Consider the following 275,014-nt stretch of genomic DNA (forward strand, 5'->3'; position numbering starts at 1 on the left):
GTAAATACAGCTGGAATGAATTGAAACTGCACAGCTAACTGGTCTTATTAAATTCACATGAAAGAGAGATGTGGCTGGCACATACCAGTCACCTAGTCACTGTCATTTTCCTGCCCACAGGGCATCATTCTGTAAGAAGGGCTGATATAAGAGTGGAATAGGATCAAAACTGGGGGTGTTGGCTGGCACCCCATCGACCCCAGTCCAGATCGACATCTAACAAAGCTCCAGGCCATCTGTTTCCATGATCTCTTCCCAAGTAACAAACCTCCCCCAAACTTACTAATTAAACCAACCACCATTTTATTTTCTGTCATGCTCCTGTGTGTTGACGGGGCTCTGCTGGGAGTTCTGCGCACACAGCATGTGTAGACACTTAGCTGGACTGAGACACGGGTTAGGCCATAAGACGGTTAAGATCTCTAAAAGGCATCTACCCCCTTGTCTCCCTCCTGGCACAGCTGTGCGGGGACGTGTGGGTGCAGTGCGTGCTCACCCCACTATTACGGGCCTCTGAACCTCTCTGTTCCCCTAGGTCCATCAGGAGAATCTGCTCTTCCAAGGGGAAAGCCTTTGTCCAGTGAGGTAGAAAGCTTCCCATAGTCTACCCGGTCCTCTGGCTGCCCCTGAACCCCCAGTCCAGAATGGGGACTGGGGAAGGCAGGGAGCTTCTATACTCCTGGGGACAGGTTTCCTCCGGCTCCCTCTTCCAAGAAGGAGAAATCCTGGAAGAGGCCGCCTCCACAGAAACCTGGGGGCGCCTGGGAGTGAGGGGGAAGAGGGCAGGGTGCGGGAAAGACCGAGGCTCGGCCTGGCGCTGAAGCATCCCAGAAAGCAGCTCTGGTGCAGGCCCTGTTGGAAGCAGTGCCCACCTCCCGCATGAATGTTGCTGGACAGTCTCCTCCCCCGCTCCCCTCCTCCAGCCGGCTCCGGGGCCCCTGGGGAAGCCCAACACCCACCGACAGACGCCTGAAGAGCGTCCGCCTGTACCCCTTCTGTGGCCCCGACCCAACTCAGAGGCAAAGGCAGGGCCCACAGAGGGTGTGACTAGTGTCCGTGTCGGGAAGGGACTGGGAGCCAGTGCCCCACGCGGCCTACCTCTTGCTCTTTGTCCTCTCGCAGCACAGCCATGAAACGCAACGCCCAGCTCTGGTGCCCTGTCCAGAAGGGCACCTACGAGATCACCCGGAAGACTCGGCGGCAGCGCCAGGCCTGCCGCCTGCCGCCTGCGCAAGCTCCTGGAGAGCGGCTGCAGGAAAGACAGCACAGGCCGCGCATGCGGGCGTGGGCACGTGAGCCCGAGCAGGCTCGGGCCGCGGGATGTGTGCGGGCGCGTGCGCAGCCGCGGGATGTGTGCGGGCGCGTGCGCAGACGGGCGGGCGTCGGCCTGAGGCCAGCTGCCTCTCCTGGAGGGGTGGAGGGGTGGAGCGGTGGAGCGCGTCTGCGCTCTCTGCTCTGGGAGGCCAGGTTCTCTCTGGCCAGGGTCATGCCCGCTTCTCACCTCTGTTGCGCTTGTGTGATTCATTTTGTTCCCTTCATAGTTGTTTAAGGCAAATTGGGGGCGGTGCATTGGGGACGGGAAGCTGGAGACGCGTGGTGTGCTATGACCCCCCGCCTTCCACCAGCTGCCCAGACCCGGCGTCCTCCCAGGAACTGTGTGCCGCCAGTGAGAGGGGGGTTCTCATTTCCCCTGTCCAGCTTTGGTATAACTGTGCTCCCAGGGGCTCTGAGATTAAAGCACATGGGGAAAAGGCTGGAAGCTACCAGAGCGTATTTCTCTCCATCAGTCACAGAGGGACCCGAGACCCTGGGCAGCCTTTCAGGGGCCAAGTTCCTTGGGCATTTGGGCAGAGAGCCTTTCCTGCAGACCAGCAGTCCCTGCCGTCCCCTCCCTGCCAGGATCCCCACAGCTTTGCTCTGCACACACAAGTGGGCCCCAGAAATCCAGGGAAGACCCTAAGGCTACCGGCTACATAGGAAGTGGCTGGAGTCGATATTTCTTGCTAAGCAGTAGCCCCAGCTCTCTGGAGTCTTGGAGTCCCAGAGATCTTGGGGGCCTCTGAGGAGTCTTGTTGGTATCTGATCCACCATAAAAGAATAATCGAGTGCATTTATTGAACAACTATTATGTACCAGGAGCTGTACTAGGCATTTCCTGTGCAGTGTCTGATCCTAGCAGCAGTGTGAGGTGAGCACTGTCACTGCAGATTACCAAGAAGGAAACTGAAGGCAAGAGAGGTTAGGGAGCCTGTCAAAGTCACCACTAGAAAGTGGCAAAACCGTCACTCAAGCCGGTGCCTTAAGATCCAGAAGCCTGAACAATTCCCATCGCTCCACGAAGTTGTCTTGAACCCGTCCTTCCCCAGGTGTTTCTTCAGAGGAGCCCAGAGTCCTTGAGAGTCTGGAAAAAGGCAGGTTTCTTGTCACGAGCATGTCCCCATCTGCTGCTGCTGCCCGAGCCCCTGCAGGTGCCTGAGGCTGCTTCTGGCTATCCCTGCAGTGGTCATGTCTGACGTGGCCGTGGAGCAGAAGCGGGCCTTGATCAGGAGGAAGAGGAGAGAACAGATTGGGACTCAGCCCCCTGGAGCCAAGGCTCTGACTGAAGAGCAGCGGATGATGATCAGGGAGTTGATAACCGCTCAGGTGAAAACCTCTGATGGCATCTTCACGCGTTTCAAGAATTTCCGGGTATGAGGCTTTAGCGACGGCTCAGCTCCTGCGCTAGCTCCTCAGAACCCCAACCTCATTCCCAGCGGTTCTCAAAGAGTGGCCCCTGGACTTGCAGCAGCAGCAGCATCTGGGAACTTGTAAGAAAGGCAAAATCTCAGATCGTCCCCTATGTCCTGAATCAGAAACTTTGAGGTTGGGGCCCAGCAGTCTGTGCCTTGACAAGACCCCTCAGGTGATTCTGACTCATGCTCAGGTCAGGAACTCTGCTCTGTCCTTCCGCAGCAGGTAGAAATTGAGTCTGAGCCATAAATGGACTGATGGACAGCTGAGTTGCCCCAGGGTTGCTGGCGTTCAGGGCTTTATGAGGACAGGGGCAGGACCTGCAGGGGCATGACATTTGTGAACTGGTTTTACTGAACCAATAAACTCCAGTGATCTCAGCAATGGTAGCCATGTCTGATCCCAGTGCCCTCTTCCGCCTGTGCTCACAGGTATCTCGGTGACCCGTCCAGCTCAGAGAACTGGTAGCCAGTGGCCTCCGAAGTCTGCTTCTTTCCATATTTAGCTCCCAGATCCTTTTCTCTGAGTTTCTGGAGTGCAAGGTCAGGAATGCTTGGGACACACCCCTGACCAGGCAGGGATGTGAGGGACCATGAATTAATAGATCCACCTGATAGGAGAAGACCAAAAAGAAGGAACAAGTGCTGTGTGTGGAGGTGGGGTGTACACTCCTGCCACTGTGCAGCCACTCAGAGTGCAGCTGTTGCTGTGTCTGCCTGTCTGGGGCCTGTGTCAGAACCTGTTTGGGGGAATATATGCTGTCTCTCCTCTCTTCTCTACCCCTCCCGGCTCATGTCCCAGCTGCCAGAGGTGCTTAGCCGTGTCCACAAGATTCGGAGTCTCTGCAGACTCAGTCAAATGAAGAAGCTGCCAAGTGGTGCAAGATCAGGGAAGATCTACGGTCAGCGAAGGCCTCCCTGCAGCTGCGGGGGGAAGACGGCAGCATCTGGAACTACAAGCCCGCAGCCGACAATAGTGGGAAAGAGATCTCTTCCCTGTTGCCCCACGTGGCTGACACGTCAACCTACGTGTTCAAAGGCATCATCAACTTTGCCAAAGTCATTCTCCATTTCAGGTAGGACCCAGGGGCCGGGTGGATGGTGTGGAAAGGAGCAGGAAATGGCCAACAGGTTCAAATGGTCTGGGGTAGATTTCTCTGAATTTGGGGGACGTTGGTGCCAAAAGACCCTCCTTTACCTCTGCCCCCAGGCCACCTGGTCCTGCTGGGGAACGGAGCCCTCGCTGTCTGTATGGCTCATTAGCTTTGTGACTGTGGCCTGCCCTTTGACCTGTGTCTCAGCCTCTTCATCTGCTAGACAGGGGCTAATAATGCCTACCTTGCAGGGCCATTGTGTGGAATAAGAGAATATCTGGAAGAGCATTCATCACATACATGGCAGACGTTCAGAAAGTAATCCCCCTCCCCGTTTCCCCGCAAAGGGGCAGGAATCACAAGTTGACAGTTCCAGAGCAAAGGAAGAGTTGGAAGGAAAAGGAAGGAAGTCCAGAGGGAGAAGAAGGAAAGGGCCAGGAACAGACGCGGGGTCACTGGCAGTCTGCTGCCCAGAGAAGGCTGAGAAGGAGGACAAGGGGCCGGGATGCCCCAGAGCTAGGCGTGAAGGCAGCAGCCACTGGGCAACCGGGGTGAATGAGAGACCCTGGACCCTTCTGGTGTGGTGGTAACCACAGCCACACAATATGGAGCCTGTCAGGGCTGGAGATGGCACTGGGCGTGTCTTCCCTGGGGTCAGCCACTGGCCTTGCCAGGCCTGGGCAGGTGGAGCTGAATCACACATGAGGAGCCCTGATTTCATCCGCAGGCAGAGGGCAGGTTCTCTTCCAGGAGCCCACAGGTTGCCCTGTGGGTGACACGTAGGACTTATTTACTGGGGTGATGGTGGCCACAGGCTGGAGTGGGGTTCAGATTGTGGCAGAGTAGGTCAAGGGAGCAGGGAGAAAGGCCCCCTTCCACGCATAGACCTGGCAGATCCCCACCAACATCTCATGACCCAGACCCTACCACCAGGGTGGGAGGCCACTCATTTCTCATGACAACCAGTTTGGGGTACAGCCACCCCAGGAGGCAGCAGTTGCTCTCACCTTCATTCCACAGATAGAAAACCAAGGTTAAGGCACGTGCGCGGGATCGCAGCTAATCAGAGGGGCCAACTTTGGAAGCAGAGTACAGCCTCCAGAGCCGGTCCCCTGCCCGGTCCTGGGCTGGGAGCTGGGCGGGGCGGGGGGTGAGGGCAGCGGCGGGGACACACGGTAGGAAAGATCAAGTTCACGGCATTCATGGCTCAACGCCGTGGATCTAAAAGAAGGGACTGAACTCCCGAGGAGACCAAAGCCAGGCAAAGGTCCTCCTGAAGAGCTCCCTCCTGGGTTTTCAGTTGGAATGCCTCCATCAGTGGGGAGATGGGGGCCCCTCTCAGGTTGGGAGGGGTGTCAGTCTAACCGTGAATACTAGAGGCATCCACTGTGGCTGGGCCTGTGCTCAGTGCTATGGGTGGAGCTCAGGGCATCCAGGCTGCCTGGAGAGAAACAGAAAAAACAGCAAATCCCAAACAGACGGCAGGAAGCAAATAGCCCCGCTGCATGGAACTCATGGAGGACTGGCACTTGCAAAAGGACTGCAGTCTGGAAAGACCTCTAGGAGGCACAAGGACAGCTTAGCCCAAAGGACTAGCAGAGTCTACTTAAGTGAAGCTATAGGGGTACTCATTCCAAGTGGGGAAACCGAGGCAGAAAGCAGGAGGCCAGGGACCGGGAGCCAAGGCATCGGCTGGGGGGGTCAGTGGCTGTGCAGGGAGCTGGAGGTGATGGGGCTAGGCTGTAAGGGCCTGGACACCAAGCTACATCAGCAGTGGACAGTCCCTGAAGGTAGCAGGAGACCAGAGGAAGACGGCAGGGAGGAGGAATCTGCTTGCTGGCTTGGGACAGGGAGAGATTGGAGGCAGTTTGAAGGCACCTGCAATAATCCGCAGGGGGAGGAGCCCATCCTCCCTCGCCTCTTCACCACCCTCCCATCCTGATTCTGGATTATGAGAGGGGGTGCTGGCCTGCGGCAGTTTCCTAGGAAGCGGCATCTCTTCCTTATCCTTTGCTGCCAGGGACCTGCTCATCGAGGACCAGATCTCCCTGCTGAAGGCGGCCGCCTTTGAGCTGTGCCCACTGAGATTCAACACGATGTTCAACACAGAGACCAGGACCTGGGAGTGTGGTCAGCTGTCCTACTGCTTGGAAACCCTGCAGGTGCCCGAGAGATGCCTGTCTGCCCCGGCAGAGGGTGGGAAACAGCCATGGAGGGAGGAGAGGAGCCACGCCAGGTTACACGGGTCCTGGGATTGCAGGGCATAAGATTGGGCAATGGGAAAAAAGACCTTGGTGAGGGAAGTCTGGGTCTTGGGTCAGCTTCCTGAGAAGTTTACCCCTCCAGCCTGCACCCACCCTACAGGTGGCTTCCAGCAGCTTCTGCTGGAGCCCGTATTGAAATTCCACTACATGCGGAAAAAGCTGCAGCTGCATAAGGAGTATGTGCTAATGCAGGCCATCTCCCTCTTCTCTCCAGATGATAACCCCACCTGTCGTCCTACCTGGCTTCCCCGTGCCCCTCCCCCACCTCTCCAGGCTTGCTCACACCCCATCAGCTTCAGCTGAGGGAGGCAGCAGCCCCTCCTTTGCCTTCCCTAGGGAAGGTCCCAACTGATGGCCTCGCCCTCCACTCACTGCTCAGCCAGATTGGGGACTCTGGCTGTTTTCTCCTAGGGTCAGAGGGGTGATGCAAAGCCCTCTTAGCGCCCCCCTCACTTCCTTGCCTGGGAATTCCTGGCTCTGGAAGGTGGTTGGCAGTTTGTCCCCTCTGGGATGGACCAAGCTTCTCTCGGCCCCCATGGCCTTGCGGGGACCGTACCACCTTCTCCTCCCCACCAGACCGCCCGGGTGTGGGGCAGTGCCGCTTGCTGGACCAGCTGCAGGAGTGGTTCGCCATTACCCTGAAGGCCTACATCAAGTGCAACCGGCCCCGGCCCGCCCACCGGCGAGCAGGAAGCAGAGAGGGTGTGAGGGGGTGTGAGCCCTGCCCCCAGGCCCCCGACTGTTCTGGGTCTCTCTGGGGGCGCAGACCACAGCTGCTCCTGGGGCAGCCTCTAATTACCAGGGCTTTGAGACCCTGCTTTGTGACCTCCACTGAGGCCTCCTGCCCAGTCGACCTAGAACAACTACTGTTTATCCAGAAGAGCCAGCCCTGGTGCCAAGCAGTTTTACATGCACATCACCTTTCATCTTGAAAACAGCCCCATGCAGTGGGCGCCATCATATCCTGTAAGGGACTGGGGGCTCCGGGCGACTGACCCGGGTCCCGCCCCAGGCAGCTGGGGTCTGGAGATGGATCCTTGCGGGCCAAGCCTACAGCCCACACCCTTGAGCACTAACTACCTAACCACCTCCCAGGACAAACAACAGATAACGGGGTAGGAGACTCCTTAGTTAGTCCTGGTCACAACCCGAAGGAGGAAGGCTGCTCAGGGCTTGACCAGATAGAGGCTACCCCCCGTTCACTGGGCCTCAGCAGCACTGTGACCTGGTACCATGGTCCCGGGCTGGACGGGGGAAGGCCAGCACTGGGTGTGCTAGAGCGAACATAGAACCTCAAGTCCTTACTTGGCCTCCGCTGCAGCTGGCTTTTGAGCTTGGCCTCCTGGGATGCTGGGGGTGGCTGTGTCTTGCTTTGCTCAGTCCTCCCCTGTACGGAGCCAGGAGGCATCATGGGGAAACTGAGGCACGAGGTGTGTCTCAGACACCGGATCCCAGGCTAGATCCGGGGAGGGACTGCTGCCTGTGGCCCGTGCCTCCACAACTACTCCACCCCATCCTGACCCCCGTCCATTAGCCACGGCAGTGATGTCCCCCCGAATGACCTATTCCCGTGGTGCCTGCAATGCCTGGTTTTCCCACAGACGCCCCTGTGTACAGGGGCTCAGGCCCAGGGGAGGGGGTGCGAGTGGGAAGGGTGGGTGCACGCCTGCAGGGCCCAGGCTGTTCTGCCCCCTCATCTGCAGGCGGAAAGGGAAGCTTAAGGAATTCAGCCAAGCCTTGTCTCTTGGCTGACCTGTGAGACGAGATGAAAACCTGAGATGAAAACCCTCCAATGTGTTCAATTTCAGAGGGGCCCCAGTGTTGGTGGGTGGGGGCAGGGCGGGCCACACCCCCAACCCTTCCTGACTGGCCGGCAGGTTCCTGTTCCTGAAGATCATGGCTATGCTCACCGAGCTCCGCAGCATCAACATCCAGCACACCCAGCGGCTGCTGCGCATCCAGGACATTCACCCCTTCGCTACCCCACTCACGCAGAAGTTGTTCAGCATCACAAATGGCTGAGCGGCCGCCCCACGGCAGTCAGAGCCAGAGCCCTGGGAGCCAGAGCCACCACTCCTGGGGCCACACAGACAGACACTGACAATGCCGGGCAGGTCCTGCCTCTCCAGGGAACTCACAAAGACAGCCGTGAGGGTGGCAGGCTAGCCTTCCTCAGCCCCCAGCTCAGCCTGGGGAGAGCCAAGCCCTAGAGCCTTACATGAAGAGCATGCTGGCCCCTTGGTCAGGCCTATCGAGAGGCAAGGGCACCCTCCCCTTAGAAAAGGCTCTGGGTCTGGAGATCTAGTATCATGGTGGGAGAGGGGATAGGGGATACGGTGCCTGGGGCTGGGGCATCTGAGGGTCTATGCCCACACCCAAGTTCATTAGCTTCTTGGGTATTTTCACTGCTACATCTGCTACCCCTGTCTCCCACTCGCCAGCCATTCCCAACCCACAGCCTCCTGTCCTGAGTTGCTCCGTGGGTTTCAGGCCTGTGTCCACCAGCAGGTGCATTAGCGTCTGAGGGAGTCTTTTAAACAGAGGCCAGAAGGCCTGCACCAAATGTCACAAGCTTGTCATTACCTGTCTCTGTTTATTCTTCCCTCCTTCTGGGCACCTCATTCTGTGTCTCTGCATCCATTAAAACACATCATTAAGCACCAACAATGTGCAACCTGCTGTGGGGAATACATGCTGACTGACATGGATCCTGACCTCGAAGGGGTTATACATGTGTGTGACTTGGTGCAGGTTTGCTTCACAACTGACCTGGGGCTGGGTGGCTCCTGAGGCTGGAACGCCGAAGGCTCTGTGACGAGGCTGTACTGACGGCACTTAATAAATGTGTTCCTGTTTACACACCTGTTTGCAGAGCTGAAGAGTATGAAAGTGTCTGCTTTGTTTGTAACCACTTTGAGTAAAAATGTTGCTGCATTTTTCAAAAATTACATTTCAACTAACTTTACATAGGGCATCACACACCTAAGAACCAGGCTTAGCAAATATGATCCTGTGGTTAACGTCAAATCAAGGCAAGAGGACTTCAATAATTAACTTATGGCTAGATTTAAGCCTTTTTTGGCCTTCCTTTCTGGGGGAAAAAAAGAAATCTGGGGGTGGTGAAATAGAGATATTATATATTTGTATATATTTCTAAATTTTTATTTTACTATTGCCCTTTACATATCTGAAGACTGTTGGTGTGAGAACATAAAAATGCATTATTTGAGCTTCCCTGGTGGCGCAGTGGTTAAAAATCTGCCTGCCAATGCAGGGGACACGGGTTCGAGCCCTGGTCTGGGAAGATCCCACAAGCCGTGGAGTGACTAAGCCTGTGTGCCACAATTACTGAGCCCGTGTGCTGCAACTACTGAAGCCTGTGCGCCTAGAGCCTGTGCTCCACAACAAGAGAAGCCTCCGCAATGAGAAGCCCGCGCACCACAGCAAAGAGTAGCCCCCGCTTGCCGCAACTAGAGAAAGCCCGTGCACAGCAACGAAGACCCAACGGAGCCAAAAATAAATAAATAAATTTTGAAAAAATGCATTATTTAACTTGGTTTGCTCATAATTATTCTATATAAAAATTTAAAATGAATGATTTAAAATGTAGTAATTAATTTTAAATGGTTAATATTTTGATGCAAATGAAGCTACAAGTTAACTGAATTTTAAGAAACAGATACTGGCTTAGCTTTTACCATTTTACAGGAAGGCCAAACTTGGAGAACATAAATCATTGAGACTATAAATCAAAGCAAACAAACATATTCTCTGCTATCCCTCCAGCCTCTTCTGCATCAAGGGGACATAGAACGCACTCATTTTTAGAAAAGAAACTGAGGGGAAAGGAGCTCCTCTTTCCAAACACAATGAATGCAGATTTTGCCCCCAGCAATTGTGTCTAATTATACTCATTTGGAAATATAAATGTCATTTAACTGTATTCATAGATACATCTCTTCTTTCCCACTAAAATAATTTTGAGTGTGCTATTCACTCAAGAGCCTGAAATGGTTGTTAAACGTAGACTACGATAAGGTGAGAGCAAGGTGAGATTAAGGTGGGATGTAGAGTAAACTCGCATCTCCCAGTATTGATTTTAAAAACACCTGGGCAGTTTCACAAACATTGAATTGATATGTACATATGAATTACATATATTATAAAAACTAAGTGCAGTCCAAGCGCAGTTAAGATACAATGTTAGATGCACCAGAGAGCTCACACTGGATACTTCCTTTCAGCAGATTTGTGCATCTCGTTTTTAGGGCTAGGAGCCAGATTCAACTTTCCTACTCTCAAACATTTGAATTTCCCTATACTCCCTTCCCTGAGCCCTTGAGCAGTTGAACCAAATGTCAGTTTCTAGGCATCCCTGTGGCCCCCATTCTTTTCCTAGGTCTTGCTTCAGTCAGGTGAGGATGGAGTCAGTCTCCAAAGCTCAGGAGAAAAGCCCCTTACTGCTTACCTTCTGGCTGCCCTGTTAGAGCCCTCCGCCACCAGTCTCTACCTGGCCCGGACTTTAAGGATCGTTAAAGCCTTGACATCAACAACTCTTGTGGGAAGGCCCAGGGTGTCCTCTCCTTTCTGGAGAAAAGAGGATGTAAAGAGAAACATACATTGAATGGACCATCCCTTCCCAGCTTCTGACAACTTGTGGGCCTCATCATGCCATCTTCTACAACTGTTTTAGTTTTCCCCTTAACTGCAGCTCTCCTAGACCTGAAGGTGCTAGTGTGTGGGCGAAGTATTTTTGCACCTGAGAGAGGGGTAACAGCCCCATCACTTTTGTTCCCTTCCTTTCACAGACTTCTCCATGAAGGGGAGCTGCAACCTGAGCGCTCCCTTTCCTAACTACACTTCTAGAGCACCTTCTCAACTGGCATCCAGCCTCACTGCTCTCCTGAGACGTGATCCCGAAGGGCTGGTTCGTCACAACATTTTGGAAGACCTTAGAAATGAACGACGCAGTCTTTCAGGAGTTTTTAAGTTAAAAAGATATCTTGTTCAATCCCAATTCAAATATGGCAGGAAATAACATAGTAGTATATCCCAAACAAACGCACTTCAATGCCATCAGGAGACCCATCCCACAAGTGACATCTTGCATATTTGTGCTGATCCCCACCCTTCCCCCCAAATCCCCGCAACTGGTAAACATGTTAAACTAGTTTACAAATATTAGCTAAGCACACCACCACAATAAGAAGTAAATAAAGAGGACCAGACTTTATCCAATATAAATTTGTTTTTATTGAAGCAGCAGTCACATGACTTTATATCTAGCCTTTAGATTAGGCCTGACAGAGTGAGCCAGCCCTAAAAAAAAATGATGTTTCTTTTTGCACTAAGAGACATAACATGTTTACATACATCATCCAGTATTGGAAATGAGCAGACTCAAACACAACGTGTTGGTTACCTGGGAGGTACAGCCCCACTGTTTGTGGTGTTCATATAATTCACAGATACTCCCAAAGACCATTACTAATGGGATGAAAGTTAAAAGAAAATACAGCTACACCAAACCATGAACACAGTAATCAGACAGCAGCTTATACACATTTTAAAAATTCGTCCCTTTCAGGGATGTATTCTTTCTTTTCAAAGCAGTGTCTGCAAAGCTTCCTCTACATCAAAGCCAAAGGTTTCCAAGATGGAAGCTGCACCTGTTGGGGCTATACAATGGAATAAGATCATTTGAAAGAAGAACTGGTGTTCACATCTTGATTTTTATAACAAAGATTCATGTTTCTCTAATTGGAGGAACGAAGTGGTGATGTGACTACATATTGCAGTGGCAGAATAGGTAGGCTGAAGAAAAGAAGGTTGGGTACTGAAATAAAGACCACACACTTGTGAATTTTAATTTCATTTCCAGGCTAACCTACTTTTTATTTAATGCAAATTACAGTACCAGTTAACTATTTCCAAACCAAGTCACATAGAACGAAATGTATTTACAAGGGAATGGGGAAAGGGAAAAAAAACATTGAGCATACTTTTCACAAAAAAGTTTATATTTAAAATGAAAAAAAAAAAATCAGTCACAGAGGCATTCAAGTAGTAATAATGTTATACAGATTTTGCTTTTCCTTTATATCAAGACAGATTTGCACAAGTGTTTGCAATAGTTTGTATACAACCCACAGTCCTTTATATATATATATATATATATAATAAATTTTGTTTTTTAGATTTGAGTTTAAGATGGAAGTGGTCACGCTAATTGGTATGTGTACAGGCCCAAGTGATCCATCGGCAACACATTTATGAATGCAAATTTTACAGGCAAGCACATTTTCATACATCTATCTGTATCTGCCTGTAGACAGATATAGTAAGAAAAAAAACTTAAAAATTAACACAAGGAAGTCTACTTTGTCAAGCTAACCCCTTATGTACTGGTTGTCATTTTGCTTTTATTGCAGAGGTGCAAAACGGAGCAACAAACTTGAATAAAATGTCATAACCCTTGTGAAAATAATCCAAACCCCAGGGATTACTTTCAAAGCCTCTCAAACATAGACCTTAGTCTGGGACTCTACTCTGCTTCTAGTTGTTTCTCTTACTTTCAGTGGCTCAGGTTTCTATTAGAAAAGACAGATTTTATTGTAAAGCATGCTTAGTTTATTTTTCTATATAGGGGAGAAAGTGTTCGACTCTGTGATTAGATGATCACTAACATGAACAAGAAGAATCAGATACAATTTTGGTTTAAAACAAAGAAAAATCCCCAAACTTCTGGGAATCTGGCACTGGCCAAACTTCCTTTGGAAGATTCCAAAGTTAAATCCCTTAAAAAGGAAAGGGAAAAAGAAATGAAATGCCAGTGTCTTTATATCCACAGGGATAGAGAATACAATAGTCCTCTCAGAAACCTTTGCATTGGTGCAGACAAGATGACTGGTTAGGCAGGCTTTGTTAAAACACAAATCAAAAATACGTGTCTAAAAATTAAGAGGACTTAAAAAAAAAAGGACACAGCACGTTGCTGGAAAGAAGGTGCAGTCTTCTGCCTTGCTGGAATGAACACGTGATATTTCAAAAATAGCAACCTTTGGTTTGGTAAAGTTTTTTTTATTCTACTCAAGACATATGGAGTACTTGGAGGCAAAACAAATTTGATTTTTTTTCTTTCGAAAAAGGCCTTCATGATGTGCACACAGTAAGAATTAAACTGATTTTTTTCAAAGATAAATTAAAATGACATTTCATTGAACAGGGGTAGAGGTGGCAGGAGGGAGGAAAGTTCCCTTGCGAAAACAACAGTCCTCATCATGCGGGCGGCAATTGTGCAGCAGCCACTAGGAATTGCACCACAGCATTTTAGACCACTCATGTATCAAAACTGATACATTAAGAAACTTTGATTCATAAATCTAATTCTCTATTTCTTTCTCTCATTTGGGAGGGAAGTAGACAAGGAGGAGAGAGAGAGAGAGGGTGGAAGTCTCCCGGAATCTGCTGTTTGTAAGACCCATGGTTAGGGTTTGGGGACAGAGACGAGCAAAATCTAATCTATTCAATATCCTCCAGCTCTAGGGCTCCCTGGCACTACACTAAGTCCCTGGATGGACCGAGTGAAATGAAACTGGTCACTGCAACTGAGGAGGAAACAGATGTTCAGAACCAAATCAAAGGCAGGGCTTAAATGAAATGAGATTATGAACATGGTTTCCTCTTTCCACTCCTGAGCATGGTATCACTGAAATTAACTGTGGAAGGGGCAAAGATAATATGTTATGAGTGAGCTATTATTTCAAAGGGAAAGGGGCGGGACAGGGAGACATGGATAGAGAAACCAATTAAAACTTCCAAAATGAAAAACAAAAAAACAAACACATGGAAGCGAAGGCACTCCAAACTATATAGATACACTATACATTGCTAGAGTTATTGTTACAATAATACAGGCCGGTACCTACTGTACAGAGTTAAAACTATATGGCTTTAAAAAGCTCGTCTACAATTTGTCTGATTATTAAACAGAATCACTGCCCTGAACAGTAACTTTTTGCTCATTAATAACAGTTCCTGGGTCCACATATTTACATACAAAACAATAAAACTTAAATTTAAAAACATTGAAAGAAAATATAATGTACAAGCTTGAATTTGGTGAGGAGCTTTTTATTATTATTATTATTATTATTTACAAAAAGATATTCAGAGACCTGGATCTCACTTGTATAAAAGAGTTCTGTGATCCCGCCATGATCCTTGAGAAAGAAAAATCATGCACCTCAGCCCTCACACACACACACACACACACACACAATAAAATAAGAGAAAAGCATCTGACTTTTCTCTCTTCTTCTCTTACCCCATTTGTGGGGGGAAAGTGTTTCCTAAAACAAGCACAGATTTTTATGGACTCTAGCAAGTATACCAAGTCCAGAGTAGTGTCTGTGTCCAAATGTTTGGCTGGGCAGTTTGGTCTGAAAGTAGGTCCATTCCTTTGTCACAGACCTGCTGTCCAGCTTCTTTATAAATCTTTTCTGAAAATGGTCTATCAAAGCCATTCCCTTTAGGAATTATGCTGCCAAATACTTTGATTCAGACTTCTTTCAAATCTTAATTTGCTCTCGGAAGCTCATGATGCAAAGTAAAATTCAATTTGATTTGGTTTGACTGAGTGTGTTTCCCTTCTCATGAACTCTGATATAACCAGAGGCTTGAGAAACGCTTCTGTGGCTTAAGAGCTTAGCCAGACAGTGAGTGAAAACTAAGATGGCTCACCGTTGTCTCTCTGGGTACTGGTTCATGTCAGCAGGCAGTACGACTCTCTTGGAGAGTCACACACACTTTGTTAAGAAGCAGGACAGGGTGCCGGGACCTGCATGAGGGCTGCCGAGACACTCTACTTCCAAATCACCTGGAGGGCGAGACCCCTAAACATGTCCTAAGGTGGCAACAAGGAGGGTGAAGGGAGGTTACACACAATCTGGGGCTCAGCTCTGCAGCCCTACAGTTATCAGCTAACCTTGGAAGGTGTATGGGGAAGGAAGGAAGGTAGGCGGGAAAGGCGGCCATCACTCAAGTGATCTTTAAATGTAAAGTACAACTGATTGTGCCTTAAAGATTCATTAGGTCAAGTAATGGCCCATAAGCACCAAGGTGACTAAGGTTCATTTTAGAGTATATAAGGCCCGCATAGATGTCAACCTTAAACATATAAACCAAACTAGTTGTGAAAACCTATTTCCTCACTGCCAACATAATCCTTCAATTCTCCTTGCTTTCCAAGGAATATTGCTTTTTCTTCAAAAACAGAGACTGATTCTTACACTGTTCACTGATTATACAAAGAATAACAGAAACAAAAATTCTTAACTGGGTTTGGGGGGAAACATTCTTCTCATGCTTCAACCAGTCAATTTTGATACTGTGGACAAAAACAAACAAACAAACAAACAAAAAACCCAAAACTAAAGGCAGTATTGAATCTATGTATATAACATATATACACACATTTATATAATCAGCTTTCCTATAAAGTCAGCAGGTACAAGTGACTGTTTATATCATTTTGATGTGTAGTTTTTAATATTCCTACCATCTAAAATTATAATGGTCTATCTCACATGCATCAATAAATAAAATTTAAAAAGCATGAGGTTAAAAAGGCTGAAATTAAATACAGATTCTAGATTTGGATTTAAAATCAGAACTATATGCAGAATGTGGCACTTTCTGCAAGCTCATTTTGCAATTAAAAAATATGAAAAATAAACCAGTAGACTGTTACAGTTCACATTATTTAACTGTGATGTCCTCTCAAGTGTATCTTTCCAAGGGAAGCAACTTTAGAAAAAATCTGGACAAATTCATCCAGTGGTGAGACCTGCCCCTGGCCTGTCCCCTTCCTCCAGGTTCGTTAGCTTTTGACCTCTGCAGTCAGAGGGGCCAGCTCAGCACCCTTTTTAGTCTCCTCCTAGGTCACTAGATTAAAACTGTACTAAGATTTATAGAGAACCTTTGGTCAGGCAAACAAAGATCCACACACAGAGCACACACGCTCCTCCTTTGACAGCTTCCTACGTAAGTTTCTTCACCACTAGCACTGATTAAGAGCAAAATAAAACCTTGACAAATCAATTAAGAATTTTCCCCTTATAGATTCAAACTTTATTGACCTCCAGGGTTACAAATGACACACATTTCCTTTTTTGTCTGCCACACCTGCCATCAACATGCCAAAGGCATGTCTTCAAGTACCCGAGGATATGGATTAATTTTACAAGTGACATTTAAGTCCCCATTGAGTTACACCTGCTAAGCTCCCAACCAATTTCAAGCTGTGCACTATACCCAAGTCTTACACTTGACTTTAAAAGAAAACAAAGTTCAAAAAAACTTCCGCACAGAACAAAGTTTTCTTCTTTTGTGGAAGGGGCATGAGGCAGGAGTCCTGTTTTTAAAGTATACAACAGCAGACTTTTGATAAAAAAAAGATTGTCGTGGGAGAGAGACTGTGTGTTCTAGTGCCCCGCTTTCCCCTCCCCACGACCCCTCCCAACCCCTGGGTCTCCCTCAAAGTGAGAATACAATGAAATTGGTTTGTATTTATAGATATTTTACAAGGTTAAATAAGAACAACAATAATAATAAAAAAATTGAACACTAAAATGAACAGGTTTTTTTTCTCTTTTTAATTTTCTTTCCAAATGTGACCAGTGTTGCTGAGTGACACTCAAGTAACTGGTGGTTTTTCCTGTGCAGCTGGCTGCTCGGGACTGTTCAGGTGGAGTTGGAAGCTGATGCGGAAGCGGCGTTATTGGTCTGTCCACGGTCTCCAGCATTAGCATCTGCAAATCAAAAGCCCCAAGAGAGAGCATGAACAATGCTGTAACACCCCAGAGAGAAAAGTACGTGGCCTCAACTGCAGGCTGAGAGCTATATCTGGAACGTTGTTTTGAATATGGCCAATACTACGAAATCTGAATTTTCTTCTGCTTAGAGTTAAGTATGTGCGTTGGCCAGGTCTTGGTACAGAGAAGACGGTATCTTTGAGTAAGTTACAGACTCAGGGAGCCAGAGACCATTTCTGTCAAAGCTCTTGCCACAGCTGGGATTAGCAGAGCATGAATACTCAGCTGGACTCTAGCTCACTTGAAAGTAAGTGAACAGTGTACAGCTGTGAAAACTTGCTAAAAATTCTGAATGGTGTTACACTATGCCATCTGCTTGAGTGGGTGAATGAGTGGGGCAGTGAAAGTAATATGGGTCAGTGGTGATGGAAGAAGCACCAAGCATAAATCAAACTCAGCTGCTTGCTTTCTAGGTACAGTCCCCCTTCGTTATTCATACAAATGGAAGACACAACCAGCAAAAAGGAAATTTCAGCCATTGTAGTACCAATTCCCTTATTCAATTCAATAAAGCATCTTATAGTCAAATGTCTTAGCACTTGAGCTTACTTTACCTAATCCTTTAAAAATACATATAACTTTACAACTAACTTGAACCCCTGCCCCCCCCACCCACACTTTTTAAGGTCCATTATTATTTCACAGCCTCCATTAACATTTACACAGACATTTAACTGTGTCCAGACTGGCTCTCCATCTCCGGTAGGCAAGATACTACTGTTTCAGTGGCTTGTCAAGTGGCATCCCTGTCATCACACACGTGACTGGGAATATACTGCTAGGCAAATTTTCTCTCAAAAACTTCACACTAAGCCCTGAGCAAGAAGGGAGGTGGCTTGACTGAGATGGGCAACTTCCAAGAGCCATCGCCCTAGAAGTCCACCACCCTTGGCTATCAAGGCTAGGGACACCAAAAAACAGACTCAGAAGTTTTGTCTCTCTCTCAAGACTGCAGCTCTCCTGTATCCTATGTTGAGTAGAGTAAATGTTATGGTTGAAGGCAACATTTGGTCTTTGGATCTTTCTACTTTGAATTTTTTAATTGAGCAAGAAACAAAAGACCCCAAGGATACACAGCAACTGTAGCTTAAGGAACTCTTAAGGATTCGCTTTTCAGTTTATCATTTTGATAGCCACTCTTTAAAAACTATACTTCCTTCCTAAATTCCCAATTGTTCCTCAAAACAATCTACCCTTATATACATTTAACTCAGCCTTTGGGGAAAAAATGTTTATATCTCTTAATAAGAATGGTTGTGTTTAATTCATTTTACTTCCTTCAAAACATCTATAGCACTATTTTCATGAAAATAAGCACAGACATTATGACATCAGGATCCACACGTTAGTTTCATATTGCCCATGGCATGGCATCATGCTAACTTATCTGCATGGCACATGGACAGGTGGCAAGAGAGGGTATATGATATATAGCATATAACCTAGTCTCCAAAGGCAGGCAAACAGCCCTTCCCAATAATCAGTCAGTAATTGTACTAATACCTCATTCATTAACTCTTGGTTTTTCCTGGATATGCCCTACTTAGCAGGAGTTTTATTCTCAATGATCATCCAAATTCTGTGCATCAATAACCTAACATCAATTCCTATCCAGGCCACAGGTTCCTATAAGGCTTTCTCAGGAAAAATGTTCATTTTCATAATTTAGGGACAGGCTACATTAAAAACAACACTCCTGAGAAAGCCTGGAAGGCACAGAGATATTTCAGAATTATAATGCTCCTCACAAACCCATGCTTATTATTGCAGCATTTCTCATGTTTTGGATGACACTCAGAACCTGCATGATTATCATCAAACAGCACTTTCCTCTCATTTTCAACATGTGAAGATGACAGGTAAAACTGTCACATTCTGGTCTTCCTCAGGACTTAAGAGATCAGCACACATACCAGCAGTGTTAGCAGCTCTGGCTATAGCAGCCATTAGCTATTGGCAAACATTCACCAAGGCTCCTCTACACTGCCAGCCCATTACATTAATTTACTCTTTGGCAATATCTTATTTAGCTACTAATCTGCTATTGTCCTTTCAGCGGCTATTACCTATGAGCTTATGACATTCCCAAAACTAGTCTTCCCTTCCTTGGATAAATTCAAAGGCTGCTTGTATGATCATAATAAAAAGCATAAGTCTTTTAAGTGGGCATATAACCAGAAACAAAATCACGTTCTGAATAATAAAAAACATTCATATTCCTCAGGTTTGTAATTTAATGATCTCTTATTTTTCTTTGAATTATTTCCAAATCACCTAATGAGTAAAATTTTAACAGCTAATTATTTTGATTACAATTATCCTTGATATCACAGGATAATATAGTCACAGCACTGGACTCATTCATCAAAAACAAACAAAAACCCTATGCCCTGTGCAATGAACTCTACTTAAAATCAAATTATACATGTCTTTCCTGAGAAAGGAGAGTTCTCCGCTTTTCAGAGGGAGACAAAGCACAGGGAGGAGAAAAGCAAAACAAACAAACGTGACTCTCCATAAACTCAATAGTAGCTCCAACAGACTGCCTGGTTTGCTAAATGAGCAAAACTATGTTTTTAAAGTTCTTCTTGGTACATGCTTATTTTGATCTCACTGTCAAGTCTGTAAATTTATTTTACAGAGTTGAATCTGAATATGGACCCTCTATAATAAAAATGTTCATTAATTTAAAATTCTGATAAACTGTCACTAGACTTAGATGTTTACTGCAATTTCTGTAACTTTTCTTCTCAAGCATTTAAAACAGTAACTTTTTTTTGACATTCTTTTTTTTAAATATTCTTTTCCGTTACAGTTTATCAGACCGGATATTGAATACACTTCCCTGTGCTATATAGTAGGACCTTGTTGTTTATCCACTCTATATGTAATAGTTTGCATCTGCTAATCCCAAACTCCCAGTCCATCCCCCCCAACACCCCTCCCCATTGGTAACCACAAGTCTGTTCTCTATGTCTAAACAGTAACTCTTTAAAAGCAGCAAAGCTCCTTTTGCCTCTCCTTCATTCCCTTCCCTTTACATATGTACTGGTAAAAGTGATGCAACCTGGCATTATGATTTAAACTAAGATCTTTTGATTATAAAGGATCCAACTATGAAGAGTCAAAGATTGACTATATAGTCTCTTGTTTTCAGTCTTGAGATGCTCTTCTGAAGTTCACAGTGATATATCTTCCTTAAATCTAATCCAATTTCACAAAGTTGTACAACTTAATAACTGTGTGATTTTGGAACAAGTTATTTAACCTCTCTACCCTCAATTTCCCCATCTGTAAAATGGTGATAATACCACCCATCTATGTAATAAGGCCTAAGAAGTGCTTAGTAATTGTCCAGTAAATGGAAAGGTAAAAGAGACACCTAGAAATACAGAGATGTATAGTTTAGTGTGACTGCAATAACCACCATCACCACCACAGTAAGTATCAGTGGTAGCAGTTGTTGACATCTGGGTGCTTACCAATGTGCTAGACATCATACTAAGTATGTTGCAAGCATGTCATTTAGCCTACAAAGCAAGAAACAGGTACAATTATTGCACCCATTTTGCAAATGGTAAAAAATGGATGCACAAAGCGATGAGATGTGTCTAAGGTCACAGAGCTAACAAGTGGAGAGCTGAGCACAGAGGGAACAGAGGAAGAATATGATTACCTTTATGCCTATAGGAAACAAGCAGAAAAGATTTCCTAGCAAAGGGAGAAGAGAGGACTTTAATTCAGGCCTAACCCCTACATAATCCAGTGTGATTTCCAGAAGTCTATTTCTATTAACTAAAGAGTTACTACATTAAAACAGGTGAATTTATAATATGAAGAATTAGGAGGATGGCTATTTTATTATCTAATTTTCAAACAGTCTCTATGGGGTATACAGAGATACAAGTGTTTTGGAAACAACTATAGAGCTGATATTTCACTGACTTCCAACATTCCTAGAAACCAATGCTCATTACCACCCCTCTGATACTGCTGCACAATAAACCAACTAACTAACAAACCAAACGAAGGATGGACTTGAGGGAGCAAGGAAAGAATAATTAGTTTTGGGGGAGGAAGGTATAAGACCATTCTTTTACATTGTGGTAGCCACCCTCGAAGATGACTTCAATGAGTCATGCACCTCTTGGTGTCCATGCCCTCATGCAGTCCCCTCCCCCAGTAAATAGGGATGACCTGTGTAACCAACAGGATATTGCAGAAATAATGGTGCGTAACTTACAAAGTTAGGACATAAAAGACACTGTGGCTTCCACCTTCTCCTCCTTGGATTGCTTGGCCTAGGGGAAGCCAGCTGCCACAATGTGAGACACTCAAGTAGCACTACGGAAAGGTCCACGTGGTGAGGGACTGGGCCTTCTGCATACAGCCAGCTCACAGTCACTAACCACACGAATGAGCCATCCTGGAAGTACAGCTTCCAGCCCCAGGCAACCAGCCTTCAGATGTCTGAAGCCCTGGCTGACATTTTGGCTACAACCTCATGAGAAATCCTGACCGAGAATTATACAGTTAGGCTGCTTCTGAATTTCTGACCCATGAAAACTGTGTGAGATACTAAATGTTTATTCTTTTTTTTTAATGTCTTTTTTGTCTTTTATTCGTTTTTAAAAATTTATTTATTTTTTTACTTTTGGGTCTTCGTAGCTGCATGCAGGCTTTCTCTAGTTGTGGCGAGCAGGGGCTACTCTTCGTTGCGGTATGCAGGCTTCTCACTGCAGTGGCTTCTCTTGTTGTGGAGCACGGGCTCTAGGTGCTCAGGCTTCAGTAGCTATGGCTCGCGGGCTCTAGAGCACAGGCTCAGTAGTTGTGGCGCACGGGCTTAGTTGCTCCGTGGCATGTGGGATCTTCCCGGCCCAGGGCTTGAACCCGTGTCCCCTGCATTGGCAGGCAGATTCTTAACCACTGTGCCACCAGAGAAGCCCGAAATGTTTATTCTTAAGCTGCTAAATTTTGGGGTCTCTTGATACGCAGCAATAGATAACTAATGCATAAATATAGGTCAAATACTTAAATGCCAGTTAGAGTTTGTGTTCACAAGCCCATGAACCAAGTCCCTCTACAAAATTAGGTATGCTCCTAATAACCTGTACAAGCAAGAAAGATTGCATCAGATGTTCAACTGTTTTTTCCCTAATGCTGAGAAGAGTCTATGGTTCTATGACTTTTGTATTGGATATGGCAAAGGGAATTTGTGCATGTACTGTATTGAGACCAATTTTACTCTGTGTGACTTCAGATGTAAAAATGACAAGTTGGGCAATCCCATAGTAAAACTAAGGGTGAAGCTCTAAGGTATTAGGTTCCCAACAGAGTCCACCAAGCTGCGATTTTTGTCCTAAATTCTTATGTACAAAATTCCATATCTGATACATATATTTTTCAGGAGAGGATTCACAGTTTTATTCTCAGATTCTCAAAGATCTGTAAGAGTTGCTACATAATCGAGTCATGGATTTGATGGGCAGCTGTCTCAATTCCGAGGAAACTGCATCATCTAGCTGCTCAGGCGGTAAACCAAAAGTTCTTACCTCAATTCTTCACTCCCCCACCCCCGCCAATGCATCAGCAAGTCCTGTCCATTCTCCCTCCAAATGTGTCTGATCAATGTGTAAATGGGGAGGGGAAGGAGAGTGAATGGAAGGTCCCACATTTACAAACTATCACCAAAAGGTTTAAATAGAAAAGCAGAAAACAAGGGAACAGGTCAGGAGGAAAGGACAGAGAATAAACAAAGGAGCTGGGGTTCCTAAGACTCTGCTCAGTATTCCAGAACTATGGGTCTATAAAAGTTAAAACCTTCTAATTGATACAAGTTTTCACTGTCTGGCTCAACAGCAATAATGGAAATGTTTTATCTGCACTCTCTAATAGGATGACTGCTAGCTACATATGGTTATTTAAATTTAATTGAAATTAAATAAAAATAAAAATGTAGTTCCTTATTTACCCTAAACACGTTTTCAGATTCTCAAAAGCTATAAAATCATTATTGGCATATTAGTAGAAGAGTGTATTTCAGATATATCAAATCCTTTTTGTGCTTTACATGTACTTTACAAGTATACTTGGGAACTTTAAGTATACTTTTATTTCCTTATTTCCTTTATTATGCTCTCCCAAGCCTATATTATGTATTTCTATTCGCCAGCTATCCTGTTTTTATAGCAAGTTAGAAATGTCTCATGACAGGTCAACTCCTCTAAAAGATAAAGTTTTGGAGGCCTGGGCCACGCTGTTTGGACTGTGTAGCTAACTCAGGATGTTGCTATTCAAGCTGTTCCAAGTGGAAATGCCTCTACTATAAAACTATGTCTCAGACATTCATGTTATTAACTGACACATGAACAAACAACACATGAACCATTACTCACAGAGAATTAAAGGTATACCCCAAAGTTATATTTAAACCGAAATCATAATCCACACTAATGAAATCAAAGTAGTATCAGTATTAAGGAAAAGGATTCAATTTTCACTTTTCTCTTTATACTGTCTACTATGATTTTGACAATTTTGTGTGTGTCATAATGAGGGAGAGGGAGGGGAACCACTCCTCAGCAAAGCACCATCACCTCTCATGTCGTATTATTCCAAGGAAAAGGTGTGGCACAAGACTCCATGGTGGCTTCAGTCATTTAAAAAATAGAACTGAAATTCAGGTGCTAGTGAGCCAATCAATCCAGCAGCAAACCTGGAGGGCTTATCAACAACACTGTTTATACTTGATCTGCCAGCAGTAGAGGTCTTAGCTGCTGTGAGTTCAGGGGCAGAGCACATTTCAATTAAGAGGCTTGGTTGTTCAGGGTAAAAAAACTGAAGGCCATGGGGACACAGGATATATTTTCATCTTTTAAGTTAAAAGACTTAGCTTAGGAACAAAGAATAAAAAAAGGCATATGAATATAAACAGGTAACTTCAGGTAAGGAACTGAGGAACACCTGAAGAACACCCGGAAGAATGTCTTATAGGACACTCACCAACTTAATCAAGAAGGTTTTATTACATTACTTTTGGAGGAAGAAGGAAAAACCCAGGTAAAATTTTTGACTTAATAGGAAAGAACATGTTTTACATAAAAAGAAGCAATTTCCTAGAAGTGATACTTAGCACTGCTCTGGTGAAAATAATGACAAAGATGGTTTGACTTTAGATACCTATATGCAAACTCGCTATGTGAACTTGAAATTCTAACAGAGGGTAGATATAGTCTCATTGGTGTCAGTGAATTTGTCAAACTGGCACATATGGATGGAAGTCTGTATTTCAAACACAGAGCCAATAGGAGGAAATGGGTATAGCACTGTACCTACACCCATCTTTTTTCATCTGCTAAGTTGGTAATGCATAAAAATACACGTGTGCACATGCACTCTGCACTTCCCCCACCCCACTCTGGGCTGGCTAGTGTTGAATAATAGAGAAGTGAAAAAATATGTGCATTACCACTGTAGACTGGGACAAACTTTCTGGAAGGCAATTTGACAATATGTATTAAAAAAAGCTTCCTTATATCTTTTGACTCAGGAATTCTTCTAAAAACTGGGACACAACCCAAATGTCCAAGAATAAGGAATTAGTTAAAGAAATTATGGTACAGGCTTAGAATACTGGTTGAATACTAAAGTCATGTACTCCCCTTCCCCCAAATAGCATAAGCCCATTAAAAAAATGGGACAGAGTTATCTCTGTCCACTGATAACTAGACTAAAATATATTAAATAGTGTTACCTTTGATTTTCTTTGGAAGTGAGAATACGGAGAGTCTTATTTTCTAAAATAATTATATACTGTATTTTTAATAGAGAAAAATCCTTGGGTTTTTTAAAAAAGTTATATATTTTTATAAAATTTCACATACATTTAGGTTAAGACAAAGAGAAAATAGACAGGAAAGAGTTTGGAAGATGAACACCTGAGAGCAACACTGTGGGTTCTGCAGCTAGACAGGGTATGGGTGCAGCTTTCCCAGAGCACACTATACAAGTGCCACAGAGGCAAAGGGTAATCATACTTGGGGGTTGCGGGGGGATAAAGGGATGGTAACCATCATTTTAGGAAAGTAAGTATTTGATACACTGACTTAATTTAACATTTTATTTTTCAAAATCAGTGGAAACAAACAATGGGAGAAATTATTCTGGGTTTAATTCTGCCCAGCTAGAAAAAATTGTCTGGTGATGTAGAAGGTGACAGGGTGACAGAAATTCTGGGGTAAAAATAACTGTAATAGTAAGAAAAAGGGATCACTATCCCTGGCTAAACTGAAACATGACTTTAGCAAAATGCATTTCAAAAAGTTCAGGGAACAAATAGGTATGATTTTGTAGTTACAGTCTTCAAAAGGGGTTAATAACTGACAAGAAATAGAAAATTATGAAAATCAAAATTCTGACCAACCGAACAATTGCACATACTCTCAATGCAAAGTAAAAGGAGAAGAACCAAAGAAACCAACTAAAAGGGTTTTCTTTGATGGGCTCATAATTTAAAAAGTAGGGCACACATCCCAGGAAGAATAGAAAATAAAAATGTGCACTTGTCAGAACAGGCCAGATTTGGTTTAAATGAGGTAACAGCAAAGGGTTTCAAAGCAAGATCAAAAAACATTAAGCCCCCTGACCAGGTAAAAAGACAGAGAAGACAGACCTTGTCCAACTCTTATCATGATTCCCTTTTCTGTTAGAAGGGTTTTCAACCTGGAAAGGATATAACAAAAATCCTAATAAACAAAATGCAGCCCGAGGAAGGTGAGGGAAATCTATACATTTTAAATGTCTTTAAACCCAGAATCTATAGTCCAACAAACACATTCTTAAATGGATTACAGAAATTCAGTTTACAAATATTTAAGCACTAGAAATTTCCTTAAGTCTTAAAAAAAAAAAAAGATTTCATTTCCATCTTTGACAGTTTCTTTTTTGATGGAAAAAAATCTGAAAGTTTTCTTGACAACAGCAAAGCATTTAACTTAGTTTTCATAACATTATTATATAAATGAGTATGGTAAGGTTGGTCTGTAGTTAAGAGACCAGTTATTCAGAGACCGTCAGAAGAATAATCCCTAGTAAGCGTTGCATAGTCCCATTTAACTTATTTTATCAGTAACTTCGGTAAAGGCAACAAAACAAAACAAAACAAAAAACTAGTAGGCTCTGCCTTGTCCTGTTTAATATATTCTATTAGTTGCTTGGATAGAGGCAAAAAATTGATGTGTTTATGAAATGTGCAGATGACAAATAATTGTATAGAAAACCTAACATCCTGATACTTTAGAACATATTCAGGATTAGGATTTAAAATCCTCATTAGTATGGAGGGGATACTAGCCATCATTAAAATTTGAAGGACTTTTGCGTGTTAAGAATTGGGTTGGTTTTCTATAATCCCAGAGTAGGATCACTGAATGAAAGAGGATTTCTAACAAAGTGATACAAAGATGGAATGTGTTACTGAATATTCCAGTTACTGAATATACACAAGCATGAGACACTAGTTCTCAGTAGATAATAAAGAAGGTGAAATCAGTGGTTTTCAAATTTGTTTTAATAGCAGAACTATTGCACTGGAAGAAGACTAATATATACAAAGCAGAGAGAAAACTGCTCTAGCTGAAATTCCCAACCACATCTCACACTTAACTGAGGTGGCACTGGATCAGATTATCTCTAAAGTGGTTCGTATTTGATTAGCAAAACTATAATTCCTCAAGATGTATTACTCTAGATGGTTCAGATGAATGGTCTCCCAAATGGAATAATTGGGAGGATCTGTTGGGGGTGTGGAGAAAAATCAGGTATAAATATCAAAATAAGAAATTATACTTTATGGACTGAGAGTGGTATGTATACTTTTCATGAGTTTCTCGTGTCAATCAGAGCCACAGTCAGATATAATGCCCCCAGGCACTGAGGTATTCTAAAAACAATTTAAAAGAATGAAAGTTTTTGAGGGAAAAAAACTCCCCACCACTAACAACATCCATACCCACTAATTTAACACAACTGTTTTAATTTCTGTATATTTGTATCTAGTTCCTATCCACACGCAAATACATATTTTGGCACAGTTACCAACATGGTACATAAGATTTTTAAGTTTTCTCCACATAAATTAAGATGAATATTTCCACAAATGTAAGTTTCATAATAATTGTCTTTCATGGTTACATACAAATGGAGATTTCATAATGTACTGAAACATTTTCCTACTGTTGACCATTCAGATCATATTGGCTCTCTTCTTTTGTTATTATATAATTATTCCTATTCATATCTCTGTACATGGTAGCTTTTTTCCTTCTATTAGATGTACCCTAAAGTTAAGATTCCTAAAGTGGGATTAGTGAATAAAAAAGTATGAACGCTGCTGTGATAGCTCTTGTACATAGTAATGCTTTCCAACAGGTCTTTATCCATTCATCTGCAGTCACTACCGGAACCTTGAATACAACACATGGAAAAAGTAGTTGAAACATCTGCAAAAACAGTTTCCTCAGTATTAATCTCATTAAACTGATAGAAGCTATCTTTACTATTTTCAAGAAAGGTGAGAAAAATAGCTATTACTGTGATATTCTATTGTACTGATCAAGGTTCTTTTGGAGAGGCTAGAGAATAACAACTATATATTCCCGGAGTAATCTCACCTTTAGGCCATGGAATAATAACCTTTATGCCACAATCTGGATAAGAAAAGGTTTACTTTCTTTGCTTTTCCAGAAGTAGCAATATAGAGACTAAATTGAGATTTCTGCCTACAATGTATTTAAAATTTAATAAGACCTAACATCTGAATACCATTTAATAACTTTGGCTACCAAAAGAAATTGACTAAAATCTAAAGCTTATTTCATGATAATATAGTCAGTATGATCACGGTTGATGGCATCTTCATCATTCTACTTTGCTCTTCTTCTGCTTTTATCCTACCTACTGTAGGATTTAGCTTTGCTCCCAGATCAACATAAATGTCACAGAACTCCATTCTTATTTAAGTCAGCTATAAACAACATAAAAGCTTCTGAGGCAGTCATCTAGGAGCCTCTGTATTCTGATGATCTTGCTCAAGATACAAACATGTTTGACAGACGCTGAACTTCAGCGGTGCGGAGCATCAGCAGAAATGGTATTTTAACAGATCAGAAGATAATTTCAGGGCTATGCTTCTCTTCCAAAGTTGTTTCTTAGTGATCTAAATCCAATGTTAGATGACTAGGAGGCACATTCTCAGGCTAGTCAAAGTAGATATTCTGCTTCTTGTTGATACGGTTTTGTCCTAAACTAAAAGTGGCTCTATTTTCATGTATATCCTTCATTAAATTGACTTATACTAAGTAAGCCAATTGTTTAATTAGAGGTACATATTGCAATTAATTCACCCAAAGACATATTGGGTTCTATTGTGGTGCTGCACCTAGGGTGGGTGATTAGAAATTCTAATTTTGATAATTTTAAATTAGAAAAATTTCCAGGTTCAGATCTTCAAGGTCTGAAGCTTTGTAGCTTAACAGTTTACTTCTTCATACCTTGGAACAGACCCTGAAATGCTTTGTGAGGAAAGTTTCAGCCGTGTCAGCAGGCATTCATTCCCTCACTGCTTGGGTGGAGAGATGGGGTGCCTATTTATTCAGGCGAGGAGAGTCACAGGTTCTTTCATAAGAATGATCCTTTTTCATAAGAGGATGGATGTCAACCTGCCTTTCACATGGCTGGTTTTTAACATTTCTGGATCTGTCCTTACTTGGCAATAACAATAATAAAAATAGTGTAGCAGTTTCCTTTCACTGAAAGTCTACCATGTGACCAGGCAAAGTGTTAAACACTTTGTACATTTTATATCTTACTTCTCACAACTATATGTAGTGGGTATTTACTATTCCTGTTTTATGGATAAAGAAACTGAAGCTAAGAAAGACAACAAAGAGCATGTATATTTTTAAGGTGTTACTAAAGAATATAACTTATACTACCAAATTCTTATTTAAAATATGTGTACACGCACAGACATATATATTTACATAAATACAGGTGGCCGTTAAGGTCATACAGTCAATCCCTTCATCTAGATGAGTATTTCCTGAGGTATGTTTGGTGACATTTACTTTGGCTTGCATTACTTTGGCCCCAAAGGAAACTGTTTTCCTTTAACTACACTGTGGTGGTATGCCTTTGGCTTACACTGAAGGGCATGAAGGGCACTTAAGAAAGTATCCAAATGGAACTCACCATTACATTTATTGTTGAAACTTTATTGTTGAGAATTTCATTTACTCTTATCTCTTATAGTACCAAATCTGTGGCCCTAAAGGAGAAATACTTCTCAAACAGCAGAGTCAGAAACACTTTGCTTCTCCTAAGCCACCAGTGTGCTTTTAATCTAATGAACGATGGAAATTTTTTTTTTTTTTTTTTTTTTTTTTTTTTTTTTGCGGTACGCGGGCCTCTCACTGTTGTGGCCTCTCCCGTTGCGGAGCACAGACTCCGGACACGCAGGCTCAGCGGCCATGGCTCACGGGCCCAGCCGCTCCACGGCATGTGGGATCTTCCTGGACCGGGGCACGAACCCGTGTCCCCTGCATCGGCAGGCGGACTCTCAACCACTGCGCCACCAGGGAAGCCCCAATGGAAATTTTTAACAGATATCATTTCTTTATTTACTTTAGCCACTAGGAGGCTCAGAGAAATATGTGAAATCCTTTCTGATAACTATTAAGATACTCAAGGCATACATTCCTTTAATTTTAGCTCTGCCCTTAGCCTACTATTCCTCTATTAAATTCCTCATACCCTGATCTATTTCAACTTTAAAGTAAATTCTCAGGACCAAAGTCTAATGTCAGTTTCCATATTTATGTTGAAATTCGATTTCAACAGCTATAAAATGTATATACCACAATAAAATATTTTTTGAGGACTGCTGTAACCTGTATCAAAGCAACATCAAAATCAGGTTACATACTAGGATCCTACCAGGCAGATAATTTGCCCAAAACCTTAGTTGCAATCATTAACTAGTTTAGTATTTCACATTAAGAAAATCATTTAAAATTACCCAAAACTTACCAATCATAATTCTCATTGTTATTCAGTCTAAAACAATTCCTAGAAACTAGATCAACAAGTAAATGTACTAGTTCGGGGTTAGGGCCTATTTAATGTTTTGAACAATCTGTGTAATCTAACATTGGCCAGTGAATTATTAAGTTTATTAATAGCTCATCTAAGTAATTCTGTCTTCCTTCTAAATAGAGGTCATAGTTAAAAACAAAACCAAAAACAACCTCTATATTTTTACATTTATAAAATTCAAAGCACATTTCAGTACATAATTGATTTGTACCATATTACTCTAAGAGAGCACTGCCACTCATTTTACAGATTGAGAAAACTAATAAGACATTACTAAAACTAATAAAGTTCAAATGACTTTCTCAAGGTTAACATGTGCTGATGAAACTAGAACTAGAAAAGAGACCTTTCTTTCCAAACTTTTTCTGGCATGAAGACAGGCCACAGATTAGAATGAAATGTTTTAAATCCTTATTAGCAACATTCTAAAAGAATAAGATCGGACAGGAACAAACAACTCTGTGTCAGACAACATGAGAGAGATTTTGACCTCACTGTTGAATGCTAAGAACTAGTAATGCAAGATTTTATCTCTTGGAGCATAAACGCCCTTTGGCAAAAATGGGTCTGATCCAACTCAATTCAATGAAACAGATGATTAAATAAAAATGGAGTCAGCTCCTGACATCTGCGTTTTTGGTGGTGGTGGTGGTAGTGGGGTGTTGAGGGGAAGATACCAAATTCTTTGTGAGCCCAACTGTACTACCTACTATATTGCTAACTTCATTTAAGCTGTCCTTCCGAGGACCTTCAATTCACTCAAGGGTTGGGTATTTTCAAAATATCTGTAATGACAGTAATTCTCACTAAATCAGGTCCCAACATTAGCTAGCTAGCTATGGGACCAGCAGTGTACCTGAGCTCTAAGCTGAGAGACCATGTGGGCATTCTTTTCTTTTTGGATAGACAAGATTTAGTCATATTCTGATCTAAGTCTTAGCTAAATGTATTGGCATTGCAGTTTTAGCCCTTTCAAATGATTAAATTACACCAATCTATATTCATACTTCTTGAAAATTTGCCTCTCTAGTATATTAATATAATTTATATTCAGGGTGATGGAATTAAAGTGAATTATCTTCAATAATATTACATTTGTACAGACTGCTTTCTGCTATAAGCATCTCACTTCACATATTAATCAAGAAATTATACAGAAAGCATGACTTTTAAAATAACAATTATGGTGACATCATTTAACATTATTATAAGATATTTATACCTCATATATAAAGCATTTATGGGGTCCTTTTATGCTTTTTGGAAATTAAAGCAACATTTTATTCCCATTTAATCATTTGGCTATGCTATGTTTTTGATACTTGGAAGGCACTAAATGTTCACATTCACCAAATGAGATAAAATGAAGATAAAAACAAAATATGTTTTTATAGAAGAGACTTATGTATTCTCACCTGAGGCTGCTGTGGTATTTGAAGGGGTTGAAGCAGCTGCTTGAATCCGAGCATGAGGAGGAATAAGGATGGTAGCTAGAGGTGGATTACTTGACAGTTCTAGAGAAAAGGTAAGACGCATGTGTTAGAATCCACTCTTAAATTTTATGTGAAACTATTTTATTGGTAACACTAACAGAAGATACAGCATTAAAACATTGGTTTAACAGAAAAAAAAGACATGATAAACCTACATCTGAAACTAAATCATGAGCTAGTAATTAACATATAGAGAAAGTCCACAGAAATGGTGTGATACATAACAAAGGCACTATCTGCTAAAATTAGGGTATCTCTGAGAACTAAAGATAGGCCGGGGAAAGGTACTGGTCAAAAGTTTGAGGGTAAGCATATTAATAAGATATATTTCCATCTTTTATTAACAAATATACTAGGTTTTCCCTTGGTGCTCTGACAGTATTTGACTGCAGGGATTGAGGGTGACAGTGTCACGGAAAAGAGAATATAATTGCAGTTTGTACTTCGGCATGCACAGACCAAGTTACTCGATAGCAGGTAAGATTTATCCAAACAGTAGTGGAAACGGGATTTAAGGAACACCTGTTTAAATTCTCATTGCTTTTATTAAAAATGTCTTTACTGAATTCTACTTTGCTTTTTAACTTAGTAAGATTATTACTTTTTAAAAGTTTGAAATACGCTTTTATCTGCACATGGAAAGTTTCTCTCTGTCAACTGTATACAAACTGGCTTTCTTTAAAGAATTAAGTTCTGTATATGAATCTTGAGAAAAAGATGATATTGGACTTAATAATGTAAACAACTACCGAGACATGGTGGTGAGCTTGTACATAAAATTATCTGGTGTTAACTTCCGATAATACGACTTCTTCTAGTCTGCCTGGGATAACCCTGGTTTATTCTTGTAGTTCTGGCATTTAACTAGTGAGTGCTTATTTCCACTCTAATAAGTGTCGCTATTAATAATTCTTATTCCAATAATTTGAAGGAATAATTATACGACCGTACTAGCTAAAGGAAGATGTTATCCTCTGAGCTACAAGCAATTCACAGTTACGGCACGGAGTAAAAAAAGTTAGGAAATAGTATTTTCTTTAAATTAAAGTAAAATTCACATAATATAAAATTAATCACTTTAAAGTGTATAATTCGTGGAAGTTAGTACATTCACAATGTTGTACAACCATCACCTGTACCTAGTTTCAAAATATTTTCATCACCCCAAAGGGAAACCTTTAAGCAACTACTCGCCATTCATCCCTCCCGCCAGCCCCTAGTAAGGGAAATATCGTTTTAACGCAGTACTTTACAAAGCCCCTGGCAATACTGATTTATTCAACTTGGTGCCTTAGTAGCTAAATTTTGTACTAAATCAGATACTAAATGATAACCAGATTCTGGTAAAAAGAAGCAATATGCTGATGTCAAGATATATGAAAAATGAATGGGAGGAAAAGCTCAAAACTGAGAGAAGACTATTCATTATCTTTTCCCCTTAAATGAGAAGACTTATTAGGTCAGTTCATCAAATAATAACCTTCCCTGAGTTGGAAAATCACTGCCCTAATGATCAGGTTTGAAGAGATGCTGTTTTCTCATAATCAGCTTTAGTAGCTGTTTCAGTTCTCACTGAGGTACAGAAAGAGCCAATGTAGTTTTACTTCAAATCAGTCCAATTTTAACGCACAACCTTACACCTAGAAAAAGAAAAGAATCACTGATAATTGCCATGGCTGATGAGTTTATGGTTCTAAGAATAAAAATTAATGTAAGATGTGGTAGTTACTCTTCAGTAATCCAAAAGAAAGTCAGACTTACCATCCCAGTTAAGATTAAAATCTTCTAAAATAGAAAAGCTTCTTTAAAATCCACCCATCCATCTACCCACCCACACCCTCATCCAACTAACAATACTGAGCATGAAAGATTGTGTTAGGTCCCAGGATAGACAGATAAAAAGATGGTTGTCTTTGTCTGTTCAACAGAAGTAGGAAATGGAAGGACAATTACACAAATAAGCTGGCAAGAAAGGCATTCAATCGATTCGAGACTGGGATAGTTTTAAGTTAAAAGATCTCCATGACTATGAGCCCAACATCTAAAAGAAAACCCAAAAAAGGAAAAGATGACCAAAGATTTTAATATAAGACATTCTGACAGAGCTACAATTGAGATAATCTTTAAAATAAACTGAGTATCAGTGGTCTGTGGTCACATGCTGTCCATTTTCTCCCATTCACTCAATCTTTTACCAGATCACCTATCCTTGTGTATCTGCATGTCCAATTGAGGGCCATGGTGGTTTTGTGTCTTATTCTGGTTAAGGTGTATGTATGCGTACACACACACACACACACACAGTTGCAGGGTTTGAGAAAAACAATCCTCTTTTTTACTAGGTGGTAGGGGGGTAACTAATGAAAGTGAAAGGGAACAGCAAAGAAAGACGACGATAACCAAAAAAAAGGAAGCTATGGGATACTGGAGGCTTTGCCACATCTAAAGACACAGGGGAGAGGTAAGTAAGGTTCATGAAACAACTTAAAAGACTAAGTTCTTAACCTAAAGTGAACGGTGGATAGCCTTTGGGAGCGGGGAGAACTTTTGTGAAAGTTTTGAGTCACACACCCAAAAACTTAAGAAATTCTAAACTGGACAGCCACATATAGCTCTATTATCTCTCCAACTTCTATACACCATTGTCCTTTTCCTCTTCCTTAATTATATGTATTCCTTCAGGTCCATTGCTTTCCATCCATTAGCTCTTCTCCACTTCAGAGAGCTTGCTAACTGTCACAGCTTTTGCTTGTGTGAATGAGGAAGCCTCCATGTATTATAGCACTGTTTTCTACACTACAAGTCTGTCCCTTTTGTGAGGAGAGACTATGGGCACTTCTGTGGGCTGTCACAAGTAGTCCAAAATGCTTGCAATTTTTTTTTGCATGCAACAATTACAACCTACTCCCAATCTCCCTGTCTATCCATGGCACTGAATAGTAAGGAAACGGAGGCAATGAGTATGCATACAAAATGCACAGAAAGAAAGCAAAAAAAAGGATGGCATTTTGGAGGACAGAAAGAGCAAAGCAACAGACATTTTTAGAATCAGGGAAAGTATATGTATTCTTTTTTTCTTTAAATTTTATGGACTGATTGATTGGCTGTGTTAGGTCTTCATTGCTGTGCGCGGGCTTTCTTTAGTTACAGTGGGCGGGGCAACTCTTCGTTGCAGTGCGTGGGCTTCTCATTGCGGTGGCTTCTCTTGTTGTGGAGCACGGGCTCTAGGCGCTTGGGCTTCAGCAGTTGTCGCATACGGGCTCTAGAGCGCAGGCTCAGTAGTTGTGGCACACGGGCTTGGCTGCTCCGTAGCATGTAGGATCTTCCTGGACCAGGGCTCGAACCTGTGTCCCCTGCATTGGCAGGTGGATTCTTAACCACTGTGCCACCAGGCAAGTCCCAGTATATGTATTCTTAAAGGCAGAGAATATGATGGCGTGTAGAAGAGATTGAAAATGAAAAGTTAATATTTATTCACTAAATATATGTGTGAGTCTTGAGAGCAGGGAGATTATTAAGGAAACAAGGAAGCCCATAATATAAAAGTGGGTCTAGCTATGGAAAAGAGGTGGGAAGAATAAGAGACCGCATTACTCCAGAGACATGGTTCAAACAAAATGGCAACAGGTTCCAGAATGTTTTAGAAAACTTCATGCATGACAAGGATTTCTTCAACCAATTGAAGATGCCATAAAACTACTCATTAAAAGAAAAATCCCATAGTAGTTTATGAGGAAACATTATGAATGTTTTGACGGTGTATCAATCATTATGTGGTCCACCATCAAAACATAATGCACAATTCGAACAAAAGCAAATGAATTTAAAAATAGCTATCAATAAGCCAACCAAGAAAGGTATCAACCAACCAAAAGGTTAACTGAACTCATTTAAATAAATTTTGCTGCACTGTTGACACTAAAAACTATAGAAGAAAAATTCCCATGAAAAGACCACTGTAAGTTAAGCAATCTTTTTAAATGTTAAAAACAAGAACAGAACCTAAATCTAGTTGTTTTGGAGAAACCTGAAGTTTCCCTTAAAGTTTCTCTTCTTCCAAATATAAGATTTCCAAATTTATTAATAAGAAAGGGCGGGTTTTTGTTTTTTTTTAATTTGCAGGGGTGGGGGATAGGAGGAGGGGTGGGAAGAGGTATATATGTTTGTTAAAACTGTGTTGTGTGAAAGTTGAGGATAAGTTTGAGAATAGTAATCAATGTACAAACCAGAAGGAAGAAATCAACCCTTTATTAACTAGACCTCTTACAGTCATAAGTTAGAAGGAAATCTTCTTTGTTACCTTTGAAAGGGCTCAACATGCAGACCCCCAGAAAGGAGTCACTACAAGAGGCAAACTTTCTTTACCTTCTATAAGTAGTCTGAGGTTTTCATGTGTGTATCAGGTCTCTTAAGAATAAATGAAAATTGCCAGTGGTTGTCTATATAGTTAAAACTGCTGTTTTTTTTTCCTATTCACAGAAAATGACTTAACAATGGCATGGTACTTTTTCTTTGAGGAGTAATTTAAATGTTAGGATGGTGAACCTTGATCTTACACACTGAATTCTAATGTTGCTTGTTTGGATATATATTTTTTAGATGAACAAGTAACCCCATTACAACTGTTTCTCTCTTAACAATTTCAAAGTGCCCAGGCCAGGAAATCTCTGACCAAGTTCCTAACGTTGACTACATATGCCATACTCATTCAGAAAAGTAAACAAATACTAAACTAATCAGAAGATCAGACAAATAGTAAACAAATTACAAGGCTTGCTCCTGCTGCTTGGTAATATTAGCAATGTTTCATGCGCGGACTACATGATACCTGTAGAAACCCATGACTACTTTGCCTTGGAACTGCCCAAGAGGGAGCATCACAATTTATACTAGTCACCCAAAAAGGTCTGTACTACATTTATAGTAATGCATTGTATACTACATAATGCATTTTGTGTACTACATTTATAGTAATGATACATTTACAAGTTATCTAGCAAAATGTTAGCATTTTTAAAGTCCTGGTGATTAAAAAGAATAAGCTTTAGTAACCTGAAAATCTTAGAACTCCATTCTTGATGAAATGTAATAAGTGTAGCATTTATGTTGAATTCTGCAGGAACCAGTCTGTGTTTTTCTTGTGTCCATTTGTACCATGATTTTACATATCTTATCCTTTCATGCTCTATGTTTTTAGCTTTATTTCTCATTTTTTCTTTGTCCTTCTGGAGTCAACTCATTTTTTATAATCAGAATTTTGGAGCTGTATGTGTCTTTTTTTTTTTAAAACACACGTTCTTTCTTATTTTATTCTTTCTGACAGAGTTTTGAAAAGAATCTTTTTTTTTTAACATCTTTATTGGAGTATAATTGCTTTACAACGGTGTGTTAGTTTCTGCTTTATGACAAAGTGAATCAGTTATACATATACATATGTTCCCACATCTCTTCCCTCTTGCGTCACCCTCCCTCCCTACCCCACCACTCTAGGTGGTCACAAACCACCAAGCTGATCTCCCTGTGCTATGCGGCTGCTTCCCACTAGCTATCTATTTTACGTTTGGTAGTGTATATATGTCCATGCCACTCTCTCACTTTGTCACAGCTTACCCTTCACCCTCCCCATATCCTCAAGTCCATTCTCTAGTAGGTCTGTGTCTTTATTCCCATCTTACCCCTAGGTTCTTCATGACCTTTTTTTTTTTTTCCTTAGATTCCATATATATGTGTTAGCATACGGTATTTGTTTTTCTCTTTCTGACTTACTTCACTCCATATGACAGATTCTAGGTCCATCCACCTCACTACAAATAACTCAATTTCGTTTCTTTTTACGGCTGAGTAATACTCCATTGTATATATAGAACTACCATATGACCTAGCAATCCCACTACTGGGCATATACCCTGAGAAAACCATAATTCAAAAAGAATCATGTACCAAAATGTTCACTGCAGCTCTATTTAATAGCCAGGAGATGGAAACAACCTAAGTGTCCATCATCGGATGAATGGATAAAGAAGATGTGGCACATATATACAATGGAATATTACTCAGCTGTATGTGTCTTTGAATATCCTTTAATCCAACTACCTCATCTTTTTAAATTAGTAAACTCAGAGATAGTGTCTTGGCCAAGATCTGCACCTAGTTAGAGAGAGACTGGGAAGGAGACTTTAGGTCTGACTTACTCCATATGCAATACTGCATATCTTTATTGCCTTGGTTATACATCACATACCACCAGTATTCTGGTCTTCCTGGAAGTGTATCTGTCCAACCTATACACAGAACTTTAAGTCCAGACATTAGTTTTTCATTGTTTGTTCCTATAACATTCCACATTCTCTCCAATAGTACAGTTGAGGCAGCAGAGACACTCAAATCTCAGGGAAAGGGAAAATAATCCTCATAAATAATTGATAATTTAGATCCTAAAATTCTGAATACAGTCAATACTGTATGTCAGTAGTACTCTGGTTGCCTGAACTAAAACTAACCTGCCCCCTCTTACTGGCACTCATGAATTTCCTAAGCTCTCCCTTGCAGTGTATTTCCTTGGTTTAGCTTTCAATACCTAGAAGAGTACAGCTTACCTCGATATTTTACTCTTCTAAATTATTCATAAAATATTAAAGAATAATTCTGACACCAATTCCTTTGATAAGTATAAACAGCTCCATCTCTCATTTATTTACTAGAATAATCCTTTTATTTATACCCAAATTTCCTCAAGTCCATTTATCAAGATCTTTTATAGCCATTTTTCACCCAGAAGAACACAGTAGAAAAACAGGGATAGCCATGTGAAAGGTTTATAGTTTAGTTAAAAAAAAAAAAAGAGGGGCACTGCAAGTGAGAGCAGTTTATGAGTTCCTATTTAGGATTTGATTCATATCCTACATATAAATCAAGATTTCCTATCTTATGTAAATTTGTTCTTGCTATTGTAAATGATAATAAATCTAAAACCAAAAAGACCCTAGTCAAGGTTAGAATATTACAAGATACTTCATTACCTTAATTAAGGTGGTTGAAATACTATGTCCACTTTATTTTTTTTTAACTTTTTATTTTATATTGGAGTATAGCCGATTAACAATGTTGTGATATACTATGTCCACTTTAGATGTGGCTGAGGGTAAGACAGGCTAGAAGAAAATACCCAGGATATAGAAAGCTAGGTAAGCAGGTGGGCTGACCATATTTATGCATATCACTATTTCGTAACAAAAAAACTGGTTTAAAAATCATTGCTATAAAGATATGGAGCCTCCTAATTATCAAAAATAATGAGTTACAACAGATTTTATAAATAAGTAGTCTACTGCTTTCAGATGAAGAAGTATAAGCCTTTGGTAAGCTGGCCTTCTGTAACACTTGCTTTTGTTGCCCACCCCCAACTTGTCCTCAGACCCTGTTTTCATCACTTACTTTTCTTTAACACAGTCCTAAACGCATTAAAAAAATCTTTCTCTGATCCTTCCCCCATTCCCTTCGGTTTTCTCTTACTCTTCCTTTTACTGACTTTTTTTCCACTTGATTTCTGGAACCCCTTTGCTGTCTCATCACTGTTTTCCTCATGTCCAGATACTCTTTTCCCTGTATCCCAAGACATCTGTAGTCTGCCTGAGTTTGCATGCTGTTTTCTGAATGCTCCAAATATCCTGTTTTAACTCTCATTTAAGCAGTCCCCCCTTCTTCTGGCCTAACCAATAAGCCACTCTTCCTCCTTGTTCCCCCACAAAACTGTCATTCCCTCAGATAACCCAGCTAAGTGGTAGAGCAGTAGACTCTTCAAACTAAGTCACACTAATGTAAATAGTTGATAATCTTTACTTACACCTGCCCAACCCCCATCCTATCCGATGCCCTCAGGGGGACGTTTACTAAAATAATTTTACTTGGTAAAATCTCATAAAATCAGGTTAGAAAATTGGAACTGGGGATGTGTGTGGTGGAATTAACTGGAGACTCATCTTTAAACATACAAAACTACCTATTTCCAGTATATTCCAGCCTTAGAATAGGTAAGGAATTGGTAAACAAAGAGAATATCGATCTCTGTTGGGATTTCCTGATTCTATTTGATTCCTAAGGTCTGATTAAGTTATGTCCAACCTTTGAGATCCAATAACTGAGGGAAAGGGAAAGAAGGGTATGGTATGCTAAAGGTCTGTCCTGGTTTCCAATGTCTGGAGGCAGGTAATACTGTCAGTCAGGGGATCCTAGAACACAGAAACCCCAGTGCCAGAAAAAAAGAGAGGTGTAATAGTTATGGATCCAGAAGGTCAGAAGGATCTCAAAGTTTTCTGTCCCATATCTGTTCACCTCTCTTCTCCCTCTAGCTGATCACAGAAACACTTGTTTTGATTATATGAAAGTAATATTAACTAACATTTATGGCTATTTACTCATGGCACAGTAACAAACATCAAATTGTAGTTAGCTATAAGCTTTACTATATTCTACTCAAGTGTCTAATCTTCATAGTTCTGTTCATATGGTAGGTTTACTTTACTAATTAAAACAACAGTACCAACAACTAGAGGGAACATTAGAAATGCCCAATAAGTACAGGTTGCATGAATTAATAAATACTGTGTGTATTTAAAGTGGCAGGTATCAATCACTGAAACAGTCATTGAGCACCTACTATATGTAGATCAGGGATTACCTTTAGTTTATCTGGGGAAAATAGTATAGACTTCACTGAAAATTTGCTGTGAGGATGTAGGAGGGTACAGCAGAACCTCACTAATGACACCCTCCATCCCCCCCTACCTCTGCCCCCATGTTTCCTATCTCTGCACTCTCTCTAGCTATACAACCAACTGGAAAGTTAGTTCTCCTTCTTCATTCTCTTGAATTAGCCAGTTTTATTCTGATCATCCATTAACTGCTATTAATTAGTATGTGCTTTAAAGTTGCATCTGCACAACAGTTACATCTTTGCCTTAGTAAATAAGATGACTATTTGCAAAAACTGCTCCAAAATCAGAACAGGGAGGATCAAACAGAAATAACAAAAATTATTGACATCAAGTAGCACCTCTTTCCTGGACAGCTGTGTCCTTATATGGAAACACTGTTCAAGTATAATAGTGATCTAGAAGGATAGGGAGAAAGTACTACTAAGTGATCACAGCCTAGTTTCAGAATGGCTGCTAAGACAGGGCAGCATTTAACAACTTTAATAAAGAAGGGCCATATTACAAAATGATGTCATGTTCAACTTAATACATTGAGTTTTATGAAAAACCATTTCAAGGATATATTCACAGGGTCCATTTGAAGAGGTACAAAGATTCATGCACATCCTTCTCACTGATATCCAAAGAATCACATAAAGAGTCTGACAGCCACAGAGATTGCATGCCATGTCTACATATACCACATCCATGTACACACATATTCTTCAACTCCTCAAAGTCATATGCACATTCAGACATACACAGAGTCATATTTATGTTTGATATCCTGGGCAAATATAAAAAGTTGAAATATCAAAATAAAACATTCTTCATTCCTTTTTTAAAACTTGTAACAATTAGGTATGTGTGAACAAAGTCTGAGTTAAATTATTTACTCTTTAAAATGAGCCTTTTCTTTACTTTAGTTGATTCTACTATTTGACAATATGAAAACTGCCCACTCACAAAAGTCCTTCCAATATTTTAGAGACCATATTCTAAAATCTAAGCTGATTTATTTTCATGTTAATCTGTCTTATGAACACAATTTACTAGAGAACAGGTAAATAGCATTTACCAGGTTCTAAATCATTATACTGCAGTAAGCCTTAGGATCAAATGAGATACCACTTCACACCCACTGAGACAGCTATTAAAAAAAAAAAGGAAGACAAGTATTTGTGAGGATGTGAAGAAATGGGGACGCTTGTAACATTCCTGGTAGGAATGTAAAATGTGCAAGCCATTGTGCAAAATGGTTTGGTAGTTCCTTAAGAAATTAAACATAGAATTACCATATGACTCAAAAAAACTGAAAACAAGTATTCAAACAAATTCATACTTGTACACAATGGTCAGAGCAGCACGATTCACAATAGCCAGAAGGTAGAAACAAACCAAATGTCCATCAGTACATGAATGGATAAACAAAATGTGGTATATCCCTATGCTATGGACTGAAGGTTTGTGTCCCCTTAAACTTCATATGCTTGAAGCCCTAATCCACAATGTGATGGTATCTGGAAGTGGAGCCTTTGGGAGGAAATTTGGTCATGAGGGTAGAACCCTCATGAATGGGATTAGTGGTCTTATAAGAAGCGACACAAGAGAGGTGATCTCTCTTCACCATATGAGCAAAAAGTAGCCATCTGCAAACCAGGAGGTGGGCCCCTGCCAAACACTGAATTTGCCGGCATCTTGATCTTGATGTTCCCAACCTCCAGAACTGTGAGAGACAAATGTTTGCTGCTTAAACCTAAGTGTCCATCGACAGATGAATGGATAAAGAAGATGTGGCACATATATACAATGGAATATTACTCAGCCATAAAAAGAAACGAAATTGAGTTATTTGTAGTGAGGTGGATGGACCTAGAGTCTGTCATACAGAGTGAAGTAAGTCAGAAAGAGAAAAACAAACACCGTATGCTAACACATATATATGGAATCTAAAAAAAAAAAAAAAAAGGTTCTGAAGAACCTAGGGGCAGGACAGGAATAAAGATGCAGATGTAGAGAATGGACTTGAGGACACGGGGAGGGGGAAGGGTAAGCTGGGACAAAGTGAGAGAGTGGCATGGACTTATATATACTACCAAATGTAAAATAGATAGCTAGTGGGAAGCAGCCGCATAGCACAGGGAGATCAGCTCGGTGCTCTGTCACCACCTAGAGGGGTGAGATAGGGAGGGTGGGAGGAAGACGCAAGAGGGAGGAGATATGGGGATATATGCATATGTATAGCTGATTCACTTTTTTATAAAGCAGAAACTAACACACCATTGTAAGGCAATTATACTCCAATAAAGATGTTTTAAAAAAATAATGTTTGCTGCTTAATCCACCTAGTCTATGGTATTTTGTTATAGTTGCCTGAACTGATTAAGATGTGATATAATGAAATATTATTCTGCCATAAAAAGGAATGAAATACTGATACATGCTACAACATGGATGAGCTCTGAAAACATGCTAAGTGAAAGAATCCCACATTATGTGATTCCATCATATGAAATACCCAGAATAGGGAAATCTATAGAGACAGAAAGCAGATTGGTGGCTACCAAGGGCTGAAGGAGGGATTAATGGAGACTGAGTGCTTAATGCGTATGGAGTTTTCTTCAGGAGCAATGAAAATGTTTTGGAATTTGACAGAAGTGATAGCTGCACAACACTGTGAATGTATTAACACCACTGGATTGTTTACTTTAAAATGGTTCATCTCATGCTATGTGAATTTTATCTCAGTTTTTTAAAAAGCTTAGAAATTCATAAAATAACAAACTTAGTTGTTTTAAATTTTATTTTCTTTAGTAATAATAGAAAATTATTAGCCAGTGACTAAAGAGTTAAATGTAATTACTTCAAAAATAGTGCATGGGAACAGTGAAACTGAATCCTGGATTTTAAAATCTGATCAAAGAAAGGTTTAAGCAGCATCTCATTTTCAATCAACACATACAGGTGCACACACACATTGAAGAGTATGTATCAAAATATGTCTCAATTTAAGGAGAATTATTCTCCAAAATGTATCCATCATAAATATCACCTTGTATGCATTTGAGTTTCTACCAAGTTGTTCACTTGACAAGGGGCTGTCTTGATTTGTGTATTCTGAGAAACAAAGTACTTGCTGGAGAAGATACTTAGCATGGGAAAAAACTCAATCAAGTTTCCCTTCAAAATTTGGGAAACTTTAAAGTTACCTGACAGAAATGGTAAAAAAAGAGGTAAAGAAATTTAGCACTGACTTAGTAGTTTCTGATGTCAAGACTCCACAGTTCCACTGGATGTCACTGTATACAAAAGCCTTTTAGATACCACTTTAAAAAGCAATCCACTAAATAATTATATTATGCAGACAATAAACATATACCTACAGTACAAAAAGGAAAAAAATGTATCATGCTATGTAAATGGATACATGTAGAATTTCCAATGGCGGTCTCAGACAGATTCAAAAAGTGCTTCATATTAAAAACTTTAGGTGATGTAACCTAAAAAACTATATAGATGGTTCAAAAAGTAGCTCTACTGATAACAAAGACACAGATGTAAAAGATGCATATACAGTTTGAAAAAAATTGTTTTATGAAATTTGAGATGTAAAAAAAAATTCCTAACCTAATATTAACTTTACATAATATATAATTTTCAACATATTCAAGTTAACAAAAAGAACCCTTTTGGGATCTTCTAAATGGGAAAATAGAGGATCACTTTATATTCAAGGATTAACAGTTTTAGCATTAGAAAAAAGACTGAAAAGAGCTACACCATAAAATGCTAAAAGTGATTATTTTGAAGACTAAAAGTACTTCGGGATTGTGATTTTAATTTTCTCTACCTCCTCTGCATTTTCAACATTTTTTTCCATCTACATGTATTACTCGATTAAAACAAAAGCAGTAAGAATTAAAAATAAAATTTATTTTCTCAAGAGGTCTAAAACTTGTATGACATGGAATCAATGAATTTCTGTTCTGGAAGAGGCCAAGAGTCTCCCAGTCTAACCTTCTTCCAAATCAGAATCATCTTATCTACAATATTTGACATCATCCAGCTTTTCCCCGATATACAGATCAATATTCTGAAAACAGCTTGTTCCATTATTACCAGCTGAAAACTTCTTTATTGATTCATCAATAATTTTATTTAGTCTCTATTTATGCCAGGGGCTGAGGTCTTTATTTGAGGTATTTTTCTCAGGAGTCCCTTAAGTCTTCACTTTTCCAGGCTCTATATCCAATTCTGCTCCTTTGTATACCCTACCTGGCATTCATTAACATTCTTCTTAGAGAGGCATAGTCAGGACTTAAAGCAACATTCCAAGTGATTTCTGATCAACCCTAGTCAAAATTAATAGTCCCAGGATACCTGAACATTTTTCTTAGATGAACGTAGACTACATCAGCATTGCCAGCATTACATAATAGTGACAGCTTAAGATTATAGTCAACTGAATCATCCAGGTCTATTTTACTAGCAACTTAGATGTTCCAAATCTAAAGTTTAAGCAGCACATTTTTCCACAATCAATTTTAGAAAAGTTTAAATATGGGGGAAAAATTGGCTTTATAATAAAGGAAATATATCTATTTCCTGATCACAGAAAGCTCTCCATCCCCCTTCTATATTTTTAGCTTGACTAATCAATGAAAACAAGCAATCTATTTATTCCTTGTTTTATCTATAGGGAATTGTACACATTTAATGTTCAGTTTAGGAAGAAAATCATATCATCAGAGGCAGTGTGGTTGATGAATGAATGAAAAACGAACATAGAAATGGTGAAGAAATGACTATCCCTGGGCTTTTTAGAAACCACCAATGCACAAACTTAGTTTTCCAATCAGTGTTTTCTCAGCAGCAATGATGCCAAGCCCAGAAGGGATGAGAATTTCTCTTCTACATCCGTTATATATAAAGTTATATTAAGTTCCAAGAAGGGGTTTATAGGACTCTAGTTTTCCCCATCTGTATAATGTCTAAAATTACAAAAATACAGCCACCAATTTATTCCCAGGTTAAAAAAACTTGATATAAATCCTTGGGAAGCAAGAAATTTTAATATTCTAACTTTTATATACAAAGCTGAAGGTTAAATTATACATTAGTCTTACTAGTGATAAATCTCACTCAGTGAAATCTCTATATAACTTCTCCAGTGCCAAGATTTATCATAATCTGCTAAAAATTAGAGAAGCTATGCCTATTTGAAACTTTTTGCCTGCCATTATTTTGTTCAAAACCATACAAGTGGTAGCCTAATAAGTGGTTAGATAGGATGCTTCCTACCTGCATAAGTACTTAATATGCTTACTTTTATCCTACACAGATTTAATTAACAGAGTGTCACTTCACACACATGTGTAATTTTCCCAGAAATGGTAAAAGAATTAAGTGTTAGAAGTTACCTTGAGTGGTGAAGTTGAAGAGTGCAGGTGTGTCTCGCCCATTTGGTAGTTTGACATTTGGGTCCCGTAATTCATCAAAAAATGAATGTGCACAAGCTTCCAGTGGTGTCAATCGGGCAGTTGGGGTATACTCCAGCAGACGGCTACATAGTGCAATCGCCTCTGGTGGAGTTCGAGGTCGGAAGACCTACGGTATAAAAAAAGAGAAGGTACAATTAATGTTTCCTTGTAAGAATCTTAGCAAATTATCCTCTGAGTACTGAGTTAATTCCCACCATGTACAAAAACATGGTTGCATTTGTGAAAGGAACCTTCTAGAATGAAAGGAGTTAACTGCACATGATTTACCACAGTGATGTGAACCGCTAATTAAAGACTATATGAGAAAAGCTCAGAGAAAAAACTAGGGGAAATGGAAAAAAATCTATATATGCTGATCATAAAGCAGTACAATCAAACATGCACACAAAATGTGACAGGCACAAAAGAAAGCCTGAGTTCTGGAGGCAAGCGCAACTAGGAGAATACAAAATTAATTTTAAAGTTTTGACTGCTGTGGCAATAGATAAAACGTTGCCTCTTTTGTGTGATTTTTTTAGCAGAACGATTATGGATAATGGACAGCGCTGTTCAAATTTTGGCAATTAATATCTTTTAAAAAAGAAAAGCTGTTTTACTCTTAGTCTATAAATATTAATGATTTGGTATTAATTCTTCAATAAGCAGAGACTATTATTATTTGAAGAAATTCTTGAATATCCAGAACTTCGCAAAATGTCCAAAACTGTTTTCTCAGGTAGCGGTTGTCGTGAACACGGCCAGTTTACCCTCATTTGAATAAATATTCTAGGGTTTTAATCAGGAATAGAGAAATGTATTTTTCATTAAGAGCTATTAATTCACAGAAAAAGTAAACTGAAAGCTATACTGAAGCAAAATGCAAATAAATAAATTTGCTTAAAGGAATAGAAAGCTTTCTATTCATCTATGTCTTAAAACTCCTAATAAATACATGAAACTATGAAAAATATACTGTGTTCTAAATTATGGACAGTTAAAGAATAAAAGCAGAAGGTGAAAAACAAATAAACGAACAGAAAGCCTTTGAAATTAAAGAAAAATGAAACATATACCCCTTGACAGGAAGAACACAGAATCAAATAGAAGGTGTAGTAGTGGCAGTGGTGGAGGTAGACAGACACATAAAGAGAAAGAGATGTGTAAAAATGGAGGGAAATAGACCTAAAAGTGAGGAAAGAACATGTAGATTGTGACAAGGCACAGAGGAGCCTGGGAGGCTTAAGTTTTCCTAACGAGAAAGGCTCATGTAACATTTGTCTATTCACCTAGGCTGAAAGCAGAACTGGTTACTACTACAGACTCCTTAGGTTATAAGAGACTATTTATAAGAGTACTCTACTCTAAAAATCTTTTTTTATTCCTTTTGTTTTTACACAAAGTTTATTATTAATAAAGATATTTTCCATGGAAATTGAGAGATTGGCTTGGGTAGGATATTAGAAATTTACTTCCGAATATTAAAGGCCTTAGTTAATTTATTTGGCTTGTTAGAAAACCCTCTCTCTAAGGTCAAAAACTGCTTTATCTTTATTCTTTTGAGTAATCTGACTTGCCTCAGTCAAGGAGTTACTGTATTATTTGAAATGTTTAGATCTTACACTGTTCTTAGTCATTTTCCCCTTTCTTGCTCCCCAGCCAGAACCATAATCAAAGTGTGAAAGAAAATAATCAGTGGAAATATTTAGAAAATTTTTCGTAAAAATATTAAGCACTACTGACATTGCTCTGAGGGCAATTTGCATTTGACAGCATATGGATTTATTTTGCTAGCTAGTCTAATAAAAATGTCTCTGCACCAATATGGTAACACATAAGTAGAATTAAAAGTACCACCACCAAAAGCAGAAATAAATATCTTCTAACATTCAAATGCAGGGAAGCTACACAGTGAGTGTAGTTTAAATGAAAAAAAAATTTGTGTTATTGCTATTAATAAATCAGTATTGTAAGCTTATTTCTGATTATTAAAAAAAAAAGTCATCCACATCTTTCTGGTTTCTTACTGGCTACAAGTGACCATCCATGTTGGTACTAAGACACATATTAGCTTATTCTTGCCAGGGAATCCTAACTCACAGTATCAAAGAGTTAAAAACAATAAAGAAAAGAATTCATTCCAAGAGCCTAAAATTAAGACTTAACCCGCCTTTTAAAAATGTATCCATTATTAATTTAAACCCCTTGAGAGATTCTTGATGAGAAAAGTCTTGGTTCAGTAATCTATGGATAAAGGTTAAGCAGAAAATTATGCGGGGTCAAAACCCAGTGTACCCAAAGTCCAGATTTCTGACCATAAGACTGGGTGTGGTAGCATGCAACTTTCAAAAATTACAGGCCAAACTAGAAATAGCTCTTCTGAATTATGTCTGTGTCTAAAGAAAAGGAAATCAGTAACTATTGAGATTTGGCTTCTTTTTTTTTTTTGGCCGCAATGCGCGGCATGCAGAACTTCCCCAACCAGGGATCGAACCCGTCCCCACTTCAGTGGAAATAGAGTCTTGACCCCTGGACTGCCATGGAAGTCCCTGGCTTTTAGTTTCTGCTGCTTTTCATTCCTTACTCATTTAAATTGCCTAACACTCGGAATCTTTGGTTCTGTGGATCTTTGTCAATATTTATTCTTGTAAAAATAATAATTTTTAAACCCCTCAACTCCTAAACTTCAGCTTAGATGTCAATAAATCACTCAGGAAACTGACAATCTAAATATACTATAAGCAAAACCTATACCATACAGTGAGTAAAAACAGAAATCACAGCTACCTACATTGTTTTTACTATTACATTTCAAGAATGAATAACTATTTAGCCTTTCAAAAAAAGTTTTCCCCCTAGTTTTATAGACCTGCCCTGAAATTTTGGGAAAAAAAAATTAAGTACATACCCGAACTCCTGAGGTGAAATGTCCTGTTCCTGACGAATCCTAAAGATGAGAATGCAGTGAAATAATCCAAACAGGGGAAGTCAATCCAAAAGAGAATAGTCCAGCAAGGAAAAATATATCCAATGTTATAAGAAATCCATGGTGTGGGGGGGGACATAGAAAATGTTTATACAGTTATAAACTTTAAACATCAGTCTCCACAGTAGCAAGTCCAAGTTTTAAAAATTATTTCACCACAGTGTATGCAAAAAAAATTTGATTGCGCAATGGTGAGGCACAGTAAAGAAACATTTTAATTTTAGTTAATTATGTTCCGATGCCAGTGCGTTTATTAAAAAAATACAAAACCAAAAAAAGTTAAAATCAAAATGAAATCTAGAAGTAAAGTTCCCAAAGTAAAGTGTTTGGTCTTCTACGACCTGGATTCATTGTCCATTGACATGGCTTGGGAGGGGGCATATCAGACTGCTTTTAAAGATACAAGTTCCCAATTTGCTAATTTTCTCTATTAATGAATTTCAGTACACAGTATAAACATTTTTTGCTAAATTATTAGTGATGAGAGAAAAGTAATAAATATATTTAATTTATATTACTACAGATTTCAAGCCAGATATTTTCAATTTGTGTGAGCTAAGAAGGATCAGGCCACCGCGGATTATTCTCCATTTTGGATTGACTTCCCTGCTAAGAGATGTTTACTGACATTCTCATTATCTTAGAGGACTCTTCAGGAAATTGACATATCACCTCAGGAGTGCGGGTATAAACTTACTTTTTCTATTGTGGGCTTTGCCCCCTAATACCCTTGCACCCATTACTTAGGAAAAATAATGAACATTCTTTCTTTTTGGAAAAACTCACTGAAAAAAATTCTATATCTTTGAGCACTACAAATTCAACACAGTTCCATCTGCAAATATGCCCAATTCACCCACCAAAAGCTAAACAAAAATATATACAATGAACAATACAACTAAGGGACAGTCACAGTTATAGGTGACATGCATAGTAATGTACACCAACACCTAGGCACAACGGAGCCAATTATGCAAAAGAGAGGTAGTAGGGTCTATTATGTCTAGGTATTGAGAACAAAAAATGGCAGACCTCACCAGTAGCTGTGAATTCCCTTGGCTATTCTAAGAGTATTTAACATTATTTTAGGATAGTTTCCAGTGGGGGAATTAAATATTTTGCAAAAATAAATAATCCGCGGATTATTTTTAGTCTGCAGACTAAAATTTAGTACACGGATTAAAATCCGGCCCATCAGGATAAAAATCTCTCATGAACTTAAAACACAACCAGGTGGACAAAAATAGAAAACCAGACTCAAAAAACTGAGAGCACAAAGTAAGACTCAACTGGGCCAACTAATAATTAGTGCGCAGACTAAATATGGCCAGCCAAGAATGTCAGCAAGGCCATGAAGAGCCCAAAACACCCCCTGTAAAAACTAAAACCAAAAATAAATAAATAAAACAAAACAGAACAAAGCAAAAAATAAATAAACAAAAGGAAAGAAAACAAAAGAGAAAGGAAAAACTGAAAAGAATCAAAACACTGACATGAACTTTTAAGTGATTCAAATACTACCTCACCTGTGCAGCAACTCATTTTCTTAAATTGAAACAAACTCTCATCACAAATACTAGTCTATAGAAGAAACTGAGAGAAAAAATTCATTTTTTTCCAAAATAAATTATCTGTGGTACTGAACAAATGCAAATGAGTCCTTAACAGAAGAATTATTCAAAATAAATTTGTATTTGGATAACTCAGAAAGGACAGAGGTAATTTTCTCCTTTACATGTCCTAGAATAGACTTTTGCCATCAAAATCAAATTTCAACCTGGAGCTGTTATGACTGAATCATAAGCCCCTTAAAATTATCATTTATAAATGGTCATATATACCACATCAAGGCCTATGGTTGATTCTCATAGCATCAGCTTTCAACAATTCCACTGTATTAAACAGCCAACCAGAGCAATGTAAGAATGCCTATGAGCAATGATAATTAATCTAAGTAGAATGCAGAACAAGTACTGTGCCTGTTTCAAACAGCTACTCCTCCCAAGTTTTCATTGTGATAAATGTACAATACAGACGACACTGTTCTCTGGTCATACCCAAAATACACAAGCATCCAATGCTAAAAACTGATACACCATGAACATTCCTGAAGAGCAACCCTAATATATAAAATTATTTGCAATTTGTAAGCCTTAAATACAGGACTAAAAGTGAGACAATGCCATGGATTTGTTGACTAGTTAACTATGCTAATTAATCAAGTTAATTAAGAAAAGAACTTAAGTCTACTGAAGTGCTCATGTGCAGTACATAATTCATAAGAAACAAAAACATCCTTTCCTTAGCCACAGCAGAGCCAGCATTCAATACATTTCAGCTGCACTAATTAAAAGGCTTATGGAGATTTCCTGAGCTCTAATACACATAAGGAATATCATATGTGTATTGATATCAGCATTTAACTATGAAATGAAATTTCTCCCTCTAATCTCATTTACTGATAAAATAGTACTATACTATAGAAGTGTGAATTACCAAATGTCCACTTATCCAATTTAATCTTTCATTGTTCATAAAATGGTGACTATAGTCAGCTTGATCTTCCTAAGAATATAATATTTTCTTTTCATCCACACCTCCTTATCTTAAGGGATATTCCCCTAAACTACAGCAATTCCTAACTTAAGCGACACCTAAGCAGATCTAAATCCTCCTTCAAAAGTACCCACCCTCATTCCCCCTAGCCCTTCTATCACCCTTAAAGGAGGCTTCCTTTTTCCCTCCACCACCCATGCTGGAACTCTTCCCTATAATACCTATAGTATGTGAAACAACTTTGAATACCAATAGTACATAATCAAGTATATGGTTATATGTATTATTCAATACTTGCTTCAACTGAGTCAGTTATATCATCTCTAAGTTCTTCAAAGAGGAGGACTATATATTTTAGTTCTTTTGCATCCTTTACGGTAGCCAGCACAGCACTGATTACACAGGAGATAAGTGTTTTAAAGGACAAATGATTAAGTCAGAAGCAGATTTTTGCCTTCTTTTTCAATCCACCCTCAACCCTATCCTCTGCTCCCCACAAGTGATCTTGAAACTTATGTCTTAGCATTCTTTCTTTTTTATATTATTCTTCCCACATATGGACTAGCCACACTAGTAGCTGGATTTTAATGTGCAATAGTTTCCAAAGAAATAGGGGTAAAGCCAGTATAAACAGAAAAGTGAGGAGGTCTATTCACATAGGAAAATAGGTGATGTAGGTAAAAAATTCAGTAGAGAACGTAGTATATTTATGAGATAATTGATAATGTACTAGTTGAGGTCAGCATGCAGATGGGGTTGAGTAATAATATACAAATTGATTACCTAAGCAATAGAACAAAACAGACAAGTGGCAGACTTAGGAACCAATAGAAATCCCCAACACAGTTTTATGCTTTCTGGAATACATGTGAGCAAAACAAGGCAGACAGACCAGAAAAGGTAGAGTGGACTTGCAAAAAAAAAAAGTTTGACAGCAATTTTTGTTTTGCGCTAAGACCCTCTGAAGACATTTTTGGTAACATGTGAAACTGTAGTTAGAACAGGTAAGTTTACCAAGTGAAAAATCTTGTACTCAAAGGCTCAGGGAATAAAAACCAACATTATGAAGAAAAGTCTTTTAAAAAATATTATAGTGGGGCTTTTTGGTTTAGCTTTAAGCATAGAGAATAATACATATAATAAGCAGTTCATCTGGTCTGAGTCCTTGATGGCTGAAATGACCTCAATTTTCTGCTTACTCTATTAGCTAGCTGGAAACACTAGTATTCATTCATTTCACAGCATGTGGACTGTGTTCTAAGAAATCAAGTATGTAAGGATTGATTTTTGTAGATAAGGCTTTCTAGGATACTTAACCAATGATCCAAGGTCCTCACATACCCTAAAGACAATCAAGTATTAAGTAAACTTAATACTTAATATTAAGTTTTGGCATACATACTCATGTATGCCAAAAACTCAGCAACAAACATTTTGAGGGAATATTTATTTTATTACTACCATTACAAAAGAGAAATTAGAAACTGCTACAATACATATGGTATGAATTGACAGCTACTGCAGGAGTTATGTGGTGGGAATAATCATGTAGAATTTGGATAATTAGAAAATGTTTCACGGGAGAAGTGAGATTTGAGGTCTTAACAGAAGGTCAAGACTTGGTAAGCAGAGAAAAAAAGAATGTTCTAAGTGTTCACTAGGAAGCGGTAGAAACGAATGTGGCTTCTCTGGGGGACCATTAGGAGAACAGTTTGATTAGACCAAAAAAATTCAGCATGACTGCATGATCCCTTCAAAGTGAGGACAACACTGTCATATGTAGCTAACATATTAAACAGCAATAGGTCAACAGAAAGAGACCAAGGCCCTTGGGATTCTAATCTACTTCCTTCTACTAACTAGATACATCATTTATGAATTTCATTACTCTGAAAGAAAATACAGATATCTGTGTTATCTAACTGACCTCACAGGATTACTTATTACTGGGATAAAGGGGAATACTTGTTTTAACTTTAAACAAAACGTTACTCAAAATTGGGAAGAAATTTATATAACTATTACAATGTAACCTTATCAGAAACCCTTAATCTACCTCAACTAAACACTAAGCTTTTAAATTCATTGCTTAACTGTATGCATTTAAGGGTGAAGGAGTTGGAGCACTTGGGAAAGACTGGGTTTAATGGACTAGATGCCTCAGAAAAAGTTAAGAGCAGGACAAAGAACTAAATCTCTTGTTTTTCTGGAAAGAAAAAGCAGAAATGATTAGGAGCAGAGTGACTGGATAATCTGTCACCCAAACTAGGACAGTGAAGAGTGTGAAGGAACGTGGCATTAATAATTTCACTGGACAAGCATAAATTGGGACACATGATCACTCTTGTCTTTATGTGTATAGTATGTCAAATTTTCCTAAAGGCAATGAGGAATCAGAAAAATTTTAAATAGAAGTGACAGTATCACATGTGCTTTTAAGAAAGCTGACTTTGACAGCAATGAGGATGTGAAAGATATGAAGGAGGGAACTTAGGATGTAGGAGGTTGTTTTAACAATTCTATGATACGATGATGGGCTAAACTAAAGTCAGGGCAGTGGAGATAGAGAGGACAAATCACAGAACTACACTGGAGGTACAATCTTTACATTTACTCTGAACTAAAATGAAATAATCCTTTATATGCATACTTTGTTTTCAAAAGAATTTGGAGAAAAGACACAACAGCTAATTGCTATCTTACCAAAACAAAACAAAACAAAAAAGACAAAAACAAAAAAAATTTTAAGCACAAAGAATGGGAGAAGTGCTTAAACTAGGTCATTACTTCATACCTAAAAGAACTGTCATTTGACCAAATCTCCATGTACCAAATGCAGAATATTTCAGCTTCTTCTCTTCTTCCAACCAATCACCATCTCTGTTTAATTCTCAATTTATTTTTTTTTCAATTTACTTTTATTATCACTTCCTTTTGCTTCCCATCTGGCTTTTATTCTTTTAAGTATACACCATACACCAGTGGGGAGGTATTTATCCTCCCCACCCTCACTCTCAATATTGGTCCCTGTTTCAAAACATTAGAACATATTTCCTTTCCAACTTAAGCCTCAAATGCTTATCCAATGAATTAGGTTGTTATGGCTATTAAGTAATAGTCAAGGCCATCTTATTGGATTTCTAAATTCTCAAGATTCCTGCTATATATCACACTAGGATTATTTCATTGTTTTGTTCTTCTGTTTGTTATCTTTCTTACACATCTTAATACCCTCACCTCAATGTTTCCACGGTAGACATTTTCTCCCTTGATCTTTTTGTCTGCCTACATTTTTTGAGAACAAGAGCTCCCAGATCTGGGGATATAGTTGTACTACACTGCCACATAGGAAAGGAGGGTTTACATGCTCACAGCTTCAGGAAATGGGGCTAAAGTGGGTTTTAACAGAAGACCTCAATAAAGGCAAAGCAGGTTTTGTTTCCAGACTCCCGTTTACCTGCCCTCCAAAGGCAAAAAGCTCTTCTCTTTAGAGAACATTTTGTATGTTTTAAAAAAATAACTCCATTGACTGCCTAGCATAAGAGAGCATTTCTCAAGTTGGTGTTCACTCTCCCGTTGCGGAGCACAGGCTCCGGACGCGCAGGCTCAGTGGCCATGGCTCACGGGCCCAGCTGCTCCGCGGCATGTGGGATCTTCCCAGACCGGGGCACGAACCCGTGTCCCATGCATTGGCAGGCGGACTCTCAACCACTGCGCAACCAGGGAAGCCCCAATTATAATCTACTTTTAAAAATCAATATATTCTGGATCACCTGAATGACAGAGTAGTGCCATGGAATTTCTATGTCTGAATTTGGTTTTGTGTTTACACCCACAATAACAGCAACCTAATGGTGTGCACTATTAAGAAATTAATATATGTGCACTATTACATAATAAATGCATTTGTACCAAGTGAGAACCCAATTACGTTACATATATGAATGAAGAGTTCACAAGAGTTTGAAGAGACAAAATAGGTAGGAGAATTGAGTTATTACTCTACACATGGTACAGGAATGGAAGCCTAAATAAAACAAACAAGTAAAAGGGCTTTGTATAGATTATTCAGGTTTGAAAAGCATTAGTGTAAGATATAGAAACATCAGGAATCCACAAAGGCAAAAGAAGATGTAAAGCATGCAAATTCACCACAAATCTTCAATTGCCTGCATGGTAATTATAATAAATCATTCCCCACATACCATCCCGGCTAATACTTGAAGAGATATAATCCAGGGGAAAAAAATGCAGAATATGACACACACTAATACTGGTGTCAGTCTTGACTAAAAAAAAAAAAATTGAGGACAAGGACTACTAAATAAGATCTCATGACCTCGTTTCAACATTATATTGGTCAGAAACTCTATACATGTGATGAATACTTAGATTAGATTCAACCAAAAAGAATTTTACTTTTCTTTCTTCCTAAAAATAACATGCTTATTAAATAAAATATGGAAATATAGAAATGCAGAACAAAGAAAATAAAATCACCTACACTCTTCTTACCCTAACTACTAATTGCTTTTTGTTTCTCTTTAACATGGTTGAAATCACTTGTTACAAACAATTTAACTTGGAGTAACTTTGCTGGATTCAAACTGTAACTCAGCTTCTAAATCCAAACAGGCCACCTAGGATTCTCTGAGTTTAGAATAAGTGAGAGACACTAAATATCTTCTGAACCAGATTCAAAATAAACTTGAAGTACAAAGACCAAAGAATGATTTACCTCAGAATATTTAGTGTTTATTGTAAACTTAAAAAGAGGGTGGGGGAGAGGGCAACATCTTAGTCAGTGAAAGCTACAACCTATAGCTCTGGCACTAAAATATTACTGAGGTCTTTGATTCTAAATAATAAATAATTAGTAATAAGAGGATTTTCTGAAGTGAAGAGAGGTGAAGAGAAGTGAAGAGAAGTGAAGATAGTGATTAACTCGAAGGAAAGTAACTTGAATCATAATACAACTTATAGAAAGAGACCTACTTTTAATCTAAAATTGTAAATTATTTTACCTAGCCCTAAATTACTTCACCTCTTATTATAAAAGATCTACAACCAATTAAATGAACATGATCAAAACATGTTATATATATACATTTTTAAATATACAAAGTCTCTGCTTGAAATACATATTAAAAAGCTGAAAACTTCCAACCCACAAAATATATAATGAAATGTAAGTAAATTGGGAAGGGCGATGCATGCATAGCACGTAACTAGAAGTTTAAAAGACCAGGCATTAAACACACACACACACACACACACACACACACACACACACACACACGAGAAGAAGCTTAATCCTGGCTTTGTCACAGCCACCTATGGAATCTTTGATAAGTCATTTGACATGTTTAGCCAGAGTTTCAGAATCTATAAAATGAGAGATTCACTCTAGCTATAAACCCTGTTGAGATTTTTTTCTTTTCCCTCTGCATACAATCTCACAAATCAAACTGACATGAAAACAACTTCGTAATAAAATCTCTCTAGAATCATCTCAATTAAGTATCAAAGCAAAAAATAAAGTCTTCTCATAAATTAGTACTTATGGCTCTTAGAATTGGCTCCGTCTAATTGTTGCGGTTAGGCTTTTCCAATGGCTAGTGACACGCTGTTGACATATTAATTGCTTTCAATGTATACTACTAGTATGATCAAATCTTCATTTTATTCCTGCTCCCAAAACACCAATAGGAAAGTAAACAAAAGAACACAAAATATCATCTATAATATGGTCTATATATTAACAGTTAAAAAAATAAAAATATATAAAATGTATATTTTCATATGCTATATGATACTGAACTAATAATAAACACTTCTAACTATGTAAAGAAATTACTTCTGAATTTTAAGTAGTCAAAATTTATATATAAGATCCTGCTCCTAATGAAATTCTTTATTTGAATGCTATGTATATGTATTGTCCTGATCCTACAAATAAAAACCCAGGCTGAAAACTTTCTATAGGAAGTCAGTGGGGATGAAACTATATGGTCAATGAAACACTGAAGTACAGCTATCTAATTATCTTTACATGCAGAAGTGCTATTGTACTTTGTACTCTGGCAGCCATCTAGTCTCGAAATAGTTTACTTTAAGAACAAAGAGAAATCCAACTTCTAGTTAACTATTGGTTAATGTGCTTTTTAAAAAACTCTTTTGACTCACCTTAGTCCAAGGATGTGCCTTAATTTGAGGGAATTTGAATTCTGTGTAGTTTGGGTTCATTTCTCTAATTTGCTCCCTTGTTGGTGTCCCCAGGACCTAGATAAAGAAAGCAAGTTATTGCCGTATTTTTCTATGTACTTACAAATACAGTCTTTATGTCTTAATGTACTGGTTTTACTGGAAAAAGGAATCCCAAAGTTATAAAATACACAGCTCATTAAATAGAGCAGACTTTATAAAAAGACTTTAATTTCTAACTGACTACAGAACCCATGCTAGACTACCGTATACGGACATTTATGATAATAGTAATGTTAAATCAGGCTTGTAAAAGAAAGATCACTCAAAAATATTCAAGTAAAAATCCTTGTTCTGTCTAGAAAAACAATCTATTGCAATGATGGCATCTGAAATGAGAGTATCTTTTATTCATTTAGTAAAGTAAGCCAAAGGTTTTATTATTAATAAACTGTTGATATTTAGGAGGATCTTAGTCAAACATGGTCATCAATAATTCCATTCAATCACTGAATATTAAGTGAGTGTCTCTGTGTACTAGGAACTACACTATGGTATATGAAGGATACAAAGAACAAGAGATTTCCTGCTATGATAAACTTACTTATTTGTGTGTGGAAAAAAGTATAACTATAATACAAGATGAAAATATATCAAGTACTTCATTGCCTCCAGAGCTGTATTAGGCACCAGACAAAGGAAAGTATATGGACCTGAGTGCACAAAGTAGATGATGGGAAGAAACACTAAATACTAAAATGAGTACTTTGAAGAAAGATGACATTTATTGCCCATCTTTATAACTCTAGGGCCTGATATAAAACAAGTTTGTTAAAATAAAATGTTAAGCCATTTACAATTCAAGGATAGTTGTGCAGGAGGAGTAGAATGTAATGATAAGTACTTGATTTGTGGCGAATAATCACGGCAAAGTAAGAATTTCAGGTTTTTGTTGTTGTTTCTACTTCTGTAGACTTCATTAAAACTTGCAGAACTTAATCAAAATTTTAAAAGTTTTATTCTTCAAAAGACACTCTTAAGAAAACAAAAGGTAAGCTAGACTGAGAGAAAACATTTGCAAAACATATTTCAAAGGACTTGTATCTCGAATATACAAGGACTCTTATAATTCAAAAACAGAAAGACAACACAATAAAAATGGGCAAAAGATATGACCAGATACTTCACAGAAGACACAGAGATGGCAAATAAGCACATTAAACGACGCTCAATATCACTGATCATTAGGGAAATGCTAATTAAAACTACAAGATACTACCTACTAAGGCGGCTAAAATTAAAAGGACTACGTATACAAAGTCTTGTTGAGAATGTAGAGCAAGTGAAACTCTCATCCAGTGCTGGTGGAATTGTAAAAAAGTTATACTCATCATTCCCTCTCCTAGGTAGTTACCCAAGATAATTAAAAGCATATGTCCATACAAAGACTTGTACACTAATGTGCATAGCAGCTTTCTTGCCACTGCCAGAAAGTGGAAATAACTCAAATGTCCACAACATGGTGAATGAACAAATAGTGTTATATTAATACAATGCAATACTACTCAGTAATAATAATAAGAATAAAAACATGGATGAATAATTATACTGAGCAAAAGCAGATGAAAAAAGTACCTACTGTATAATTTAATTCATATGGAATTCTAGAACATTTTCTGCCTACAGTGACAGAAAGAAGATCCATGGTTATGAGGAGCTGGAGGCAAATATTACAAAGAGGTACTAGGACATTTTTAGAGGTGATAAATATTTATAAACTTCCTTTCCTTCTTGTAGTAGAATTCCAGCTTTACAGAGAGAAGCAAGGTGTATTGAGAAGGGAAATCTCTGATCTTTGTAGTTGTAACTATCAGATATTTAAAAGTCAGGAGCTATCCATACTTAAAATATGAAAAATAAAAGTTTTTATTTTTAAATAATAAAGCAAGCACTTATATTCTAAATTAGACCCTTGATGAAGGGTGTACATGTATAACATGTACTGGGAAAAAGGGAAAAGAGTGAAAAAGAAGGGAGAGTGAACTTATCGATAATTCTACTTCCTAAATGCAACTCCACTGGATTTTTTTAAGTTCTAAAGAAAAACAACAGCAATGACTTGAAAAAACATGAGTATTTAAAATGCATACCTTCAGGGACTCCCCTTGTGGTCCAGTGGTAAAGAATCCACCTCCCAATGGAGGGGATGCAGGTTCAATCCCTGGTCAGGGAACTAGGATCCCACATGCCACGGGGCAGCTAAGCCCACGTGCCACAAACTACTGCAGAGCTCATGCACTCCGGAGCCCAAGTGCCACAACTAGAGAGAAGCCCACGTGCCACAACAAAAGATCCCACATGCCACAACGAAGATCCCGTGTGCCACAACTAAGACCCAATGCAGTCAAATAAATAAATAATTTTAAAAAAATGAAATGCATACCTTTAATGATTTTACAACCCACTAATTCCACTTTAAGGCATATACTCTAACCTAGAGAATCTCTTTATATATATATATACACATATATATATAGTCTGTAATATATGTATATGTAGTCTGTAAGATATATATGTAATCTGTAATAATATAATATTGCAGGCAAAAACAAAAATCCAAAAGTAGAATAAATAAATTGTGGTATAGTCATACGATGATATACTAACTAGCAATGACAATAAATGAACTAGAGCTACACATACCTCATGGATGAATCTCATGCAGTGGTGAGTTTTCACTCAATAATGAATACATATAGTATAACTGCCTTATATAAAGTTTAAAAACAGGTAACACTAAACTATATTTTAGTTTACATAGTAAAACTAAATCAAAAGCATGGGAATATTCATTAGAAAAATCAAGTATAGATTATTTAGCTTACTAGAAAGGATGTAGGAGGAGGGACTGTGAGTGGGATGGGCATTAAGTAGTTCTTCTAATTCTAATTCTTAATATGAGTGGTACTTACATGGATATCCACTTTATTATTATGCTTTAAACTTAATATATTTTTGCATTATGATACATTTCACAATAAACAAAATGACACTTAAGAAATGCCCACTCTCAAATCAGTGAGTATTTTTTGCGCAGTCTCCCTGTATTTATTCAATACTTTGTTAACACAAGGCACGGTCCTAACTCCCTACAAGCTGGTAAGAATGCCAAAAGAAATGAGCGTTGTATGCTACCCACTAGTAAATACATTTTTTTACTGTATGAACACAGATCACATGAACTTATCAGCCATTTGGCTGACTGTCCCATATTTACACACTGTATAATTAAAAGGCAGGATGTTCCTTGAAGTTTCAATTCTTATGTTTTTTATTATAGCCTATGAATATTCCCAAGGGAAGAAAATCTGTGAAATATACACTGAAACAGCTGAGAAACTTATGACATGTACAAAAGGTCTGCTTAACATACAAATTTTAGTAATTTATTTTATGTGAAAGCAAGAAGATATACTATATGTGTGCATATGTATAGTCACTTTCATATTCTCCCTAAATCCACTAGTCCAGGGATTAGTGTCTCACAGCCACTTAGATCTAAACATTTATCCAAAATTTTATACATGAAAAATTCAAACATGAGAAAGTTGCACCTTTTCTTAAATAGTGAAAATGCCCTCGATTCTATGATTAATATTTTACTATATTTGTTTCATCACATTTCCACCCCTCAATCCATATATCGATCCACCTTATTTTTTGATACATTTGAAAGTCAGTTGCAGACACTAGTACATGTCAGCATACATATAATTAACTAAGGTTCAATATTTCTGGCATTTTCATCTAAGCATTTTTTACATACCTAGAATTCTCCTTCGATATACACCAGGTGCATGGATGTGGAAAAAAATCTTTTATCACAATGGGAAATAACCTGCTTTGATGAATAGTTATGATATAAAAAAGATTCTTAATTACACTTCTGATTAGTGGTCAGTTTAACTGTGTTCTTTACCTTCAAAATGTGGATATTTGTGACTTTTAAGAAACTTAATTACTAACTAGTAAATGCAATCATTGACATATTCACTATCAATTATTTAAAAGCAATTAAGCAAATGAACTAGCATGTTACCACAAAGTGGCAATAGAGCTCTCCTTACTCCTTTGTTACTGCCACATGACCTTGAATCACTAAGGCCATTAGATGGGGAAAGCGAAATTCCAATGTCACAGTCTGTTCTATGTTTAATTTCTCTTGCCAAATATTCAACTACTATAATAATTTTTCTATTCTTTTTCTTCTCACTTTTAAATCTTGAAAGCACATTCTCCCCAGGCTGGCTAACAGAGATGAAAAGTAGATGGGAGATCCACTAGTCCAGGGATTAGCAAACTTTTTTTAAAGGGCCAGAGAGTAAATACCTTGGCTTTGTGGGCCATACAGCCTCTGTCACTAGTCAGCTCTACTACTGTAGCACAAAGCAGCCATAAATAAATAGGCAGCAGACTTAATTTGGTCCCTGGGCCCTAGTTGCTGACCTCTAATCTAGTCTAAACATTTTTAGAGATGAGAAAAACTGAAGCCCAGAAAGAACAACTTTTCAGAGGTCAGAACTAATCAGAAGCAGAGCTAGAACATAATTTAAATCTTGGGACTTCCCTGGTGGTCCAGTGGTTAAGACTCCATATTCCCAATGCAGGGTTAAATCCCTGGTCAGGGAACTAGATCCCTCATGCCGCAACTAAAGATCCTGTGTGCTGCAAATAAGACCTGGCGCAGCCAAATAAATAAATAAATATTAAACAAACATAAGAAAGACAAATCTTAAAAAACATATTTAAATCTCATCAGTGGCAAACCAATTTTAGGAGATGGTATGAAAGAATCTGTTTATTGACTTGGTTGGAGGACAAACAATTTCAGCTTTTAATGTTGGTAGTTGTGAAAAATTTTGATGCTATTAAGCATGAAGGAATAGAGCTGGAGGAGAAAACAGTATTTAAGATATTCAAGAAGAACCTGGAGGAGTTCTCCACCAAGTGGTGGATATAAGTATATCATTTAGAAGTGAGCTTGAGGATGGAAAAACAGCTTTGGTAGTACCTGATGCACAGACGCTAGGTGGTTGTGAGAGTAAGAGGCAAAGCAGGTTGAAGAAGAAGAGTGCTAAAGATGGGGACTCAAAAGACACAAATATATGGAAAAAGGGAAATTTAAAAAGGTTGAGACAGAAGCCTAAGAGATTGGAACAGGTCCTACAGATGATGATACCATGGAGGACAAGGAAAGTGAACATTTATTTAAAGGACTGAGAGGTGGGTATCTGACACAACGAGCCCAGGTAAAACAAAGCCCAAAAGGTGTTCACTGATGCTGGCCATGAAGACTTCCTTTCTGACCTTGGTGAGGTTAGTCGTGAGAAGAGCAAGCAGACTATAATCTGAAATGAGCAAGTAAAGACAGCATACATAAGTTCTCCTTTTAAAAGGTACATCAGTGAGGGAAGTGGGAGAACAAAAAGAAGAAATGTTTACCGAGTAACCAGTATTAAGAGCTCTGTGCTAGGTATATTAATTTTCTTTTCTCGTTTAAACTTTACAGATACTCTATTACCCCATTTCACACTTAAGAGAAACCTAAGGTTCACTGAGGTAAACAGACTTCTCAGAGTTACAGTCTGCCAATAGTAAATATGGGATTCAATGCACGTGTAGTTGACTCCCTAAAATGGTCTACCTAATATTAAGAGCAGGAACAAGAAAAGGTTTCTAAAAAATAATTTAAAGGGACTTCCCTGTGGCACAGTGGTTAAGAATCCGCCTGCCAATGCAGGGGACATGGGTTGGATCCCTGGTCCGGGAAGACCCCACGTGCCGTGGAGCAACTAAGCCCAAGCGTCACAACTACTGAGCCTGTGCTCTAGAGCCCACAAGCCACAACTACTGAAGTCCGCGTGCCTAGAGCCTGTGCTCCACAACAAGAGAAGCCACCACGATGAAAAGCACTCCCATCGCAACAAAGAGTAGCCCCTGCTCGCCGCAACTAGAGAAAGCCACGTGCAGCAACAAAGACCCAACACAGCCAAAATTAAATAAATAAATTTATTTTAAAAGTAATAATAATTTTTAAAAATCACTTTCTTAAACTCCATTGGTTATACCATAATATAAAACCTGAATTCTTTGGAGTCATGTGGAATATATTTAGATTTTATAAGATCACAAGGCTATAGTTAAAAGTTAAACAAAAAAGTTGGACTTTTCTTGACAACTTAAAAAAAACATGATTTAAATAAAATCTACCTATATCATGGTAAAATCTAACTATATCAATTTAATAAAAGGAATATCTTGAACTGTTTATGGATTACAGATCTTAGGCAACAGAAGAATAATATGAATAAATACAGGCATCTATTTGGCTAAACAAGATCAAAAAGTGTAACAAATCTCAAACTTATTTTATAAAGTTTTGTAAAAATTCTTTTAATAATTGAGCAATCTTGATAAATCACTTTCAGGCTCCATTAGCTGTAGATTTTCACTGTAAATCCCATGCTTACTCATGCTTAAGCATATCTGCAATACCAAACATATAAGTTTAGTACCTTGTATGTAAGTGATTGTTTCACACATGTAGAATTTAGATTGGAATGTTAAATGATGGGCAAGTCCCATGGATGTGCACATTATAAGTAATTCTATTGCTCAGAATTTTTAATCTCAAGGCCTAAGTTACAGAAACCATTGTTATGGAATTGCTTTGGGTATAAATATTGTGCACACCTACCAGGGAGCCATAACTACTTTAAGGTGGTCTAATGTAAACTAAAAGCCTTATATAACATAGTACAATTCTGCATAACCTGGCATCAGTATAGTTCAATAAATTTGGAATGTCATGCAAAGGCTTGCATTATTTTAAAAAAAAATTATCATGGACTTCTCCTTCTAGTCATTATTAAGTAACTGATACTAGAATTGCTCTCTAGAGTAAATAACTAGAAAACTAACTCTAAAAAAGTTTAGTTTTCTAAAAAAAAACTTTTTTTTTTTTAAAAAGTTTTTTTTTTAAAAACTAAAAAGACAAAATACTCTTTAAAGAAAAAGGTAAATATGATCCAAAAAGAAGAGGGGGGAAAAAACTGGTCAACAGGTACAGATCCAAAAATGACAGAGATGACACAATTGACAAATAAGGACTATAAGACAGCTATTATAATGAGGAGACACATGGAGGATTAAAAAAAAAAAACAAACACACAGTAATTGTACAGTTGAAAAGTATGACACGTGAAATGAAAACCTCCCTGGAGGTCTAACACCACAGAAGACAATCAGTGAACTTTAAAAAACAAAAGAAAAACAAAAAATAGAAACTACCAAAGCTGAAGCATGGAGGTAAAATGGCTAGAAAAACATATGTACATGTGTTTGGAGTCTGAGTAGGGTAATGGGGGGAAAGATGTAGAAAAACTATTTGAAGAAATAGTGGCCAACATTTTTCCAAATTTGATGAAAATCTCAGTGAAACCTAGGCAGTTTAAATAAAGAAAATAACATAACAAGTCACAATCAACTAATAAAAGCCACTGATAAAGGGAAAATCTTTCCCGAAACAAAGGGACACATTTTATACAGCCAACAATAAGAATGACAGCTGACTTAGCAGAAACAATGCAAGCCAGAAGAAAATAGAGATCTTTCTAAAAAAAGAAAAAAGAAACTGGAAACCAAGAAATTTTATATCCAGTGAAAATATCCTTCAAAAGACATTATTAGGCAAACAAAAGCTAAGAGAGTTTGTCACCAGGAGATTTTCACTAAAAGAAAATACTTCAGGATGACAGAAAAGGATTCCAAATGGACATTCCTCTCTATACAAAGGAATAAAGACCACCAAAACTGGTAAATATGGGCTATATGTATGACATTTCCCCTTTGCTTTTAAATTGCTTTAGAAGAAAACTGTTTAAAGCAAAATAATAAAGTATTGTAGGAGTAAAAAATGTCTGACAACAAGAGCATGAAGGACAGGAAGGGAAAATGGAAATACTTTGTTGTAAGGTTCTTACTTTATATGCAAAGTGGTAAATTATTATTTGTAGTCTGTGACAGAGTAGGATGCCTATTTTCAATCTTAGAACAAACTCTAAAAAAATGCAACATGGTGATATAGCTTAAAAAGTCAATAGGGAAAATAAAAAACACTCATTATAAGCCACAAGGTAGCAGTAAAAGAGAAGGAGAGAGAGAAGGAACAATAAAAAGAAAACAAATATCAAGGTGGAATACTTAAACCCAAGCATATTAATAATTGCATTGAATGTAAATGGTCTAAACACTCCAATTAAAGGCAGAAATTACCAATTTAAAAAAGAAGACCTAAGTATATACTGTCTGTAAGAAATGAACTTTAAATATAAAGACACATATATTAAAAGTAAAAGGATGCAAAAAGATATACCATGCAAACACTAATCATAAGAAGGATGGAGTGCTTATTACATTAATATCAGAAAATTGTAGACTTCAGGACAAGGAAATGAAACAAAAACAAAGAGGGACATTTCCTAATGATAAAAGCAATTTTAAGACTAAACTTAAAATTATTATGAATACCATATGTTGGTAAGAATGTAAACCGCTGGAACTCTCATACACTGCTGGTGGGAGTGAAAAATAGTGAAACTGCTTTGGAAAACAGTTTGATGATTTCTTACAAAGTTTACATACACTTATCATATGACCAGCAATTTCAGTCCTAGCTCTTTATTGAAGAGAAATGTAAACACATGTCTGCAGAAATATTTATAAACAAACACAGAAACTTTATTCATAATAGCCAAAACAAAGAAACAAGTCAAATGCCCATCCACAAGTGAATGGATAAACAAATTGTGGTATATGCATAGAATACAACTAAGCATAAAACAGAATAAACAGGTAATACAAATAAAAAGATGGATGAGTCTCAAAAACATGATGTTGAGCTAAAGAAGCCAGATATAAAAATATACATATACTATATGATTCCATTCATATGAAATTCTGGAATAGGAAAAACTAATCATCAGTGACAGAAAGCAGACCTATGGTAACCTGAAATAGAAGATGGGAGACTGCAAAGGTATACAAACAGGGTGATCAACTGTCCCAGTTTACCTGGGACTACTATCTTGACAAATCCCTCAGTCCTGGGCAAATTGGGACATTTGGTCACCCCATTTTTTGGGGTGATGTAAATGTTCTAAACCTTGACCAGGATAGTGGTTATATGTTTGTCAAAACTCGTTAAACTGTACACTTAAAGTTGCTACGTTTTATTGTATGTAAATTAACATCTCTATGAAATTAATTTAAAAAGTAAAAAACAGACCATTATGTAATTTGTGATGATGTTACTACCCTAAATACAACCATGTTTATCCTTCTTCTGTTGCTATCTTAAGGCTAGCATTAAAAGTTATCAGAGTCTGTCAAACCCTAAAATCAGAATTATTTTATATACAGTATGTTTAGTCTTTAAGAAAGCAAAGGTATGAGTTAAGATGCAAAGGAATGTAAGAATGCAAAGGTTAGACATAATTGAGAGGCATTTAAAAAATTTTTTCAGCCTCCTTAAGTCACTCACTCAACAAAGTTCCTATGCTCAAGGAGCTCGAGGGCAGAGAGACTTGTACATTATAAATCAAGTTCAAATAGCCAAGATCAGTACAACAAAATAAGCATAGATAATGTGTAAGGTGAAAGTGTTAACAATGCACTGAAGTAAGGAAAAGATTCAGGAAAGGATCTTGAAAGGAGAGGCAAGAGCTAATTTTACTTAAGGAATCTAGGAAGCAAGCGAGTCAGATGCACACTCTATGCGCTCTAGGTACCAAGTGGAGAACAGCATGATCTGGATAACTGTTAACAGTTGAGTGCTAACAGAAAATAAGGATTAGAAAATGGATGGATGGCAACATTAAAGGCTAAAAGGTAAACAAGTGACAGATTATGAAGAGCAAGATTCTGAATGCATCACCATCTGTAATCAATACCACAAATATAAAACATTTAAATACATCAACTATCCCATTTCTACTTCTGAGTATATCTTTAAGTTTTATGTTGTTTCTATTAGGTTCAGAGTGTATTTCCGCCTGATTTATTTCAGCTGATTTATATTTGGAAACTCTGAAATCATATACTTAAACTTTTTCATTTTATAGATTAAGAAAAAGCATGTTTGATGTGGACTTCATCACTTCAGACACAAAACAAGTCTTAGGATTCCACCAAATATTAAGAGGTGGAAAAGTAATTTTTTTCCAAAACTTTTAGACTAAGGGTACACTTAAAAAATAATTATTATTCCTGGATTTCCTAAAAACTGAGTCCCCCACAACTTAAAGGAAACGAAACTACATGTAATGTTTTATGCACTTTTCTGTAAGTATCTCCCTCACACAATATAAGGGGCGGACGTTCAAAATTATCACACCATTGGAAAGTGTGTACTCTGAGTTATCTGTTATTAGAATAAGATCTTTCCATTTATTGCAAAAGAGCATTTTTTAAGTCCATTGTCCTAGAACATCATGTGGAGTAGGTGGTGGAAAGACTCAAAGTACCAGAGATTAGCCTGTCACAACCCTTTGGGGATGCTGTTCATCCCTTATGATTAAATCAATCATTTCATTTGTACCCAGTCCCATCATGCTTGTTTTAACATTTTTTTCATATATTTAGTTGCAAATTTAGCTAACACCAATAAATATCAAGTCAGGAATTACGATTTATGTCTTCAAAGAAATAAAACACAGCCAAGAATCATCTGACAAGAGCTCTGAAATACATTTCTTTCACAGCTTTGCGTTTTAATGGCTCAACACCAGAGGTCGCCAAACTTTAGCAATAGAGCTGTATGTGCAGCCTTTAAAGCAAACGTGAAATAAAAGAAATTCTATTAGAAATCTGTTACTCCTCTGCTTAAAATCCTACAGTGGCTTCCAGCTGCTTACATACTAATGTGTTCTGGCCACTGCCCACAGCTCCAGCCTTCTCTCTCCTGGTAAACTCATATTCTATCCCCACCATTCAGAACCTTAAGCTCAAACCATAAAGCAACACACAATAGACCTGACTTCACTAAGCATCCTTGTCCAAATTGGCACGTATGTCCTCCATTCTCGTCCTTTCACTAAATGGTGAATATCTTTCCACGTTTCAAGAGTCAGCTCAAGAGTTACCTCTTATATGAAGTCTTTCCAGATAGGATTTACCTCCAAATAGAATGCTCCTGCCTTTGTACTCTGCTCAGACTTCTGGGATCATACCTGCCTTACTTTATTGCCCTCATTTGTTCCCTTCCTCCCCTCAATGAGTCTCTGAACTCCTTGAGGGCAAAGACCCTCGATGTTCTAGCCCAGATAGTTCACTAAATCAACATGTTGTTGATTTAGTGGTATGTACCCTGAAAGACTAAAAGGATACATGACCCAGGCTATACATAATGAATTCAATCAAAGCTTTTTAAATAAGCAGATAAAAACTGTGTAACACAGAAGGAAAAGAGATTATGTGTGACATGGCTGAATAATTAAACATCTTTATTTCCTTTCTGCATAAAAGAAATGTTTATTCAAATTGCATAACTGTCAAGTTGGCTGCCTATATCATAAATGTAACAAATTTCTCTAATTAGAAAACTAGAAAAGATGTCACTGAGCTATTCTATTTCAAAATATTAGTACTCTATTGACACTGGAATCATTTCTACACATTTTCACTTCCACAGGATTGATATAAAATGCTATGTCCTCTGTAGGTAGCCAAAATACTTAACTCTCAACACACACAGATTTTTATCCAGTTTCTATCTACCTCTTTCTTACAATATATGAGTGAAATTTTGGTATAAGAATTTTTTTTTTGGGTGGTGTATGCAATGTTTCCTTCTCAGGGTTCTCCACTGATTTCCAAAAGGCAAGGAACCACCACCCACCCCTTCCCCGGCAAAAAAGTGCAGCAATACAAATCTTAAAATCCCATTAGGAACATCTGTGAAGAAAAGAGCATCAAGTTGTCATGTTATTTGAACACAACTAAACAATTTGGCTGAAGTATTTTCTCAGCCTAGAGGGGATAAACTAGTACAGGAGGGTCCCTTTATGTGTCCATGCTGTACTCCATTTAATCCTGTGCCATCTGTCACTTAACTTGATCTGAGTCCTTTGCAAAACTATGGTCAGAGTTTATTGCCTTTCTTAAAATATGGTGGAAACAGCAACACGACCTGATCAAAAGTTCTGTAGGCAGATGCCATCACTCTTGTCTTCAGAACAAAAATCTTTCAGATATACCATATATTATGAAATTCACCCCTTTAACAACTGCTATCTAATTTTAGAACATGTTCATCACCCCAAAATGAAACCCTGCACCCATGAGCAGTCACTCCCATTTCCACTCTCCCCAATTCCTGGCAACCACTAATCTACTTTCTGTCTCTACAGATCTGCTTATTCTGGACATTTCACATAAATGGAATCACATTAACATGTGGTCTTTTGTGTCTGACATTTTCTTTATCCATTCATCAACTGATGGATGTTTGAAACATTTCTACTTTTTGGCTATAAATAATGTTGCTATGAACATTTATGTGCAAGTTTTTATGTGGATAAATATTTTCAATTCATTCCTATGAATGGAATTGCCGGGTCATATGGTAACTCTATGTTTAGTATTTTGAGGAAGTGCCAAACCATTTTTTGTTCACACCATTTTACAATCCCTCCAGCAATGTATGAAGATTTCAATTTCTCCACATCCTTACCAATACTAGTTATTGTCTGTCTTTATTTTAGCCATCCTGATGAATGTGATGTAGTATTCATTATGGTATTGATTTGCATTTCTCTAATGACTAACAATGTTGAGCATCTTTTTTGTGTATGTGTGCCTACTACTCATTTGTACGTCTTCTTTCGAGAAATGTTATTTGGATCCTTTGCCCATTTTTCTATTGGGCTGTCTTTTTATCATTGAGCTGTAAGAGTTCCTTATTCTGGATACAAGTCCTTTATCATATATATGATTTGCAAAAATTTTCTCCCATTCTGTGTGCTGTCTTTTAATTTTCTGGATGGTGTCCTTTGAAACACAATTTTTAAAATTTTGATGAAGTTCAATGTATCTGTTTTTTCTACTGTCACTTGTGCTTTTTGTGCCATATCTAAAAAGTCACTGCCTAATTGAAAGTCACAAAGATTTACACCCATGTTTCTTTCTAAGAGTTTTATAGTCTTGGCTCTTATGTTTAGGTCTATCCATTTTGAGTTAATTTTTGTATACGGTGTAAGAGGTAGGTGTCCAACTTCATTCTTTTGCATATGGATAGCCAGTTGCCCAAATATCATTTGTTAAAAAGACTATTGTTTCCCTGTTGAACTGCCCTTGTCAAAGGTCAACAGACCATAAATGTAAAGGTTTATTTCTAGACTCTCAATTCTACTCCATTGATCTACATGCCTACACTCATGTCAGTACTATACTTCCCCCAACCCTTTCTTGAGGTTTAACTGACAAAATTGTAAGACATACAAAATGTACACAGTTGTGATTTTATATACATATAAAGGATTTCCACCATCTAGTTCATTAACATATTCATCACCTCACACTTTCTTCCCTTCCTTCCCTCCTTCCTTCTTTTGGTGAGAACATTTAATAGTGTTATCAACTATAGCCACCATGTTTTACATCAGATCCTCAGACCTTATTCATCTTATAAAGTCTGTCCTCTTTTACCAACCTCTCCTCATTTCCTCCACCTCCCTAAGTCCCTGGTGACCACTTTTCTACTCTGTTTCTATGACTTGACTCTTTTCTTTTCTTTTTAGATTCTACATACATGGAATACCATGCAGTAGCTGTCTTTCTCTCTCTGGCTTATTTCATTTAGCACAATGCCCTAAGGTCCATCCATGTTGTCACATATGGCAGAATTTCCTTCTTTCTTCTGGCTGAATAATATTCCATTGTATATGCACTGTCTTGATTGCTGCAGCTGTATAGTAAGTTTCAAAAATGGGAAGTATGACTTTACTCTTTTTTTTAAAGATTGTTTTGACTCTCATTTTTTCTTCCTGAATAAAATTTTATATTTGGCAACAAGTACCCTCATTCCCCCCGAAAAAGGTGATTACTGTTTTGATTATTGAAATTATTCAACATAAAGTAAAAAAGTCATTCTTGGTTAATACATATTCACAGGAGTCAAAGGCCTTTTTTTTCCTAGGTGAATCTCAGCCATAGTGGTATGCTCAAGGTAGGAGTACAAAAGAGAAAAGGGGCTAGGGGTGGGATTAGAATCTCTTTGGTTAAAAAAAAACCAAAAAAACCTCACTGTATTTCCCAAACTTTTAAAAATCACACTCCGCTTTGAGACACGTAAACATTTTATACACACATCACCCAGCTCTTGCTTCTTTTGAGAATCATTAACACTATAGCTCTTCATAGCACCACATGCCAAGATTTTCTTCATGTTTTCCTTCTATTATATATGTATCAATAATATAAAAATTATGTTTTATAAATATGAAATATCAATCAGTATGCTTTTAACAAAATAAATGCCCCTCTACAAGATTCCATTGTTTCTTTATATTGGACCCTGAAATTAAGCAAACACACCAAAGAACTCAAAATGCAACCATGCGGAAGAATCTGCAGTTGACACATGAAGTGTATTATATCCCACAAAGAGTAATTCGGGTTGTAAAATGTAATTATCAGTACAACAGTTTTGAGGTCACAATGTCATGAAACTTAGGTCTGTGTGAAAAAAGTTTCTTTGCATAAATAAAACATATCCTGGCAACTTAGTAAATCATTTTATACTGCTTGTTTTGGGGAAATTAAAGATTTCAAATGGATGTCATTATTCTCAAGTCAAAAGCTAAACTATACCACATTGCCAGAAAACGACTTCTCTGTGCCTGGGCACACTTACATATAAGCGCACAGAGATTTAACCAAGTATTAGTATTACTGTAGAGTCAGTAAAATTTCATAGTAGTTACTTACAACTTGATGTTTCTTCTGGTCTATGTACAACATATTAATGTAAAGATGTAGCTGAAGAGTTTTACATTAAAATGATTGTTCTAATACTCATTTACTCATTCACTTATTTTTACTTTTATTTTATTTTATTTTTTATTTATTTATTTTTTTTGCGGTACATGGGCCCCTCACTGTTGTGGCCTCTCCCGTTGCAGAGCACAGGCTCCGGACACGCAGGCTCAGCGGCCATGGCTCACAGGCCCAGCCGCTCCGCGGCATGTGGGATCTTCCTGGATCGGGGCACGAACCCGTGTCCCCTGCATCGGCAGGTGGACTCTCAACCACTGTGCCACCAGGGAAGCCCTCATTCACTTATTTTTAAAACGTTGACATTATGTACATAATATTTATACTGCAGGTGGTTACTATAAATTGTAACCATAGTTCCTTGTACTAGTATAGGCATATTTAAGCTAGGGATTCTGGATGAGCTTCAGAAAGTCCAAAGTTCACCTGATATCATATGCAAAACTCTGGCATGACTGCATTTTTCTGGGGGAGAGTCCATTGCTATGAACAGATTTTCAAAGAGGTCCATGATCCAAAAGCTACTAAAAGTTGCTGCTCTAGTCAGTAATAAACATAGAAACATTTAAACAAATAATACAAGAATGAAAAAAGCAATAAAATTTTTTTAATATATTGCATATTATAATGATACATTACAAGTAAAAATGTGTACCACAATGTGTAATGGGGTGTGCTTACTTGTTACGGAGAGTGGAAAAAGGAGAGAGAACTAAGTTTAATATGCTGTCCCTGCAGTCTGTTAACAACGCAAGAGCTCTATGATATGACAGCACAAGAAATATCACCAGGTAACATATGATTAAGCTCCAAATGCATGTTAGCAAAGATACGTCAGGGATCCGTCAAAAAACTTAGGAAAAAAAGTATTTTATACTTATTAAATTCTGATTTAGTTAATATCTGAGACCTCTGTCTGAAAGACTGTTTAATGGTGAAAATTTTAAGCCAGGAGAGAGTGCACACACAGGTGCTAAACAACTCATAACACGGAGATAACTGAAAGCTAAACTATTTGCTAAACAAAGATGATGAAAATGACACTGAGCTGTACTTGAAAGCAAGGAATCCACTATTACAACCTTGATTGCTTTAGATGAAGCACAACTAAATCTAGTCCAAAGACATCACAAATTGATTTCGTATATTCATTACAATAAGATTTAGGGGCTGTTTCCTTTATTTTGTGGTCATACTTTAAAAACACTAAATTCAGGGACTTCCCTGGTGGCGCAGTGGTTAAGAATCCGCCTGCCAATGCAAGGGACACAGGTTCGAGCCCTGGTCCTGGAAGACCCCACATGCCGCGGGGCAACTAAACCCGTGTGCCACAACTACTGAGCCTGCGCTCTAGAGCCCGTGAGCCACAACTACTGAGCCCGCGTACCACAACTACTGAAGCCCGCACGCCTAGAGCCCATGCTCCGCAGCAAGAGAAGCGACCTCAATAAGAAGCCTGCACACCTCAACGAAGAGTAGCCCCCGCTCGCCGCAACTAGAGAAAGCCCGTGTGCAGCAACGAAGACTCAGTGCAGCCAAAAATAAATAAATATATTTAAAAATATACTAAATTAATGGGTTCTAGACAACAAGTTGACATTAAGTATCATATTGTTTTCCCCAGAGCTACAAAATACCATGAATAGAGGACACCAATTTAGCTAAAGATGAATCAGACAGGATTTTCCTACCACCCAACCCCTCCCAGATAACAGTAGTGGTACTCATCTTTGTCATTATCATCCTTCTAGGATTAAGGTAAGGATTAAATGTGGTAATATATGTAAAGTGCTTAGCCCAGTGCCTGGTTCAGAGGAAGTTCTCACTGAGTGGTAGCTTTTATAATTAGCAGTATTTTACCAATATTCGAAAATGTAGACTTCTGAGGGGCCAGATAATCACTGATCTATTTGTCTATAAATTATACTGCAAAGAGCCATCAGTCAAACTGGAAGACCAGGAAAACAATGATTTAGACAGACATTTGTAATAAAATGCAGCTCTCTTAACTCTATGTAACTATTTTTATTTGTTTCCTAACAAAAGATTCTGGCACAAAACAACTGAAAACATCTATTTTTTTCATAGTTTCTGGGATTTCAAAAAGCTGATTGTTTAAAAAAAAAATCAACATCACAGACAGTAAAAAGTGAAAATCCTCCTTTTCCCCTCTCTCTCCTTAATCCCACTCTCCACTGCTAAATCTTTTTCTACTGATAGGCGTCACAAGAAATGAAGTCCACTTAACTTAGCTATAATAACATAATCAAAAGATTATTTGGATCTGTTTTTTACTTTCAAATTTCTGAAGTTTCTGCTAAAGATTTTACTAGCTCTTACCTGTGTAAGAGCCATCTACACAAATATCTAAATTGAATTATTGCTAAGAGAAAATTAAACAATAGCTTAGTAAAGTTGTTTTAAAAGGGAAATTATGTAATTTTAATTGCCTTATAACAAATTATTTAAGTATGTTTTGCACCCCAATGTTCATATCAGGACTATTTACAACAGCCAAGACATGGAAGCAACCTTGGCTATTTACAACAGCCAAGACATGGAATCAACAGATAAATTGATAAAAAAGATGTGGAAGATATGGTGTACGTATATACACACGCAAAAAACAATACTACTCAGCCATAAAAGGAATGAAGTAGTGCCATTTGCAGCAACATGGATGGACCTAGAGATCATCATACTAAGTGAAGTAAGTCAAAAAGAGAAAGACAAATATCATATGATATCACTTATATGTGAAATCTAAAATATGACAGAAATGAACTTATTTACGAACAGAAACAGACTCACAGACACAGAAAACAAACTTATGGTTACCAAAGAGGTAAGGTTACCAATGGGGGAGAGAGAAATGAGGAGTCTGGGATTAGCAGATACGAACTACTATATATAAAATAGATAAATAAGGTCCTACTGTATAGCACAGGGAACTATATTCAATATCCTGTAATAAACTATAATGGAAAAGAACATGAAAGGATATGCATATATATGTATACCTGAATCACTCTGCCGTACACCAGAAACTAACACAATGTTGTAAATCAACTATAAAAATAAAAAATTAAAGAAAAAACGATCTACATGTTTAATGTCATGTTTTTCTAAAAGAGATATATCCAAATTTAAAAGGCTAGTTACTACAGTTATGAAAGCTATAGAGAAATTCTATCATCTAGAGGTGGACTCTACTTCTGCCTTTAAAACTCTTCCATTAGAAAGAAAGGGTCATATTATTACAAAGCACAAGTAAATGTTTACGGAATAAATCAAAGTATATCTCTAGGAACATTATTACATTTAAAACTTGAAATCCTACAAAATGGTTGGTTTCTTTCAAATATTAAGTTTTGTGATATTTTAATCCAAAAATTCAACTCTGGACTGAAGCTCCTCTTTCCTTACTTGAAATTTACATTTTAAAATTTGGAGGGGGAAAAGAAACTATTAGTAAAACCTACAGCATTCCCAGGTCCAGAATTTCCTAGACTGCTTCAACTTCAATCCATCTGGGGAATTTTGGGGACATCTGTCATTTATATAAGGAAGTTAATGATCAAATCTTTGAGAAGCTAAATATGGAATTTCTCTTCAAAAGCAATAGTTTACCACTTTATATTATTCTTTTCAGAATCAATTATGTAATTCAGAATAGAGCCTACAATAGAATCTATGCAGTCATTAAAAAAATCACTTAGTCAACATACACTTCTTCACATGAGAAATACGTTTAATTATTTAGTAAAAAAAAGTCTACAAAACAGATGGCACTTTTGTTTTAACATACATATGCATAGAAAAGTGTATAAAAATATTCACAGAAGTTATTTTTCATGATGTACCAGAACAGAAAGTGATTACTTTTGTTCTTTTCTTTGCATTTGTGTCTGGGTATATTTTCTGCATTAAGCATATAAAATTATAGCATATATAATTATAAAAAAGTAATCATATTAAAAACTACTACCTTTTCCAAGTCTTCAAAAGATTCTTTAACCCCACTGCTATGACTTATGGCAGAGGTGTCAAAGGACAATGCTATATCACTGAACCTATGGTTTGTGAAATTCCTGACTGATGTTATCCCAAAATGTTTTATCTTTATCCAGGTATCTGAAACCACATCAAATATTCCTTAAGGGTATTTTAACTAGTACTGTTAAGGAAGAATTTAAGAAAAAAAATCTTATTATCTGAGAAGCCCCAAACAGAATCTCTCTGTTTACAAATGCTTTGAAAATCCAAGCACTTTTTAATACTCAGAGATTAACCGGCATAATGAGATTCTGATCTGATAATCCTATGTATGAAATCAACTTCAGAAAGCTAAGTGTTTTTCATGCTTAAAAATGATTTCTCATGACTTTCTATTCCATTCTGCCTTACACTTTTAACTTACTCTGAAGATGTATTTTAATTTTATTCTAAATATTTTTCAAAAGCCTTATTTGAGGGTAAGTAGGGAGGTTAAGGTTAAGCTAAGTTAGCTCAGCTTAAATAATACTCTGTGTTACTCATTCTGTAAATTATTGGCATGGACGTCCAAGCCAATAAAATTTAGTAAACAACATATACAACAACAATCACACTAACTTTTCTTATTAATTCCCAGGTAATTCCAAATTCATGAATGAACAATGATCTAGTAGATTAATTCAATTTAAACACTTACTGAAAACTATTTTGGTGTCCTTGGATATTAAAACACAACAATAAAAGAAAGTCCCTGCTCAGAAAGTTTATAAAATAATTAGGTAATTCTACCATTTATAATTTATGAAGTTTGCTGTACGATTGTTCACTTTTTGCATAAACTCAAAATCAGAGAGAAGAGTACCTATCGTACCGGGGGCAGGGGTGTGGGGGGGCTGCGTCAGCTACCTCCAGTTACTCCAGAGGAATACCCATGAGGCTTTCAAGAGAGAAAATGGAAAGAGCAGAAAGGAACAGTAACAGATTCCCTAGTTACCAAAAGGACTAAGGGTGCATGCCTAACATCTCAAAAAAACTGAGACTTGAGTTGGGCAACTGTGAGACCACTTTTCACGGAAAACTCAAATCTATTCTTGAAGTCCTGATTAGCAGAAATGACAATATTTGCTTAAAATATAAAATGTCTTAATACATTTAACTTTGAAAGCTAACCTATATAACTCTTTTCTGACATACAACTTAGATCAGGAAAACTGGAACAGTTATATCAGAATTAGTTAAGAGTTCTTATTTCAATGAAACATCACAGATATTCAACATGTAAAGTACACAGACAGGATCAACAAGACTTAGAGCTAACTTAAACACACAAAATCTCTACAAAGTTTATTAACCTCCATGCAATAAGATTTAGAGCTATACTATACACACATACACACACACTCCAACACAATGTCTATTAATTAACCTTAGTATAATGTATAACTTTAGGTCACCAAATGGGTGGTAAACTAATACTGATGTATCATTTATCCTGGGTAGTATTGCTTAAAACTGTAAAAGGGACTGAGAAGCTTGATATCTCAAACTGTCCTGGGATGTTAACTCCATTATATCATCTTCAAAACATCTATAGAAAGTGATCTTGGAACTTCAGTAGGTGATGACTACGTATAAATGCAAGATGACAAGATAACATAAAAATGAAAAGAGTGTTTTGTTTTAGAGATGGCCTACTACAACAAATTAATCATGGACAAACTTGCAACAAATAAGCCCTATATAAAAATGAAGTCTTAAACCATCAATAACAAATTGACAGTTTCTACTAAAATTAAATAAGCACAGACCAATATTAGTAGAAAACTGAATTACAAGGACTGACAAGAAGTGGTGAAATAAGTTCTGGACTTAAAGGTGTATAAGATATGAGATATAGGATTTATCACAGATATTCAGTTTAGCTTCCTAAGCAATTTCGTTTGTGTCCTGTATGAATTCATTAAAATTAATGACAAAGAATAAACCATCACACAGTTCTAAACTATAATCAGTAGAGAAATGATGCAGTTCTAATAAGCTAAACATATATGACAAATAGGATATCAATACGCCAGGAGAATTGTAGTATGGTAAACTCAAGTACAACTGAAAGCCTGGGGATAGAAGAAATGCTGAATGGTTGTACTGACTAAGGGTCAGCAAACTATGGCCCAATCTCTGTTTATGTAGGAAGGGCCCAGGAACTAAGAATTGATTTTACAGATAAACATTTGCAATCAATTTGATGATACGAAACACTGACTTTGAACCCCAATTAAGAGAAATGTTATAGCCCCCTCAAAAGAAATCCATTCCTCTAATTAGTAGACTTGAATTTCATCAATGAAAAATATGTGGAAATTTTGTTATATTGAGTTGGCCAAAAAGTTCGTTCGGTTTTAAGTACTAATAAAAGACACATTTTTCATTTTCATGAAGAACTTTACTGAACAATGTGTTCAGTAACTGAACAAACTTTTTGCCCAATCCAATATATCTCAGACATCCCTAACTTTCATTTTAGCCCACGAAGCCTAAAATATTTTATCTAGCCCTTTATAGAAAGTTTGCCAACTCCTGTATTAGAATACTAATTTGAATAATAATGAAGAATACATAGGCGTTTAGGAAACAAGGAAATCAAACTATCTGAACTTAGATCTGAGTGTAGTATGGGAATCAGGAAGGAAGGAGATCTGTTGAACTAAGTTTAAAGCTTCAATTTGAAACTAAAAGATGGTTACTACAAAAAGACAGCAAAATACCAGTGATCTCAAGTGCAAATCATAAGAAATTATATAGATAGTAAGGAAGATTCTTGATTACACATGGGTGTTTTCAACCACACTTGTATACACTGATACCTAGCAAAATCATTTTATCAAAAGTAATATATTCTGGGCCTCCCTGGTGGCGCAGTAGTTGAAAGTCCGCCTGCCGATGCAGGGGACACGGGTTCGTGCCCTGGTCCGGGAAGATCCCACATGCCGCGGAGCGGCTGGACCCATGAGCCATGGCCACTGAGCCTGCGCGTCTGGAGCCTGTGCTCCACAACGGGAGAGGCCACAACAGTGAGAGGCCCGCATACCGCAAAAAAAAAAGTAACATATTCTTATAAATTAAGTACAAGGATTTTAAAATAACTTAATCACCATCCTGTGTATAACTACAAAAAGCTACTGAGAACCAATAAGGACGTACTGAATAGCATAGGGAACCCTGCTCAATACTCTGTAATAACCTAAATGGGAAAAGATTTAGAAAAATAGATAATGTATATGTATAACTGAATCACGTTGCTGTACACTTGAAACTAACACAACATTGTTAATCAACTATACTCCAATATAAAATACAAAATTTTTTAAAATAAATAAATAAATAAATAAATAAGCTGCTGAGGTTCAGCACAATAAAAACTAAATTCAAGCTGTCCAGATACAAAACAGGCTGCATTCCAAAGTAGCAACCCGATGCTGGAAGTATTCAAGAAAACACTGAAAAATCATCTGTCAGGAATGTAACTAAGAAGGTTCTTTCATTGGATGGAGAATTGGACTACATAACCTCTAAGGAGATTTTCAATTTTCCACTTCTGTGAAACATTTGGAAAATCAAGAATAAAGCCTAATAGACAGTAGGTGTTGTTGCTTTGGACAAACTATAACCTTAGAATCAACCAATCTAGTGGTCTAAATACAGAGACACTAGATATTACTAAAGGGGGGGGAGGTGAGAACTTATTTAAAATCTCAAGTATTAAAAACTTTAAAATGTCAGTGCTGCTGTTCTTAAGAGACAGTATGAATTCCAAAATAATAATACTTTGGATCTGATGTTGTTAATAAAGGTGTTGACCTACCTACTAAATAAAATTATAAGTAAATTTATAAGTAAAAACTTACTTAAATTATAAGTAAAAATTCTGCTTCTATCAAGTGATCTAGTCATATATACTCACTTTTTCATTTTATAAATATTTAAATATTGACTAAATACAAGCATCTCCTATGTGCTCAGCAGAGTATTATGAGCAGAGAGCACATGGTGAGCAAAAACAGACATAGCTTGGGTTTTTATTCAGTTTATATACATTTTAGTGATCTATTGCTTTTAAGTACTTTAAATAACAGATATATCCCTTTCTTGCATCAGATAGCCAAAATAGCTTTTCTAGTATCACATAACAAAAGAATAACTCAATTAGAAAGCAAAAGCTGGGTTCTTATACTTCTTCCACAGCTGAACTTGCTATGTGATCTTAGATCACGTTCTCCATTTCCTCAGTTTTTCATGAGTGTGTGAGAGATATGGATTCTTAGAAAACAGCAATAAGATTCCTTCCAGTTCAAAAATTCTGATTCAATCTTCTCACCTTGATTATTTCTACCAATTGATCCACACCACTGTCCCCTGGAAATATTGGTTGTCCTAACAACAGCTCAGCCAACACACAGCCTGCAGACCATACATCTGAAGAAAAAAAAAAAAAAAAAAGCTTGTTAATACTCTGTAGTTTAAGTTGCATTAAACTGTATACATTTTCTAATTTTACTTTGGTCAGAGAAATATCACAAGGAAAAGACTGTATAATCTAAAACAGAGGGAAAAAAAGTCATCAAACTATCCTTAATGCATTTAAAAATTGTGTTAAACTTACTAAACAGGAAACAGGACAATAAGAATATTCTAATAAAGGGTAATATCTATTTAATTATCAAATAGCAGATGTTCAAGTCTTCAAGAACCAAGACAGGGATGATAGAATGAAAACATAGCACATGATTATTTACTTATTATACTTAAAAATAAGTCAAAGTGATACAATCTCTTCACATTGGCAGGTACTTATACAGAGTAGCAGAAAGCAAGGGTTTAATCTCCTATATACAGGGTTGTAGGCCAATGAAAATTTCTGAGAAAAAAATTTTAATACTTTAAATGGTTAAACTTTTGTCTTGTAATATGACTGACAGAAAAATGTGCTTAAATATATGAATATTTTAAAATGCAAAGAGAGAAGAATACATTTTATTTTACAAATTATAAAATATAATTCACTTTTAAGTCAAAACCGAAACCTCAATCTTGAGAGAAAACTTTAAAAAATAATTTAATTAATAAATTTTAATAATTTATAAATAAATTTACTAAATAAAAAAATAAAGCGTACATCCTGGCTTACCCACGATAGTCCTGGTCTAGATGACCGTCCTGGGATAATTATGAAGAGCATCCCCTTTCTCTCTTAAAAGTATTACCAAATGAGAAGATAAATTATATGGGCAGTCTATTTAGAGCCCACTACCTAAGACTTCCTGCAAGAAAAAGCTAATTTTCAGTTTCTGGATTCCTGGGTTTTGTATGAATCACCAAACAAGTGTTTTAGGGAGATGAACATAAATCATTGCTGGGTTTTCTATCTACCAGTAGGGAAGGAGAAGAATGGTGAATGGCATGGGGACAACAAATAATTTAATCAGTCTGATGTGGTAAGATGCACTAACAAGAGGAACTGGAAACTAACACAACATTGTAAGTCAACTATATTCCAATATAAAATAAAAATTAAATTAAAAAAAAAAAGAGGAATTGGAAATCCCTGCTCCAATGACTACATTTTACTGGCTTGGAAAAATAATGACAGAAAATTCATTTAAGAAATTCAAGTTGATTTTGTCCAGCTACTCTTTCACTTTTAATACCATTGTTAAAAATATTTCCAAAATATATTTGTATTAGAACACTTTTAAATATATTTATTTTTGTTTATTTATAAATCTTCCAGAGTCTTAAGAAGCAAGTATCCTAAATCTAAAAGGGAAAGCCAAATCTAGGCTTGTTAGGTTTCAAAAGGTCCCAGCTGAATCAGTGGCCGATGGTGAGTCCTACGCCTAGGACATCAGAATCTGGTTTTAGTCAAGCAAAGGAGGCTACTGGAAAGCAGGTACTCATAATATCCAGAAAATTGATTCCTAGTAGAGGAAACAGATTACACTGGCCTTTTTTGTGAGAAGTATTCCCAAAGAACTGCTAGGCACATGGACATTTACAGAAGTAATATACTCTTAAGAGGGTTAAAGGTTTATGTTAAACATGCCTTAATATGTCACGTAATACGATCATGACTTTTTTAAAAGAAGCAAACCAGGACTTCCCTGGAGGTGCAGTGGTTAAGAAACTGCCTGTCAATGCAGGGGACATAGGTTCGAACCCTGGGCCAGGAAGATCCCACATGCCACGGAGCAACAAAGCCCGTGTGCCACAACTACTGAGACTGTGCTCTAGAGCCCGCGAGCCACAACTACTGAGCCCATGTGCCACAACTGCTGAAGCCCGCACACCAAGTCCATGTTCCACAACAAGAGAAGCCACCGCAATGAGAAGCACACGCACTGCAACGAAGAGTAGCCCCTACTCGCTCCAACTAAAGAAAGCCCGCATGCAGCAATGAAGACCCAATGCAGCCAAAAATAAAATAAATTAATAAAAAATAAATAAATAAAAGAGGCAAACCGCATTTATTTTTTTGTTTGTTTGTTTTGTATTTGTATGCTTTTGGACCAAGGAATTCTCTTCAGAAGCAATATATAACAATAAAATAAAGTTGACCTCCACCTGCATGCCACCCTAAGGTTGCTCCTTTCTTAGCTTCCTATTCATGTCCAACTGATCATACTCTGTATGTGCACTACTACTAGTGGGCTAAAATGAGGTAGAAGAGGAGGTCAATAAAGAATGAAGCAAACTGTCTCTATTCAATTCCTTCTATCATTAAAGATCTTTGGTGACAAATTCTACAGAATTGGTGGGTTTGTCCAAACTACTAATGAAAAAATCAGATTGTTCCTTTTGAGCAGACTTAAATAACCAACTGAGACAGCACAGCAGGAGTATCAGTAATATGGTCATCCTACCACTTTAATCATAAACTTAATTGATGCAAATTCTCCAACTGGTGATCAAGCTCAGAAGGGAATATTGCAGGGGAATTTTTTTTTTTAAGTTAGAAAAGGTATACTTAGAATTTATTTACAATTTTAAGTTAAAAATAACTGTACTCCTAAAGAAATCACAAAGGAGTAGCTTATAATACAAGAAACGTAAAAGTAGAATAATAAATATATCTTAAATTCTATACATTTTTGCATATCAATCTTTAAGAAGAAATATATTTCAAGGCATATTTATATTTAAGAACAGATTAGTAATACTAAATTACTAAAAACAAGATGCAATAAATAATTACAAGCCATTATATTTGGGTCCATTACTTACCTATACTAGAGGTATAATCAGTGGCTCCAAAGATCAACTCTGGTGCCCTATAGTACCGAGAACAGATATACGAAACATTGGGTTCTCCTCGGACCAGCTGCTTTGCACTAATAAAAAAATCAAAAGCAGAAATTCTTTAAATGAAAATCTAAACTGTATCATTGCTATCGTAAACTGCTATCATTCGCATTCGCAACACAATGTTTATCTAAGATTCCCATAATTCCAATCATGCAATATATAAGAAAAAGAAAATATGGACCATAACTATGTCTGACAAAACAAACTTATAATTTTAACATATCACTCTGAAAAAAGAACAGTAACTTTTAAAGAATGCATTTGTTAACTGTCACCTGAGGAAAAAGATTTTTAAAAAAATCACAAAATGATAAATGTTAAATTTCTTCTGCTCTTGTTCCCTGAATTCCACCTTTAAAATACAAAGAAGAAAGGGCAGAAAAATGAGCGGTACTTCCCCTCACCAAAAAGCACAGTAATAGATTATAATATAAGAATGAATACCGCTTACCCAATATGTTTTTTAAAAAGGTAAGAAATTGGCCACTCTCTTAAAATTTGACTTCTGACTCAGAGTAAGTATCCCAAAGCTTGCAGATCCAATCTACTTTATGTTTTTCCACCATTTGGTCAATTTATTAACTGCCTAAGCATTCGTTACCCAATAAAAAAAGATAGGCCCTTTCCTGTAGGGCAGAGATAATTCACAGTCCATGAATTCTAATTCCACTGTCGTAAGTTAAATCACACATTCTCTTAATCCAACTTTCCTTCCCAAATACTTTGTGGCATGTATTTTAAATACTAAAATTAGTTTCTTTTGAAGTACCTCTCAAGATAACTTGAAGACACCCTAAAATAAATAAACTGCTACAGAAGCTAACCATTTTGACATACAATAATAGGAAAGATAAATACAGGAAATAAATACAAACAACAAAATAAAACAGTAAAAAAGTAAGTCACAGAAAAGGTAAAAAAAAAATTTTTAGGTAAAGGTACAGGAAAATCAGAGTAGAGATAGATGAAAGTAGTCACAAAGGTTTCAGTTTGGGCTTTCTTTTCTTCCATTTATTTCTGGTCAATGATAAGTCTGACCATAACCTGGTCTTCCTTCATCACAAGTTTTGAAGGTGGGAGGCAGTTTATTTTTTAACATTCTCACCAAGGTTTGACATACAGCAGCCACTTCATAAATTAATAAACACTAATCCCTGTTTTTAGGCTGCATGAAAATTAAGACACTTTTTCAGCAAAACTGATAAAACCTTTCTACCTTATAAAGAATTTTCTAAATTAACAAGACGATTCCAATTATTTAGTCAGAAAATTCAGTGATAAAGAAGGTAATATTAGAAATGCCACTTGATAGAGCTACCTTCAAAGTGTATCCCAAACTCTACTTGCTCAAACTAGCCGTCAAAAACATAAAAGGCAGCTTTGTTATCAGAGCTATTAAAAGTGAACTAGGCAGAGTCAAGATGGTGGTGTGGGAAGACACAGTTAGCTTCTCCCCACAACTAGTGTGCCTGCCGGCCGCTGGTGGGGGACACTAACGCCCAAGGAGATAGTAGGAACCCCAAAGTAAACCGGTAGGAAGTAGGGGGACTGAGGGGGGAGAAGTGGAGGTCAGACAGGATCTGTGCCCCTGAGGTCAGGGAGATCAGGAGAGGCACGAGGGAGGGACTCTCTGGGAAGAGAAGGAGAGGAGCAGAGGGTGATCGCCTGGCTCACTTGGGCTGGGGAGCCTGCTGAGCTCTCAAGCCAGTACCCCACCTCCACAGCCCCATCCAGGTCTCGTGGGTCCTTGGGGGCATAGGAAGGAGGCCTAGGGGAGAACAGGAGAGGCAGGCGGGAGGAGCAGAGGGCAACTGCCCCACCCACTAGAGCCCAGGAAGATTGCTGGGCTCCCCTGTGAGGTCTCCCACCCTCTGAGACCAGGGCTGGGGGGCAAACCTGGGTCCCTTCTGTTCCTTGAACCTAAGCCCCACCCCCAACAGCCCCCAGCGCCTTTTCCAGTCCTGTCAGTCCTGAGCATTAGCCCTGCCCACCGCCCAAACCTCACCCTTGCTTAGGCCCCGCCCTCCACAGCCAAGGCCCCCCCCCCCCCCGCCCACCCCTTTTCTCTTCTTTTTTCTTTTCCCTCCTCCTCTTTTTTACTATTATGGTACTGATGTGCCTTGTGGCTGTTGATTCATCTATACTTTTATTTTTATATTCTTCCTAACATATCTGTTTATTTTTTACTTTGTTATTGTTTTTTTTTTGCTGCCCCAGGCAACTTGCCGGACCTTGGTTCACAAACCCAGGGTTGGGCCAAAATTCCTTCGGTGGGAGCTCCGAGTCTGAACCACTGGACTAACAGAGAACCTCAGACCTCAGGGGATGTTCACTGGAGTGAGACCTCACAGAGCTCCTCATCTCAGCACCAAGACCCAGCTCTACCCAATAGCCTACAAACTCCAGTGTTGGAAGTCTCAGGTCAAACAACCAGTAAGTCAGAAACACAATCCCACTCATTAGGGGAAAAAAAAAAAAAAAGACACGGCAAAAAAATATGTCACAAATGAAGGAGCAAGGTAAAAACCTACAAGACCAAATAAATGAAGAGGAAATAGGCAATCTACCTGAAAAAGAATTCAGAGTAATGATAGTAAAGATGATCCAGAATCTCAGAAATAGAATGGAGGCATGGACTGAGAAAATACAAGAAATGGTTAACAAAGATCTAGAAGAACTAAAGAACAAACAAACAGAGATGAACAACACAATACTGAAATGAAAAAGACACTAGAGGAATCGATAACAGAATAACTAAGGCAGAAAAACGAATAAGTGAGCTGGAAGACAAAATGGTGGAAATAATTGCTGAGGAGCAGAAAAAAGAATGAAAAGATTGAAGACAATCTCAAGACCTCTGGGACAACACGAAATGCACCAACATTCGAATTATGGGGGTCCCAGAAGAAGAGGAGAAAAAGAAAGGGTCTGAGAAAATATTTGAAGAGATTATAGTTGAAAACTTCCCTAACAAGGGAAAGTAAACAGTCATCCAAGTCCAGGAAGTACAGAGAGTCCCATACAGGATAAACCCTAGGAAAAACACACCAAGACACATATTAATCAAACTAACAAAAATTAAATTCAAAGAAAAAAATATTAAAAGCAGCAAGGGAAAAACAAAAAACATACAAAGGAATCCCCATAACGTTATCAGCTGATTTTTCAGAGGAAACTCTGCAGGCCAGAAGGGAGTGGCAGGATTCAATGGAAAAGTCAAAAGCTTTTCAGACAAGCAAAAGCTAAGAGAATTCAGCACCACCAAACCAGCTTTACAACAAATGCTAAAGAAACTTCTCTAAGTGGAGACACAAGAGAAGAAAAAGACCCACAAAAACAAACCCAAGGGCTTCCCTGGTGGTGCAGTGGTTGAAAGTCCGCCTGCCGATGCAGGGGACACGGGTTCGTGCCCCGGTCTGGGAAGATCCCACATGCCGCGGAGCGGCTGGGCCCGTGAACCATGGCCGCTGAGCCTGCGTGTCCGGAGCCTGTGCTCCACAACTGGAGAGGCCACAACAGTGAGAGGCCCGCGTACCGCAAAAAAAAAAAATAATAAAATAAGAAAATGGTAATAGGAACATACATATCGATAATAACTTTGACTATAAATGGATTAAATGCCCCAACCAAAAGACACAGACTGGCTGAATGGATACAAAAACAAGACCCATATATATGCTGTCTACAAGAGACCCACTTCAGACCTAGGGACACATACAGACTGAAAGTGAGGGGATGGAAAAAGATATTCCATGCAAATGGAAATCAAAAGAAAGCTGGAGTAACAATACTCGTATCAGATTAAATAGATTTTAAAATAAAGACTGTTACAAGAGATAAGGAGGGACACTACGTAATGATCAAAGGATCAATCCAAGAAGAAGATATAACAATTATAAATGTTTATGCACCCAACATAGGAGCACCTCAATACATAAGGCAAATGCTAACAACCATGAAAGGAGAAATCGACAGTAACACAATAATAGTAGGGGACTTTAACACCCCACTTACACCCATGGACAGATCATCCAAACAGAAAATAAATAAGGAAACACAAGCTTTAAATGACACAATAAACCAGATAGCTCTAACTGATATTTATAGAACATTCCTCCCAGAAGTGGCAGAATACACTTTCTTCTCAACTGCACCTGGAACATTCTCCAGGACAGATCAAATCTTGGGTCACAAATCAAGCCTCGGAAGATTTAAGAAAATTGAAATAGTATCAAGCATCTTTTCTGACCACAACACTATGAGACTGGAAATCAATTACAGGAAAAAGAACTGTAAAAAACACAAATACATGGAGGCTAAACAGTGTGCTACTAAATAACCAAGAGATCACTGAAGAAATCAAAGAAGAAATTAAAAAATACATAGAAACAAATGACAATGAAAACATGATGACCCAAAACCTATGGGACATAGCAAAAGCAGTTCTAAGAGGGAAGTTTACAGCAATTCAACGTCACCTCAAGAAACAAGAATAATCTCAAATAAACAATCTAACCCTACACTTAAAACAACTAGAGAAAGAAGACCAAAGAAAACCCAAAGTCAGTAGAAGGAAAGAAATCATAAAGATCAGAGCAGAAATAAATGAAATAGAAATGAAGAAATCTATAGTAAAGATCAATAAAACTAAAAGCTGGTTCTTTGAGAAGATAAACAAAATTGATAAACCCTTAACCAGACTCATCAAGAAAAAATGGGAGAGGATGCAAATAAATAAAATTAGAAATGAAAAAGGAGAAATCACAACTGACACTATAGAAATACAAAGGATTGTAAGAGACTACTACAAACAACTATATGCCAATAAAATGGACAACCTGGAAGAAACTGACAAGTTCTTGGAAAGGTACAATTTTCCAAGACTGAACCACGAAGAAGTAGAAAATATAAACAGACCTATCACAAATAATGAAATTGAAACCGTTATTAAAAATCTTCCAACAAACAAAAGTTCAGGACCAGATGGCTTCACAGGCGAATTCTATCAAACGTTTACAGAAGAACTAACACCTATCCTTGTCAAACTCTTTCAAAAAATTGCAGAGGGAGAAACACTCCCAAAGTCATTCTATGAAGCCACCATCACACTGTCACCACAACCAGAAAAAGATATCACAAAAAAAGAAAATTATAGACCAATATCACTGATGAACACAGATGCAAAAATCCTGAACAAAATATTAGCATACAGAATCCAACAGCACATTAAAAGGATCATACACCATGATCAAGTGGGATTTATCCCAGGGATGCAATGATTCTTCAATATACACAAATCAATCAATGTGACGCACCACATTAACAAATTAAGGAATAAAAACCATATGATCATCTCAATAGATGCAGAAAAAGCTTCTGACAAAATTCAACACACATTTATGATAAAAGCTCTCCAGAAAATGGGTAGAGAGGGAAACTTCCTCAACATAATAAAGGCTATATATGACAAATCCACAGCAAGCATCATACTCAATGGTGAAAAACTGAAAGCATTTTCACTAAGATCAGGAACAAAACAAGGATGCCCACTCTCACCACTCTTATTCAACATAGTTTTGCAAGTCCTAGCCACAGCAATCAGAGAAGAAAAAGAAATAAAAGCAATACAAATTGGAAAAGAAGAAGTAAAACTGTCACTGTTTGCAGATGACATACACTATACATAGAAAATCCTAAAGATGCCACCAGAAAACCAGTAGAACTAACCAGTGAATTTAGTAAAGTAGCAGGATAAAAAATTAATGCACAGAAATCTCTGGCATTCCTATACACTAACAACGAAAAATCAGAAAGAGAAATTAAGGAAACACTCCCATTTACCACTGCAATGGAAAGAATAAAATACCTAGGAATAAACCTGCTTAAGGAGGCGGAAGACTTGTACTCAGAAAACTATAAAACACTGATGAAAGAAATCAAAGATGACATAAACAGATGGAGAAATATACCATGCTCTTGGATTGGAAGAATCAATATTGTGAAAATGACTATACTACCCAAAGCAATCTATAGATTCAATGCAATCCCTATCAAACTACCAATGGCATTCTTCACAGAATTAGAAGAAAAAATTTTACAATTCATATGGAAACTCAAAAGATCCCGTACAGCCAAGGCAATCTTGACAAAGAGAAATGGAGTTGAAGGAATCAGATTCCCCGACTTCAAACTACACCACAAAGCTACAGTAATCAAGACAGTATAGTACTGGCACAAAAACAGAAATATAGATCAATGGTACAGGACAGAATGCCCAGAGATAAACCCATGCACATATGGGCACCTAATTTATGACAAAGAAGGCAAGAACATACAATGGAGAAAAGACAGCCTCTTCAATAAGTGGTGCTGGGAAAACTGGACAGCTATGTGTAAAAGAATGAAATTAGAACACTCCCTAACACCATAACAAAAATAAACTCAAAATGGATTAAAGACCTAAAGGTAAGACCAGATACTATACAAGTCTTAGAGGAAAACGTAGGAAAAACTTTCACATAAACCACAGCAAGATCTTTTTTGACCCACCTCCTAGAGTAACGGAAATAAAACCATAAATAAACAAATGGGACTTGCTCCTAGGAGCAATCGATATTATGAATTTATATCATTCCAAAAATAAGCTATGTATCTGTGTACATATGGCTATACGCTCTGTGTTTTTAGAATACAAAAGGGAACATACTATGTAGATTCTTGACCTTCTTTTTTTGAATTTAATACTTCTTAGAAATCATTCATTTTCCATTCATAGAGAGCCTCCCCTTTCTTTTTTTAACAGCTGCATGTATTACATTATATGTATGATGTACCATAATTTATCTGGTAATCTTCCTACTGCCAGACATTTATATACAATTCTATGATAAAAATCCTGGTATATACAATATTTTGTAAATGTGTGAGTATTTGTAAGGGAACAGTTCCTAGGAGTTAAATTGCTCGATGAAAGACTAAAATTCTGAGTATACAGGGTGGGAGGGTGGGGTTGGAGAGGAGGGAAGGGAGGGAGAAGAAAAGAGAACTAGCTTACCTTCCAAAGTCACAGAGTTTTAAGACAGCTGTATCAGGATCCAACAAGAGGTTCTGTGGTTTAATATCCCGATGGCAGATTCCAAAGGAATGGATATAGGCTAAACTTCGGAACAGCTGATACATATACAACTGGAATAAAGAGTAAAAATTCATTGAATACTTACTTTCTATCCCAAACAATTCAGAGTCCTTACACAGGAAACAAAGTAACAGATTTCCAGAAAAGAATAGTGAAAAGCTGGGGATTGTTTGCACTCAGTCTTTCTTAAACAAGTTTTATGTCATTTCTCTATCCATTAGCTAATTATAGTTTAGTTAACCAATGTTATATTTGTACCATCTTTTAATAACTTAAAAAAGGAAAATTTATAATGTGCTTTTATAATTTTTATTTTACTAACATCTCACCACAAACCTGTTTTTTTCCCCTAAACACAGATTTAAAAACTCAGAGGGGTATTCCAAACCATGTGTAACAAGTAACAATGTTTAGACCAGAAGCCAAGTCTTCTTGGCTTCATCATCCTTTGTCAGGGCCAGAGGTTACTGATACAGAGGTCTGGGAAAACTCACACGTGAACTGAGAAAATCTGTTATCAACGATCTATCAAGACATCAGTAAATCTATTAATAGCAACACCACTCTTCCTGTTAATATCCTTCAGAATTAAGTAGACTTCAAAATGCCATTTAAAAACAGATCCTAGATGACTACTGACATCAATTTAAAAGAATATTTATTTCAATTTTATTACAAAACAACATACAGTGAGAAACTGGGTCTGTGTGGAAGAAAGAATTAGACTCTTGACTGGTGAAGAGACAGTCTTTGTGAAGAAAGTGAGTATATCTTTTTCTTTCTTTCTTTCTTTTTTTTTTTTTGTAGTACGCGGGCCTCTCACTGTTGTGGCCTCTCCCGTTGCGGAGCACAGGCTCCGGACGCGCAGGCTCAGCAGCCATGGCTCACAGGCCCAGCTGCTCCGCGGCATGTGGGATCTTCCTGGACCGGGGCACGAACCCGTGTCCCCTGCATCGGCAGGCGGACTCTCAACCACTGCGCCACCAGGGAAGCCCGAAAGTGAGTATATCTTAAACCTTCTATTTGTTCCAAGGTCAGTGTTCTGGTTCACTTATAAATTTTTCTGACTCCTCACCTTCTGACCTCTACCCCAAAGTTATATACCATGAAAAGAACTTCTGAAATGATTCAAATCAAAGATACCAGTATCTTGGTGAAAAACAACAAAAAGAGAGTTAAAAGTCAGATAAAGCACTGACATAAGGTATCATCTACATATGAAGTGGTCTTGACTCCTACAAAAATATACTGAATCACCAATTTACAGGAAATACTGAGGACAGAGGAACATATTAACACCACTACAGTAATCCCATCAGCAAAATCCATTTTATTACTTTAAAGCTTAAAACTATAACTATTAAGTAAAAACTTCGATACTCAAAACATTCAGAATCAATGCCATTTTATTTTCTAGAGTATTTGTATAAAAGGTAAAATGCAAAAAATTATACTTAGAAAGCTGAACTTTTAAACTTAACTCCTAGTTAATTTTCACAATGTCATAGTTAAACAAATAATAATCTGTTTCTAATAATCCACCACAACTTCAGTTATAATTATGTTGGATAAATTGCAAGCCACTCTAACATGAGTTGTATCAAATAAAAAAGATGACATTGACATCAGGTACCAAAAATTAAATAACACCTTAATAGAGTCTGTGCATATTTAAAATTACGAAAAGTTTAAACTTCAGCTACGGACACATTGTATCTATAAATGGCAATGAAACATTGCATTCAGTAATATTTATAACCATATTTTTATAATTTTATAGGATACGCTTGTTCCTATTTCAGCCTGTGGCACAATAAGGGTTATAAGAAATTAAATTAAAAGGTGCTATAGGTAGCAAAATTAAAACCCATAATTGTCTGTGAAAAAGTTCATTTGTCAGAAAGATGACAAGTATCTTTAACACCTGCGTCATGAAAGCTTAAAAAGGGAAGACTTCACGCTTTAAAACTGTACAAAAATTTAATGAAACTCTAGCAATACCTACTTTGCAGCTTTCCCCCCTCAGAATGAGATGTAATAATATAGTTAAAATACACCCAGCACTCTCCCTTGTTCATAATAACTAAAATGGTAAATTGCTCCATTTTTACATACCTTAACATAGATCACAGGGAGCGTCTGTTTGGCTCGACTATAGTGTCTGGCAACTCTGTATACTGTTTCCGGAACATAGTCCAGCACCAGATTAAGATAGACCTCATCTTTCTGAAAGAGTTTATTAAAAACAAACCAAAAAAACAAGATTAGGAACTAGTCTTTAAATATTCAAATTAGAGTAAATTCTCTATACATTCACTTATTCAGATTTTTAAAGAAAAGATTCATGTGTTCAATTTTAATTATACAAAATTAATTCAGAATATAACCATAATAGTAAAAACAAGTCTACCACATTTTTTTTACTAACAATTTCATGGCAAAACCACAGCTATTTCAAGACTGTTAAGATTCCTAGTCATATTTAAACTGTTATTTTGGTTATATGATTTTAGAGGATATTACCTGTCACAAAATTTCATATTTTCTAGTTTGAGAGTCATTGCCCTTATATCCTATCAGGAAAGGTGTCATGGTAGTAAAATAAGTATTGAACTGGGAGCTAAGAAATGTGCATTTCTAGCCCTAGCTCTGCTAACTGTTGTATGCAAGCCATTTAATCTCTCTAGGCTTCCATTTCTTCAACTATAGCATGAAAAGTTGGACTTCAAAATGTCTCCTTAAAAAAGATTCTATGGTTATTTGATTAGTTATATTAGTTAATTAGTCTATAATTAGTAAAATAACCACTTGTCTTCTACAATTAACTGAAAAAAAAAAAGAATAACTTATAAGGCAGCGAGTTAACCATACTCACAAGTTCACTGCAGGTCATATGTTTAAACATCCATTCACAGCAGCATAAAGACACCAATCCAAGATCAGTGGAAAGAAAGAAGGGAATTCCAACTAAGTACCAAGTAGGAAAGAAGAAGAGAGTGCTACCCTCACCCTGTTCATGTGAATAATATCAGATAAGCAAACTGAAGCAGAACACAAAGTTGAGAATCACTGTGTTCAAGTCTAGAACTGGCTACTGAGTAGGAAAATCTTCAGGTAAAACTTCACAATCTTCCCAGTTTGAAATCATCTTACCTGCCAAACTAAAGTGAAGAATTTCAATTTTCAGCATTTATTGAGCATTTTCTAGGTCAGTAGTCATTGCAGAGGAAGTAAGGATGCAGGTAAAAGACATGTCATCTAAATTGAGTATGAAAGGGGCATTTCAGGCAGAGAGAAAACTGTATTCAAGATGTGAAGTCAGGCTTTCCTGATGGCGCAGTGGTTAAGAATCCGCCTGCTGATGCAGGGGACATGGGTTCGAGCCCTGGTCCAGGAAGATCCCACATGCTGCAGAGCAACTAAGCCCATGCACCACAACTACTGAGGCTGCGCTCTAGAGCCCGCGAACCCCAACTACTGAGCCCAGGTGCCACAACTACTGAAGCCCGCGTGCCTAGAGCCCATGCTCCACAACAAGGGAAGCCATGACAATGAGAAGCCCGCGCACCGCAACGAAGAGTAGCCCCCACTCACCGCAACTAGAGAAAGCCTGCGCGCAGCAATGAAGACACAACACAGCCAAAAATAAATTAAAAAAAAAAAAAAAAGATGTGAGGTCAAAGAACAGAGCAGATCTCAGGAAACAGTTTAGTGAGGCAGCATGCCATTGACACTACTACCTTTTCACTTTCCCTCAGTCTTTCATGTTCTCCTCTCTTCCCTCCATATCCAGCTTAAATTCCATGGTCTAACATTACCCTCACTCTCTAACAAGGGAGTTAGTAAACAATAGCAAAGGCCTGTTTTTAAACTCTTCTCCCATCCTCACCCTCAGCTGATACCTTGCTTGTACCACTACATGTATCCATTTACCAGCATCTTCCCCCAGATGCTTTTCCTTCACTACTCTAACTAGAGATAAGCTGACCAAGCTCCTTTCTAAGGCAAACTCTGCTGCATGTAAACAAACTACTCTGCTTTTCCTATTCACACTCATTGCTTCAGTAATTTTTCTTTCTCTGTCGATTATTCTCTCTCTGTGAGAGCATTACAATCAGCACATAAACTTGTTATTTCTTCCATCGTTAAAAAAAATCTCTAATCGCACTAATCACCACCATCCTATTTTCTGGCCCCTTTAACAGCAAAATTCTTCAAGAGATTTTTGTCTGAACTGACTTTCTCCACTACCTGGCTCTTCTCATTCTCTCTAAAACTTACTCCAATAGAATTTCACCACCACTATTCCACAAGAATTATTCATCAAAATCAATAATCTCCTTGTTGCTGTATTCAGTGCTAATTTTCAGGCATCATCTTTCCCTCTCTTTTACTTGACTTAGCACTACCATCTGACATAGTCGATCACGTTCCCTTCTTTGAAACACTTGCTTCACTTGGGTTTTAGAACACTATACTCTTCTGGTTTTCATCCTACCTTAAAGACAGCTCTTCTGGCTCTCTACTTCTGGTTCCTTCTATTCTCCTTTATCTCTTAAGGAATAGAGGATCCTAAGGCTCAGTCCTCAGACCTCTGTTCTTTGTGTAAGCCCACTCATCCAGTCTAATGGCTCAGTACTACTATACACTGATGACTCCCAAATTCATATATATCCTGGGACCTCTGCCTTTAAGTCCAGGCTAGTATCCACTAGCCTGGACTTAAAGGCAGAGGGGGAAGTTGGGAAGATGATAATGAAAGCAGTGTGAGCAGCTGGAAACCTTCTACAAGGATCCAAGGCCTAGACTAGGGCATAGGTAATAAGGATTTTTAAAAAAGGAGGTGGGAGACAGGTATATTGGCTAGCTAAACAAGAGAGTAATAGAGAACCTGAGAAACAAAGAAGTTTGGATTAATTTAACAGTCTCTAAACCTGGGCAACTAGGCAGGTAATGAGACAAGGAATGTGAAAAGAGCAAAAAGGTGTGAGGGAAAAAGTTGAACTTTTATTTAATTAATATCAGAACATTTTAGGTAGCTTTGTTCCATAGGTGGTTGGAAATACATAGGTGGTTGGTCAAGTCAAACTCAGAAAACAAGAGTAGAGCATAGCTAGAGATTTAGGCAATAGCTGAAACTGTAAGAACAAGAATCACTCACCTAAGAAGAGTGTATACAGCAAGAAAGTGAGGAAAGGACTGAGTATAAGATCCTTGAAAATTAAGAATGAAATTTCCCTTAAGACATTAGGGGACAACTTAGCAATGAGAACTAAGAGGCATAAAAGAGCAAGGAAAGACTAGCATCGAAAGATCCAAAGTTGAGTTTCAATAATGACAAGATGTGGAACAGCAAAGTGTTTCAATGGCAGGAAGGATGGGATTGAAAAGGCTGTTGGATCTGGTATGCCATGGTTCCGTGATGCTGTTGGAAAGAGCAGTTTCAGACCATGGTGCCAATAGCAACCAACCTGTACTGAGTTCATGAGTGAGCAGATGGCAGGTAAGAAATAGGAGGCAGTTAATTTAGTTTGTTCTTACAAAATCTCTAGTGGTGAAAGTAAGGAGAGAGCTGGGAGCTGGTAACTTGAGGGGAAACAAAAGTCAAAGAAAAATTTTCAATGTGCTTTTTGTTTGTAGTTTTTAGTGGCTAAGAGACCCAAATTTATTTGTATGCTGACTGGATAAAGACAGAAAAGTTTTAAGAAACAAAAGAAAAGGGACAAGTGATGAAACAAGGTTCTTGAACATCACAAGAACAGGAAAACAAGAACACAGAGAAGTTATACCATGTAGTAATTAAGAGGCAAGGTTAGCATGAGTCACACAAACTACATGGAGGTCCCAACACTGCTACTACAAGTTATGTGACCACAGCAAGTTACTTAACCTCTTGAAGCCACAGTTTCCTGTAAAATAGTGCTAATGATGATACCTACTTTAAAAGATTGTCATGAGATTATTAGAAATAATCATATACAGCTCTTGAAGCATATTACCTGGCACATAATACTTAATTTTAACATCTTTAAAAAGGAACGATACCACATTTTCCCCCCCGTACATCTAAAATAAGTGATTAGGTGTTAGAAAGAATAAATAAAATGAATGTATGTCTGATGACCCTATTTCTTGTAAAATAAGAGATAGGTTATATGTAAAACTGAGGGTAGCAAAAGCAATGCTCAGGGCTAAGGGAAGAAAATTTCAAAGATCAAGATTTAGGTAAGAATTAGTTCCAAGTGAAGGTGAGGTCTGATAAAGAGAATAAACAAATAGAAAATGCTGAACTGGTGTTGAAGGGGTTGCTGTGTAAGTAGAACCCAAGGAATGGTAAGTCTTGGGTTTTGGAAGGGTCATTAATACGGATGCCAAAATTATTCTTTTTTAACTATTATTTGATTACAAGGTTTCTTGATTTTAATAAATCACTTGACAAAGTTAATCACAATATATTTATAAATGACCTGGAGATGTGTATGGTAATTTAATTCATTTGCTAAATAATCATACCAAAAGTGAAGAATAAAAAGACTAAAAAATGAATACTAAGTTCAAGGAAGATTTCTAGTTGTAGGGCTACAAACTCTGTTCTTCCCTTGTCCTAATCAAATTATTGTAAATGATTTCCTTCATTAGGGGATGCAAGAGCAAATGGCTAAACAACAAATGTAAATGTGTGAAGCCAAAATGTATAATGCAGTAAGAGGCAGTGGTTGGTAAATCAGATAGTACAAGACTTAACTAAAAGCATTCTAATTAAAAAAAAAAATTAACAATGTGCTTGCAAAATAAAACACATCAGAGGATGAATCTGGCAGTCAATTTACAATTTTCTGACTTTAACACAACCACCTAATATTGCCACAAACCTAGGAAGAATGGCTTAAAATGGAAGACTAAATATATCTAGTAGTCTAGAATGCTAAGCCAAACCCACAAAATAAAACTTAACAAAGATAAATATAAAACCCTATGATTAAAATCAAAGTATCAATTTATTATGTAGAATGACAGATTAAGACTTAGTAATTCATCTGGAAAATAAATGATAGGTGTAACTGAACTGAGCTCAAAAGTTACCAACATTGAGATACAGCTAATGAAAAAATTTGATTCAGTATTAGTTTACAGTAGAAGTATTGTGTTCAGATCAACAAAGATAATTCCACTCTACTTTGTACAGTTCAGGCTTCATTTGATGTACTGATGATATCCATTTTTAGGCAGTATACTTTATTCATAATATTAACAAAACAAAACACATCAAAGGAAGGTTATCGAAACCATGTCTGCGATAGGTCAAAAGTTCTCATTTATTATACTATGAGAAATATGGAGGCTCAAATTATATTTGGAGCAGTACTTTGCAGATTAATATAAGCTTATCTTTTTGCTCAAATAAATTTTATTTATTCACTCCATTAACTAATCAACAACTTGTCAATTTTCTTTAGCACCATAGAGGAGGTCTGTCCATTTTGTAAGTATAACTGTCTCTCTGACATTTAAAAGTTGTCATTTTGACTATCGTCATTTTCTGAGACACTGGAGGTGTCTATACTCAAAGGCACTTTGAACAACCCTTCACTTCATGGCTTGTATTCAAATCAAATCCACTTAGAAATATATATATATACAATTGGTCCTAAGACTGAAAACCAAAACTAACAACAAGTAATACTACCACCAATGCCAATTTGAAATAAATGGGCTCAACATCATATTCTTTAAATGCTCTTGTTAAACCTACAGATGTTCTGCTGTAAATTTAACAGCCTCAGGAGTAATCCCTGTGGGGGAAGTGTCCATTCCTAGGAAATGTCATCACAGCAGAGAAACTACTATTTTCACGTTTCCAAAGTAGCTTTGTCTGGAGGTTTACGTAAAAGATAATTCATGAGACTGAGGACACTAATATTTCAAGAAGAAAGAAGGATCAGGATTCTGCATTTCTATCACTTGTAATTTTTTGGAAAATCTCAGGCCTGCTGTTTTCTTAATGTAATCTCTCTCTTTTGAGTTATCAACAGAATGCCTGAATATTCACAGATTAGCAGTGAACTGTAAAAGCTAAGTATAAAAATACAACATAAAGAGTATCATTTAGCTGGAGATACTGAAAACAGTCTACTAACATAATGAGAAAGTACTATTTCAGAGAACAGTTACTAGGCTTCCAAATTACATGATGTACAACTTCGGGAATATTTCTCTCAATGGTTCAGTTATCATTTTTATTAATAAACTATTCTCTAACTGCTGATAATCCCTCCTCTATGAACTCCACTCTAAAACTGTTCACTGAGTTAAGAAATTTAAATGACAAAATTTTGATCACACCTAACAAAAACTCAGCAAAAGCTGTGATAACTTCATCCATTGGAAGACAGACACTACTTACTATCATGCTCTTACCCCCAAATAATTTTTCAAGTCAGGGAAACAAAATTGCTTGAAGCTGCAGTTTTAAGTAGAACCATGCTAGCATTCTAAAAATTTGATGGGATGCAAAGCAGCATATAAGAGAACCCAGTAAAAAGACATCCAACAGGGCTTCCCTGGTGGCGCAGTGGTTGAGAGTCCACCTGCCGATGCAGGGGACATGGGTTTGTGCCCCGGTCTGGGCCACGGAGCGGCTGGGCCTGTGAGCCATGGCCGCTGAGCCTGAGCGTCTGGAGCCTGTGCTCCGCAACGGGAGAGGCCACAACAGTGAGAGGCCCGCGTACCGCAAAAAAAAAAAAAAAAAAAAAAAAAAAAGACATCCAACAAAGTATCATGATAGACCTGGATTCTCCTCAGAATTGGGTTTAGGGAACTTGCACTAGCAGAAAAACCTTCAAAGCAGATGCCTTTTCTCTGATGAATGTGCCAGGCTGGCTAAAGATGGAAATAATACTAACAGTAAAGTGGGTGTGGGTTAGAAAAAAGAGAAACATTCTTTTGCTTGGGAGACTGAGGGAGAGAATGGGGAAAGAGATGAGAACCTAGCATACAACAATGATTATGGCAAGCTTCATCCTTATCTCACACCTTCAAAGAAAATAAATGCCAAATTTACATAAAAATGTACCAGAACAAAAGATGTTTGCAAATACTGTAGGGCAAAATATTTATAAGCTATTAAGGAAAATAATGCCAATCTGATTACATAAAAATGTAAAACATTTATACTACTTTAAAAAAAAACAGAACAAACCAAATAAAAATATGACAATTTGGAAAAAAATTTTGCTTACACACGACAAAGAACTAACTTGTTTTTGTTTAAAATGCAAATGGGACTTCGCTGGTGGCGCAGTGGTTAATAATCCACCTGCTAATGCAGGGGACATGGGTTTGAGCCCTGGACCGGGAAGATCCCACATGCTGCAGAGCAGCTAAGCCCATGAGCCGCAACTAGTGAGCCTGCGCTCTAGAGCCCGTGAGCCACAACTACTGAAGCCCACACGCCTAGAGCCCGTGCTCCGCAACAAGAGAAGCCACCGCAATGAGAAGCCTGCGCACCACAATGAAGAGTAGCACCCGCTCAATGCAACTAGAGAAAGCCCGCGTGTGGCGATGAAGACCCAACACAGCCAAAATAAATAAATAAATAAATAAATAAAATAAATTTACAAAATGCAAATGGCTCTTATAAGTCAATAACAAAAGACTAACATTCTAATAGAAAAAAATGGAAAGAGGCACGAATACATAGCTATACAAATGGCAAACAAAAATGCAGAAAGATGCTCAACCTCATTCATAATTAAAGAAATGCAATAAAAATAACAATCAGCTACCATTTCTTATATATCAAATTGGAAAAGAAAATTCAATCTGAGAAAACTAAGAATTGGAACAGTGTCACTGTCCAAAATGCACCATTATACACTTCTGGTGAATGTCCCAACTCTTGCAATCTTTTGGGAAGTCAATGGGCTAACATATTCATCCCAAAGTGAAGATGAACAGACACCCATTTCAACTCAGCAATGCCATTCCTACGAACTAAGTCTATAAAAACAATTCCGTATGTGTATGCTTATGTATATGTGCATGCACACAAAGATGATTGAAGATTTGTGAAAAGAAATTTAAAATAATCTATATGCCAGAAAGTAGACATGCTCAAAAACGCAAACCAAAACAAAACTGAGACCCACATTAATAGGGGTATGTCAAAGGAGAAGAGATGCTAACTGCAAAGAGCTCCCAATAACCAAAGCAGGAACAAGTTGATTAATAAAATAAAGTAGTATTAGATTATAACCCAAAGTATAAAATAAATATGCATGAGTCCACACTGATATAAGTAAATAATAGATTAATAAATGGGGGAGAAGAGACAATCTTTCACTCAAAAGAAATCCAAATAGTTTATGTAGCAACTTTGCCCTTAAGGAAAATAACTCCCCTCTTCTTAGGTGTGGGCTATGGATAGTGACTTCCTTCCAAAGGATACAGCATGGAAATGGGGGAAAAAGAGCAACTTTACAGTGGAGAAAACTGAAAAATACAAGGTCAGCCAGGTAATCAAGATTAATAGCAATTCTTATTGATAGCACATACCCTTGATATGATGTGATGAAAATAGCACTCTGTGGTCTTTTCCCAAATAACTTATAGCCCTAGTTTGTTATGAGATAAACATCAGATGAATTCCAATAGTGAGGCAGTCCACAAAATCTCTACCTAGTATTCCTCAAAACTGTCAAGGTCATCAAAAACAAGGAAAGTCTGAGAAATTGCCAGGGCCAAAAGGAGCCTAAGAGACATAATAACTAAATGCACTATGGTAGCTTAAACAGGATCATGGAAGAGAAAAAAGACATTATGTAAAAACTAAGGAAATCTGGGACTTCTATGGTGGTCCAGTGGTTAACACTCCATGCTCCCAATGCAGGGCACTGGGTTTGATCCCTGGTCAGGGAACTAGATCTCGCATGCCTCAACTAAGAGCCAGTGTAGCCAAATAAGTAAATAAATATTAAAAAACAAACAAACAAAAACTATGGAAATCTGAATAAACTATGGATACATAATAATGTTATCAATACTGGTTCATTAATTATAATAAATGTACCATACTAACATTAGATGTTAACAACAGAGGAAACTGGGTGCAGTGTCTATGCACACAGACATAAAGGCCACATTATTATGCTGTTATATTAACCTATGATATATGTGCTCATATATGCACATAGGAAATTTACCTCTGTGGAAAGGGATTTGGGGAGTTAGGGATTAGGGTAAAGAAGATTTTACTGTTGTCTACTGCCCTTCTGTGTTACCTCAATTTTTTTATAATATGAATGTAATAATATTTTAGTTTTAGTAAAATATTAAAATAACATTAAAACAAGGTAATAATTGACATTAACAAGAAACTCCTAGATTAACATTTTCAAGCAGATGATAGTTAGCATCTTATTGCTGTTAGTAACATTTATAATTTATGAGGAGATCTTGACAATTCATCCACTGCAGGAGTTTTACGTTACCTATATATTTATTCTCTAGGTCACACTCCCAATAAGAATGTCAGCATTTCATCAGTAAAAGTTTCATCCAGATTATCAATGTACCACTTTAGCAGAAATCACCATAAAATTTTAAGGAAGATACAAAACTGGCCTTATTTAGGCAACCTCTTTATTTAATAAAATTCCTTGCTATCAATAATTTTCACACAGTAAGAAAGGTGAGAGAAAAAAAAGTGACGGGGGTTTATTTTGTAAACTCGGCCATGTATATACACTTAGCTATAACTTTGTATACCATTTCTATATGTATGTCATTTCTATAACAGGGTTTCATTTAATTTAAAACAAAAACATAACAAAATATCCTTTTCATATAGGGAGGCTGACCTTGACCCAAACAATTATGAACCCACTTTTACTTCCTCAGCTTCACCTCCCACTACTGTCCCCACACTCCCCTAACTTTATATACCTGAAATTTCGAAATACCTGTATCTCCTTACACAGACTATGCTCTTTAACTCCAATAAACTTTTCAAACATCCTGGACTTCTAAATTGACACATACTTATTCTGCACTAGTTATCAAAATAGCTCCTATTTGGCCTTCAAAACCCTGAATAAGCATCACCTCTCCTATGTAATTCCTTTGCTGACTCCTCTGGATAATTTATTACTTTCCTCCATCCTATTTCTGTTCACAGTACAAATAACTGTCTTTCCATGTATCATTTTGCAGTATTATTTCTCTTCTTGTCCTTCTTCAAACTCATTTAGACAGATCTTATACTTTGTCTTTGTACCTAAAACACTACACAGTGCCAGTAAATTGAAATAAAGTAAACTTTACAATGTGAAGAGAATAGGAGGTAGGAAAGAACACAGACTTTATAGTTGAAGAATCTATGTTTGAAAATGGTTCCCATGGTTACTAATTAACTATACAACATTGGACAAATTCTTTAGTCACACAAGACTCCAATATTCCCAATGATAAAACTAACGAAATAGTACTATTATCAATCTAGAGTACTGTTATGATGCTTAAATGACAAAAATGCATTAAAAAAAGCACTTTATAAATAATAAAATTTTAAAAGAAAAATTTGTATTTTTATTCACGATTTAAGACATTATGTAATTCTACAGTTAACCAAAAGAATATCTCTAAGAATTTGAATGTGATGAAAATTATATATAGGATATATTTATTTAATGTTTTAAAATATTTATTTTGGTATATGTTTTATAAAGTATTAGTAAAAGGTACTAATTTTTTGTGTTTACGTAAAATTTTTTTAGCTAATGAGGTAAACAGACATAGACGATTAGCATATGCTCAGTCATTACTTTTTAGTCTATCCCTCTACACTACAGTATGCACCCACTATAGTTGGAGGCCTCTTTTTATTCATCTTTTCTATCTAGAATAACAATTTCACTAAGCAGTCCACAAAGTGTAGAAAATAGTAAGAGGGAGAGCAGGACTTCTGAAATAGCAGCACAAGGAGTTCAAATTTTCTCCTCAGCAAAGCAAAATGATAAAATGATTAGCAAACAGTTGTGTAAAGTATCTGGAAATTGTTCTAAGGGCGCACAGCAAGTGAAGAAACAAATCTTGGCAAGAACTGCAAGAGTCTATGGCATTTTAGTACAGACCTGCTCCTTTACCCTGCCATCCTACCTCCATGTTTGGAAAGGTCTACCCAGCACTCTTAATCCAGACAGCACCCTCTCTGCTCAGCAACCAATCAGGAACTATGGTTTCACCCCAGGAGGGAAAAGCTGCATCCCAAGTTGCAAAAGACTTATCCCAGCCAAGAGAACTGTGTCTCCCTTCCCCCATTCAGTCCCCACTAGTAAGCCAGAGAAGGCCTACTCCAGGCAGAGTAGGCTAGGGTCCCGAGAGCCTCATCCTCAATCTGCTCACAGGGAGGATCTCCCACTTGGAGAGGGCCAACTTGTGAAGACCAGGGGCTGCCATTGCACTGCACCTCCTCCAGTGCCCTACATAAAGTGGGGATGTTACTCTGGGAAAAGTGAGTTCTCACCTCAGTTCTAGGGCAGTAGAAAAGGGGCTCTGTCCAGAGGGAAAGGCAGGCTAAGTGCTCTGCTGAAAGAGACTATTTGCAATATAGTAGGAAGAGCTCTAGCCTATAGGCGTTGCCTAAAAACAGTGGAGATCTTTGTGGAGAGCAATTAAGAGGTGGCTGGTAGGTTCATGACACAAACAAGGCAAGGCACCAGAAATTTAATAGAAAGAACCAAGGACAGAGATAGCCAAGAAGAGCCTACTTGGGATTACAGTCATCTCTGGAGGTCGATAAGAATGTGTACAGGGCTTCCCTGGTGGCGCAGTGGTTGAGAGTCCACCTGCCGATGCAGGGGACACGGGTTCGTGCTCTGGTCCGGGAAGATACCACATGCCGCAGAGCGGCTGGGCCCGTGAGCCATAGCCGCTGAGCCTGTGCGTCCGGAGCCTGTGCTCCGCAACGGGAGAGGCCACGGCAGTGAGAGGCCCGCGTACCGCAAAAACAAAACAAAACAAAAAAAAAAACAAAAAAAACCCCAATGTGTACAAGTGCTAGCTGAGCAGCATGCAGGACAAACTTGAAGCATTCCCCAAGTTGCACACAGATACATCAACGTACAGCAGAAGCATCACTGGCACAAGGGGCTTACAAGCAACCTCTGACCAAACATTTGATTAAACAATAAACTGACTCAAGAGCAACTCTCAGGAAGTAAAATCACATTCATCCTGGCAGTCAAAAAGACTGAATGCCCAAGGCTGTACCCTCTCAGGAGCAATCAGAGAGGAAAGTCCAAGCTACTAGTCCCTGGTTCAACATGTGGCAAATAAATATGAACTCCCTGAACTATGATAGCAGCACCCAAGCCACTCAAACATCCAATGGTAAAGGATAAAAATATAACTGGCTAATGGGACTTTAAGCATAGCCTCTGACCAATAAGTGACATTTAAAAGAGGAAAGATCTCTAATCAATAAGCTTAACTTCTAGCTTAAAAAACTAGGGGAAAAAAAAGGCAAAATAAACCCCCAAGAAGAAAATAACGAAGACTAGAACATAAATAAATAAACTGGAGAATACAAAAGCAATTTTAAAAGCTTAATGAAATCAAAAGTTGGTTCACTGAAAAAAAAAAATCAACAAAATTGACAGGCCTTGAGCTAGACTGACCAAGAAACATAAGACTCAAATTATTGAAACCAGGAATGAAAGACGAGACATCACAACTGACTTTAAAGAAACAAAAAGAATTTTAAGACAAAAGTATAAACTTTATACCAATAAATAAGATAATTTAGATGAAATGAACAAATCACCAAAATGGACAAAAGAAGAAATAAAAAAATCTAAGTACACCTATTACAAGTAAAGTAACTGAATTAGTAATTTAAAATTTACCACAAAAAGTGACCTGTTGTAAATGACTTCACTGGAGAAAACTACCAAACCTTCAAAGAAGAATCAATACCAATTCTTCACAAAAATTTTCAAAAAAATAGAAGACAAAAACACTTCCTAACTCATTCTATGAGACCAGTATTACCCTGATACCAAACCAAACAAAGCCATCACAAGAAGGGGAAAGAAAGAAAGAAGACTAATTTATATTCCTTATGAATACAGATGCAAAAATCCTCTAAAAAATACTATCCAGCAACATATAAAAATTATACACCATGACCAAATGTTATTAATTCCAGAAATGCAAGGTAGGTTTAGCATTCAAAAAATTAATGTAAAATATTAATAGAATAAAGGACAAAAACTCCAACAGATGGGGGAAAACCATTTGAAGAAAGACAACATTTCATGATAAAAATGCTCAACAAACTAGCAATGGCAAGGAACCTCCTCAACCTGATAAATGACATCTACAAAAAACACAGCTAAAAATAACACTTAAAAATGAAGGACTAAATACTTTTTCTCTCTAAAATTTGAAACAAGGATGTCTGCCTTCATCTCTTCTCAACATCATGCTGGAGGTTCTAGCCAGGGCAGTTGCAAGAAAAAGAAATAAAAGGCATTCAAGACATTATATTTTAATAAGGGTCAATTCATCAAGAAGATATAACTATTATATAATATATTCACTAAACAACAGAGTTCCAAATACATGATACAAATATTGATAGAAGTGAAGGAAGAAATAAACAATTCTACAACAATAGCTGGGAGACTTTAATACACCACTTCCAATAATGGACATCTAGACAGAAGAGCAATAAAAAAACCAGAGGACTTCAACAGCACTGTAAACCAACTGGACCTAACAGATATACATAGAATACTCTACCCCAAAAGAGAAGAATACAAATTCTTCTCAAGCGTACATGGGATGTTATCCAGAATATGTCATATGTTAGGTCACAAGACAAATCTCAATAAGTTTAAAAAGACTGAAAGCATACAAAGTTATCTTCTCCAACCACAATGAAATAAAACTAGAAATCAATAACAGAGGAAACCAAAAGATTCACAAATGTGTGGAAATTAAACGACACATTGTTAACAACCAACAGGTCAAAGGAAATTAAACACACTCTAAAACAAGAAAAATTAGAAAATACTTGAGATAAATGAAAACAAAAACACAATATACCAAAACTTATGGGAGGCAGTGAAGGCAGTACTCAGGAAAATCTACAGCTGTAAATGCCTACATTAAGAAGAAGATCTTAAGTCAATAACCTAACTTTACATCCTGAAGAACTAGAAAAAGAAGAGGAAACTAAACCTAAACTACTAGAAGAAAGAAAATAATAAAGATTAGACCAGAAATAAAATAAGAGACCAGAAAAAAAAAATAGATTCAAGAAAACCAAAAGTTGGTTCTTTGAAAAGATCAACAAAGTTGAAACCTTTAGCTAGACTGACAGAGAGAAGACACAAATAACTAAATCAGAAATGAAAGTGAGGACATTACTACTGACCTTATAGAAATAAGGACTAAACAGAATATGATAAACTGTGTGCCAACGAATTAGATAATGCAGATGAAACTGATAAATTCCTAGAAACACACCAATCACTAAAATGACTCAAGATGAAATACAAAATCTCAACAAACCTGTATGACAAATAGAGATTGAATCAGTAAGCAAAAACTTCCCCACAAGTCCAAAGCCAACTGGTTTCAATGGCAAATTCTAACAAACATTTAAAGAAGAATTAACAACAATCCTCTCAAAAGCTCTTCCAAAAAAATAGAAAACAAAAAACAAAAGAGTAAGTAAAATGTTTAGGTTATAGCCATATAGTAAGCACCATATAAGTTTGGGCTATTATTACTATTTACTATTAGTATTACTATTTACTATTACTACTATTACTATCATACAGCAAAAGGCTATTTATTCTCTTCTAAAAAAGTTCTACAAAGTAGACACTGTACAATCTCCCCTTGTTAATCATTACTAAGACATTTTTTTTCTTTTAAAGAGACAGCCTTTATTTTAAGGATTTTTACATTGAAGACTTCAAAAAGTGGTAGGTTTTTAGAACTTATTGACCTGTATTTAGAACGAACTGTTGACAGAGATTCACCAGAAATAATCTGAACAAGTGGGAAAATACAGTTAATACTACTGAAACCTACTAAAATAACTCTAGGACATACGGTTTGTCTGACATAACGATACCTCTAAATGCTGTCACGGATATGAAACTGACTGCTTCTTTTCTAAACACACAGTGGTATAATTAACAATATTCAATCACTTCTGTTCTTTCCTGAATATATAAAAATTAAAATACCAATTAAAAAACGAATATATTTTTCTCTTTCAATGTTTCTTACAGATACAATTTCAATATTTTCATTCAATAGTGGTGTGGTTTAAGAGACTTATCATTCACAAGTCAAACAACAATCCACCCAAAGGGAACTGATAGTCTATAGGCTCACAGTGCAAATAAAGAGTTCAGGAATGCAGCAACTGACCTTTCTAAAGTACAAAACGGATAAAATTCTTAGAGGATACATGCAATAAGATCTACTAAGCACATGGCCATAGAACTAGAACATTTGATAATTTTCCTGGTGATTTCAATGGGACTCCAGCTGTTTCCAAACTCAACTTGAACTCTCACCTTAGGCTTTGTATTTTGCTTTTCCCGTTTCGCTAATGACACAAACATGATTCAAATCCCTGAAGTATTCATTATAGTCAAGGGCATATCCTACAACAAACTTGTCTGGAATTTCAAATCCAACAAAGTCTGGTCTATATCCAACAAAGTCTGGTCTATATCCAACACACTGAGAGTCCTTTTCACCAGCAAGCTTGTAACCTTGACCATCTTCGGATTATGCTGCTTGACCAAGGAAAGCAAGGTTTGCATTGTTTTGCCAGTGTCAATTATATCTTCAACAATCAAGACATTCTTTCCAGTTAAAGTTGAGAGATATCTCCACCAATTACTTTTATGTCACCTGTTGACTGGTCATTACGGTAGCTCTTCAGTCTGATAAAATCTACAGTCACAGGTATAGATCTATCACTACTTCTGTTCAGTGCTTTGATGTAATCCAGCAGGTCAGCAAAGAACTTATAGCCCCCACTGAGCACACAGAGGGCCACGATGTGATGGCCTCCCATCTCCTTCAACACATCTCGAGCCAGTCATTCGGTCCTGTCCATAATTAGTCCATGAGGAATAAACACCTTTTCCAAATCCTCAGCATAATGATTAGGTATACAGAATAAATCTAGGTCATAACCTGGTGCATCATCACTAATCACGACGCTGGGGCTCCGGGTAGCCATAACGGAGCCGGCCGGCGCGCGGGCTGAGGGCAGTCTGGGGAGGAGGAAGCCGATGGCCGGGCCCAGCAGGAGGCAGAGGCGCGGCGGGAAGCGGCGCCGCGCGGGAAGCAGAGTGGTCCGCGGGAGCACTCTTACCCGCCGCAGCGCTCTTCCCCACCGCCAACGCTGGAGCTCTACTAAGACATTTTTAAGTGTTACATTTCTAACATACTGCTTCTAGAGAAATCTACATTCTATGCTAAATGGTATAGCAATATTACACAGACTCTGGAGACACAGACTCTGGAGTTGACTCCTAACTTTGACACTCTGTAGTTGTAGAACTCTTAGGTAACTTAACTGTGACTGCCTCCGTTTCTTCTTCTATAAAATGGGGATAATAACAGTATACCCTTTCTTCACTGGGTTGCAGTGAGGTTTAAGTGTCTGGATGCATAGCAAGTGCAACATATATTTGCTATTATTAAACAATAATCTGTAAAATAGTAAGTTAATGTGTTAATTATATGCCACGTGCTATGATAAGCACTTAGTAAACATTATTACATTTTTTCCTTACAAAATCCCTACTGTACAGATGACAAGGGTTGAAAAGGGTTTACAAAGGTAAATATCTTGCCCTGTCATACTGCTATCAAGTGGCACAAATAGGATGCAAACCCAAATATTTCTGGACACAAAGCCAGAGCTCTTTACTTTTCAGAATGGATTCACCCCAACCTTTCCTCTCCAGGGCTAGTGACAAACAGGCATAATCAAGCACAGCATTCTTCTCCCTGATCCCAGAAGCACTGGTACAGTCTTCACTTTCTGAACACAGCCCTCCACACAGTTACTCTCAATAGAAAAGTTGGTATGAGGAATAAGATCAATTTGCAAACCTTGCTATTTAAACTGTCTCTCATACAAATAGAGGGAGAGTTTTATTTAAGGAAGATAGCCTTTATCACTCAAGTAATCAATCTATGATGAACCACAGGTAAAACATTTTTATATGTAAGGCTACTTAGAGAAATATTTCTTACAGAAAACTTAATTGATTTAAATAAAATTGAAGGCTCCTGTAAAAACAAAATATGATTTCCATACTCCTACAGAGACCCAAGGTTCTACAAAGGTGAGCCGCAACTCAAGGGAAGGTAAAGTCAGCTGGTCCCATATCCCAGTTTCAACCAGAACAACTTTGCTTTTTATCTATTCTACCTGTAGAACAGGGATTCTTCATAAATTTCATTTAGGGGGAGAAAGGTTCCTATTGCTAAATATTAATACTAAAAAACACTATTCTCTAAGATACTTGGAATTCACAAAACTATTATAAGCCCAGACTGTTCAAAACCTTTAAAAAATTCCATTTCTCTCTGATCAAGGAGAAAGAGTACTAATTACTCTGAACTAAATCAGAGTTAATAAAATCTATTGGTTAACCTGGAGTATACTAATTGACTACATGATGCTCCAGTTATTACAGCAAATACTAATAATTCCAACCAGAAGACTAATGACTAGGACTAATTTGGTCACATTTCTAGTCCCTGTCCTGACTAATTCCTCCTTCTTCTAGCTACATTGGCTACTCTCTTCCACAATTATAGGCTGAAAGCTGATTATGTATAATTCCTAAAGAAAAAACAGTCTAAAATGGTAGGGTGGAGCACAATAAAGAGAAGGTCACCAAAATAGGTATAACCGTTCAGTCAAACTGTGGCCAGTGGACATATTTGTCAAATATTAACAGCCATCCTACTTGAACCCAGAGCTGGAAAATGCTCATGGACAAAAATTATGATGAGACTTTTGGATAGCTTAGCTACAATTCTAAAATTAAAAATAATAATAGGGGAACAGTTAAGAGTATTATGTAGTACAAAAACCCAGAGGAATATTACATAACCAATAACTAAAAATATTATAAGGCAAAAAGGGAAAGCTTTTATGAGATTTTGAATACTTAACAAGGTTAAAAATAGTTATTCATACAACTATGTATAACATGAACATACAGAATAAGATATGTAGTACTGAAGTCAAAAGCCAGGATAGTGAGTGAAAATTTTTCCTTTTTTAAAAAATTCCCAAAAAGGAGTAGTAGAGGCTCAGAGAGAAGACATACCAAGAGAGTGAATGAGGAAGGCTCAGGACAGATGGAAATCCACACAAAAATGTAGAAAGGATCAAATATTCAAAGAGAATAGGATGGGTAGAAACCCAATGAATGAGGGGTACAGAAACCCAGAGAAAGAGGTTGAAAAGAAGTAGCCCACAGAGAGAGAAACAGATAGACAGACACCAGAGTTAAAGAGGAAAGAAATATGAGGGGGTGCCACAGACCAAGAGAATGGGATAGAAACCCAGAGACAGAAAGAGACAAAGAGCCCAGAGTGAAAGGGCCAGAAACCCAGAATGTGGACAGAGACTGAAGGAAAAGGAGATAAAAAGCTTAGAAGAACAGAGTGATTGAAAATCATAGAGAAGAAAGAGAATCAGAGATGATGAAGATGATGAGAGGATTAAAAAATATTCCCATTTATATTTAAACATATCCACAGAACCTTACAAGAATTTCATGCCTATAATGATGAAACACTGAAATCTTCTCTTTCTCATCCTCACAATGCCGTCAACTCATTCTAATGGCCTCCTCACACCTCCTTTAGGCTCATGTTCTTACCAGAGATCTCCTGCTCAGAGCTTCCCCTAAGCAATCTGAAACCCCAAAAGAAACTCTTCACAGAGCTTCAAACCCCAGTCTCTTCAAAGAGGGTTCTTTTCACGACCTTGCCCTAGACAAAACCTGGATCCAACTCAAAGGCACTGGTTTCCTTGCACCTCTCTCAAATGAAGCCTGCTCTCAACCTTCAACATATTCTAGGACAAGAGAGCAATACTGATAAACTGCTAGCTCTTTGCTCAAACAACATCACCTCTCCCTCCTTCCTGACTCCTAAGAGCTCTACAACATGACTACACACCCTATCTACCCAACCTTGTCAATGTCATCTCTCCACTTAAGAGTCCCACCACCACCACCTAGAAGTCTTACATGTATATGTCTACTGGGCATCTCTCTATTTGCATATCCCAGAGGCATTTCAAACTACTAGTTTAATTATTTCCTCCCCCAAACTCTTCTAATATATATACATAGGCAATATATAATGCTCTTCACAAGACATTTAGATCCCTTTCTAAACAGCAGCTCTGAGTTCACTCTCAGTAACCCACTCTTGGACAGTTAGAACTAACAAACCTGAGCTCTCAAACCTAGAGCAGAATCCATTTTCTCATATGAGAAATATTAGTTTACTACCTGGTCTCTTGAGTGATGTTAGTCCTGCCAGAACAATTCAGAAGCAAGGAAGTGAAGATCATGAGTAGGGGAAGAAGAAATTATCATTTTGGTGGCTGGAAGATTATGGAAGTTCCTTAACCTATATACTTCTGCATATCTTTAGAAAGCCTTCCCTTTTTTGACAACGGAGGATCATTATTTTCAGCAACACATCACAACTTTTCTTTCTTTCTTTCTGTTCTCTTAATGGAGCTAGGCAAAATTAAAAGGGGTCTTTTTTTCACTTTGGAAAACTTATAACACTCAAGAGAAAGTTCTGAGATAAATGAAATACTAGAAAGTATATGTATTTCTTTTTTATAATAGAGAGAAGTGCATTGTCCTTCCGGTTATCTTCCCTTAATGACTTCTCAATTGCTCTTTATCTGTAAGACCATTTAAGATAAATAAGCAGCTCTGAAGAGCAGCAGGGAGGAAATCATCCTCTGCAGTACACAGATAACAGTCAGTCCATTGTCACTTCTTCTGCAGGATTAAGTAAGGGTAAGGGCAGATTGTGATGGGGGCTTCCACCAAACCAAAACCAGACAGGTAAGCCTTTAGGTGCTACCACAAAAGGTAGTCCTGAAAAGGTTTGTTCAAAAGGTTTGTGCTTCCCTTTCTGCTCTTTATCTTCGTAAGAATTAAATGAGTTAGTATTTGTAAAGCACTAAAACAGTGCCTGGCATACAGGAAAAGCTATATACATATACACACACACACATATATCTATATCTATATATTTTTTTCTTTTCCACTATGGTTTATTACAGGATATTGGATATAGTTCCCTGAGCTATACAATATGACCTTGTTGTTTATCCAGGGAAAGCTATATAAATTAAGTAATCAAGAGAAGATGTTTAAGGGGCTTTGTAGGGAGGCCTTTGCAAATGAATCCACATGCAATTCAGTGGTTCATGGAACAAATAGTTCTGACCTTTACGTTCCTCCCTGGGGTATTATAATGTCTAGCATTTAATAACAAAACCCATAGGGATGCGAAATTCCATTATAAGAGTGCTGTGCACACAACAGATGCTCCATAATTTTATTTGGGAAGGGACAGGAAAAAGTAAAAACATGTCAAAACAGGTAAGATCAAAGACATAACAGGCAGTTTGCTACGTTAATAAAAAAAAAAAAAAAGGAGCATGAACCAAATAATGGGCTTTAGGAACAAAAGAGCTCAAATATTTGAGGGTTTATGGTCCTTAATACAAGCAGAGGCCATCATTTAAACTTAAAAAAAAAAAATTAAAAAAAAAAACACTTAAGAAATGAGAGTCACTAAAGGGCCAATCTGCTAATTATGGTTGTTAGAACATTAGCTATCATATACACACATGCGCGTGCACGCGCGCAACATATCTGTAGGCATGTATATCATAATTCTGGCTTAATACATAGGTATTTTCCCATATTACAGGCTCTGTCATGAAAAAAGAATTTCTAAGGAAATAATCTCAATAAAAGTTAATGGAAAATGATTAAATGGTACACTGGGAAATATGTGAGTAAAAAGAACTGGGCTAGAAATCAAGAGGTATTATGGATCTAAGGGCTTTGGGACAGTATAAGCATGGTATGTGAGGTCCAAAAATATCAAATGAATTTATCCAAAGTAATGTTTATTTAGCCAAAAAGATGAAGTGCTTATTACTTGCCCTCCCCCTTACCCCAAACCAGTGAAGGAAGACTGAATCTGGGAAGAAGGAACAGTGAACAGACAGAAAGAAGACCATGGTAAAACAGAAGAAACTGGTTTTCTATGCTTCCAACTCCAGTGAGTACAGTGACATTAGCCATTGCGTCTTCTAAAGAGAAAGACCAAGGGGGTCGGGGTAGGGGGCAAGGGGGATCCAAAGCATGAAATCTTCTTTAATTATCCTTTGCTTTCACAGAATTAAATGTGATCATAAATAGTGATCACTTATTAAGAAGTTCTGTAATATTATATCTTTTCCAAATTTTTCCCTAGCCAAGGATAGGTTAAACATGCTTCCCAATGTTTAAGTCTCATTCTGGTCCTACCAAAGTCCTCCTGCTTCCCTTTCCCCTCCAACACTTCCACTTAACAATATGACATCATTTTCCTCCCTCCAATAAACAGGTGAACTATCATGGGGCTCCAGAAGCACATAAGGAACACAAAAGGTTTTAAATATATATACATATTTGCTTTAGAACCGAAGACAAGTGTTTTAAAAAGAAGAAAATTCTTAAAAATTAATCCCCTCTATCATTTCATTAACATTTTCCTGATATAACTAATGATATTCAATAATCATATCTTGAGGTCAGAATCACTAGGGCCTGTGTTTTGGAATACTTCCATTCAATGAGCAAAGCTGTTTCAAGGGGAAGGGGGGATATGGACTATTTCTAGAAGAATAACAAGTCTATCACAATATTCAGTATCAACGTTCTACAAGACTTACCTTTTCACCACTTGAGTAGAAGAAATAACGCAATCGGACTATGTTACAGTGATCTAGCTTTCTCATGATTTGGAGCTCTCGGTTCTGAAAAGGAAACACATGAAAATATTTTTTAAAGGATAACTGCTATTCATATTGACTAAGATGCTTCTGAAATAACATTAAGCACTACAAAGAGCAGGCTATAGATATGTTACTAAAAAGTATCATCTATAGACCAGTCTGTGAACTATTTATTACTGTTCTGCAATAAGATAAATATAGAAATTGAGAATAAGTGTTCAGACTCTTTTATTGCAATGTGAAAGAATAATTTGATATCTATGAATCTTATAATTAAAAGTGGGGCCTATAGTTTGTATTTTCTTAAAATTCACTTTTCTCATAATTCATTTTTATTGTAGTTTATAAAAAATATCAGTCTTCAATGAATTGGAAATTTTTAAAACCAGTAAGTACCTCACTACAAATAGCTTGAGAAGCACTGGTCTACAGTATGTAAGAGTTATCTGAAAGAAGCTATTATTACTATAATTTTTGCAACTATAATAAAAATCAAACTTCTCACCAAACAAATAAATTTGGGTGCCAAGAAAACTCTCACAAGCCCTATTATTTTCCAAGATACAGTGAAAAATCTGAGAGTTAGCCCCACTAGAAGGGCTCAGTTGCCAGAGTTAAAATATGACATGCTGGAAATTGTACAGTCCTGGTAAATTTATAGATTCCACAAATAATATTCCCTTTGGGGAGTTTCAAAATTATGCTTCAAGAAAATAAAACATTAAATAATATGACAACTTCCTAACACCATGAATTTTGCAGTAATAAATTTGAAGAGTACATGTATATTAACAACAATTCCAACCATTATACTTAGCTGTCAGAAATCCAGTTAATAAAATCCAAATTATATAACACAGAGAAAGAATACCAAAATGTCTGTTAAGCGGACAGAAAACATACAATTTCAATTAAAATGGTGATTTAGAAGAGCTAGAAACATAAAGTACATACCTGGGAATTTGGAAGGTAAATGATGTTATGGTTAGAAAACAAGGCCAAAATATAGAGGGGTGGGGGGTGTACTGCGGACAAAGAGCCTAATAAGCAGAACCGTCCTAGAGCAGAGTGGGCTCCAGTTCTTGGAAGATGGTAGCAGAAATAAGCAAATGGTCCTCCTCCTCTAGAAACTTCCAATAGACTCTATGATGGTTCTAGCATGTCCTCTAAAAGGAAATAGGAAACTCAAGATGACTCTCCTTCTGTCCCTTTAAACTGACTATGAGAGCTGGGCTTATGTACACAGTGATATTTAAAATCTTTTTATAAAATATCCATCTTTCACTCCATTACTTGTTTTAAAATGTTTATAGCTGAAGCAATAAACAGAAACTTAAGAGAGTACAGTATACTTGCTTTAACAAAAATAATAACTTGTATCAGACTCTGAGTTTTGACTGTTACAGAGAAGGACACAGAAAATTTTACAAATTTCAAAACTTTCCATTTCTTCCAAATTGAAGCTATTTCTGAAGTATGGCTATACTTTGCCAATTCACATCTAGGTAGCTAGTTTTGTGGGAGAACTGCTAGTAAGCTAAGACTCACTCTTCTCAGGTATTAAGATTGTTTTTAACATAGACACCCATGTTAAAATAAGCTATCTATTTTTCCGGACTCATTAACTAAGGTAACAGAGAACTATTAAATTCCCAGATGACAGAAGTTGTGTTAAGGTTATGCATATGATCTTTTATCAAAAAGAATGCATAAGTGAAGCAAGTACAAGGACCAAATATTCATCTAGGGACTTCCCTGGTGGCACAGTGATTAAGAATTCGCCTGCCAATGCAGGGGACACGGGTTTGAGCCCTGGTCCAGGAAGATCCCACATGCTGCAGAGCAACTAAGCCCGTCCACCACAACTACTGAGCCTGCGCTCTGGAGCCCGTGAGCCACAACTACTAACCCTACGTGCCGCAACTACTGAAGCCCACACGCCTAGAGCCCGTGCCCCACAACAAGAGAAGCCACTGCAATGAGAAGCCCACCCAACACAATGAAGAGTAGCTCCCACTCACCACAACTAGCGAAAGCCAGTGCACAGCAATGAAACACAAAACACAGCCAAAAAAAAAATTTCCCTAAAAGATCCAAAATATAAATTTCATAGAGCAATATTTTAAATTATTAATCAAGCCAATATTAGACAAAGTTCATGTCTGAGATGAATTTAATACACAACTATCCCAAGCCTAACCATTTTTACTGAGTCATTCTTTATTAGTACACTAATGACATACTAATTCTACAGAAAAAAATTGTTATTCTACAAATACAGTGCGCCTATTCCGTGACAGGCATCATTTACAGTATTAAGGATATGGCAGTGAACAAGACTAACAAAGTTCTTATCCTCATGAAACTTTCAGTCTATGGAGGACAGGGAGGAATAAACAATATATTTTCATGTAAAGTAAGAGAATAGATCATGATAGAGAGAAAGGGTTATTATTTTAGATACGGAAGTCGGAGTAGACCTCACAAAGAAGGTAAGATCTGAACACAAATCTGAATGATATAAAAATGAGAACCATGTGAGGATATGGGGGAAGAGCACTACAGTTACAGGGAACTCCAAATATAAATGCCTAGAGGTGGGCTTGGTATATTCAAAAATAGCTAGAAGAATAATGTGATTGCAACATGTTGAGTAAAGGAAGAGGCGGGAGACAAGTACAGAGAGAGGCAGGTGGTATGTCATATAAACTCTCATTAATAATGGTGAGAAACTGAATTTCACACTAAATGTAAAGGAAAGCCAATGAGGCCAAGAAAATGACATAATCAGACTTACATTTTTAAATGATCATTCCAAAAACTAAAAATAAATTTGGGGGAGAAAGTGGATCAAGAGTTCTGTTTGAAATCCTTATTAGACATCCAAGTGAAAACACTGAGGCTCAAGGTAGAAGGTGGGGCTGGAAATATATGTCTGGAAGTCATCGCATAAAGGGGACTCAAAGCAAGGGGACCTAATAATATCACCTAGGGAAGAAGTTTAGAAAAATACATATATATATTCATATATCTATATATCTATATCTATTTATCTATCTACCTACCTACCTACCTATCCATCCATCCGTTCATCTGTCTGTCCGTCCACAGGTATAAAAAGGAGTAAATCAAGTGAAGTAATCAGTGAAGCAGGATGAAAAGCAAGAGAGAAGATTACCTTAGAAGCCAAGTAAAATAAGTTTTCAGAAAAAGGCCCTGACCATTTATATCAAAAGCTGCTGAAAGGCTGATTAAGATGAAAATAGAAGACAACTGGATATGGCAAATGCAGGATGTTAGTGACTCTTACAAGAGTGATTTCAGTGGTGACAAAAGTCTGACTACAGTGAATTAAATTGGGGTTGGGAGACAAGGGAAAGAACTAAGAAGTCAGAAAGTTCAAAGAGAAATGAGATTTTCAGCTCTAGCGGAATGAAGAAATCAGCAAATTCACTCCCCCAAAACACCTGTAAAAAGAACTGCATTGTAGAAAACAATCATTTCAGGGCTCAGGAAATCAACCAAAAGCAACAACAAATCAAAAAGCATTTATTCAAGAAACACTGCTAGATACTGGAGTTATGACAGTGGGGGCTGGTTACCTTCTTGCTAGGGAATACTACCTTCCCCCACAATCACCTCCCAGCTCAGCCCACAGCTCTGCTACCCTGAGGATTCAACACCAGGTGGGGAAAATGACAGACTGGCAGAACACTAAGAAATATAACAGGGAGATCCTGAAAATGGAGAGGCTAAATAAGCTCTGCACATACCCTTGGGCTGATTTAGAGGCTGTGCACATATGCATGGGAGATCCAAGAAGGCCTTTGGAGAAAGTAAAAGCTGAGGCTGACTTAAAAACTGCCTGAATTTTTAATGTACAGAACCCGTGTACAGAAGCATCCAAAAAATGATGGAAGCTTTATAAACTCAAAATGTTTGAACATAATCTCTAACCAATAACTGGCTGACCACTAAGCCATGCAAAGAGTAATTCCTAAGAAATGAGGAGAAAAAATTAAAATTAGAATAAAAATTTAACACAGAATTCAGGGGCTTCAAACTGGGGAGGAGAAAGATTCTATAGATTAGCTGCAGGTAAGTTACAAAAAAAAGAAAAAGAAAGAAAACCCCCAAAACAAGTTTCAGGGCGAATAAAAAAAAAATTAACAGAATCCAGAGTTGCTACAATATATTATCCAACATTTCCAACTGTCCAAGAAAATTGTGAGACCTGCAAACAACAGGAAAAGTTGACCTACACTCAGGTAAAAAAGAAAAGGAGCCAACAGAAACTGACTCTGGGTAGACACAGCTGTTGGATTTAGCAGACAAGAATACAAAGCAGGTATTATGTTCAAAGAATGTTAAGCTTCTTGACACTGGCCTTGGCAATGATTTTTTAGATTTGACACCAAAAGCAAAGGCAACAAAAACAAAAATAAACAAGTGGGACTACCTCAAATTAAAAACCTCTGCACGGCAAACTACCAACAAAATGAAAAGACAACCTATGGAATGGGATAAAATATTTGCAAATCATATATTAGATAAGGGGTTAATATCCAAAATATATAAAACTCATACAACTCAACAGCAAAATAAAGAACAAAACAAAACAAACCTCAAATAATCTGATTTAAAAATCGGCAAAGGACCTGAATAGGCATTTTTCCAAAGAAGACATACAGATGGCCAACAAGTACATGAAAAGATGCTCAACATCACTAATCATCAGGCCATGCAAATCAAAACCACACCTGTTAGAATGGATATTATCAAAAAGGCAAGAAATAACCAGTGTTTGTGAGGATGCAGAGAAAGGGAACCTTGGAAATGTACCTTGGAAATGTACACTGGTGCAGCCACTATGGAAAATAATAGTACACTGGTGGATGTACTACTGGTGGAAATGTACACTGATGCAGCCACTATGGAAAATAGTATGGAGGTTCCTCAAAATATTAAAAATAGAACTATTTGAGGAGCTTTTTATGGAAATGTTACCATTTTGACCTCTATTATTTCAGTATATCATTGTAATGAATAAAGAGTTAAAAGCAGAAAAAAAAAAAAAAAGAACTATCAAAGGATCCAGCAATTCCACTTCTGGGTATATATCCAAAGAAAATGAAATGACTATCTCAAAGAGATACCTGTACTGCCATGTTCACTGCAGTATTATTTACAACAGCCCAAGACATAGAAGCAATCTAAGTGTCCATCAACAGCTGAATGGATAAAGAAAATGTGTGTGTGTGTGTGTGTGTGTGTGTGAGAGAGAGAGAGAGAGAGAGAGAGAGAGAGAGAGAGAGAGAGAGAGAGAGCGAGCATTATGCTAAGTGAAATAAGTCAGACAGAGAAAGACAAACACTGTACGATAACACATGTGGAATCTAAAAAAGCCCAACTCATACAAACAGACTAGAAAGGTGGCTGCCAGAGGCTGGAGGTTGGGGGAAAGGAGGAGCTGGTCAAAGAATATAAACTTCAAATTATAACATAAACAAGTTTTGAGAATTTCATATACAGTATGACTATAATTAATAATACTTATTGTATATCTGAAAGTTGCTGAGAGAATAGACCTTAAATGTTCTCACTACAAAAAAGAAATAGTAATTACAAGCCGTGACATGTTAGCAGATGCTATGATGGTAATCATTTTGCTATATATAACTGCATGAAATCAAAATGTTGTACCTTAAACTTATACAATATTATACATCAATTGTATCTCAATAAAGCTGAAAAAATTTTAATATATACTAAATAAATTAATATGTTCAAAGAATTAAGGGAAATTATATTTTAAAAATTAAAGAAAAATATTATGACAACTATACAAGTAGAAAACTTCAATAAAGAAATATGAACATTTAAAACCTGGAAATACTAGAGATGAAAAGTGTAACAAAAGAAGTAAAAGATTCACTATGGGCTCAAGATAAGATTTGAGGTGACATTACAAAAAAAATCTGTGAACTTGAAAACAGAGAATTAGAAATTATTCAACTGAAAAACCAAAGAGAAAAATAAGACAGCAGAAAAATGAACAGGGCCTCAGAGACCTGCTGTAGGATAATGTCACACCTACCAAACAACTAGAAATATGTATAAAGGCAATCAGAAAAAAGACCTACCAAAATATGGATAAAGGCAACATCAGAAAAGAGGAAAAAGAAAAAGGAGAAAAAATATATTTGAAGAAGTAATTGCTGAAAACTTCCCAAATTTGATGAAAAACACTAATCTACTGAACCATAAAGCTTAATGAACCCCCAACAGAATAAACACAAAAAGATTCACACGGAGGCACAGCACTTTTGAACTGAAGCCACAAAAGAAGAATAATGAAAGCAGTAACAGAAAAATGATTCATCATATACACGGGGAAAACAATATAATTAACAGCTGACTAATCATCGAACTAATGGAGGCTAGAAAGCAATTTAAAAAAAAATCAAAATGCTGAAAGAAAAAAACCAAATAAACCCTGTCAACCAAGAATGCTATATACAAAAAAAATTATTCTTCAAACAGGAAAGGAAAAATAAAAACATCCTCAGATTTTTTTTTTAAATGGTGAATATTCTATGGCAGAAGGCCTGTCTTTAAAAAATACTAAAGCAAGTCTCTCAGGCTGAAAGGAAACGACACCAGAAGGTAATTCAAATACACAAGGAGAAATAAGACCACTACAAATGGTAAATATAAATGGGAAAATAGAAAAAACTACACATTTTTTCTTTTCTTAATTTCATCAGACATAAACTCTATAAAGCAATTATGATAACAGTGTGTTAGTAGGCTTATAACAGAAATAGATATAATACATACGACAATAATAGCAGGAAGGAGAGGGGAGAAAAGGTATTTTGGAAAAAAGGTGCTATATTTTACTGGAATTAAGTCAGTAACTAAACTGAAGCAGACTGTGATAAACTGAAATGCACACTGTAATTCCTAAAGCAGCCACTAAGAACATAATTTTTTTAATATTGAAAATCAACACCGGGGGCTTCCCTGGTGGCGCAGTGGTTGAGAGTCTGCCTGCCGATGCAGGGGACACGGGTTCGTGCCCCGGTCCGGGAAGATCCCACATGCCGCGGAGCGGCTGGGCCCGTGAGCCATGGCCGCTGAGCCTGCGCGTCCGGAGCCTGTGCTCCACAACCGGAGAGGCCACAACAGTGAGAGGCCTGCGTACCGCAAAAAAAAAAAAAAATCAACACTGGACCTAAAATGGTACACTAAAAAAGTTGTTCAACACAAAGGGAGGCAATAAATGAGAACGGAGGAACAAAAACAACACGAGAGATATAGAAAACAAAGAGCAACATGCAGGGGTAAAACTAGTCATGTGAAAAACTATGTAAAATGTGATTGAGTATACAGTCAAAGGCAAAGATTGTCAGACTGGAGAAGAAAGCAAGCTCCAACTATATTCTTTCTACAATAGGCACGCTTTAGATTCAGATTCAAAGACATAATAACTTGAGCATAAAATGATGGAAAAACATATGCCATGAAAACAGCAACAAAAGAGATCTGGAGTGGAAATGTTATTAGCAAAGTAAATTTTAAGAGAGATAAGAAATATTCCCATTTCCTACCAGATAAAGTCTAAATCACTTCATAATCTCGTCCCTCTTTATCAACTCAATCTTACCCTCCGCTCAAGGCCAATGAGATCATAACTAGATCCCACTTCTCACTCTTCTTGAGTATATTACTTCACTCCCAGTTCTAAGCCACTGATCACACTTAGCATCACTGGAATGTCTCTATCCTCCCTCCCTCCTACATATATTCTACCCATCCTTTAAGTTCCTATTTAACTCCCACCTCTTCAAGGCCATCTCCAGCTGCCCCCACTCACACTAATCTTTTCCAATATCTAAATTCCTGTAGCACCTAAGAATTATTTTGGAATTTATTATATACTCTATTAGCTTTGTTTTATTTTACAACTATAGTTCAGTGCTGTTATATAAAACACTGCTTTTCAAAAAGCAGCTTATAAAAATCATATATATCACTGGAGATACACATACACACACACACACCCCTTGCCCAACTAGCTTACTATAAGTGCCTTTAGAGCAAAATATGAATTTTGTGTCTTTCTATATCACCCACAGGGTTCTCAAAGCCTAGCCAAATTAATAGTTTCACTTGCTAGTTCATCTAATCTCCTTATTTTCTAGACAACGAAGTAGCCAGGGCTTGGTCTCTCACCTCTTTTTAGCTATCTCAATTATCTCTTCCAGTCTCAGGGCTTTAAAGGCTGATGACTCCCAATTTTATATTGCCAGACCAGATCTTTCCTACGTAATACCCCAGAATCTTCTAGCCAACTGCCTACTTGACAATTCTTCTAATATACATCTCAACTTGACATATCATGAGTAAAATTCCTGATCTTCCTTAAACCTGTTCAACTCATAGCCTCCCTATCTCAATTATCGACAATTCCACTATTCCAGCCGTGCAGGCCAAAAATTTGAAATCTTGATTCCTCCTTCTCTCTGACCTCACCTTCAATCTGTCAAGAAATACTGTTGGCTCCACCTTCAAAATATTTCCAAGATCCCAGCAACTGCACTGTGAAGCAATTTAATAGAAATGGATATTTATGTTTATACAAAAAACCTACAGTTGAATGTTCATAGCTGAATTCAGAATAGCTACCAGATGTCTTTCAATGCGCGAATGGATAAACAAATTGTGGTATATACATACTATGGAATGCTAGTTAGTAATAAGAAAAGAGAACCAATTATTGATACATGCCACAACTTTGATGAATCTCCAGAGAATTATGCTGAGCAAATAAAGCCAATCTCAAAAGGTAACACACTGTATATGACTTCATTTATATAGCATTCTTCAAATAACGATATTACAGAAATGGGGAACAGATTACTGATTGTTGCAAGGGGTTAAATTGGAGGTTAGGAGTGGAAAGATGGTGGGGAGACAAATGAGTATGGTTATAAAAGGGCAGTAAGAGGGTCCTTGTGATGGTGGAACTGTTCCATATCTTGACTGTAGTAGTAAATACACAAACCTACACATATAATAAAATTGGGGAGAATTAAAAAATACACACAAACGTACAAAGTAGTACAAGAAGATATGGAGATGTCATACAGAGTGAAGTAAGTCAGAAAGAGAAAGACAAATACCGTATGCTAACACATATATATGGAACTTAAGAAAAAAAATGTCATGAAGAACCTAGGGGTAAGACAAGAATAAAGCCACAGACATACTAGAGAACGGACTTGAGGATATGGGGAGGGGGAAGGGTGAGCTGTGACAAAGCGAGAGAGAGGCATGGACATATATACACTACCAAATGTAAGGTAGATAGCTAGTGGGAAGCAGCCGCATAGCACAGGGAGATCAGCTCGGTGCTTTGTGACCACCTGGAGGGGTGGGATAGGGAGGGAGAGAGGGAGGGAGACGCAAGAGGGAAGAGATATGGGAACATATGTATATGTATAACTGATTCACTTTGTTATAAAGCAGAAACTAACACACCATTGTAAAGCAATTATACTCCAATAAAGATGTTAAAAAAAAGAGCATTAAAAAATGAATAATAAAAGTAAAATATATTTTATTTTTCTTATTCTTAATTGATCTAACATATAACCATTTGTTCAAAATAATAACAGCAACAATGCATTCAGTGATGATATCTTACAGATTAGTGATATTAATGACAGCAACGTCATATGGAATGGAAAGGAGGAACTGGGAATACTCTGCCCTGAGGTACTTTCACTATCAGTGAAGTATTATAGTGTTAATTGAAAATGGACTTCAAAAAGTAGTAAAATGGGGCTTCCCTGGTGGCGCAGTGGTTGAGAGTCCGCCTGCCGATGCAGGGGACACGGGTTCGTGTCCCGGTCCGGGAAGATCCCACATGCCGCAGAGCAGCTGGGCCCGTGAGCCATGACCGCTGAGCCTGCATGTCCGGAGCCTGTGCTCCGCAACGGGAGAGGCCGCAACAGTGAGAGGCCCGCGTACCACAAAAAAAAAAAAAAAAAAGTAGTAAAATGTACATTGTAGACTCAAGTACAACTACTAAATAAAGTTAAAAAGAAAAGTGTAATAGATATGCTAAGAGAGGAGAAAAACCAGAATCCTATAAAATGCTCAGTCAAAAACAGAGGAAGCAAAAAAACAGCAAGACAAAATAAACAAAGAACAAGTTCAATGAATAGAAACAGTAACAAATATGGTAAAAATATGATTCAACTATATCAATAATCTCTTTAAACATCAAAGGCCTAAATATACCACACGAAAGACAGAGACTATCAGTGGATTAAAAAAAAAAAAAACGAAAAAACATTAAAGTTGCACAATGTTATAAATCAATTACATCACAATTTAAAAACATAAAAATAATTTTAAAAATAAGTTTTAAAAAGACCCAACTCTATATAATCTAAAAGAAATCCATTTAAAATTCAAAGACACAGATACATTAAAAGTAGGGATGGAAACATCAGGAAAACTACAGACCAATATCCCTGATAGATACTGATGCAAAAACCCTCAACAAAATACTAGCAAACCAAACTCAAAACCTCATTGAAAGGATTATATACCTTATAAACATTACCAAGTTTTTTTTAAAACTTGTATGCAGCAAAGTGATTCAATTATACATATACACGTATCCATTCTTTTTCAAATTCTTTTCCCATTTAGGTTGTTACATAATATTGAGCAGAGTTCCCTGTGCTATACACTGGGTCCTTGTTGGTTAACCATTTTATTTATTTATTTTTAAATTGGAGTATAATTGCTTTACAATGTTGTGTTAGTTTCTGCTGTACAATGAAGTGAATCAGCTATATGTATACATATATCCCCTCCCTCCCAGCACCCCCCATCTCACCCATCTGAGTCATCAAAGAGCAACAGGCTGAGCTCCCTGTGCTATACCACAGCTTCCCACTAGCTATTTTACACATGGTAGTGTATTTATGTCAAACCCAATCTCCCAATTCATCCCACCCTCCCCTTCTCCTGCTGTGTCCACACGTCCATTCTCTATGTCTGTGTCTCTATTCCTGCCCTGCAAATAGGTTCATCTGTACAATTTTTCTAGATTCTACATATATGCGTTAATATACTGTATTTGTTTTTCTCATTCTGACTTACTTCACTCTGTATGACAGACTCTAAGTCCATCTGCATCTCTACAAATGACCCAATTTCGTTCTTTTTTATGGCTGAGTAACATTCCATTGTATATATGTACCACATCTTCTTTATCCATTCATCTGTCGATGGAAATTTAGGTTGCTTCCATGTCCTGGCTATTGTAAATGGTGCTGCAATGAACACTGGGGTACATGTGTCTTTCTGAATTATGTTTTTCTCAGGTTACATGCCCAGTAGTGGGATTACTGGGTCATGTGGTAGTTCTATTTTTAGTTTTTTAAGGAACCTCCATACTGTTCTCCATAGTGGCTCTATCAATTTACATTCCCACCAACAGTGCAAGAGGGTTCTCCTTTCTCCACACCCTCTCCATTTTAAATACAGCAGTGTGTACATGTCAATCCCAAACTCCTTAACTATCCCTACCCCTCACCCTTTCCCCTGGTAACCGTAAATTCGCTCTAAGTCTGTTTCTGTTTTGCAGATAAGTTCATTTGTATCATCAGACAAGTTCATTTGTATCATTTCTTTTTAGATTCCACATATAAGCGATATCATGCAATGTATCTCTTTCTCTGTCTGACTTAACTTCACTCAGTATGATAATCTCTAGGTCCACCATGTTGCTACAAATGGCATTATTTCATTCTTTTTAATGGCTTAGTAATATTCTGCTGTATATATGCACCACATCTTCTTTAGCCACTCCTCTGTTGATGGACATTTAGGTTGCTTCCATGTCTTGGCTATTGTAAACAGTGCTGCAATGAACACTGGGGTGCATGTAACCTTTTGGACCATGTTTTTCTGCAGATATATGCCCAGAAGTGTAATGTAAATTGGTACAGCCACTATGGAGAACAGTATGGAGGTTCCTTAAAAAACTAAAAATAGAGCTACCATATGATCCTGTAATCCTACTCCTGGGTATATCTCTGGAGAAATACCAAGTTTTATACCTGGAATGCAAGGTTCTACATATGGAAATCAATCAATGTAATACATCACATTAGCAACATGAAGGACAAAAATCAAATGACCATCTCAACTGATACAGAAAAAGCATTTAACAAAATTCAACATTCTTTCATGGTAAGAATGCTCAACAAACTAGAAATAGAAGAAAACTGCCTCAACATAATAAGTTGTATGTGAAAAGCCCACAGTTAACATCATACTCAATGTCAAAAAACTTAAAGCTTCCCCTCTAAAATCAGGAACAAGGCAAGGATGCCCTCTCTTGCCACTACTATTAAAACAGTGTTTGAAACCCTAGCCAGAACATTTACAAAAGAAAAATAATAAAAGACATTCAAATTGGAAAAATAAGTAAAATTATTTCTGTTTACAGATGAGATGATCTTACATGTAGAAAAACCTGAAGAATTAAAAACAAAAAAACCCCACAAAGCCCTGTTAGAAATAATAAACGATTTCAGCAAAGTTTTAGAATACTAAAACAAAATGAATACAAAAATTGATTGTATTTCTATAAACTAACAATGACCAATCAAAAAAGAAAGCAATCAGGCTTCCCTGGTGGTGCAGTGGTTGAGAATATGCCTGCTGATGCAGGGGACAGGGGTTTGTGCCCCGGTCCAGGAAGATCCCACATACTGCGGAGCGGCTGGGCCTGTAAGCCATGGCCGCTGAGCCTGCGCGTCCGGAGCCTGTGCTCCGCAACAGGAGAGGCCACAACAGCGAGAGGCCCGCGTACCACAAAAAAAAAAAAAAAAAAAAGCAATTTCATTTACTATATATAGCGCCAAAAAGGACAAAATACTTAGGAAAAAACCTAACCAAGGAGGTAAAAAACTTGTACACTGAGAACTATGAAACACTGCCAAAAGAAATCAAAGATAGAAATAAGTGGAAAGACCTCACGCTAATGGACTGGAAGACTTAATAACATTAAAATGTCTGTACCACCCAAAAGTCATCTATAGATTCAATCCAATTCCTATCAAAATCCCAATGGCATCTTTTGCAGTAATAGAAAAACAAAATCCTAAAATTCTATACAGAATCTCAAATACCCCAAAGAGCCAAAACAATCTTGAAAACAGAAGGACAAAGTTGGAGGTTTCACACTTCCTGATTTGAAAACAAGCTACAAAGCAACAGGAATCAAGACAGTATGGAACTAGCATAAACACAGATATATAGACTAATGGAACAGAATAGAGAAACTAGAAATAAACCCTTATGTGTATTTTCAACAAGGGTGCCAAGACTACACAATCGGGAAAGGATAATCTCTTAAGCAAATGGTGCTGGGAAAACAGGATATTCACAGGCAAAAAAAAAAAGAAGAGGGACCCTTACCTTACACCATACACAAAAATTAACTCAAAATGGATCAAAGTCCTAAACAGAAGACCACAAAAATCCTGGAAGAAAATATAGGGGAAACACTTCAGGACACGAGCATTGGCAACATATTTGACCTTTGGTGACTAGCTTACTTCACTTAGCATAATGTTTTTGAGGTTCATCCATGTTCTGATAAGTGACAGAATTTCTTTCTTTTGATGACATCAAAAAGCTCAAGTGACTACAGCAAAAAGAGACAAATGGGACTACATCAAACTTTTAAACTTCTGAGTGTTAAAGGAAATTAAAGCATAAGCTAACTTGTACGTGAAATCCTTTTTTTAATTAAAAAAAAGGTCAAACTCACAGAAAAATAGAGTAGAATTATGGTTACAATGGGTTGGGGTGTGGGTGAAACAGAAAGATGCTGGTTAAAGGGTACATGCCTTCAGTCATGAGATGACATAGTTCTGGGGATCTAATGTACAGCATGGTACCTATAGTTAATAGTACTGTATTGTATTCTTGAAATTTGCTAAGAGAGTAGATCTCAAGTGTTCTCACCATGCACATACAAAAAAGGTAATTATGTGAGGTGATGAATATGTTAATTACTTCTTAGGGCAATCATTTCACAATTTATACATATAACAGATTATTACATTGAATACTTTAAATATATGCAGTTTTGTAAATTATACTTAATAAAACTGGGGGGAAAACGTTCAACAAAAAAAAACCCCAAAACAGAAAAAATAGCTACGTAAATCAGTTTAATGTTACATTTTTTTTTATAAAATAAAGGAATGGAGAACAATATACCATACAAAGACTGAGCTAAAGAAAACTGAAGTAGTTACATTAATTTCAGACAAAGAGGACTACACAGCAAGAATAATTATCAGGGATAAAAAGGGACATTACAGACATTACATAATGAAAAAGGGATCAATTCTCCAAAGAGACATAATAATTCTTAAGGTGTATGCACCTAACAACAGAGTCAAAATATTTGAGGCAGAAACTAATGGAATCGGGCTTCCCTGGCGGTGCAGTGGTTGAGAGTCCGCCTGCTGATGCATGGGACACGGATTCGTGCCCCGGTCCGGGAGGATCCCGCATGCCGCGGAGCGGCTGGGCCCGTGAGACATGGCTGCTGGGTCTGTGCGTCCAGAGCCTGTGCTCCGCAAAGGGAGAGGCCACAACAGTGAGAGGCCCGCATACCTCAAAAAAACAAAACAAAACAAAACTAATGGAATCACAAGGAGGAACAGACAAATCCACTATTATATTTAGAGATTTCAACAACTTTTCATCAGTTATCAGTTACTGATAGATCCAGCAAGCAGAAAATCAACGAAGGACATAGTTAAACTGAACGACACTATTAATCAACTGGATCTAATTAACATATTTACAGAAAATTTTATCCAACAGTTGAATATGTATTTTTCTCAAGCTCATATAGAACATTAGTCAAGACAGACCTAATTCTGGGCCATAAAACATACCCTAGCAAATTAAAAAGAAGAGACATCATACAAGGTATGCTCTCAGACCACAATGGAATTAAACTAGAAATCAGTAACCGAAAAAGAGTCAGAAAAAAAAAACAAAAAAACTTGGAGCATAAACAACATACTTCTAAGTACCAACTGGGCCAAAGAAGTCTCAAGAGAAAATAGAAAATATTTTGAGCTAAATCAATATTTGTGGATGCAATGAAGGCAGTGCTTACAGGGAAATTTATAGCAATGATTGCATATATTAAATAAGAAGAAAATCCAAAAGCAATATCTAAGTTTGCAACTTATAAAAGTAGAAAAAGAACAAATTAAATCCAAAGTAAGCAGAAGAAAAGAAATATAAATTAGAGATGAAACTGAAAACAGGAAATCAACAGAGAAAAATTAGCAAAATCAAAAGATAGTTCTTTGAAAAGATCAATAAAACTGATAAAAATCTAGCCAGGTTAGCTAAGAAGAGAGAAGACATAAATTACTAATATCAAAAGCAAAAAGATGTCATCATCACAGATCTCATGGACATTAACAGATTAAAGGAATATCACGACAAACTGTACTCACAAATTTGATAACATAGATAAAATGGGCCAATTTCTTGAAAAACACAATCTACTAGAACACACACAAGGAGAACTAGATACTCTGAAAAGGTCTGTATCTATTAAACAATCTGACATACAATTAATCACCTTCCAAAATAGAAAGCACCACACCCAGATGAGTTCACTGGTGAATTCCACCAATCACTTAAGGAAGAAATTATATCAATTCTCTACAGTCCCTTCCAGAAGACAAAAACAAAGGGAATATATCCCAACTCATTCTTTGAGACCAGTATTACCCTAATACCAAAAACAGAAGACATTACAAGAAACAAAAGCTAAAGACCAATATCTCACATGAACATAAATGCAAAAATCATCAACAAAATATTAGCAAACTGATTCCAACAATGTATAAAAAGAAGTATACACCAAGACCAAGTGGGATTTAGTCCAGGTATGATAAGCTGGTTCAACATTTAAAATTAATTAATATAATCCAGTTCATCAACTGGCTAAAGAAGAATTATCTGATCATATGTATAGATGTAGAAAACGTATTTGACAAAATCCAACATCCGTCCACGATGAAAAAAAGAAAAAACAACTCTTAGCAAACTAGGAATAGAGGGGAACATCTTCAACCTGATGAAGAACATCTACAGGGACTTCCCTGGTAGTGCAGTGGTTAAGACTCTGTACTCCCAATGCAGGGGGCCTGGGTTCAATCCCTGGTCAGGGAACTAGATCCCACATGCATGCCGCAACTAAGAGATCGCATGCCACAACTAAGGAGCCTGCCTGCCACAACTAAGACCAGGCGCAACCAAATAAATAAATAAATAAAAATTTTTTTAAAAAAGAACATCTACAAAAAATTCTACAGCTAACTTTATACTTAATGAGGAGAAACTATGTTTTCCTGCTAAGATCAGAAACAAGCCAAGAAAAACTTGAGACTCTCACCACTCCTATTCAACGTTGCATATGCAATAAGACACCCACTCCCCAAGAAAATAAAGGGTATACAAACTTGGAAAGAAGTAAAACTATCTTTGTTCACAGATGACATGATTGTCCATGTAAAAAAATCCCAAGGCATCAAAAACAAAAAACACCCTGGAATTAGTAAGGGACTATACCAAGATTGCTGGATACAAGATTAAGGTACAAAAGTCAAGTGCTTTTTTATATACCAGCAATGAACAATTTACATTTGAAATTTAAAAACAATACAATTTACATTAGTACACAAAAAAAGAAAAAAAAGGAATATTAGGTACAAAGCAAACAAACTATATAAAAGATTTATATGAGGAAAACTATAAAGCTCTGAGGAAAGAAATCAAGGATCTAAATAAATGGAAACATATTTCATGTACATGGAGAGGAGGACTGAATAGTCAAGATGTCAGTTCTTCCTAACATGATCTATAGATTTAATGCAATCCCAATCAAATCCCAGCAAATTATTTTGTGGATATGGAACAGTCAACACAATACTGAAGAAAAGTCAAAAGACTGACACTAACTGACTTCAAGACTTATTATAAAGCTAGAGTAAAAATGGATATGATATTAGAGAAAGAACAAACAAATAGATCACTGGAACAGAACAGAGAGTGCAGAAATAGCCACAGATATAATTAACTGAACTTTGACAAAGGAACAAAGGCATTTAAAGGGAGAAAGGATAGTCTTTTCAACAAATAGTGCTGTAACAACTGAACAGCAAAGAAATGAATCTCGACACCGATCTTACAACTTTCACAAAAATTAACTCAAAATGGATCACATACCTAAATGTAAAAGGTAAAACTATAAAACACTACAAGATAATATGGGAGAAAATTTAGGTGTCCTTGCATTTGGCAGTGACTTTTTAGATGCAACTCCAAAAGCACAATCCATGAAAGAAAAAAGTTGTAAATTGGACTTTTCACTAAAATTAAAAATTTCTGGTCTAAGACACTAATGAAAAGACAAGTCACAGACTGGGAGAAAAGCACTGTAAAACACTTATCTGATAAAGAATTGTTAACTAAAATATACAAAGAACCCTTAAAACTCAATAGGAGGGCTTCCCTGGTGGCGCAGTGGTTGAGAATCTGCCTGCCGGTGCAGGGGACACGGGTTCGAGCCCTGGTCTGGGAGGATCCCACATGCCGCGGAGTGACTGGGCCCGTGAGCCACAACTACTGAGCCTGCGCGTCTGGAGCCTGTGCTCCGCAACAAGAGAGGCCGCGACAGTGAGAGGCCAGTGCAGCGAGATGAAGAGTGGCACCCGCTCGCCGCAACTAGAGAAACCCCTCGTACAGAAACGAAGACCGAACACAGCCAAAAATAAATAAATAATTAAAAAAAAAAAAAAAAACTCAATAGGAGAAAACACTCAACCATTAGTAATGGGCAAAAGACTTGAAAAGACACCTCACCAAAGAAGATATAGAAAGAAAAGATGCTCAACATCGTATTTCATCGGGAACTGCAAATTTAAACAACAGTGAGATAGTACTGCACTCCTATTAGAATGGCTAAAACCCAAAACACTGATAACACCAAAGGCTGGTAAGGATGCAGAGCAACAGAAACTCTCATCAATGCTGGTGGGAATACAAAATTATTCTGCACAGTCACTTTGGAAGATAATTGGGCAGTTTCTTGAAAAACTGAACCATACTCTTACCATACAATCTAGCAACTGTGCTACTTGGTATTTACCCAAATGACCTGAAAACTTATATCCACACAAAAACCTGCACATGAATGTTAACAGCAACTTTATTCATAACTGCCAAACCTGGAAGCAACCAAGATGTCCTTCAATAAGCAAATAAAAAAACCAAAATGTAGTATATGCATATAATTGTATTTTTTAAGAGAGAAAAAGAAATGAGCTATCACGCCAAGAAAAGCTATGCAGGCACATTAAATGCATACTGCTAAGTGAAAAAAGTCAATCTGAAAAGGCTATGTATGTACTGTTTGATTCCAAGTATATGACATTCTACAAGAGGCAAAACTACAGAAACAGTTTTTAAAAAAATCAATCGTTGTCAGGGTTGAGGTGAGGAAGGGAGGGATGATTAGGTGGAGCTCAGGAAATTTTTAGGGCAGTGAAACTATTCTGCATGACACTGTAATGATGGAAACATGTCATTATACATTTGCCAAAGTCCACAGACTATACAACACAAATACTGAACCATAATGCAAACTGTGGACTTTAATTACTACTAATACATCAATATTGCTACGATTGTAACAAATCTACATTAATGCAAAAGGTTGAAAATGGGGGAAATGAGGAGAAGAGTGTATACAGGAACACTGTACTTTCCATTCATTTTTCTGTAAAACTAAAACTGCTCAAAAAATAGTTATCTGTTAAAAAGAGAAAATTTCAAATTAAAAAAAAATTCTAGTGGGTAAAGAAATTCAACAGACAGGGACTTCCCTGGTGTCACAGTGGTTAAGAATCTGCCTGCCAATGCAGGGGACACAGTTTCGAGCCCTGGTCCGGGAAGATCCCACATGCCTGGAAGCAACTAAGCCCGTGCACCACAACTACTGAGCCTGCTCTCTAGAGCCCAAGAGCCACAGCTACTGAAGCCCGCGCACCTAGAGCCCGTGCTCCGTAACAAGAGAAGCCACCACAATGAGAAGCCCACGCACCACAATGAAGAGTAGCCCCCGAATACCGCAACTAGAGAAAGCCCACACGCAGCAACGAATACCCAACGCAGCCAAAAATAATAATTAATTAGTTAATTAATTAAAAAAAAGAAATTCAACAGACATTTCTCCAAAGAACACATACTAATGGCCAATAAAAGATGAAGAGATGCCCATTAGCCACCAGGAAATTTAAATCAAGACAAGATGTATCAGTTTACTCTAAGACAGATACCATCAAAAACCAGATAATAACAAGTATTGGCAATGATGTGGAGAAACTGCAATGTTTATCCAGTGCTTGTGGATTGTAGAATGGTACAGTGGCTTTGGAAAACAAGTTCGCACTTGCTCATAATGTTAAGCACAGAGTCACCATATGACCCACCATACTTCCAAGTATATACCCAAGAGAACTGTTAAAAAAAAAAAAGTCCCCACAAAAACTTGTAAGCAAATGTTCAGAGGAGCATCATTCATTATAGCCAAAAAATGAAGACAACTCAGATGTTCATCTACTGACAAATGGATAAACAAAATGTAGCATATCCATAAAATGGAATATTATTCATCCACAAAAAGTACTTAAGTAATGAGACAGTACAATGTGGATGAACCTTGAATACATTATTCCAAGTGAAAGAAGACAGAAACAAAAAGGTCATATATTATGATTCCATTTATATGAAATGTCCAGAATGGGCAAATCCATAGAGATAGAAAGTAGATTAGCGACTGCCAGGGCCTAGGGGAAGAGGAGGATGGGGAGGGACTATTAATAAGAATTGAATAGGGAACTATTAAAAGAGTTCCTTCTTGAGGTGATGAAAATATTCTAGAATTAGTAGTGACAGTTGCACAGCTCTGTGACTATACTGAAACCAATGTATATACTTTAAAAGGGTGAAAGAGTGTTTACTTTAAAAGGGTGAAATTTATGGTATAGGAATTATATCTCAATAAAACTGTTAATAAAAAAAGAATCAAGGAGCTGACCATCCACAAAAATTGCAAAGCCTTCAGTGAAACTAGTCAAAAGAGCAGATCTAACTCCGGATGCTAAACACTTCTTTGGAACTTACCACAGAAATATAGGAATTTGAAAAGGTATAAACACTAAAGGATAATAAAATTAAAAGAAAAAAAGTGAGAAAACTCAGAAGTGTACTATGCCTCATATTTAAGTTTTATTTTCTTTTTTCTTTTTACCTTTTGACCCCCTTCACCTATTTCTCCCACCTCCTGCCTCTGGCAACCACCAATCTGTTCTCTATATCTACAAGCTTGCTTTTTGTTGTTGCTGCTGTTCATTTTTTAAGTTTTCATACATAAGAGAGAGCATATGGCATTTGTGTTATTCTGTCTGACTTATTTCACTTAGCATAATGCTCTTAAGGTCTATTCATGTTATCACAATGTCAGGATTTCCTTCTCTTTACGGCTGAATAATGTTCCATCATACACACAACACACACACACACACACACACACACACACACACACACACACAAATTTCTTTATCCATTCATCCACTGATGGGCACTTAGGTTGTCTCCATATCCTAACTATTGTAAATAATGCTGCAATGAACATGGGGTACATATATCTTTTCAAGTTATTTTCATTTTCTTCAGATAAATATCCAAAAGTAGAATTGCTGGATCCTATGGTAGTTCTATTCTTAATATTTTGAGGAACCTCCATACTGTTTTCCATAGTGCCTGTACCAATCTACATTCCCACAAACAGCACACAAATGTTCCCTTTCTCCGCATCCTTGCCAACACTTGTTATTTCTTGTCTTTTTCATAATAGCCATTCTAACAGGTGTGAGGTGATATCTCATTGTGGTTTTAATTTGCCTTTCCCTGATGATTAGTGATGTTGAGCATCTTTTCATGTACTTGTCAGCCATCTGTATGTCTTCTTCAGGAAAATGTCTATTCAGGTCCTGTGCCCATTTTTTAATTGGATTGTTGGGGTTTTTCTTTTTTATATTAGCCTGTTATCAGACATATGATTTGCGAATATTTTATCCCATTCAGTGGGCTGCCTTTTCATTTTGTTGATGGTTTCCTTTGCTGTGCAGAAGCTTTTTAGTTTGATGTAGTCCCACTTGTTTACTTTTGCTTTTGTTGCCTCTGGTTTTAGTGTCAGATTCAAAAAATCATCACCAAGACCTACATCAAGTAGTTTACCATTTATGTTTTCTTCTAGTTTTATGGTTTCAGGTCTTAAACTCAGGTCTTTAATCCATTTTGAGTTAATTTTTGTGTATGGTATAAGACAGTTGTCAAGTTTCATTCTTTTGCATGTGGCTCTTCAGTTTTCCCAACACCATTTATTGAAAAGGCTGTCCTTTCCTCACTGTATATTCTCGTCTCCTTCACTGTAAATTAATTGACCATGTGTGGGTTTATTCCTGGATTCTCTATTCTGTCCCACTGATCTATGTGTCTGGTTTTATGCTAATACTATATTGCTTTAATTGCTGTAGCTGTGTAATATAGTTTGAAATCATGAAGCATTATATCTCCAGCTTTGTTCTTCTTTCTCAAGAATGCTTTGACTATTTGAGGTTTTTGTGGTTCTATACAAATTTTAGGATTATCTGTTCTATTTCTTTGAAAAATGACATTGGAATTTTGATAGGGATTGCAGTGAATCCGTAGATTGTTTTGGGTAGTATGGACATTTTAACAATATTGATTCAATCCACAAGCACATAATATCTTTCCATTTATTTGTGTCTTCAACAATTTCTTTCATTAATGTCTTAGAGTTTTCAATATACAGCTCTTTCATTTCCTTGGTCAAATATATTCCTAGGTATTTTATTCTTTTCAGTGCAACTGTTAATGAGATTGTTTTCTTTATTTCTCTTTCTGATAGTTTGTTATTAGTATACAGAAATGCAAGAGATTTGTGTGCACTGATCTGTATCCTGCAACTTTACTGAATTGGTTTATTCTAACAGTTTTTTTTTTTTAATGGAGTCTTTAGGATTTTCCATATGTAATATTATGTCATCTGCAACCAGTGACAGTTTTATTTCTTCCTTTCCAATTTGGATGCCTTTTACTTCTTTTTCTTGCCTAATTACTCTGGCCGCCTTCTATTAAGTTTGATTTCTCTTTCTCTCAAGCCATTCAAGCCACTGAAAGGCAGAAAGAAGACATTCAGGACCACAATATCATGCCTCCATTTTTTCTCTCTGGAATAATGGAGGCAATAAAACTATATATAATTTTAAAGCAAAATCAATAGGATCCTTACCAATAAACCTTTGTACAGTCTCTGAAAATTCAATTTGAAAAAACATTTTACCAGTCATCCTACATAGGCACTTGGGAAAGTAGCATAAAATAGTCTATATCCTTAGGAAGTTTGGTATGTCAACTATGAAAATGTGCCTCTCAGATATCCCACTGCAGGAAACATTATTGACCAATGGTCCCAGCTGCTGAACTCTCAAAGCTATTCTCTTGTTTGGGGCCAAGCCAAGCTTCTCATGAGCTGTTCCCTGCCAATGACTCAGCATGGCAGACATATTTAATGAAGCTCTTTTCCCAGGAGACACTGGACTCCTCTGATGGTTCAACCTTGCACTGAAAAAAATCCAAAGTAAATAGCAGTTTGTAATACTTCAGAAGCCTAAAATTAAAACCAATAGAACTTAATTATAAGGAGTTTTAAAATTCAGTAAATGTTCTCATAATACATTATTTCATTTGATTCACACAATGTTGGAGTAAAAAGGGAGCACAATACTTATTGAGTTCTTTTTTTTTTTCTTCTTCTTTTTTTTTTTGCGGTACGCGGGCCTCTCCCGTTGCGGAGCACAGGCTCCGGACGCGCAGGCTCAGCGGCCATGGCTCACGGGCCCAGCCGCTCCGCGGCATGTGGGATCTTCCCGGACCGGGGCACGAACCCGTGTCCCCTGCATCGGCAGGCAGACTCTCAACCACTGCGCCACCAGGGAAGCTCCTTATTGAGTTCTTTTATGCACCAAACACTGGACTGGGGCATTGCTGTAATAACAGCATTCCCATTGTACACATGATGAAATTGAAGCTCATAAAGTTAATGGATATACTTAAGCTTACGAAACTAATAGTGGACCAAGGTCTTATTTCTCCTTTGTTATCTCCAGAATATCATACAGAAAATAATCATATCCCTAAGGACTGAGCCCAGACATTCTCTCTCCTCACTCTCCAAAATGGTATATATTAAAGTAGGGCTCAAATTCTCTATTCACAACAGAACAACAGTGACACTTCACTTCACCCCTACATCCTAACTACAGAACAAATGAAACTAAGCAGGACACCTGAAACCTATGACTTGGTTCAAAGGAGAACTGACATTAATAGTTAATGAAGCTAAGATTACTAATTAATTAAAATGTAGCTTACTGATTTTCAAATTGGAAAAGCCAGCCCCAACAACCATCTGTAGCCTTTGGGATTGATTAATCTTCTCCCTGCTCTAATATCAAAGGTCTCCTACATTAGGTACCTAGCTGGACTCTACCCCTAACACCACAATAGCATTTTCTATCACAAGCACTTTCAAACTGGCCAACTGAAGTTGCTTAATTTTAGTTATTTGCCACAGTATGATGGGTCCAGAAGGAAAAAAGTATTCAAATTGTAAGTAAAACACTACTGAAATGAAACTTGTTACACCAGAAATTCTTTAAAAAAAAAAAAGGTTCAGTATCTTAGATATAGTTTTCATGACTACAGTGCAGGGATAATTACTCTTGTTTTCTTTCTATCTCTGACCATTCTTTCTCTTCTTGTTTTTTCACCACAACAAACTGCCTCTCACTGACACCAGCAGGTTAGGCATGTTGGTTTATGTAATTGTGCAAGAAGATCCTATTCCACCTTTTCCTGAAAATACGTAATTATTTAATGCAAAATACATGATTATTTAATCCTAGGTAGCAGCTATGTAAAAATTACAAATGTGAAACTACAGAATTTTAAGTTGTCAGAAAAAAATGCCTATTTTATGATAATCAAGAGAAATGAATCGGTCAATACACCAAATTTTATATTTTTGGAAACAGCTAACATTTAGCAAGGAGAACAAAGAATACTTAAGTTTCACAAAGAAAAGGTGATACACTGGAAAGAACTGAGCCTGGTGTCACACAGCCTGCCACGTTATAGCATTTAGCAGAAAAAAATAAAAAGAAAAACAAAATTATATAATAGCAACAGAAGCAATAAAATAAGCTTAATAAGAAATGTCAAAGCCTATATAAGTAAAACTCCTAAAAGATACAAAAGTAAACTTGAACAAATGGAAAGGCATCTCTTATTCCTGGATAAGGTAATTCAGCATCATGGACAGGTGATTTAACTCCCTAAGTTAGTTTATAAAGTTGATGAAATTCCAATTAAAAATATCAATGAGCTTTTTCATGAAGTTAGTCAAACTGATACCAAAGTTCATCGGGAAAAATAAACATCCAAAAATAGCTAGAAAAACATGAAGAAGAAAAGCTACATGGGTGGATTAGCCCTACCAGACACTGAAATATACTATAGAGCTCTATAATTAAAACAATGTGGTACTGACTTAGATATATGCAAATGACCTAGTAGAACAGAATGGAAAGTCCAGAAATAGACCAAATTACCATGGAAATTCAGCATATAATAACAATAGCATCTCAAATCACTGGAACAAACATAGACTTTTTAATAAATGAGATAAATGATTAATGATTTAGAAAGGATAAAATTAGATCAATAACTCATACCATACATAGGAATAAACTCCACAAACAGGAACAAACTTCAAATGGATCAGGGATCTAACTGTAAAAAGTGAAAACTTACAAGTGCTAGAAAATATGGATGAATTTCTCTTTAACCTGAGGAAAAGGCTTTCTATAAGATTTTATAAGGAAGAGGCTTTCTAATCACAACTAAAATCCAGATATGATAAAAGTGGACATTAAACACATGAAAGGATGTTAAACTACATTCATAAGATTGTGAATTAAAACTACAATGAGATACCATTTCTCACCTATCAGATTGGCAAAAACTGAAAAAGTAAATCAATGCATGTTGTCAAACCTTGTTGGTAAATAGGCATTCATATATTACTAGAGAGAATGCAAATCTGTACAAGCTCTTATGCAGGGGAATTTAGCAATATCATACAAAACTACATATATGTTTATGTTGTCATTCAGCAGCCCTAGTTCTCTTAATTTATTGTGAAGATACACATCTACTAATAAATACCTATGCACAAAGTTTTTCATAACAGCCCCCTTGGAGATTACAAAATATTGAAAAGTAATTCAATATCCATATATAGAAGAATGGTTGGAATCAACTCTGCAATACTATGAAGCTCTAAAACGGATGAGAAAAATCTCTGAACTGATATGACTTTCAGGAACTATAGTTAACAGAAAAGGAAAGTACAAAAGAGTATCTCTAATACTACACTTTGTGTAAGAAAGAAAAAAAGAGAACTACAGTCTACCCTCTGCATTCATGGATTCCGCAACCAGGGATTCAGCCAAGCTGGGATCAAAAATATTCAGCGGGGAAAAGCTCTGGAAAGTTCCCAAAATCAAAACTTCAATTTGCCACATCAGCAACTATTTACATAGTATTTAAATTGTATTTACAACTATTCACATAGCATCAACAAGGTATTATAAGTATTCTAGAGATGGTTTAAAGTATATGGGAGGATGAGCTTAGGTTACATGGAAATACCACACCATTTTATATACGGAACTAGAGCATCTGCAGATTTTGGTATCCACTGGGTGTCCTGGAACCAGTCCACTGTGGATACCAAGGGATGATTGTACACTTACTGCTCATTTGTGCAAAAGAAACCCAGAAAAAATAAATCACAACATAATGAGATTGGCTATCTAGAGGGAGTGAGTGGAAACAAGACAGAGGGAATGACATTTGTGTATCTCTGACTTTTAGAACCACATTAGCGTTTCACAGACTGAAAATATAAATTTTTAAAAAAAAGTCAAAAAGAATGGGGATAAAGTTCTACAAAGGGATACATACAAAAACAGATGAACCAAATTGTATTTCAGTTGAAATAACTTAAATATGATAAAGGGAAAAATTAAAATTTTTTTAAAAAGCAAGAAAAAGAAGAACTAACCGAAGTATCTTCTGAACAGAATATACTGGTTTGATACAGCAATGATAAAATATAATAAAGCACTCTGGAGTCAGACTGCTTGGATTCAAATACCTACCCATCTATCCACTTGCTAACTGTATGACCCTGGACAAGTTAATTTATAATCTCTTTGTGTGTAGGTTTCCTTATCTGAATAATAACAGTACCAATATCACAGGACTAACGGTAAAGCTCCTATAAAACTATTCATGTAAAAGCCTTAGATCACCTGGCATATTTTAAGGATTTGATAAGTATCTGCTATCAGCAACTATTAATTCAAAAACACATTAAGTGTGTGGATATCCTGGAGACACACATAATAAAAATGGAGTCCTTGTCATGAAAAAATTTGGAATTTCCTAGTTTATGAACAATAAGTGTTCAAGGAATCTAGACTAGCAAGATCCATAGGGCTGGCTGGAATCATCTGGGAAATTTCATAAAGGAAGAAACTGACATGGATCTTTATATATGCACACGGTTTAGACAGCAGGAGAATGCAAGTGACAGAACGGAAACTGAACAAAAGCAGAGAGGCCATAAAAACCAATATATCTCAAAGATAGTGATACATAAGGTTTGTAAAAGCTGAATATCTGGAGATAAGGCAAGACTATAGAAGCTCCCGAATGTACAATTAAAACTGGGCAGGCTTTATTTTCTAGGCTATGAGGAACCCATAGAAGATTTGTGTGTAGGAGAAACAACATGACCAAACTGAACTGTGGGATTATTCTAATGTTGGTATACAGAAAGACTGGAAGTGAGAAGATCAGAGGCAAGAGTCTTACTAGTCGTTAAGCCAAATAATGACAAAGGTCTGGCTAGAATAGCAGTGATGAGAAAAGGAAAGAAGGTATAGCTCAACAAGGCAGTTGGCGGGGTGGGGTGGGGGGAATCAACCAAATTTGGTAATCACTGGATATGAGGTATGAGAGAATGAAAGAGCCTGAATGACAGGTAAATGAGAAAACCATTAGAAGGAAAGAGCCACAACAAAAGGGAGCCAATAGAGAGGATTTCCTTTAAGATTGAAAGTTTAAGTCAGAGTTAGATAAGAAACCTTGCCAATATGAAATAACAGTACCTTCAGACTGGGCAACATGGTACTAGTGCTTGGGAGAGAGAGAATTGAAGACAAAAACTTCAGAATTTTTTTTTTAAATCTCTTTAGAAAGTTCAGGACATTCTGGAGCATACAGACACTAGGCTGTGTGCTATTTCAGAGCAGTGATCACCTCTTATTTTTTTTTTTAATCCCTCAATGTTTAGCACAGTTCCTAGTACACAGGAGACTCTCAGTAAAATGTTGCAGAGGTAGGAAGAGTAGGGAAGGGAACAGAGTTGCATGGCTTGTTAATGGCAGAGCCTTGATTAGAGCGCAGGTCTCACTGATTCTCCACTATACCATAACGTACAGGTGACCCTGACCATCTATGTACAGGACACCCTAAAGAGACGGTGTAAGAAATAAAAATAAGCTGAACTGTGGGGAGTACTGCTTTCTAGGGGCAGATGAAAGGGAGACATAAGAAGATAGCAAAGAAAGGTCAGTTATGGGGGAAAAAAATGATAGTGTTATATCACTGACTCAAAGGAAATTTTTCAAGAGAGGAAGCATAGTCAACTGTACCAAATGATCATATGCTACAGGTAATGTTTCTCTGGTCTCCTACACCAGTGACAACCAAGGCAGAGAAAGGTCACATTTTAAAACAGAAATTAAGAAATTTTAATCTACATTTCACAGCATTTTAAATACGTATGTCACTCACAGCAGTTCAAAAAAAAATACTGCAATCTTCAGTAAATTTTATCTCTACATAATACACAATGCGAAATAAAGTCACTACAGTAGTTGAGCTGAATAAAAATTTGTTCAATAAATGAAATTTAAAGCAAAGAGAAACAACTGAAAAAATAATTATTTACATGTATTGACAGCAACAAAATACATGAAATACTGAAGGTCTTACCTTAAATCTCTTGTCCTGTAATACTTTCTTGATGGCAACCAGCTCTCCTGAATCACAAAGTTTGGCTTGATATACCACACCAAATGACCCATTCCCAATCACTTTAGTGTCTGTATAGCTGACTTCTTGTGGCCTGTCTGGACCCTGCCCAGGAGTTGCCACCACTGTGGTCACCTTGCTGCCATCCTTGTCTCCTAGAAGAAATAAGGGATAGATAAATGAGAACTGTAAAGAATTCAACAGAGAAAATTGCCAAAGTATACCAAGTAAACTATATTCTTTACTACAAATTATTTTTAAATGCTCATCTTAGTTTATCACATAGTATTACTTCAACTATTTGTTTCAATTATAAGTAATTATTTTAACCACCATTTATTCAGTCATTCCATAGACCAGACACCATGCTTAGTTTATATATATGACTTCATTTAATGAAAACAACCCCATGAAGTAGACAAAACTGTTCCTATATTAAACATAATGAGAAGAATGTTACATTTGTTCAGTCAAAAGGCGAATGATGGACCCACGAAAGAATCCTTATCTGTCCAACTCTAAAGGCCCTAATTCTTTCCTCAGGGCTTTCTTATTTTACTTGAAAATAAGATAAGTGCAATTGAAAAAGTCTAAATATGCTGACTCTATTCAGACCACTCTCCCTTTAGGAAGGTAAGGCTTTGAGTTTTTGCTTCTCTGTGTCTTATTTCTTCTTCAGAAAATAATGATGCCTTTCCAAGAAACGTCTGATGGGTAAAAGAAATAGCGGAATGTTAAATTTGGGGGTAAGAGATGCAAAACTTAAAAGAAAAATCAAACTCATTCTGAACTGAGCCTCATTCATAACTAGCTCTCCAGCTCTGGGGTCTCTGCCCACTCATGACCATCTCCTTAACTCTTCTGCCTTCTCTCCGCGCCAGTAACAATCCAAAGACTCTTCAATTCAAGCTCAAGAGCCACCTCCTTCTTGACTAAGCACAGTTCATATCTCGGAATTCTTAAACTATTCTAAACCATTCTATACTACCTAGCACTTAATTTTAAGAAGCTTTAAATTGTTCTTTTAGTGATTCCAGAATACACAAAGATTCTAGGGACTACAATCTTTGTGAAGTAGCAATTATGACTTCGTGCTTGTTCTCTCTTTCCTGACAAATCTAAAACCAATTCTCACTACAATATAAGTCCTTAGGCTCACTGACTAAACTTCACTTCTTTTTCTTCTCTCTCTTACTCTTCCATTATAGCAATTTTATTTTTAAGATGCTCACTGAATTCATACTAACCTCATAGAAGAAAAATAATGTAATATTTAACCCTAGATACCAAACCAAACAACAACAACAAAAACCTCTGGTCACTATCTTAGTAAAAATTAAAAGGTTTACTCTGTTCTCTTTTGAGCAGTTAGAGAAACTGCTGAGAACTCTTACAGACTATATTCTCCCACTAGTAGGAAATCCTGGGTATACAAGGAACAATGGCTCTTTGAGCCTAAGCATCCTGGAATTTTTATTCAGAAATCACCAAGCTCTTCAGACTGCTCCATCAGAGATCTGAAATAGCAGAGCTGTAAAGAATGGCAAGGTAACACCGGGGGTGACTTGGTATGAGCATTAGTAATGCATGGGACAGTCAGCAGCTAGTGTGCCAAGGAAAAGCATGTCACCATTTGGCACTGCAATTTGCTGACTCAGCAATAAAATAACAGCTGTATAAAATTTCACTGTACAAAAGAACTTTCCGATTGTTTCATCTACTCTAATACTTAAATGGAGGGCCATGTTTACTATGCAAATAAGGAAAGTAAGAGAGATTAACTTGTCCAATATCATAAAGCTTTAAGTAAAGGAACTCTTCATTCACGTCAGGCTGCCTCTGCCATTATTTTACAACCTTCCTACTACAGCTGAAAGACCGACTTCATATACCATTACCCACCCCACCCCCCAAGAAGCAGATGTTTCTGAAAATATGATGTAAAAAAGGTCAGTTCCAGAATAATAGTAAGAGAATACATGAATAATCTTTTGTAGTTTTCAGTCCTCAATTATTCATTTATTAATAGCTAAAGAGCTTTTTCCAAAGATACTTTGGCAACATTAGTTTGAAAGTTATCCCAAAGCAAAAGCATATGGAAAACAAAAATATAAAACAATTGATTCTGTGATGTTCAAACAATTTAACTTTTGCTACTAGAAACTGCATAACTTTGGATCTTAACAACAGAGCAGCATTTTAAACACTGCTACCAAGAAACCAAAATCCTCATGAAAAGCTAGAATTCATAACAGACATGCCTCATTAAAAAAAAAAAAAAAAAGTCACCACTTTGCCCAATATTGAATTTCCCAGAATGCATGGTATCATGAGCTTCACACCAACTACAATAAAATTGGTCCCTAAAAAATGCCACTGTCTCTCAGGAGCAACAACAGCAAAGCAGTGGGAACAGCTCAGTTTCAGGCACTCTCTTCTGGCCAGAGAACTCCTGGAATCCTCTATTACAACTAAAATTCACTCAGGTGGTATGAATTTCCTATTCTGATTAGAACATAGAATTAAATCCCCTATTCTTTAGCACAGTGGATAAATCTTAAATATATAAACCACAAAAGACTCCTCATAAAGCAATGGAAAGGTGGTATGCAACAGAACCACCACTTTCAATTGAAGGCTGTTAAATACAGAATACAATTTTACAAAGCCCCTTATATGTATCCCAAAATGATATGTGCAGTCTTGTTCTCAGTCTCTCAAACACAGCAACACCTTGTGGTTACATTTTTTTGTCTTCTGAAGTCACTCCTCAGAACAATCGATCCATCCAAAACCCAAAAGGCCACTTTGGGCATATGTAAATATTTAGGAGGTATCTGACACTGACATTCTAATTTTAGTATTTCTTAATGATTCAGAGCTGAGAAAAAGCAACTGTGACCCTTTTTAACTAGGAGGCTTTTAGAGATGTTAATAAGTCATACTACTAAATAAACTGAACAAAGTCAGCAACGATTATCTATATTAAACCTTCCTTTACCTCCAGAAGAATGTCTCCCGTGTAGAAATAGCAGAAAATTAAAAGTCTACAAAGCCCAGAGAAACCAGCACACCCGGTATGATACAAGGAGGATACAAGGTATTTTTATGAAGCTTTTTAACCTAACAATAGGATTAGTAAGGAAACTAGCTCTGACTATTGTTTCTCATGAAGAGATATAACAGATAGCTATGTTTATGGATGTTCAAAAACAATATAACAGTCTATTGAAAAATATTATTATATAAATTACTTAAAAGAACCAAAAAACCTTATTTTCACGCATGATTAAGATAGTCTGAAGGGGAAACACTGACCACTGTCAAATTTTCAGGTTTTTAAATTAAACTTCAAATAACTCTTTATCTTAAGTATATGGCTAAGGAACTTCTATTAAAGCAAGATGTCCTCCCCTAAATAAACACAACAGCTTAGAGACATGAAAACAACATAAAAATTAATAAGCAAAAGAAATAAGAAACAAGGAACTGAGGTCCACAGAACATCAGAGTTAGACAAATTCTAAAATAAGCTTATTATTGTCCAGAAATAGGGCCTCTACCCTATGATGTGGAAGCTCTAGCGAGTGTGCAACTGCTCTCATAACTTGGAGCAAAACTATGAAGAAAGAAAGAGAATGCAAACTAAGCAGCTGAATCAGTCAAATCAATCCTAATGTCAACAGCACGATAAAAAATTTTAGGGGCTTCCCTGGTGGCGCAGTGGTTGAGAGTCCGCCTGCCGATGCAGGGGACACGGGTTCGTGCCCTGGTCCAGGAAGATCCCACATGCCGCGGAGCAGCTGGGCCCGTGAGCCATGGCCACTGAGCCTGCGCGTCCGGAGCCTGTACTCCGCAACGGGAGAGGGCACAACAGTGAGAGGCCCGCGTACCGCAAAAAAAAAAAAAAAAGGACAGATGTTATACATGAGCTGGCTTTTGGAGATGTTTTCCTGTATATCACTTCTAAAAATGAAAGGAAAACATAGGGTGATAGAGGATAAAGGTGAGACAGAAAAGACTCCCAAGTCCTTGATAGTGCAATAATACCACATTTTCAATCACAGGCAGATACCATGCCAAATGATTAACAAGCATCAATTCTGAAGAACCATAAAAGTAATCTTAAGAAAAACAAATCAGTCATTTTTGTCCTTAGAGAGAGGCATAATGGTGTTAATATGGGCTCTGAAGTCAGACCAAGGTTTGAATCACGTATTCTACCACTTAGTATCTATAAAATGTAAATAGCTGCTACTTCATAGGGTTGTTGTAATGATTAAATAACACAGGTTAAGCAGTTTTGTTTTGTTTTGTTTTTTTAAGTACATGCCATATAGTGAGTGCTCGATAAATTATAGTTTCTCTGAAGAATTATTGGTAGTGGGAATTGAAAAAATTCTTCTGCTATGCTCTTTTACCACCAGGTACGTGCCCTACTACAGTGCTGATCACAATGTTCTATAATTATTAAGAGTCCGAGCCCCCCACTTGACTATGAGCTCTTAGGAAAGCCAGACATTACCTAAATCATTTAGATTTATTTCCCTAGTACTTATTAGCAGAGGGTTCAGCACAATGCAGGTGGCCCAGCAAATGTCTGCTCTTGAATTTATATAAAAATCACTCGAGCAGAATTATTAGGATTTGGGAAATGACTACTTCCTGCTAAACAGTTAGTAGTGTTTTAACTTCTTGCACTTGCCATTGATCAGATACAAATCCCTAGGGATAAGGTATATAGAAACCTTAAAAATAGCAAAACAGAATGGAAGGTTTACTAAAAACATGGCAACAACAAGCAGCCAAAACAAATAACACAATTTGCCACATGTGTATCTATTTACAGGTAGGAGAATTACTCTGTTCATAACCCTTTTCCAAGTAATTTTGGTTTCTTCAGAGCATCAATATGCAGCAATGGATAAGAACTGGGCAAGGGACATCTCTGAGGTCTGAAGCTCAATTTACATCAATACATATATAAGTATATTCCTTGAGTACTATTTTACAGTTTGGAAGCACCACTCACAGTGGACGTAAGAGTCACCTGGGAGAGTTTACTAAGAATGAAGATTCTAGAATTTCACCACTAAAAAGACTCAGTAAATCTGCAGTAGGGCAGAAACTGTATTTTTTTTTTTTTTTTTGCGGTACGCGGGCCTCTCACTGTTGTGCCCTCTCCCGTTGTGGAGCACAGGCTCCGGACGCGCAGGCTCAGCGACCATGGCTCACGGGCCCAGCCGCTCCGCGGTATGTGGGATCCTCCCGGACCGGGGCACGAACCCGTGTCCCCTGCATCGGCAGGCGGACTCTCAACCACTGTGCCACCAGGGAAGCCCGAAACTGTATTTTTAATAAGCCCCCCGCCCCAATGATTCTTAATGCAGTTCTAGCAACCACTGTTTTGTTTTTTTTTTTTTTGGCTGAGTTGGGTCTTTGTCGCTGAGCACGGCTTTCTCTAGTTGCGGCGAGTGGGAGCTACTCTTCAGCATGGTGCGCGGGCTTCTCATTGCGGTGGCTTCTCTTGTTGCACAGCACGGGCTCTAGGCATGCGGGCTTTAGTAGCTGTGGCTCGCGGGGCTCTAGAGTGCAGACTCAGTTGTGGCGCACGCGCTTAGTTGCTCCGCGGCATGTGGGATCTTCCCGGACCAGGGCTCGAACACGTGTCCCCTGCATTGACAGGCAGATTCTATTTTTTTTTTTTTTTTTCCGCTGTACGCCGGTCTCTCACTGTTGTGGCCTCTCCCGTTGCAGAGCACAGGCTCTGGACGCGCAGGCTCAGCGGCCATGGCTCACGGGCCTAGCCTCTCCGCGGCATGTGGGATCTTCCCGGACCGGGGCACGAACCCGTGTCCCCTGCATCGGCAGGCGGACTCTCAACCACTGCGCCACCAGGGAAGCCCGGCAGGGGGATTCTTAACCACTGTGCCACCAGGGAAGCCCCTAGCTACCATATTGTGAGAAAGAACCATAATACCATTTAATTCGTACAACTTTGTGATGTACTCAGATAATCATTTAACAAATGGGAGAAACCAGGATGTTTGAAAGGTTCATTGGTAATTTGCCCAAAGTAACCCCTTCAATAAAGTGTACCCACAGGATTCAGACCTATCCATTTACTCTAAAACCTGTACCCTACTACTTTGCTTAAGACTATGCCATGAAAATAACACACAGGGGTTAAGGTCCTAAAATCAACCTTCTATTTTCAGCAAAACTGAAAATTTTAAATATTTTACAGAAGATTCTGATGCAAAACTCTTACTTCAAGTTATCTATACTCCTTTTGAACTAATTTTAATTTACTCAAATTTTAAATCTTCTCTTAAAACCCAAATTTTACTTTAAACCAAAAACCAGAATGAACCATGCTAATTTTCAACAGTCTGAATTTAAATATTATTTTATTCATGAACTATGAACTGGAATCAAGCACATTTTTTCCTTTTTTCTAACTCAAGTGAACTGGAATAAAATTAAACCAAACCCAAAATTAATAAACATTTTACTTGGTCTTAAGCCTTCACTTGAAACAGTATCAAGATGTATCAATATTTTAGAAACAGGTTTATTTCCCATGGAAGTCTAAAAGGCTTGCAGCATGTGTCTAAAGAGCTTTGGCTTTTAGGAATTAACATTAGAATCTTTAAGTCTTAAACATGCTTATCTGCTTGATTTACAAAAAGTGACCAATTTGGTGCAGGGAGAAAGTAGACAAATACATTAAAATCTTTCTTAATGAGGAAGTTTACCATATTACCAAAGAAACAGTATACCATACATGGGTGGGAAGAGTAAACGGTAAACACTTAAACTAAAGAAACAAATAATTACTTTAAAAAACACAATGACTCACTGAGCAGTGATCACACTTCTGGCAACTTCAGTATTGAACAGCTGTGAATCCCGAAGAAAGCCAAAAAATAGCTCTCACAAAGCTGATATAATTTATTCTAGTCTTTAGTGACCGTAATATTAAAATCAGCACTCTATAATTTCTTTTTAATGGATTACGTCTGTTCATGGCCTGACACACATCCCCTCAATGCTCAATATTACCTTCTGACAACCCAAAACCCTGACTCAGTCTTGCTTTCTCCTGAACTACGCACCAAAGTTATCTCCACCCCTAAATCCAAACTGCTTTTCCAACAGCACAGCATACAAATTTACAAGTGTTTTTATATGCATTTTAAAGAAGTTATTAACCTAAAATTTTATGCTATATTTCAAACAGCAGTAAAGAGGGGAAGGACAGGATCTGTTTTCTCCCAGAAGACTTGGTTACTCTAGGTTGGTCCCATGTGCTTTATCAATTACAATTTAACAACTATATCCAATCCATGAGGGCAACAATCAAGTTTATCACACGTTTATTGCTGTAACCCATTTTATGCCTATGCACGTAGCAGGCTGTAAAATATTTGCTCATTTATAAGTGAACAGCTTCCTATAGGATTCCACTAAACTTTGAAATCTGCTAAAGTTCTTAAAGTCACTACAACAAGTACCTCTAATTCCTCCTCTAAAATGATACAAGACTCTGTAATCTCTCAAAAGGACTGGGTCACTCAGTGGACTGAGAAGAAAATGCAAAGACAAATTCAGTGGTTTGACAATTTTCCCTGGGACCAACCATGATCACCACACATCATCTTCACCAATAACATATTTGTGGAGCACTTGATAGTTTATGAACATGTTTAGACCCATAACCTCACTTTATCCAGGCAACAGTCCTATGGGGGGGATAGAACCAATAATGAACTGTAGAACTGAAGCTCAAAAGATAAGCAAAATTGCCCAGGTCGTCCAATTCCCAAGTTTAACACACTTTCCAATGCCTATAAAAATGGAAGCAAACCAAGCCATTTATTTCTATTCCAAAATAAATCCATAAAAATAACTCAGCCAACAGTACCACTTAAGCATCCTCACACATTTTTAAAATTTTTATTTATTTAGTTATTTATTTGTGGCTTTGTTTGGGTCTTCATTGCTGCACGCGGGCTTCAGTAGTTGCAGCATGTGCGCTCTAGAGCACAGGCTCAGTAGTTGTGGGGCACAGGCTTAGTTGCTCCGCGACATGTGGGATCTTCCCGGACCAGGGCTCGAAGCCGTGTCCCCTGCACTGGCTGGCGGATTCTTAACCACTGCGCCACCAGGGAAGTCCCCTCACACATTTTAATATAAACTGCAAAAATACTTTCAATAAAAAATTGCTTCGTTTTGCCTGAGACATAAGGCTACCTGATACATAAGGCTATCTAAAAAGAGTAAAATGAGAGTCAGAATTCCTCTGAGGAAAATCAAATCAGTGACCTGATAGCAAAAATTTAAGTACTTGAACAGATTCATCACAATACAAAATAATAATCCACTGGTTAACGACAGCTGCTACTTTTGCAGGAACAGAAGAAACATTTCCTGCCTTTTTTTTTTTTTGGTGGGGGCACGTCTGCGGGGGCGGGGGGTTTGTGTGGTTTATTCTAAATAAGAAACCTACTGGGGACAGAAAAAGCAGGGGAGCATGATTTTTCTAATCAAGAAACAAAAAAGAAATATGAAGACTAAATCTCTCTACATTACAGTTTTAGGAATCTCCTATTGATCTGGCTGAATTACAATATTTCCCTTTTTTTTTAAGTTTTAAAAATACTGATTTATTAATTCATTTAAAAATAACAGAAATAACAAAAATAAACCCATTACATGTTAACATAATTAACATACAATATTTCACTTTTCATAAATGTAAAGATAACAGCATACTTGCTTAATAATGATAATTGTATTTATTTTAAAAAATAACCCCAAATCTATGTAATATTTGGTGGTAGATGCTGTCCCACATCATGAAAAACCAACTCTGAAATATGTGCAAATATAAATACCAAATTAGCACACTGTTCCTCATTCCCAGTTCTAAACAGCTTCCAAAGGTACCCAGCACCAGTTACTGACCAACACAGGGTTGTCTAACTCAACACACTTTCTTATTATCACCTTCTCTCTCCCAGAACAGGAATCATTCACATTGTTATACTCTCCCCCCACTCCCTTACACTTGCATTATTCTTATGTCAATTAAATCCACCTCAGACAACAGACATCCTAGGTTACTTCACCTTCTGTCTGTTTGTTTTCAAGTTGTTGTTACCAAAAGAAACTTTCTCTCCCTTTCTTTTCCCTATCACTTCATTCCACTCAAGAACTAAAAAAGCAACCTTAACCACAGCTGGTAAGCAAAAGGATAGCACTTCTGCTCTTACACCAGTATCAAGAGAAAGTAAAGCCATGAGTTAAAAAGCCAATCCCATCCATCTATTAAGCTCCTGAAAGTACCCAGAAAGATGTCAGTTTCCCATAGTCTCTATCTACTTCTCATCTCCCTCAGATTAAATCCCTTTATCAATCTAGTAGTACCAGCATTTGGAAGAATTTTTCAAAACTAATTTTTAGGGGGGGTTTTAGTTTTACTAAAATAATATTATAATATGATATTATATTATCAGTAATAATATAATATAGAGAATATTATTATTCTCTATTATTTTTCACTATAGTATGTAGATATCTGAGCTAATTATGGCTTAGTTAGGCTTTTGTAGGATAGCCTGGGAACCTAATTATTTTTATTTCACATATTTACAAAACTTTCAGTGAAAAAGTATGTTTTGAGTTCCAAAACAACTGATGAACTTTTAAAACACAATCTGTTTACAGGCTAAGACTATTCTGTATAATCTGGGAGGAAAATAAACATAAAATGTTACAGTTTAACTTGTTAAACTGTTAAAGTGGAAATGAGATAGGGTACCTCCTAAGAACTTTACAAGAATCTCTTTAACTATGAAAAATAAAATAACCAGGTAATAAGAGTTCTGTCAATTCCATTTCCATAAGGAACACCATACACTTTCAAATAGTGGTTAATTAATTTTTAGATTACATTTATAACTACATGAGTAATAACACTACGTTTATAGTTAATAAATATGCCTAAGAGAAAAATATATTAAATAGCATTGTCCCAACTGATGCTAATCCTTTGGAATCAAATCCATATTGGTTTTCATATTTACCCCTTTCTTCCTTCCTCCAAAAGCTGACAACATTCCCCAGTACTCTGCCCACAAAAATGGACTTTAGAGAACAGAACAATGCCATTTAAATAGGACAAGTCCCAGGCCCATCTTTCCATGGAGGAAGAGTAATGACAGATCAACTGGGTCAATTCACAAAGCAGAGTCCACTCTACATTTCTCCTCACAAAGCTCTGCTACAAGAGAAGCTAACTGGGCTCTGTTAAATAAAGAGCATTGAAATGACACAGTCTTACACTCACAGTGGGACTATAATAAGAGTTGGCTTCAATTGCCACTGCCTAAGAAGTATGGCTGATCCTCTTACTAGTGGGTCACAGAAGAGCATGCTGGGACACCCCCATGCCAGGGTAGAGTAATTCTCACACTGCTGACTCATAACTTATAATGTAAGAAGCCTAAGAGGACTTAAAGAAAAAGAACTCTCATCCTTGGGAAACACCTACCTTGCTAACCTTGCCTTTTCAGATGGTCTCTGTCATCTCCTACTGTTACCTACATGATCCAATGATAAACCAGGACAGGACCAGCGTAAGCCTATTAACAGTGACTGCTGGCTAAGTTCCTTTTTTATACCATACCCCCACAATCTACAGAAGCACTGGAACACATACTCTAAAGTCAATGGGAAAGTGAGTACCATTTAAAATGAGAACAAGAGAGACAGAAATGCAATCCTATACTTCAAGTACTTGTATTTTAATAAATCATCTGTGTTTTATATTTATAAAATATTCTCATATGTGTTTGTGTTACATACAACCTTTCTAGTTTGTAAGTATTCTCTCACATTAATGGCACACAGTAGGCTAACTGTAGAAAGTTTCAAAAATCTTGAGAACAGAAAAAGAAGATGCAGTTGAATTTTTGCTTCACATACATTGTTATTGATTAATTCTTCACATGCTTAATAAGCATTATCGGGGCTTCCCTGGTGGCACAGTGGTTAAGAATCTGCTTGCCAACGCAGGGGACATGGGTTCGAGCCCTGGTCCAGGAAGATCCCACATGCCACGGAGCAACTAAGCCCGTGCGTCACAACTACTGAGCCTGCACTCTAGAGCCCACATGCCACATCTACTGAAGCCCAAGCGCCTAGAGCCCGTGCTCCGCAACAAGAGAGGCCACCGCAATGAGAAGCCCATGCACCACAACGAAGAGTAGCCCCCGCTCGCCGCAACTAGAGAGAAGCCTGTGCGCAGCAACGAAGACCCAACGCAGCCAAAAATAAATAAATTTATTTTTAAAAACATGAGCATTCTCTGTGTACTAAATAGGTATTGTGCTAAGAACTGGGGTCCCCAAAAATGAGTAAGATAAATAAGAACCCTTCCTTCATGGAGTTTTCTGTTCAAAGAGAATTTAGTTATTTATTTATTAATGAAATCTGGATTCAATATTTATTCAAAATCAGTATTTCCTGTAACATAATAGAGCCAGACACCTTACTAATTATTTTCACATAATACCTTACTTAACCTTAATAATCCTGTGAAGTTCATGAAATTACTTCCACTTCACAGATGAGGAAACTGAGACTCCAGGAAGTTAAGAGACTCATTGGAAATCACTAACTATTAAGAGGGGCCACATTAAAACAGCTATTCTAACTCCAAGTGACGACTCCGTTACTAATAGATCAATCTGCTTCTAAGAAAAGGCCAAACAGGAAAAGGTACCACTGGCTGCCCTGATTATGAAATTAACTTTAACAAGAAACGAAGTTCCAAAAATCTTTTTAAAAACATTCTGGTGCAAATATATACAAATAACAGGACCAAGACTGCAATGAAGACATTTCTGAGTTGATTCCCTTCAAGACTCCATCCAATACAGCCCTCCATTCTGTGCACATTCATGCTTCACAGATGAAATACACTGTAATAAAAGTTAATTATAAAGTATCTGTAGCACCATCATACTTTCTCACCAGTTTCCATTATAAAAAAATGAAACTACGAACCCACAGAAGAGCTTAACGGTAGAGACAGAGTTTAAGGCTTCAGAGATTTGATTTGGTAAACAGTCTCGTGCAACTTATGATCTTGTAGATCAACAAGGTCAACAGAAAGCCATGTGAACTATTACTCTTAAAATGTTACTTTAAATCTCATCAAGGAGAAATATACTATTTCCCCCTATTTTTGAGACCCCCATACACACAACCCATAGTCACATACCTTTGCCCCAGGCCCCTGCATTATCCAAAAAGGAGCAAATAAACATTAAGGGAGAAAAGAACAAATGTACCAAACAATCCAGGTACTATAACAAATAGAGAAGAAATAGTGGACTTCAGAGACCAATAACAGCAGTTGAACCTTGACAAATTCATTAATATATCCATCAAAGCAAGTGAAGCAACATGCTCCTGCAATAAACTGTGTCCCAAGGAGACAACAGAACCCATAATTTACAAATGTCCTTGGAAACCTGAAATGTTTGATTCCAAATTTTAAAAAGAGAATATTTTAGTTGGGCTATTCCACTTCTTGGGTAGGATAAATATTCCACATAATCTAGTCAACAACATAAATGGACTCCAGAAATTAACCTGGCACTAACATCTTAAGCTTTCCTTTAGTGACAGATTTTCTCAAGTCATATTTCTGGGAGAGTGTAATAGACAATGCTTATGTCCAACACATGTACATAAAGCCTAATTTACCACTAATTTTCTAATTTTTCAGCTTACGTTTTCAACTATGAGTAGTGTTGTTACACTGAGAGTTAATACACACAATTAATACCCTCCCTCTCCTCTCTAAAAACTTCCCCCCTCTCACTGGGTTGAGCACCTGAATGTATTCATCCAAGTAGTTATTTCTTCCTAGACTAGACAGTGGAAAATCAACAACAAACAACAAACTCCTTGCTTTCATGGACCTAGAGTCTAGTGAGAAAAGCAAAGATTATTTATACAAATAATTATCCAGTTATATAACAAATGAGGCAAGAGTATGTAAAAGAGAACTACAGGATTCAAGGAAGCCCATGATGGAGGATCTAGAACCTAATTAGGGTTGGGTCACCTAGAGAGAGTGATATATTTTGGTTGAAATTTGAAGAAGTGTGAAGGGGGGAGGGACAACAGGATGGGAAAAGATAATAAAGGCATGTTAAAAGAAAGACATTGAAGGAGTTCAGGAAAATAGGGGACTAAAAGAAGGGTAGTCAGTCACAAAGACAATATATTGCATGATCCTGTTTACATGAGATGTCCAGAATAAGCAAATCTACAGAAGGTAAATTAGTGGTTGCCTAGGGTTGGGGAGGGGCGTGGGGGAGAAGATAGGTAATGATTGCTAATGGGTTAGAGATTTCTTTGCGAGATGAGGGAAATGTTCTAATATTAGATTGTGGTGATGATTGCACAACCCTGTAAACAAACTAAAGATAAATGAATTGTACCATTTAAATGAGTGAATTTTACAGTATGAAAATACATACTCTCTAAAAGTGGGGGCACCCAAAGCCCAAGGCAGCGTGGTTAGAGCTAAGTGAGCAAAAAAGAATGGAGGCAGGGGATTGGAGAAGAGGCCAGGAGCTGTATTACTAAGCAGGTTTGTAAACCATTTCAGTATCACTAGATTGAATTAAATGACTTCTTGTCTGATACCTCAGTATATATTCACTGCAACTCAGAAATGGTCATTTGAAGAATAGATCCACTATCTCCCCAACTTTGGCTTTACAGCAAAAACAGGTAGTTTAACTACTTTAGCTATCAGATACTTTAAATGAAACTGATGTCACTGAGAGATGAATGGTTTCTAATTAAGCAGATTATTTATAAAATTAGACATTTTGGCAGGCTACCTCTAGAAAAACAATGACCATCAGTGAAAATAATACACTACGGCATGGTTCCTAACACTGCTCATACGTCTAAAAGCAATTCTGAAGGAAAATGGTGAAAAGACAACGTATTGAGAACTCTCTCTGATACTCCTCAATATGGTAAAAAGTAGAACATGAAAATGCCATAGGCAGCTATGGAGTTGGGAGTGGCAAGGTAGGGGAGGGAGGGTCCAGGAGAAGTCCGCAGCTAATTTTTTTACCCCCGAAAGCCCCTTACACACCACAGGTGAACCTCAGCAAAAGCTGAAAAGGCCGATGTCTTCAAGATTATACTAAATTGAGGGAAAAAACAGAAGCCCACAAAAATGGAATGTACCCATGGCTTAGTGGTGGAAAAAATGCTCAGAAAGGATTACACTGGTTAATAGACTTCTTTACCTACTATACCCCTCAGGCTACAGAAGAGTGGTTGAAAAACAATGGCCACATTAGTAGAAGACAAAGATATCCAAACTAAGGTGCGAAAGAAAGAATTCACTGATAGACATTGTATCAAAACAAAAGATCTGGAAAGAGCTGCCCAATTTAACCATAAGAAAGTTGAAAAAAACTGACACAAACACACTACAGGAAAAACATGCAAAAGCCAAATCAAACACTTATCTGGAAGAACAGGAAAAAAATTCCTTCCAATAGTGAGAACTTAAAAAGAAAGTAATTAAAACACGAGTCCAAAGATAAGGTCATAAAACAACAGAAAGATTAAAAAGAAAAATTATTTTGGTCCTTGTATTAGTTTCCTGTGGCTGCAGTAACAAATTACCAAAAACTGGGCTGCTTAAGAGAACAGAAATTATTCTCACAGTCCTGGAGGCCAGAAGTCTGAAATCAAGCTGTCAGCATGGCTGCACTCCCTCCGTAGGCTGTAGGAGAGAACCCATCCCTTGCATCTTCTAGCTTCTGGTAGCTGTCCACGTTGCTTGCATTGTGGCCTTGTGGACACATGATTCCAAATCTCTGCCTCCATGGTCACATAGCCTCCTCCTCTGTGTGTCTGCTCTCTTCTGTGTATCTCATAAGGACATCTGTCAGTTGGACTTAGATCCTACCAGGATAATCTAGGATGATCTCATTTCAAGATCCTTAATTTACCTGCAATCTGCAAAAACCCTTTTTCCAAATAAGGTAACATTCACAGGTTGCTAAAGTTTGACATGGATATCTTTGGGGGGCTCATTTTTCAGCCTACCACAGTTCTCAATTTGTTCCTTAGCTTAGCAAAACAACCACAGATCTAATAAACTAGAAACAGCAAAGAACAGGAGAGACTTGGTGAAAAATTAATGCAAGGGGGAAAGGAAATCATAGTAATGCAGAGGGAATCAATGAAGAGATTAAAGTAATTCTTGAGAAGATAATAAATGTGGAGAACAAAAATGATAATTATTGTTCCAAGAATGGATTCCAACACATGAGTAGAAAACGTATTCAAAGATACAAATTTCCTTGAAATTGAGCAAACTACATCTGCAGGACAAAAAGTTATGGTGTATACCAGAAAGAACTGACTCAGAATGGTTGAAATATCCTGGTTAAACTAAAGGGTAAAAAAGATTCTATCAGGCATCCAAACAGAAAAAAATTAGTCACCTACAAGGGTGGGGGTGGGGGGGGCAGGGGATGTTTGCAGAAAAGCCAACAGACTAGCTATGAAAAAACAAGCCAGCTTTTTTGTACCACTGTTTGGTTTATGACTTTGGCAAAGTCAAGGAAGCTCCTTTCTAAACCTCACTTTCCCTATCTGTAAACTGAAAGGAGTGAATAAATATGAGCTTTTAGATCCTTTTTGGGTCTTAAAGTATATGATTTCATGGCAGCCAGATGAAGAGGATAAATTTCAAACACTAGGTTTTAGAACCTAATTCTCACCTTCCAATTTTTATTCAGTTACAGGTTGGGAAATAAAGAAGTTACTATTTCAGTCACTCCTCCTACCCCCAAATATAGCTAACATTTATACCCAGCAAATTAGCAAATATTAAAAAATAAAAAGTAAACACTCGAGGTTAACAAGGATACAATAAAACTAGGCATCCTCAAACACAATTAGCTCTTACTGAGTTCTAGAGGTTTTATCAATTTACACTTTCACTCCCAGTGTTCGAGAATTAATATCTTAAAACTGTTAAAAAGTCTTAAAATTGTTCCCAAATATCAAGCAAGAATGTTAGAAAAAAAGTTCACTTAATGAAGAAGGAGTATTTGTTAGGGGCAATGAGAAGGTATCTGCTGGAGTAAGAGCAGTGAAAGATAAGGTGTGAGAGAGAAGTGAAGGTTTATATATAATATAATCTCCAGTAGTAGTCGCAACATTTGAGCCAAAGAGACCCTGTAGAATCTGTTATTGCAAGGGGGTCTCCAAATCCATAAACAAACCAACCATTGTTGGAATTGCACAATAAATAATGTCATACCCACAAATATATACACATATGTATATAGATTCTTAAATATGAAATCCTGTATTAAGTATATTTTTCCTTAAAAGCATCAACAATGACAAACAACAACAAAACCCTACCCTTTGACTCAGTATTTCCCTTTCTCGGAATATGGTGGGGAAAAAAGTAATCAGAGGGACTTCCCTGGTGGCGCAGTGGTTAAAAATCCACCTGCCAATGCAGGGGACACGGGTTCGATCCCTGATCCGGGAAGATCCCACATGCTGTGCAACTAGGCCTGTGCGCCACAACTACTGAGCCCATGCGCCGAGAGCCCGTGCTCCACAATGAGAAGACACCACAGTGAGAAGCCCGTGTACCACATGAAGAGTAGCCCCCGCTCGCCACAACTAGAGAAAGCCTGTGCACAGCAACGAAGACCCAATGCAGCCAAAAATAAATAAATAAATAAAGAACATAAACATTAAAAAAAAAGTAATCATAAACTGAGAGAGAATGATTGCTTTATGTAGACATTCATATTCACTGAAGCAATATATATATCAATAAATTGAAACCAATCTAGATACTCCAAAATAAGAGAATAACTAGGTAAATACGATAATGCTCCAGTGAACAGATTAAACAACCATTAAAATTAACTTTCAAAGAATACTTAAGTTTACAAGGAAATACTCATGATTACATGAAAAAGCAGGTTACAAACTGCTATATACTGTGTGATCCCAATGTTGAAAAAAAATATTACAAACACATCAAAAAGTAAACGGAGTTTTTCTCTGGATAGTGAGAATACAGACAAATTTTCTTTTTTGTACCTCTTTGTAATTTCCAAATTCTCTATAATTGAGCATGTAAATTTTTTAAAGATGAATTTGCTTAAAGTTCTAAAAAGATACTCTTTTCATAGAAGTATTACTGTTATAATCTACCATTTTCATCACTGGGTTCTAAAATATCCAAGTACGCTTAAGGAACTGTCTAAAGTAAAAAAAGAGCAAAGGCCTACTTTCTGAATGTGTTATCCTTAGTTCTAAAATAGAGTATAATCAGTATTATGAAGAGATGGATTGAGTACCTCATAGCCAATGTTTATTTTTCAATTAAGCATTGATTCTTATATTCAATACAGAAAAGAGTGACAAGAAAATAAGTTGGATAAATCATGACTCATTATGATGTACATTTAAAAGATTTCCTAAAGGGCTATCCGTATTCAGATTCAACTTTTATGAACCACTCTGTGACTGTTCATTTAAATCATAAAACAATCAACGAGGTATTATTACTATTTAATAAATAAAAGAATTGAACTGGCCAGCCCAGAGCCTCACCATAGTACAACTAGAACGTACTAAAGCCAATTTACATCAACAAAAACCTGTTCCTCCCCCAACAACTATTTGAAATTGTCCAAATTTTACCACTAAGGCCATAGATCCCTCCAGCCTACAAGAAACTTTAAGGACTAAATCTATCACACCGCATATCCTTGTTTACCTAAGTCTTCGCCAGAAATACAAGCCCCTCTTATTTGCTATTAACTCTCATCTCCCATCTACTCTATATATCCTTCTCATCTGAGTCAACTCGACTTCCCCTTCTACAATGTCCTCTGAATTCTTACTCTGATCAGCAAACTCCCATCTGCTGGCCTTAAGGAAAACATAATTTCCCCCAAGGACACTACTTTCAGAAATCCCACAGAGGCTGATTCAATTCCTCGACACATCTCAAATAATGTCCTTCTTGCTCCTTATTTCCATTTCAGAACCTCTGGTCATCCAAAACAACCCCCACCACCCCGCAAAAAAAAAAAAAAATACAGCCTTGCTTATAATTGAGGGACTCCTGTCTATTCTGTTTCCTCCTCTACAAACCTCTAAATGCTGGAGGTCTTCTGGTCTGGGTCCTAGATCTCCTTTCTCTTCTGCCACTATACTTTCCCCAAATTTATCTTACACATTCCCAGAACTTTAATTACATGGTATTCAAATTATTAATAACATTTGAGAGCTGTTGGTTCTCAAATTTATTTCTGTAGCCCAGACCTCTCTTTCAACCTTTAGAGACCCTTATATTCAACCTCCCATTTCAGTGTTACACTTGTCTAAATCATGTCCCTGATTAAAATACTTGAAAGGGTTCAACATGTTATACAAGACTCTACAAAATCTGGTTGGATTCTCACCTCATGCCATTCTTCCCCTTGCTCCCATCATCAGGTCACACTAGGCTTCTTTCAATTTATTGGATACATAACGCTCTTTGCCTCCACAGGACTCTTAACATGATATTTCCCTGTGCCTGGAATGGTATTTTTCTAGGCCACTAGCCGACTCCTTTTCTTCTAGGTCTCAGCTTAAATATCACTTTCTCAGAGAAGCCTACTATATGACCATCCTAACAAAGTAATTTTCCTCTGTTATTATCCTCTCACTGTAACCAGCTCTTTTCCTTCAAAGTATTTATCACAATCTGTAAATATAAGTAAATACACAAATAATGTCCTGATCACATTAAATATTCAAACTATATCTTTCAAATGAATCGACAATCAGTGAATGAACGGACTTACTACAACCATATAGCTAACACACAAGAAAGCAAGATCTGCCCAACCTAAATCCAGTGTTCAACATACAATAATAATGTCACTACAACTCATCTCAAACTTAATGTAACTAATTTTAGTATTTAACTAGATTTAATAATTCTTACTGTAAAAAAGTATGGTAAAGTTTTGAGATCTTAGAATGTAAAAATTACAAGGATCAGAGTGCTCAGAAATGTAATGGGAAGTCTGAATTTTTGAAAAATAAAATAATTTTAGGGCTTCCCTGGTGGCACAGTGGTTGAAAGTCCACCTGCCGATGCAGGGGACACGGGTTCGTGCCCCGGTCCGGGAAGATCCCACATGCCGCAGAGCGGCTAGGCCGATGAGCCATGGCCGCTGAGCCTCCACACCCGGAGCCTGTGCTCCGCAATGGGAGAGGCCACAACAGTGAGAGGTCCGCGTACCGCAGAAAATAATAATAATAATTTTATTTCAACACTTCTCAAAATATTTTTGAAACACTTTCTTATCTGAATAAGCAAAAGATAATAAATTTAGCAGGCAGAGCTCCAAATTTTCACTCATAGAATTGTTTGGATTGAAACATTAAAATTTACAGAAAAAGCAATAATTTATGTTCTTAATCCAGTCCATAAAAACCTATTTAACACTGGTTAAATAGGCCTTAGTACTAATAGTACAAACCTGAGTTCTGGGTCTAGGAAGCAGGACTGTGTAGTGAAAGAAGGCTGAGGATAAAAGAAGAAGGTAAGAGCTCATTTAAGTCCCTGGGTAGCCTGCTTGTTTTTTGACTCTGCCACGTCCTAAGCTTCTTTTTCCCATGCCCTGATGCATGCATTCAACAAGGGACAGAGGATAAAGTGGGAACAAAGAAAGAGAAGAGCAGTATTTATTAAATACTTGGCAACAAGTACAGTGTTGGGCATATCCTATTTCATTTACTCCCACCAACCCCACAATGCAGTTATCATCATCCGTTGTTTCACAGGGAATAATTAACTTTAAGCCTATGCTCTTTCCACTAACTACTCTTAACCAATTCTAATTAAATAATTGTATAATTAACTGTTTAATGTACTGTCCACAAGGAGATAAGACAGGTCTGCATTTTACACCAGTTTTCATAAAAGAGCTCAACATTTCTTGGATGAATAAATGACTGACTTAATAAATGAATGAGTGAGCAAAATAAACTGAAGTTCCATCTCCTCTGTGACCTGTCCTAACCATTCTAAACTACAATGATTATTCATCCTCTGGAGTCACACTGACTGTCTCTATCTGTGCTAACACAACAGTCACCAACAACATGAGGCTACTGAACACTTGAAAGTGGTTAGTCTGAATTGAGACGTGCTGTTATTACATAACACGTTTTGAAGACTCAATATAAAAAAAAGAATGCAAAATATCTCAATAACTTTTATATGTATTACATGTTAAAATGTGAATATTTTTATATATTGGGTTAAATAAAATATATTACTACAATTAATCCATCCATTTCTTATTTTTAAAAGTGGCTTTTAGAATTTTTCATTATATGTGTGCCTTACAATATATATTATTTTATTTTATTTTATTATTATTATTTTTTTGCAGTACGTGGGCCTCTCACTGTTGTGGCCTCTCCCGTTGCGGAGCACAGGCTCCAGACATGCAGGCTCAGCGGCCATGGCCTAGCCACTCCACGGCATTACAGTATATCTTTACTGAACAACACTGACCTATAACTTACATATTTCTATTTTATAGCATCTCTTATGTTATTTAAATTTTCATGTGATGTTTCCCTACAATGAAGGGTCCCTAGTCTTATAAAATGACAATATGAACTTTTTAAATGTACTTTTTTAAATGCATTTTTAAAAACAGGTTTGTTAAGTTATACTTTATATCACATATAATTCACCCATTTAAAGTGTACAGTTCAGTGACTTTTAGTATATTCACAGGCTTGTGCATCCATCATCTCAATCAATTTCAGAACATTTTCATTACATCAAAGAGAAACTCTACACCCCTTAGCCATCATCCCCCCATCCCTCCATCCCTACTAGCCCTAGGAAAATATTAATCTACTTTCTATCTACAGATTTGTCTGTTCTAGACACTTCATACAAATGGAATCATGTGGTCTTTTGTGGCTGGCTTCTTTAACTTTCAATGTTTTCCAGGTTCATCCATGTTGAGGTACTTTGATTTCTTTATGTATTGATATGATTTTTTAAAATTACTGAATAATATTCCATTGTATGGATAGTCCCCATTTTCTTTGTCCATTCATCAGATGATGGACATTTGGGTGTTTCTACTTTATGGCTACTATGAATAATGAAGCTATGAACATTCATGTACATGAACATATGGGTATATATCTAGGAGCGGAATTGCTGGAGCATATGGTAACTCTATGTGTAAACATTCAAAGAACTACCAAATGGTTTTCTGAAGTGGCTGCACTATTTTATATTCCCACCTACAGAGTATCAGGGTTCCAATTTATCCACATCTTCACAAACACTTAACATTATCTGACATTTTTATTCTAGCCATCCTAGCAGATGTGAAGTAGTATTTCCTTGTAGTTTTTCTTTAGATTTCCCTGATGGCTAATGATGTTGAGCAACTTTTCATGTGTTTATGGGCCACTGGGTTACTTAGCTTTCTTATTATTGAGTTATAAGAGTTCTTTATATATTCTAGATATAAGTCCCTTATCAGATATATGATTCGCAATTATTTTCTCCCAAGAAAACAGTCTTTTCTTTTTCTTGGTATTCTGAACCGTAAATGTTTTTATTTTTAATAATGTTCAATTTACCTTTTCTTTTGTTACTTGTGCTCTTGATATCATATGCAAGAAGCCATTGCCTAATCCAAGGTCACAAAGATTTATTACTGTTTTATTATCCTAAGAGTTCTACAGTTTTAGCTCTTGCATGTAGGTCTTTAATCTATTTTGAGACAATTTTTACATATGGTGTGAGGTAGGAATTCAACTTCATTCTTTTTGTGTGTAGTTAACGAGTTGTCTCAGACCATTTGTGGAAAAGACACTTCTTTTCAAAACCAACTGACCATAAATGTAGCGGCTTATTTCTAAACTCTCAAATCTATTCCATTGATCTATATGTCAATCCTTATGCCAGTACCACACTGTCTGATTACTGTACCTTTGTAGTAAGTTTTGAAATTGGTAAGTATAAGTCCTCCAACTTTGTTCTTTTTCTTTTCAAGATATTTTTGGCTACTAAGAGGCTGCTATGGATTGAATTGGGTCCCCCCCAAAAGACACATGCAAGTTCTAACCCTCAGTACCTCAGAATGTGACCTTATTTAGAAATAGGGTTTTTACAGAAGTAATCACGTTAAAATGAGGTTATTCTGGTGGCCCCTAATCCAATGACTCGTGTCCTTATAAAAAAGGGTATTCTGGAAACACAGACAAACACATAGAGGGCAGACAATGTGAAGACACACATGGAGAAGACATCCAGGTGAATGGAGTGATGCGTCTACAAGCCAAGGAATACAGAGGACTGTCAGCAAACACCAGAAACCTGAAGAGACAAGGGAGGACTCTTCCTTAGAGCTATCAGAGAGCATGGCCCAGCCAACATCTTGATTTTGGACTTCTAGCTTCTGGAACGGTGAGACAATAAATTTCTGTTGTTTTAAGCCACCTTGCTTTTGATACTTTGCTATGGAAGCCCTAGAAAACTAATACAAGATCCCGTGTATTTCTGCATGAATTTCAGGATCAGCTCATCAATTTCTGCAAAAAAGCAGTTTTGTGTGGATGAAAGGGCTCTTGGTGCTGCAGCCAGGAGTCAGTGCTGTGCCTCTGAGGTGGGAGAGCCAACTTCAGGACACTGGTCCACAAGAGATCTCCCAGCTCCACGTAATATCAAAGGGCAAAAATCTCCCAGAGATCTCCATCTCAACACCAACACCCAGCTTCACTCAACGACCAGCAAGCTACAGTGCTGGACACCCTATGCCAAACAACTACCAAGACAGGAACACAACCCCACCCGTTAGTAGAGAGGCTACCTAAAATCATAATAAGTCCACAGACACCCCAAAACACACCAACAGACGTGGACCTGTCCACCAGAAAGACAAGATCCAGCCTCATCCACCAGAACACAGGAACTAGTCCCCTCCACCAGGAAGCCTACACAACCCACTGAACCAACTTTAGCCACTGGGGACGGACACCAAAAACAACGGGAATTACGAACCTGCAGCCTGCAAATAGGAGACCCCAAACACAGTAAGATAAGCAAAATGAGAAGACAGAAAAACACACAGCAGATGAAGGAGCAAGATAAAAACCCACCAGACCTAACAAATGAAGAGGAAATAGGCAGTCTACCTGAAAAAGAATTCAGAATAATGATAGTAAACATGATCCAAAATCTTGGAAATAGAATAGACAAAATGCAAGAAACATTTAACAAGGACCTAGAAGAACTAAAGATGAAACAAGCAATGATGAACAACACAATAAATGAAATTTAAAATACTCTAGATGGGATCAATAGCAGAATAACTGAGGCAAAAGAATAGATAAGTGACCTGGAAGATAAAATAGTGGAAATAACTACTGCAGAGCAGAATAAAGAAAAAAGAATGAAAAGAACTGAGGACAGTCTCAGAGACCTCTGGGACAACATTAAACGCACCAACATTCGAATTATAGGGGTTCCAGAAGAAGAAGAGAAAAAGAAAGGGACTGAGAAAATATTTGAAAAGATTATAGTTGAAAACTTCCCTAATATGGGAAAGGAAATAGTTAATCAAGTCCAGGAAGCAAAGAGAGTCCCATACAGGAAAAATCCAAGGAGAAATACGCCAAGACACATATTAGTCAAACTGTCAAAAATTAAATACAAAGAAAGCATATTAAAAGCAGCAAGGGAAAAACAACAAATAACACACAAGGGAATCCCATAAGGTTAACAGCTGATCTTTCAGCAGAAACTCTGCAAGCCAGAAGGGACTGGCAGGACATTAAATTAAAGTGATGAAGGAGAAGAACCTGCAACCAAGATTACTCTACCCAGCAAGGATCTCATTCAGATTTGATGGAGAAATTAAAACCTTTACAGACAAGCAAAAACTGAGAGAGTTCAGCACCACGAAACAAGCTTTACAAACAAATGCTAAAGGAACTTCTCTAGACAAGAAACACAAGAGAAGGAAAAGACCTACAATAACGAACCCAAAACAATTAAGAAAATGGGAATAGGAACATACATATCAATAATTACCTTAAATGTAAATGGATTAAATGCTCCCACCAAAAGACACCGATTGGCTGAATGGATACAAAAACAAAACCCATATATATGCTGTCTACAAGAGACCCACTTCAGACCTAGAGACACATACAGACTGAAAGTAAGGGGATGGAAAAATATATTCCATGCAAATGGAAACCAAAAGAAAGCTGGAGTAGCAATTCTCATATCAGGCAAAATAGACTTTAAAATAAAAAGTATTAGAAGAGACGAAGTAGGACACTACATAATGATCAAGGGAGCGATCCAAGAAGAAGATATAACAATTGTAAATATTTATGCACCCAACATAAGAGCACCTCAATACATAAGGCAAATACTAAAGCCATAAAAGGGGAAATCAACAGTAACACATTCATAGTAGGGGACTTTAACACCTCACTTTCACCAATGGACAAATCATCCAAAATGAAAATAAATAAGGAAACACAAGCTTTAAATGATACATTAAACAAGATGGACTTAATTGATATTTATAGGACACTTCATCCAAAAACAACAGAATACACATTTTTCTCAAGTGCTCATGGAACATTCTCCAGTATAGATCTTATCTTGGGTCACAAATCAAGCCTTGGTAAATTTAAGAAAATTAAAATTGTATCAAGTATCTTTTCCGACCACAACACCATGAGACTAGATATCAATTACAGGAAAAGATCTGTAAAAAATACAAACACATGGAAGTTAAACAGTACACTACTTAATAACGAAGTGATCACTGAAGAAAATCAAAGAGGAAATCAAAAAATACAAAAACAAAAAAAAACAAATGACAATGGAGACATGACGACCCAAAACCTATGGGATGCAGCAAAAGCAGTTCTAAGAGGGAAGTTTATACCAATACAAGCCCACCTTAAGAAACAGGAAACATCTCGAATAAACAACCTAATCTTGCACCTAAAGCAATTAGAGAAAGAAGAACAAAAAAACCCCAAAGTTAGCAGAAGGAAAGAAATCATAAAAATCAGATCAGAAATAAATGAAAAAGAAATGAAGGAAACAATAGCAAAGATCAATAAAACTAAAAGCTGGCCCTTTGAGAAGATAAACAAAATTGATAAACCACTAGCCAGACTCATCAAGAAAAAAAGGGAGAAGACTCAAATCAATAGAACTAGAAATGAAAAAGGAGAGGTAACAACTGACACTGCAGAAATACAAAAGATCATGAGAGATTACTATAAGCAACTCTATGCCAATAAAATGGACAACCTGGAAGAAATGGACAAATTCTTAGAAAGGCACAACCTGCCAAGACTGAATCAGGAAGAAATAGAAAATATGAACAGACCAATCACAAGCACTGAAATTGAAACTGTGATTAAAAATCTTCCAACAAACAAAAGCCCAGGACCAGATGGCTTCACAGGCGAATTCTATCAAACATTTAGAGAAGAGCTAACACCTATCCTTCTCAAACTCTTCCAAAATATAGCAGAGGGAGGAACACTCCCAAATTCATTCTACGAGGCCACCATCACCTTGATACCAAAACCAGGCAAGGATGTCACAAAGAAAGAAAACTACAGGCCGATATCACTGATGAACATAGATGCAAAAATCCTCAACAAAACACTAGCAAACAGAATCCAACAGCACATTAAAAGGATCATACACCATGATCAAGTGGGGTTTATTCCAGGAATGCAAGGATTCGTCAATATATGCTAATCAATCAATGTGATAAACCATATTAACAAATTGAAGGAGAAAAACCATATGATCATCTCAATAGATGCAGAAGAAGCTTTTGACAAAATTCAACACCCATTTATGATAAAAACCCTGCAGAAAGTAGGCATAGAGGGAACTTTCCTCAACCTTTTTTTTGAATTTTATTTACTTTTTTATACAGCAGGTTCTTATTAGTTATCCATTTTATACATATTAGTGTATATATGTGAATCCCAATCTCCTGAAATACAACTTACTTTTATACAGTGATTCTCTGTCATGCTAATAAACTCACTGATTAGCTGTAATAGTGGATTTCTTGGACTTTCTATACACATCTGATCTATACACAAACACAGAAGTTTTACTTCCTCCTCACCAATTTGGATGCCTTTGATTTCTTTTTCTTGCCAAACTGCCGTGGCTAGGACTTCCTATACAATGTTGAATAGAAGTGGCAATAGTGGACATTCTTATCTTGCTCCTGATCTTAGCTTATCCATAGCAATTAAGAAACACATACTTCTCTACCCAGAAGTTCTGTAACATTGAAGAACTGAAGACCCATTACCTTAAAAAATTCATATTCTTTTTGGCAAGATTAACTCAAACAAAATCTAAAATAAATTATTCTAAATACATAAGCAAGCAGATAGTGTGTAATTCATCATATACAAAGAAGTGAAATATGTTTTCATAGACACTACAGCTCTTCTTTCACCATCACCTTTTACATATAACTGTTACTCTTGAACTATTCGATATTTATTGAGTTTAGAAAACAATGAGCTTGTAGAATGCAGTAAGCACTCAGTTTTTTATACTTTACGCACTTTAAACGATGATTATACTAGGTCAGTCATTAAACTCCCTTATGTAAATCTGCTTCTGCCAGAAAGTCATCAATAACAACAGAAACAGTCCAAGTATAATGTTTATTCTTCTTTAGATTAACACCATTATTATTTCTCTATAACACACTGTAGGGAATAAAGTAACAGAGATTAGAAATTTAAAAGTATATAAAGCATTTGGGGGTTTCTTATTTTTTAACAGATCTTTACTGGAGTATAATTGCTTCATAATACTGTGTTAGTTTCTGTTGCACAACAAAGAGAATCAGCCATATGATAGGCAACATACTGTACCGCTTTATATTACATATTTTTCACTTAGCATAAGAATAGTTTTTACACAGGAGGAGACTGAGGCACAGTTAAGTAACTTGTCCAAGGTCACAGCTAGTAAATGGCAAATTCAGAATCTGAAAAAAAGAAATGAGTTGTCCTAGAGCCCAAGCTCTTACTCAATATGCTACTACCTCCTAAACTACTCTTAAACTCTATAAATCAGGGCTCCCCTGGTGGCGCAGTGGTTAAGAATCCGCCTGCCAATGCAGGGGACACAGGTTCGAGCCCTGGTCCGGGAAGATCCCACATGCCATGGAGCAACTAAGCCCAAGCGCCACAACTACAGAGCCTGCACTCTAGAGGCCGTGAGCCACAACTACTGACCCCGCGTGCCCCAACTACTGAAGCTGATGCACCTAGAGCCCATGCTCCGCAAGAAGAGAAGCCACCGCAATGAGAAGCCCGCTCACCACAACCAACAGTAGCCCCCACTTGCCGCCAGTAGAGAAAGCCCGTGCACAGCAATGAAGACCCAACACAGCCAAAAAAAAAAAACAAAAAAACAAAAAATTTAACTCTATAAATCAAAACAGTGATGGTAATCTCAAGTTCCTTATTTTATTTTTTTTTATTTATTATTATTTTTTGTGGTACGCGGGCCTCTCACTGTTGTGGTCTCTCCCGTTGCGGACCACAGCCTCCAGACCCGCAGTCTCAGCGGCCATGGCTCACGGGCCCAGCCGCTCCGCAGCATGTGGGATCTTCCCGGACCGGGGCACGAACCCGCGTCCCCTGCATCGGCAGGCGGACTCTCAACCACTGCGCCACCAGGGAAGCCCTCCTTATTTTATTTTAAGAATCATAATTCACACTTGAGCACAGCTCCATTGAAAGAGGACATCAAAAAAGCATGACAGGTATTCAAAAAAATTGTGGTAGATCAACTAGATATCTACTTGTAAAAAAAAATTTGCATATAAACTGCATTTACACCTTTTACAAATATTAACTTAAAATGGATCACAGATCTAAAGTAAAATGCAAAACTATAAAACTTCTAAAAGATAACACAGGAGAAAATCTAGCTGCCCAGGGGTTTGGTGATGACTTTTTAGATACAACACCAAAATCAAAGTCCATGAAAGAAAAACTGATTAGTTGGACTTCTGCTTAGCAAAAGACACCGTTAAGAGAATGAAAAGCCACAAATTGGGAGAAAATATTTGCAAAACACATATCTGATAAAGGACTTGTATCCAAAATATATGAAGAGTTCTTAAAACTCAACAATAAGAAAACAACCCAATTAAAAACAGGCAAAAGACTTGAACAGACGTCTCACCAAAGAAGATATACAGATGGCAAATAAAGTATGAAAAGATGCTCAACACTGTATGCCATTAGGGAATTGCAAGATGAAAATAAAATACTACTGCAAACCTATTAGGAAGGCTAAAATCCAAAACACTGACAACACCAAAGGCTGGTGAGGATGTAGAGCAACAGAAACTTCCACTGTTGGTCCCCATCCCAAATCTAATAAAAAAAAAAAAGCCTTTGGGAGTAGGACCCTAACATGTTTATTAAGTTTATAAAAGTCCCCAAGTGATTCTACTGTCAATATGATGCAAAAGAGCCAGGAACTTTTGAGTTAAACAGACTGGTTGACTGCTGATTTGTACTGAGCTAGCACGTAACATAATTTCTTTGCACCCCAATTTCCTCAAATGTAAAATGAGAGGATTAAACTTGACAAACAGGAACATGAACCAGAATACTAGGGTCACTTCTGGCTCAAAATTTCCTTCTCTACATGAATATAAGTTTGAACTAGAATGATTTCTAAACCACATACTCCTTTACTTATTTTAATCAAGATAGACAATTTTTATTGTTTTAACTGAAGTGATACAAAAGACCTATAAACTACACCTAAACTGTCTTACCTGATCAAATAAACCAATGCTTTTTCTATCACAGTTCTCTTCCCACAAGAACAAGAGCATTTAAGTCTTTTGCAACTGTTTGGGGTATTCAAAAAGATCATTTAGGGTGTAAGTTAAGAATCTGAGATAACTAAGAAATCAGATACTCTCAAGAAAGCAATCTGATAGACTGCTATTATCGCTCACTGGTAGCAAATTTCCCATATTTCCTAACATTCACGAGAGCAAAGACCAGCACACACTAAACTCAATGCCAGTACGGTTCAATTTCCCTGTTTAAAAATTGGTCTAAGTATCATGCTGATATCAAAAGTCTCACCCTAGAAAACTAAAATTTACCATCTACCCTCAGCACCTAGTACATTAAGCAGCACCTGTGTACCATATAATATGTATATAGGGAATAATTAAGTATTTTTAGTTAGCAAATAATTGTTAACCACTTACTATATACCAGACACTATGCTGAGCAATGGAAAAGAACAGTGAGCAAAACCAAGTCTCTGTCCTCAGGAAGTTTACACTTTAAGTAGAAAAGACAAACTAATATATGCCAAGCTGAAATAATTGCAATTTTTGAAAATAAAGCAAGATAAGGGATGGGGCATTTACTGACTGGGAGGGGCCACAAGAGAGTCTTCTGGAATGATAATGAAAATGTTGAACACTTCGGCTGATCTCTGTGGTAGTGTATTCACTGCGTCGTACACTTAGGCTTTGAGTAATCTGCTTTATATACGTTGTATCTCCAGGTGTTTTTTTAAGCTGGCTAAAAGCAACACCTAGAATCTCCAATGATGATTTCCTCTTGATTACCACAGTTATTAATATATTTCCAGGTTTAGGGACTTTATATACTCACAGCTAAATAAAATTATACCTTCTATAGCTACATACATAAATTTGTTTCATTATATATATATATATATATTTATTTAACTTTCAACTGTAGTACACTTGCCTCTATTGCCCCACAGTTCTTTGCTTAAAGCCAACCATTTAGTAAGCACTTACTATATACATACAAGTTAAGCCAAAAGAAAACCAAACTCTTGCCTCAATTTGCAGTAAAAGATAAAAGGAATTCTATCACTAATCACGAAAAATATAAAATGGGATATAAATGTCTTTTTTAAGAAAACTATCTTTAACCATTTAGTACTTCCTCCTTTCCCCACTGGCCCCAAATCCCAGAGTTTTGTTTTAAAGAGGAAGGTAATGAACACAAGAACTGTGCACTCAAATCATTCCATGATCCATGAAGGAAAAGTCCATTGTACTGACCAAGAGCACCTAGTCTGGGGCCAGACAGCTGGGGTTAAATTCTGGCTCCACCATTTATTAGCTGTATTATCTTAGCCAAGTTTATTTATGTCACTTCCCTGTGCCTCAGGCCCCTCATCTGTAAAATAAGGATAACAGAATCTACCTCATAGGTTATAAATGAGTTAATTTATGTACTACTGTGCTTAGAACAGTCGCTGGCACATAAAAAGCACTAGACAGGTGTCAACAATGACAATGACAATGACAATGACGACTCCTCCTCCTTCTACTGGTAAGAAATATTATGAGGACCAGCACCTACGTCCCACAAACAGGTATATTAATCTAGTAAAGAAAAAGTATAGATAGCTAACAGCTAATGGCAATAGTAACACATTCCATTTCTGTTCCCATTTACACCCAGACTAACTCAGTACTTTTAGAATGACTTTGTCCTGTATGAATGCATCAACTTAGCACATTCCATCTATCTTGTTCCTTATATCTGCACTATGCAGAACAGGTCATATGATGCCTAATTAATGGTACAAAATATTAAATTAAAATCAATTAAATTGCCCAGTACGGAAGAGAATAAAAAGTGCCTATATATGACAAGGGGGGGGGAAGTTAGTAATTAAAACAAATCAAGTCCCCTTTTAATGGGCTTAGCCAGATAGCCTCTCTTTGATAAATGTCCATTCTCCCCAAAAGGAATCTTTTGCTTCCTTTATCTAGATGACAATTCAAACCAAGAATTTAACCAATAACTGTACCTACTATGGATATAGCATTTCCCTAGATACAATCAGAGGAAGTAAAAGTTGTTTAAGACATGATTCCTGCCATGACAGACTAGTTAGGAAAAGTTTAACACAAAAGCAATCAATTCACTCAGTCAACAAACACTTCTTGAAAGAGTAATTCAATACCTGGCTCCAGGCCTGGCCAAGGGTTGGTTTTAAAGTCTACTAGGGGAATACCATTAAATGGATAAGATTGCATGATGGGTATGTTAAGTACAACAAAAGTTGTAGAAGGTATGAAGGAAGCAAGGAAGAGGGAATAATCTAGAATATCAGAAGATTTCTTAGGACAATAACATCTGTGCTAGATTTTGAGAGACATATAAATGTACCAGAAAGAAAAGAGAATATTTCAGGCACATACCAGAGAGACTAAGATGCCTTCTGAATGAGAAAATAAGCCAAGAGAGGTAAGCAAGGGCTTTATGTATGATAAGAGTCTCAAACTTTATTCAATAGGGAATGAATAGTAAATAAAAGATTCATGCAATGGGATATATGGTCAGACCTCTGAATATTCACCTGGAGTGGTAGACACAGTAAAGACAGAAAATCCAAGGGTAGGCAAATCTTTTCTGTAAAGGGTCTGACAGTAAATATTTTAGGCTTTGCAGGCCATGTGGTCTCTGTTACAACTATACAACTCTGCCACTGTAGCATAAAACCAGCCATAGATGATGAACACCTAAAACTAATGAGCAAAGCTGTATTCCCATAAAACTTGATTCTACAAAAACTGCTGACAGCTGGCCATAACTGGTCTTTGGGCTACAGTTTGTGAACCCCTTTCTAGGCAAAAAGTGATAAGGTCCTAAACTAAAGTGAGGTCTATAGCAATGAAAAGGAAGAGATTCCAGAGATATTTAAGGGGTGGAGTGGACTTGAAGAATGACTAGAGGTAGAGAATTAGGTACTCATATAAAGAGGAAACAACTCTGACTCCTGGGAACAAACCCAGGGATCTCCATGGATAATGGTGCCATTTACCAAGAGAGAGAATAGAAGGAAGAGTAATACTAAGGTTTCATTTCATTTAAGGAAGGAGAGGGTAAGGAGAGAAAAGGATTTCAATTTTAACATGTTCAGTTTAAAGTAGTTGTGAAACATCCAGGTGGTAATTCCAGCAGGTCTGGAATTCTGATGATATCTGGGTTAGAGATCTCAATTTGGCCACAGAAGTAGCTAAGATCACCCAGGGAGAAGGAAGGTGGAAAGAGTAAGAACAAAGGGCTGAGGTCAATATACAAACATTAGGGGGAGGGCCCTCTCCCTGCCTTCCCGCAAAGGAAGCACCCTGCAGGAAAGACTCAGAGGAAACAACTTGAGAAACGGAAAAGCAGTTCCAGTGGAGTGCAGTGCTAATGTTCACTGAAGCTAAATTAAACTACAGGATACAATCTCTGTGAGGAGGAAGAAATAAGTGGGCCAAATACTGAAGAGGCCTAATAGGATTCTGGATACTCTGGGCAGAAAGAACAAAACCGGATGCATAGAGGATAAAAACAAATGACAGCCCAGAATAAGTAAATCCATAGGGACAGAAAGCATGCTGGTGGTTGCCAGGGGTTTATAGGAAGACTTGAGTAGGTGATTGCTAATGGACACAGATTTTTCTTTCAAGGTGATAAAAATGTTTCGGAACTTGATAAAAGTGGTGGCTACATACTGTGAATGTAAACGCATGTACACTTTAAAGTGTTTGATTTTTTTGTTGTGTCAATTTTATCTCCAAAAAAAAAAAATGACAGAGAGAAAGTCACTGGGCAAGCCAGAGAACAGAACTCTGGGAAATAAAACTGAATAGACTATGAGAAAGCAAATTATTAAGAAAGCCTTCAAAGAAAGGCAGGAAAATTAATCAGATTAAAATAGGCAACAGAGGACAATTTTAAACATCTCTTCCAGTTTTCTTAACTAAATAGGACATAACTCAACTGTTTAGTTGGGAACCCAATTTGCATTATGTAGGAAAGCGTTAACTGTGAAGGAAATAAGATAAAAGCTGTTTGTAGGTATAGCACAGCTACTCCAGGGAGTAGGTATGTGCTTTATCACTAATAAAGGTTTAAAAGTATACGATTGGGTAATTGAAAAAAATCACTATACTAAATGTGGGAGGTTTTTTTTTTAATTGGAGTATAGTCCATTAAATGTGGGAGACTGACTGTAAAAGTTCCCCCCATTTTTCAGGTCTCTCTATATTTACACACTTCACAGTGTGACTTTGTAGTCTTTCCCCACCTCTTGAATTTGAATTGGACTGATGACATGCTTTGGCCAACAGAAGGCAGTAAAAATGACAGTTTGCCAGTTTTAAGCCTAAGCCTCAAGAACTCCTGCATGCTTCCATCTCTCTCTCTTGAAAATATGCTCTGCCACAGTGGAACAAGCCTAAGTCAGACTGCAGGGTATCTAAAGACATGTGGCCCAGTCACCCTGGTACTCCAGCTGACATGCAGCCACAACCAGCAAATCATGAGTGAGACCACGCTAGACAAGTTAGTCTTAGACAATCTATTGACTAAATCCATGAGAAATATGAGCAAACCCATGTAAGATACGTAGGCCTGGCCCAGATCAGCAGAACTACCCAGTTGATCCAAAGATTCATGGGCAATAACAAATGGTGGTTGTTTTAAACCATGTTTTCAGTGGTTTATTATATGTCAATAGCTAACACACACTACTGATACCAGTGATGACAGGTAAAGGCCATTAATCTGGTGCAAAAGCTAGCTTTATGTTATCAAATACTCACTTGTTCAGTGTGGTTTAGGTTCTATAGATATACAATCTATATCTTAAAGAGAAAAAGAAAACCTACCTATTAAATTTGTACAATTACTTTGTGATTAGGAATCTGAAAACCAATCTACTAAGCCACCACCACCCTTTTTTCTAAAATTTTAGCAACTTAAAACCATTAATAACATAAATGCAATTTTTGATAACATGACATTACTTTGGAAAAACAACTATCACATAGTGGCCACTGACTGTACTTAGAGGGGAGGTATTTATATGGTTAACTAAAATTGGAGTTTTTAGGGTTTTTTCCTTTTGCTTAAGTAAGGGAATTCTCCAAGTGTTTCTAAATTTTCCAGAAGAACTGTATCACGAGAGCAACTTTTTAATACAAGACAATTAAATCTTACTTTGACAAGTCAAAAATACTAAACCTTATTAATCCAATACCTCCCACAAATGGTACAATAGTTTTCTCAACTGGCAAGCACCTAACATATTTCAACACAGAACAGAGATCTTATCCCTCCTTCAATGAAAAGCTAGCACTGCTTTAATAGTCAGGTCACTGACCTAACACTGCCAATGCCAACAAGCTCTACCTACTGCTGAGAGGGTGGTTTTGTAGCAAGGCAAGAACCAAGGCACTCGTGTTTCATTTGGTATGACTGCAGATACGGAGAGACCTGCATACAGGAAGTACTTTTTTTAAAAAAACGCATTGAAACCTTTAATGTTTTCTTAAATCATTCTGAATTTAACATGGTCTTTTTACTAAGCCAGTTATCAATAAAAGTAAAATCTGTTTTTATGGCATTTAAAACAAGTGAAAATTCCCATGTGGGTTTAGCAGTTTTATAAATTTTCAACTCCATTAACACATCCAGAGAAATTCTCAGAAGGAAACAATTTAGTTAACTATTTTTAAACATATTAAATGCTCCTCTCCTTTATAAAGGGGGTCTGTGGGTGTTACAGAAGTTCAATGGCGAGGCTTACATATGTACTTGTACATTCACAAAAGCTACAAAACAGGATTTTCCATCCATTAGTGTTTGACTATACCAAAAAAGGCATAGATTCTCAACAGAACTCTAAATTGTTTAAAAGAATAGTACAACTTATTTGATAGAAGGAAAAAAAGAATGACTAAATTGACGGTTATCAAATACTAGATAATTTCATTCTCTGTCTTTTTTGAGAGCTCAAGTCTCTCATAAAAAAAGGTGAATATAGGCTTTCTCAGACAAAGGCACAGACTCTAACTTCCTGCCCTCCAAGTACTGCCCTGGGTTAAATTACAGGTTACCCAGAGGTTTTGATACTAAGCCTGCAATATTCATGAGCCTCACCAGGTTACATTAATTTCCTGTCCTAAAATAGCAGCCTACAGCAACCCCTGTTCTCCTACACACACACACACACACACACACACACACACACACACACACACTCTCTCTCTCTCTCTCTCTCTCTCTCTCTCTCTCTCTCTCTCTCTCTCTCTCTCTCTCTCTGTGTGTCTCTGTCTCTCTCAACTAAAATGCCCCATAACATAATTCTAGGTCATTTTTACCCCCCTCTCATTTTAAAATACTTTTTGTATTCGATTCAAAAATAAAGGGATTACAGAACCAATTTAGAGGTATACAGCATTTCAAATGCCTCTAAGAAAAACCTGCCCTCAACAGGTATAACAACCAAGCAACCTATCTCAGGAAATAAATCTCCTTCTTTATATATGCTGCAAATTCTCACTGCCCTCGCAGACACATAAAATCTACACTATGCTCTATTTTAATCTAGTCCCTTTTCAAATATAGTAACACCTCTCTAATCAAGAAAACATCCAGGAACATCAAGCCTAGAAAATCAAAACCCTGGAGACAGTAACAGCAAACAATTGTTAATCTACCTGCTCTGCACCAAGCGTGTTTTTAATGGGTTACACCATTTATCCTCCATAATGGTCCTGTGAGGTAAGTACTATTATCATCATTTTAAAAATAAAGTCAAGTTTTGAAAGTTTTTCAAGTTCAGAGTTAGTAAGTGTTGGAGTTGGCATTCTAAAGCAATGTAACTATGAGCTCTACATCCTTTAAGTGAAACAGCAGCAGAAAACCATAGACAGATACATAGATAGATCACAAACTAAGCTTTATGGAAGCAGCCATCCCCCAGATCTTCCTTACAATTTACTAATTAATATCAGTAATCTCATTCAGAGCACAATTCTAACTACTGATTAACAGATTTCCCAGTTCAGTTACGTAGGCAGTACATTTGTAGGAACAGATGGTATTACTGTTAGCATCAACCACATTAATGAGTTGGGGGGGCACATACACATGCAAGAAAAAGATGAAACTGACCATCAAAAAGCTACATGATTATATTAAATAGCCCATTTTAGAATGGAGCTCTTCAGAAGAACAACAGTAGAGTAACTCCTGTTTGTGACAACTGAAATATCATAAAAAGGTATAAAAAACCATAGTCAGTATTATCTAAAATATACATTTTAGAAAAATTTTTACGAAAAGAACAAAAAGTTTGAAATCATTTCTCTAGAAAGTCCAAGATGACTGTATTTCCCCAACTCCTAGTTCAATCTCTTATTCTCTCCTCTCTTCTTCCTTAGAACGTAAACACTCTCAAATCCCTATCTACACTCTCCCCTATCTTCATAGGCAAGCTTCTCAAAGAGTAGCCAATACTATCTTCCACTTCTTCACCTTTAACCTCTTTGCTATTAATTTCTGTACCCAGCCCCCCAGTTAAACTGTTTTTGCTTTAGTCAACAATGCCTCCTTATTCTTAAATCTAATGAACCATTTTCAGGCTTGTCTTTTTAAGCTGGATTTAACATTTCAAATCCCTTTCTCCGCTACCCTCATCCTTCTTTAAATTCTGGTCAGTTGCATTCTACACCACCACTCTTCCATTTTCCCCTCTTCTGACTACTTTTTGCTGGATTTATTTTCCTCTGCCTGTCTCTCAAATGTTGGAGGGTCCCTATCCTTCTTCTCTTCTCCTGCTAATAATTCTCAAAGGATGATCTTAATCTTCATTCAACCACTTATGCTACACTGCTAACTCTCTAGCCCACACTCTCTCCTAACAGCTTTCCAATGCCTCCTACACATCTCCACCTGAATATTTCCAGGCCCATCAAACTCAACATGGCCACAACTGATCTCATCTTGGAAAGCAAAAGAACAGAGCCTTGGAAAGTGTAGGTGTGCAGGGAGTTTTATTTTGTTAGGAGCAGAATATATTCCCTATTTTAGTAAACTTCATTATCCACCCTGTCTTTCAAGCCAAATAGTTGGGAGTCATTCTTGACTCCTACCTTCTCTTGACCCAGATAGCCAAACAAATCGTCAAAAAATACTACAGAAAGATTATACAACCTTAATTTTTTCAAGACCACTGCCTACTCTTCACTCCCTCATCATTTTTCAACAATAGCTTGCTTAGGCTCTCTCATAATATTCATAATTGCTTACAGCTATAATAATACTTATCACATAACATGTTTATTATTTTTTCATTAACCTGCAAAATTAGTGACAAGAGAAATGAAGTCTTGTTCTTTTTATCCAAAGTACCTAGGAACACACAAAAAGTAATAAACATAAGTCTGGTGAGCAAGGGATCCCAAGAAGCTAAGCAGCACATCAAAAGATGTACAATTTATTAAGAGTGGAGCAGGAATTTACGTATAGTTCAACTTGCTAGCATTTTTCAATACTGAAGTAACCTCCACCACAGGACAACAACAATAGCATGTCTGCAGCACTCCGCACATTCATAGTGACAAAATATTCTTTTCTCATTTATGCTTCTATGCACGTTTTAGATTTCCTACAGTGATTATACATCACTTTCAGAATTGGTGAGCAAACCATTTATCAGAGCAATATGCCACAATCATCAACAGAAATAAAAAATCTTTAAGTTTTAGGACAATATATGTGAAACTGAAAGTTGGGGTTGAGGGAATGCATCAGGAACCTAAGAGAATATAGCAAAATAGAAATACAACATTAAGCAAAGATTGCTAACACTAGGGCTTTCAATCAACAGTTAAGCTCAGGCAGTAACAACTGAGCAAGGTGGAAAGGTTTATAGCTTCTTTCTAGGCAGTCAGTCAATGATTTACAAGAAAATGGGACTTTCAAAAGATGTTGGGTAGGGCTTCCTGGTGGCGCAGTGGTTGAGAGTCCACCTGCCGATGCAGGGGACACGGGTTCGTGCCCCGGTCTGGGAAGATCCCACATGCCGCGGAGCGGCTGGGCCCATGAGCCATGGCAGGTAAGCCTGCACGTCTGGAGCCTGTGCTCTGCAACGGGAGAGGCCACACAGTGAGAGGCCCGCGTACCGCAAAAAAAAAAAAAAAAAAAAAGATGTTGACTAATGAGTGGTGGGAAGGTAGTAATCAAATTCATCCCAGATTTAAATTCGGTCATAAAAATACAAGAAGAAAATATAATTGAATATTTATGTCAGTAGTTCTCAAAGTGTAGTCTAGATCTCTGGATCCTTTCAGGAGGCCCATGAGGCCAAAACTATTTTCATAACAATAATATTTCACATAACATAACAATGCCTTTTTCACTCTCATTCTCTTTCCAAAGAGATTTGCAAAAATGTAAAATTTCTCAATATTTTTATTTGGGAAAATATTATTTTTATTAAAAATGTCATTAGGGACTTCGCTGGTGGTGCAGTGGTTAAGAATCCGCCTGCCAATGCAGGGGACACGGGTTCGAGCCCTGGTCCGGGAAGATCCCACATGCCACAGAGCAACTAAGCCCGTGTGCCACAACTACTGAGCCCATGCACCACAACTACTGAAGTCCGCGTGCCTAGAGCCTGTGCTCTGCAACAAGAGAAGCCACCGCAATGGGAAGCCCGTGCATTGCAATGAAGAGTAGCCCCTGCTCGCCGCAACTAGAGAAAGCCCGTGAGCAGCAACGAAGACCCAACACAGCCAAAAATAAATAAATTTATTAAAAAAAAAAAAAACTTTATGACGTAGGCTGCCCTCTCCAAACCTCAGTTCTTTCCTTTGAAAAATTTAAATAATTTGCCCCAAAACCATGAAAGTCTCAAATCACAAAACTATTAGATGGCAGAGCCCAGATTTAACTCCAGGTCTCAGAAACTCTGGAATCCAAACTATCAATATATTACGTTAAATATCACCCATATACCAAAAGGTTAACAGTGGATCAACAGGACTATGGCTCTCCCCATCCCAGCTACCTTTCTTCTTTTCTTCTTTTCTCTTCTCCCTAATGTTGTATTTCTTGCCATAATGAATATATTTTATTTTTTCTTAAAAAAAAAAGAGAATTTTTATTTTGAAATACTCTGGCTCAAAATTTGCAGAACAGCTTACAAATTCAGTACATCTTGTTATTTAACATTACCTACATGCCCCCAACCCTGCCAAAATAAAGAAAACCAGATTCCTCTGGGGAAGTGTTATAAAAAGTTTATGGACTTCAGCATCAATAGGCTTGGTTTAAAATCCACAACTTATAAGCTATGAACCGTACGCGAATGACTTAAGCTCTCTGAAACTCACTTTTCTTATTTGTAAAATACTGACAATAACTCCCATCTCTCAGGGTTGTTATAAGGACTACGTTAAAAGAATAAAGCAGGTAAAAAGTACAAGACAATAAATGTTAATACCTTCAAAAAGTCATATACATTCATACAAACTCCAGCTCAATAGCAGATTGATATTAAAATTATGCTGTGAGGGCTTCCCTGGTGGCCCAGTGTTTGGGAGTCCGCCTGCCGATGCAGGGGACATGGGTTTGTGCCCCGGTCCGGGAAGATCCCACACGCTGCGGAGCGGCTGGGCCCGTGAGCCATGGCCGCTGAGCCTGCGCGTCCGGAGCCTGTGCTCTGCAACAGGAGAGGCCACAACAGTGAGAGGCCCGTGTACCGCCAAAAAAAAAAAAAAAAAAAAAAAAATTATGCTGTGATCATACATCTCAATACTAGTTAGTGGCTCATTTTCTATTTCAATTTAGATTAAATCAAAATCAAAAATACCCAAGAAAATAAATTCTCCTGCTTTTGGGAAATCCCACATCCAGGAGAAGCACCTGTGAAACAAACATTTTTACTATCTCCTCTTTACTGAATCTGTCCCACTGACTTTTGTATGCTCAGTAGTCTAGCAGAGTGCCTAGCATATAGTTGGCCTTAAGTGCTGGATGAATAAATGTGGAGACCTTGGAACATCTTACACTCTATAATAATGAGACTCATTATCACTCAAGTCTAAAAGCCTTCACACAAAGCTGTGGTGCTAATTAACATTCAACAACAGTTTTGATTTCAAAAAAGCAATCATGGCAGCAGTTTCATCAAACTCATTTCCTCACAACTTGTTATTTCCAAAGAAATATAACTAAAAACACAAAATCCCTGGGATGAATCTCAAAGTCAGAGAGAGAGCAAGAAAGCTATTAAACCTTAATCCAGGTCCCTCACAAGGACCAAAAAAGCCAGACTCTCACAGCAAGCTAAAAGGTTTTCCCCTACTCATCTTATTAGTCTTTTTGGTATTCACTTAGCAAATGTTAATAAACAATATCATAAAAGTTAAATTAATAAAGAATAATCCCTGTTCTGGAATTATTCAGAAATAAATTCAGAAATTTCAACTTGTCAATAAATTTAATTCTATTACTAGACTGACAATGAAACACCACAATACAAAACAACTATGGAATCCTAAACTGTAAACACTTAGAATTTCACCTCCATCAACTAAATATAAAACATCCAATCATTCCACAAATACTGAATACCCTCTATTCATTGTTCAAAAAATATTTACTGAAATCCTATTATCCAGGCATTGCTTTGCACTCTGGAAATACACAAGGCACTAAAGAAACAAAAATCTGCCCACTCTCTGTAACTTTCATTTTAAACAGGGGAGGAGGGAAGAGCAGACACAAAATAAATTATATATAACAAGGTGATAAATGTTTCAAAAAAAAGTGCAGAGTAGGGGAATGGAAAGTGCAGAATTGGGGAGCAGCTACAATTTTTAAAATATGGGGCAAAGAAGGCCTGACTGAGAAAAACATTTTAACAAGGTCTTAAAGATGAAGCTAAGTAAAACTAGCACAAGTTCTAGTCCTACATAGATCAGATTCATAAGCAGCAACCTGGTGAACTAATTTTCTTAATTCCTGAAAAGGGTAGGAACAAGACTGAAACTATAAGACTCAAAAGATTTGAAAGAAACCAATTCTTAAGGAGGAGAAAAAATAATTATAAGAATTACTGGGGGCTTCCCTGGTGGCGCAGTGGTTGAGAGTCCGCCTGCCGATGCAGGGGACACGGGTTCGTGCCCCAGTCCGGGAGGATCCCACGTGCCGCGGAGCGGCTGGGCCCGTGAGCCATGGCCGCTGAGCCTGCGCGTCCGGAGCCTGTGCTCGCAACGCGAGAGGCCACAACAGTGAGAGGCCCGCGTACCGCAAAAAAAAAAAAAAATTACTGGACTTCCCTGGTGGTGCAGTCATTAAGAATCCACCTGCCAATGCAGGGGACACGGGTTCGAGCCCTGGTCCGGGAAGATCCCACATGCCGTGGAGCAACTAAGCCCGTGGGCCACAACTACTGAGCCTGCGCTCTAGAGCCCGCGAGCCACAACTACTAAAGCCCGCGAGCCTAGAGCCCGTGCTCCGCAACGAGAAGCCACTGCCATAAGGAGCCCGCGCATCGCAACTAAGAGCAGCCCCTGCTCGCCACCCGCCGCAACTAGAGAAAGCCCACGTGGAACAACAAAGACCCAACGCAGCCAAAATTAAATAAATAAATAATAAAATGAAAGATATAATGAAATAAAATTTTTTTAAAAAGAATTACTAAATTCCTACTGGAAAAGAGAAAATACCTGATTATAATACCATGAAAATATAGCAAGCAAAAATATAGCAAGTCCCTTTCTATTTCCTTCCTTCATTCTTTTTCCCCCTCCCCCTTCTTTCTTTCTTTCTTTTATTTATGATAAAGCTTTACTGCCAGCAACCACAAAACTAACATCTAAAAGACTTCGTCATTTTGCCATTGTCAGGCTTCAAACTTTATATGCTTCAGTTAACTTTCTACTCTTTCCATTTCTAATCCCTAGAAAACACCATCCAATTAACAGAAATCAAAGACTACACTTCATTTTAATCCCTATTTTAGGTGTTCACCAAAAGTTACTAATGGATTTCTACTTTAAAGGTACTTAGAGAATTTACTGTTCAGGAATCCTGAAGCAAACCCTTTTGCAAAATCAAAGAACATTTTAAAAAATAACAGGTTTCTTGTTAGACAAATATATGTTCACTGTAGAAAAACTCAGAAAAAGTAACATATTTGAACAACAGGATTATAACTGTATTGTAAGTACGTACAATAAAGGGTTATAACCATAAGAATAAATATTTGGAGAATATTCTCAGTTTTCTCTATTTTGTTGCAGTTAATGCAATCACACTGCACATACTCCTATGCAATGTGCTGTTTGTTTTCACTCATTCTTATCATGAACTTATTTCTATGTTAAATATTCTTATACATCATCATTTTTAATCCTACTGTATAAATACCATAGTATTGTAGAAAGGATTAAATAAATGTATGGCATGGATGAAGCACTATTTAAGTAGTATTACTGTTATTAATCCCAGGATTAAATTTTTCATAAACATTCATGTGAAACTAAATTTATGAGCATAGCCTTAATTTTTTTCCTTAAAGTCTCAGAATTAGAACTTCTGAAACTCTCCAAACTGCCCTCCAAAAAGAATAAATTTACTTTCCTTCTGCAACACAACTCCCAAAACTCTTGTCACCAACTAAATATGATCTTTCTAATCTTTGCCAATTTCACTGGGGAGGAAGGGGTACAATTTTGCCTCATTCTATTTTTGTATTTCACCAATTATACTAAATTGAACACTTTTTTCACGTTAACTATTTTTATTTCTCATTATGTGAATTGCTTATCAAAATACTTTAAAGTGAATAACTCTAATATTCATCATCAGAATACTCATATATTAGATTTGTTTAAAGCACGTTAATGCACACTGCCATTCTACATAAACATTTACTTATGTTATACACTTTAAGAAAGGGAGTTATACAAGTTCGTTCCAATATAATCCTCAACTTAGTATTTTTCACTAATATTTTAAAAACAGAACACTAGTACCAAAGTCTGGGGGGGGTGAGGAGGGTTCAAATTACAGTCTTTAAAACCACCTAATTATGTAATATATAGTATCTCCATTAATACATTCATTTAAAAGAATGAAGCAGATACTTAAGTATTGACAAGAAAACTTTCCATAATATATTAACAAATGAAAAAAGGATACAGAACATGATCCATTTCTAATTTATGGTGAAAATAAAACAAATACAGAGTAAGAAGAATAGGGAACCAGTCGCTGTCCTAGGTGCTAGGGACCCAGTGATAAACAAGATAGGCAGGTTTTTTCCTGTTTTTATGGAGCTCACTGGTGGTTAACAGGTATACTGACTTTATTTAGATTTCCTTTTAGTGTTAAGCCACAATAGAATACAATAAAATTTTTCTCAATTTCATTCCAAATGTAAGTTTGAGTCTAAGAAGAAAGTAAAGAGGGATATAGCTACACACACTACTTTCTGGATTTTAGAGCAAAAATTACAATACAGAAAATTTAGTAAGTTATATACACACACACACACAAAAAAATATTATTGAGTAGTGTTAATGAAAGAGAAGGAAAAAAGTCTCAAAATCATTTTTTTTTTTTTTTTTTTTTTTTGCGGTACGCAGGCCTCTTACTGTCGTGGCCTCTACCATTGCGGAGCACAGGCTCCGGATGCGCAGGCTCAGCGGCCATGGCTCACGGGCCTAGCCGCTCCGCAGCATGTGGGATTTTCCCGGACCGGGGCACGAATCCGTGCCCCTTGCATCGGCAGGCGGCCTCTCAACCACTGCGCCACCAGGGAAGCCCTCAAAATAATTTTTTAAGTCTTAGTTATACTCACGAATCTTTTTCATTATCCAAATTTAAAGCTCAATCGATAATATCACATTGAAGAAATCAAGTTACAGAATATTCATGATATGATCCCCATTTTGTTTAAAAACTATTTGTAGTATATTAAATGCTATACACTCGTAGAAAAATATCTTGAACTAACTTACTAGCAGTAATTTCTGGAGATAGGAATAAAGGGAAACTGAGCATATGGGAATCAGAGACAACTTTACAAATTTTATTGCATACACTTCTATACTGTTTGAGTATTTGTGGTAAAATAATACCTTTATTATATAAATAAAAAATAAAATACTTTGAAGTTTCAGTGCCAGAAGAACCAGGAACTTGGTCCCATCAAAATTTCTCTATGGGGCTTCCCTGGTGGCGCAGTGGTTGGGACTCCGCCTGCCAATGCAGGGGACACGGGTTCGTGCCCTGGTCCGGGAAGATCCCACGTGCCGTGGAGCGGCTGGGCCCATGAGCCATGGCCGCTGAGCCTGCGTGTCCAGCCTGTGCTCCGCAACGGGAGAGGCCACAACAGTGAGAGGCCCGCGTACTGAAAAAAAAAAAAAAATTCTCTATGTAATACACTAATGTAATCAATATGGAACTGCTTGGATTAAAAAATCAGAGTGTTAGTCAGGTTTAAAAAGCAGTAAGGAAGAGCTCCCTATATTCTGAGTGATTTCCAGGATTTCTGCTAAGTAGAAGAAAATACAAGGTGCTAAATAAAGTGTAAGTTTTATCTAAGAAAGAAAGAGTAATATGACTAAGTATATATACATTTTTTGTAAACAACGAAAAACTAATAAAAATGGTCACTTATGGGGGAAGGAGAGGATAAAGGCTAGATTTTTCTGACTACATATTGTAGTTTTGGTTCGGGAACAATGAAAATGTTTTACATAATTATAGAAGTAATCAAAAATAAATCAAAATGAAAACAGATTATTCCCAAAAACTGACAGCAAAATGAATAAACCAAACTATATATCAAATGGGTGGCTTAGAGAGCAATCATTTCAAATGATTTTAAAACAGTAGTTTGACGATAAATCCCTAGTAGAATTTGTAAGAATTCTTTTTTTTTTTAAGTTGGTCCAATTTTATTGAAATCTGTTACAGAAGACAATTCAAATAGAAACCACTGTCTGTGGTTTTAAGGCCTATAGAAATCTGAGTTACGTCTTACTACAAAATATAAAATACATTAATTCAAACTACAGCGTAAAAAGATTTTAATAATGAATTGTACGTCCTCATTAAATTAGATATTTGCAAATGTTTTCCTAAATACTTACAACCAATTTAGAGATATCTTTTAAAGTTCAAATAGCCAGTTTAAATTTGAGAAAACATACTTACTGTAACATGAAAGATGTTCACATTGAGATACTTCAGCCCCAGCTTCACAAACTACTGGAAATTAGGAGATACTCTGTTGCTAGATGAATAAATATCACTTACGTCAGGGAAAATTATACTAGACTACCAGTTTAAAATGAGCAATAGTTCACATAATATTAGAGAAATTCTCTCTTGCCTTACAAATGCAAAATAAATCCTCCAGACTCCCTTCTCTGTAGAGACCACCAGCTCACTAACCAGGCTCTGAAACTCAGCACAGTTAGTTAGGGAAAAAACAAGACAGACTTCAGTATGAGAATGAGCCAAAACATTTCCCGAGGGAAGCATTTCTGATTTTGTTTTTGTTAAGTATTCTCTTGATCTTTAAGCTCATTAAAAAAAAAAGAAAAAAAAAACCACTCAATTCCCAAGATCAGTTTGAAAATGAAAAAAATAGATCTGCTGGCTCTCACAGCAACCTTCATCATGTCAAGGCACTGGTTTAACTCACATCTCCTGATATTTCCTGCCCATTTCCTACCGACAGCGTCCCCCTTGCCCTTACAGAATTGAGGTTCCCTGTAATACTGACCCTAGGTTTTTTTTAGCGTTAGCTAAAACACGTATTTTGAAAAATGTGTTTAGTAAAAATACCCTTCAAGTCCTGACCTAATTTCCTTATATGTAAAGCACATAAGACGTGGTATCCCCTGTGACTGTCTAAGGCTTACCAACTATTTACGAAGTTCCCTTGACTCTTAAGTTTGCCTTTAGAGGTTAAAATTCAACACAGAAAAAAATTCAGTTATCAAACATCTATTCCTAATTTAGAGTAAAGCTATATTACTTAGCAAAACTCCACTTATTAAACTTTATCTCATGCAAACTTAAAATTTGAAAATTGAATCCGCAAAAGTTGAATCCATTCACTGTTTGAATCTTGCAGGATGCTTGAAATTCATGATGGTTATGATGTGGAACTTTCTAAAGTAATGAGACCCAGAAGTGCTGGTCCCGCTACTGGCTCAGCTCGACGTAGGAGTCGCTGCACAGCACCTTCAGGAGGCCACCTGACATAGTGCAGAGAAGTGACCGAGGACTCCGCCACTGTGAGAATAACGAAGCCACCCCAGTGGTGGCAGAACTGGCAATTGTTTTCAGCAACCATTTTCTAAAATAAGCTCAAAATAATAATACTAATACACATATGTATATATAAGTAACATGGCAAGTAATTCATTACTCTCCAAGACGTTCAGCGTAAAAGAAGAGCTATAAATATAAATCTTTAAAAAGTTAAAGGGAAAATCTTATAATCCTAAACCCTTAAACTGGAAACAAAATCAGACTTAGAAATATTAGTATGAACTCATGGTGTATTTTATTTTCTTTTTTTTTTACTTTTAAAAATTTTTATTTATTTTTTAAATTTTTATTGGAGTATAGCTACTTTACAGCGTTGTTAGTGTATTTTCGCATTTAAATAATCATACAACAGACTAAGCAAAGTTGCAGAATATAAGATCAACACAAAAATCATGCATATTTTTATACACTAAGCAAATGAACACTCTGAAAAGAATATTAAGAAACAGTTCAGTTTACAACAGCATTAAAAATTTCAATTTAATAGCATAAAATACCACTTATGAGTAAATTAACCAAGGAGGTACAAGACTTGAAAACTACAAAAGTTACTGAAAGAAATAAAAGAATACTTAAATAAATGGAAAGACATGCCATGTTCATAGGTCAGAAGACTTAATATTAAAATGTCAATACTACCCAAAGCAACCTACAGAAGATTCTAAAATTCAAATGAAATTGAAAAGGATTCTGAACAGCCAAAATAATCTTTTTAAAAAACTAAGTTAGGGCTTCCCTGGTGGCACAGTGGTTGAGAGTCCGCCTGCCGATGCAGGGGACTCAGGTTCGTGCCCCGGTCTGGGAAGATCCCACATGCCGTGGAGCGGCTAGGCCCGCGAGCCATGGCCGCTGAGCCTGCGCATCCGGAGCCTGTACTCCGCAACGGGAGAGGCCACAACAGTGAGAGGCCTGCGTACCGCAAAAAAAAAAAAAAACTAAGTTAGACTACCTAAACTTCCCAGTATCAAAACTTACCACAAAGCTAGAGTAATCAAGACAGTGTAGTACTGACATAAAGACAGAAATACAGATCAGTGGAACAGAACTGAGAGCCCACAAATAAACCCATGCATCTATATAGTCAACTGATAATCAACAAGGGTGCCAAGACACTTCAACGGGAAAAGAACAGGCTCTTCAACACATTGAACTTGGACAACTGGACCCTTACTTCACACCATATATAAAAATTAACTCAAAAATGGTTCAGGGACCTAAATATAAGAAATAAAATATAAAATCCTTGGTAGAAAACACATGGGTAAATCTTCATGATTTTGGATTTGGGAATACTTTTTCAGATATGACACCAAAAGCACAAGAAGGAAAGAAGCAGGTACATTCAACTTCATCAAAATTTAAAACTTCTGTGCATCTAAGTGCACTGTCAAGAGAGTGAAAAGATTACCCACATAACGGCAGAATGTATTTTCAAATCATGTATCTGGTACGGGTCTAGTATCCAGAATATATAAGGAAGACTTACAACCCAACAACAAAAAGAAAAAATGGGAAAAGGAGTTGAATAGACATTTCTCCAAAGAAAATATACCTATGGCCAACATGCCCATCAACATCATTAGTCATTAGGGAAATGCAAATCAAAATCACAATGAGATACCACTTCATACCAACTAGGATGGCCATTATCAAAACATGGAAAATAACAAGTGTTAAAGAAGATGTGGAAAAATTAGAACCCTCATACACTGCTGGTGGAAATATAAAATGAGGCACCCACTGTGGAAAACTGGCAGCTCCTCAGTAAACACCCAAGAAAACTGACAAGTGTTCAAAAAAAATTTGTACACATTTACCCCAGCACTATTCACAATCGCCAAAATCTGGAAACAACCCAAACATCCATCAACTGAATAAACAAAATGTGATATATCCATACAATGGAATGTTATTCAGCCATAAGAAAGAATGAAGTACTGATACATGCTACAACATGGATGAACCTTGAAAACACCTATGCTGAGTGAAAGAGGCCAGACACAAAGACCACATGTTGTATGATTCTACTTATGAACCGTCCAGAACAAGCAAATCCACAGTCAGAAAGCAGATTAGTGCCAGGGTCTGGGGAGAGGTAGGAGTGCAGAGTGACCACTTAATGAATACAGGGTTTCCTTTTGGAGTATGAAAAAGTTCAGGAACTAGACAGTGGTGATCAATAAACAATACTGTGAATGTACTTAATGTCACTGAATTGTATACTTTAAAATAGAAACGGTCAATTTTACATTGCTTATTTTACCAGAAAAAAAAAATCACACACATACACACACCACACCCCCTAGCTCTCTGTCCAATAAAAGGGCCTACAAACAACACAACCATAGCAACAAAGACTCAGATGATGGTCTTTAAACATAATCTTACACTAAAAGGAATCAAAACCCCTTAGAGAAATAACCGGTTCTAGATCTGAGACAGGTGATGTACAAGATGAGCCTGGAACATCTTTTTATACTGGAAAACAGGGTTACCAAAGATTATTGAGGTTTTCTCGAGGAATACAGGAGTCAACATGAAGGGGCTCCCACTAGCTAAAGATGAGACAATTTGAGAATTAAAAAGAATAACTACAACGGATTATAACAAACATATCCAAAACCTGGGGTTCATATTGATTCTTAAAGAAAACAAAACAAACAAACAAAAACCTCACTGGCCACCTCTATCAAATACTAGGAAAAGAATCAGGCATTTATTCTACTGTTCCTCAGAATAATCATACAATTGATTGAAGTAAAGTTGTTCTTTTTTATAGAAGAGCTCCAGCAAATAAAACAGAAGGAATAAAAAAATATCACCACCATCAAATAGAGTGATCTAGATCAGGGCTGGCAAACTTTTTCAGTGCCAATAAAGAGCTAAGTGGAAAGGGAAAAGGAGAAGAGAAGCAGAATAGGAGAAAGAATGAAACTGTGACTCATTCTTCTCTTCCTTCACCCTAGTTAGTGACAAGGTAGTGAGGTGCTGCTACTAGCTCTTCCTTTAAAAATGTCCTGACAAGGACAAAGAGTATTTTATTTTATAAGAAAAGGTTTCCCATGAAAATCACTCTGCCTCAAGCTGTGAAAACTGGTGTTCTTAGAGCCCCCAAAGATCTTGGCTATTTCAAAGCAGGAAATAAAAATTTAGGAAAAGAAAAAAATTTTTCAGGGGGGTGGTGGGGAGGCTCTCTCCCCCACTTCCTCAGAACTGAAGAGGAATAAAAACTGAAGGAAGAAAAATACCTTACTCTGCTTAACTCAATCCACAGTTAATAGTCTTATTAACTGGTTTTGAAAGGCTCTAAACATGCTTTCCAAATTTTCAGAGGGCACCTCAGACTATTTAACTCTACTGAGCAAGACTACAGACATCCAAGTTGTGAGAAAATAAATCTTCACATTCCACAGTAATCTGGTTTGCCCGCCATAGTTAAACATTTAATAACTAATGGTCAAATACAAACCAAACTGTCATTGCATACAGATTAGCCTGAAAACAGTTTTCAGGAGAAAAATATGCAGTATAAAAAGACTGACTAGGGACTTCCCTGGTGGCGCAGTGGTTAAGAATCTGCCTGCCAACGCAAGAGACACGGGTTCGAGCCCTGGTCCAGGAAGATCCCACATGCCGCAGAGCAACTAAGCCCGTGTGCCACAGCTACTGAGCCTGTGCTCTAGAGCCCAAGAGCCACAACTACTGAGCCCGTGTCCCACAACTACTGAAGCCCAGGCGCCTAGAGCCTGTGCTGCACAACAAGAGAAGCCATGACAATGAGAAGCCCACACACCGCAACAAAAAGTAGCCCCCGCTCACCGCAACTAGAGAAAAGCCCGCATGCAACGAAGACCCAATGCAGCCAAAAATAAATTAAAAAATTTTTTAAATATTGACTACACACGGGCTTCCCTGGTGGCGCAGTGGTTGAGAGTCCGCCTGCCGATGCAGGGGACTCGGGTTCGTGCCCCGGTCCGGGAGGATCCCACATGCTGCGAAGCAGCTGGGCCCGTGAGCCATGGCTGCTGAGCATGCGTGTCCGGAGCCTGTGCTCCACAACGGAAAAGGCCACAGCGGTGATGAGGCCCGTGTACCGCAAAAAAAAAAAAAAAAAAAAAAAAAAAAAATGACTACACAGACATTAGATCTACTCAAAATACACATCTCACATTAAAAACAAACAAGAACTTTATGGGCACTAGCCCAACATCTGCTGATTACAAATAGTACTCACTGACAAAGTGCCAGATGCCTAACAGCAACCGTAACTTTCTTAATGCCCTATAAAATATACCCAAGATAGGACTTTCATTCTAGGCATACCTCGGAGATATTGCAGGTTCGGTTCCAGACCATCGCAATAAAGTGAGTATCACAATAAAGTGAGCCACACACGTTTTCTGGTTTCCCAGCACACATAAAACTTATGTTTACACTACACTGTAGTCTACTAAGCATGCAATAGCATTATATCTACAAAAAAACAATGTATACACCTTAACTAAAAAATACTTTGTCGCTAAAAATGCTAACCATCATCTGACAACACAGGGTGCCACAAACCTTCAGTCTGTAAAAAATGTGGTATCTGCAAAGTGCAATAAAGCGAAGCACAGTAAGATGAGCTATGACTGTAATTTAGTAAGGCAAATGGTGATGATTTTTCCTCAAGTAAGTTTAAAAAAAGATTTGGAGGCTTTCCTTATGACCACCCTACACATGCCCATTAAGAAACAAAACAAAACAAAAAAACAGGAAACAGAGAGGTAACAATCTACACCTAAGCCTTAATTACTTTTATTACTAATAATAATAACAGCAGCTAAGGTTACCCTGTGCCAGACACCTTACATGCATAATTACCTCCTTTAAGCATCACAATCACCCAGAAAAGTAGGTATTATTATCACCACATCCAGATGAGGAAAATGAAGCTATAAAAAGTTTGTAACTTGTCTAAGCCCACTATATCTGATCAAAGAGGGGGTTCTGGCTTTATAATGTCAAAAATGGACATAAAGCTATACATAACTAAACATACTATCAAATCTCACTCTAAAAGCACTTTAATTTACACAGTATTCTCTGAAACCTTCCCCTCTGGAGCATGGAATTCATCCATGCAAAGCAAAGGACACAGGCCATGTGTCAGGTAAGTAAATTTATCCTTTCCTTCTTCCCTAAGTAGGGCAGCTTAATCTCTTTCCTAGTATTATTGCTAAATTGCTGTTTCTAAAGTGTAAAACCCAAATGGGCAGTTCATTACAATTATATAGTAGCACAATAAAGTCAAAAGAGCAAAGATTTAGGAATCAGAGAGATTAGGGATCCATTCCCAGTTTTGCCCTGTTGCTAGTTTTGTGTTCTTTATCCTCCAGAAGAGCCTCAGGTTCCTTGTCTGTAAAATGGAGATATCACCTAGGTCCTGTACAGTAATGCTCTTTAAACGTTGGTTCCCCTCCCTTCTCTTCTAAAATAAAAGCAAGACCCAGATACCTAAGGTAAGGACTCCAAAGTGTGATCCAATGAACACCAACCCTTAGAGGGATCCTATAAGCAGCATTTCCTAAACTTCTTTAGCCACAGAATATTATTACAGCATAACACTGCTTAAAGTAACTAGTGTAGGAAATGCTGACCAAAGGATTTTACATAGGTTAAAAAACAAAATGACACTTTGCTTCAGATGATAGCTCTTTTGGCTCTCAGTGTTCATTTTTATCCACTATCTAGTTCCTGCCTGCATTCTGGATAGCTGAGCTGAGTAAGTGCCTTGTGGATATATGAATACTCCATTTATAAACTATTATACATTAAAACCCAGATGTCCTCTTATAAGTGTGGTCTGAAAATTCTAACAGGGCTTGTTACTGCAATGTTAACAGAAAACAGTATTTTTCCACTAGTCTTCCAGTTACAGAGTAGAGGAGACAGGGGATAAAAAGTTCACATATCAGTTTTCATTTACCAAAACTGTAGGACATAAAATAAACTAAATCACTACAAACATAATGTGTATCTGGCCTCACCTGTAGAGAAAAAGGCAGTACAGAGAATGGGAGCCAATTATACTGCATCTGAATTTTGTATCATCACAGGATTTTATTATAATCTGACACTTAAAACACTTATCAACTAAGAAAAGTTCCTCAGAAGCACAGAAAATTTACTCCACGTCATGAAAACTATAAATCAACCTTTTAAATTAATATTTAACTACCCTCAAAAGCTACAAAAATACTACTTAGAGAGAAAAACATGATTATGAACTGATGTATTAAAAGTTGGTCTCTATGCTCAAGATTCACTGCTTTAAATTTCTGATTTATTTTTCAACATTCAACATTTATTAAGCAACAACTAGATACAGAGGATCTTCATGTGCAACAAAAATGCAAAGCAACAACAAAAATTATTGAGGGACTTCCTAGGTGGTCCAGTGGCTAAACTCCACCCTCCCAATGCAGGGGGCCTGGGTTCAATCCCTGGTCAGGGAACTAGATCCCACATGCCACAACTAAGACCTGATGCAGCCAAATAAATAAGTTAATTAATTTTTTTAAAATTATTGAGACTAGTGACCTCAGGAAACAATAAGGATGGAAGCAGGTGGGTGAAGTCTAACGCTTGCCTTGAGTCAAGCTATGATGTGTCAAACTCAAAATCGGTGTCTTCAAGTTACCAGAGGTAGCAAGGCTCCATTTTTGCACATCATTCACATTCTCTTAGGACAGTAAAGTAGTTAAGAAAAGAGCTCTAGATTAAATTACCTTGGTTGGAATCCAAGCTCTGCCATCTGCTGGTTCTGAAACCTTGGCAAAAGTTACCCAACCTCTCTAAGCCTCAATTTCCTCAATGATAATGGGATCTGGCTCATAACTGACTTTGCAATATGGATTTCAACTATATTTGTTATCCATTTCTTATAGCCACTATTTCACAGACAGGCTGCATTAATTTTAAAGCAAGGTATTTGCTCTTAAAATTTTTACTTCAAAAGGATAAAACAATTTAACTTTACTTGTATATGGCTGACAATTTACTTTCTTCTTGGTAAGCAACATTAATAAAAAGTAAAAGTTCCAAAGCCCTACCCTAAGAAATCTTAGTTCAACCAACTTCCCAGAATCTTCCTATTTTCTTTCCAAATTATAAAGGTTACATAGTGCAGCAGTTAAAAGAACAAATTTGAAGTATGGCTACAAAATTTTCTGGCTGTGTAAGGCTCTCTAAGCCTCAAGTTTCCCCACTTGTAAATTGTATTTGCCTTACCAGATTGTGGTAAAGATTAAATAAGATAGAAATAAATTGCTTAGTACAGTGCAATGACATACTAAGTACTGAAAAAACTTTTGTCTTTTATTTAAAGTCTGGTGGCCTGAGTTCAACATGCTGGGCCTATTCCCTTCTAGTTGTGAGATCCTGAATATATCAATTAAAATATTTTTAACTCCATTATCCTTTAACTGGGGAGAATATTGCCTCAAAGCATTATGAAAGTTATATGAAGTATCAGTCCTTGGCACACAGTAAACACTCAAACAGTAGCTACATCTGAATTATTCTAGTTCTAAGATATGGACTACCATCATAGCATCTAGGGAAACTCAATACTCATCATAATAACCACAATCTTTTTTCTAATTAACTTTTTCCCCAGCCCTCACTCCTATGGTCAACAGCAGCATTTCTTACCTCTTCCCTGAACTTTAGAAAGTACATAGGCTTTCCCAGGTATATATATGAAAAAAAAAATTTGTTGTTGTTGTTAATTGGGACATAAAGTAAAGCTACATTTTTAAACAATGTTTTATTCTTAAATTAATAATGGTAGTTGACAAGCTATACAATTTATATTGATGCCATATACAAGACAGTGGAGTCAGAGAATCTTCTGCCTCTGGGGATCTTTCTTTTCTAAGGATCCCAGGAACTGGCCCACTTGCTCCTACGTTAGAAGTCATGACACACAGATCCTTTGTTTCTTACTAAGTACTCATTCTCCACTATAGCAGAAATAAAATACTAGAACATTTCCTCTATCCTTTGAAAGTGCACAGCCATTCTTTAACTTTCTGTAAATTGACAAGAGGTAAATATATACTGTAAAGTCTCAAAACTCTCTCAATAAAGGTTATCCCTGATGTTCAACTGAATTTAAATAGAATTATGTTTTGTCCTTTATTAACTCCTCTTACGTTTCAATGGCACAGCAAGCATTTGCTACTTACAGAGAAAATAAATCTCTTCTAAGAATCATGCCCTAGGTCAGCCAAACATCTCACAATGTATACAATTAGTTAAAGAAGCAGATACAATGTTGATCAGTAAAAACCAAATTATTATCCTGACATCATGATTTCTCAAAACCCAATACAGACGGCCAAATTTTATAGCTATTTAAGAAGTTGGATTATTTAGTGAAGAGAACCCTTATTGCTTATTAATATTTCTTACTTTCTCTGGGAAAGCTCTTGAATTGATATACGAATATACACTAGTATATCAGACAAACAAACACTATCCGAGAGACACAAAAAGAGGCCCTGTAAAAATTAAAGTTTTCATAAATCCCCACAATACAATTATATGTCTAAGTACATCCATGGTGAAAGGGCCTGTTCATATTTAAATAGTCTGTTTACTTTGTCTCTTGCAGAATAAGCTACCTGGTAAAAATGAGGAAACTGATTTATCACTTTTCATTATTCTAAATCTCTCTTCTACCCTCACCCTCTCCAAATAAACTCCTGGAAGGCTTGGGGGTATTGTACTAGCTGGACAGGCTCAATGTTTCAAAGGTATTGTGCTTACCAACCAGTGCAACCTAGCACCTGAGTTCTTTCATTCAGCTATCCATCCAGAGTTCACACCCCTCTGTGCTAAGCACACAGTATTAACACAAGTGTCTATATCTCTGTGTCTCTTTCCTTTCCCTACTACTGTTCCTTTGTGTTTAAACAAAAACCCAGGTTTAACTTTATAAATTAATTTCTTGTATCAAAACTTAAATGTTTTTAGAAACATCAGTGACAGTTTGATGACCTGGAAACTCTAATACTATCATGTATAGTATACATGTAACTACCATGATAAATTGCTTTCAACTCAAATACGTATTAAGTAACCCACTATAGAAAGCACTGTGCTCCACACTGCAGGAAACATAAAGGTGAGTAAAATACCGTTTTTGCCATATTCGAATTTATAATCACCTAGAAAGAGACAAAACAAGTTAACTAGAATACAAGGCAGCACATAAGAAGAGTAATTGTGCTATAGGAGTTACATGCAAGTGCATTTCATGCCTTGGAGTAAAGGGCCAGGAAGACTAAGTAGTTGAGGTGGCATATGAGACTCTGAAAGCTGGGTGGCTCTTTGAAACAGCAAGGGGAGAGAATGTATGACAAAGAATATTTAGACTAATAAGATCTCATTGGGACCAAGACAATCATGGCAATAACAACATCTAACAAGTATACCAATAAGAATTTTAATATACTTTTTAAGTGTGCTAAAATATGGGGAAAAAATCATTACCTCCTACACCAAGGACCTTTCTGAAGAACATAAATCTCTCAACCTCCTTTAATGTGGTGTAAATTTCAAAATAAACTGAAGACATGACTAAAAACAAAGCAATGAGACAAATCAATGAAGCGTTTTTAAACTACATACACCTTATCTGTTCCTTTAAAATACATATATATATTATATATATATATATGATTAGGCAGATTAACAACAATATTACACAGTAACGTAATTCTGGAAAATTCTAAACCTGTACTGCTCAACATGTGGCTATTAAGCGCTTAAAATGTGGCTACTACAAATTAGTATGTGCTATTAAGAGTGAAATACCCACTAGGTTGTGAAGACTCAGTACTCAAAAAAGGTGGCAAAATTTATCATTAGTAAATTTTATATTCATTACATGTTGACATAATATTTTGGATACACTGCTTTAAATAAAATATATTCTTAAGATTAAGTTCACCTGTCTTTTTACTCTTTTTAATGTGGCTCCTAGAAAATTTTAAATTACATATGCGACTCACATTTGTGGCTTCCATTATATTTCTATTGAATAGGTCTGGTTTAAACAACTACTTAACATTTATATTGTTCAGATTTCTGTACTTGCTTCAGATTGGCATGGTAATCACTTGATCACAATGATACTAAGTAACCTTCCAAACATCTTGCCTCAGTGTCTAGATACTGAAAAGGTGAGATACCTGCCAAAAAAGTGTGTCAGCTTCTTAACTACCCTTTTGGAGCAAATGTGGAAAAAACAACCAACTAAAAACTTTTCCAGATACATTTACCAAACAGTTAGTACTCCAGGCACTGCTAGCTGATGTCATGAGACTATGTTAGATAAGAACTACTCAGGGATGCAAAGAGATGGGATCCAAGAAATAGGACAGTGGACCCTAAAGAGCAGTGAAAGAAGTTAGAGGATGACAGCTGTACAGCAGAGGCCTGGAGAACAACCAGGCCAGATCCCAGTAGGACAGCACTCCAGGAAAAGAATGGAGGGTAGGGCAGAATCCAGAGAATGCTTAATAAAATTTGAGGGGAAAAAAATGAAGACTGTGATCATTGCAAGCTGTGCAAGAAAAAGAAAACGGCAACAAAAAAGTGTAAAAAAAAGTTGAAAGCAAAGGAAATGTGATCGCCACTTCAGAAACAGTTTGGTAATTCTTTAAAATATTAAACAGTTACCATATGACCTAGCAATTCCACTCCTAAGTATATACCCAAAAGATCTGAAAATATATGTCCACACAAAAACTTGTTCGCAAATGTTCATATCAGCGTAATTCATAATAGCCAAAAAGTAGAAACTATCCAAATGTCCACTGACTGATGAACGGGTAAACAAATGGTGGCATTTCCATACAATGGAATATTATTCAGCAATAAAAAGTAATGAAGTACTGATAAATGCTACAACATGGATGAACCTAGAAGACATTATATGAAGTAAAAGAAGCTAGTCACAAAAGGCCACATATTTTATGATTCCATTTATATGAAATGTCAAGCATAGGCAAATCCACAGAGACAGAGAGTAGATTAGTGGTTGCCTGGAGCTGGAAGGAAGGGAAATATGAGGAATGACTACTAATGGATACAGGGTTTCTTTTTGGGGTGATTAAAAATGTTCTAAAATTAGATTGTGGTGATGGTTGCATCACTCTGTGAGTACTGGAAACCACTGAACTGTACACCTTAAATTAATGAATTTTATGGTATGTGAATTATATCTCAATAATGCAGTTTTTAAAAGGAAATTGTACACTATTGTACACTATTCACCTTAATGTCTAGATATTGAGTACTGATCATTTGAATAATAATTTAAATAAATAATTATTTAACTAAAAATGGTGGTATAATTGCATTAGTAAGATAGTAAAAGGGAGATGGTGATAACAATAAATAATATCTAAAAATAATTTAAAGACATAGACAAATAGTACACTAATTAAAATTATAATAAAACTACTAGAGGAAATAGCTGTCATAGTTAAGGTTGCCTCTGAGAAACAGAAATGAGGGAGAGGAGTTATGCTTCGATATTAAGACTTTCTGCACTATTTGATTTCTTTAAATCATACGATAGAGTGTATTACTTAATAAAAAAATTTTTTTTTAATTTTTTAAGACTAAGGAATGCTGGTTTAGGAGCAGAATGAAACCATGCGCTCTTAAAGAGGTAAAAGGCACAGGCTTCATTGACATTGACGCACTCTGCGCCTCTGATCTCTCAAGAGAACAGGTTTTCTCATCTAAGATGTTCAAAAAATGCAAAGTTAAAGGAAAATATCAATTATCTTTTATCTTTTTCTTTACAATGAAATAAACAGCTATTTCCAGCAAGAACACACATAATATCTACTTGACCTTATAGATCATTTCTCAAATACACAGAGTGGCAAATATTTTAAATGCGCCACTAAGCGTTCATCGGTTATGCCTGTTATCATTTTACCTCTTATTACCAAGAGAAGCACTCTCTCATCTTCGTATTTACTTCGTATTTACTCCCCATCCAACTCATATTCTAAAAATAAGGGTTTAGTAATCTACTAGGATGAAAAACAATAGCAATTTTCTAGAATAACTGATTTAAATTTTGTTTTAATTCTAACACTCTTATGCTAAAGCCAGTGTTAATTTAGGTCTGCATACACAAAATGTTATTTCATAGCAGAAATAACCTGTAAAGATTCAGAATATCTATGGAAGGATACTTAAGAAATTGGAATGCTGACTGTCTCCAGGAAAGAGGACTGGTAGTTACAGAGCAGGAGGAGGAGGAAGACATCACTGAATACTTTTAAATTTTGAATCATGTGAATAAATTCCATTTTTAAAAGCAAAATATGTAAATAAGACAAACATGGAATTGTCTATCATACAGCATCCAATTTATATTATTATTGCGATTATTACTATACATTACGTAAATATGATACACATATATACATACAATTTATTATTATTATTGAAACCCTACCAACTCAAAGCTTCCCTCTTCCCTTCAGAGTTTAAATAATGTGTGAAGTGCGAAAGCTCTGAAATTCCAGTAAGACAGCAAATGCACCTACAATACCGTCAGTCTGATGCCAGGCATAACTCCAGCACTCCAATTCTCCAGGTGCTGCCTTTATGAATTCAAAAGTCTAGGATTAGCAGCTCGATTCAACTCAATAACTTCCACACAGATCATGAAGAAAGTGGTTAATCAATTTAAAAGAATTAACTGATTTTACGGAATAAGGGGAAGTAGAGGGAGTCACATTTTTAAAAGATAGGTTAGCCTTCCTTAGAAAGAAATCTGAAACATCTTCTCACTTATATTAGTCAATTAAGCCTCTAAAAATTTCTTAGACCTCCAAAAGAGAAAAAAAAGTACGTTGTCATGGTTGTCCTTTTTCTTCAGGTCAACAATTAAGATACCCACCTTTTCAATTCTCATTATAGAGGCCATAAGTGTATTTGGTAAAGTGACTCTCTAACAGCTAATCATAATTCATAAGAAAGCTTAAATGACTCCATGCAGTGCCTTCTAAGCATTCCACAAAGGTATGGGCATGTCAAAATCCAAACAGCAACTCCATATATACCACAGAAGAAAAAATAAGACAACAAATCTTAAATCAGATAAAATGCTGTTGCTGAGTAATATACATAGATGGGCAATGGAAGAAAGAGTTGGAAACGATACTCTGGGCTAGCATACTGAAGACTTTAGTACCTTCATCCGTTATCACTGAAAGCCAACTGGAATTGGTCAACCAGACAGAGATGACCCAGTTCTCTTCCTCATCACTTCAGGTAACCAAGAAATTAGAGACTGTTTCATGCAGTGAGAAGTTGAGAATCCCAGCTACCCAGAAGAGACCTTCCTGACTCCTGTCCTTTTGAGAGAGTGAAGTTAGTATAATTTAACCTTCCCTAGACCAAAATTTTGAACAATTATCAGAGTGATTTCCCCTGGGGTTGTGTGAGGCTACACCAAGTAATCGCAATATGCTTGTTTTCCTGAACTGTCTATACTTTTTAGAAGGTGTAATGCTTAATATCAGTGTAATTCAGTCCCTTCTAATTCGCAGTTTTAAAAAAAAAAAAGACAATTGAATGACTTAGAGCTATGTGTTAAAGAATAAAAAAAGAACTCTAAATAAAAGCCAAAAAATAACCTATGAGGAAAGAGTATGCACCATTTGTGTGGGGATTTTTGGTTCACTTCCTGATTGTCAAATACCAACGAATTCCAAAAAGGTGATGTTCCAAATAACCCAACTGCACATTGATGCATAGCTGTTATTCTTTAACAACAAGTACAACAACCTGAAGGCTCACAGTTCCAGACATAACAAGTGTCCGACAGATACTTGACTAATTGGTTGTGTACATATAATAAAATTTCATGAAGTTTGCTGTCAAATATTAAAATAAAGAGTAGAACACTTAAAATACTTCACAACCTATAGGAAGAGATGGAGAGAAATAATCCTTAATAATGGCTAATTTGGGGCTTCCCTGGTGGCGCAGTGGTTGAGAGTCCGCCTGCCGATGCAGGGGACACAAACCGGTCTGGGAAAATCCCACATGCCGCGGAGCGGCTGGGCCTGTGAGCCATGGCCGCTGAGCCTGCACGTCCGGAGCCTGTGCTCCGCAACGGGAGAGGCCGCAACAGTGAGAGGCCCACGTACCGCCAAAAAAAAAATAATAATGGCTAATTTGTAGAATCACATTCTAATATTACCTGGAAATATAAATACACCAGATTTACTTACGATCAATCAGTACTTTTCAATAAAAACCAGTGCTCCAACTGAACATTAAACAAAAAAATACCATAACTTATTTTTCTTTTTGTGCCATCATAAGCCCTAACATTTTCATCAATGTTTGTCTTAACAAGTTTTCCCTGAAATCTTAAAAGAATTGAGAATTTTTTCCAATATAACTGTAAGTAATTAAATACTATATTTGCTGACAGGCATGCCTGAAACTAATTTCAAAAGAGGTACCAATCATGAAAGTCTTACACAGTCACTGCTAAATTATCAATGAAAGACTATCCTAAAAGAAAAGGCACTTTAGCTTAACACTTGGAATCCAAGTGTTAAGGCAACAGCAATCCATTCTCTATAAAATATACAATAAAGAGCAAGAGCTCTAGAATCAGAATGCCTGTATTTGAATTCTAGCAGAGCAATCTTCTAGTCAGGTAATCTTGGACAAGTGGCTTCACTTCTCTAAATGTCATTTACCTATCTATAAGGTGGGGATAATAGTATTAGCTACTTTGTAGAGTTGTAATGATTAAAATGAGCTGTTGCATGTAAAGAATTTAGCAGATTGCTTATTAGCATTTAATAAACATTCAATAGACATATCACAAGTCAATCACGTTATTATTCACACCCCCTTTCTATTAAAGCAACCTACTTATTTTTGGCTTCCTAAGCCAAGGAATTCAACATGATACAATTAATGGTAATGAAAAAATGGAGTATTAATGTTACTGCTTTGCACCAATGTTACCAATATTTTTGCCTGCCTACCTACCATCTCTTTGGCATTAGGGCATGCTCATTAAATCCTAGGACTGTAAGTTCATTTAAATTATACCACCATCTAAAACACAAGTTTCTATGGGAGTTTGCTAGTGGCCTAGTGGTTAGGATTCCGGGCTTTCACTACCGTGGCCCAAGTTCAATCCCTGGTCCGGGAACTCAGATCCCACAAGCCTCGTGGTGCAGCCAAAAAAAAGTTTAAAATTTTAAAAATACAAGTTTCTAGGAAAATAGTGCCTCGTTCGTCAGGAATGTTTACTTTTCATTATTAAATTGATTTGAAAGGACAATCAAGAAATTGACAACTCCAAACTATGTTAATAAAGGAACACGTTAAAGGTTCATATTCATGCCATTGTTGGCCATGGTATCCTGGAGACAAAAGGAAAACCTGGTTTGGCAAAATTAGTTTCAAAATAACCAAAACATCATTGCCTCAATATGATCACACTAAAATGCTTCTAAGAAAACTATTCAATACAAAAATATAAGATTCAATCATTTACAGAATTTCAACTTGCACACGCTTTGAAAGTACACTTTTCTCCCCAAAACATAAGCAAAAGTGAGAAAGGAGATCATAAACTAAGAATCCAAATCTACAAAGTTGTGTCTTTGTATCTTGTTTCAGACCAAGTATATTACAGACATGAGCATAAACTGAAATAATTTACTGAATGTCCATCACGTGCTAAATATTAACTCATTTTTAAAAAAAACTAGAATAAAAACTCAATAATAGAATAGAATAAATATCCCTTTATTTTATCAATTTAATGGTAGGAAACTTGGGAAAACAAATTGTTCTCCTTTAACTCTGTCAGTTTTTCCTTGCTGTTTTATTCACACAGGTCTTCATATAAATATACATTTCTATATCGCACTCAACCAAGGTCAAAGACAATTTATATAACCAAGGATGATTTGTACAACCCAAGATAGAAGCAAAGATTGCAACCTCTACTTTAAAACCAGTGAACCATGAAAATGCTTCTATCCTTGCAATCATGCAAGGTTCCCTTTCCATACTATCTCCTCCAACCCCTCCCCCCCAAAAATAGGCTAGAAAATGATGCTAAACATTCCAATAAATTCATTTACTCATGGTGATTATGTTCTTAGTAGAACAATATCTGGGAAATCAGGTTAGTTCTGTTAGTACCAGCATATAATCCCATCACACCCACATGCTCTGCCCCTCCATTCTCCTATTGCAGGGTGGAGCATCACAAGAGACACCACAATCCCACAGCCTGCCCAATCCCACCCCTGTCCCACAATCCCATGAGAGTTATTAAATGTATGGAACTGCAGCACATGCACGTTTCACAGCCTTCTCTACACATAATGCACACAAAAAAACAGAGCTCCCTTGGTCTCAGAATCTGCTGCTGACACTTAAGGCTGCTTCCCCAGCCTTGCTGTTTCTCCAAAACAGTATCTCACACCAGCAACCTAAGTCCAAAACAAGGGGCAGACAGCACAGGATACAAGTATATACTGATTTTCAGCTGAACTATGCAAGTGAAATGAGAAGATGTCACCTCATTTTCTAAATGCAATTCCCAACCAGTCATAAATTGATTTGTGAACCTCTGGGTTCCCTTGAAGTTTTTTCCTAGTACACTACTGTGCCTTAAAGTCATTTCACAATTAGCATTCTAGAGGTGCATGTAACAAGAGAGCATGCAATTTTTATATGAAGGTCTAGTTTTTTTAACAACTCTGGAAAGGGCTGGTTGGGAAAGGAATGAAAACAATGAAAATAAAAGTCTAGTTTTCAGTTTCACACATGAGCTCTCTTCCACAATGGATAATCTAGAAATTGGTTACATTCTAATAACCTGATTTTTGTGTCACAAAGAGATTAAATTCCCTCTGGAATAGAAAAACTCTAAGTTGCCACCTGCTCTTTGGTTTTAGTCACCATACAACTAAATACTGCACAGTAATATGCAACTACTATTAATTATTCACTTCACTAAAAAAAATTGATCTAAAAAAGTTTTATATGAGGAAATAACTTGACTTAGCTAGACAACTAGCTAAATTTTCACTAACAGTTTATCAAAAAGATTTGTTACTAATATTTTAACCAAAAGTCACCATAGACAGTCCCTCACTTTCTCTATTTTGAGTAAAATATCATGTGATTCTACAGAAGAACTTCATAACTGTTTACATTTATTTAATAACACTTGAATATGGACGAGGACAAAAAAAAATGGGTTCACCATAGCGAGTAAAAAAAAAAAAAAAAAAAATTCAGGGACTTCCCTGGTGGCACAGTGGTTAAGAATCCGCTTGCCAATGCAGGGGACACGGGTTCGAGCCCCGGTCTGGGAAGATCCGCCATGGTGCGGAGCAACTAAGCCCGTGCACCACAACTATTGAGCCTGTGCTCTAGAGCCCACGAGCCACAACTACTGAGCCCACACGCCACAACTACTGAAGCCCAAGCACCTAGAGCCCGAGCTCTGTAACAAGAGAAGCCTCTGCAATGAGAAGCCCGTGCACCACAACTAGAGAGAGCCCACGTGTAGCAACGAAGACCCAACGCAGCCAAAAAAAAAATTCAAATATACTGTTTTAAACTTAGCTCAACAAAAAAAGGCAAAAAATACTTGTTATAAAATCAACTTTTAATTTCTGCTGGAGTCTGCATATTACCATTATTTTAAATGCAAGGTTTACTTAAGAATAACCATTATTTATGAAAAACTAGTTTTAAGCAAGTACCGAAGATTAAATTAAAGGCTGTATAAAATATCTAAAATTTTTATGTCACGGTTTAGCCCAAAAAATATTTTCATTGTTTTCAAATAAATTACCATCGGGTTATTATAACTAAGTTTCAAGTGTGAGGTTTTTGAATCTACATAAAAAATTATTTTCTTTTTTAGGACTTTAAATGGAATGCATATAAATAAAAACCTTTAGTTTACTAGTCCTGAAAATAAATCTGACAGTTTTGGGTTCAGAAAAATTAGAAACAGTTCAAGACTGTAAAGTTAAATATCATTGCCAGTAACCAACTGCTGCCTCTGAATTTCAAGAAAACCTATTGTATATTAAATTTTTAAAAAGTGAACTCAACTACCCTCTCATCTCAGCACTTTCTCAACTTTCCCATTACAATCAACAATATAACTTGGTGGTCAAATCTTCCAGACCAGTAACATCAGAATTTATTTTTAACTCCTGACTCCTTCCCAAATATTCCCCTTCAATCCAATCCAAAGCCCTGCCAGTTCTTCATTCACGCTGTCTCGCAAATGTGCTTTCATCTCATTTTCACACTTTATATTCTCATTCTTCATGACATACCCTACTACTCCCTAAAATGGCTCTGATGTTTTGCTACTAACCCATCAACTCAGCTGCCCAGATCGTCTTCAAATATTTCGTTCAGCAACCTACAGTAAATACCAATCTCTCCTGAATCTCAACCAAACTCTTACAGACCCCCTTTGCCCTCCATCAGTTAACACATTTCTCAAATTCCATCTCCTCTTATTTTCCTATTTAGGCCCCTTTCATTCAGATTTACTAACCTGCTTTATAAATACAAAAATCACCACCTCTGTGCGTCTGTCCATTCCTTCCATCTAGAATCCTCTATGCTTCTCTGTCAATTCAAGTTACTGCCTCCTTTAACACCTGTCTTAAAACACACCTCTACAGAAGTCTTCTCTCTCCAGCCCTCTACCTCATCCCTTCATTTCTTGTCCCTCTGAACGAAGCACTTCTGTTTGCATTTATAGTCTTGCAGTCATCATGATATTGTTTTCACATTTTGACCTATAACCTGTCTCAACAACTGACAAGCTTTTCAGGCCAAGGACTATAATTTCTTACGTATCTCTCATTTGAACAGGGGTCCCTTAGAACACTAACACTCCAACAAACGCTTAATTACTCCCCTTTCTTCCAAAATGTCCTTAAAGTTAGGGTTGTCAAAAACACATAATTAGCACTGATCTCCAACTTTTAAAATGTTAGGTTGACCTATATGGTAACAGAAAAGTCAACATTTTAACCTGCACACTTTGCAAGGGTTACTCCATCCTCAGGCAACATCCACACAGGATTCAAAGAGAATCCTGGAAATTAAATGAAAAGTCCCCAAATTTAATATTATAAGCTATCCTATTTTGCTCTCTGAAATAGATCTAATACATTAATTACCTAAAATTGATTTCAAGTGGTTTTTAAACCAAGATGAAAAACATCCTAACACTCCAGTACCACAAGAGGCTCTTAAGTAGCTATTATAAGATTTGCTTCATCACAGCAGAAAATTAGCCCAGAATTTTAAAATATTCCTCTCAAATGACCCCATGAAGTGCTTAGAAAGCTTGACCATTCCCTGAAAGATGCATCATCAGCTTCCCTCTTCACATACCCTGCATTCTGAACTAGCTAGTCACCAAAAAAAAACTTAACTCTCAAAAATAATCTCCCATTCAGTTATTACCTTAGACTACCCTGTTTCAGGCAAGTTCCAAAAGCCAAAATAAATTGAAATTCTGAGTTCAAATAAGAGTGATCATTTTATGTTGCTTAAGGACATAATCAATTTCATATAACAGCAAATACTTTTTAAAAATCTCAGTTCAATTCTCTCCTTCTAGGCAGCAAAACAGTTTTTCTTTGCCCTCATCATGCCCCTTTCTGGAGGAATAAGGAAACAATACAGATATTTTTGTCAAATTCTGTAAGTATGTTTAAATAAACTGTCATTAAATACCACATAAACATATCCACATATAGAGAACATTAGAACATTGGACACTTAGTATAGACTTGGACACTCAACATAGACTTTTCTGCACAAATCAGGGAAGACGGTACAGTCTAGCAACAACCTTGAACACAGCCCAAGTATCCCTATTATATGCAGGACCACAGCCTTCTGCAAAACCTATGATGGAAAGGTCTAAATCCATATTCTTCTAACTCCATAGTCTTACCTAAATTCAACAGGAAACCAATGCAAGAGTATTTTAAATAGTCTTAAGAAGGAACCCCTGAACTCTAGATCATTTAGCAAGTACTGAGTGCAATGGCACCCTAAAACTGAACTTTAATGATGAGTCAGTGACAATTAACATTCAACTTAGCATTTGGCAACATGACAATACAAGCCCCAATCAAAACTTGGACATACTTCCAAATTACCTTTTGATTAAACGTTAATTCTATAGTGGTAGATTGGTAATGTCAAAATGGAAAGGTTAAGAGATAACATATTATACCACTTATCCAATTTAGAACAATGCATGTTGAGATACTACTGCTACTGCATATCAATCAGCCCCACCGGTCCCTTCTAAAGGGAAGAATCAAAGCTTGCCTCCAAACCGTAATGTGGTTACGGAGCAAGTTCATCTCTAGATTATGAACACATACTTTGTATAGTCACATAGGCAAGAAAGAAATGTTACGAGACAGTGACATTTAGCTCCTCTATTAAGTATACAAAACTATGATAACCCCTGAGACCTGAGCTAACTAAACTATCCCTCATTCCAAAAGACACATTCTGCAAAGGCACATAATGGTTTATGAGTCTTGTCCTTCGCTTTATTCAAAAGGATGAGCAAGTAACCACTTCCATCGCTATTCTAAGATGGAAAAACTCAACCGCTTGATAAAGCTATCAACTGCAAGAAAACTATATGAAAAGAACTAAGTTTCAGATCGAATCATCCAAATAAAAATCATATTCCCTCAATTCAAGGTTAATAAGACCGGGGGAGGGGATATGGGAGGAGAAAAGAGGGAGCTGCCTCATCCTTGACTGAAGACAGGTTTTTGCCCTTTTCCATTACCTCCGGCTGTTATATCAGAAGGTCTCATATTTTAAGATCCTGATATTTTAAAGTCTCTTATTTAAAGGGTGAGGTGGAAAGGGGGTGTAAAATAAAATCAATACTCACTGCTAACTTTCATGCTGCCAAAAGCTGAAGGCTGCTGCACTGGCTTGCAGCTCTCCGCAAAGGAGGTGGTTCTGGGCCGCCCTGACATGATCACTCTCTTTCCGAATCACCTTCTTTTCCTTCCTTCCTCCTCTTCTTCCTTTTGTTTTATGTTGGGGTGTTAGGTTAATGATAAATGCAGCATTAAGTTCTCCCACAAGAAAAAGACTTCGTCCTCTTGGCTTTTCACTCCTTTTGTACAGCTATAAAAAAAAGCGAGCGATGTATTTCTCCTTGAAGACAGATCAGTACGGATATTTAACATATAGATGATCGGGAGCTGGGAAAAAAATACAATTCTTTCCCCTCCCTTTCCTTGGAAGGGAGAAATGGTTGGGAGGTCCTAAAAAATATATATCACGTGAAACGGGGGCAGATACTTGATTGAAAATAAGTACTCTGAATATTATATTTTCCTCGGGGATTTTTTTTCCGAGTCAATGAAGAAGGGAAGCGGCGGAAGGATCACGAGTCTCACGCTTGAAAAGAAAGGGGGATGGGAAGGAGGGAGGGAGAGGGAGGGGGTGGCTCGGAGATGCGTCGGGAAACGCTGCGGCTCCGACAGCGGCGGGATCCGGCGGCCTGACGGCAGGGGCCCGGCGAACTGGAAGGCGGCGGAGTCGCGAGTCAGTCAGAGGCGGGCGGTGGCGGCGGCTCCCCTCCTCATTGCGCCAGGAGCAGCTGCACTCGGCGGCTGGATCCAGCGGCCATGGCGGCGGCGGTGGCGGAGGCAGCTCCCTTCAGACCCCAGGCAGCGGCTCCTCGACTGCTCCCCATACGCCGGGGACATGGGAACCCAGCAACCGCTTCCGTCCCTCGGGGCCCCCTCCCCCGTCCAAGGCACCAGCGCGGCCGCCCTCCCGCCCCTCGCTTCTGCACGGTCCCGCTCAGGAAGTGTCCGCGCTTTGCCCCCAGCCCGGGCCCTGTCAGTGGCTGCAGGGCCGGCTCCTCCTCGCTTCCTTCCTTCCTTTGTCACTCGGCCCGGGCGGCGGCGGCGGCGGCGGCAGCGGCAGCACAAACCTGCATTCGCCCGGGTCGGGGGCAGCTCTGTGTGAGGAGTGCCGTCTGCGCAGCCGCCTAGCTTTTCCCCACTCCCCCTGCCCCCTCCTACTCGTCCTCCGCCTCCTTCCTCCCCCACCCAGCCTTACACCGCCCAGCGCCCCCGCGTCCGCGTAACAGGCGTCTGGGAATCGCCGGCCGAGCCGAGTGTCCTCCCCCTTCGGTAGGGGAGCCGAAGCCCGAGCGGAACCAATCACGGATGTCGTTTGTTTGCAGATCCTCCCGGAAAAAGCCGATCGACCTGAGGAGCCAATTAGAAAGTGTCGCTGGAAATTCACGCCCAAGGACGGAAAATGCCGAAGATAGCCGACCGAGAAGAAGGTGGGTTCGCCTTGTCTTGTGGCTGGCTGGAGGAGAAATTCGACAATGGCAACAGTGACCAATCGGAGTCGCCGGCCCTCAGGAAAATGCTTGAAGAGTTAAGGACGGTGAAGCCCGGAGTCGCTGGTGAAACCGCACGGCTGGGCGCCGTGGCCGCTTTGTAATTGGCCGAAACTCCGCTGGGAGTGCACCTCCCTCGGTGATTGGTGAAGGAATGGGGCTTCCGAGGACAGTCTGGCCAGTCAGGACATCCCCTCCCTCGACGAGGTGGGGAGAAGTTGAGAGCGAAGGGAGGGCATCTATAAAGCGCCTTCTCATTGGCCTGAAGCTCTGGAGCCGGAGTCGGGGCAAAAGGGAAAAGGAGGGAGGTCGAAACCCGTAGCGGCAGCCAATCTGCTCTCGCTGCCGTCCAATCGCAAGACCTAGCTGCAGTGTGATTGGCCTTCGGTCTCCGGTGGCGGTCCCTGGAGCGGGGAGAATCGCGACTGGGGTCGTGGCGGATGGTTAGACGGGCTCGCCTGCGCTACTTGCAGCTTGTGTGGAAACTTGCAGATAGGGAGCGCGAGCCCTTCGCGAGCCGGTGTGAAACTGCTGTGGTCGGCGGCGCTGGGCTCCGAGCGCTCGAGCGAACGGAGGGTTGAGGGGTCTCCCCACCCACTGGAGGCTCTCGGCGGGGCGGGGCTAATTCTGCGCGCCCGAGGCTCCCCTCCGCCCAAGAGAGCGCGTCCCGAGCGCCGGCGTCTTCCCAGGAAGGGCCAGACGGATTCAGGGCGCCTCCCCGGCTGGGTGCGAGTTCTCGGGCGCTAAACTGAGAACAAAGCTTCCAGACAGGCAGCGCCCCTCGGCGGCCGCGCCCCGCCCAGTCGCGGAGGCCATTGATAAGAGTGAGGGCGACTGCGCCTCGTGCGCCAGGCCAAACCCGGCCTTCCAGAAACGCCCCTGAGAAATGAGCTCATGCTGGCTGCGCGCGCTCTTCGGGCGCGACTGCCCAGCGCAGAACGGGCCCCAAAAGCAGGTGAGGGGAAGTGCCGTCAGGTCGGATATCCCGAAGACTCTGAGGAAACAGGGAGTCAGAATAGCCCTTTGTAGTTTTTGGTTCTTTGGAACTAGGGTGATCTATAAAAGTACTATATAAGTTGATTTCGCACGTAGGCCAGTGGTCAGATTCCCGTGGTTTGCCTGAGGACAGTGAGGTATGGCTACAGAAAAAGTAGAAAGGACAGTTGCCATCAGTCCCGTGGTGTCTGTAATTTCCACCTGCAGAGTCATCCCTTTCTGTTAAGATACTATCTCTGGGAGCACATATAAAAATACACATACTTGGTCAGGTTAACTAGATGTTGCTTTGTCAAACTGATGAGGAACTTGGGACAGAACAAAGTAAGCTTTGATGGGAGAACGGAAAGGTCTAGATAGTGTTTGCAAACTCAGATGTCTACAGGGGCCAGAAAAGCAAAGCAAATGAGTGAAACTGGCCTGGTGTAAAACAATAGGGAATGATAAGCAACGTGGCAAATTGGAGTGTCCCTGCTGTAACTGAAAGGAGCAGCTGTTCGGCTCTAGCAGATTGTTACCCTGAAGAATGTGGATCCAGTGTTCTGAGGTATTCTGGTTTTTTCCCCCAAGAGAAACCGTAAAGCAGGATTTTTGTATGAAATCCCTCGATTTTTACACCAATATTTCCAAACCCTACAGGTCGAATTAAAAACATCCCAGGGTAGATGTGGCCAACATGCAATCAATTTGTAATCTCAAACCTGGACATAGGTTTTTTTATATAGCCCAGGAGTGGTAGCAGCTCTTGTTCTTTGCAATGAAGAGAGAACATGAGGCCTCTGGATGCCATGGAGAAGGGTAAAGAATGTTAAAAGCAAACTCAGTGCGTGGCAATTTTGTCAAATGATTGTTGCCTCTCCCTGCAAACTATTATGAAAGACCTTTGCCACTAGTCCCTAAAACACTGTGAGGCAAAGCTCTAAATCCTGCCTTCCTCTTTACTCCCCATCCCTACTCCCAGTTATACCAGCGGGAAAGTGAATAACAAATGTTTAGGTTATACAAATTGGAAACATGGCTATTCTTTTGTATATAATAAAGTACAAAAATAGTCTACCTTAAGGTTATGATTAGTAGCTTTACTGTTGCTGCCTTCAAATATTTTGAACTGATGCTGTTTAAAATAAAAAAAAAAAATCTGACCAAGAGGGGGGAAACTTTATAGGAAAAAATAAAAGTAGTTCAATCTAGAATTAGGACATAAGGAGGGAGAAGTTTAGGAGAAAATATAGAACCACTGAAATTAACATTCCATGATTGTTTCTCTGACTTTTCAAATTCTTCCTCTACCTTCCCGCCTGCTGTCAACCATTTATCAGTTTTTAATAATTTTAATAGTTAATGCTTCCTGAGTGTTTATAATGTGCCAGACACTGTTCTTAAGTGCTTCACACATGCTATCTCAAATTATAATCGTAAGTACTGTTACCAGCCTCCACTTAAAAGATGAGGAAACTCAAGGTCTGAAAGTTGTACTGACTTACCTAAGGTCCACAGAGCTAAAGTAAGCAGAACCAGGATTCAGATCTCTTGTACTTCTCTCTCAAACATAGTCCCCACCTCTCCTGGTCTTGCTTTATCTTAAATTCTAAGCCTTATGTCTTCAACTGTGTGTGCCTGGTTGTGAATACATCCCCTAGTTTGGTTTCTAATAGTTTGGTTTCCTTTAGGGCTCATCAGGTGGTCCCTTGCAAAGATCAGTGATTCTGAGCCACAGTAACCAACCAGAGGACTAGAAAAAGATGAATATAGGAAAGCTGGGTGATACAGAACAGGTAAGTAGTGTAGTAGAGGGGGAAAAAAAAGAGATTGGTGAGCCTGTCCACAAGGTAACGGTTATAAATTAAAATGCACAATGAACTGGCTTCTATAGTAATTACATGTATTTGTATAGCACTTTGCACTTGGGAAGTACTATTACGTTAATGAAGTTTACCAAGTACTGTTATGGAACTATTATTATGTTTTTACAAATGAGGAAACTACACAATAGCTCAGAATCACTTAGCTGCATTTTTAATTGAAACTAGAAGAAAATATATGCAGGTTTAATAATGAAGATAGCAAATAGAATATGAGATGCTGTTTATTTAGATGAACCCAGGGTCAGTCAGTACAAACAGAAGTTCACTAGCAAACTCTTCCTAGGACCTCATTTAGTTAGCCAACGTATATTAAATACCTAAATGTTGTTGGGTGCTGGCCTTCAAAATTTAATAAGATATGGTCTCTGCTCCAGATATTTGCAGATACTGTAAGATGGAAAAGAGTTGTTTAGTAATGAACTCTAGGAAAACCCTCCAATAACAAGGTCGATGTGAAGATTAAGAGGAAGGAAAAGATTTTGCATTTACTGAGTGCCTGTTCAGTCCTTCCCTGAACCTCCAGAGACAGCCATTATTAACTCTTTTGTTAATAGATTGGGGAGGGGGGATGAGCAATAAGTACATTGATCAAGGCCACACAGTTAGAAAATGGCAGAGCTGGGATGGAATCTACAGCTGAGTATATTTGATCCAGCTTCTTTATACTAGATTACTCTGCTCTCCATCAAAAAATAATATTGTTTATCCCATTTATGTAAAATTGCATATGTGTGTGTGCTTGCACACCCACACATAAGAGTCTAGAAATATTCATTTTGATGGCATTTTGGATGATACTTACTGTATTCATGATTTCCAGTATTGTCTTCATTTTCCACCTTTACATAAGAAACAAAATACTTAAAAAGAGAAAACAAAGGTAAGACTGCAGACGAACCAAAGAAAAGAAGTAGCAGTGTGAAATCGCTCAGTTTGATTAAATCAATTTGATTTATAGGACACTGTGCCAAGTCTTAGGAATACAGGAGTGTGAAGATGAATAAAAGTCATTCAGAAGTGACTGTCTTGCTCCAGTCTTAGGGGGAGCTCTTGTAGAGTGGAGACGTGTAAACAGACAACACCACAATGTGATCTGGGCAGCTATGGAAGAAAAGTGGCCCAGAGATCATTTTCCAAGTTGTATTTAAACTACCGGTCTCCAAAGTTGTGTGTATATACCCAGAGGTTGTATGGGATGATCCTTTGGAATGCTAGAACTACTAAATCTTATTTTTATCTTAAAACGTAAGAAATTACCTTTCCAGTGGTTAATATACTGGTAGACAGTGGTGCCCTCCTCAGTCCCTATGTCAAAGGAAGGAGTCACATGGTCCACCATACAGTTTTCCTAAAGGAAGGGGATGAATCCACAGCCTAGAAGGGATTGTGAATATACGGTACCCTCCTGCTTTTTAAAAATTTCAGCAACATACGACACTTTACTTGTGCTTAATTAATGGATTTGCAGTCATATTATTTGATTTTTAACTAACTTGACCCTCATAGATTGAAAATGATTCCTGCAAATAAAGTGTAGATAAAAGAACAAACAAAATGGCAAAGCTCACATTCTACTCTTAGTAGGAACTCTTCATCAGTCACATCAATAGGTTAAAAACAATAATGAGCTAATCAAATTTGACAAGAAGTAGGCCTGAAATTTTTGGAATTTTTGAAATATGAACCATCCACTATTTTTTAGTCAAAATTTACCCTAAGGTTAAGTATGACATACAGCTAATGCCAGTGTGAAGTCTTCACAATTACCAAAATGTTTAAAGACTATGCATCTGGGACAGTTAATAATTTGGGGGGGCGGGGGGTTAGCGGTGAGAATAAAAAAGTATTGGGGGTACTTCCCTGGTGGCGCAGTGGTTAAGAATCCGCCTGCCAATGCAAGGGACATGGGTTCAAACCGTGGACCAGGCAGATTCGTACATGCCACAGAGCAAGTAAGCCCGTGCGCCACAACTACTGAAGCCCACGCACCTAGAGCCCGTGCTCCGCAACGAGAGGCCACAGGAATGAGAAGCCCATGCACTGCAACAAAGAGTAGCCCCCGCTCACCACAACTAGAGAAAGCCTGCGCGCAGCAACAAAGACCCAATGCAGCCAAAAATTAATTAATTAATTTTTTAAAAAGTATTGGGCTTTAAATAATGTTGTTTTAAAATATTGTTTATTATGCCTGTTATCCTTTTTTATTCCTGTATATGTCTTATATATGCATATCATGTTAGCTCAAGAGTATATGTTTTATAACTATGCAGAATATTGGGGGGTTGATATTAAAATTTTTTACTAGTACAGTGTAAGAACAAAAAAGTTTGTAGACCACTGTTTTTTTTGCTGTTTTTTGGGGTTTTTTTTAATAGATCTTTATTGGAGTATAATTGCTTCACGATACTGTGTTAGTTTCTGTTGTACAGCAAAGTGAATCAGCCATATGCATACACATTTCCCCATGTCCCCTCCCTCTTGAGCCTCCCTCCCAACCTCCCTATCCCACTGCTCTAGGTCATTGCAAAGCACTGAGCCGATCTCCCTGTGCTATGCTGCTGCTTCCCACCAGCCAACTATTTTACATTCGGTAGTATATGTATGTTGATGCTCCTCTCACTTTGCCCCAGCTTCACCCTCCCACCCCATGTCATCAAGTCCATTCTCTATGTCTACCTCTTTATTCCTGCCCTGCAACTAGGTTCATCAGTACCATTTTTTTTTTTTAGATTCCATATATATGCATTAGCATACGGTATTTGTTTTTTTCTTTCTTACTTCACTCTGTATGACAGACTCTAGGTCCATCCACCTCACTACAAATAACTCAATTTTGTTTCTTTTTATGGCTAAGTAATACTCCATTTTTTATATGTGCCACATCTTTATCCATTCATCTTGTAGACCACTGTTTTAAACAAAGATTAGTTTTTTAGATGATGGAAGGGAAGAACATTCTAGGCAAAAAGAAGTTATGCAATGGCGGAAATATATGTTACAGGGTATCAGAGAACTGGAGGTAGTTTGAAATTATGTAGCATGTAAGAGCTGGGCCTAGAGAAAAGAAAGGGAAACAGTATCAGATAATAAAGGTGTAGTTTATGTTCTACTAAGTCCATATTATGTAAACAGAAAAAAGAATAAATACAAAGACTAATAGCAACTTAATACTAATTAAAAAATATAGAACTTGATTGTATATTACCAATTTCCAATTCTGCAAAATATGAACATATTGAAAAGGAAGACAGAAATTAGAATAATTTTGTTAATATATTGGCATATTATAGATGAAAATATTCACTTTAACTGTTTTCATGTCATATTTTTACAATAAATCAATGTTTGTTGGGTTTTAAAAGGGAATTGGCTCCCTTTTCTTTACTGTGATTCACATATTCCTCAGAATGGCTCTCATTACATGGAATTCTTAACAAAAACTCCAAATTTCTCAGCAAAGCTTTCCAATGCTAACATTTCTACTGATAAGCCTTTGTATTATAAATTATACACTGTATTAATAAAACTAGCCAACATTTGTTATATGCAAGACATCTGCTAGGCACCTGATATAAAGAAGTACATGAGCCACCTGAGTGGCTCTGTGCCCTTAGTGAACTTATCCTCTGGGGAAACAACCTCATGAAAAGCTAAATAAGTAATTATTTAAGATCATATTTGAATCCATAAGTTGTAAGGCAGAACATAATTTGCTAATATGTTTGTTACTCATGCTCAAATGAATTGGTCATGCTGTCCTATTTAAAATAGGTAAATGGAGGACACTTCAATCTAAAGTGAATCTTAAAGGATGGGTAGTAGGATTTGGAGATGAAGAAAGGAAAGTGGAAGTAAACTATTTTCTACCACTTCATTTCCAACCCATCAGACAAACCCGCTTAGTAAACTTAGGTGGATCCAGCTGTCAGAGCAATTAAGGACAGTGTGAGTCTGTTCATTTGACTATAGGAAAACCAGTTTGGCTATAATAGAAAGCCGATAGAGGAGACTAATGGACGATAAAGCTTAAAAGGTAGTTTGGGGGCTTCCCTGGTGGCGCAGTGGTTGAGAGTCTGCCTGCCGATGCAGGGGGACATGGGTTCGTGCCCCGGTCCGGGAAGATCCCACATGCCGCGGAGCGGCTGGGCCCGTGAGCCATGGCCGCTGAGCCTACGCATCCGGAGCCTGTGCTCCGCAGCGAGAGAGGCCACAACAGTAAGAGGCCCACGTACCGCGAAAAAAAAAAAAGGTAGTTTGGGGCCAGATTTGAAAAAGCTTTGAATGTTATACCAAGAAATCTTGTAGACAATGGAGAATTATGGGAGGTAGCAGATGTAGGACATTGTCACTGCAGGAGAGCCTCTGGGGTAACATACACTGTGTGGTTTTTCCCGTTGCTGAAAATGTGCCCAGGGTAACAAGACAGCATATTTCATCATGCTTCTTATAACCAATGGGGTGTGCCCAAATGGGAAAATAATGGATGACTACCCAGAAAGAAGAGGGACAGTGTTTGAAACATTGCCACTATGAAGTAGACTCTGGTTATATTAAAAGTTTCATATCAAGCCTTTGATCATATAAATACTCTAATTTAACATCTAAAGAAGTATACTATCTAAAAAGAAAGCAAACACTCGGTGAATCCTTTTAGTTTTTTATGCTTGTCATATTTTTGCTCCAAAGAGGGTATAATCATGTGGTTAATACATTATAACTGATTAGATTATTTTGAGCTGTTTCAATTTTATTTCTTTTACTCCATTTCTATTCACAATTTTAAGAAAGGGCTTCTTTAGATAAGAGTGTAAATATTTCCACATTGAACTGAATAAGTGAATCCACATGAATTGAAAACAATAAGTATGTATTGATTGAATACTTTGACTTAAGTATACTTTACAACATTCTAGGTGATTCAGCCTTGTTTTATGTGCATTAAATGTATTAAATTAAAAGTGCAAAACTCTCAGTTGGAACAAATACTTTAAGAACTCATTAGCCAGCAGTAAATCAGAAATGGTCATATTTTCTTGTTCACATGGAACTAGGACTCACATCTGAGAATACAGCAAAACTCTAGGTCTTTTTTTTTTTTTTTTTTGCGGTATACGGGCCTCTCACTGTGTGGCCTCTCCCGTTGCAGAGCACAAGCTCCAGACGCGCAGGCTCAGCGGCCCAGCTGCTCTGTAGCAAGTGGGATCTTCCCAGACCGGGGCATGAACCCATGTCCCCTGCATCGGCAGGCGGACTCTCAACCACTGCGCCACCAGGGAAGCCGAAAACTCTAGGTCTTTATATCTGGTTGATGCTGAATGTGAAAGTTACAAGAAAATTGGCATTCTGTTTCTTGGCTATTAAACAGCTCAACTTGGAGTTGGGGGAAACACTTGAAGAGAAATTAAGTCCCATGGATTATCCAAGAAGGAATTCCAGAATGCAGAGACGGCCTGTCTTCTTCAGTCAGGCCACAGTTTCATTTGGATTGTGGCCATCAAGAGGCATCATTGCTCTGACTTCATTCCTGTGCCCTGTGGGATGGAATTCTGAAAGGGGATGGGAGAGAATGCACAAAGCCCCAAGGAGTGTGTGTCCCTGTATGACATCCAGATGAGAGGGTAGTAGGAAGTACCATATATCAGACCAGAAAGGATTCTTGGCGGAAGGTTTATAGCTCAGTGTTGTAAACCCATTAATATTTTTCTGTGTCTATTATTCATTATTTTTATAATTTATACTGTATATGTATTGATAGTGCCCATTACTTGAAGATAAAAGTAATAATTCAGGAAAAAGAATCCTAAATGATTCTTACTACTTTTTAGGAGCATTCAAGAGTCTCAGAAAAATACTAACACAGATTTTTTTTTTCTTTTTGAGGAATCAACATGTCTGAGACAGCTGAGCACATCCTCTTTTCAGTCCTCTTCTATTTTCTCGAATTATGTCTTTACAATTTGAATGCAGTTTTACATTTAGTCTTCCTATCAAAAGTGATCCAGTTGGGACTTCCCTGGTGGTCCAGTGGGTAAGATTCCACACTCCCAATGCGGGGGGCCCAGGTTCAATCCCTGGTCGGGGAACTAGATCCTGCATGCATGCTGCAACTAAGTCTGCATAACAGAACTAAGAAGTCTGCATGCCGCAATGAAGATCCCACATGCAGCAACAAAGATCCTGCAAGCCACAACTAAGACCGGCACAGCCAAATAAATAAATAAATATTAAAAAAAAAAAAGTGATCCAGTTACTCCAATTTTTATCGTTAAATGCTTTGGCTGTGGTTCTATGAAAGTTTTATAAATGTTGCTGGGTTTGTGTTTGAAAAACACAATATTGAATATCCTGATTCCATTAGGAAGTGTTTATTATGTGTCTGCTGCATGCCCAGAACTGTGCCAGATATGGTGGGAAACACGTTTGCTCACAGCAAATTGAGAAAACTAAAAACTATACATGTTTAAACTATAAACTATATATGTTTTAATATTTTCAAGGTCAAAAGGGTATGGGCTCCTTCAGAATTCAAAACAAATCTCTTACAGAGCAAAGTCAGCTGGAACGCTATGTAAGTAAACTATTCCGTAGAGGTTAAGCTTTTAATCTAGCATGAGAGGAGTTAAAATGAAATACTTCTAAGCACCAGAGAAACCATCAAGTGAAAAATTCATCAACAGGAGTTGCCAAAAGACACACATAGTTTACCTTTTATCTTTCTTCCTGCTTAAATGGAATTACATGGAGATGTAAAGCATTTCTCTTGACCTCAGTTGATGCTGTGCACATAATAGGAACTCAGTAAATGCTGGCAAAATGAGCAATATGATTACAATTGAAAAAGTGAAACCTAATTATAACCGTTAAAATTAGAACTTTATAAAATATTTGCATATGGAGAGGGACTCTGAGGAAATGTCCAAGAATAAAAACATTTGATTTATTGATTTGTTGGTTTTCTGAAAGTTTTTTCTTACATTAAATTTTTTTCCATTATTGTTGCTGCAATATAACTTGGGTATCAAATTTTAAAAAGTAGGTGCATTCAAATACTTAACAGAGAATCACAGCTTGAGACAAACCTCTGTCCACCACTGGGGTTCAAACATATCTTGGCATATCTGGCAAATTAGTGGGTCTAGACTGCCAAGAGGGTGATTTACATAAGGGTTTTGGCAGAAAGACTGCCAAGAAGTGTGGGTGCCATCAAGGAGGGTGTTGGCCAGGCTACTTTTTGATCAGTTTGCACTGCTACAATGCACTAGTCAGTATTCCACTTGGTCAGTGCCCGTACCAGGCCAGCTGAACCAATTTTGAATGTTAACTCTTGGATTGAGAGGACAATGCTTACCTATCTTAAAGATTCATACTCTCATGCAGTCTCATGGACTCCTCTTGGAAAGCACCATAACCAGAAATAGGAGTGCACTAAAATCTTTATTACATCACAAAATATAATCCAAAGATGAGTGATTGGGTGTTTTTTCTACTTCTGAGGAAATACGATACAATTTTGCAGTATTGGAGACTCCAGCAAACACAGAAGCATTTTGATTCCTTGAGAACCACACTGTAGATCATGAAAATGTCCAGTAGAAGGTTGTGGTGACCTGGCTTAATGGGACTGACTCAGTGATGAGTGCCAGAAGTGTTCAAAGACAGCAGAAATCTCAGCAGCAGACATCCATGTGGCCACAGACAAGACTTGTTCTTGAGTCCATGTAGAACACTCTCCACAGGCTCTTAGAAATTATGGGCAGGGGACTTTGCAAGGAGCTGGAGGTCCTGCAACAGCAGGGAAGCCAGGAGCCAGCGAAATATGGATTATAAAACCATTACTAATAAGTTCATAATTATAGTTTTTAGTTCATAAAGAATATGAAATGTGAGAAGTGAATCTGCTGAATCTCACTCAGTGCTCCCCATCCCCCACATGCTACTTATCAGTGTGAGCATTTCATGGAACTAAGCCTGCTGATAGTTTTTAAAATACAGGGCTTGGGACTTGCCTGGTGGCGCAGTGGATAAGACTCCATGCTCCCAGTGCAGGAGGCCCAGGTTCAATCCCTGGTCGGGAAACTGGATCCCACATGCATGCCGGAACTAAGAGTTTGCATGCCACAACTAAGGAGCCCGTGTGCCGCAACTAAGAGCTGGTGAGCCACAACTAAGGAGTGCACCTGCCACAACAAAGACCCGGTGCAACCAAATAAATAAATAAATGTTTTTTAAATAAATAAACAAAATACAGGGCTTATTTTTCTTACAACATGACCCATAATACAAGTTAAATACAATTCTTCATCTGGTTCAATGAAAGAAACACTGGTACGTTCCAATACTGGGAGAAAAACTAATAAATAAAAAGACAGACTTTATTATCTATGGTCCTTTAAAGAGTAATTTTGGATGTATACATCCAAAAATGCTGTTTTTAGAACCTAAATCTTGCCAAAGAGGCAACTCCAGGGGTTTACCTTTCATATAGTGCTTAATAGGCTCATAATGAACATTATAGAATTGGACATGTACCAGACAAAACTCGTAAGGTAGATAAAACAGGTAATAGTACTCCCATTTTACAGATTAAAAATGGAGGCAAAGAGAACTATAATTAGGTTTCTGGCTCAACTTTACCACATTGATCAGTAAATATTTACTGAGCAGTCACAGTTATATGGCATTCCACTATGTTCTTGGAATATATATTTTTAAAGGCATGAAGGTATGCTCTGAGCAGGCAAGAGAAGTCTCTCATAAAATGAAAGTAGCTTACAATGTGACATCGTTTTAAAAATTTTTTTCATGGGCCTTCTTTTTCTCATTGGTCTATTTACTCCCTTTATATGGTGTAGTAATTGGTGTTTAATAACTGCATTAAAATAAACAGACCCTTTGAAAACAAATACTGTTGGAGTACAGAACACTATTCATGGCATCTACCATATGAATCAGAGATTTTTTTAAAAGAAAGATGTACATATAGAGTCCCACCACATTTGAAATACGGTTTAACTAGTGAACACACTGAATACTTATTATGTGCAAAGTGGTGTTCTTTTTTTTTTTTTTTTTTTTTTTTTTTTTTGCGGTGCGCGGGCCTCTCACTGTTGTGGCCTCTCCCGTTGCGGAGCACAGGCTCCGGATGCGTAGGCTCAGCGGCCATGGCTCACGGGCCCAGCCGCTCCGCGGCATGTGGGATCTTCCCGGACCGGGGCACGAACCCGTGTCCCCTGCATCGGCAGGCGGACTCTCAACCACTGCGCCACCAGGGAAGCCCCAAAGTGGTGTTCTTAATGAGAGCGAATCAAAAAAGAATATGAGACATGATCACTGCCCTTAATAATTTTTTTATAAATTTGTTTATTTTTGGCTGCGTTGGGTCTTCATTGCTGCGCGCGGGCTTTCTCTGGTTGCAGCGAGTGGGGACTACTCTTCATTGCAGTGCACGGGCTTCTCATTGTGGTGGCTTCTCCTGTTGCAGAGTATGGGCTCTGGGCGCATGGGCTTCAGTAGTTGTGGTGCATGGGCTGAGTAGTTGTGGCTTGCGGGCTCTAGAGCACAGGCTCAGTAGTTGTGGCGCACGGGCTTTGTTGCTCCACGGCATGTGGGATCTTCCTGGATAAGGGTTTGAACCCGTGTCGCCTGCATTGGCAGGCAGATTCTTAACCACTACGCCACCAGGAAAGCCCCTACCCTTAATAATTTCTAATCTGTGTAGGAAGGGATAAGACAGATATATTGAAAATAAACAAACAGTCCTACTGTATAGCAGAGGGAACTATATTCAGTATCCTGTAAAAAACCATAATGGAAAAGAATATGAAAAAGAATATATTAAAAAACTGAATCATTTTGCTGTATATCAGAAACTAACACACAAAAAAAGCCTCAATAAATATTTGTTGAATGAATAAATAGATGGCTATAATAGTTCATTATTGGTCCATAGTAGCATATGATAAATACCAAGAAAATGAGAGAATGTGTATATATAGATTGGAGTTCAGGTGATAGTTGGAATAGAGAATGGAATACTCTACTGGTCAGACCCATCTTGCATACTCACTCCTGCACATAGAGTAATGTCCCCACAAGAAAAAGAGGAATTCTGTTACAAAAGAAATTTAAGGTGAAAGGCTGGGACAGCACACTGACAAAACTAAAGTTACCCCTGGCCACTATAGGCCTATTTAGTTTAAATTTTTCAGTAGGATATTTGCCATACCCAGAAAGCAGCAGGAGGTGCAAGGCCAGTGCCTAGAAGAAAATCTGGAGCTATATCAAGAGAACAAGGGATTATCCACTAACTCTGTAGGATGAATGAGGCATCTAAGAAACAGTGGAATTTAGAGAACAGAGTTGAGATGTTGACTCCCTCATTTTTAAGGATTGCAAAGGTATGGAAATAGTAGAAAGAATGGTTCGAGAGGGTAAGCAGTGGACCATTATATCAATTTTTTTAAAAGACTGCAAAATGATATTATATTTATCATTAGGAAGTCATTAGAGTCCTCTATAACTATGTAGAGTCAGAATTATGAAGGTGAGGTCAGGTTGCAGATCAATTCTGAATAGCCAAAAGAATAATTCAGCTGAAGAAACCAGGGATTACAGGTAACTAAGAGTATACTAAGAAGATATGCGGATACTAATGTTTATCTTGGAAGCAAAACAGAAATTGTTCTGATACCAGTAGTGTCTTGGAGGAGCAACTTGAGGTCAGTATGATGATCACTCTAGAAGCCAAGAGTTGGCACAGAGACAGGTATTCTTCTAAGTTAAGATTTGCATTACTTGGTCATACAATGGAAAATTGAGCTTAGTCTGGAATCTCCTTCATGGAAAAAGTACAATTAGAGATAATCCACGTTGATGTTTTATACATTTACAGGGAACTTGGTACTCTATAGGATTTTGGAAAAGACACACTAAAATTTACCTCCAAAGTGAATGAGTCCAAAGCTGCAAATTTCAGAGACTGGCTAAAGCTTCATCAAGCAATTTGATAGATTTTTTTTTTCTTTTAGAAAGTGGCTCAGGACCCAGTGAATCTGGGGACACTCTTGAGTACTTCTGCCAGGTGCCCATTTAAAAGACTGATCCCTGGGACTTCCCTGGTGGCGCAGTGGTTAAGGATCCGCCTGCCATGCAGGGGACATGTGTTCGATCCCTGGTCCGGAAGATCCCACACGCCACGGAGCAACTACTGAGCCTGCGCTCTAGAGCCCATAAGCCACAACTACTGAGCCTGCGTGCCACAACTACTGAAGCCTGCTCGCCTAGAGCCTATGTTCCGCAACAAGAAAAGCCACCACAATGAGAAGCCCGCGCACCACAACAAAGAGTAGCCTCCGCTCACCGCAACTAGAGAAAGCCTCCACGCAGTGAAGACCCAACGCAGCCAAAAATTAATTAATTAATTAATTTTAAAAAAATAAAGACTGATCCCTCTCCTTGAACTTTAATGTTGAGGCCATAACCTATTGGCATTCAGATGACAATTTATGAAAGAGGCCTCATCATGCTCCCAAAAGAAACAACTTGTTCCCTGCCAAAATTAGGATTACTTTGCTTTAGGGAGCGGGTGCATACTATGCTGACAGCCAAATGATGATTTGCCAAAAATATCAAACTGCCATAGTGGATGGCAAAGGAGCTTCATATAACCCAGAAGGGAGAGGGTATTAGGGATGGCCTTCCAGGCAGATGATGAGGGACCTGCTGAAGTCTGTGCTGAAAGCAAAATAGTCATAACTGGGCATGGCACTAACTTAATGAGCTGGCAAATCGGAAACCACTTTGGTAAAGGTAAATCACTGGGTAGGGGTTTTAAGCCCTAAGTGTTAAGGCCTAGGGCAGGCATAGCAAAAATGAGGACCTGTGGCACCATTTATTCCATTTCTATGCATGTAGAGACATGGATGACAGATAACGCAGTCTCAGGGTCCTTCTCAGTCTCAGGGTCCTTCTCAAATCAACACAGCATTTTAAGTAGGCACTGCCTATTAGTGGGATCCGTCAGGTCGTTCGAAACCTATTTCCTTGCCTGCAAACTGCTCCCATAAGACAGATGCCTGGTTTACCCTTAGGTGAGAGGATAATGGTCCTGAAGAAAAGGACTTGGCTGTGGGAGGGGCTTTCATCTCACAAGAGGTTGGGCAACACAACTAAGTGAATGTCCACTCATGAGGATGTCCAGGAGCTCAGGGATCCACTTGCATTCAGCTTACCCCCGGAGGTGGACTGCCATGCTTCATTACTCATGGCCCACTGCCCAAGAGTACCTGATCTGAGTAGACATCAGCTAAGCAAACCTTTCCATAAAGAGATGCTAATGCAGCCAGGCTGCCTGTGGTTGGTTGCTTCTTGGCCTTGGCTTAGGACTGTTTCTGCTGTTGGAAAATACTTGGTTTTTGAGGGGATGTAATGAGATAACACCTGTGAAAATTGTTCGAAATCTTTAAAGGCCTGTACTCATGTAGGGGATATGGGTGAGGATGATTATTGGGAGATAACAAAGAGTTAAGCCCAGAATTTTTCCTTAGGCTTACAATTTCTTATTTAATTAGTTCTTTTCCATAATACTGGAGTGGAATATTTTCCCCTCTGGGAGGCAAAAATAATGAGATGAATGCTTGACTTTGTTATTATTGTGTATGTATAACATCCTTACGACTCCAACACATCCTACACACTTGTCAAATTAACTCTCACACCACTGTCATCACTTCACCCAGCTGCTCAGGAACCTAAATTGATTCCCCTGTCTGTTGTAGAAAATGTAAGCTCTTCTGTCTTGCATTCAAAGTTGTCCTTCAAACGTCACTAATTATTAGAGAAATGCAAATCAAAACTACAATGAGATATCACCTCACACCAGTCAGAATGGCCATCATCAAAAAATCTACAAACAATAAATGCTGGAGAGGGTGTGGAGCAAAGAGAACCCTCCTACAATGTTGGTGGGAATATAAATCAGCAGAGCCACTATGGAGAACAGTATGGAGGTTGATTAAAAAACTAAAAATAGAACTATCATATGACCCAGCAATCCCACTCCTAGGCATATACCTGGAGACAACCATAATTCGAAAAGATACATGCACCCCAGTGTTCATTGCAGCAATATTTACAATAGCCAGGACATGGAAGCAACCTAAATGTCCATCAACAGAGGAATGGATAAAGAAGATGTGGTACATATATACAATGGAATATTACTCAGCCATAAAAAAGAACAAAATAATGCCATTTTCAGCAACATGGCTGGACCTAGAGATTGTCATACTGAGTGAAGTAAGTCAGACACAGAAAGACAAATATTATATGATATCACTTATATGTGGAACCTAAAAAAATATGATACAAATGAACTTATTTACAAAACAGAAACAGACTCATAGACTTTGAAAACAAACTTACAGTTACTAAAGGGGAAAGGTGGGGGAAGGGATAAATCAGGAGTTTGCGATTAACGTATACACACTACTATATATAAAATAGACAATCAACAAGGACCGACTGTATAGTACAGGGAACTCTACTCAACACTCTGTAATGGCCTATATGGGAAAAGAATCTAAAAAAAGAGTGGCTAGGGGCTTCCCTGGTGGCGCAGAGGTGGAGAGTCAGCCTGCCGATGCAGGGGATGTGGGTTCATGCCCCGGTCCGGGAAGATCCCACATGCCGTGGAGCGGCTGGGCCTGTGAGCCATGGCTGCTGAGCCTGCGCGTCAGAGCCTGTGCTCCACAACGGGAGAGGCCACAGCAGTGAGAGGCCCGCGTACCACAAAAAAAAAGAAAAAAGAGTGGATATATGTATATGTACAACTGATTCACTTTGCTGTACACCTGAAACTAACACAACATTGTAAATCAACTATACGCCAAACATTTTTTTTTAATTAAAAGAAAAACAAACCAAAGTCCTCATTCAACTATACACCGCTTCCACTCACCCACCAACCTCCACCACCTTTCCAGTCTCACCTCTTCCTGCTTCACATTGTAGAAGCAGGTACTGTTGGAACTGGCAATCATCAAAAAGATGGTGCTCCCAATGTTCATAGCAGCACTATTTACAAGTGCCAAGATATGAAAGCAACCCGTGTTCATCAACAGATGAATGGATAAAGAAAATGTGGTATATATATACAATGGAATACTATTCAGCCATAAAAAAGAATGAAATTTTTCCATTTGCAGCAACATGGATGGACTTAGAGGGCATTATGCTAAGTGAAATAAGTCAGACACAGAAAGACAGACACCGTATGATATCACTTATATGTGGACTCTAAAAAATATAACAAACTAGTGAACATAACAAAAAAGAAGCAGAGTCACAGATACAGAGAACAAACTAGTGCTTACCAGTGGGGAGAGGGAAGGGGAGGGGCAATAGGGGTAGGGGAGTAAGAAGTACAAACTATTATGTATAAAATAAGCTACAAGGATATACTGTACAACACAGGGAGTATAGCCAATATTTTATAACTATAAATGGAGTATACCCTTTAAAAATTGTGAATCACTGTATTGTACACATAACATATAATATTGCACATCAACTATACTTCAATAATTTAAAAAAAGATGGTGCTCATCCAATCTTCGTATTTTATAGTTGGGGAAACTAAAGCCCAGAGAGGTGAGGTGATATTCCCAAGGCCATACACAACCCCTGTGGCCAAGACAACATGCTTTCCATTCCCCACACAACTTGTTCCTCTGGTCCTAAGCACTGGGATAGGATGGGTAGAACCCGTACCCAGGGAACAGCGTGGCATGGGATAAATGATGCATAAAGCAATATTGAGAATTAAAAACCCAATGTGCCTTCAACATACTGTGTTTGCAGCAAATGTCCTTTATGTAGAATTTGCCACCCTCTTAATAGGGAATTCACTAAAGGTGGAAATTAATCTGCAAAACTTTTGTTCTACTGGCTTTGGAAGGAATATTTGTGACAATTGTCCTCTATCTAAATAGAATGAATTGTTCAGGTCTAGAAATGATTAAAGATATGTCAGGGTTTCCCTGGGGAATGGCCCATTGAGTTATTATTTGCCCAGTTTTTTCTCTGAATTGAAGCTAATAAGGTCATTTCAAGGGTAACTGTATTGAGGAACCTCGGTACAATCACCCTGTTACAACTTGCCCAGCTAGAAGCTAGGAAACCACACCTTCTTTAGAAGGTTTATGTGGTTGAAAATGGGAGGTGGGTAGTGATTTAAACCTTACTGATTATCATGAATGGCAGGAAGAGGAAAAAAGTGAAGGAAAAGCCTTGATTACAAAAATATTGTTCAAGAAAATCAAAGGAAGTTTTATAAATGTTCAAATACATAATGTAATTCAAAATGAGACTGATCAACTTTCTACATCTGCTTTGATGAGTAGATAAGAATACTTACAATTCACGTATTAAGTATTTGAATATAAATTTCTCCTTATAAAGTATTTGAGGGTGTTTTTTTATAAGTTTTCTTTACTACTTAAATCATCGCCATGGAACTTAAAAAAATAAAATATTTCTCATCATCATTTTTACATATATATAGACTATAGTACTTATTCAGATTATTAAAAATTCCAAATAAATGGAGCCTGAATTAATGAAGTTTTAATATGCCTACAAGTAAGGGCATTAGTCTGAGTGTCTTGGTCAAGATATAGTACTTTTCACATTTTACCACTAACAAAAATATCTCTATTCCACTAGGACCTGCCCACAACAAAGCCCAAAGAAGCAGACTGTCTTCTACAACTCTTTCTATTTTCTACAAAATAGAAAATGGTTGTTTTAGTATAAAAATTCACCCTTCACCCCTGCTTACACACACACACAAATCCTCAAGTAATTGACTCCTCAGGAAGATGCTTCATTTTGGCCATGGCTTCCCTCTATCCTGGCATGTGGCAGAGGAGCCCTCCACGACCCAGGGTGAGAAGCAGGGTGTGATTGATCTATATTTAGGAAGACTTGACAAGTCAGGTCATCTAATTTGAGTGGGGAAGAGTGGTCACACTTTGCATAAGCTAAATCTCAGTAAATGTTTATTAACTGGAATATTGTTGACTATTGAGAACTTTTTGTAGCTGAGAAACTCTATTTAGATATAACGTATTAATAATATAAAGATCAATATTAGCCAATCAGTCTCTTGGTACATAATTCTTTTAAGCTCATGACTCAAGAAAAACAGCAAGATGTGCTTTACCACTTCTCCTCTTATGTGGGCTCCAGTCTCTTCTGTTTATTCTCACATCTGCAATTGAACACCATTTGCCTGCTTGAGATCAAAGTAACTTTACCTCTTTTCAATGTTTTCTTAACATCACACCACTTCTCAAAGAGCAAGGAGGTGAGGGCTATGCTTCCTGATTTTTGCTTCTTGCTCCAAGCATAGATTGAAAATCCTTTTATTTTATTATTATTATTATTTTTGGCCATGCCAGGCAGCATGTGGGATCTTAGTTTCCAGACCAGAGATGGAACCCGTGCTCCCTGCAGTGGAAGGGCAGAGTCTTAACCACTTGACCACCAGGGAAGTCCAAAAATCCTTTTATTTTAAATTGAAGTATAGTTGATTTACAATGTTGCATTAGTTTCAGGTGTACAGAAAAGTGATTCCATTTATATACACATTCTTTTTCAGATTCTTTTCCATTATAGGTTATTAGAAGATACTGAATGTAGTCCCCTGTGCCATAGAGTAGGTCTTTGTTGTTTATCTATTTTATATATAATATCTGTTAATCCCAAGTTCCTAATTTATCCCTCCCTCCCCTTTCCTGTTTGGTAACAGTAGGTTTGTTTTCGATGTCTGTGAGTCTATTTCTATTTTGTAAATAAGTTCATAAAAATTCTTTTTGGCTTGGCTTTGGCATTATGGGTACATCTTGATCCATTCCAGGGTTTGTCTTCCTGACACACCAGATGCAGAATGGTATAGTGCTGTCTTTCTTCTCCTGGGTTAAATGCACATCAGACAGGCCTCAGATCCTCTTTGCCATGCCCTCAGCCTTTCACAGAGGGAGCCCTAGATAACCTTCACCTGCAGGCCCCAGCCTGCCTGAGCCATGAGTCAGTTCTCCCTAAGGCCGGAAGAATATCAGCAGCCTCTGCCCTAACAGTCAAATTAGGCTTGCTGCCCACAGAATGCTAGCAGTGAAGAATTGGGGCCTGTGAGGCTTTAGAGTAACATCATCTCTAATCTGTGTTGACTTCATTCATGTAGCTGTGAGGCAGCAGGGTGCAGTGGAAAGAGCAGTGGCTAAGGAGCCAGGCAGACCTGGAATGTTAAAGTTAGTCTGCCCCTTCTGACCCTTAGCTGTGTGACCTTGGACAAGTCACTGAACCTCTCTGAACCGTCTGCTTCTTTTCCATAAAGAGGAGGTTGTCTCTAATGCCCATCCCATATAGGGGCTCTTGCTGGTAACTATATTTAGTTTTTCTATTACGCTATTTAACAATTCGATACAAGTAGAGGCTTCCTTCTTAACTTTACATCTCAAATTATCTTTGCCTGATAGGATGATGGAAATTTTCCCTAATATAAAATTAATATTTAAATCCTTTAAACCATAAAACTATTGGAGGGCAGGATGCCTAACCTTAATAATAATAATTGCTAATATTTAGTGAGGGCTTATTATGTGGTAGGTACTGACCTAGGCATGGACTGTGGTACTTAATCCTTGCAACAATCTTAGAAGCAGGTACTATTATTCTTGCCATTTTATAGATGAAGAAACTGAGGCATGAAGATGTTAGGCAACATGCTCATCATAGCTAGTAGGTAGAGAAGGATACAGCAGAGATTGGGAGGGAAAGTTATTAGTTAAACCAATAGGTTATTCATTTTCTACTTAAAGCAATCTAATTCACTCCAAGTAATAATGAGTACATATATTGCCTACTGTCACATTTGTTTGTTGAATATCTTCTGGGTGCAAAGTAATGACTAGGAGGTTTGCACTATAGAACATTATAAAAAGAGAAATATATGGTTCCTGCCCTCAAGAAAATCAGAAGCTAATAGGGAAGCAGACTGAGAAATAGTGAACTCCAATACAGGTAAAATACAGTAAGTACTTTAATAGTGCTGCAAGCCAAGAGCCACTGGGCCCAGAGCAGAGAACGACATATTTCAGTGGTATCCAAAATGCTTGATTACAAAGTTTATCTTTGAGTTGAGACTTGACGGACAAAGAGAATTTTGAGAGGCAGAGAAGTGAGAGAAAGACATTCCAGGCAAAGAAACCACATGGGCAAATACTCACACGGAGTCACTGTTGACTCACCAACCTCAGTGCAGGGCTTGTTCCTGGAATAGCAAGGAGTTTGGGGTTTCTATACCTTAGGGTATCTATGAGGAAGTCCTAATTTGGTAGATGATAGTAGAACCATAAAATCTTGGAGTTGAAGAGTCCCCTAAGGTCATCTAATCCAATAAATCATCCAATGCCTAAACCTCTTCTAAAATCCTCCTGCCAAGTGATCATAAAATCTAGGCTCATACCATCCTAGCAAAAGATACATTATCATCTCCTAAGGCAGCTGATTCTATCACTATCTGAAATTGTATTACTCAGTTATTTGTTTACTCGCTTATTTTCTGTCAGACCAGAACTCAAATTCCAACAGGGTAGGGACTGTCTTGCCTATCAGTGCCTAGCACAGAGTAGGCATACAATAAATATTTGTTGAAATGAATGCATTCAATTTCAGGACAGCTCTGACATTCATAAAGTTTTCAGGTGATTTCCACAAGATGGTCTTTTACGTATATGAAAACAACTATAATAACTCCCTTGTATTTTCTCCAAGCTAAATATCTCCAGTTGGTCAGCAATTCTTCATGAGGTATTACTTTAGGGCCCTTCGCTATCCTGGTTACTCTCTCAGATAAACTCCACTTTATCCCTTTATTTTAACGTGTTGTTCAAAGAACAAAAGACAGTAGTCTAACTTTGTGACACCCTCCAACTAAAGAGGTCTGCTCACCTCTCATTCTAGGTCTTACAGCGTGACCTAAGTTGGCCTAACTTTGTTGATGTCCACTTCACACTGCTGTCTCATTTTTCTAACCGTCAGCTAAGCACACTCCTTCCCACTCCCTCTACCCCTACTATGTTCTGTTGCTTTCTCACATCAATCCTGTTTTAACTTGTTCAGGTAGATTTTGAAAATCAAGCCCAAGGCCTTATGTTTAGCAGGCTATTACAATAATCCAGGAGAAAAGGCACAAGGCACTGAACCAGTGCAGTGTGGCCAGAAAGGAAGAGTCAAAAAGAGAAACATACTTGAGGCATTATCAACGGTACTTGCAATCCACCGATTTAGTGACTGTTAGCACACTTTCTCAATGGGTGCCTCTCCCTCCAGACCATTTATGAATTATGAATTAATTCCCAGTTTCTCCCTCCCTCACTGTCTCTGAAGCAAGCATACTACTCTTTATAAGGCCTTAATATATTTTTTCCTAGTTACTATATAGAAGCATGTTGGAAAAAGTCAAAGGCAGCAAGATTTCTAGCCTAGATGACTGAGGCTAGATAATCCCACTAACAGGGTTAGGAAAGTTCAGGGGGCAGACTTTAAGGTGATAGTGAAGCTTTTGGTTTGGAACATGTAGAATTTGAACATGGATATCTAGAAGCAGATAGACATTATTTTTAGTACTTTGGCTTGGAGCACAGAGCTAAAGTGTAGGTTTACTAGTCATCAACAGAGATGCTAGAAGCTTTCCCCAGAGAATAAGAATGTTGATCATCTAGACCAGGGGCCCCCAACGCCCGGGACGCAATTAACGCACATATGGTCACCTTATCTTTGATAAAGGAGGCAAGAATATACAATGGAGAAAAGACAGCCTCTTAATAAGTGGTGTTGGGAAAACTGGACAGCTACATGTAAAAGAATGAAATTAGAACACTTCCTAACACCATACATAAAAATAAACTCCAAATGGATTAAAGACTTAAACGTAAGACCAGACACTATAAAACTCTTAGAGGAAAACATAGGAAAAGCACTCTTTGACATAAACCACAGCAAGATCTTTTTTGACCCACCTCCTAGAGTAATAGAAATTAAAACAAAAAAAAAAAACAAATGGGACTTAATTAAACTTAAAAGCTTTTGAACAGCAAAGGAAACCATAAACAAGACAAAAAGACAACCCTCAGAATGGGAGAAAATATTTGCAAATGAAACAACAGACAAAGGATTAATCTACAAAATATACAAACAGCTCATGGAGCTAATATCTAAAAAACAAACGATTCAGTTAAAAAATGGGCAGAAGACCTAAACAGACATTTCATCAAGGAAGACATACAGATGGCCAAGAGGCACATGAAAAGATGCTCAACATCACTAATTATTAGAGAAATGAAAATCAAAACTACAATGAGGTATTACCTCATGCCAGTCAGAATGGCCATTATCAAAAAATCTAGAAACAGTAAATGCTGGAAAGGGTTTGGTGAAAAGGGAACCCTCCTGCACTGTTAGTGGGAATGTAAATTGATACAACCACTATGGAAAACAGTATGGAGGTTCCTTAAAAAACTAAAAATAGAACTACCATGTGACCCAGCAATCTCACTACTGGGCATATATCCTGAGAAAACCATAATTCAAAAGAGACATGAAATGGGCAGAAGACCTAAATAGACATTTCTCCAAAGAAGATATACAGATTGCCAACAAACACGTGAAAAATTGCTCAACATCATTAATCATTAGAGAAATGCAAATCAAAACTACAATGAGATATCATCTCACACCAGTCAGAATGGCCATCATCAAAAAATCTAGAAACAATAAATGCTGGAGAGGGTGTGGAGCAAAGGGAACACTCTTGCACTGCTGGTGGGAATGTGAATTGGTACAGCCACTATGGAGAACAGTATGGAGGTTCCTTAAAAACTACAAACAGAACTACCATATGACCCAGCAATCCCACTACTGGGCACATACCCTGAGAAAACCATAATTCAAAAAGAGTCATGTACCAAAATATTCATTGCAGCTCTATTTACAATAGCCAGGAGATGGAAACAACCTAAGTGTCCACCACTGGATGAATGGATAAAGAAGATGTGGCACATATATACAATGGAATATTACTCAGCCATAAAAAGAAACGAAATTGAGTTATTTGTAGTGAGGTGGATGGACCTAGAGTCTGTCATACAGAATGAAGTAGGTCAGAAAGAGAAAGACAAATACCGTATGCTAACACATATATATGGAACCTAAGAAAAAAAAAATGTCATGAAGAGCCTAGGGGTAAGAGGGGAATAAAGACACAGACCTACTAGAGAATGAACTTGGGGATATGGGGAGGGGGAGGGGTGAGCTGTGACAGGGTGAGAGAGTGGCATGGACATGTATACACTACCAAACGTAAGGTAGGTAGCTAGTGGGAAGCAGCCGCATAGCACAGGGAGATCAGCTCGGTGTGCTGTGACCACCTAGAGGGGTGGGATGGGGAGGGTGGGAGGGAGAGAGATGCAAGAGGGAAGAGATATGGGAACATATGTATATGTATAACTGATTCACTTTGTTATAAAGCAGAAACTAACATACCATTTTAAAGCAATTATACTCCAATAAAGATGTAAAAGAAAAAAAAAAAGACAATTGGGCCTCCCTGGTGGTGCAGTGGTTAAGGATCTGCCTGCCAATGCAGAGGACACGGGTTCAAGCCCTGGTCCAGGAAGATCCCATATGCCACGGAGCAACTAAGCCCATGCGCCACAGCTACTGAGCCTGCGCTCTAGAGCCTGCGAGCCACTGCTACTGAGCCAACGTGCCACAACTACTGAAGCCCATGCACCTAGAGTCTGTGCTCTGCAACAAGAGAAGCCACTGCAATGAGAAGCCTGCACACCACAACGAAGAGTAGCCCCCACTTGCTGCAACTAGAGAAAGCCGGTGCACAGCAACAAAGACCCAATGCAGCCAAAAATAAATAAATAAATTTATTTTAAAGAAAAAGAGAGAGACGTATGACAATGTTCATTGCAGCACTATTTACAACAGCCAGGACATGGAACCAACCTAAATGTCCAATGACAGATGAATGGATAAAGAAGATGTGGCACATATATACAATGGAATATTACTCAGCCATAAAAAGAAATGAAATTGAGTTATTTGTAGTGAGGTGGATAGACCCAGAGTCTGTCATACAGAGTGAAGTTAATCAGAAAGAGAAAAACAAATACCGTATGCTAACACATATATATGGAATGTAAAAAATAAACAAAAAAACTGGTACTGATGAACCTAGTTGCAGGGCAGGAATAAAGAGATAGACATAGAAAATGGACTTGAGGACATGTGGTGGAAGGGCGAAGCTGGGGCAAGGTGAGAGTAGCATCAACATACATACACTATCGAATATAAAATAGTTGGCTGGTGGGAAGCAGCAGCATAGCACAGGGAGATTAGCTCAGTGCTTTGTGATACCTGGAAGGGTGGGATAGGGAGGAGGGGAGGGAGGCTCAAGAGGGAGGGAATATGGGGACACGTGTATGCATATGGCTGATTCGCTTTGTTGTGCAACAGAAACTATCATGGTATTGTGAAGCAATTATACTCCAATATGGATCTATTAAATAAATAAATAAATAAATATATAAAAAATGGAAAAAAAGTTAAATCTATTGAAAATTGTTCTTTAAACTATACTAATTCCAGGCGACCATACAGAAGGATGAAAAAAGTCATCAATTTGTCAACTTCCTACTACAAGCAAGTAAATACTTCAAGAAAATCCCAGGAAATCATTTAAAGAATCAATAAAATGAACCGGCAGTTTTCACTAATGGATAAACAGTTGATGCCATTCATCAACAGAAAAGAGAAGAGAATCTGGAATTTCATTCCACCCACTACTCTTTATTGATTTTTAAAAAAGGTACTTGATTCCATCAACCATAACTCAGTTCTTTTAGCATTACTGGAAAAAAGAACTGCCAATAGTAATGTATGATTTAGAAACTCAACATGTAAACCACAAAAGAACCCTAAATTACAGAATATTCTAGTATCCAAGAGAATGAGCTGATGAACAGTAAAAATTAAGAAATGTTTCCGGGCTTGCCTGGTGGCACAGTGGTTGAGAATCTGCCTGCTAATGCAGGGGACACGGGTTCGAGCCCTGGTCTGGGAAGATCCCACATGCCGCGGAGCAACTAGGCCCGTGAGCCACAACTACTGAGCCTGCGCGTCTGGAGCCTGTGCTCCGCAACAAGAGAGGCCGAGATAGTGAGAAGCCCACGCACCGCGATGAAGAGTGGCCCCCACTTGCCACAACTAGAGAAAGCCCTCGCACAGAAACGAAGACCCAACACAGCCAGAAATAAATAAATAATTAAAAAAAAAAAGAAATGTTTCCCATTGTATGGAGAAATTACATAGGGGTGTGTGTGTGTGTGGGGGTGTGTAGTGTGTTTTCACATCATTATTATTCTCAATGTCTGGAATCCAATAAAAATTAGCAGGCATGAAAAAAAGCAGGCTATTTTAACCTATTGTGAAAAGATTTATCAAACAATCAAAACCAACCCAGGACTGACATATATTTTAGAATTACTGGATAAAGATATTAAAATGGTATTCAGTAGGTTCAAAACTTAAATTGAGACATGAAAGTTATTTTATTTATTTATTTTTTTTTTTTTTGCGGTACGCAGGCCTCTCACTGTTGTGGCCTCTCCCGTTGCGGAGCACAGGCTCCAGATGCGCAGGCTCAGCGGCCATGGCTCACGGGCCCAGCCACTCCGTGGCATGTCGGATCTTCCTGGACCGCGGCACAAACCTGTGTCCCCTGCATCGGCAGGCAGACTCTCAACCACTGCGCCACCAGGGAAGCCCATGAAAGTTATTTTTAAAAGATTAAGTCAAACTTTTAAATATCAGAAGTACAATGTCTGAGATGAAAACTATCATGGATGTGATTAACAACTGATTAGACATTGCAAAAGAAAAGATAAGTAAACTTAAAGACAGCAATCAATGCTACCCAAAATAAAAAGAGAAAAATGAATTGGAAAATAAATATGATGGAGCATCAGTGAGCTGTAAGACAACTTCAGCAGTAATTGGACTTCCTGAAGGAGAGAAGGAGGGTGGACAGAAAAGTATTTGAAAAAACAATGGCCAATATTTTGATGAAAACCATAAACTACTTCTCCAAAAAGTGTGGCAAACCCTAAGCACAAGACACATGAAGAAAATGACATGAAGACACATAATAAGTTTTTCAAAACTAGTGGTAAGGATAAAAGCTTAAAAGAAGTCAGACATGTTTTAAAGAGAGAAACAAAGAATGACAGGAAATTTCCATTGGAAACAATATAAGTGAAAGGAGAGTATAACAATATCTTTAAGATACTGAAAGGGAATAAATAACTGTCAACCTAGCATTCTATATCAGGGAAAACATCTTTCAAAAACAAAGATGGAATAAAGAATTTTTCAAACATATAAAAGCTGAAAGTTGAAAGAATTCATCATCAGCACACATTCATTATAAGAAATAAGGAAAATTTTATTTCTACCTTTCCAATCCAAATGCTTTTATTTCTTTTCTTGTCATGTTACACTGGCTAGAAGTGCTAATACAATGTTGAATACAGAATGGACATCCTTGTGTCATTCCTGATCCTAAAGGGAAAGGCATCTTTGTAAATGGTCCTTTTATCAAACTCTCTTTAGTCATCGATTTTGAACATACCATCTATTTCCTATCAAGATCATATCAAATTTTTTTTTCTCTAGGTAGAAGGTAAGTAAGAATCACAGGGTAGAAATTACAGAAGACAGAAAGTGACTTAACATTAAAAAAAAAAAAAGCAAAACAAAAAACAAAAACCACTTTCTAATAGTGAGAACCATTAAGAAAAGGAAATGGTTGCCTTGGGAGAGAAAGTATCTGTCTAGAAGTTCCAGAGGACCCCATGCTATGAATAGTGTGGCAGCGATTTTAATCCTTCACTGAAGAAGAAACTAGTTGAACTCTTCAGTTTTCTTATGGCTGTGATGATTCTGTGATAATCTGAGGCTGTGAGATGTTTCTTCGAAAAAGGGAAATTATAAGCAAACTACGTATTTAAATGCTTATGGATAGTGTTACATACAGGCAATCCAATATATCACTATTTTTCCAAGCTTTTTTATAGTTTATTAAACCCAAAATTTTCTGTAGTTTTGTTTCTCAACTTATTAACTAGATTCTTTTTTTTTTTTTTTTAAACATCTTTATTGGAGCATAATTGCTTTACAATGGTATGTTAGTTTCAGCTTCACAACAAAATGAATCAGTTATATATATACATATGTTCCCATATCTCTTCCCGCTTGCGTCACCCTCCCTCCCACCCTCCCTATCCCACCCCTCCAGGCGGTCACACAGCACCGAGCTGATCTCCTTGTGCTATGCGGCTGCTTCCCACTAGCTATCTACCTTACGTTTGGTAGTGTATACATGTCCATGCCTCTTTATTGCTTTGTCACCGTTTACCCTTCCCCCTCCCCATAGCCTCAAGTCCATTCTCTAGTAAGTCTGTGTCTTTATTCCTGTTTCACCCCTAGGTTTTTCATGACATTTTTTTTTTCTTAAATTCCATATATATGTGTTAGCATACGGGTCTCTTGCAGACAGCAAATATATGGGTCTTGTTTTTGTATCCATTCAGCCAATCTGTGTCTTTTGGTGGGAGCATTTAGTCCATTTACATTTAAGGTAATTATCGATATGTGTGTTCCCATTCCCATTTTCTTAATTGTTTTGGGTTTGTTATTGTAGGTCTTTTCCTTCTTTTGTGTTTCTTGCCTAGAGAAGTTCCTTTAGCAGTTGTTGTAGAGCTGGTTTGGTGGTGCTGAACTCTCTCAGCTTTTGCTTGTCTCTAAAGGTTTTAATTTCTCCATCAAATCTGAATGAGATCCTTGCTGGGTAGAGTAATCTTGGTTGCAGGTTTTTCTCCTTCAACACTTTCAATATGTCCTGCCACTCCCTTCTGGCTTGCAGAGTTTCTGCTGAAAGATCAGCTGTTAACCTTATGGGGATTCCCTTGTGTGTTATTTGTTGTTTTTCCCTTGCTGCTTTTAATATGTTTTCTTTGTATTTAATTTTTGACAGTTTGATTAATATGTGTCTTGGCGTATTTCTCCTTGGATTTATCCTGTATGGGACTCTCTGTGCTTCCTGGACTTGATTAACTATTTCCTTTCCCATATTAGGGAAGTTTTCAACTATAATCTCTTCAAATATTTTCTCAGTCCCTTTCTTTTTCTCTTCTTCTTCTGGAACCCCTATAATTCGAATGTTGGTACGTTTAATGTTGTCCCAGAGGTCTCTGAGACTGTCCTCAGTTCTTTTCATTCTTTTTTCTTTATTCTGCTCTGCAGTAGTTATTTCCACTATTTTATCTTCCAGGTCACTTATCCGTTCTTCTGCCTCAGTTATTCTGCTATTGATCCCATCTAGAGTACTTTTAATTTCATTTATTGTGTTGTTCATCGTTGCTTGTTTCATCTTTAGTTCTTCTAGGTCCTTGTTAACTGATTCTTGCATTTTGTCCATTCTATTGTCCATTCTATCTCCAAGATTTCGGATCAACCTTACTATCATTATTTTGAATTCTTTTTCAGGTAGACTGCCTATTTCCTCTTCATTTGTTAGGTCTGATGGGTTTTTATCTTGCTCCTTCATCTGCGGTGTGTTTTTCTGTCTTTTGATTTTGCTTATCCTACTGTGTTTGGGGTCTCCTTTTTTGCAGGCTGAAGGTTCGTAGTTCCTGTTGTTTTTTGTGTCTGTCCCCAGTGGCTAAGGTTGGTTCAGTGGGTTGTGTAGGCTTCCTGGTGGAGGGTACTAGTGCCTGTGTTCTGGTGGATGAGGCTAGATCTTGTCTTTCTGGTGGGCAGGTCCACGTCTGGTGGTGTGTTTTGGGGTGTCTGTAGACTTATTATGATTTTGGGCCGCCTCTCTGCTAATGGGTGGGGTTGCGTTCCTGTCTTGCTAGTTGTTTGGCATAGAATGTCCAGCACTGTAGGTTGCTGGTCGTTGAGTGAAGCTGGGTGCTGGCGTTGAGATGGAGATCTCTCGGAAATTTTTGCTGTTTGATATTATGTGCAGCTGGGAGGTCTCTTGTGGATCAGTGTCCTGAAGTTGGCTCTCCCACCTCAGAGGCACAGCACTGACTCCTGGCTGCAGCACCAAGAGCCTTTCATCCACAGGGCTCCTTAATTTGGGATGATTGGTTGTCTATTCAGGTATTCCACAGATGCAGGGTACATCAAGTTGACTGTGGAGCTTTAATCCGCTGCTTCTGATGCTGCTGGGAGAGATTTCCCTTTCTCTTCTTTGTTCTCACAGCTCCCAGGGGCTCAGCTTTGGATTTAGCCCCGCCTGTGCGTGTAGGTCGCCGGAGGGCGTCTGTTCTTTGCTCAGACAGGACGGGGTTAAAGGAGCCGCTGATTCGGAGGCTCTGGGTCACTCAGGCCCGGGGGTAGTGAGGGGCACGGAGTGTGGGGCGGGCCTGCGGCGGCAGAGGCCGGCGAGAAGTTGCAGCCTGAGGCGCGCCTGTGCGTTCTCCCGGGGGAGTTGTCCCTGGATCCCGGGACCCTGGCAGTGGCGGGCTGCACAGGCTCCCCGGAAGGGCGTGTGGCTAGTGACCTGTGTTCGCACACAGGCCTCCCGGTGGCGGCAGCAGCGGCCCTAGCGTCTCATGTCTGTCTCTGGGCTCCGCACTTTTAGCCGCGGCTCGCGCCCGTCCCTGGAGCTCTCTCAAGCAGCGTTCTTAATCCCCTCTCCTCGTGCACCAGGAAACAAAGAGGGACGTAAAAGTCTCTTGCCTCTTCGGCAGGTCCAGACTTCTCCCCGGACTCTCTCCCGGCCAGCCGCGGCGCACTAACGCCCTGCAGGCTGTGTTCACGCCGCCAACCTCAGTCCTCTCCCGGCGCTCCGACAAAAGCCGGAGCCTCAGCTCCCAGTCCCGCCCGCCCCGGCGGGCGAGCAGACAAGCCTCTCGGCTGGCGAGTTCCGGTCGGCCCGATCCTCTGCGCTGGAATCTGTCCGCTTTGTCCTCCGCACCCCTGTTGCTGTGCTCTCCTCCGCGGCTCCCAAGCTCCCCCACTCCGCCTCCCGAAGCCTCCACCCGCGAAGGGGCTTCCTAGTGTGTCGATTCTTTTTTTTTTTTAAGAGTAGTTTTAGGTTCACAGCAAAATTGAGAGGAAGGTACAGATTTCCCATGTACTCTCTACCCCCCACAGGCATTGCGTCCACATTTTCAACATCCCCTACAAGAGTTGTACATTTGTTTCAATTGATGAACCTACACTGACACATCATAATAACCAAGGTCCATAGTTTACATTAGGGTTTACTCTTGACGTTTGCTGTACCTTCTGTGAGCTTGGATACACCATTTTACACAGATATACGTTATGTTCAAATTATGTTTTAAATGCCCTCTTGAAATCTTTTGCAGGGAATCTTTAGAAGTCAGTTCATTGTAAACCCCCTACACTTCATGGCTCAATAAAGAAGTTCCATTGTTCCATTGCACAGAAGTATTTGTACCTGGTAGGATTCATGAAGCTTGCTAGAAGAAATTCTGGCTGTCAAAAGAAATTCCTGATTGGATGAGACCATAAGAAAAGATGGTGCCGAGTGTTCTGATGGTACTGGACTCTGAGGTGTGTTTGTTTGTTTGCTTTGATGGGTGTCTCTCTGACCTCATTAGGTCAGTGGAAAGAGAACAAAGGCCTCTTCTCTTGCTGATTACACCACCAGGAAGCCCCAGGTAGTTGAAATGAGAATGCTTCAAAATACAGGAATAGATATATTCCCAGAGAGAAAATAGGACAAACAACTAATTAAGAGCTGAACACGGGCAGAAAGACCAACAGAACAGCCCTAGAAACCAAAGCAGTGACGTGAAAGAGGCCTGCAAAAGATCTGTAGTTGAGTGCCGAACTCAGATCTGGGTTGACACCCCAGAAAATCTGGCAGATTGGGACTCCATTTGAACCTAATTAGTCCTATTTTATTATTTAGGAGTTAATAAATGCAAGAGTGTGTAAAGCAAAGTCAATCTACTCTTTTACCTAATCACTGTAACCTCAATCAACCAAGTCCGGTTCCCAGAGGCAACTTCTGTTACCAGTTCGTGGTGTCTCCTTCCACATAATCTATGAACATACAAACTGGGGAAGTGGGGGAGGCATAACCCTAACACAATGGACACACTGTTCTGTATCTCACATTTATCTTTTAACAATATATCTTTGAAACATTTTCTATATGTACATAGAGTTCTGCTTCATTTTTTTAAACAGCACCATAGTTTTCCATTGTGTGAAAGTACAATTATTTATTTGACCAGTCTGAAAATGATGAATATTTAGATTGCTTCTAGGCTTTTGCTAGCATTTTCTGCTGCTTTTTAAAAAGTATGCACCTTGATGGTGCCTTTTAATGAACATGCTCAGTAAACACATCAGCTAGGAAATAACACTTCATACTTAACAAATTAGCTAAAATAAAAGATTTTATTTTAGGGGTTATGGAAAACAGGCATATATATATATATATATATATATATATATATATATCAATCAAGTATCATTGCAATTATTCTCAAACATACCTGTTTATCAGAATTTCCTTAGAGTTTTTTCTCAAAATACAGATGAGGCTTGGGTCACTTTTGTGGCAATTCTGATTTAGAAAGACTGAATTAAGTTTTCTACACCTAGGAGCAGGGTTGAAAGAACCTCTCTACAATCTTAACCCCAAGCTTGGATGTGTAAATACATATTGGCAGGTACCAACACTCTAGAATAGGTTCTTAAAGGAAATGACCTTTATAGACCTTGCTTCATGAATTCAGCCTTATTAAGGGATGATACACATCACTGTCCCTGTTATTACACATTTTTAAAAATTTTATGGAAATAAAGCACAAAGATTTTATTGTGCTAACAGAGCTAACTATTTATATAAATCTCTTGGTCCTTATTTGTCATAGCAAAAGTATAATATAGTTTTAATGTCTGTGTACATATTAGTTTGGTTCTTTTTCCACATAGGTTTATTTCATATGCACATTCAGACACACAAATATAGATCACCAAGTTATCACTTTAATAGTTATATGCTTACATTATTTTACTTTATACTTTGCAAAACCAGTCGTCAAATCAGGACATTTGCGTTGTGCCCAGTTTTTTCCTGTTGTTAATGGTGCAGATATAAATAGCATTATTCAAACGACTTTTTTGTTTTAAATTATTTCCTCAAGCATTACTAAAAGAAGTTGTACATCAAAAGACAAAGAGTTTTAATACTTTTACCTGTATAGGCTGCTCTACAGAAAGATTCTAAGTCACTGTGTTCTGAGGAATGGACAGTGTGCCTGTTTCCCTGTTGCCTCTCCAGCAAGGGGTTTTATTGCTTTTATTTTAATCTGATAAATATTGTTTAATCTTCTTCCTGATGAATTTCTTAAACATATTTATTAAAAGGCATTATAATGGTTTAAGTTGACTCTGGCAACAGACTGCCAGGGTTCAAATTCTTGCTCAGATATAGGACTTTCATTAAGTTATGTACTTTCTTTCTGCCTCAGTACCCTATGTTTAAAATGGCAACAATAATGGTACTTACCTCAAAAGTATATTGTGAGGATAAAATGAGTTAAGCCCTTAGAACTCTTCTTGGCATTTGGTAAACACCATGTAACAGAGGCCATTATGAGTGCCCATGAGTGCCAGGAACAGTGCTAGACTCCAGAGATAAAACTGTAAATACAACAGACACAGAAAGAGTTTCTGCACTCACAAAGCTCACAGACTAGTTGAAGATACAGGCAATTCCAATCTGTATGGCAGGCATATGGCAAGGGAACATGTTGGGAAGAATGTCTGACTCGAATATTTGACTTTTGTATTACAGAAGCTACGTAAATGTTCTAAATGTTGGTTGGAGGTTCTATTTCTTCTCACATGAGTTCGTCATAGCCATTGTCTACTTGCCTATGGAGTCTAAGTATTTATTACGTATGTGTATATCAATATTTTTCGATATAGGAAAGCAATGCTTATTCTGTTACAGCCACACTGGCCTTTGCTGTTCCTTTAACAACCCATTCTCCTTCCACAGAGTGATTGATTCACTGTTCCCTCTGCCTGGAAAGCTCTTCTCCCAGTATTCACATGGCCTGTTCCCTCTCCTCTTTCAGTCTCTCTCCTATTTAAAATTGCAAACTTCATCGCCCAAGACTCTTTACTCTCCTTCCCCGATTTATTTTTCTCAATTGTACATTTCACTTCTATACTAGGAAACATTTATTTTGCTTCAGTCTCCGCCATTAGAACTTAAGACCCATAGAATCAGGAGTTTTGTCAGTTTCATTCTTTGCTAGATCTCCAATAGTTAAAATAGTGTTCAGCACTTAGTAGCTGCTTGATAAATAGTTGTTGAATAAATAAATTGTCACTCATACAAAATTGATATAACGTACGTATTCTGGAACTTACTTTCTCATTGAAGGATACATCTTAGATATATTTTCATATTGGTACATATAGATCTCCCTCATTCTTTTTAACTACTATATAATTCTCCAAAGTGGTATGAACCCTAGTTTAGTTTTTCGTTAACAGACATTTGAATCATTTCCAATTTGTTGCTGTTAGCAACAATAACATGTAACAGCATATCTATCTTCATGTAATTGTGGTTTTCTTATAGGACTTAAAATCTGAGTATTGACATTTGTCCACTATATTTATTGCAAATATTTGTTTACTGCTTATATTTTCACTTTCTGAATGTGTTAAAACTTCAAACTGAAAATGAAAATACATCTCTCTCTCCATCTCCCACTGCCCCTTTACTTACATATCTCAGAGATAGTTAGTGCATATAAAGCTTATGTAACGGAAGCAAAAGTTTCATAAAACATACCCTTTACTACATTCCATATACTTTGATACCTTCTGTTCTATTCTATGCATTTCATTTCATTAAAACATGCTTGTAGAGACCCTCTAAATTGATATCAAATCACTAGTTCATTGACATCCACGGTGTGAAAAGCTCTGCCCTCTTCTCCACTACCCTGGGATGAACTAATCTATAGAAGCAGGCACCCATTTGAGTTTCCCTGTCTGGCAAGCTGGTAGCCTGTTAAAACTGGAGACCTACCATGTACCTCAGCCCAATTAAGTAAGGTCTAGCTCTTATCCATCTTTTTCCAAGAGTTGAGACCCAGCTACTATACCTGCCAAGAATGAACAGATGGTGTCAAACTAAACCACTGCTACAGATGGCAACCACCTGACTTGGAATGTCACTGTTTGCTGCCATACCTTACCTACCAGATTGGTATTAGCCCCACTCACACCCCATCTGCCTAGATGAACAGGGTTATCACTTCCATGCTCACTTCCATGTTGATACTTAAGGGAGGTCACTCTGTCAGATGGGAATTCTTTCCAGGCAATGCTAGCACTTAAAGTCAGGAAGGGACAGGATCATAACTTTCCAAGTTCACTTTATTCAAATCCCTGCCCAGCCTGAGTCTGGGAGTGCAGGGTGGCGGCGGTATGGGAATGCGCTGCTGGGATCCAGGTAAAGAGTTGGGACTCTAGCCAAAGGGACCAGAATCCAGGGCAGAAATCTGGGCAAACAAGAGGAGGTCAAGTACAGACGACTAAGCATGGCATAGTTAGCATAGTTACATTTGGGTTGCTAAGGCCCACTTGAGACTCACAACAAATGACAAGATTGGGTCTAGGCCCCACCAGCTGATGGAGCTAGGCTCCTGCCTTGATCAAGATCAGCTCAGGAACAGGGTGACCCTTAGCATGTATATTAGGGGCATCCAAGCCTTGAACTGAGAGTGACAGGGCAGGCAGGGACTCATAGGAAATAATAAGAAAGATTCCTTGACTTCTACATTAAAGCTGGGAAAATAACTCCTCTCCTGGGCATTTGACTCAGGACCTGTGAGGTGATCATACTAGGTAAACAATTTAAATGCAAATTGATATGATCAGGATTGGAAGAGCAGATCAGATCAGCAGATTTCTCAATTAGGAAAAGAAGGAAAGAAACATGTTCTATTCTTGGAAAGAATTTTCTGACGGGTAAGTTTACTCATTCACTCACTCACCCACCCATTCATTTATTTATAATGTAGGACACACTTTGCTTTCATTCACTTTTGCACTGTCAGATATGCACACTTTCATATTTTCTCAGTCTCTCTGGACGTTACGGGCAGATGGGCAGGTATAAGGTACTTGCCCAACTTAAATATGCAGATTTCTCAGGCAGCATTATTTGACTTTAGTGTCAGTGGGCCCCTGAAGACAATTGAAAAGTGCTCAAAAGTCAGTTCTCATGAGAAGTAAATTTGTTTAATTGTGTTTTTCTCTGTTGGGTAGGTAACTCCTTTTACGGCAGCAAAATACAGATAGCGATAAATGACAAGCTCCTGAAAGTAGATTGTAGGAGATGAAAATATTCAACACCTAAACCCAGATGTCAGCAGAGATGACATATGTCCTTCAAGATGTAAGAAAGGGCCGGGCCCTTACTCCACTTCCTGCCTGCATTCTGAGGAGGCCGCACTGCACCCTGCCATCCTCAGGTAGCAGGGGCAGGAAGCTCATATTGTCATGCTCACGGCTTCAGTTCTCGTTTCCAATGTGTTGTTTTCATCTCCCCTTTGGCAGCTCTTTCCTCCCTGTGTTGTTCTGTCCGACCCAATATGGAGCTCACTTCTCTTGCTCTCTCTCTCTCTCCATCTCTTCCCCACCTCCCAAATCTCACATGAGACATTTGAGTATGCGGTAGAGTCCACTGCAGACTTATCCTACATCCCTTCTTCCTCTACCTTTTGGCTCCCCAACTAAAACTCATGGACCTTCAGTCTGTGGGTGGGGGAGATGTTGGTGTTTGCTTGGTCTCATTAAAGCTCCCTAAAAGCTAAAAGAGAGTGGCCCTTTCTGCAATTAACAGCACCCAGTAACTGGTAGATGTTTTGACCTCTCAATCTTTCTTTCTCTTCTTATATTAATTAGAACAATTCATGCCACTCCATAAAAGGGGAAAAAATGGTCAGTTGGGTTTAAAACATACTTTAAAAATCAATATGGATTGATTGATAACAATCAATATGGATTATTGATAACAATATGGACAAACCCTATTTAGCTGTCAATGGATTGGATGTGGTCATAGTTATAATACTGTTTAAAAATACATAAAATTTTAGTATAGACAACTGCAAAGAGGAAAACAAAAATTGGCGCATAAATTTCCCAGATTGCCTCTGTTGATATAATAGCCAGATTTTGATGATTATTCTGCTACTTTCCAGTTCCAGGCTTGCTGGAATTATAGGGTACTCATTGGTACAAGGAGAAATGACACATTGACCAAGAACCCTGACCAGGATCTGTCAATGGGACCCAAAACACCAAATCACAAGTCAGGAGCTGGCTAAGGTAAGGCAACAGAATAATTGAAGGTAGAAAGTCTATGAGGAAAGAGTGAAATTAAATGTGGTCCAGGGCCAGAATTCAAGACAACCATAGAAGATGCCAGGCCCAAGAAAGGACAAGCGTGGGAATCAAGATCCACTTGAAACTCTTAGATCTGAGCAGGAAGACTTGCAAAGAAACTAGGGAGGAGAACCAGAGTGGGTGTTACAGATCCAGATGATGTGGCAGGAAGCGGTTGTCACGGCAGAGCTCTACTAGAGGCCCTCAGGTTTCCCCTATGGGTGAGCCTCTGCTGGTCCACAAAGCTTGGGCCTTGGTAGACAGCTTGCTGGTGCTACATTCAGTCAGGAGGCAGTCACTGTGGTTAGTGGCGTCCAGGATCTCCTGGCTCTATGAAATGATATTGGTAGATTTATAATAGGATCAGGCCAGCCTGGATCATTAAGGGTGGCTAGGAGGTCAGTCTATATTCTTCAGTCTTTGAGGCCTAGGTGAGGTTGAAGGTCAGGAAGCCAAGAATAGCAGCTGTTATAGACAATTTGAGTTGAAGTTTCTGTTACTTGCATCTAAAAGCACCTTAACTAATCGTGTGTGTGCACACATGTGCATATGTGTATTTTAATGTATATAGATGTATGGGACACATTCTGAATGGCTTTAGAAATGTTAAAGGATGTTATCATAAATGAGATTATGAGTGATTTTATTTTTTGCCTTTTCTCTCTTTTCTTTTTCTTTTTAATCTTTTTAAAACAATGAACTTATATATATCAGCCAAGGTTCCTACAAACAATAGAGGCTAACCAACTCTGATGTAAGTGGAAAAGGAACTTATTTAAAGGATATTGAGAACTCACAGAACCACCTGGCAGTCTGTAAAACCAAGTTTAGGAGGAAGGCAATAACCAGGGACCCCAAAGTGCACCTGGAACCATTCTGGTAAGGACACTGCTGTTGCTGCCACTAACTCCTGGCCACCAAAGCTCACAGTGCTGCCCAGCTTTAAGTGCTGGATACCACTGCTGCTGACTAGAAGCTCTTCCGCCTTCACCTGTCACCAAAATGGACACATGCCTCTTTGTGACAATAACCCCCGCTTCAAAGTCCAGGGAGTTCACATTTGTTTGACATTTGTTTGATCTTAGAGCACCCTCCCATGCTCAAGGACAAAGAAGCTGGAAAGTGAGAATCTGCACTTCCACTTTCTATAGTGGAAGGCAAGATTTGCTCCCATCAACACTCATAGGTAGGGAAAATACAGAAAGGCAAAAAGTAATAAAGCAAAACAAAGCGAAAAACCCAACCCATACCAAACCAAATCAAACCAACCAAAATAAAAGTTCTAACATCAATGTAAGCACTTTAAGAAATACCACTATTTTTGTAAATAGGAAAACTAGATGCACAACATATTTTACGCATTTGAGGAAAAAATTTATGAAGTCATCTGAATTTATGTACCTTTCATATTTGAAACACATTTATCTCACATTTTCTGGTTTTCTAACCAAAAGTTCAATTCAGAATACCTGCCATTTTTACAAACTCTCTGATGAATTTATTGTTACTAGAAGCTATTTATTCTAATGTACCAATAGGTAAATTATATATAGTCTGATGTTTTAAGCAGCTGAGCTTCCTATAAGCATGGTTAAAGGAATCACAAAGAGTGATTCTCTACTATTTTTTTTTAACATCTTTATTGGAGTATAATTTCTTTACAGTGGTGTGTTAGTTTCTGCCTTATAACAAAGTGAATCAGCTATACATATACATATATACCCATATCTCCTCCCTCTTGCATCTCCCTCCCACTCTCCCTATCTCACCCCTCTAGGTGGTCACAAAGCACTGAGCTGATCTCCTTGTGCTATGTGGATGCTTCCCACTAGCTATCTATTTTACATTTGGTAGTGTATATATGTCCATGTCACTCTCTCACTTCATCCAGGCTTACCCTTCTCCCTCCCCATGTCCTCAAGTCCATTCTCTACAGCTGTGTCTTTATTCCTGTCCTGCACCTAGGCTCTTCAGATTTTTTTTTTTTTTTTTAGATTCCATATATATGTGTTAGCATATGGTATTTGTTTTTCTCTTTCTGATTTACTTCACTCTGTATGACAGACTCTAGATCCATCACTCAGTATTTTTTTTTTGCCATCAAAAATATAAATTTTTAAATTGTCAAGAAAATATGTACTTGGTATATTCATTAGAATTAGCAATAACTATATTTAAACAAGCAATTTAGAACAAGATTCAAATAAATCAAGTTGGACTTATACCAGGGATGCAAGCGTGATTCAACATTCGCAAATCAATCAGTGTGCAACACCACATTAACAAAAGGAAGGATAAAATTAACACGATCAATTCAATAGATGCAGAAAAAGCATCTGACAAAATTCAACATCCATTCATGATAAAAGCTCTCATCAAAGTGTGTATAGAGGGAACATATCTCAACGTAATAAGGCCATTTATAACAAACCCACAGCCAACATCACACTCAATGGTGAAAAGCTAAAAGCCTTTCCTCTAAATTCAGGAGCAAGACAAGGATGCCCACTCTTACCACTTCTATTTAACATAGTATTAGAAGTCCTAGCCACAGCAATCAGACAAGAAAAAGAAATAAAAAGTGTACAAATTGGAAGCAAAGAACTAATTGTCACTATTTGCAGATGACCTGATACCTTATATAGAAAACCCTAAAGTCTCCACCCCGAAACTATTAGAACTAATCAACAAATTCAGTAAAGTTTCAGAATACAAGATTAATATAGAGAAATCTGTCACATTTCTATACACTAATAATGAACTATCAGAAAGAGAAAGTTAAGGGGAATTCCCTGGTGGTCCAGTGGTTAGGACTTGGCGCTTTCACTGCCAGGACTTGGGTTTAATCTCTGGTTGGGGAACTAAGATCCCCAAGCTGTGTGGTGCAACCAAAAAAAAAGAAAGAAAAAGTTAAAAAAAACTAAAAATGGAATTACTATATGATCCAGCAATTCCAATTCTGAGTAGATATCTAGAAAAAAATGAAAACACTATTTCAAAAAAATACTTGCACCCTAATCTTCATAGCAGCACTATTTATAGTAGCCAAGATATGGAAGCAACCTAAATGCCCAACAACAGACTGAATGGATAAAGAAGATGTGTGTATACACACACACACACACACACACACACACACACACACACTGGAATGTTAGCCATAAAAAAGAATGAAATTCTGCCATTTGCAGCAACATGGATGGACCTAGAGAATATTGTGCTTAGTGAAATAAGACAAAGAAAGACAAATATCATACAATGTCACTTATATGTGGAATCTAGAAAATAAAATAAACAAGCATAAATAACAAAACAGAAACAGCCTCACTGATATAGAAAACAAACCAGTGGTTACCAAAGGGGAGAGAGAAGGGGGAGGGGTAAATTAGGGGTATGGGATCAAGAGATACAGACTACTCTGTGTAAAATAGGTAAGTAACCAGGATATATTGTATAGCACAGGGAACTATAGCCATTATCTTACAATAACTTTTAATGGAATATAATCTGTAAAAATACTGAATCACTATGCTGTACACTTGAAACTAATACAATATTTTAAATCAGCTATACTTTAATAAATAGCATTTTAAAATTTATCAAGAACATTACAGGGGACTTTGCTGGTGGTCCTATGGTTAAGACTGCCTTCCAATGCAGGGGGTACAGGTTCGATCCCTGGTCGGGGAGCTAAGATCCCACATGCCTCACCGCCAAAAAACCAAAATGTAAAGCAGAAGCAATATTGTAGCAAATAAAATAAAGATTTAAAAAATGGTCCACATCAAAAAATCTTTCAAAAAATATGTATTCAATATTCACTAAAATTAGCAATAACTATATTTAAACAAGCAATTTAAATCAAGATTCAAAGAAATCCAAAGACCTAGGTAAAATATTTGTCTTTATCTGCTTCAGATTTTCTCTCCTATATTTTCTGAATACAAACACCAGAACAATTTTCTTTAAAATGCCAATTTCATCATGTCATTCATGTGCACAAAATCTTTCAATATCTCTCTGTGCCTTTAGGAAAAATCCAGACTCCTGAGCTGGCATTAAGACTTCTCTTCAATGTGGCAGTCCCAATCTATCTTTCCAGCTGCATCTCCCACTCCCATAGTTAAAGCCAAATGAGCCAATGAACAAGCCTTATGCTTTCCTGCCTCCGGGCTCTGTTCATATGGTCTTCTCCACACAATAAGCTTTCACCAGCTCTTCCTACCCATATCAATATTACTTATCTCTAAAAACCGGGCTCATACCTCATGTTCTGTGCGGAGACCTCTCTGACTCTCAGCTTAGTTGAATCAATACTTTGAATTCCTATAGCAAAAACCATCCAACTATCCAGTTTAAAAAATTAATTAATTAATTTATGGCTGCATTGGGTGTTCGTTGCTGTACGCAGGCTTTCTCTAGTTGCAGCGAGTGGGGGCTACTCGTTGTTGCGGTGCACAGGCTTCTCATTGCAGTGGCTTCTCCTGTTGCAGAGCACAGGCTCTAGGTGTGCGGGCTTCAGTAGCTGTGGCTCATGGGGTCTAGAGCACAGGCTCAGTAGTTGTGGCGCACGGGCTTAGTTGCGCCGTGGCATGTGGGATCTTCCCGGACCAGGGCTCAAACCTGTGTCCCGTGCATTGGCAGGCAGATTCTTAACCACTGCACCACCAGGGAAGTCCCAGCTTTCCAGTTCTTAATGGTGATGTCAGGTTGTGAGGTGTATCGCCATTTGTTACCACTAAGCATCAAAGCAGGAGATTGTAAATTTTAAAATAATTAACTGAAGCAATTTTAAGATTCTCTCCCACATTAACATCACCCTCCATCACTTGAGTCCCAATAGGCTTTCTAGATGGGGAGCTACCTTTGCAGCACTGGTGATTACACATAACCATGGGTCTGCCCAGGTGTGTGTCTCACTGTATGATTCTAAGTGTGGTATCCCATCACTCACTCAGCCTGCCTTTTCACCTAGTACTCAGGGATCATGTTGGAGGCCCAGAGGCTTGTAAGACATTGAGAGTCCCATGCAGAGATAAAGGTATGGGGGGGGGGGCCTTTGAGATGACTCTAAATCTATAATGGGCATAGTTACCTATGGGGTGGAGATACTGGGGAAGGAGTTACAGTTTGGATGTAGAGACATGCAGGAGGTAGCACCAAAGCATCAGAACAGAGAGGGGTAGAAGGATGGATGGGAAAGATCACTCTGTAACAGAAAAAACCTTGTTTGGGAAAACACAAGAGACTACCTCCACCCCCATCCTAGCTTAGGGACTCCCAGAAATAGGTGGGTGGACTTTGAGAGTGTTAAGATTTCTCAAAATTGAAGGTGAGAGCAAAGCCTGAGAAATGCCATTTTTACCATTACTGTGACTCTATTTTATTTCAGACAGGTGTGGCCTGGGACAACATGGGTTATATTCAGATATGTTTGTCATTTTAAGGCACACAGGAATGATAGAGAGATAAAAATACCTGTATTTAGGTGAAGGGGTTATGGGTAATTTTTGTGGTTTTACAACAAAGTTTAAATAAAGAATAAAAAGTTTAATAACAAATATATATAGTTATTATTAAGCTGTTACCACACAATAAATATTAAAAATTAAAACGTTATTAAACTGTTACCATAAAATTTTACATATAAAATATACATATTCATATATATGTATGTATGTAAAATGTATACACATTGTTCACATTGGTCTGGGAACAGTTTCTGACAGGACACTTCATGGGTCAGTGATGGCTTCCACACGAGGGACTGTTGGCAGATTCTGTCAGGAAAGCCAATGGGGTTGGAGACAGAGGAAGAAAGGGTTCTATTAGGACCTGAGTGGGAGAAAAGGGGCAAGCAGTCACTTCCTGCATACCAAGAGAAAGATAAAAAGGAGAAAGGAAACAATACAAGCTCTCTACACTCAAGGTCAGCTCAGGGTAAAATTGGGTTGTAAACAGAATAGGTCTTCAGTTCCAATCCCATTCTATTTTTATCTCCTTGGATCTCATTTTCTTCCACTTCTACTTTGTATCTTTATTAAAACTTATGAAAGTATGCTTCCTTTCTTTGCCCCACTTAGTTCTGTTTCTTGGAACTTGCTTAGCACAACAGCTCATTCTCTGCCTGTCTCCCGAGGCCAGTTCTGGCTTTATTGTCAAGTCTGCACAATGCCTTGCAGGCCCTCAGGAGAGTCCTCACATTAAGCTGTCCATGAACAACACACTGGCTGCCTAACCCCCAGGCTGCCACCTGCCGTCTTGCCCTATAGATGTTCCTTTACCAGGGATGCACCCTGGCAATCTGTATACTTTCATGAATGGCATGGCCTCCTTTCCCAGGTGGACTCCATTCCTATCATCCCTGAGAACATGTTCTGCTCTGACCCCTTACTCATCTGACCTCCGGAAGGCCTGGGAACAGTGTGTTGCCCCAATTACAGAAAGCAGAGTGTGGGTGAGGTCAGCCCCAGGCCATCCTTGCTGGACTACTACCCTGTGGAGGATTCCTGGGGTTGACCACGGTTTAGTTAGGGGCCTCTTCAGACTCCATGAATATCACTCAAGTAAGCCCAGGCTGTAACTCTCCACAGGTCCCATGACTCCCTCACTCCCACCCCAAGTGGCCTGCTAATTCTCAGACTTGTTTGATACAGTTACTGAGAAAACCTCACCTGGACTGCAGTGGTTCTTCAATGCCTGTGAGAAAACCTTCATTTTGTCTTTACCTGGTCTATACGCTATGCCAGGTGACCACAGGTATCACGGCCTGGTTAATGTTGAAGAATATTCTGAAAGCCTGACAGAGACCATGGTCTGGGGTACAGGTTGCCACCAGTTGGGGCTTTATAGTTAACTCCTAATAGACTAAAGAAGTGTCCCGGCTGTTTAATGTCTGAACATTGCCAAATAATGGGCTTTCTGTTAAACACCTAAAGCGTGCAGAATTTGATTAATCCCACTGTGACCCTGACTTTTTGCGATGAGACAGAGCACCCCAGAGTTTACACAGACACCACGCCCACTATGAAATACTGTGGCCTCAAGGTATGCTGTAGACCAGTCTTCTTACACTTGATTGTGCATGTAAATCACCTGGGGATTTTTGTAGAAATGTAGATTCTGATCCAGCAGAACTGGGTGGGGCCTGAGATTCTGCATTTCTAGCAAGTTTCCAGGTGATATTAATACTGCTGCTCTGAGGACTATACTTTGAGTAACAAGACTCTGAAGGAAGCAGAGCAGGTGGAAAATATTCTAGGACATAATTCTAAATTGTGTCCTTCTATGGACAATTTTCTTGCAGCTAGAAAGGAAGTCAGCTTTGAGACAGACGGAAATGGCCTTCGTCCACTTGGCCACTTCTCCCAGACAGATGACATTTCCTTGTGAGCAAGCAGAGATAAGGGAACTGATTAGCGTCCAAAAGGAACCCAGCCATATGTCAGCATTTCCACACCACAGCGCATATACGTCCTCAAATTCTCACCTAAACACACCCCATTCCTCACCCAGGACAGGGCAGAAGAGATGACGTGAAATTGCCCAGTGACTGGATAATGCTTAGTTCTGATAGCTGGGATTTTCAGAGAAGGTAACAGGGTTCTCTTCTCTTCAGTCTCCATCTGCTGTCCAGGTGGTGGTTGGCAGCTCGCTGGGCTGGGCACGATGAAAATCAGAAATGAATAAAACCTTGTCCCTGCTCTCTAGACACTTGCCATCGAGTAAGGAAGACACGTGGTCAAATAATGATGGAATGATGAGTTAACGCTTTATAAGTCTTATGACAAGTAACTTGTTTTGAACATATCTGGTGAGAGGGTGGGGCTAAGGTTTGGGAAAGGATGTAGAAAAGGCTTCACAGAAGAGGGGCCAGGGAGCTAGGACCTTTCCAGGTGGAGAAGGAGGCACGGGAGGGTAGCCTAACCGGAGTATCCTGACAGGGCTCCTTGAGAGGAAGGCTGGGAAGAGAGGGCAGCTCCAAAGAGGAGTCCGTGGGACCAAGGTTTTCCAAAGCACACAACATAAGGAAGGCTTACTTATCTCCTACTGAGGTGTAAGGGTTTTCTCTTTTCATTTTTAATGTTTCTCTGATTTTAGAAGTATTTCTAGTAAAGTTAAGGTAGATAAGAAAGAGTTGATTGCTGTAATGAAAGGGTGTTTATGAGCTTCTCAAAGATCTTTGTCCCAGAAAGACATGCAAGTCAGACTGCATGCTCCAGGGACAGGCCTGTTGTCCAGGGCTAGCTGCAACAGTGGAGAGGGGTGTAATTGCCATCTAGTGGCCCAAACCCACAAGTGTGAGCTCCATTCGAGGCATCTGTAGTCTCTTCAGGTGTGGAATCATTATGGCCTCTACAAGTCATTTAGCATAATTTCCTCTATCCTCTTCCAGGGCCTAGCCCCTTAGTTTGCTTACTGGAGAATATTGATTCAACTATGAAAATATCAAATGGGCAGTATACACAAGAAATTAATTCATACTAAAGTGTAAAGAACTACTGAAAAAATGTCAAGCGGCGGATGCTGCGCCCATGCCTAATTTGATGGAGGAAAGGAATTGATGGCCAAACCGTGGAGGGTAGGAAAAGCGTTGGGGTGGGGGTGGGGGAATGGGTCCTTCCTGAGAGAAGAAACAAATACAGGAAGAGGCTGCTGGAGCAGCAGCTGCCTTTGATTGTACTTGTTTACCTTGTCCTGGGAAGGGGCAAATAGAAGCTACTATTTTTAGAGCTATTTTCAAACAGTGTAGCTAGAAAGGGTTGCTGTGCTCTTTGGCTATGAAGAATGTTTAGCATGCCTAATTTTCTTCCAGAAGGGCTTTGTCCCCGGGTGCACCAGCAATGTTAAACACTCTGAAGTGTTTAATCCATATCAGTGCCCCCGAATGATGTGGGGTGTCTCCTTTGGCACCGCGAGGGGCCCTGGCATGGCCTTCTTCTGGTGCCAGCAGGGGGTGGTCTGAATTACTGTTTCCCCCAGACTCCACTTCTCCAGGGTCCCTTACTATTTGCCAAATCCTTACATTACTCAGAGAGAGCCCAAGGGCTCCTTTTAGCCTCCGAAGAAGGTCATTTCGGATGAGGAGGCTATAGCGAGGTAGAGCCGTTACAGAGCAGGTGAGAGAGAGGCCAGGGAGGCTACGACAAGGAAGCAGAAGGGGCAGGGACCAGGGATTTGACAGCCAGACATCCTGGCTTCTTAGGACCTGCGCGACCATTTAGGCAAGTTAGCTCATCTCTCCGGCCGGCCTTAGTTTCCTCTTCTACAAAATGGAGGTTAAAAACAATTAGTGTTATTGTGAAGATTTAAAGGAGAAGAAGAAAGTAAAGCACAGAGTCTGGCACCTAGTAGATGCTCCACCATTTCCTTTCAATGCCTACCTTCAAATCTCCCTTCTAGTCACCGCATTTCCTCCGCCGCTTCTCTTTACTTCTTATTGGAAGGGTACTTCAGTCTCCAGTGTTGAGCCAAGATCCCCGCCTTCTAGGAGTTCTCATTTGGTGCTAAACAAAAGGATGTGCTACAGCTGAGACTTTGGCGCGCCGCCAGGGGGCGGGGCCTTCTCCTTTCAGAATGTCCGGCTCCGCTTTGGAATCACTTCTTCCCTCCCAGGCTCTGGGGCAGTCAGGGGCCCCTTACCAAAAGAGGTGGGTGGCTCAGCCTGAGAGAGAGATGCTCTTTCCTGGGGCACTGATTCTTTGGTGCCCTTTCCAAAGGGGGTCTTTTCACCTTCTGAGCGTTAAAACCTCGGAGGTCTAGGTTAAGCATCTAGGCTTGAGGGAAAGATCCCAGAGAGATCCTCAGCTGCTCTTAGTTTGGGCTGGGATTTCTCATATTTAAGTAAGGTAGAGGCCGCTCTCTCTTTTTAATTTGGTAAAATAGGAATAACATAAAATCTACCATTTTAACCATTTTAAGTGTTAAATTCAGTGGCAGTAAGTGCATTCATATTGTTGGGTAACCATCATCACCTCTCTCTCCAGAAATCTTTCATAATCCCAAACTGAAATTCCACACCCATTAAATAATAACTCCCCATTCCCCTTTCCCCACAACCCCTGGTAACACTATTCTACTTTCTGTCTCTATAAATTTGACTATTCTAGGTACCTCACATAAGTAGAATTATAAAATATTTGTCCTTTTGTGTATGTACAGGCCTCTTTCTTTTTTTTTTCTTTTTTCTTTTTTTTATGCGGTACGCTGGCCTCTCACTGCCGCGGCCCCTCCCGTTGCTCCGGACGCGCAGGCCCAGCGGCCATGGCCCACGGGCCCAGCCGCTCCGCGGTACGTGGGATCCTCCCGGACCGGGGCACGAACCCACGTCCGCTGCATTGGCAGGCGGACCCTCAACCACTGTGCCACCAGGGAAGCCCTGTACAGGCCTCTTTTAAAGGAAAAATTATACATTACAGATAAACTCGGTCGCCTATTCTGATGTTGCACACACAGACGCACACATACACATATGTATGTGTAAAAGTAGGTATAGAATCCTATGTGTACAGCTCTGTTTACAGGTTAGGCAATTAGAAAACCAAATCATCAAACTGAACCTAAAAATCCACAAAATTCTATATAATTTTTTTTTTTTTCGGTACGCGGGCCTCTCACTGCTGTGGTCTCTCCGGTTGCGGAGCACAGGCTCCAGACGCGCAGGCTCAGCGGCCATGGCTCACGGGCCCAGCCGCTCCGCGGCATGTGGGATCTTCCCGGACCGGGGCACGAACCCGTGCTCCCTGCATCGGCAGGTGGACTCTCAACCACTGCGCCACCAGGGAAGCCCTATATAATTAAATTTAATGTGAGAGATGATATTTTGTTTTAGCAAAACAAAAGTTTTAGACCCAAAGTTGTTTAAAAATAGAAAACGTTTTGGTTTTGGGTCCATGTTTAGTTTTTGTCTGCATTTTGACTTCATTTTAATGCAGAGAATAACTGTTTGCATAAGTATGTTATAGGGAATGTCACTAGTATCATCAAAGCTTGGTTTGATAGTTCAGAATAATCAGACCACACGCTTAACCATAATGATGCCAGCAAGCAAGTCTTGAAGACCAATTTTAAAGAAGTTTTACTAGATAATAATGTAAAATTATCTTTTCTTACAGATAAGATTAGCATTGTGATGTTATTGAAATCTGAATTAAAGGAGGCATCTAATCTAACTCTTATAGAGCTGGGAATGAAAAAAAATCCTTTATTGTAATTACTTACTATACTTGCTGCTAATGAACTGTTGCAAGTTGGTACATACAAAGATAAACTCTGAGCATTAGAATCTGAATATGAAATCATCTGCTATGGCAAGGTCTTCTTGAATCCAGCATGCTTATAAAACTGTTTGAATTATCTATTGCTATGAAATAAGCCATCCCAAAATTAGTGGCTTAAGACAGCAACATTTATTTTGCTCAGAAATCTTTGATTTGGGTTGAGGCTTGGTGGTGACAGCTTGTGTCTGCACCCTAGGACTTACCTGGGGTGGCTTGAAGACCGGGGGCTGGAATCATCTAATGCAGAGGTTGGTAAACTTTTTCTGTAAAAGATGAGATAGTAAATTATTTTTGCCTTTGCAGACCATATAGTTTCTGTTGCAACTACTAAACTCTGCATTATAGCACAAAAGAAGCCATAGACAAAAAAATAGGTGTGGTTGTATTCCAATAAAACTTATAAAAACAGGCAATAAGTCAGATTTGGCCTACAGGTAAAAATCTGCTAACCCCTGATCTAAAAGCTTGTTCCCTCATGTGCCTGGCAGTTGACGCTGGCTTCTGACCCTTACCTGGGTCTTCCAGCCAGAATACCCACGTGTGGCCTCTCCATGGGGCCTGAGCTGTGTTCCAAGGGCAAGTGTTCAGAGAGAAAGAGCCAGGAGGAAGCTCTATCTTTTTCATGACCTAGCCTGAGAAGCTATGCAGCATCACTTCAACCACGTTCTATTTGTTGAAGCAGTCACAAAGGCCCACTGAGGTTAAAGGGGAGGAAATATAGACTCTACCTCTTAAGGGGATAGTGACAAGGTTCTGGAAGAGCATTTAGACCAGGAATATCGCTGAGCCCATTTTTGGACAATACAATCGTCTACATTTACTATCTGCCATGTGATGATTCAATTCTCCCACTAGTTTTTTTACATTCAAACCATTTCAAAATCCTCGCTTATACAGCAAGCCCTGACGTCATTTGAGCTTCATTTATTATGAAAACATTCACAAGCACAACCTTTGGTACTGAAGTTTCATGGAACATTCTAAAAGTCATCCAGATGATTCAAAACAAGCTAAAATTTGCTTTTATATTATCACTAAAATAAAAAGCCAAATTTCAAAAAAATCTCAAAGAGATCTTGCAAATATCTTCTCCATTTGAGAAACACTAATTCAAGCCTTAGGCCACAGGGGAAAACAAATTCCTTCCGGCCTTTACAGGATCCAGTCCAACTTCCCGGAGTGAAGGTCGAAAGTCCTGTAATTATAAGCTGTGTGCATTTGCTGCCAGAGTCCTCTCCCCAGAGCTCCCGGGGGAAGCTGTAGTCCAAGGATTTGGTCTCATTCCCTCACAGACACTACTAACAGCCCCTCATTGTTTTTAACCATTTTCACTTGCACTGTGGTTCTTCAGCAGCCTCTTCACAGCAGTGAAAATGTTCTCTCCTTTATTATTGGCTGGAATTTGGATTGATATGCCTTAGCTTTCTGGATCATCTTCCAAAAGTTTCTCTTAGGGTTTTGCTTGGTGTCCAACCTGGAGAACTGAACATCTGCTATAGATGGAAGAGAAAGCATGGGAACGCTTTCCTGCGTAATCATCTGACTTCTTTTTTTTGATTATCTGAACAAACAGATCTTAAGAATGCTGCCCCACTTTGACAAAGCCTTGCTAAGATCTTCATTCAACACTTTTAGTGGTGAAAGAAGACATGGGAAGCATGTCTTCAGGTCTGGAATACCCCCATTCAGAGAATCTGAGGTGGTTGGACTGAGATGCCGTATCTGAAGTCTGTAGGGAACGATGTAAGCGCATAATAGAGCTCAGGGAGCGTCAGGCAGGATGGAGGTAATGGCTCGCACCTCTCACACCCATGTGTCTTGTTTCTGGGTTGTTGGATGTTGAGCTTTTCACAGTTGATCCAGGGACTGAGGGCGGGGGGCTCAGCTGGTGTGGAGCTTTGGAGACCTTTACTGAGCAGCTGGAAGGGAAGTAGCAGCATATCCTGAAGGTGGGAAGACACTTGGTTAAAGCTAATTGCTGTTTCTATTGCATTTGGTAACTGAGAGGCTGAGCTGTGGGCCCTCCTTTTCTCCTGTACATCTTGGTAAGGGGTCTCTATCTTAAGATGTGCTCCCTCTTTCCTGCTGTTCATTCCCCTACTGAGAGCCAGACCTTCTCTCTGTGACTCATGTAGTTGCTGTAGAGATAATTCTGATGTCAGAAGCAGAGGCCATTGATGTGAGAGGAAGAAAGTAACGACTATTCAGAAACAAGTCTCCTCTCATCATGCAAATACCCCTAATTAAGAAATCTAGACAGATTCTGTGTCATGGAAACATAATTTCCATTGACTCAGAGAATTCCAGGAATTGCTGTAGGCTATCGACCTTTCTTGATTTCCTGAGTTAAATGGCTTTGCCTTCACTCTGGGTTTTCTTGAATAAAAGTGAATTCAATCTGACATTTGTGAAATATCTTGCATGTGCCAGGAATGGTCCTAGTAACCTGAGAGATAGGTATGAACAAACAGTTCCTGCCCTCAAGGAGCTTACAACTGAACAAAATAATCTTTAAGTGGTAAACTCTGTGGATCCTGATAGAAAGGTGAAATCTTTGTTTGGACACTGTAATGGGTTGAATTGTGTTCCTCCAAAATTTGTATGTTGAAGTCCTAACCCCCGTACCTCAAATGTGACCTTAACTGGAAATAGGGTCTTTACAGAGGGAATTAAGTTACAGGGAGGTCATTAGGGTACACACTAGGGAGAGAGGCCTGGAACAGATCCCTCACAACTCTCAGAAGGAATCTTGCTGACATCTTGATTTAGACTTCTAGTCTCTAGAACTGAGATAATAAATTTCTGTTGTTTAAGTCACCCAGTATGTGGTGTTACCACAGCCCTAGCAAAATAATATAGACACTCAGTGGCCCCCTTCTGCTTTTGTACAAGCTGGTGAGGAAAACCCTGGGTGGATGTAAATTAAATGTTTGTGGAGTTTGCATTTACTAGACATTTGATAAATTCACTCATTGATTTATTTATTCATCCATTTCCTATCTCTTTACCCTGGTTTAATTATTTTTTATTACACTTACCACTATCTGGGAAATTTTATCTTTTACTTACTTGTTCACTGTTTCTCCACCTGCTTTATGATAGAAGTGCAATAAATATTTGTTGAATAAGAATTTATCCTCTCTCATTCCCTTCCCTCTCTCTCTCTATTAATATTTAAGCACCTCTTATGTCTATTGTGTACACAGCATTCCATGCTCATCCCTGTCAGAGCATAAAGACATTCAAAGAATGGCTCTTGGACTTCCCTGGTGGCGCAGTGGTTAAGAATCTGCCTGCCAATGCAGGGGACACAGTTTCGATCCCTGGTCGGGGAAGATCCCACATGCCGTGGAGCAACTAAGCCCGTGCACCACAACTACTGAGCCCAAGAGCCACAGCTACTGGGCCTGCATGCCACAACTACTGCAGCCCTCGCACCTAGAGCCCATGCTCTGCAACAAGAGAAGCCACAGCAATGAGAAGCCCGTGCACTGCAATGAAGAGTAGCCCCCGCTCACCACACTAGAGAAAGCCCACGTGCAGCAATGAAGACCCAAAGCAGCCAAAAATAAATAAATTAATTAATTTTAAAAAATGGCCATCTCTCAAACCACTAAAATAAAAAAAAAGAATGGCTCTTGTCTCCGAGGAGTTTGTGATTTCGGGAGAGAGATGAATATCCATGTGAGGGGCTGCACGCCTCACATGAGTGAGTGTGTGCTGGGCAGCTGTTGGATCATTGCTGTTGCAGAGGGAGGGCGAAGTGGGCTGAGGTGTGCGGGAAAGGGTCATGGAGGAAGAGGGACCTACACCTGAGATGAAGGGAGAGTAGTGGAGAGAGTAAGGGGAGAATAGAATGTTTATAATCCATCTACCTTCCTAACCCCTGCAGTCTATGCTTAGGAAGGGGTAGGATTGCTCCAGGCCAGGAGTTGGGCAAAGCGTAGGGATGGAGATGGTGGCAGGACCCAGAAGCTTCATTCTGGTGTCCCAGGAGATCAGAGCCAAAGCCCAGGGGCTCTCAACTCTGGCTGCACATGAAAATCACTTTGGGAACTTAAAATACTAATGTCAAGACCCTACCTTGATCTGGGATGTCCTAGAAATTATAGGCAGGGCTTCAGATGGAAGAAAGTTTTTAGCATGTGGCTTGAGAGCAGTGGCTTCTGTATGCAAGACCCAGGCCACACTGGGCCAGTCGTGAGACTCTTGTAGTTCCAGAGTGACAGGGATAACTGTTGGAAATAAGACATCTGGCTGCATTCCACTGGTACGGCCCGGCCTCCTTTTCCTGAGTATAAAAGTGCCTGCTTGTGACATCAGAAGAATGTGTTGACAGATCTGTATCCTGTTTCTGACTCTCCATTATATTTTATGGTGGGAGCAGTAGCAACAACAGCAGAAACAACCTGGTGTCCCTTTTTTTAAGGAGGCTTCAGCTTTCTGTAGGTGTTCATAGATGGGAACAATCCAGAGGAGTGGCTTTCACCGCTGCTGATTTGTATTTGTTTGTTTTGAGGATGTTGGGGAAATTGGGTCCAGAGTTTTAGGGATCTTACTACTTGGGTCCTGTTAGCTTGATTTCTTCCAGCATTATCTGCAAGCCTCTATCATAATGCTTGGCATGTAATGGACTCTCAACTAATGAGACAGCAGAGATCCTCTGAAATGCTATACTTCAAGTACAGTCTGAGAGAAAAACACTGCAAACTCCTGTTTGTTTGCTCAAGACCCACTTGGTACAAACAGAAAGGTGGGAACAAAGAGACAGTTGGTCAGTCTTCAAAATAAACCTAGAAATGTTGATTGAGATCTATGAGGCATCAGGCACTGCGCAAGATATTGTGGACGTGCAATGATAAATTGGACATGGCTTTTGACCTCCAGTCCCTAATAATCTAGTAGGAGAGGCAAGAAATGAACATGTGAAAAGTTAACAATGAAGGACTTATATAACAGCTCAAGATAATAAATTCCGAGACCAGTTGAAACTGGTCAGAGGAACGCAAGGTCACCTTAGGCTGGGGTGGTTAGAGGGAGGGAGGGGCTGGTGTGAACAAAAGTGAGAGCCTGAGGTGGGTGCTGGCATGCTCTGCTTAACGTACTGTAAACCCATTTGGCAGGAGCCAGGAGGGGAGTTTTAGGCAAGTTGAGAATGGGGGAGGGTTGAGATCCATAAGGGAGGGCCTCGAATCCCAAAGCAAGGTGACAGTTCATCCTGCAGGAAGTGGGAACAATGAAAGTTTTTCAGCAATGTAGAGACCTAGGTGGAAGAGATTCTATGGCCCTCCCCCATTCTCTGCAGAAGCCCTGTGGTCTGCACCACTTCTAGTCATCATGGGGTCTTCTGGGGCTCTTGCCTAGCATCATCTTTTTCTCCCACTTAAAGGGCATGACACTTGAGAAAACACTTTCAGCTTGGAGGACTGCGTTTGGTCTTTTTAAACAAGGGACTTGCTTGTTTTCAATATCCCGTGTGTTTGGCATTAACTTCCTGAAGGGGGCAGGAGTGACTGGGTAGCTTTAGAAAGCTCCCTTCCAGGGAGTGGCAGGACGTATTTAAAGTGATGAAAGGGAAAAACCTACAACCAAGATTACTCTACCCAGCAAGGATCACATTCAGATTCGACAGAGAAATTAAAACCTTTACAGACAAGCAAAAGCTAAGAGAATTCAGCACCACCAAACCAGCTTTACAACAAATGCTAAAGGAACTTCTCTAGGCAGGAAACACGAGAAAAGGAAAAGAACTACAGTAACAAACCCAAAACAATTAAGAAATGGTAATAAGAACATACATATTGATAACTAATGTAAATGTAAATGGATTAAATGCTCCAACCAAAAGACATAGACTGGCTGAATGGATACAAAAACAAACGCATATATATGCTGTCTACAAGACCCACTTCAGACCTAGGGACACATACAGACTGAAAGTGAGGGGATGGAAAAAGATATTCCATGCAAATGGAAATCAAAAGAAAGCTGGAGTAGCCATTCTCATATCAGACAAAATAGACTTTAAAATAAAGACTGTTACAAGAGATAACAAGGGACACTACATAATGATCAAAGGATCAATCCAAGAAAAAGATATAACAATTATGAATGTTTATGCACCCAACATAGGAGCACCTCAATACATAAGGCAAATGCTAACAACCATGAAAGGAGAAATCGACAGCAACACAATAATAGTAGGGGACTTTAACACCCCACTTACACCCATGGACAGATCATCCAAACAGAAAATAAAAAAGGAAACACAAGCTTTAAATGACACAACAGACCAGATAGATCTAATTGATATTTATAGAACATTTCACCCAAAAGTGGCAGAATACACTTTCTTCTCAACTGCACATGGAACATTCTCCAGGATAGATCACATCTTGGGTCACAAATCAAGCCTTGGTAAATTTAAGAAAATTGAAATCGTATCAAGTATCTTTTCCGACCACAACGCTATGAGACTAGATATCAATTACAGGGAAAAAAATCTGTAAAAAATACAAACACATGGAGACTAAACAATACAGTACTAAATAACCAAGAGACCACTGAAGAAATCAAAGAGGAAATCAAAAATACCTAGAAACAAATGACAATGAAAACATGACAACCCAATACCTATAGGATGCAGCAAAAGCAGTTCTAAGAGGGAAGTTTATAGCAATACAATCCTACCTCAAGAAACACGAAACATCTCAAATAAACAACCTAACCTTACACCTAAAGCAATGAGAGAAAGAAGAACAAAAAAAACCCAAAGTTAGCAGAAGGAAAGAAATCATAAACATTAGATCAGAAATAAATGAAAAAGAAATGAAGGAAATGATAGCAAAGATCAATAAAACTAAAAGCTGGTTCTTTGAGAAGATAAACAAATTGATAAACCACTAGCCAGACTCATCAAGAAAAAGAGGGAGAAGACTCAAATCAATAGAATTACAAATGAAAAAGGAGAAGCAACAACTGACACTGCAGAAATAAAAAGGATCATGAGAGATTACTACAAGCAACTACATGCCAATAAAATGGATACCTAGAAGAAATGGACAAATTCTTAAAAAAGCACGACCTTCCAAGACTGAACCAGGAAGAAATAGAATATAGAAACAGACCAATCACAAGCACTGAAATTGAGACTGTGATTAAAAATAAATCTTCCAACAAACAAAAGCCCAGGACCAGATGACTTCACAGGAGAATTCTACCAAAATTTAGAGAAGAGCTAACACCTATCCTTCTCAAACCCTTCCAAAATACAGCAGAGGGAGGAACACTCCCAAACTCATTCTACGAGGCCACCATCACCCTGATACCAAAACCAGACAAAGATGTCACAAAGAAAGAAAACTGCAGGCCAGGGCTTCCCTGGCAGCGCAGTGGTTGAGAGTCCGCCTGCCGATGCAGGGGTCACAGGTTTGTGTCCTGGTCTGGGAAGATCCCACATGCAGCGGAGTGGCTGGGCCCGTGAGCCATGGCTGCTGAGCCTGCACGTCTGGAGCCTGTGCTCCGCAATGGGAGAGGCCACAAAAGTGAGAGGCCCGCGTACCTCAAAAAAAACACAAAAAAACTGCTGGCCAGTATCACTGATGAACATAGATAAAAAATCCTCAACAAAATACTAGCAAACAGAATCCAACAGCACATTAAAAGGATCATACACCATGATTAAATGGGGTTTATCCCAAGAATGAAAGGATTCTTCAATATATGCAAATCAATCAATGTGATAAACCATTTTAACAAATTGAAGGACAAAAACCATATAATCAACTCAATAGATGCAGAAAAAGCTTTCGACAAAATTCAACACCCATTTATGATAAAAACTCTCCAGAAAGTAGGCATAGAGGGAACTTACCTCAACATAATAAAGGCCATTTATGACAAACCCACAGCCAATATCGTTCTCAATGGTGAAAAACTGAAACAATTTCCTCTAAGATCAGGAACAAGACAAGGTTGTCCACTCTCACCAATTTTTTTTTTTTTTTTTTTTTTTTGCGGTACACGGCCTCTCACTGTTGTGGCCTCTCCCGTTGCGGAGCACAGGCTCCGGACACACAGGCTCAGCAGCCATGGCTCATGGGCGCAGCCGCTCCGCGGCACGTGAGATCTTCCCGGACCAGGGTGCGAACCTGTGTCCCCTGAATTGGCAGGTGGACTCTCAACCACTGCGCCACCAGAGAAGCCCCTCACCACTATTATTCAACATAGTTTTGGAAGTTTTAGCCACAGCAATCAGAGAAGAAAAAGAAATAAAAGGAATCCGAATTGGAAAAGAAGAAGTAAAGCTGTCACTGTTTGCAGATGACATGATACTATACATAGAGAATCCTAAAGATGCTACCAGAAAACTACTGGAGCTAATCAATGAATTTCGTGAAGTAGCAGGATACAAAATTAATGCACAGAAATCTCTTGCATTCCTATACACTAATGATGAAAAATCTGAAAGAAAAATTAAGGAAACACTCCCATTTACCACTGCAACAAAAAGAATAAAATACCTAGGAATAAACCTACCTAAGGAGACAAAAGACCTGTATGCAGAAAACTATAAGACATTGATGAAAGAACTTAAAGATGATACAAACAGATGGAGAGATATATCATGTTCTTGGATTGGAAGAATCAACATTGTGAAAATGACTATACTACCCAAAGCAATCTACAGATTCAGTGCAATCCCTATCAAACTACTGATGGCATTTTTCACAGAATTAGAAAAAAATATATCACAATTTGTATGGAAACACAAAAGATGCCGAATAGCCAAAGCAATCTTGAGAAAGAAAAATGGAGCTGGAGGAATCAGACTCCCGGACTTCAGATTATATTACAAAGCTACAGTAATCAAGACAGTATGGTACTGGCACAAAAACAGAAATATAGATCAGTGGGACAGGATAGAAAGCCCAGAGATAAACCCACGCACGTATCGTCACCTTATTTTTGATAAAGGAGGCAAGAATATACAATGGAGAAAAGACAGCCTCTTCAATAAGTGGTGCTGGGAAAACTGGACAGCTACATGTAAAAGAATGAAATTAGGACACTCCCTAACACCATACACAAAAATAAACTCAAAATGGGTTAAAGACCTAAATATAAGGTCAGACACTATAAAACTCTTAGAGGAAAACATAAGCAGAACACTCTGACATAAATCACAGCAAGATCCTTTTTGACCCACCTCCTAGAGAAATAAAAATAAAAACAAAAATAAACAAATGGGACCTAATGAAACTTAAAAGCTTCTGCACAGCAAAGGGAACCATAAACAAGATGAAAAGACAGCCCTCAGAATGGGAGAAAATATGTGCAAATGAAGCAACTGACAAAGGATTAATCTCCAAAATTTACAAGCAGCTCATGCAGCTCAATATCAAAGAAACAAACAATCCAGTCCAAAAATGGGCAGAAGACCTAAACAGACATTTCTCCAAAGAAGATATACAGATTGCCAGCAAACACATGAAAGGATGCTCAACATCACTAATCATTAGAGAAATGCAAATCAAAACTACGATGTGGGATCACCTCACACCAGTCAGAATGGCCATATCAAAAAATCTACAGACAATAAGTGCTGGAGGGGCTGTCGAGAAAAGAGAGCCCTTTTGCACTGTTGGTGGGAATGTAAATTGATACAGCTACTATGGAGAACAGTATGGAGGTTCCTTAAAAAACTAAAAATAGAACTACCATACGAGCCAGCAATCCCACTACTGGGCATATACCTTGAGAAAACCATAATTCAAAAAGAGTCATGTACACAACGGTCATTGCAGCACTATTTACAATAGCCAGGACATGGAAGCAACCTGGGCGTCCATTGACAGATGAATGGATAAAGAAGATGTGGCACATATATACAATGGAATATTAGTCATAAAAAGAAACGAAATTGAGTTTTTTGTAGTGTGGTGGATGGACCCAGAGTCTGTCATACAGAGTGAAGTAAGTCAGAAAGAGAAAGACAAATACCGTATGCTAACACATATATATGGAATCTAAAAAAAAAAAGGTTCTGAAGAACCTAGAGGCAGGACAGGAATAAAGACGCCAACGTAGAGAATGGACTTGAGGACATGGGGAGCGGGAAGGGTAAGCTGGGACAAAGCGAGAGAGTGGCATGGACATATATACACTACCATATGTAAAATAGATAGCTAGTGGGAAGCAGCAGCATAGCACAGGGAGATCAGCTCGGTGCTTTGTGACAACCTAGAGGGGTGGGATAGGGAAGGTGGGAGGGAGATGCAAGAGGGAGGAGATATGGGGATATATGTATATGTATAGCTGATTCACTTTGTTATAAAGCAGAAACTAACACACCATTGTAAAGCAATTTTACTCCAATAAAGATGTTAAAAAAAAAAAAAAAGAAAGCTCCCTTCCAGCCGTGAATATGCTGTTCAATGACTCAGCAATGAAGGGTTTTGCAATAGGCTTACAGAACCAGACCAGCTTGCTTTTCCTAAGGAAACCTTGGTGTCCTGAGAAAACCTCAGTCTGGGTCCCTGCCCTGCCAGGTTGAAATTCCTTCTGTCTTCTGGTAGCACGCCTGTAGCACATGCTCCGGAACCAGCGTTGGGGTGTCCTAAAAGGGCTTTGGAATCAAGTCAGATTTCAGTTAAACTTTGGCTCTGCCTCTAACGAGTTGTGTGACTTTGGGCAAGTTACCCAACCTCTCCCAGTTACAGTTTCCTCATCTGCAAAACAGAAATAACTACTTTGTGGGGTTGTTTTAAGTCTTGAATAAGACAAGTATTAAGTGGCACATAGAAGGTACCCTATATATTTTTGTCTATTATAAAGTGCATAATATTTCTGTAAAGGAAAATAGTTGTCTTTGGCTCCACCTTAAAAAATCAGATTTCCTGACTTTCAACTGTACTTTTCCCTAGGCCTGCCCTAATATTTGAGTCCTGCAGGTGGATGTTCACCCCACAGTAAGTGAACCTGACCTAGAAGGGGTTCAGGGAGAAATTTCTGCTGTCCTAGAAGTGGGCTGAAGGGGTTCAGGGAGAAATTTCTGCTGTACTAGAAGTGGGCCATCCTCACGTTACCAGATCTGTTTAGAAGACCTTTCCATCAGGAACAAATTGAACACAAGAATGGGAATTTTGGAATAAAGCAAGAAAACATAAAGAGGCTTTTAAAATATAAAGCTGTGTTTCCCAAACAACTTTCTAAGACAAACACTTATATAATGTTTACTATGTGCCAGGCAGAGTTCAAATCAATAATTAATATTAACTTATTTAACCCTCATATCTGTATGAGGTAGGTGTTATTATCCCAGTTTACAGTTGGGGAAACTGAGCTACAAAGAGGTTATGCAACTTGCTGAAAGTCACACAGTCACATGGGTGACTCTAAGCCCTGGCAGTTCATGGGGAAAATTACTGTACAAAAATTAGTGGAGAAGAGAGCCCATCTGAAATGCCTTCTTTTGAGAAAGGGTCCGGGCACTATCACAGAGCATTTAAACCTCAGTGAATCAACAGCACTGCAGTTCAGTCCGCGATGAGACATCTAAGCCCTGCTTCCCAGGTGACCTCAGCTCTTATGAGTGGCCTCCCTGGGGTCCCCCTTGAGACAGTTCTGGCGAGGCCACTCTTTTCTTGATTTCTTTTGACAAACATCTGCTGAGCATCAACCCATGCACCAGGCACAGTGCTGGGTGCTGGGTACGCCCAGATAATTATAACAAGTTGCAGGCCCAAGAAGCTCATGGTCTAGCGGCAAAGTAGAGGAATGAACCAATGGTTACATATACACTAAAGAAAGGGCTCTGCAAGGGTTTCCCTGCCCTTCTTCATAGAAGTGAGCCCCACTTTCTCTCAGCTCGGACCGGAACCAGCACATTCATTTACAAGAGAGACAATGTCCACGGACAAAGCTAAGCAGGGTGCCTTTGGTTCTCTGTCTTCCTCCTTCACCCCATCTCCTTCATCTCTCTCTCAGTTTTCTGCACTTCTTGCCCTCCTTCCCTCCTTTTTCCATGCCCTCTTGCTTTTCTCTTAGTCACCCACAGACCTTTCCAGGGCCCTTCCCAAGCACTCATTCTCTGTACCTACGTGTCTTGCTAGTATATTTAGACATCCAAAGGTAAGTCAAAGAATGAAAAGGGTTGGGAAGCATTGACCCCAGATCTTGTCAAACTCGTAACAGGTTATTTTGCCTCGTGACACTGGCATTTCTTTTCTCTTTGTGACCTTGATAGTGAACTGAACATTCTAAGATGTTCCCTTATTCAAATGCAGTTCGGCTGGGGATGCTAACATCAGAAACAATTCACGGAGGAAGAGATCAGAGTGGGTACCAGATGTGAGGAAGAGCAAAGCTTGAGGACAAGTAACCTCTCTCCTGCTTTCAGTCCCAAGGTTGCAATCTCTGCATTAAGACCTCCCTTAACAAAGCCCAGAGGCTGTCACTGGGAGACGTGCAGCAGCCAGAGGGAACAGAGACAACTGCTTTGTTTGGGGCTCTGGGAAAGGGGACTCAGGAAGATGATGGTGAGAAAGATGAACAGACTGTCCTCCTGCTAGTACTGCTAGCTACTTAGTTACAAGCCTGTGAGGAAAGCATCTTTAAGAGAACACCTTTAACACAGTAACTTTGTTTCTCTTCCAGTAACTCTGTCACTCTACCTCACCTCCCTCTAAGAGACCTAAAGTACTGTCTTTTTCAGAATTCAGTGACTTCTGGGTTCTTCAGTGATGTTGTTTCTTGCTCTTACCTCATCGAAAGGCAGTGAAGCCAGATGGCTCTGCCTCCCTTTTTGCTGCATTACAGGTTCTCTGCCTTCCTTTGTTTGTTTTCCTCTGTTTCATCCACTTATCTGCCCAGAAATCCATCCATCAAACATTTACTGGGCTCATACTCTGTGCAAAGCTCTCTGATGGCTACTCTTGAGGATACAAAGATGCAGAAGACACACTCAGTGCTTTCAGGAACTTGCAATCTGTGAAGGAGACACATCTAAATATAATAAAATAAATATAGATACAGAAGAGATTTTTGTGGAATGTGCATTGACTTTTCTCTTTACCGTTTTCAAAGTGAAATGGTTCGTTAAAAACATGCCTCCTACATCTGATGCTCTTTTCTCCCGAGCTCCGGGGAGGCCAAGTTGATCCTTTAAGGAAAGAGAGTTTGACCCGGGCCAGAGACAGGGGCAGACTTTGGGATCAGGATGGACACCTCCAACCCTAAGATTTCAATCAGCAAAGCAACAAATACTTGGGTAAGAAGCAGGCTGGGCTTCATGCCAGACCTTACGACCAACAGAGACAGGCACAGCCCCGATGACAACAGCAGAGGCAATGTTTACTTCTCTAGGATTTCTTTGCACCAAGTTTCTGCCCTTTCTTCAAGAGCGTAACAGTCAAGAGCAGGCCAGAAGTCATGGCATACTCATCCTTCCAAGAATTTCATCACTGGATTAGCTGGTCTTGAGTAAAAGATCTAGGGAAGAAGCTGGTGAGCAGTGGGTGCGGAGGTAGTACACAGTAAGCAATAGATTTGGAGACGGTTTTCTGGGGCAGGAAGTTGTGGTGCTTGGCATACAGTTTTCAAACCAAATGATAAATAAGGAAAATATAGGGTAGATTCTCCATCTTTTCAACAAAGTCTAGCAAG

At 38.3% G+C, this 275,014-nt stretch overlaps 3 protein-coding genes and 1 pseudogene across 5 annotated transcripts; 2 read left to right on the forward strand and 2 right to left on the reverse strand.

Annotated features, from left to right (window-relative positions):
- The first annotated feature begins 1,132 nt into the window (after nt 1-1,132).
- On the forward strand, nt 1,133-8,109 carry NR1I2 (nuclear receptor subfamily 1 group I member 2). Its single transcript, XM_060297573.1, has 8 exons — nt 1,133-1,263; nt 2,501-2,688; nt 3,183-3,213; nt 3,562-3,805; nt 5,844-5,977; nt 6,179-6,316; nt 6,664-6,769; nt 7,965-8,109. Coding segments are annotated over exons 1-8 (987 nt in total). The 5' UTR covers nt 1,133-1,262.
- Nucleotides 8,110-12,119: 4,010 nt separating this feature from the next.
- GSK3B (glycogen synthase kinase 3 beta) lies at nt 12,120-212,769 on the reverse strand. Of its 3 annotated transcripts, XM_030857599.3 has the most exons (13): nt 211,129-212,769; nt 143,649-143,842; nt 115,170-115,253; nt 93,239-93,349; nt 91,043-91,173; nt 83,908-84,014; nt 81,005-81,102; nt 57,505-57,600; nt 48,685-48,723; nt 45,720-45,906; nt 31,529-31,627; nt 25,633-25,682; nt 12,120-16,898 (listed from the first exon to the last, which is right to left on the reverse strand). In XM_030857599.3, the coding sequence occupies exons 1-12, from the start codon at nt 211,214-211,216 to the stop codon at nt 25,678-25,680; spliced, it is 1,239 nt and encodes a 412-aa protein (XP_030713459.1). In that variant the 5' UTR covers nt 211,217-212,769; the 3' UTR covers nt 12,120-16,898; nt 25,633-25,677. The 3 variants fall into 3 exon arrangements, with proteins under 3 accessions (XP_030713459.1, XP_030713421.1, XP_030713452.1); XM_030857561.2 differs by lacking the exon at nt 25,633-25,682 and having other exon boundaries at nt 211,129-212,767; XM_030857592.3 differs by lacking the exons at nt 25,633-25,682; nt 48,685-48,723 and having other exon boundaries at nt 211,129-212,762.
- LOC115853890 (hypoxanthine-guanine phosphoribosyltransferase pseudogene) lies at nt 108,642-109,413 on the reverse strand (annotated as a pseudogene).
- LOC115853873 (transcriptional regulator ovo-like) lies at nt 211,390-222,362 on the forward strand. The gene is made up of 4 exons (XM_030857650.2): nt 211,390-211,415; nt 211,614-213,562; nt 215,274-215,378; nt 221,349-222,362. Exons 1-2 carry the CDS (start codon nt 211,390-211,392, stop codon nt 212,341-212,343), a joined length of 756 nt encoding a protein of 251 aa, XP_030713510.2. The 3' UTR covers nt 212,344-213,562; nt 215,274-215,378; nt 221,349-222,362.
- The last annotated feature ends 52,652 nt before the right edge of the window (nt 222,363-275,014 follow it).

Source organism: Globicephala melas, chromosome 4 (assembly GCF_963455315.2).
Source record: "Globicephala melas chromosome 4, mGloMel1.2, whole genome shotgun sequence".
Classification (NCBI taxonomy): Eukaryota; Metazoa; Chordata; class Mammalia; order Artiodactyla; family Delphinidae; genus Globicephala; species Globicephala melas.

Bases quoted from the DNA above. Each gene is read 5' to 3' on its own strand.
- NR1I2 (XM_060297573.1), top strand. The intron at 3,806-5,843 runs GTAGGACCCAGG...CTTTGCTGCCAG, and splicing joins AAAGTCATTCTCCATTTCAG to GGACCTGCTCATCGAGGACC. The intron at 6,317-6,663 runs GTCGTCCTACCT...CCTCCCCACCAG, and splicing joins TCCAGATGATAACCCCACCT to ACCGCCCGGGTGTGGGGCAG.
- GSK3B (XM_030857561.2), bottom strand. From the start codon at position 211,216: ATGTCAGGGCGGCCCAGAACCACCTCCTTTGCGGAGAGCTGCAAGCCA. The intron at 81,103-83,907 runs GTAAGTAATGGA...TTTTTTCTTCAG, and splicing joins TGATTATACCTCTAGTATAG to ATGTATGGTCTGCAGGCTGT. The intron at 57,601-81,004 runs GTGAGAAGATTG...TTCTTTATCTAG, and splicing joins AATTGGTAGAAATAATCAAG to GTCCTGGGGACACCAACAAG.
- LOC115853873 (XM_030857650.2), top strand. From the start codon at position 211,390: ATGTATTTCTCCTTGAAGACAGATCA. The intron at 211,416-211,613 runs GTACGGATATTT...GAGTCAATGAAG, and splicing joins TTCTCCTTGAAGACAGATCA to AAGGGAAGCGGCGGAAGGAT.